Source organism: Apteryx mantelli, chromosome 2 (assembly GCF_036417845.1).
Source record: "Apteryx mantelli isolate bAptMan1 chromosome 2, bAptMan1.hap1, whole genome shotgun sequence".
Classification (NCBI taxonomy): domain Eukaryota; kingdom Metazoa; phylum Chordata; class Aves; order Apterygiformes; family Apterygidae; genus Apteryx; species Apteryx mantelli.
In genome coordinates, this window is record NC_089979.1 from 100,342,727 (window position 1) to 100,569,930 (window position 227,204).

The 227,204-nt window shown below is 40.9% G+C and overlaps 1 protein-coding gene across 1 annotated transcript; it reads left to right on the top strand.

Annotated features, from left to right (window-relative positions):
- Positions 1-27,482: 27,482 nt before the first annotated feature.
- Positions 27,483-207,674, top strand: EPB41L4B (erythrocyte membrane protein band 4.1 like 4B). The gene is made up of 25 exons (XM_067291164.1): positions 27,483-27,773; positions 81,902-82,006; positions 102,990-103,032; positions 105,166-105,244; positions 108,397-108,441; positions 109,920-109,972; positions 114,312-114,432; positions 114,954-115,041; positions 115,980-116,068; positions 116,396-116,465; positions 116,638-116,807; positions 116,911-117,020; positions 118,893-118,923; positions 119,682-119,715; positions 120,795-120,862; positions 138,685-138,866; positions 145,290-145,405; positions 152,539-152,664; positions 163,130-163,197; positions 176,451-176,555; positions 179,403-179,538; positions 179,961-180,038; positions 201,063-201,131; positions 204,728-204,891; positions 206,224-207,674. The coding sequence occupies exons 1-25, from the start codon at positions 27,483-27,485 to the stop codon at positions 206,291-206,293; spliced, it is 2,511 nt and encodes an 836-aa protein (XP_067147265.1). The 3' UTR covers positions 206,294-207,674.
- The last annotated feature ends 19,530 nt before the right edge of the window (positions 207,675-227,204 follow it).

The following is a 227,204-nucleotide window of genomic DNA, read 5'->3' on the forward strand; positions in this document are numbered from 1 at the left end:
TGGACGCAGTACTCCAGATGGGGCCTCACCAGGGCTGAGTAGAGGGGCAGGATCACCTCCCTTGACCTGCTGGCAACATTCTTCCTAATGCACCCCAGGTCACCATTGGCCTTCTTGGCCACAAGGGCACATTGCTGGCTCATGGTCAACTTGGTGTCCACCAGCACTCCCAGGTCCTTCTCTGCAGAGCTGCTTTCCAGCAGGTCAACCCCCAACCTGTACTGGTGCATGGGGTTATTCCTCCCCAGGTGCAGGACCCTGAACTTGCCTTTGTTGAACTTCATGAGGTTCCTCTCCGCCCAGTTCTCCAGCCTGTCCAGGTCTCTCTGAATGGCAGCACAGCCCTCCCTTCTGGGGTATCAGCCACTCCTCCCAGTTTTGTATCATCTGCAGACTTGCTGAGGGTGCACTCTGTGCCTTCATCCAGGTCACTGAAGAAGAAGCTGAACAAGACTGGACCCAGTACTGACTCCTGGGGGACACCGCTAGCTACAGGCCTCCAACTAGACTCTGCACCGCTGATCACAACCCTCTGAACTCTGCCATTCAGCCAGTTCTCAATCCACCTCACTGTCCACTCGTCTAAACCACACTTCCTGAGCTTGTCTATGAGGATGTTATGGGAGACAGTGTCAAAAGCCTTGCTGAAGTCTAGGTAGACAACGTCCACTGCTCTCCCCTCATCTACCCAGCCAGTCATTCCATCACAGAAGGCTATCAGATTGGTTAAGCATGATTTCCCCTTGGTGAAGCCATGCTGACTACTCCTGATCACCTTCTTGTCCTCCACATGCTTGGAGATGGCCTCCAGGATGAGCTGCTCCATCACCTTTCCAGGGATGCAGGTGAGGCTGAGTGGCCTGTAGTTGCCTGGGTCCTCCTTCTTGCCCTTTTTGAAGACTGGGGTGACATTGGCTTTCTTCCAGTCCTCAGGCACCTCTCCTGTTCTCCATGACCTTTCAAAGATGATGGAGAGTGGCTTAGCAATGACATCCGCCAGCTCCCTCAGCACTTGTGGGTGCATCCCATCAAGGCCCATGGATTTGTGGGTGTCAAGTTTGCTTAAATGATCTCTAACCCACTCCTCCTCCACCAAGGGAAAGTCTTCCTCTCTCCAGACTTTCTCTCTTGCCTCCAGGGTCTGGGGTTCCTGAGGGCTGGCCTCAGCAGTGACGACTGAAGCAAAGAAGGCATTCAGTAACTCTGCCTTCTCTGCATCCTTTGTCACCAGGGCACCCACCCCATTCAGCAGCAGGCCCACATTTTCCCTAGTCTTCCTCTTGCTACTGATGTATTTGAAGAAGCCCTTCTTGTTGTCCTTGATATCCCTTGCCAGATTTAATTCCAAACGGGCCTTAGCCTTCCTTGTTGCATCCCTGCATACTCTGGCAGCGTTCCTTTTCTGTTGGAAAAGGATAATTCAATTCAATAACAGCTTTTGCCTGACAGTAATAATGGGTGAATAATATGTCCCACCCCCCCCCCAGCCATCCTTATCAGAAAAAGAATGGGAGGTCTGAAAAAGATGGGTAATCAGGATCTTCAGAGATGTGGAACAGCTTTCATACCAGGAGCAGCTATGGAGACCAGGACTCTCCAGTCCAGGAGAGGAGATGTCTGAGGATGGATGTGCTAGAGGTCCGTAGAGTGGCATGAGAAGGTAGGGAGGGAAGGATAGTTCATTGTCTTAGGTCAGCTTGGCATCCCACTGGGATTGAATTAGGTGATCAGGTCACAACTAGCAAAAGGTGGTGGTTCTTCACAGAGAGGGCAGTGAAAAGGAGCCATGGGATGGTGCGGATGCAAAACTTTCACACTGGATCATAAGCAACTGGATGAGTTCACAGATCTCCACTGCAGGCATTTAAATGCCAGAATAACCTTTCCGGATCAGAAGCTGCAATTTTTTGGAGGCTTGAAGAATTCTGGGGGGAAACATGCTTAACCTATTCTTATACGCTTGCTTACGTGTCTGCTATGACCATGGTCAGAGGCTGGCTACAGAGCTACATTGGCCTGTGGTCTGGCTCAATATGTCCCCTCTGATGTCTCTAACCATGTATATGTGCTACAGTTTTCCCTGAACACTTCCTCTTGCACAGCACCTAAAAGCCATGGCACAAGAGCTGCATGAAGCCACATTTGGTGGCTTCCTGCTCTCTTCTTTTGCTGAGACAGCTGACCTTGCTGAAACTACTTGTTTCTGTGCACCCAGCAACTCTCTCCTCCAGTAGCCACTGTCTTCTCCAAGGCAGGGCAGGCAGGAATGGAGGTGAAGCTGAGTATCTGAATTCTAGAAAAAGTAGTTTCTCTAAAGATTTTGATGTTTATGTCTTCTTTTGGGAAGAAGTCTTCCTGAAAAGTGATTTTTAGTTTCCTCTGCTAAAGTCACATTCTGTGAAAATCACTTTCATGTCTGGCTGGTGTTACCTTTGGCTTTAGCTCCTGCAGTCCTAGCCTTGGCTGGGGCAAAGCAAGCCACAGCTAGACAGTCACTCAGGGCTCTCCACACAACTTCACAGTGATGGCTTTGAGTCCTAAACACTCCTCCAGCTAAAAGCAATGGTTTTCAGCAGTAGCTTATCTTGCACTGACAATAAATAAATAAATAAATAAATAAATAAATTTGTACTGCTTGACTGCACACTGCTACTGAATAGGGGAATAATGTTACTGTATGGCTCCTCTCCCAGTTTCACTGGGGTTAGATCAACCTGTTGTTATTTCACACATGGAATCTGCATTGCCAGCTCCCCACGGTAAGCACTGCATGTTCAGCTTCTCCAGTTCTGTCCTGAGATACACTCAGGATGCTTTTGAAGATGGTAAAAATAATCAATAATAGATTAAACTGCACGTTTTCTTCAGGCACAGGATCTGCTTACAAGCAATGAGTGTTTATGAGCTAAGGCATCCCAAAGTTACAGCAATGTTTTGGTAAACCTGAGCAAAAGAATAGATTTTTTTGCAACTGCAAGGTCTGTGATACTAATGCACTGTATTTAGGGGATAAATCCAAATCATTAGCACAATTTTGAGGGAAGTTACTTTCAGCTGTGACAAACCTGCACTGGATTTGGAAGCAGGGGTCTAGTCCCTCTTACACTACTATTTCTTAATGATGTGGTTTTGTTGGTGAAGATGAATTGGTAAAGACATGAGGATTACATTTAAATTCAGCTGTATTTGTAGTTTAAACATGTGGGAAATGAGATGAGGGATAGGAAGCGCAGAGAGCTTATGCTAATCCAGACAAATGGGTAAGCTAGTAACATTTCCAAATAGTTTATTTGAAGTCACATTACATTCTGTTTGCACCTGTGAAACTTGGGCTGCCAAAATACGCTCACCTGTTGTAATACAACCACTCCTGTGCTTTTAATAAAAGCACAGGGCACAGCCATAGGAATGCTTACATAAAGCATTGCATATACAAAATACAATATATTTTATTAAATAACTAATCCTCCAAGTCTGTCTTTTAACTCACTCAGGTGGGGAAATGGAGGCCAAAAAAAAAAAAAGTGATTGGCCTGTGGCCCTGCAGCACCCTGCCCAAACTGGGATGAGAGCGCGGGAATTCTTGCTTTGCTCCCAAGTCCTAATTGTCCTCCTGGGGCTGCGGCAAGCTGCCTTGGAAAGGGGGGGTCTTCAAAGAACTAATTTTGTTATTCATGCTATAAAAAAAAAAAAAAGGCTAAAATAGACTAGGGTACTAAAAGCAAATATCCTGCCAGGGATGTATGGTGTGCCTCTCTGTGAATGAGGAGCTGCTCCCATTCACATTCTGCAGAAGCTGCCCAGATCTACAAAAAGACAATGCTATCTTATATGTATTAACCTTTTCATCCAGCCTAATTAGCATTTCTGGGAAAAAGCAGCCCAAAAGGGTAGCTTTCTGGCTTGCCCATGGCTATTTTTCACTGCTCCTCATTAAGTCACCCCAAAATGAGGTACAAAATTGACCCTGTGCACATCTCTTATACAGCCATTTAAGACTGTGCATTCAAAGTCCTTTTTTTGAATGGAAAGTGGTTTTTTTTTTCTGGGAAATCGTCCTCTTCATCAATGTGTTAAATTATCTGATTGGTTGCCTAAGTAATAAGTACACATTCGGGATTTTTTTTTTGAAGCTAATTTATCCACTTTTGTTCGCTTCCCACCACCCTTTCTCCTTTAGAACAGGGAAAGGGAGACCCCAGCATACAGGCCTAAATTTGTAATGCCAAAAAAGGTGTAATAACAATATTTCCAATCTTTAAGATTTTTGTTGAAACCATCTTGAGAAAATATTTTTTAATGAAACACATTCACTATTTTTCATCTCAGTGTGATCTGTCTGGTTGCCTACTTCCCCAAAATGACAAAAGACATTTGTTTCTTCAAAACTGCTGGCTCAAAGCCCATCACACCCACAGGCTGTAGTTTTATGAGATGAAATGTTTGCCTAATTCTCCATACCATGGAATTATAACCTTACTTTAGTGAAGAAAAAAAGCAGTTACATAAGCAATTTCCCCAGAACATGGAATTAAAGGACAAATCCAATCTGGGCAACTCAGAGGGGTGGGCATGCATTTACTCTCAGAGATTACCTCACGGCAAGTGCTAAGATACCACAGTGATAGGTGATGTTATAAAAACAAAAGACAGCTTGCTGGAGCTGAGCTGCTCTGCTCCAGAGCATACCAGAAAATACTTCTGCTTCAAGCAAATGGCATTTTTTCTGGAGCTTCCTCTCATGCAAAAGTACCAGATACCCTGCTCAGCATGGCAGAGAAGAGAGTCGTATTACAGACATTTTTCCATACGCAGGTTTTTTGTGTAGCCGATGCTACGTGAGTAGCCGCTGCTCAGGGCAGCTGCCAGCAGTACAGCTGGTGGGAGTTAGGCCTGCAGCACCCAATTTAGGGAGATGTTAATTTATCTCAGCTCTTTGGATGTCAGTGCAAGTGAGAAGGACTTTGCTATGCCACACAGCTAGGCAGAACAAGGAGGGGGATGTATTCAGTGTTTTCAACAGCTCTGTATTTTCCAGTTTTCTCCTGCTATGGACAGGATGGGAAGTAGAAGGTATTTCTGGGTGTGTTGTGGGCGTTTCTGCAAATCGCTTTCATGACCTTGCAGCGATTCTAACAGATAACATAGTATTTTCTCCTCTTTCTTTTATGAATCACTCATTTGTGTCTTTAAGGCTTAGAAAGACACTCACCCAGTTGCATTGCTCAGTAACAACATAACGTTTCCTTTGCCCTTGCCGTGGTGACCTAATCAAGTACTGTGCAAACACTTCTTGGTTTCACTGTATTTCCTTTGTACTACCATAAGCTACCAGCAGACAATAGATGAACTGTTCCTGTATCTTTTCTTTCCCCAAAGTTGATGTAGCAGCTTAACTAACTTTATACATGCCAATATTTCCAAGACTTTGTATTCTTCAGGGACTTGATGTTCTGTTTCTAAGCCTGCCCTGCGGTGCTCCTGCCTGGAGGATGCTGAGCCAATCTCTTATCTCACCCCTCGCTGCCCCAGAGAGCTGCCAGCAGGGTGTGCTCCTCTGCCTGTCCCACTGGTGGGGCTCACGTCAAGGGTGACATCCAGTCCTTCCTCTGCTGCAGCCCATTCCCGGAAACTGGCCCACCAGCCAGGCGTGCTGCTTTTGTGGGGATGGTGCGTTCTCTTTTTGAAGCTGCTCCCTTTTGCCTGGGTCAATCAGATATTTATGGAGGGGGAGAAAGAGCACAAAAGTGAACTTGACTCTAGAAATCTGGGGTTACAGCTGGTGAGTTTGTGCGCAGGGAGATGAGGGGTCTGTTTTCCAGATGTGCTCAGAGGAGAAGGGCTTGGAGCACTGTCCCTGTCTGGTGTCCCCAGATGAATGCCCTCCCACTTAAACTGGAACCGGGCTTTCCCCACATCACACATGCTCTCTTTTTCTGCTCTGCTGAGTATTTAGCAGTGCCATGATAACAGGGATGTCTTCTCCAGGACAAGTGTGAGTGCCCCCAAGTCCCATCTCGCCATACATTACAGCCTGGGGAGGTGAAAACTGCTGACCTAAAATGTCCTGAGCAGGAAACTGGGCACAGCCTTTTGCCGCCTGGGTGTATAAGCCGGCTACTGACCTATTGCTAACTTTGGAAAAGACCACGGGTGGGAAATAAAAGGATTTTAAGTGTCTATCTCCGGAAGAGACCATAGGCTTGCAAATTTTTAAGAGAGTGCAGCAGCTTCTGGCACTCTGCCCTGAGAGGAGCATGGTTTGAGACACTCCCTATCCTAATGTTTTATTTTGGCTACTTTGGGAGCTTCCCCACTGGCATGCTCACTTCTGCATGTACTGCTCTGACATTCTTCAGTTCCTGCACCAGTTGTGTAGTGAACCTGGGCACTTACCTGCCTCGGGCCTATTTAATTATGAATGAATATAGCTGTCTGTCACAGAGAATCCTAAAATGGAGAAGAGCAGTCGCACAGTTGATCATGTAGTTACATGGGAAACGAGCCTCCCAGCATGCTCCTGCTGATGGCAGTGACTCAAATCCGTGGAGGCAGGGACCAGTGCAAATGGGATACCGGTGGCCACCCGTGCCTGTAGTTCTTCAGCTGATGGTGCAGATGGATAGCCCTACCAGAAGCATGATTAATATGCTAAGTAGATAGAGACAATATACAATTTCTGTAAATATCTACCAAGTTCTTCACAGAATATACACCAGGTAACAAAGTCATTTCTAAGAACATGTGACCCATCTTTTAAAAATGGCAGCAATTTCTTTCATCAGTTTAACTGTTGGACTAGCTGAAACTATTAGCTATGCAGCTGCCTTAAATCACAAAGTAACTTCAGCAGAAGGACCTATGAACTCTTTTTTCATTTTTTTTCTTTATTTTTCATCCAAGGTTTGCAGGTAAAGTACTACCGTTTGTTAGATCAACTGGTATAGTTCAAAAGTAGCCAAGCTTTTGGGCCCACAATTTCTTCTTTAGATCTGGAATGGAAGGAGCGCAACCAGTACATTGCTTTTGCAATATACGTGAACAAAGCAATTTCTTTTCTTTCCTTGGTAAGGAATTGTAATTGTTTAAACCCATCTGATCAGATAAATATCGGGAAAAAGTGTGATGTTTTGCCTATGTTTTTTCCATTACGAGTGAAAACTGAAAAGATGTGTTTATGACCAAAAGTCACTTTCCCATGAGGATTATGTATTTGTGACAAAAAATGCATGTTCCAGACTGGAATCAGTTAAAAGAGAAACCCTTTTTCAAAGAATATATACTCATGGCCATATTCAAAACCTACTGAAATCAGTGGATGTATCTCAATAAGTTCCAAATGGCCATTGATTGGGTTCCTGGGGCTGGGGGAACAGTCAGGGCTGTTACTGGGGAAGCTCTCTAGTCTTCTTTAGCTCAGTTAGAAGTAATGATTGCAAACACTTAAGTCCTTTTGCAGACTCTTTCTCCTTCCGTCTTGTAAGGAGCAAAGTAAAACGGACCGTGAATATTTAGTTTACCCTTTAAAAGTTTAGAAGAGGTTTGTTACCACATACTCTCATTCTATCTTAAGAGCTACAGCAGCTCGGGAAAAGGGAACAAAAATGTAACTGACTCTCACCCACTGCTGTAAATTCATTGTTTCTTTCTTGTCAGTCATTGTCAGTGCTAGTGTAGGAGAATGGCTGAGAAGCAGATGGCTACATCTAATAAATTTTGCAGGCTTGTTTTGAAACAAGTGAGGCAGTCTGCACTGCCTGCAGTACATAAAATCCTTCTGCCTGCAATAATGTCCCCAGCAGCATTGCAAATGCATGCTGTGTACACGCTGGTTGGCAGGCCAGTCAGATAGGCAACACTAACTTTTGCCGGGACCAACCGTAGCCAACGTCCTAATTCCCACAAGAGCAGTGTGAGTTTCTCTCTTACTCACCAATGTCTCTTGGGGGTAGGGAGCGGAGCAGAAACCTGGAGAACAGGAAGACATAAAAAAAATAAGGAACATATTCTCCTGCAAACTATTGGCTTGAACTTAACTTCGATGCTCACTAATACAACTGCATGTAGGATTGCCAAATGCTCTTTAGTATTCATAAGCGACAGGAACTAATTGGTAAATCGTGCTGCTGGTGGTTTTCCTATTCTCAGTGGGACTCTCTCTCTCTTTTACACTTCCCGGCATCTCAGGCAGTGATTCTCAGGCCTACCTTGGATAGGCCCAAATAAACTGCTGAATATGCCTTGAACAGCTTTTAAAGCAATGATATTTTATTGTATGTATATATGTAGGTATGCAGTATGTATGTATGCAGTATTATTAGAAAGATGCACTCTGCAGCTGTCAAATGTTTTTTCTCTGAAGAGAACACAGTGAATCAATTTCTGTTGTCAATAGAATTCAGAAAATATCCATGTTTTCTTGGATTTTTGTAAATGAAATATTTTCTGGAGACAAAAGTTAATTTTCTCACATATCTTCCATTTTGCTGAGAAAAGAGTGCATGACTGTCCATGTCTATATGAAATTGGGAGTGGCGTAATTATGCTTGTCACAGTAGTAAAAATGGCTACATTTTACTCATGTCAAGTGTGAAAACAGCTGTGGAAATAATCACACAAAGGTTTAGAAAATAGTTCATCTGCTTTTGACAGAGAATCGCTGAAGTTACTGTGTGTCAGAATAGGCAACCCTTTCAGAAGATCTCCAGGCAATGCACTCAATGGTCTAAATATTTTCGGATAAAGCTTACAGTGAAGCAGGTAAATGAGTGTTAGGTTTGTTTTGTCTCAGGACAGAAAGTCCCAAGTGGTTCTGTACTGCAGGCTAGCACGCATGGTGTGGGACAGGAAACTCTACAACTGAACGAGTCAGCTGTCCTGCAAGACTTTACTGCTCTCTGTGGAGCGATGAAAAATTTTCAAAGAATTGCTGAGACGGTTTCAGAGCAAAATCACTTCAAGATCCTTTTTCCATCTCACACTGAAGGTATGTGGAAAATCTGAATGGATTTTTAAGCAATAACTTTCCAGATAAATCTGAAGATTCGTCGGTTTGCTCCCAGTCTACATCTTAGCATAAAAGCAAATCATTTGGTTGAACATTCTTGAGAAGCTATTTTTGGCGTGTATAACTAACCACAACTTGCAAATTTCACATTCCAGAATGCAACTCAACATTTCAAATGCCATCTAAAGACCTACAGACTTTATATAATCACTTCCAGGTTGTAAAATACTGTCTGTGAAGTGCTAAATGTTTTAAACTGACAACCTTTGCCATGAAATCAGGCCTTCAGTAAAATGGATACTGAACACCTGACGAAAGGGTACTCAGAGACAGAAGGCAGACTTGGAAGCCCAGTTCGCTAGGACGGACAAATTGAACTCTTGGTACAACTATGGCAGCTCTCATTTGCTTAAAGAAACCCAGACGATGGTGCTAGCTATAATAATTATAAAAATAATTAGTGCAAGATATGCTTTGGTGCAGGAAGATGGTGCTTGGAGGAACACAAGTCTTCATTGCTGGCTTCTGCTTTCCCAGGCTGCTCCTATTTGAGGAAACGTTAAGCATCTATTAAACATGCCCTTTATACCTTCTCCTAGTTTTCCTACTGTTAAAATTCAAAGGCAGTCGATACTTTCCATCTTCTAAAGGGTAGAAAATAGGTGACTATTTTAAAGAAGAAAAGAGAATCTCCTTTCTTGAACACTGCAATTGGAACTACTGATACATTAGTGTTAGAGATGGTCTTTTGTGTTAGATACTTTCACTAGCGGCTGTCTCTCCAAACATGCTTTCCTTGAGATGACAAATATAATCTATAACTTCAATGACCAAAAGTACCTAATACATTCTACTATGCCGCAAAATTATGAATTTACAGATGTGAGCATCTCCTAACATAATCCCCCTTTCCTAACTAATAGTATTTCACTGCTGGCATGAAAACAATGTAGGATCCAAATAATACTTTGAACAAAAACATGGTAGGATTCCATCCCTGTTGTGTTTGCTTACTGCAAGAAATTATTTTCCTTCCTTTTTGTGGGGAGACAGATAAGATGTGCTACTATATAATTTGCTTGGTTCTAATATATATCTTATGGATTGGGAGTGCATTTAATTATTAGTTACAGAACAAGCCTTTGCAAACTTCTGGAATATTTCTAGCAATACACAAAGTAGAAGGTATGGGGTTTTGCTGTTTCTTTTATGTATTTCTCCTGCAGTAGGTAATTGGTGAAAATTAGGCATGCAAAGAAAGGATGCTTGTGATCCTTCTTCCTGATTCAATAGACAGTGTCTATTATTGTGATTTAAGCACAGGCAGATTATCCAGTTCTTCTCACAAAGCACAGATATGCAATCCTTGCCCTAAGAGATATATGCTTCAAGGCTCTGGTCCTACTTACAGGGGTAATTCTATCTTTGCAGGTGATGCTATTGAAATCAGTGAACCTTCCTTTACAGATTTTTGTATCCTGATAGGTGCTGGGCTGTTTCTGAGCTTTGGTGAAGCTTTTTCTGTGCTTTGAGGGTATTTTGGGCTCTGCAGTGAGATGGCAGGAGCAGGTTGAAGGTTCTAGCACAAATAACATCCCCCAAGCTAAATTTAAAGGGAGCCCCACAATATTGATTTCTTTTTTCTCACTTCTTACTTAATTCAATTTCACTTCACTCTAGAAGGATAATGAAATGATGAGATTGTACATCTGATTTACTGGGATGTCACTTCAAGACAGTGGGACCACAGCTCCAATTCAAGCAGTGCTTAAGCCAGCTTGTAGCTATGTCCATATGACTCTAACTGAGGTGATGAAACATTGCAAGCAGACAAAGAGAGGAAAAAAAAAAAAACAGTGACATGTTTAAAAAAAAAAAAATCAGTGTTCTCCAGAACAGGGGCAGTGACAGCAGGTCCTCTGGGCTGGCCGGTGAGCCATGGTTTCAGACTCTAACACCCTTTGCTGCTCTGGGACATCACTCAGTTGGTCTGAGGAGGCTTCCCTGCTTCATTTCCCTCTCCCAGGTACAGCAGAGCTGGCTGCCCTGAGCAGCTCCCTCCTGCCAATGCAGCACAGATCAGATGAAAAGCTGAGAGAGAGGGGAAAAACAGTGAGGGCAGCGAGGAACTTGAGGAACTCATGAGGGAAGAGAAAGCAGAGCAAGGTCTTGGATGACTCACACTGGAGTTTCAGCAACGGTAGGTGGAGCCACTGGTTACTGCTCTTTCATTGCCAGTGTCTGAGGCCATGGACCTTAAGATATACAAGCAAAACGGCTGTGTTTGAAGGGTGAACAACACCAGCTTTAGCTCAGGATCCCTCCATTTTTCATTCCACAGAAAGTACCCTTTTATTAAAACTCCCCCAAAGAGATCAATGGCACACCAGCCTGTCCTCACTTCCCGCCCTGCTCTCCCCAGTTGCACCTAACTCCTCCCACATTCAACCTAGTCCACACATCTCTTGTTTACCAGACTAAAGAAAATATCAATGGACTTTTCCTTATGGACTAAGTAAGTCTTTTTGTCTCCCTTTTCCAAACATCAGTATTTATTATCTTAGGTAAGTGGAACGTCTTATGATCTTCCAAAAGTTGAATGTGGACGCAGCTCTTGTGCATGCTCAGGTGCATGGCAAGTGTCTGGGACCAAGCCAAGGCACTGCCTCGTAGTGCTCTAACAGCAGGCGGATACAGCAATTCCTGTACGTAGGACAAAATAAACAGCAGAATATTTCACAGCTATTAGTTATACAGTTACAGGTATAACCAACTTGATGATTAGAGATATGCTGACACAAAATGATGGTATAGTTCGTTATGACAATTGTGGCCAATTAGAAAATTCAGACCCAACTTCCTTCTCTACTTGCCTGAGAGCACGGAATACTGATGTCCTGGCTTTTGGTGCAGGTATAACTGCAAGGAGAGATGATTCAGACCTTGATCATTTGTCCCACTGTTATTCTAGGGCCTGAGAATTTGCAGAAGGGAAATGAAGCAGTAAAATGGTATTGTTATAACTTCTTGTGAAGTTTAGAACCTGCACTATACTTCACGTGTTTTTTTTTCCCCCAACAGGAAAGTAAATATAGAAAGAACTCCCCAAGTAACATTGCGAGTTATGTTTCTATAAAAGAATTTCCAGCAAGTAACAAGTGACTAATATTACTGATGCAACATGAATATAATAGGTAAATTTCAGCAGTAAATCACAATCATGATACCTATGCCTTAGGGTATTAAGACGTGATGTAAACTTGAGAGCTTTAGAGACCTCTGATCTGTGTGCCATTACAGGGATCTGAAAGCAGTGTCTCATTATAAAGGGGAAGGGGAGGATTAAATAACACTTGAGTCTTTAAAAAGCTGATGTATTCTCCCACAAAAAAAGGTTTGTTCCTATCAGATCTCTGTTGTAATCATGAGCCTGCAGCACAAGGTCTTGACAGTGTGCTACTATGCTAAAATCTATACTGAAAAGTTTCTGGGTTTTTATTTTTATGCAAAGGTTGAAACCAAGGGAAAAACAACTTGGGGTGACCACAACCAGATGAAATGACAAGCTTCTTTCTAGGACAATAGCCCAACTAGTTCTAACCGGATACAAGGGGGGGGGGAGGAAATACCCTGAGCATAATTAGGCATTGGAGCAGGTTGTCCAGGGTTGTGGAACCTCCATTCTTGGAGGTTTCTAAGACCTGACTGGATAAAGCCCTGAGCAAGCTGGCCTGATCTCATAGCTGACCCCACTTTGAGCAGGAGGTGAGACTAGAGACCTCCAATCCCTTCCATCCCCAGTGTTTCTATCTTCACTTTTGGAATTGCATCTGAATAGTGGGTGATAATCCCATTTTGTGGTGATTTTTTTTTAACATGTAGAAAGGGTTTTTCCTTTTGTTTGGGAAAGAAATGAAACCTTTTGAACATTTACATGAAAATAGAAGGTGTGGGAGTGTCAGCTGTACCCGTCTTAGCCTTCTGGCTAGGGTGGTGGCCTGAAAGGTGGAAGACCCAGCTTCAAGTCTCTGCTGCATGACTCAGAGCAGAAGTTTACACCCTACATCTATCCAGATGCGTCATAGGCAGCAAAGCATTTGGGTCAGTGTTCAAATCATCTTGCTAATCATCCCAATTATGTCTGTGGTCACCAGTAAGCTTTTGGCTCTGTGAGACAGCATGATTTGGGGACTAAGTCCTGGTCTGTCCCAGAATGCAGCAGCAGTCAAAGGTGGTGCAGTGCCTGCTGTGGGTTGGCCTGGCCTCAAAGGCTGCTGCAACTTGTTCGTGGACCCTTGGAGCTCACAGTGAAGCTGTCTGAGAGTCCAGGATAGTCACAGCAAGGTCAAGTTGCTGGATTCCTCCTCCTTGCTACGTACCTGACACAGCCCAATTCTGGAAGATGAGAAGAGTAGGCGATAAGAGGAGATCACAGATTTATCTCCTTTTCCACCTTACAGGCAGCACACAGAGGCTGCAAAGTACCCCTAGACAGAGGCTGGTAATTTTAGCATCTGTCTGAGATCCTGCTCAGTGCCTTCAGTGGCTGGCTACATCATATGGAGCCAAGAACTCCCCATTGCTAATCCTGCCCCCAAAACTTTCTCCTTTTGTGGCCTCAAGCAAAGTATTTCACCTCTCCGTTGCAATTTTTCCATCTGTAAAATTGGGATAATGACGTTCTACTAACTCGCAGGAGTGCTGTGAACTTTAATTAAGTTAGGGTTTGCAAAATGCTTTAATGAGGAAAAGCACTAAGACCGAGTAGATTATTTGGTTAAGCTGGCTGATGTGGTGCTGCCAGCCATGGCCAAATAACTCAGGATCGGTAAGTGCACACTACACTTTGTTATTCTGTAAGCCTTCAAAGATGAATATTGCAGGTCTTAGGCAGATGGGATTCAGTTTGGTAATGCCTCTTCCTAAGTGCGCCAGTGTGCAGCACTTACCTTAGCTGCCTACCTTGTTTTCCTTTATTTTGCAGACAGCAAACAACTTCAGTGTACCCAGAGCCATCTTAAAATGAGTTACAGAGCAAGATAGCTGGATAGTTCACAATACCAAGGACTGAATACAGAATGTCCTTTCTGGGCCCCTGTTTCTGGATACAGTAAAGGCTGTAGGTATGTATCAACCACAGACTGCCTTCAGAAAATACAGTTTTCAAAACAGCAGCATGTGTGTGTATATATGTTTACATATACATGTTCCAATCTGGGAGATATCTCACCTTTACAGGTAGGAAACTTCTCAATCTCTTTGTTGTGATGACAGGTATTACATGGTGACAGAATTACATCCAAATGCTGTTTTTCTAGCATGCGAGCAAAAGTCACATTTTTGTGATGGGACTGTATGACTGCATTAGCTTTGCTGTGGCCACACAGCCATGGGGCCTCCCTGCCTTGGGCTCTAACTCACATGAGGGTTTTGAGTCAGAGTTTCTCCAAGAGAAGCAAGCGGTATCTCTGGGATGAGCTGCCGCATAGAACTGATTGCCCAGCTTGCTGCCTGTGACTCTTCAAATGCACTCGAACTTTATGTTGCTATTTTCCCCTCAACTGGGAAGACAGCCAGAGAGACTTTGGGCACCTGGCACCAGTCCACAGAGGGGTGACTATAGCATAAATCTGTTCTAATGCAGGGTCTCACAGGTATAAGTCTGTCATTATACTGCCTTTCATTTTTTTCCTTACAGCAGGCAGTTGGTGACAACTCTCTCGGTCATTCTCGTTTCTTTTTTCTTTTTTTCCCCAGTTCCTTTTGAACCTCTTGGACCAGAAGGGAATTTACTGCCACGAGCAGTGTTAACAATTTGGTACGTGAATGAAGGTATCCACATGAGAGGCAAGATCTGAGACCGCTTGGGACTGGAGCTTCAAGTCTGTGACAGCCAAATGTAATCCAGAACCAAGCTGTGCCTTCTGTCCTTCCCATCACTCCTCAGTGTAGGCCGGAGGCTGGTGGCCACCTGGGATGCTGGGAGGAGAAGGTGCGTCTCTGTCAGGATCCTTCATGGTCCTTCTTTTTCGGTTAGACAGAAGCTCCCTTGAGACAGTGGCCCTGCTCTGCTCCTTCCCTACAGCTTGCTTCCCACAGGAACATGAGAAAGGAGCAGTCTCTCCACCTAATCCATCTGGAACAGTGGTTAGGCCTGAGACTCCCTAGTCTTTTCTGAAGAAGATTTAATGTCTGACTCTTAATACCACCCTGATGCTCTTTGATCAAGGATTATTTAAGCTATTATTGAACTACTGTGCTCTGGCTCCTATTGTGGTTGGTATTCACAGAAACAATACTCCTCTCCGGCTGAGCAAAAAATGCAGAGCTGTTTGTTTGAGACAGATTTCCACATACTCGATGTTACTTTCACGCTACTGGTCAGGAACAATGATGCTTGTCCACTGCTAGAAATAATTACTGGGAATTATATTTGGTGGCATTTCAAGCAAACTTCTATGGTGAAAAATCACTTTGCAGCATTTCCAATTCCTTGTCATTTCTTAGGATATAGCGATCCGATTGGATGTGGGCTTTTGTATTCTGATAAGTGCCAGGCTTCCTCACTGTGTTTTCATTCTTTAAATTTTAACCATGTTTGCAAAATGTCAGACATCTAAATCAGTTTTCCCTTTGTCAAATATGAAAGATTATTGTCTGGAAAGATCAGAAGCCACTAATCTAGTTAAATCCATGCTGTTTGTTTGCTGTCTACTATAGGCACCTTGCCTCTCAGGTTTTCTCAAGATTAAGAAGCCTTAGCACAGTACCTTCTTTTAATTTCTAAGCGAGACGGTTCAGAGCAGCAGATTCAGAGTCAGAGCAATGACAACAGACCAAGACTAATGACTTTAAATGTTTGATATTGCTTCCTGGTTCAGATTCCTCACATTGACTTGCTTTTTCAAGGGAGCAATGCTTAGTACAGCCTGAAAAATCATGCTGTTGGCGTGAGCTACAAGTCAGCCATACCAAATTAGTATTTGCTATTGATAATCACGGCCTTAGAGCAAAGTTTCTGTGAAGTATTTTTTTTAAAGTGCGCCTGAGAAACATCCCTCTCCCCTTTTTTATTTATTTGTTTTTAAGGAGGGTTTTGGAAAGATGATTCTGAGATCTAGGAAACTCCAGTTGCTACCCCACTAAGAGAGAGTATTTGCACTTGTTAGGATTCCTCATGCATTTGAAAACTGTTATGTGGCAAATCCAACAATACAAATTATTCTTTGCTAATCCAATTAGACACTTAATTAAACTGTGCAAAGTTCAGCAGTGCTGCGAGTTTTTGTATCTGGGTTTTGGTTTATTTTATTTTCTAATTTTTGGGTGTCATCAGTGATGAGAGAGCTCTAGCTCAAAAAAGCAAAGGTGCCCACATATTGACATATTGAGTGGGTAGCTCTCAAATGTTTCTGTCACTTTTCCCTCAACAGCCAATCCAGATACAGTTGCAGATCCTATCATTAGCAAAAGCATCCAGTCTATTCCTCTGCCACCACTGCACTCCTTCCTGTGTATTTACTGCTGTTTTCTTGTGACCTTTAGCTAACCTTCAAACTTGGCCAGAATACTCTTACGGGATCTGGGCTTAAATTGATGTGAAAGTTGTGTTACATAAGCTAGCAAAGCCCTGGAATAAACTGAGGGGCAGGGGTCCATGTGAACTTCCTTAATTCCACCTAAATAAGGCAAATTGAAGTATGCCCCAATTTTAGTTTCTTTGCATTTGCCTGAAGTTCCCTACTATACAAACGTACACTTTGCTCCGCAATATGTCTTGCTCCATAGTGAGAAAGAAAGGGGGGAAAAAAAACCCCAGTCCTCTATGGCCACCCATGGGAGCCCTTTTTCTGCACCAAGGAGGTGGGAAGACCCCCACAATACCTTCTTCCTCCTATGTGGAGCTGGAGGGAGGCAGAGAACCAGCCTGCCCATCTGGAGAGGTGTGATGAGTTGATGTGTGCTAATAGACCACTTTCAGAGTTAGCATGAGCTTCAAGCTAGCAACCGACTTCAAAAAAAGCTCAGTGAAAAACTTTCCTTTCCCCTACACATGAATAATGTTGTTTCTGAGTGAATTAAAAGTGCCTGGCCCCCCTAATTGGCAAGCAATATGATTATGACTACTCCTCCTCCTGGAGGTGTGATACTAGACCTTTCCCTCCTGGGGACAGACAGAAGCAATAGCAATACAGCTCCCTTGCAGGCAGAATGGGTAAGGCAGGCATTCATCTTTCCTGAAGCTTCTGGGGAGGAAGACTAACGTAGCTTTAACTCTCTTCTGTGCTGCTAAAACAACACCAAATAGACATGAGGGAGAACAGAAAAGTGGTCCTATCTTTATTTCCCTTAATTGTATTCCTTATTTTATGGAGCTTTACTCCTTTATTTGCCCTGTTCATATCGTCAGATTCATTTCTTTTATTATTTCTTTCATTTTCAGTGATCTTATTCCTTCAAATGTCTCCTCCAAACCTCTTTGTTTCCAGGATCAGGACTGAAATGGGCCACTTTCCTGCTGTGACAAGCCTTATTAAACAGCCCTGCTGCTTGATGAGTGGAGAGCCAGGTTTCATGCTGGCAGTGGGGGTCTCATCAGCTGTTGATTGAAATTTGTAAAATTACACATTAGCTGATAGCTGAGGTCTACAATTGAACGATTAATTATGCCTGCCTAAAGGAAGCAGTAGAAAGAGTCAAGCCAGAAAGCCAAGGCCTTGTTAATAAGATTATTATCTCTGTCCTGTATCAGCATTTAGGATGCACGTTACTTCAGCAGCAGCAGCAGCTGGGGAACTCTTGTTGCCCCTGCTGACACTTACTCCATGGCAGGGTGGGAGGTGTTTCCATGGATGGCTTTCAGCTCCCCTGCTTGGCTGTGCAGAGCTCCAGTTTGGGATCCCAAGGAGCTGCTGCCAAGCTTATCTTACCTGTGAAGGGTTTTTTTTGCTTGAAGACAGGCCTGAAGGGTTTTGAGTCTTTCTGAGTGAGTGGGATTTTTTTTTGGTTGACTTTTTACCAAAGGAGGTTATATCACTGTAGGTTTCTTTTCTTTTTTTTATGTAAACAGTTCTGCAGCACATGTACATGTGCCTCAAGGCAGTTTCAGGTACACCTTAGGAACTGAATAAACACCTCAGCTAAACATTTTATCCTGAAAGGCAGGGAGTTTCTTCACCATGCAAGATGGAGATGGCCCTTGTTATGTAGCTGGATAATGCCATGTTATGTCCTTGTTATGTAGCTTTCCAGGGAACTACATCTAAATTCTAGCTTATACCTGGTTGTGTTCCTATCTGAAGCCTCTAAGGCAAGCTCTTTCTGTTCAGCATGCTTGAAAAATTCAGAGTTTTAATCCTTATGAAGAACTCAAATTTTCATGAGATGGGTCAGAGAAAGGATAAAATGCATGTCTGCTTTCAGTGCTTGAGGGAATGGTGACATGTCAGAGAGGCAACAGTGCTGTGCTCAGCGAGAGTGCTTGTTCACAGAGTGACTTGGGCACTAGATAAAGCTATGCACGATTTCTTCTGTTGCCCATATGAAAATAAAATGTGGTCACCTTTTTTTTCCCATGGCAAAAGAGGCTTTCCCAGAAAGTGTATGACTGGCTAAGGAGACTGGGCACATTCACTCTTTCATCCAAAACAGTTTACCGGTGAGTTGGTATTTCAGAGAACTTGTGCATGAAGGAGTAAATGTTCTTATTCCTGTTTTTTTGTTTTGTTTTGTTTTGTTTTTATGTGGGAGACAAGTTTCCTTCCCACAGTGAAGGAACTCCTAGTATGCTCCCATTTGAAGGCCCAGCCTCTCATAATGTTAGCTTGCACCATTATGCAAATGCAACTCTGGTGTTCCCATACTCGGTGGAGGTGTACAATCTCAATTTCCCAGTGTGTCCAACAGCTGTTTACAGCCCTTTCTCTTCCACCATTTAAAACTGGATCACTGTGATGAACATTTGTCTTTTCTTCAGGTTTGAATTTTTTTTTAGTCGTTTCTGTCACTGGAGCTACTTGGTATAAATCTAATGCTCTGTATTTGAGAGCCTCTCTACTCCGGTTTTCAAATGTGATAAAACATTAATTGCCAAGAATATGCAACATCAGCTGCTAACATTTTGGAGTAATGGGGAAAGCAAAATTTTAATCACAGTGCCTCAAGTCTACTTGTTAACTTAATTCAATACCTTTTTTACCCTTTCTGGATAACCATATAAACCTACTCAGTAGTTTCAAAAGATGTTGAAAAACCACAAAACTCTGTTTTTTGTTTTTTGGTTTTTTTTTAATTCCATCTCCTGGCAAAGCCTGAGACGACAGCAGAGTTCCTAGCTGCTGATAACAAAGCAAACAGCTCATTTCTCCACATTCAACAGACACACCGGTAGCATGCTGAAATTAATTTCTACTCAGATAAAATGTATTGGCTCCAGTTCTCCATTAAATAGGATCCCAGCCTGAACACAGCTGCAGGCTGGACATTATAGGACTTTAGGCTGGTAGTCCCTGATTTGTGGCTTGATGGCCCTGGGATAAGTTTAGTACAGTTAGTACTCAGAATGAGATATGAATGTGGTCCCCTACAGCTGTAGAGGATCAGGCCTGACAGAGTTCAGCTCTCCCTTTTCTTCCTACTTGCCTTCAAAATGCCCCCTCCTCTCCTTCAATTGCAGGGGGAAGCAGCTGGTAACCCTCGCACCCTGCTCTAGGCCCTCCTTCACTGAGTGGCTGGGACTCTTCCCTCTGCATTGTTCTATGCAGGGCAACCTTGACGGACCAAAGTTTACAGCTCAGCCTATTTTCTCATTGCATTTTGTTCATCTGTGATAGTGAGAATACGTGTATATGTAAACAGAGTACTCATATGATTGTCTGCCAGTTAACATTTTTTTTTAATGCCTGTCCCCAAAAACGTCAGCATGGGAATTGAACATCTGTTGTGCTTTCAACAGGAGAAGGAATTGCAGTGAAGTGCAACTACTAATATTTTCTTTACTTCTGGTTTGATTTTTTTTTCTTTTTCTTAACTGCTGAGAACTTTAACACAATGATCTTACATGCAATATGAAAGAACTTATATTAAATAGGTTTACAATTATTTTCATCATATATTAATAATTTGGATGACACATGCCTTATTCTTCCATGAGTTGCCAGGGTAAAGAAATCCTGTCTATCCCAGCAAACTTCTCCTTGCATGGCTTGCCACCAGTGAACAAGAAAAGAATTGTCTCTGAGTCTCTAAGCTTCACCCAAAGCCACCCAGTGACTCTGCCACATCTGCCACTGGCTCCATCCATCAGCAGTTAAGACAGATGTTTTCTGCACTGCAGCTGTGAGAAGAGTTCAAATGTTCAAACTTGTAAAGGAGTCAGGCCACTCTTGCTTGAAATACATGTGTACCCAGCCAACTGAGTTCAGCTGCAGCTGCAAGTGTGCAAAGCAGATCAGAGAAAATACCTACTGGGATTATAATTCTTATAAAAATTAAGGTGTGCAAATGGATTTGTGCATTTCAGGCGGAGTTCTCTTCATTAGTCACTTTTTGGTTTAGAGTGACTTAATTTTTAGATGGATTCCTTCTCTGCTCTAACTTGGATTATACTTAAAGGAAATTTAGGCAAACAGACAGAGGTAGTTGTTTCTGTCTCTTCAGCAATGTGTTACAATATTGCCAAGGCTATCAAGAACTCATATGAAAATATCTTAAAAACATCTTTGTGTAATTAAGTATTGGGATACATATGACATTAACCATCTTTTTTTTTTAAAAAAAAACTTGCCCTGACCAAGATGTGGTAGCCAGCACTTTGCTATTATGTCATTAAGCAACCATGCCTTCCGAGCAGAAGCAGCAGTCTTTAATCAAACACTTTTCAATATCTGTGTTTTTTTTTTTTTTAAGATAAAGCATTTCTTTCTGTGTCACTATCTGACTTTTGAAGGATCAGAACACGAAATTAATTTTTCTGCATGCTTGGGACTCACTGCCTTTCCTCCTGATGAAATTCATAGGGTACAAATTTCCTTTCAGTGATGCAAAGAGGATCTTTCTGATCCTTATACATGCTCCAGCTGGCCCACGTGCCTTTAATTTTGCTTTTGGGAAAGGGCTTCTGCAAACCTGCCAGAAGTTTTGCCCAGTGATTCTGATTGATAAATTGCCATACATATGGAAGTTGTTAAGAGAAAGATAAGATCCTTCCTGAAAGCTGAACTATTTTCTACCCTCAGCAGCATCATGGCTGCTTCTTTGGTCTAAGCACCTCTTCACCTTACATTGCCATCTTTTGACAGAGGATCTAGAAGGAATAAAACTACTGCTGAGTGGAAAAAAAAAAAGTGTTTATTTGAAATGAGAAAGAAAAGTCTCCTTGAAGAACACTAAATGTTCTCACGCCTTCATTACAAGAAGGCATTGGACAATGCAGGACAACAAGAACAGCAAAAGGTTGGCCAAGAAAGAACCTCTGTTGACAATACATGTACGTATTAACATTTGGAGGTTGAGAGGGGAGGAGGAGGAGAAGGAGAAGAGAAGGAGAAGGAGAGGAGTGGGAAGAGACTTCCTTAGGCTGGAGCTGTACTTATTTGGGAAAAAAAAAGTGTGGAAGGAAAACAGCATGTCAGAAAATAAAAGTGATCATCAAGTTAGCCATGTTGTGGGGTGAATAAGTGATTCAGGCCTTCCTAGATTTTCTCTTTTGAACATCAATGCAGGTTCTGCTTGTGTTGCAGATTCTTGTTCAGTGGGAAGTAGGTGGTGTTATCTCATTTTACACTCAGATTCTAACATACAGATATAGAAGATATTTTAATTAATATATATTTTATATTCTAAAGTGAGCTGTCTAGGAAAATGCAGTTTCTAAAAACTACAGTTATAGAACACTTCTACATCATGAAGCAACTTTGTAATAATTCAACAGTTTGGTTCCATGTCTCTCACATCTTGGGAGAAACTGTTGTAGATAAGGTAGCTTTACAATTTGGAAACAAAATTTATATTGCTTTTTTAACTATTGACACTGATGGTTAAGCTAGGATCTTTCCTTCCTGTACAATGTTAGTTGTAGACAGAGAACAAATAAGGTGATTATGAAGCCATGCAAATGGTTGCATCTTTTCCTTTTTTGCTATTATTTCCTTTTTGTTCCCTTAGAGATATTTACTTTTCTTGACTCAGCTGTTCATCTGTTGACTAGTTTGCCTCCAACAAGTTCCTCCTCCTCCAAGCACAATGCCTTGTCCTCTTCCTGCCCCTGGTGAAGTCACCTCATTCTCTGCCTCTCCAAAGGAGTCCAAACAACCTCTCCACATGAAGAGAAGATCTCCCTTCTCTGGGCCTTGAGTACCATCTATGACAGTCCCCTCCCTGCTCCCTCTCAGAGTAGAGTTCTTAATCTGACTAACTTCTAGCAGTTGAGTGTCCTGACAGTAGAGTAATAACTCTTGAGCATCTGACTTAACTTTCCTTTAATTATCCAAATCTGATGTGATATTTATTCATTATAACTTTCACCTTTGGTTTATTTCTAGGATAATATTCAATGAATGTTGAAGGTTACCAGCTGTTTTCACAACTGATTCATTGTCCCTTCATAACTGCACAAAGTACCGTTCAGCACTGCTGTATCAGTCAAAAGGATATTTGTTGCAAAATTTAGATCTTATTATCTCCTGTACAGAACAAGGAGCCATGGATAGTTCTGTGGTGACAGAATTAAAAGACATGTAATTACTTTTAGAAAACATTTCAAGGAAACGTGATGTTCGCTTATAGGTACTATTCTGAGTAGCATCTTTTTGGCTCACTTAAGACTAAAATCAAATCAACTCATTGGTTGAAAGTTGCCTCATTTTTTTTCAGCTGAGCATACATCTTTGCAATTTAATGTAGTATTGAAAGCTTTTTCTTTAATGCCGAGACTCACAGGTTTGAGTATAACTAACTTGTATGAACTGAGATGAATGAAAGTCAGTACAAACCTGATAAGACCAGGGAAGATGAACATCTGGTGTAGCATTTATTAAGAAATATTGAACCTGCTTAGTAGATGGATGGGAGGCATTGCAAAAAGTTCACTCAGCAAGAAACATTTTCTTTCTGTAGATTTTCTGATGGAAATTTTTTTGCTATTACATCATTATCAGCAAACCTCACTGGATATACTAGAATATCTCTTTGAGTGGATGCACTTATTCTCGAGTAAGTTGCTTTTTTATCAATTGTGACAGAAAAGATATTTTTATTACAGAATATAAGGATTAACATGAAGAGCAATATCAGCTGAAATTCATGCCTACAGTAATATTGGTATAATTCCAAATGGAGCAGTATTAAATTTGTTTCCTAATGTGGTTCTTTTGTAAAACTTGGAGGAGAGAGTTGATAAAGGAAAGTCCTGACTACCTATGATTATGTGGTACCTTTTGCAGGAATACAGCCACTGGCCCCAACATCCTGGCCCTATTATGATTTGTATAATTACTTTCTGCCTGGCCAAATTCATATTTCCATTTCAATTGCATAAGAAGGATGCTTAGTGTTGTTCTCTGTTGTTAATCAGCTGCTGCATTTCAGTATTGGTAAAACAGTTCCACAGATAATTTTCCTTTCTTTTTAAAGGAAACTGCTTTGGGATCTTTCTATTTGAAGGATGGCACAGAAATGCAAATTAGCCTTAGCCTTGTAGCTCAGTGTTACCTCTGCATTTTATTCTTGATGTGTATCTGTACATAGAGCAATCCTGAAAGACAGTGAAATTAGGCCTGCTCATAAAACTGACATGCTTTTGGGGAAAATAAACAGATATAACTGCCATGTGCTACATGAATATCATAATGCAACGAATGTTCATGCTGAAAAGTATCTCCTTTTATGTTTTTTCCACAAACCATTCCATTTCATTTATAGGTTTAGAAAACAAAAACCCCCCAACAAATTAATATCTGAAAGACTAAGTAAATGTATGTCATATCTTCTCTAGCTTTTTTTCCCCTAGTTTTATTAACACAGACATTTGGATTCACACCAATAGTTGCTCTTTGTCTGAATGCTCTTATGCAAGTTTCCTTTAGTCCTGACTATAACAAAATGTATTCTGGCAGAAGCCTGCAAAACATGAGCCTGTTTCACTTACTTGGTAAAGACCTAAAACATTTGTTCAGAACTGCAGAAAAAGAAATCCTAGCAGCATGCAAATGAAATTTAGAGCACTCCTTTGCAGCTAGTGAAAGTCTGCCAGGACAGGAAAAACTCATAAATATGATTGCAGTGACAAAAAGCAAGGCAAGAAAGAGGTCTCTAATTTCTAGACAGGAAATGTGAAAACAGTACATTAGAAGTCTCTTAATGGGATTATGTTGGTAGTTAGCTCACCCTTCCAATTAAGTAGCTGCCTCCATTATGAAGCTTCAAAAAAGCAGTCAGAAAAGATTTGAATCAAAACAAAACTCTGACTAAAATGTCAACAATAAACTGCTTACCCCATTGCGCCTTTTATTTAGTTATTTATCCATGGCCAACAACAGTGTCACCAATGGTTAAAGACCCATCATCTTGCTGCCAGTAAGTGGATTTTGATGAATATTCTCCCAGTTACACTCTAACTAGTATAATGGCAAAGATATCAAGAAGACTGGTTACTTGCAGAGGTGACTACCAGAATTGACATACTGGTTAGGACAAATGGATGACACTGTAACAGGGATGAAACTCAGGGCTTCAGGGGAGACCGGAGAACTCCATGAGAGGCAGATGTTGCAGTGCAGGGCTATTCTGATGGAGACTTAAAAGTAATGCACTTAATGACAGCACAGCTGAGGACTGCAGAAGGACGGATGCTTAAGCTTGTGCCTCTCATTGGACCTATAAAAAAAGTAAATTGTAGTCACTCTGAGGAGGGAATGCAAGACAGATTTAACAGCAAATAGCATCACTTTAGGGCTTTCCCAATTGAAAAGGAAGAGAGGATGCAGACAGGCAGAATGTAAAAGTACAGAGCAGAATGTAAATACCAGTTTAAATACCTCTCATCTTGCAATAAACGTGTCACAGAATCCTCTGTACCCGCAGTTGCTCGAGGCTCTCGTTTCACGGCTTATCCTAAAGATAGCTCAGCTGGTAACATGATACAAAATAATGGTAGAATTGTTTTACTCCAAGAGAGGCTGGGTACTAAGGAACCAGCCTTATTTCCTCCCACCACCAGCTCTTCCCAAAAGGTCCTTTAGCCCGAGTTTTATCTCATGTTGTTTAATATGAGATTTAATGGGATGTCAACACCTCTATGGCTGTTCTATAAATACAGCATTGCTACTCTGGTTTGGCCACTGGTCTGTATCATGAGTGCTGCTAATGCATATCAAGCAAGTCTAGGTTTTACATATTTTAAAGTATCAGACTTTTACTTTCATGACCAATGTTGAGAGAGATAAGGGGCTGGCATCTCACAGGGGAGAGAAGGTGCTTTTAGCACTACATAAGCCTTGCTCAGTTTTCTGCCGAACCAGTCCTGAGTGATGCCAGACCTCCCTTCACCCACTTCTCCTCTGCACCGGAGTTGATGTAGCTCACTTGAGAGACAGTGCTGTCTCTGCCAAATTTCCAATGCTTAAGATCATCTGTGTTGCTTACAGCATGCAAATGAGCTTTATGGGACTGTTATATCTTCTCCATAATATTCAAAAGCAGTCAAAGACCCCTGAGATATGCCATACCCTTCTGGATTTGAAACAAAATTCAAATTCTCCTAATAGCAAAAACATAGAAGAAAATTAAATGCCTACTGTTGACTGTGAACATTAGCAGGAAAAGAATAGCACCTTTCCATTCTGTTTCTATAAAAGATGATTTACATAGCTATACAGGGCAGACAGGCTGTGGACACACTGGTGCCAAATATCTTGCAGTTAGTGACAGTCTGGGCTGATTAGACACTTCAAGATCTGATCCGGTGTGTTGAAGAAACACAGAAAAGGATGCAGAAGCACCAGGCAATTAACTAATAATATCAAGTCTCAATACAAAATGACAAGCTGAGACCTTTTGGCAGGCTTTAGGAATATCTAATAGGACAATGCCAGCATAAACTGGCCTAGAGGCAAGGTTAAGGGAAATAAATGTACAGCAAAAAAAAAAAAATTTAGAAGCAGGGAATTATTTCAGTCTGGAGCCCCTTAGAGCACGTTTGACCACAGGGTGACAGGGTTTGTTCCACTGATTGTTCCCATGAGGCGTGATTCACTTCCAGTATTTTACACACAGCGAAAGTGCTCCTCCCCAAGCCAGAACACATAAATATTTAATGTCCTGGCAGAGTGGCTGCGTGCAAGAGCATGTATCCACGGATTTGACATGACACCTAAAAAAAGCCGCTCTCCCCCCTCGCCGGCGGCTGCACAGGTGAAAGGGAGAGAGGCGCGAGGAAGGTCTGGAGGATACGCCTTTCCACGGGACTGCGCTCCCACGGTTGTTTCCTTAAACTACGAGACAATGATGTTAAAGGCAAATGTGGGAGTATTTCCATACACCACATAAACACATTTTTACATAACCAATTCCTGCAGCAGTGGCAGAAGCAGGTAGGCTCCCCAGGGGTGGCGAGGTTGCCCTGGTCCTCGGTCGGGTCTCACCGAATGGCGTGGGACCTTGGCTTCAGCCGCCGGGGCCCACTGCACCTCCGAGAAACTGTCTCGCTGTCCCCGGGGTCATCAGCTCTTAGTTCTCAAGGGCTCACTGTCGCTTTTTAATTTGCTATTAACTTCACCGTTGTTGCTTTTTAATTTGCTATTAACTTAACCTTGTCCCAATGCGAAGGGGGGGGATGTGGCAGAGAGTGGAGAGGGGCACCGAAATCAGGGGCTCCAGCTCTCAGTGCGGAGGCCCCGCCCCCCCTAGGCCCCGGCCCGGCCCGGCCGCGCCGGGGCCGCGCGGCAGGTCAGGGCCGGCGCGGGCCGCCTCAGGTGAGGCCGGGAACACTCCCGCCCCCACCCCTCCCCGCCCGCCACCGCCCCAACAGCCGGCGCGGGCGCCCTGCCGGCAGGACAGGCGCCGGAGGAGCGGGCCGGGCCGGGCGCCGCGGAGCGCCCGCGCCCCCCCCCGCGCGGCCCTCGAGGTCGTGGCCGGTGGCCGGCGGCGAGCGCGGCGGAGGTGCAGGGCGAGCGGCGCGGCCGCGCCACCCGCGTCCCCGCCGGCGGCCGCCGCCACAGGTGACTGCCGTCGTCCGCCTCAGCAGCTCCCCCTGCCCGCGGCTCGGGTTCGCCCGCTCGTCGACAGGAGGAGCAGCGGCGCGGCCCGCCCCGCCGTGCCGGTGCAGAGGGCGGAGCGGGCGGCAGGGGCGGGCCGGCCGGCGCCCGGCGCGGGCTGGCTCCGGCGGGCGGCGCTGCTGCGTTGCTCTGGGAGGCGCCGTGGGACCGGGCGCGGAGCTGCTGGCTCGGGGGTGTGCGCGGCCGGGCAGGGCGCCCCCAGGATGCTGCGGTTCCTGCGCAGGACCTTTGGCCGGCGGTCGATGCAGCGCTACGGGCGAGGAGCCGGGCGCGGAGCCGGGCGGGGGGGGCTCGGCGGCGAGGGGGACGAGCGGGACGGGGGGCTGCGAGGCGCCGCCGCCGCTGCCGGAGGCTTCCCCTCCTCGCCGCACCCCGGCGGGGTCGTGCACAGCGCCGGAGCCCCCGTCCACATCCCCGCCGCCGGCGACAGCAAGCCGGTGCTGCAGTGCCGCGTCCTCCTCCTGGACGGTGCCGAAGTCAACGTGGAGCTGCCGGTGAGTAGTATGCACCTGCCCTCCCCTGCCTGCAAAACAGTGTTTGCAGCTGCCCGCCGCCCCGCATCCTCCCCCCTGCCCAGTGAGGGGCACCTGTGTGCCCCTCTCCCTCCCTGCCTTCTGGCTGAACAACACGCCGCGTTGCCTGGCCGAGCCTCGCTCGCCTCGTCCTCCCCTGCTCGCGCTACCTCGCTGCCTGCGTGCACCTGCTCCCCTGTGCCCGACGTGCCGCCCCCGCCTCTCGTGTCGCCCCCTCTCCCCCGGCTGAAGAAGCCTGCCTCCGCGCCCCTCTCCCGGGAGCGATCGGGGAGGCGCTCCCATTTTTGCCTTTATTTCTCCTCGGCGCCCCAGCTGCGGGGTGCTGGCCGCAGCCGCCCCCCCACCCCCGGCACCGCCGCCGCTGGGGGCAGCGGGGGCTCTGCGGGGCGGCTGGAGGAGCTGCGCCGCTGCTCTCCCCGCTGCCCTGCGGCTTGCCGCGGGCAGGGGTGGCCCGAGCCCACACTCAAGCACCTGTGGCGCCGGCGAGGGGAGCCGCGGGGCGAGGCCAGGCCGGCTGTGAGGGGAGGCTCGCTCCGCCCGCCGCGGCGGGGACGGGGGGCTGCCGAGGCGACGTTTCCATGTGGGCGTCGCCGCCGCCTCTTTATTTATTTGTTTTATGCCGCCTGTCGGAGGTAGACGCGGCTGCCTGAAGCGCGTGGGGTCTCGGCGCGAGGCCGCACACAGCGCGGCCTTGGGTGCGCGGCACGAAGTCGCGGGGGCGGGCTTCCCGCCGTGCCCTGCGCCCCCGCGCAGCGCTGCCCTCGTCCCGGGCGAGCGCCCGCCTCGTGCCGGGATGTCCCGGAGCGGGGCCGCGGCTCCGAGGGGGTCCCCGAGGGTCTCGGGCAGTCTGGGGCAGGCAGCCCTCCCCCCGCGGGCCGCTGCGCGGGCCGAGCTCGTGCCGGGCCATTGGTGGGCCGTTGGGCGCCTCAGGCGGCCGTTGGGCGCGTGGGGTGGCGGCCCCGGTAAGGGTGTGTGGATGGTGCCGCCGCTGAACTTTCCTCCCTCCTGCTGTTGTGCTGAAAGAATGAGGAAGGGATGGTGCCGGCTGGTTTGTTTTTGTTTGCCTAGCTCTGTGGAGTTGGACTATATTTGTAAATGCTTCGGTATCTCCAGAGCCTGTTGTGTATTTTTTTTTTTAAAGGAAGATGCGTGATATATAACATTAGTTTACTTTTTTTTTTGCCAGACATTCATTCCCATACCTTCTAAATATTTATTCAAGATACCTGCCTATTTTTTTTGCTGACCCCTTCCCTTTCTGTTGAAAACCAGGACCCCTGGTGTTACAGTTTATCGTATTTGTGAGATACTTCTTCATCTTTTGATTTCAAATGAAATACCTTCTATTAAACTCAGTCCCCAAGAATAGGTGGGGGAGCTTACTAATAATGACTGTAACAACATGATTAATTATGCAGTACTTTTATATCCAGCAGCACGAAAGAGATTTTTTTTTTCCCAGAATACCTTTTGAATTTTATTAGAAGCCTTTCAATAATCTTTGTATACTCACATCATTTAACTAAACAAAGTTTGGCAACGGGATGGTTTCCACTTAAAAGAAACCAAAGAAGGTGGAGTGACACTTTTACAGGTCAGTGGAGGAGTTCATGAATAGAGCCACCGAGAGATACTTGCTTCAGAATGATCAAGTCTGTCTTTTCTTACAGACTAGATTACACATTTCTAGATATTGGAAATGCTGATATATCTTTCCCTTTTGGATTTCCTTCACAACTTGCTGTAGTCCTTTTTACATCTAGGGACAAATGTTTTCTAACGAAGCCTTTGAATAACTTGTTGAAAGTTATCAACATGCTAAGGATTTACTTATAGAAGTCTATGTAGATAAGCTCGATAAATATTTCATGGCAATTTATACCGCCTCTGATTTCTCAGAGTTCACCTATTGTTGTAGCGCCTGTGGTTTTGAAGCATCAGAAAATAAGGTAATGACGCTTTCTTTAGTCTTTTAGCATTGAAAATAAATGCAAAAATCTGCTTGGTCTGGTGAAGAAGCTGTAGAGTACACTTGCTTGAATTGTGGTGTCCAAACTAAGTCTAGGCTGCATTTTCAGAATGTGAGCTGCATATTTGGTTGTTGTAGTTCATTTCTCCTTAGGTGGGATAAGTCGGCAATTTCACTGAAATGCCTGGGTTGGTGGAGGACTCTGGAGCTCATAATAGTTGTCAACATCTTGAGGAACAGAAAAACATTCTGTTGAGTTACATATTCATTCCTCATGCTTTTCCCTTTCTTTCATAAAAAGTAACACCCATGCTGAGGGTTAGAAAACCTGAAAGAAGCATTGCACCATTTATAAAACTTGATCAGTAAAGTTTCTCTGAGCCTTGAAGCACTAGTTTATAGGATTAGGGCCTGAAACAGAATTGTTTCAGCCCTTGGAAGCTGTGGTATAGTACCTATTAACCTGAATGAATTGGGCAGTATCTTTTTTATAAATTAGAAAGTATGTGATGGTTTCTCTCCATTTCAGCCCAAATTTTGTGGAGAGGGAGAGTGTGATCTCTTCATCATCACTGAAGCAGTTTACCCATAAAGTCAAATATGTGGGTAATTGCTGAGGACTTTACTGTGCTGCTGATCATATTTACAACCACTTATTTCAGGAAGTACTGGCATCTGTAAAATATGCTTTTTTTTTCCTACCTGTTGACGTTACACCCGACTTGTCTTTCCAGTGCTAAAAGCAACTTCTTGATATGAGAGCATGATACTTTTTTTTAACTAAAACTTTTTAAATTGCTTTCTGAAATTTCACTTGGAAGTAATTTAAAGGTTTACTACATTTTATAAAGACCACAGGGTCTTTCTGTTTGTCTGGAGGAATGGCAGAAAAGACATGACTAAAGGAAAGTCTTACATATTTTAATGTGCAGAAAAAAGTTTCAAGGTTTTTTGTAGATTTGTCACTATTTGAGTAAAGCTAAAACTCTGAAACTTTCGTCCAAGTTAAACATATCAGGTTCTGTGTGGGGAGGTGATATTCTAGGAAAAATAAATTGTAACGTCAGTAGGCTGATATCTTCAGGGTTAAAACTAGCATTTATGAGATAGTATCTGTGTTAGAAACTTTACTGTTGTAAGCTCTTTTCTGCTCATGGTAACAGAAGCAGAGATCTAACTTCATCTCTGAGTCCTTCCTTAGCTTGTTCTTTTTGAAGCTGTATAGAAATATTGTGACCCAAGTCACCTTTCTTGTTTATCTGCATTTCCATGCCCGCTTCCTCCTGGGATATTTGCACTTTATTCTTTTTACTATGTGTATGCAGGGCCGCCTCTGCCCTCAAACTGCTTCAGCTGTTAGCCTGCCCAGCTAAGATGCTGTGTACTCTTTCACTCTTATTCTCTGGCTTTCTTGCCTCTGTTTCTTCCTCAGCTGTTCCTGAACAAATGTAAACGTAACATTGTTCTGAGCATAACAGATAAACCTGGATAATTTCTGTACTCAGTTTCTCACATAAAATTTCAAGGATTGCTTAATGATACTGACTTTTTTGTTTGCTCTTAAGTCAAGACCAAAATTGTGTACTTTGAGAGTGTTCTTTCTAAATAGAATAATGCACTAGATGGCTTTTTAAACCCACAAGCTCCTTGGGGCCCTGTATTGAATCTGAGATGTTTTTAAGTTTGGATCTGTTGTATAGAAGTGAGTGGCAGTTTACCAGATCTGTTGCTGTGGAGTGATTTCCCATGGGAAGGGAGAGTGTAAATGCTATCATTACTTCCTGTTGACCTGAAACTATATGTGTATGCATCTGAAATCCAGTTATGAGAATTGATGTAGGGAGAAAAGTACTTGACCCATCCTTTCCTTCCTCTCACATAAGTATCTATGTATTTCTTTTTACCACTGAGAGCATATTTTAGTGTTGTGTTGCATTTTCATTTATATTGGAAGCCATTATTTGTTTAGTTTCTGTAACTTGACTGTAGGTAGATGAAAGACCATTTATGTGCTGCTGTCAAAATATTCTTATTTCCTCTTTTCTGGAGGCTTGCTCTAGAGGACTTGTGACTTTAATTAAAAAAAAAAAAGTGGTTACAAATGATGCTGTATAGTTACACAAAAAATACAGGGAAATAGCCTTTATGTTTGCACAGTGGTGATGATACCTTTTAGTTAATACATAAATAGATCATTTTCTAGATGGCTCTCAGATGAGGCTGAAAAGTCAAACATTTGTTGACTTTAAACCATGGATGTTGGCATTTCTAAAATTGAGGCTCTGATTTTTAATTCAGTGTATCTTATGAAAGTTAAAGGGAGCATATGAAAAATGGCTATTCAGTGGGATAGTCCAGAGTAGCAGAAATTCATGTTCCTGTTTTCTAATGCCACTGAAAAAAGTAATCTGTGATAAGATTCTGGAGGGAAAGGAAAAATAAGCTTGTGTATAGTGTTTGATTCTGTTTAATTATGTGGGATAGAAAGTGGGACCAATTAGTAAACTTGCTCTACAGGGGAAATCCTCATTCTGCAAAGCACATACAGCAAACCTTACATTTTCTGTGACATGAAGGCAAAGTAGTCAAAGCAGAGTCTGTCATAAATACTCCTTTCTAACGAACTCCTTGCTGTAATAAATTTCTGTGCTGCCATGAGCATAATTACAAAGACATATGTGATGTATTAGAAAGCAGATGATGTTTAATGACTAAATGAACAAGTCAAATCTAACATTTTAAATCTGTGACCTGTCTTCAGGTGGATAGCTTTTGTATTATTTCTTTGCGTTCCTCTTGGTGTATCTGATTTAGTAATTGTTCTAGCTGCTATGGAAACACTTCAGGGTAGGGATAGTAAATGTTCTTCAATACCCTTTTTTCGTCTTGATAGTCTTCAATATATTGTATCCTTTTCTTGTTGGAGTAACATAACAGAATTTATTAGCTGGCCTGTATGCTTGCTTCAAATGTAAATGCTAAATTCATTCTTGAGTAGTCATCTCTGTCTTATAGTTATTAGTCAGTGTATCTGACTTCACAGAGTTGTAAATATTGGAGAGGAGCACAAATCAGTTTTTCATTTCTTTACATCGCATGTGATTTCTTAATGACATTTCAGAAATACCAACTCTAGAGAAATATGCTAGTATGAAAGAAGACAATAACTTAATAAGAAGAATAACTTTCAAGTTATTCTCTGGAGAATCCTAACTGAGGAGTTATCACACACAGCCAAATGTATATATACCTGTGTGTGTATATATATTCACACATTTTTAAAGCAATAGCAGGAGGGAACAGAATTTTTTATTGTTAATTCTTTAAAGCTGTTATCACTTACAAAAATTGATAATACACCTTCTTTATATAGAAGTTATCTTTTGACAACTTAAAATTAGAATACTTGCTGGAGAATGTTTGGAATAGTTGGAAACTGGACTGGAAGAGAGTTGAATTCTTGTGTTAAATACTTTGGGCACCAGCTCCTGTAATCTCCTTCATAAACTGATCAAGGTCCATTTCTAGAAGTAGTTAGGTATTTTGCTTCTGCCACTTGTGTTGAAATGTCTTTTCATTACTTTACTGCTCTGATCAGGTAACTGTAGTCAGGAGCTTGATGTGTTGCCTTCTGACAGCAGTCTTTAATTACCTTGTGTGGGTACCATATACTTTGATTCATTGGTCCATATACTGAAGGTACATGAAAAGCATTCATAGTAGAATTACACGATGAAAAACAGAAACATATGCAGCTGCAGTGAGACAGGGATGGGACGGGGTGTGCATATGTGACTGCAGCTGTGCTTTAGAAATGCATGATGTGTTAGGTTCTTGAGAGGAAATGGGGAATTTTGGCCCTTAACATGTTCACCAATCATCCCCAATAAATCCTCAGCAGATAAAATATATTTCAACAATATATAGTAAAATAGAGATACAATGAGCAGTATTTTGTTTTGGCATATGTTAGCTAAATTCTGCTTGTGAGTTCCAGTAGTTAGTTATTCATGGAAGCCAATACCATTTTTCAGTGCTATACAGATAGACAGGATAACAGGATCCCTGCTGCAGAAAGCTGACAACCAATGATGGAGAGAAAGCCAGCGAAGGTAGTGTACATCAAAGACAAAGGTATGGGTGCCTCTGATACTAATTCTCTGGTAGACAGCTTATGTGTTGAAGTGATGGGGAGAAGATTAGATTCTTGCATGCATTTTTTAGAAGTCTTTTTACAGTAGATTAGAACACAGCTTAGGAAAGTAACCATTTAAAATGTCGTTGATTTTTGTGGCCTCTTCTTTGATAACATAAAAGTGTGCTTTAGTAGCAGCTGTTTGCACTGGACTTAACTATGTGATCATTCACACTGGTGAACCTCTGAAAGCCACCATGGATTTGAATGGAAATGGTCAATAAGAAGGAAATACAGGTCTGCTAGAAAATACGTGTCTATGTGTAGATGAGGTACATCTAATATGGTTTTATTCCTGTGATTGTGTTCTAGACTAGATTGTTGAGTAGCAAGACTGTGTTCTCAGTCTCTTAGTAGTGGTCCTAAAGAGAAAAAGAGAATGTCTGACTGAGCATGTAAAAAGTTCCTACCAGGAAAGAAATCCAAGGTGTAAAGCAAAGCAACTCTGGAAGTGTGGACCATAGAGAAGAGCAAGCAGAGGACTAGTTTTGTTTTTTGGATTGCAGAATGTAATACAGGAAGAAACAGATTTACAAAGAATGGGAGTAGGAGGACAGTAAAACGGAGCTTGAGAGAAGTGTAAAATTCACAACTAAATACATGATGCAGGATGAATATGAGAATACAAGGTCACTCCAGGTAGGCCCATGAAGCAGCAGCCTTCAGCTAAGTGAAGAAAGATATCCTAAAGAAGAAACTGTTCTTTGAGTAGCGTTTTCTCTCATGGGCTTACAGGATAAGTGTGGTTTTATATTTTATTATGTTCCCAGAAGCAGAAAAATAAAGGAGGATCCACATGGAGAAGCTGCTATGCAACCAGGGCAGAAAAAGGAGAACAGTTTCTAGGCAGTTCAGAAATCAAAAGACTAATGGGACAGAATTTAATGGGTGTCATCTTGTTCCTGGTTGGTGTTAGCGCATGGCTCTGCAGGAAGACAAAAGGGCTTCGATCAGGACATCTTCACAATAGAAAAGTAATGGCATGTTCAAAGACAACTGGGGAGGAGCTGGGAGATGATGTGTAGAATAAGGGACTAAGAACAAAAAGGTTGAAGGAAATAGAGATGGTATATTAAAGAATGGGATGTCATGTCTGTCCAGTTTCCTTCCTAAAACAGAGAGGAGACATATCTCTACCCCTGCTTTTCTGTGCATGCTTTTCTTCCTCATGTGCTTCCTTATGCTTCTACTTGTAGCTCTTCTGTAAATACCCTTTTTCCTGTAACTTTCTCTGAGAGGCTGCTTTCATTTAGTGTCTTTCCTTCTCTAAGCACAGGCCCATTTTTTTTTTTCTCTTCAGAGGTTCTCTTTGTAAATTCCCAACCATTTTTACCCACCCCCTTTCCTTAGCAGTCTACTCCCCAAGCAACACTGTCTATTTTTTCTGTGCAGATATAGTCTGTTACTAGCAGTATTATACCTGCTGAATTGGCTTTTTAATAAGAATGGGTTTTTGTCTCCTCTGTTTTCCTAGTCTGTCACAGCAGTTTTCTTTGCATCCTGGCAGCAGCCACATAACCTATATAGCTGACCATGAAAGGTCTGTTCTGGGAGACACTTTAAAGAGCACCAGAGGTCTGCTTCCTTTTGTTTTGGGCCTTAAGCACAGTTCTCTGCCCCATTCCCTCATACCAGATTAGATCATTTCTGTGGTTCTCTGCATTTATCAGAAATTTTAAACTCTTCTTGCTCTTATCCCTTCCCCACCAAAATGCATTTTCATATCTGTGGGCAGGGATCTGAACCCTGGAAAGTCTGTGGCTGGCTCGACAGCTTATTCAGCAAGCTTAACTACCAAAGTCCCCTGTCTGTCAGGGCATGGATGCTGCAGGTCACCGCTTGGCCTGAGTGTTCATGGTGGTAGAGCAGACATTAGGGAGCGTTGGTGGTGGTTAGTTAGTTAGGTGGTTAGTTAAATCAAGCGTTAAACCTCCTCACTTTAAAAATGCATGGTTTCATATGAGATTACAAAAATGAACCTGAAAAATCATACAGAGGGAAAGGGAGGTTGAGAAAAGAAGGGAGAGAACACATGCATAATTGAATTTGTAGACCCTTCCTGAAGTAAAAGACAGGGAGAGAGAGGGGTAAGTCATTTCTTCTATTTCTGCTAGAATGATAAAGGCAACAGCTGTTAACTGTACATACAGTGTTGCTGGGCTAGTATTTTACATTACTTGAGAAACATATTTTTTTGTTATTAAATATTTGTTTTCCAGTGCAGACTATGGTAAATTTTCTGTTTTGCTTTACACATTAGAAATAAAAGGGTTGGAGGGTAGTGAAGTGGTTAGTGTGACCATCTGTTGTTCATTTGACTTGCTATTTCCATTTATTTATATGCATCAATTTAAATATGTCCTGGACCATTAGCTGTATTTTGATAAGGTTATTTTGAGATATTTGTTGAAGTTCCAAATTCAGTCTCCAACTATGAAGCGCAAAATATATTAAGAGTTGATTTATATTGGCTGTTTACATTTCTAATCTGTTCAGATTTGGATTATTTCACTTGCTTTGTTGTTAAGGAACCACAGATATATTATTCAAACAAATATCAAAATATTTTTTGAGTATACCGACAAATATACTGGCTTCAGGTGTTACTGTATATCTGATGATTTTAAGACATGTGGTGCTGTTCATATGACAAATATAGACTGGAAATCCTACTGGAAGATCCTAGCTAATTTTTGTGAAATAACATAAATAACTGTACACAAACATGTGCAGAGTCCATGTCCTCTCTTTTGAGGAACCTGCACTCCTGTGAACTTACCAGTATCAAATGTTCAGAACTAGAAGAGCATGGTGTTATAATTTAGGGGTTGTGATCTGTAATTAAATTATTGTACACTGCAATGTTATTTCCAAGGATAATTTATCAAAGAATAAATTCTGTTGTGACTGTTTGAAAATAATGGTTTTCACAGTATTTCTTTTTAGTAATTGAAAGTATGTGTTGTTTCCTTTTTATATAAAAATAAAGACTTGAGAGGAGTTTAGTGACTTAGCTGTCTTGGCTCGGAAAGTTCTTTTTCTGCTTAAATTGAGCAGACTGAACAAGGAAACCACTTCCCATTTTTCAGTTTCAAGTTGCTTACTGTGTACATTTCACTAAATGGAGTCTTGTATCTTATGTATTAGACAGTAATTTCAACTGGCAACATTAAGCTTTAACATTATCCCAAGCTTCAGACAAATTCTTGTTTTAGTGAATATTGATGGATAACATAAACATGCTAACTTCATCAGCCCCTTATTGCTGGTATTAAATATGAACAAAATTACTTAACGTTCAAATGTTACGTGCTCTAATTTTCCAAGTGAATGTTTTTCATGTTTTTTCAGAAAAGGAGCAGTTAGATTCTAAGTTTTTTCTTTTCTCCCCTTGTATTCATCCAGAATTGGGCAAGGATAGGTTCTGTCCTTCAAATATCTCTTTTATATCTTGATATTAGTTCCTGAAACTATAATATGATATGATTTGAAATTGGGGACTTGCATGTACGTAAAAAGACCAAACCTAAAAACTTACATTTTTGTAAGCAGAACTGTAAACACAACTACTCTTTACAGTCATCGTACTGCAACAAAGATGACTCTTCAGTAGAGATGCAAATCCTCAGTATGTAGGTTTTATATTCAGGCTATTTACTGGATAGGAATTCTTTCTGAATAATGAACCTTCCATGAGCGCTCTGCTTTGAGAGATGATGAATGATGAGTCTGTTATCTCTTTGAATTAAGCAAATAAATGAAGAGTGGTTTTCCTAAAAATAGGTCATATAACTAGGATAGGCAGCACCCTGAAAGTGTAATGCCCATTGGGCAGTATCCGCTTCTTTCATGTTGTGACTTTTGGGTGCCTACATATATCTGTGTGAATTCAGATGTCCTGCTCTAGCTCTGTGAAGGGAGGAGGTGGTTTAATAGAGCAGCAATAGAACTTGTTTGCTGTGCAACAGGCTTACCACCTTTCCCTCCCTTCTTCCTTCTATTTTGTATATTGGGCTTGATTTAGTTTTTTTGTTTTGTTTTTCTTCCCCCTACTGTTCATCCTGCCAACCTTTCTTCATTGCTCTTTCTTCATTTGTTGTAGACATCCCCTTTCTCTGAGGAGTATTCCTTGCCTTGCTCCATGTCTGTTATGGAGTCCTCCAGTCTCATTCGTCATCTGCCAAGGCTGCTTGTCAGCTGTGAGGTGGAACTCCTAGCTGCAGGGTGACTTTAAATGTACCCAATTTCTGCCTTGTGCAATTAATCCTGTGTGCAGCTCTCAGCAGCACATTGAAATTCTGTTCTTGTGCCATTGAATTGTTGTATCTCATTTTTCCTTTTGCTGTTGCATGCAGGATTAGACTCATTTTTACAATGTCTGAAGTTATTTGCGTTCCTCTTAACATGCCTTTCTGAACATTTTGTGTTGTTTCCTATCACTTCACAGGTGGTGTTTGACATACCTTTTTTCTTTTTTCCCATGAATATAATTCTGCATGAGAATGCCTGATCATATTAAGCATAGAGGTAAATGTGGGCAGACTTGGCTCAAAACTTTGTGCAGCTAAAGAAGAAAAGTGCTTATGATGAGCTAGCGTTTGGAAATAAAACTTAGGAATGCCAGCCGCAAAACATAGGAAGCTTATGTTGCCATTGCTCATCACAGTGCCTTCATGTGGATACAGTCCTGAACCTTAATGAGTGAGAAAATGTTTTTTTTGTTTGCTTGTTTGTTTGTTTTTTGGATAGGCAATCCTGTTCCTACTGCCTAAGGCTTCCAGTTGATTAAGATGTAATTTTGATGTATTTTCTTTTTAATAGGGGGACCTGCCTACTAAGGGATCGGCAGATCACCAGTTGCTTTTATAGAGGCCAGTAAAGTCATCAGATGTTGACTGCAGTGAGGTGCTTCTGCTTTGTTCTGGATTCAGGCTGATTGCTTAAGCCATCATCTGCCTGGAGGTCTCCTCTGTCTCCCTCCACTTCCCTGTTCTCTTATGGTATTTGAGTTGTGTATTTTCTGTTGGATGAATTGTTGCAACACTTGCAGGGAATCAACACCATGTTTTCAAGCGTGAAACTGTGGGGTCCTTGAGGGCATCAAGATGTTTGTCACAATATTCAAATTGTTTGTTGCAACCAGTTAGGCACTTAAAAAAGGGGCAGGGGAGTCGCAATTGATGCGTTTTGATGGTTCATAGACAGTACTCAGCACATTTTAGGAGGTCTATATATAAGGAAATAATCTGCAAAACAAATATTTTTATAGTATTCTTAAATTTAGATGTTAGAAAAAAGTTGAGGTTTCTCACCACCATCATTTCTTTTCCCTCTTGAATCACCTGAGCCATCCCCTCATTTGTTAGCATTGCTTAAAATTGCTTTTCTCCTGTGTAGCATGTTGATGCAAGTTTTACATTATAAATGTATCCTATAGCCTTTCTGGTGCTTTATTTCTGGCTTTAAATAGTAAAGATTTTTCCAAACTGTGGGGAAAAAAATAAGCAAAGAGTTTAAGCAGTTGTCTGTATATTTTGTTAGCTTAAATGGGTCAAAGTTAAATATTGTGTGACTTTTGGGGTTGGGGGGAGGAAGGAGTATAAAAATTCAGCGGTTTGAGACAAAAATAAGTGTTTTTTTGTTTGCTGTGTAAAAATTTGCCAGCAGATATTCTCCTTTTACAGTTTGTGTGCTTGGATTCTAATTTATTTTCAGATTAAGCACCCAGCATATTTTGGTTTATAATTTGACTATAAAATGTATTTCAAAAAAACCAAAAAGTTCAGCTATTTTGGCAATGATTTTGCTTCTTTCGGTATATAGTTGTAACCAGGGAAGGGGGTATTGATTTCTCTTCTTCATCCGCATATGTTATGGTTTTAGATACTGATAGAAGGGAAGAGTTTCATCTCATCTTAGCAGCGAAAAACATCATCTGGTAACTTTTTTCCAACATGATCATAGTCTGAAAAAATGTCAGGTGAAACATAATGATGTGGTCTTTCATAAGTAATATTCCTAATGAAACTTTTGTTCTAGAAAGCAGATTTTTCCATGTTATTACTCCATGTTATTTTTCCATGTTATTACAGTAATAACATGGAAAGTGTTACACTCATTTGTGTAACACTTGGGGGCGGAGAATTTTTCCTATTATTGCAGTAAGTTGGGTGCTTGAAGCTTTCTAGCAAGAGAAAATATTCTGAAGCACCTGTTAGTTCACTGAGACTTTCAGAATCTGTTCATGGGTGTGAAAGTGGGCAAATTGAAGTGCAAGAGCTATCTTGAAGGATAGTTCACAGGGTGAGCAGTTTCTTTACTTTCCATATTTCCAAGGCATCTTACTGTTTTCTGATACCAAAACAGTTACTACTTAGTTTAAGACAGACAAAGTTTTTAAGTAATACAAAAACCTTCAGCAAGTTGTTCAGAAGAGCTGTTTTTGTGAGCTACAAGGCAAATGAGTGGTTAGGTTGCAAGAAAGATAGGGCAGTATTTAGTTCAAGAGTACACATTCCTCTTTATTGCATATGCACTAGCCTCATTAACAGGATAACTCTGTCAAGACTAGGGCAGCACAAAATTGCTTGTAGGACCTAATCAAATATAGATTGCATGAAGTATTCCAGGTATAGGAAGCTCTCCCTACAGAGAACAGCTCTCAGAACAGTGCTGTCTGATGTCCTGTAGGATTTCTGGGCTGGATTCCAAGTCACAGTATGTAACTGGAATGGAACCTGCTCTTTTTTTCCCCATTTTTTCCTCATAGCTTTTGCTACCACAACATTTCTGTTCATCTTTGACATTGTACTATTTTTTTGCAGCTTTTTGTTAAATGTACATTTAAAAAAAAACAGTCTTTTTATTCTTGCATGCTTCAACTTTAAGCAGTGTAGCAGTAGACATTGATTAAATGCTAAGCTGGTAATCTGAGTTCTTAAATGCTGGCTGTAATTCTTTTTATGACCCTTCAAAAAAGGCAAGTTTTTTGTACCAGTCCGCAAAATGGGGTAATAGTTTGTCAGTGCAGCAGGGCCAGTGCAGGTAAGATGGAGAACAAAATTCTTCTTTTGTATGAGTGGATTTATACATAAAATGAAAGCACTGATCAAACAAACAAAAAGCCAGAGCAGTTGACTGAACCTGTGCAATCCAACAGAAGTTTGTGGTGGTAAAAGGATGACCCTTGGAGGCAAAATCTGAAAACAGTGCAGTTCCAGAGGAGTATGTAAAAGCTGTCCACTCTCTATCCCTAGGAGTGTCAACTGTTTCCCTGGAAAAGTATGTTCTATGAAAATCCCAGCTTGGGTAATCTATGCAGAATTGGAGGTGGTAGTGGAAGCTGTTAAAGAGAAGGACAAGGGAGTGGGACGCTGGGCACAGGACTGATGAGAAAGTGTGCACTCTGGAGTACACTTCCATTTGTCTGCCCTGTGCCTGGACATAACCTGCAGTGCTAATAAACTTGGAGTGTTTTTATAGCTAAATGATAGGTTATAAATGCAGAAACAGGCACCATAGGTAGTGCTGGGAGACAAGCGTGCGGCTCTGTTTTTAAGTCTAACTGAGTTTATGGTGGTGTTTGAAGTGACATCTGTATATAAAAAGCCTTTGTGAGACTGTTGGTTCCTGATGGTAGTAGGGAATGGAACTGATGTTCAAGATAATTAGGATTTGTTATGTCTCCCATTATTTTGGTACTTGAGTAGATAGGAAGGGAGGCAGTTTTCATATGGCCTGGCTAAATACAAGCTTAAACATGCTAACAGTACCGCATTACTCTTGCATTTTTTATTTACAAGCAATTATTTTATGAAGGCAATTATGTTAAAATGAAGGATATATGGCAAATCACCAACAGGATTAATGTTACCTGTTTGTATCTTTTTTATTTTCTCCTCTGAAGCCGCGTTGAATTGGTTGCTACTCCCAGTAGTGTTATCTCATTTGTTAAACTAAGAAAATTTGCTTTGAATAAGTGGCTATTAGAGGTTTCAGCTGTCTTTGTTCCCACTTTCCTCTTTCTCAGCTTTTGTAAAGGCTTTTGTGATGATGTGAAATGGAAGTCAACTGACTATTCTTCCTAGATGTCATTTGGAATATCGCTATTCAAGTTATGTCTGAGAATTAGTCATATGGATGACTTGTATATGAATAGGTTATGGACTGTAGATTTATTTAAGGTCAGAAAGGATCATTGTGAGTGCTTAGTCTGTTCTCCTTCACTAATCGGTCTTTAGAAATCCTTTTGAGAATGTTTTGAGCCTCTAACTTTTTAGCTTAAACTTCTCTCCTTGGAACTTGTTAGTTTATCTGCCTTAAGAGTCTTTAATGAGAAGCAGTTACTGATTCAGTTTGTATGTGGACTCTTCAAAAAACAAATATGGCTTTTAATATATCTGGTATTTTTATGGCCCGTGTTACCCTCCCTTTTGGTACCTGGGCAGGCACATGGAGAGCCCTGAGACTATGGGAAAAATCTTCTCTATATGAAGTCATGTGAAATTTGCATACAAATCACCTCTTAGCCCTATCTTTGATATTCTAAATAGATTAAAGTCTCTTTCCAGATGCTTTTCAGACTCAGAATTATTCTTGGTAGCTTTTTTCTGACTTTTCTCTAAACTTCTTGAAGTGCAGGCACTTGAGCTGGGCACAGCAGTCTTGTAATGGTTTTGCAAATGTTACATGAAATCAAATTATTCCCTACTTAATGTTCTCTTTTTATGCATTCAAGGATCATGTTTACTCTCTTGCCTGCAGCATCACACTGAGAGCTCATATTCAGTTGCTTTTCTCTTGTTACCCTGAGTCCCTACAGTGCTGCTGAAATCCAGGGCACTATCTTTGACCTGGTAAACATGACCCAACCCTTTTTGTTCTTATGTGTATGACCTTTGATTTTGCTGAATTCAGATACGGTATGTTGATGCAATTCTGCATCCCCAAAAGATTCAAATCAGTCTGTACAACCAGCAAGACTCATAATCTCTTGCTAGTCTGCCAGTTTTGTGAAGCTCAGTAGGAGCAGTTTTACTAATTCTCTCCCAGGGAAAAGAGTCTAGTGTTTGACTATGAGCAGAACACTTCAGGACTGCATTGAAAGTGCTGTTGGCTGGTGGCTTCCCGCCTTTCCCATGCTAATTGTTTAAATTGTTTGTAGGTTTGTGTTTGTGGGTTTTTTTAATCTATCTGTGTACTACAAACATCTGGTTTTAAGAATGCCTGCTTTTGTCAGACAGTCTCATAGGCCATGTTTTGAGAATGCTGGTGCTTCGTGGGCAGCATGAGTTTAAAGGGTTCTTGGCTTCTTGTTCCCATCCTTGTGCTGCAGGCAGGCAGTTGCCTTTTCAGCTGTTTGTGGGACTGTGCTGAAAGCCAGGTCAGGGATCACATCCAGGTGTGTTTCACTCTTAAAAATGCTTCTGCAGCAATAAATGTCTCAATTGTTTTGATAAAGGAGTGGCATTAATAAGGGACAGCCTGGCAGAGCGCATGGGAGCTGTTCTAGCCCAAGTGCTGTAAAAACCCCTGCTTGTTGAGTGGTGGCTTGAGGGCACAAATAATCACTTTGGGAATGGTTTGATTTGTGTACTTACTGCTTCCATATCTTGATCATGTGAGTGCTCCTAGTCCAATACGAAGTCAGCCAGATCAACATGAAGTGAACAAGAAACACTTGGTTGTTTCAGCAGTGTGGTTCAGTGATGGAGGTAGTGGCAAGCAGCTCAAGCTGGATCTGCAAGAGCTGATCTCTGCCCAAGTCAGATGTCTTGCAGAAACCTGTTATTCTAATGTTCCTTATTGCCTTTATCAAGTTGGACTTGTTTTATTAGGTATAGCTTTCTTGAAACCATTGCTGAGTAGTATAAAGTATGCTGCTGTCATTTAATTTATTGCTGATTGCAACCAGCCATATCTAGTCTTTATGTTCAGAATCTAAGAGCCAGAATTGGTAAGAATAGTAAAACTGATACTGAAATTAGAAAGATTCTAGAAATTTTAGAAAAGGCCATCTTTTTCTAGATTCCATCTGCGGAGGTTCAAATAAAAGCAGGGCTGAAAAGATCTTTTGATGGTCGCTTCTTGATGTGGATATCCTGTGATGGAGTACTTCTCCCATACCTATTATGCCTTTGAGGGTGGCTGGAAGTGAGGTAAAAGAAGACAATTTGATTAAGGGAAGAACATTGCAGTTCAGAGCAAAGGCTGGATTCCTGTCCTATCAGGCATCTTGAAAATTGTAATGATCTGGTTTTAGTTGTAAAGCTTTATTTGTAGACATTCCAGAAACAATTCTTGTTGCTAATACAAGCATAGTCATTCTTGATTATGAATAAAGAGGAAATGTAAGAAATTTGAACTAAAATCTCTCTCTAGTTACTTGGGGGTTAGTCTCTTACTTGGAAATTAAACTGTGGATGAGTTTGACTTCATGTTGAATTTTCCAAATTAACCTTAAAAAGTTTAAGGATTAAATCATCATATTTATTGTAAGAAATTTTGTTTAAGAAAGTCTCCTAAAATGCAACATTCTTAAAAGAAAAAAAAGAACAAAAAAAGAGGTGGAGTATTATTCATCTGCTGAAAGCAGAAATGGACAGTTGTGAATCATGCTGAAAAAGTTCCCATTGAAAATATACTTTTAGGCCAGAATCCAAAAGTTACATTAGAAAGACAGGTTGCAACTAGAATGACAACTATCTTAAACATTTGCATAAACTTACTGATTTTTTTTTTTTTTTTTCCCTGAGGGGGAAGCTAGGGAAACAGTTGCGTTTTACGATTTCCTTTCTTATGACCAACTAGTTGTGGTGGTCTACCAGCTTGTGGACTAGATCCAATTTTCAAGATGCTTGAGAAAACAGAGTTCCCAGACCATCTGGTGCTTCGTTGTGTATGTGTCTGCTGGCACGCGTGCGAAGTTTGGGACTATGTATGTGTTGGCAGGCTTGTTCTGGGGACCTTGTTACTGGAAGTGCATGTGGCTAGTAGAGGGCATTTTGCTGGGGTCTTCTGAAAGTTGTGCTGTGCAACAGGAGGTTGAGAGAGAGGAATTTGAGTACCTGGTCTGGGAAGCTCAAGGGAGAATGCATATTGACTAGAGAGCTGGGAGCTGCTACTGTTAGTGTTCTTGGGTGACGGTTTCCAATTTAGAATTTGACTCAGTAATATTTTTTTTAGCTGTAGGCATTTGTTCCTTCTTTTTGGTGCTCCCAAATGTACTTTGGAGGTGTTTTCTTCTTTATGTGGTAAGATTACAATGTCCATAATCTCCTCCTGGACAGAAAGACTTGAGGCTTTGATAAACTGCTGCCAGAAGATTGCCTGAGGTTGCCTACGATGTTACTGCCTTCAGCTGTCTTACTCTTTGACCAAGCTAGGAGAAGGATATGTACGCCCATATCTTAGCCTGTCTGTTGAAGAACCGGATATATGAGTTTAAAATGGCTGATACTGCATTGCAGTGACTGAGGTAAAAGTATGTTTTGTGTTGTGGGGGAAGTGATGACCTTGGGAATGTGTGCTTCAGACTTAATAAGGAAAGTCTACTTTCTTAGCATGCTTCACCAGCCAACAGCTCCCAAATTCCTTTGTCTTGTAGTACCATGAGATGACCTCTGTAGTTTAACAGCTCTAAGCCAGTAGTGTGATAGATGCTGTTGGGAGTCAAGCACTGGTCTGCCCCTCTGAGGAGTTGGGAGCAGTTGTTGCTTGCATTGTCAGACTTCTGTGCTCCTGCATTGTTCTTCCTGCATCCATGCTATTGCTGTGTACTGATTTATATTTGGAAGGCCTCTGCAAACTATGATAAACTTACTCCAGAGCAAATTTTGAGTTTTATGTTGATCAAAATGCGATGTGAAACACTGTTCACGAGAAATGGGCTCTTGATTATTGTATGTTTTTGTATGAATCTGTGTAGATGCAGAGCCTCCTGACTTGCTTAGGATTGAGGAAAACCTAGTTTTACTGTAGTGCCTTTTTATTTGGACTTTGTTCTAGAAGCATGATTTCATCTTACACAAATACTGGAAGTTGACTAAAGGTATTGCAGTGTTGCAGTACAAAGTTCCTTTTGATTTAACACTCTGTATTGTATTGAAATGACTGTCTTGTGATAATCTTGTAGGGTGGAAAAGATGAACTTTCCTTGTTTAACTCTTGGATACAAAAACTAGAAAACAGAACACCCTAAAAGCTTAATTTAAAAACACAGCTTTTTACATGAAGCTGGCCATGAAGTATTTGATTCAGAACAGTGCTAAAGAACAGACAAAACTAGTAGTTGACTAAAATACGGTTCTATCTGTACCACAACAAATTACACAGGTTATAGGTATTCTAAATATACGTTAGTAACTTATTTTACACTTGTAAGCATAGAAGGCCAAACATTTGTCATGTACTTTTCAAATCAGTGGGTGGGTAAAGCTTGGTTTGATATTCCCCACCCACCCAAATAGGGTGGCTGTTTGTAGGTTAACAGGGTGGAGGAGGGAATGCAATTCCAAAATTAGGTTAATCTGTCTGATTGCTTTGAGAATTCAGTTAAACATTTCTGCTGATATATTTTCTCATATCTATAACAAAACAGTGTATACAAACACTTTTTTTCTTCTGGTTCTTACTGTAGAAATGGCAAGTAAAAGCAGGGAGGAGGAGAGGAGTCTGTTGGCAAGCTAGCCATGTCTATGGTAAACTTTTACAAACGTTTATGCAAGATAAACGGAAAATGAGTTTCTCTTCAGAAAACTGTGATGCTACATTTGATTAAAGTTACTCAAACTTTTTGAAAGGGAGAAGGCCTCCCTTGGTCTGGGCAGGAGCACCTGAATGTCTTTTTGATCCTATTCCCAGTCAGATAGGTGGTATCTCTGTTTTTGGGATGGATAAGCTGTAGGCCCTGTGTAGTCCGTGGTATAATGCCAAGCTCTCTGCATCCTGAGAGGGGGCAAGCTGAGTCTACATCTGACTTTGACTTCGTGCACATATGAATTTACTTATGTTTATAACTTGTCTAAACACACAAATTTCTAGTTCTTTCTGTCAATGTACAATAAATCAGAATAGTTTAAATATAATACTTGCATTTTGTGCATCATCAAAAATGCTTAATTTTTTTTCAGTTTTAATTAAAATGGTTCATCTGTGCGTAGGAACCAACCTCAATGAAGTAGGTGTGTGCTTATAAGCTGGCAGACTTCTATCAAATTGTTTTCACTCTCTAATTGCTAGAGTCAGACTGTGCAATTTAGACAAACTAGTAGCACGTGAGGGCTGTCTGCATTTGTGACAAAGATGACAAATCAGTCCACTGTGCTACTTATGTAAGTTTGTCTATACGTATGTATGCATATAAACTTGCATATGGGTTGTAGTTACCATGTATTTCAGGATGGGGATCTGTCTTAATGAAATCTCAAAGCACTTTTTTTTTTTTGGTAGAACCATACTTGCTCTAAGGGTTGCTAAAACCCTGTAGCAAAGCTCCTTACTTGCCTCCAGAAAAGAGGAGGAAAATTTTTCTCTGCTTCTTGCCCATGCTGCTTTTAAGCTGCTGCGTTTAAGTATGAAACCCTGTTGCCTTTAGTTAGGTGTCTCTTCCCCAAATATCTAAGTGTTGATATCTGAGGTGAATCCGCACGTACTCACAAAGCCCATGATAAAGTGGTGTATTCTAGGCCCCAAGTGTACAAGCTTCATTGTACTTCCTGTATTATACTTTAGGTAAGTAACTACAGAGCAGAAAACAGTTAGTAAAGTTCATTTTACTTAAAGGATTTTAGTTGTAGCACCTTAAATGCTTTTTTAAGGATAATCTTGGTCTGAAAAGTAACTGTCCTCTAAGTGCTGTGAAGTTGCATGTTGTTAACTGAATCTTGTATGAGAGCTCTAAGTTTACAAGGAATCAGAGTAGGGGAGGAACAAATACCTACTCTTTTTTCCTTTCTTCTACTCCTCTTTCTCTCTCCCAGCTGATCATCCTTCAAATTGAGTCTGGTGTTCTGGTGTCTACTTTAGGCTATGTATAATACTTTGTATGTGAAATTGTCACAGTAAATTATGATCAAGACTTCAACTGTCTGACTCTTAAATTTGCTATCAGCATTACCTGTGTAACCTGAATTGTTATTGGCTTTGTATGTGGGGAGCAGATTGAATGGAACTTCTTAAAGAATATGCTGAAAGAATTCAGATCATGTCCTTTCTCAAACTTCAGATAGCTCAAAGGCTAAAGAATTTATTATTAATAGACTGAAATCAGCTGACTGAATATATGAAAGATATATCTGCTGAATAAGCAATGCCACTTAAATAGAGCTACTTTTCAGGCTGGAACACATCTAGCTTCTTGTTTTTGAGGAACCTAGCTCCTTCAAAAACCCAGCAGAAGGAAATTTCATTTCTCTTGAAGACATACATTATAGATGATAGTCATAAAGGTATCTTTTGAGAGCAAAGGCAGGAGAATGATGCTGCCAGCCCCATACTGTTAATGTAATTTTAGACAATACTTTCAGCAAAATAGAACTGCTCTATTTGCTTTGATTAGATGAGGAGAAATGTTGTAAACTTGCTTGCATGGAGATTTGGCAAATAAAAGTATTAGTCAAGTAGCAGAGACTTCTGTGATGCTCAGAATTTTGGTACTTTGGTGTGCAGAGTTCATTTAATCCAGTGGGGAGACCTGACAAATTGTTTAGCTCAGGCCTTCTAGTAAATAAGACCATGTCTTGAAGCTCAGTAAGCAAATAACAGTCAAAAGGTGGGTTAAATTGTTTTTATAACCTTAGTGATATTTGGATTTAGTTAAATGGAATGTTAAGCATTAACACATGAAAAGATTAATGACAAAATACTGAAGTTAGAAACTGAACAGCTTATAGCAATCCATGCAAAGTGCTATGATGATTTGCATTTTTCTGAACAAAGATCAACTCTTAGATTTTTATATTAAAGGCAGAGATTGCATTAACTCTACTGGAAACCTGTGTAATTTATCATAATTTGTTTATAATAGAATCTTAAAAATTGTCCAACTCAGCATAGTCATTCTTCTTTTTGACTCATTGCATTTGCCTGCTCATGCTGCAGCCTTGATAGAAGAATAAGGTGTCTTCAGTTTGCTGCATGAATTTAGGAAAAAATCATCTGGAGATTGTCAAGTGTGGGTTTTCCCCACCCTTAAGAGTTTGAAAGTGTTTGCTAACTTGCTTAGAAATAGATGCAAATGTGAGATTATGGGAGTTTGGAAAGCTTTTTTTTTTTTTTTAATGTATAGCCACTTGGTAAATTTAAATAAAAGCTACTGCTCACATAATGCAGTAACTGGGTATTTTTACATCAGTATTGCTAAAGTGCATCTGTTACAATAGAATTTGGTTATGTATGCTTTATGTGACTATCTAATGATCACTGTTTTGGATTACCGTGACTAATTTGGGGATGAGCAGCGATTACAAACCAAACTCATGGATACTTAAAAATTTATGATTTTGTATTCTCTTCCTGAAAATGCTGTGGTCTTCACGTGAATGTAGTTAATGACTGTTTCCTTTCTTCCTATCTTAATGGTATGTTGGTGCATTCTGTACTTGCTTTTGGCGAAGGAGACTCAAAATATGGCTCTGAGATCTAAAGATCTACAAAGTGATAAAAATTTATTTCTAAATCAGTAGGTGAATAAACTTGCAGTAGTACTTGGTACAGTGCTTGGAAAACCTTCTTTGTGATATAAAAAGCAAACCTGAACTTGGAAAGATAACAAATGATGAGTTTATTTAAAAAAAAAAAAGTTATCTTTGTTCTCTTCTAGTGTAGATGATGTACTTATTTAGTTTGAAGAGAAAAGTGGAGGAAGAAGGAAGAAGTTTGTAGTCGAAGCCTGACTTACATTCCTGAAAGAAAAAGATTATTTGATAGGATAAAATTTAGCAGGATTTCATCTATGTTTTGAAAAAAAGTGGTGTATATCAGCTTCCTCTGTCCTTCATAGATGGGAGCTTATTCTTCTGTGCAGGTAAGAAATTAGCTGGTCTTGATTGTAGTCATTAGGATAATCACCTCCTGTGGTCAAGTATTAGTTGAATAATTTCTGGTTGTCTTTTATTACATAGATCCTGTTATTGACAGCTAAAGGATCTTTTTTCTTTATAAGTTGGGTTTTGCTGTCGTGCTTGCAGTTCTAGGGTTTTTGTTTTGTTTTGTTTTCCAATTTTATGTTTTTGTTTTTTTATCAGTGTTGACATAAAGTTTCTGGAAACTAGTGAGAGTACAGACTCAATTATGGAAAGTGTGGTGTAAGGGTTGGGAACCTTTTGTTAACTTAAAACGTCACATGAATGAAAGAGTAATAAAAATCAAAGGAAGGACAAAGGCAGTAAGAATGTGACTTTGGTGGCTGGCTGCAGCATGTGCTCACCTTTAATGTCTCCAGATCACAAGTTCTCTTTGTTGATAGTGATCACCTCAGTCCAGTTCTGCCAGTGTCGCAGAATAAAGCGGGATGTGTGCTTCATAACTGATCGCTGAATGTTAAACTTAGTCAGAGAGGCAAGCAAGATACACAGCTGTAATATATTTCAAGCCTGATTCCCCATCCCCCCAGTAATTGCGATGATGTCCAATAACAAAGCTTTTCACAAGCACTTCATAAAATTTAAAGTCCAAGAAAGATAAAGTACAGATTATAATGTTACTTTGTTAAGAAACTGAGAAGACTGTGTCATCTTTCTTCTGAAATGAAGAATTCTGGCAGCCCACAATGAGCAAGAAGGAAGGCATTCAGTAGGGTGCAATAGCTAAGTAAGATCATGTAGACATTACTTTAACAAATATGGTTCCCCTAGAGTGGTTTGAAAAAACAGTGGTAGCTTATCCAGAAAACACCAAGCATTAAATGCTGTTATTTATATTGTCCATTTAGCGTAAGTGCCAATTTTCAGATAAAGGAAGTCAATGGGAACAGATTCAGGTCAACAGAGTTGGTTTTATTCCTGATGTTTAAGGAATTACATGCTTTTAGTTCATGTCGTTAGAAATATTTGCCAGGAAAATGCATCAGAGATGAAATGCCTGAACAATATGAAGTCTGTTTCATAGCTAAAGCATCCTAATAGGCTGATATATTTATGTACTAAAATTGAATATTTGTCTACTTTGCATAGGTCTTCCAGAGGAATTAATATGCATATATTACTATATAGTAATTAAAATATAGCCATTTAAAAGGAGTGATTAAACCTAAAAATGCCAGCTTTGGGAAGCCATGTGTATTTGTGGATGCCAGAGCAATTTGTCATTTGAATTGAGAATGAAGCCCCTTTTGAAAGCAAATGAACTAAGAAAGAACTGATCCAGCTGTATTGTAAATGGTTATGTGAAATGAGCATAAGGCCAGTGTTTATTCATACTGAAAATTTAAGTTAACTGCTTGTGACATTGGAAGGATGTTTAACTGTTGCATGATTGTTGTATTTCCCCAAGGGATGTGTGATGACGAATTGGATATGGGAGAAGGAGATAGCAGTTGAGGAAATGTTGTTGTGCTTTCCCTTCATTAAGGGTTCTAAGTAATTGATCTAATGGCATACCAGTCTTGATACTAAATGTGAGTGTTTTTAGGACTGCTGTTTAAATGGGGACTGGTGGAGCAAGAGTGTCAAACTGCTGATGGCGGAGAATTGTAATAGCTTTTCACCAAGTATTTTCACACGCGTAGATCCGTTTTTGGTGATGTACGCTTTAGGCCTACTGAGACTGTATTCTTTTTGTCCAGTAGCATCATGTGTGCAGCCTGTATGGTCTTGCGTTCCCCTCCTTCAAACCACTTCTCAGGTTCTATTTCATTCTAGTTCTTGGTCTAGCTTCAGAAAGAAGCCTCACTCTACAGCACTGTACTTGAAAGTTGGGAAAGTATAAATAAAATTTCTGGACAGAACCAGAGTAAGATCAGTATTTCTGAATGTAGTGCTAGCAGGTTAGGACCTGCTCATTCCAGTGCTCCACCCTTGTCAGGAGCAAGCAGGCTGCACAATTAACAATATCTTAATGGCCTTTCACCTGCCCAGAACAAACACAGATCTGGTGGACTGTCTTGTCCGATGATATTCAGTCATTCATGATAAATTTCTCTTCCATAGTTGAGACTCTGTATAGATCTGTTTCTTTACTACGGAAAACACCGTACTTTGTGCTCTGAAGTAGATGTTCAGCTTCAGATTGCCTTTGTTTTCTGTCTTCACTTTGCCTTCTTCTGCTTCGGCATGGATATTGGGGAAGGGGGCGGGTACAGAGGAAGAGGTATATCAGTGCAAGACTAGTGGTCTACAGCATTTAGATGAATAGATGCATATATTACTCTTTCCCTAAGGCTCAGTATCTTTCTTCTTGGTCCATCTATAGCGAACAAGTTTCCAAGATTGGTCCACCATGCAATAGAAACCTTCTGCAAGATCACGTTACTGATAGAAGTAGGTGTTTTTCATCTGAGCCCATTCCTTATGTTTCACTACTTAAAAATTTCTAAAAGGGATGTTTCTTGAACATTTTTTGTCTTGCCAATGTTACAGCCTATATAGTAAGCGGTTTTTGAGCCCTGCTAATGCACTACTTTCAATTACTCATTCTTGAAACTTGCTCCCTGAAATAAATTCAGTCTGAAGAGTTAAGAAGTCCACCATTACTTTTGTACTGTACTGCCTGCTTTGTTGAACTGAGTTGAAGTGGTGCTGTAATCCTGCTTGCCTCCCTTTCCCTCTCTCTCCAACTGCTTAGCATGTTAGTTTTGTTTCACTTAAACCGGAACATCAGATCTGCTCTACTCGTGTTCTTCCCTAAGCCATTTTTAGGCCTGGAAGATCTTTAGCTCCATTAATTTTGTTGGTGGGGAAAAGCGTGAGTGGACAAGGAGTTTCTTCTTAGCTTGTCCAAGGAGACTGCTAGCTAACAGATGCTTCTTTCAAGTCTAAAAGAAAGTCCTGACAGCTTCTGGCTGCATAAAAAAAGTTTGTGTTGGATGTCTGTAGGGCAGCTGCTTCATGCTGGATGTTTCTTTTCCCCAAATAATGCAGTAGTTGCTCAGATTTGGCAGTCCATTTCTGCTGGTTGTCTTTAAGTGGCAAAAAGGTAGCTAAGACTCAACAGATGCTGATATTGTAGATTTGGAGATTTACTGTTTGGTGCCACAGGTGGGATGACAGTAGGGAGAACATGAGGGAATAGATCTTACAGAACCTGTGGTGGTTCGGAGTTCTGTGTGAGTCTTAGTGGTTTGCATCCCTCCCCTGTGCCCATTTCTTCAGGATCAGTTGATGCTGAGATGAGGCATTAGCAAGGGAAGTGAGACAGAAGAGACCAAACTGCCTTCATATATAATATATACATGCCCAGGGTAACTGAGAAATTCTAGAGGACGTGCTGGGCACAGGTAAGCCATTTCAATGGACAAAGCCAGTTGGAGACTGTAAAGTGAGAGATGCTTGTCTGGGATAAGTGGAATCCACAGAGACAGATTTCTTTTTAGAGACCCAGTTACTGAAGACAGATAATGGTGTTTTTTGTTTTTTCTTGCATACAAAGTGGCACCATGTTCTGCTCTTTCCAAAAGCAAGTGAGAACATAGAAGCTGCTGTGGTGGATGCAGATACAGGACAGAGGAATGTTAGTGGGGACTAAAACAAAACAGATGTTTTAGTTCTGTTGTCTTCTGTTTGCATGGCTGTCTGCCTTCTGAGAAAGGGAAACTGCTAGCTAAATTTTGTATTTCTAACCTCACATCCAAAGCACTTTGGACAATGTCATAATGTAATTGTCATAATGAATGATAATTAGCTGCCCAGGACATAACAGAAGTATATAATGGTTTTTATACCTTCATTGTATTTCATGCCTAAATGTATGTGTATGGAGACTCTTGGGGAAGAAAAAATTCACAGCACCTTTCACACAAAATTGATTTATCAATTGCAGATATATTTATAACCTGTAGTCATCACAAATGGCCTTTGGCAAGAAATTTTTAACTCTCAGAGGTATCATGTTTGCCTGTGATAATGAGACATGGTTTCAGAACCTACATGTGTACTTAAAGGAAAGGCTTCGCTATGTTTTAAGCTAACTCAAAGATTTCTGGTGGTGTTCTGCTTCTGTTGTACTCTGACAAATCTCCAGCCTGTTTCTGTGAGATTGTGTTATGAGCTGCTGTAAAGGAGCTAGTAGTACAAACACTTCCATTTCTTTTTAGTTTGTCACCATATAAATGATATTTTGCTGAAACCTTCCAAAAAAGATCTTGCTTTTTTTTCTTTTCAAAGTGCATTCCTCAATCCAGTTATTTAATACAGGTATGTATGACTTGTTGCTCAGCAGATGAATTAAAGGATTTAAGAATTAACGGTCCCTCAGAAAGATCAACAGTTTTCTTGGACTAGCTGCTTAATTAAAGGAGGGGTTGTGCCCCCCCTCCCACAAAGGCTGAATTAATGGGTTCTTTCATTTCTTACCAGCCTTCAGGTGATCTGAATATTAATTTAAACTTGAATGAGGCTGGAATGTTATGTGTATGTGTGCGTGCTATTTAAAGATGTTTATGCTGCTTACTAATTACACCTGTTTTGATTCCTGATTGTTCTCTTTTCTCCTCCTAAACCACGTTTATGCTAGGAGGGGTTGTTTATAATTTCTTTAATGTAGTTCTGAAGAAAACTTATTTTGGTGAATTTCCTGACTTAACTCAAAGGTGTTAAGAAGCTACATTCTCAGAATAAAGGACTTTATTTATTTTTTTTTACCTTCCACATATTTACATGTCAGTTTAACTTTCTGAACACAGTGAATCTTCTTCTGAAAGCAGTTTGCATTTAAAAAAATGGCAGCTGGATAGTTTTTTGTTTGCTTTTATGTATAAGAAAGAACTATTGAGACAATTGGAGCCATAGGAAAGGTTACATACCTAGCACAGTCAAATATCTTTCCCCCAAGTGAACTGGAAAGGTGCAGAATACTTTGCTACGAGTAAAGGTGCTAAAATCCTGGGTAACTGAGAAGTTACAAGTTTCAGTAAATTTAGATCATTTTGAGTGTATAGAAACTGACCCAATTGCTTGTAATAAAGCAGCAGTGCTTCAGGTGGAAGCTGAACTCTCATTCCAGGATTATTTGATGTAGATTATCACGAAATTTTTCTAATATGTTGGCGAAAATATAAACTCAGTGCTATTAAAGGATCTGGAATAAAGCAGGCTTCTACCAGTCATAACTTGTTTGTAACAGAGAGTAGTACCCAGCAGAAACTAACATAGAAAGAATCATTACAAACCTGAATTTCTCCATTTGAGTTTTGGGTGTTGAAACAGCAGAGTGGTAACTGAGAATTTGCTTCCTCATTTGAAAACAGATAGACATGCACAGTGATCCAGAATAAAGATCATTATTACTAGCGATAATACTGGTAGCAAATACAGCATTTTGTAGACTATATTCCTCCTGAAGTTTTTTGGACTTTGCATTGGCTTAATGAAAGCAGTATCAGCCCTGCCTGTGCTGTGCCTTGTTTACATCTCAAAGCGTGACAGACAACTGTTTAACAAATTGGAATAATAAGGGACTGAAGCAATAGCAAAACTGGGCTTTAAAATCGGAAGTTTGGCTCCCAGCCTTGAGCTATTTCTGTAGGTTGTGGTGTGTGTTACCTTGTGGTGTTCTTCATTTGAACCTGAAGTATAGCTGAAGATTATGTTGTTGCAGGGTGGCGATGTGTGCCCAAATCCCACCGCATTTCAGTTGCGCACACACTCACTTGGGCTCCCTTGCAAATATCAATCTCTGTGTGAGTGTTTCTTTTTAATCTTAATAGCATTTGTTTTGTTATATTTGATCTTGGCATGCATATAATTAGCTCTCTGGTAGAAATGAGTCATGTCTGAGATTGTACAAGGGCAGTGCTATTTATCAAGTAGCAATTTCATACTTCATTTAAATATATTTCATTTAGCTTGAAGGTGTGTGCCTTGAAGAACAGGCTTGACAAGATCTTACTTAAAGGGTAAGTTGTAGCAAGACATTGCAAATGTGATTTCCTGTAAGGAGTTATAGCTCTGAAGACCAGTATTGGTAATTTAAATGATGTAGAGAAGAGAATGAAGATTGGGTAAAAGATGAAAAATGCAGAAGAAAATACAGAAAGGATAAAGTATTAAATACGTGACCTGGGAAACTGATTGCTCAATACAATGCTGAAAGGAAGAATATAATTTATAAAAGAAAAGTTTTGGTGTTTACCTTAAATTTGAACTATTAACAAAGAATCACAAGAAACAAAAAATCATGAAATGGAAATTGTGAAAAGGAGTAAACAGGAAGAAAAGAGTGTTTCGGTTTCTTCTCCTTTTTAAAATATGCCTAAACACCCATGGCATTGTTTATTCTAATGTATGTATGGATAAGACTACAGTGGTCTGAGCAGTGCTGTTGTTTTGTACCTCCTAACACTTGCACTAAAGCACAGAAAGAGTTCATGTTCCCTCTCCCAAGTTCTTCCTAGAGCAGTGGTAGTGAGACTGAATCTCAAAATCATTTAATCTTTTATTTTTGCCAGGAATCATAGACTAGCTTTGCCTTTGACTATCTAGTAAGAAGTCTTACCTTCCTGTTGCTAAAATGAACATTCATTAAATTAAAGAACAAACAAACAAAACCTCTGAAGATCAGGAACTTAAAGCTACAAAGGCATTCTGAACCATAGAAATGTAAGTGATGGTGTAGTCTTGCCCATGACACTGCGGCAGGATCAAGTTTTATTAGACGAACCACCCCCCCCCCCAAAAAAAAAAAAAGACAAGAGATCCCGTAATGTCTTTGGGTGTCTTGTTCCTTTGTTTTACCATTTTTACTATTAAAGCCATATTCTAAACCAAGTCTTCTCTGTTGCAAGTTTAAACTTTTCTTTCTTGCTTCATCTGAAACAAGAAGTGATCACTGTCCTCTTTGTAACACTCTTCTATGTGTTGGAAGACTGTTAGATTGGCTTTGTTTTGTGGGGGTGGTTGTGTGTGTGTGTGTTTGAGCCAAACATCTAAACCCTCTAACTGTTCCTTATAAGCCATATTTGCTAAAAACTGTTATTCTTGCTGCTCCGTTTTTTCTCTTCATCTGTCAGCAGTTTAAAACATGCAGCCCCAAACTGGGTGTAGGACTCCAACTGCGATGCACTGTTCGCACTGAAATTGTGTTCCAGGCTTCACTGATTGTCTAGGATAACACTCTTCCTAGAAATGGGACTTGCTTCTTTTGAAACAGTCTAGTATTGTCTATGTACAATTTTTAATTCAATGTAATCATCCCATTGTCCTCTACCGTACTTCATCGTACTGACTTCATTGATATCTCTGTTTTCATGTTTTGCATTTGATACTTGTTTAGTACATTAGGTATGTTAAACCTCATTCTGTTGGTATTTATTTTATTAGTACTACTGTTACTTTTTAACATACTTTTTAAGAAAAAAAATCTTGGTTTCAGATTCCTATCTCAAATGTTTTCTTCAAAGTTATTTGAAATACTATCCATCTTAGTGTCGTCTGTAAATGTTTTTAAGTGTACCCATTCTGTCATCCAAGCAACTAGTTAAACTCTTAGAAAGAATCAGAGCCAGGAAATAACTTAAAATGCCCTTCAACAGGTTATATAGCAATTTGATGGGGAGTTGTTGATGATTGCTGTCTGAGTGCAGTTTTTCAACCAGATGAGTCCCCATATTGTTCTGTCATATTTCTCTAGCTTGTCTATGAGCTTATTTGGGGAAATTCATGTTGGGAACCTTTTCAAGTTGAATTATATTTCACCTGTAGCTTTCCTTTCAACCACTGGGTCAGTTGCTCTGTTGAAAAAGAAACAGGCTTTGAGAGGCAGTAACATTCATCTTAGTTCTCCCCTCAGTTATCTTCTGCATAGCAGTTATTTGGGCTCTGTGGGGGAGACCGGAATCCCTGTGGAAACCTTGAAGGTAATAGGTCCAGTCTAGATTGAAAATGCACAAAATGCTGTTGTCTGAGGGTAAAAGGACTTACCATATTTATTATGTACTTCTGTTCCTGTGAAGAGAAGCCAAGTATTTCAGTGAAACCCAATACTGAGAATTTGCAGAAATAACCCATTCTAAGTATGGAAAGAGAACAGTCCTCCCCTATAGTTGTATTCTGATAGGGACCAGAAACTGGAGAAAGTAGCACTTAGTTTGGCTTTTTATTTAAAAAGTAGGCTAAAAGAAATACTATGTCAGTAGGCTACTAGCTTGTAAATCCAGCCATCTTTGTTCTGTTTCCTATAACATTTCCCAGACAAACAGAATCCCTTCTAAGGTAAATGAAGAATAAAAAAAATTCATTTGTGCAGGACCTTTGTCCTAAGGGAACAAAGGGTTGAAGGGTCTATTTAAACTGTCGTCTTGGAGTGGACCATATAATATCCTGGGAGTTTTACCCTTTTGTATTTATCTTACTGAAATACCACTATGTTACTTTGAGAATTTACTTTGGATCTTGCTCTACTTTTATTCTCCTTCAGCTGTAACTTTCCTCTTGTAAGAACTGGTTATGAAGACAGCTTTGCTGTTCTGATATCTTAGGTTGATACATGACAAGGAATGTATAATTTTTCCTTTTTAATAATGAGTTCTTAAAACGTGTTTGGAATACTGATTGGTGTTAACAGTACATGGTGATTGACTAGTCTCTGGTTTCTAAGCAGTTCAGGCACTTACGGACTGTTCCTCCTGATTGACAGTGAGGCTGTGCAGATGCAGAGCTCCTGGAGCCATCTGAATCTGCGAGAAGCAAACCAGCAGGGACTTCTGAGGCTCATGTTGCTGAGACATAATGGCATGTGGATCCCCCCATCTGCAGTAGAGTCAAAAGATTCCCACCTTGGCCCCTTCCAGACAATTACAGACCCAGTAGAGTAGGTGCTTGATGGAGAGTGCCTGTAAATCAAGAGATTTCTCATTGTGTTTTTCATTGTTATTTTGAAACTAGTTACAGTCTGCCTTCTGCAGTATAGCTGAAAATGCCATCTATTGCAGACATCTCTAAGCATGTATTAAGTATTGTCCTGTTAACTGTTGGTCAGTGGACTATTTAATTAGGCTTTGTACTCCTATAAAAAAGGATCAGGAGTTGAAAGAGTGCTTCCTTGCCTATTGAGAGGGGATACTGTGGTGTATCTTCTCATGTGTCTTGCATTGCAAAACACTGGCTATTGTTTTTGTACTCCTCAGTACAGAAGTACTTTTAAAGTATTTGAAACCTTTCAAATGTCCAGCCAGACTGTAGGCTAATTAGGGACAGGAAGGTTACCAAGAAGGGCTTCTACAGGTATGCTGATAGCAAAAGGAAGTTCAAGGGGAGCATGGATCCAGTGATAGGAGAAGGAGACAACCTAGTGATAGATGGTATGGGAAAGGTTGGACTACTCAAAGCCTTTCTTGCCTTGGTCTTTGCAGGCAGAACTCTGCTTCCAGAGCTCTGTGTGTGCTGGTACAGGCTGGGAAGGAGATGGGCAGTTCACAGTTGGGAGCAACAGGTTAGAGACTATTTAGAGCAACTGGATGTATTCAGATCCATGATGCTGGATGGAGTTCACCAAAGGAAGCTGAAAGAGCTAGCTGATGTGAGTGCAAAGCCACTACAAGAAATCATGAAAAAAGGCTAATATTACACCCATCTTCATGAAAGTCAGGAAGGAAAACTCTGAAAGCTATAGGCTGGTCAGCCATATTTCAGTCCCTGGGAGGATCATGGCCTGTCTCCACTTAGAATCAATTTCCTAATGCAGATAGTCAAGAAAGTCATCTCTAATAGTCAGTGTGTATTTACCAAGGACATGCTTAACCAACCTCATTACCTTCTATGGCAAAATGACTGGCTACATGAATGAGAGGAGAGCAGTGAATATATTATATTCTTGACTCTATTAAGGCTTTTGACACTGTCTGCCATAGCCTTTAAAAGCTGAGGAAGTATGAGCTGGATTAACAAACTGTATAATGGGCTGAAAATCAGCTGGACCATTTGGCTCAAAGGACAGTAATCAGTGGTTCAACATCCAGCTGACAGCTGATTATGAGTGCAATACCCAAGGTCTGATTCTGCAGTCCGTATTGTTCAATACCTTTGTCAGTGATTTGGATTATAACGCATATTTGCAAATGACACTAAATTAATGGGAGTGGCTGACATGATGTATGGCAAAGTTTGAATCCAAACAGATCTTGAAACTTAGATTGGGCCATCAGAGACTTCATGAAGTTGAACACAAAGTGCAGAGTTCTGCACCTGAGGCGTAACAATACCACGAATCAGTACAGGCTGGGAACTGACTGGCTAAATGGCAGCTTTGCTCAGAAGGACCTAGGGGTTGTAGTCGATGCCAAGATATGAATATGAACCAGTAGTATACTGTCATTGTCAATAAAGCAACTGGTACTGGACTATATTAGGAGTATGGCCAGCAGATCAAGGAAAGTTACCCTTCTCCTATACTGAGCATTGAGCCTGCACCAGGAACACTCATTTTGGGGCCTTCTAGTTTAAAATAAATGTGGAGAAACTGCAGGTGTTCAAGTGGAAGAGTACCAAGATGGTCTGTGTGGCCTACAAAGAGAGGCTGAGAGAGTGGGCTTTAGTTTGATGAAGATTAGGCTAAGGGGTGATCTAATAGCAGCCTACAACTACTTTGAGGGCAGTTACAAAGATGATGGGGCCTAACTCTTCTTGGCAGTGGCAGATGATACAGCAAGACAAGAGTCTTGAGAAGTTCAGGCTGGACGTTAGGAAAAATATTTCCACGAGGAAGATAACGTGGCACTAGAGCAGATTACCTAGAGGAGCCATGAAATCACCACCCTTGGGTGTTTTCAGGAGTTGGCTGCACTCTCTGTCTTTATTCTGTCAGGATCTGCGAGGCAAAGGATGTCATGGAACCTCTTGTTTTTTGATGATTTTGCATAATTTTGGTTTGTTTTTCTTTTATTTTGCTTGGACTGTATATGTATAGACATGAAATCTTTCTGAATTTGATGGAGACACTACTACATGTTTTAGCAGCATGCTTTCCAGACGCTCAGTGTACCTCCAAAGGGGAGGGGGAAAGGCAGCAGAAAAAAAACATCCAGTTGTGTTCCTTTGAGCAAAAATGCTTTATTCAGCATTGGCACCAGTAGTCTTTTGGGCTTTGTCCTAGAAGAGCACAGTAATCTTCCTGGTTTCAGGATTGCAGTCTGGCTTTTCTTACCAAGTGACTGGAGGCTAGACACAATTCTGCTAACCACCTTTCTTTTTTAATCTTCACAGAATCACAGAATTTCTGAGGTTGGAAGGGACCTCTGGAAATCATCTAGTCCAACCCCCCCTGCTCAAGCAGGGTCACCTAGAGCACGTTGCACAGGATTGCGTCCAGGCGGGTTTGAATGTCTCCAGAGAAGGAGACTCCACAACCTCTCTGGGCAACCTGTTCCAGTGCTCTGACACCCTCACAGTGAAAAAGTACTTCCTCATGTTCAGATGGAGCTTCCTGTGTTTCAGTTTGTGCCCGTTGCCTCACGTCCTGTTGCTGAGCACCACTGAAAAGAGTCTGGTCCCATCCTCTCGACACCCTCCCTTCAGATACTTGTACACGTTGATAAGATCCCCTCTCAGTCTTCTCTTCTCCAGGCTGAACAGGCCCAGCTCTCTCAGTCTTTCCTCATAAGAGAGAGGCTCCAGTCCCCTAATCATCTTCGTAGCCCTTCGCTGGACTCACTCCAGTAGTGCCACATCCCTCTTGTACTGGGGAGCCCAGAACTGGACGCAGTACTCCAGATGGGGCCTCACCAGGGCTGAGTAGAGGGGCAGGATCACCTCCCTTGACCTGCTGGCAACATTCTTCCTAATGCACCCCAGGTCACCATTGGCCTTCTTGGCCACAAGGGCACATTGCTGGCTCATGCTTAACTTGGTGTCCACCAGCACTCCCAGGTCCTTCTCTGCAGAGCTGCTTTCCAGCAGGTCAACCCCCAACCTGTACTGGTGCATGGGGTTATTCCTCCCCAGGTGCAGGACCCTGAACTTGCCTTTGTTGAACTTCATGAGGTTCCTCTCCGCCCAGTTCTCCAGCCTGTCCAAGTCTCTCTGAATGGCAGCACAGCCCTCCCTTCTGGGGTATCAGCCACTTCTCCCAGTTTTGTATCATCTGCAGACTTGCTGAGGGTGCACTCTGTGCCTTCATCCAGGTCACTGAAGAAGAAGCTGAACAAGACTGGACCCAGTACTGACTCCTGGGGGACACCGCTAGCTACAGGCCTCCAACTAGACTCTGCACCGCTGATCACAACCCTCTGAGCTCTGCCATTCAGCCAGTTCTCAATCCACCTCACTGTCCACTCGTCTAAACCACACTTCACCAGGGCACCCACCCCATTCAGCAGCAGGCCCACATTTTCCCTAGTCTTCCTCTTGCTACTGATGTATTTGAAGAAGCCCTTCTTGTTGTCCTTGACATCTCTTGCCAGATTTAATTCCAAACGGGCCTTAGCCTTCCTCGTCACATCCCTGCACACTCTGACAGAGTTTCTATATTCCTCCCAAGTGGCCTGTCCCCCTTTCCACTTTCTGTACACTTCCTTCTTCTGGTTGAGTTTTGCCAGGAGCTCCTTGCTCATCCACACAGGTCTCCTGCCCCCTTTGCTTGACTTCCTACTCATAGGGATGCACCTCTCTTGAGCCTGGAGGAGGTGATGTTTGAATATTGACCAGCTCTCTTGAACCCCCCTTCCTTCTAGGGCCCTAACCCATGGGATTCCTCCAAGCAGGTCCCTGAAGAGGCCAAAGTTTGCTCTCCTGGTTGCGATCCTACTTAGTGCCCTGCTGCCTCCTCGCAGGATCCTCAGCTCCACCATCTCATGGTCACTGCAGCCAAGGCTGCCCCTGACCTTCACATCTTCCACCAGTCCTTCTTTGTTTGTTAGTACGAGGTCCAGCAGCACACCTCTCCTTGTTGGCTCCTCCACCACCTGTGTCAAGAAGTTATCATCAGTGCTCTGCAGGAACCTCCGGGACTGTTTGAGCCTATCTTCCCCATAATGAAAGTTCATCCTAGTAATGGAATTCTAATACTTGGGTTGGGAGAATCCTTAGAATCTTTAGTATCCTTACAGGTCTCATTGCTTCAAAGCGACCTTTTCTATACTGAAACAGGGGGCTGAGGAAGCAGGATGCGAGTGTCCATGGGTGTCTTGGCATGCACACCCATGTGTGAATGTTTGACTACTTTGGAGAGTTGGGAATTCCTCAGAAGCAGTTTCTTACTAAAATCCTTGTATTCCACTAAATCAGCAGTTCTGTCACAAAGGCTTTTTCTGTCACTGATGGATACACTGCTTTGAGCAATTCAAATTCAACATAATAGGAAGCAAGAAAATTAAAAGCAGTAGAGAGCTTGTGAATTCTTAGGGTATGTTTAATAATCACTGTCTGTGGCTTCAATAGCTAGTAAAGACTATATTATTTGCCCAAGAAGACTGAATTTATTTATCAAGGATAAAAATTTGCCTGCTGCAGCAGCATAGTCCAAATCTTTGTGTGCTAGATATCCTTAATATTAAACAATTATCTGTACTGACTAGTACACCACTCATTATCTCCTTACCATCATCTCAGTTGCTGCTTAATTTTTTTTTATCTTTCAGAAATGGTACACCGTAGTGCATAGTACGTTCTCGAACTTGTGAACTTTGTCTGGAACTGATAATAGTTTTATAATAATCTTTTAGTTCAAGTATTCCATAGTGGGCATATGTTGAGAACCTGAATCAAAAAACAAAAGTGAGTAGCTCCTGAGTTTCTGTTTGAAAGTAATAGCAGGGACAGAGGGTCATGTGAGAGCTGGGCTTCATCTCTCTTGATTTGAGGCACTGGCATTTTGGAATTCATTGCACAACCCTCTGGAGCTGTTTTATCTGGGCAACTTGTTGCTTGGGCAATCCTTTGAGTATGGACTGTTGAGTTGGGGCCTTCTGCCAAATGATTGCCCCACTCATATCCCTTCTGTCCCTTGTTTCTTATCTTGCAATCTGTTCTCCAGTACAATTATTTACACATGCAAGAATTTGTTCTGGAAAAATTTTATCTTTTTTTTAATTTGTCCATAAATATCTTGCCTGGTTTATTTTATTTTTTTTAATGCCATCAGCTTTTCCTTTGTGGTCCATAGTGTCTCCAGATTTGGCTTTTAGAATTGGGTTTTGTAATTAAAGAATTAATGGCTTAATTTTACAATAGCTGTATTCAGGCAAAAGCTAGATAGAGTATCTCCTCTCAAGTCTCAAAGTTGTGGAAGGCCCTTATTATTAGTGTCCTGGGTACCATCTTAATGGTACCCTGCTAGGATTAAGGCATGGTTGTATTGGGAGTTGGAGGATCAGGCAGCAAGATGAATTCATAACCTTAAACAGATTTTGTAATACCCAGTAAAGTGTGTATAACAACTGACAGAGAAAAGCAGAAGAATTGTGTGCTTTGTAATTAGTGCTAGCAACCCCTATGGGCTCCAGACTAGTAGAAAAGGGCAGATTTGTTCCCTGTTGCTTCCCCTGCATTGTCTCTTCCCCAAGCTACATTCCCCAAGGTCCAGTTGTACCCTGTATATGTGAAAAGTTATGTCTGCTTCTGTGGTTCGTGTTCCCTTCGCAATTTCTTTGGTCTCTTCTCTTGATTCTGAAAAGCTTCATATAGTCTGCAGTCTCCACTTCTTTCAAGTTATTAAGTCTTTCTTCTCTACTCCACAGCAATGACTGATTCTTCAGTTTCTGGATCAGTAGTGTATGAGATCATTAGATGTATACTCCTGGCATTGCATGTTTTCTTTGCCAGCTATCTGATCTGCCTGTCATGTCTAATACAAAAGGAGTATTTTTGGCTGTATTTAATGTCATAACATTGCACAAATGAAAGATTATTTGTCTTTGTTAGCCCCCATCCTATCTGAAAAAAATTAAGTAAGATTTAATCAGCTTGTCAAGATGCTGGAAAAAAGATATGTGATCAGTGGATAGCTGTTGAGAAAAATAAAATGTGCTTTTTGCACATGATAAAAATATGGTATGTGATCTTGTCTCTTCTATTACATACAGTGTTAGGTGTGTGCCAGCTTGTTCTAACATGTAAATAAGGCAGTCCCAGGTTCCTTATGCAGCTTTTGTAAATAGTAGAGCATATCTGCTGGTATATTCCAGAGTGAGGAAGACTCTTTCTGTTTGTGTTATTTCCTGACTCTAGGTATGATGAAAACATCACTAATGGAGGACTCCATTGAGTACTCTATAGAGCATACTCAATCCTTAGTCATCTTGATGATTTAGACTCAGCACTATCAGGAGATTTAAGGGATTTCTTTATTCTGAACAGCGTCTTTGGTATACCCTTTCAACCCTTTTTAACCTGATCTACAATTATTCCATTATGCAGTGAAAATTGATAGATTGCATTTAATCAAGTCTTCAGGGTTAAGGCCTAACAGTGCAGGGAACCTGGCCAGAGTAGTTCTAGCAGAGCTGTTTTGCTGTGGCTGCCAGGTGGCAGACCTCCTATTTTGAAAGGCTGCTCAATTTCCAAAGAATTCCTCCTTTCCAATGTGCAGGTGTTGCTTCAGATTAAATCACCTGTAGGGTAACGTGCGTGAGGAAAGAGGAATGACAGTTACCTTATAGAAGAGCACTTCCCCAGGCTTTGGTCGTCGGTATCCCAAGGTAAACAAGCTGTAACTCATAGCTTCATCTGTATATCCCTTCCAGAGTCTTGAAGACAGTTGGCAGCTCTTTGCAATACCCTGAGGTTTGAAGCAATTGACTGTGGTGGATAAAAACAAATTGGTTAAACATGTACCTTTCTGAAAGTTATTCTTTGATCATGTGTGTTTCTTGGAGGAGACTCAGATTGTAGCAATGTGTGTTTCAAAAATGCTTGCTGTGTGGTTAGGCTCTTTTTTTTTTTTTTTTTTTTGTGCACATATACTCATCTAAATAGGCATTTTGGACTAGAAGAAAAGAGAAGATTGTTTAAGCCAGAGCCTAATATTTAGCATTATTCTTGTGCTTCAGCAAATTCCTACAATTTGATACTTATTCTAGTTTAGGCTTTATCCTAAAAATTCAGAACGACCAGCTGCTTTAGCAATGATGAAAGCTAGGAGACAACTGGAACATAACGTGAGAAAAATATTTTGTTTCTAAAAACCGTGTCCTAAGCAAAACTGCATGAATTCAGTATGAGTTACACACAAAAGTTGGGAAATACTTGTTACTGATAAACTGCCAGTCTTAAGTTCGTTCACCTGCATGAAGCTTAAATGGTGGTGGTGAGGGGGCTTATTACTTGCATGTGTTGGGAGTGATAAAGGTTAACCTACATTATGGCTTTTAAAGTTTTAAATATTATTCTCAATATTATAGTTTGTAAATTCTGTGTTTCCATGACTTATTGGGTAAAATGAACTCATTGGGAATGAGAGAATAACTCAGGCTGGGGAAACAGAAGCAAAGAGGAAGGTTTAGTTCCTCTCCAAGGACAATTTCAAGTGCACAAGCAGGTTTTGGAGCCCCCAGGTGTTGTGGAAAATTATGCTAGAGAGCCTGTGGTGTTGCTTGCAGGCATGCATGTTCCCTCCCATGGTCCCTTTGTGGCCCATTGAATCTTGGAGTTGCTCCATTTTGCATGGAATACCTAAACAGGAGGGGGAGGGTGCTCTTGGATCAAAATAGTCTATATTCTGATGGGTTGATTATGTTTGTGTCAGTAAATATTAAAAAAAAAAAGTCATCTTTTTAATTAAATACCCATAAAGTAGTGTCATTTTTCTCCTAAATATTGTGTGTGTGTGTGTAAGAGAGAGAGAGGCAGGCAGGCAGAGAAATTATCCTCTCAGTGAAAGCTTTTGTCACTCATTCAGGACACAAATTCAGTGCTCTATTGTGAATGGAGAGTATTGCCTGTCGGTAATGAGTACGGCAGATCTTGGATACCTTGTCTTGAGCTAAGCCAGTAAGAGTGACTGAGGGGATTCCCAGCCCTCCACCCTCTCCCAAACGTTGGCCCCTGTGAATCTCGCATGTAGTAATCTGTACATACTGTAGGAGAAGCCTAGAAGTCTAGATCAAGACTATGGAGTCTACTAGGGAGATCAAGCATCTGACACTTAGACACAGAAATGAAGCGCTATGCATCCGAACCTTTTTGGTGGTCAGGGCCAAGCAGACAGCTGCTTTTCTTCTTGAGCATTACCGTTACCTGTGTTGTTATGACAGATGAATCATTTCTGTTGTGAGCGAGTGGAGAGTCAAGCCTAGAGAGATTTGTAAAACAATTCTACAGTGTTTTTAAACAGCATTCCCCTGTTTAAATGAAAGAATACAAATTCCAAGCTAATTTAAATTGGCTGAAAATGCACCCTTTAAAAAGTATAGATAGCATTAGTACATACTTTAGTGCAGCACATTGAATCTACTTTATAAATGTGTACAAGGTATAAGACTGTTAGAAATTCTAGCAAGTAGAACTTAAAGGGAGGCTGTAAGGTCAAGTGTTTCCCATTGCATGTCTCTTAGATTAAGATATTAAACAAAACCGGTTCCAGGATTGATGCCTGAGGAATTCCTCTTCTAACCGGTCTCCAGATAGAGTATAAACTTTTAATCACTGCCCTTTGAGCCCAGTGACCCAGCCAGTTCTTCACCCACTTTCACCCATAATAATCCACCAACCTGGACTGTAATGTCCCAGCGTGCATACGAGGATGCTATGGGAGACCATGCTGAAAGCCTAATCAAGTTAAACAACATTCACTTCTCTCACAGATTTAAAAAGTGGGTATCGTTTAAGATCTTAAGTATGTGTGATTGGTGAGTTGATGATTGAGCATTCAGTGTTATCACTCTTCATTGAATTGCTTGTTTTTCCCCCAATGTTTGATATCTTCTAAACAGTGAAATGAAAAACTGAGTTTTTCTTAATCTACAGACTCTCCTGTTATATCAACAGTCATATGTGCTTGGTTGCTCAGCCCAAATAAACTTTGTCATATGCTGCCTTTTCTGAATCAGCACAGCTGAACATCTGATCTGACACTTGCTCTTCCTGTGTCATTGGCAGAATGCTGTGCTAAGTTGCAGTTAAAGGCTCCATTGGTTACATGAGTGTGACTTTGCTGAAGGCTGCTGAGTTGTGGGCACTATTTGAAAGCCATTAGGCAGTGAAACTGTCTCCAAGGTCAGAGTAGTTTAGCTTGCATGACCTTGCTTCAAAAGAAGAACCTGAGCTCACTCTGGCTTTGTTGTCAAAGTTTGCAAGGCTGGAAATGAGAATCATATTTCTATTAGCAATATACTTTGCGATGGGAATTGGGACTGTAAACACCTGATTCTGCAATAACTTAATCACTTTTTGGACTGTAAAAACACTTGTTATTAATGCTGGTGGTTTAGGTTTAATTGAATATTTAGTTGAAGTATTAAGAGTTTGTGGGAATTCTCTGCTCTTATTTTCACTTTCATTAAGAAACAAAATTATTCTGAGACAAATAGCCCCTTACAGGATTATATTTGTCTGCTTTATAAACAAAGGTTTTTAGTTATGCCTGCTTGGAGGCTGTCTTGCAACTGCAAGAACTGATGGTACAGTCTTTGGAATTGCTACAGAGTGATTTCATTTTTAACTAAATTACTAATCATCCTACTAAAAGCTATGCTGTGAAATGCCTTTGTATCATAGGGGATTTTGGAAATGGACTTCTTACAACATCCCTAACATGCTCTCATATTGCCATATTGCGAGAAGGGATTGGTGTATTTCTTGCTATTTGTTTCCTAGAATAAAAAAAATTCTGTTTAACTAAAAGAGCAAGTTGTCATTTTAAGCAACTGAGATAGTAGCAGTTCAGCCATGCGTGTGTCTTTGGCCAATTAAGAGCGTCTGCTCTGATCTTTCTGGAGGTCTAGACTCTGAGAGAAAGATTTTTTGCGAAAGTTGTCAAGCATAGCAGAACTTTTTTTGAGAGAAAATGCCTAAATGGAAAGAGCCAACCACAAGGTGTGCCTCCATTAACCTATTACAGTAAAACTGGAGCATCACCAACTTAAGTCTTAGACTGAATGCTGAATCTCTGGCCAATTATTGTGACAACAGTAGTTTTCCTCCTATGTTTGTGTAACATTCTGAATCAGGTGTGCAAGTTTGCATTAAGGTGTTGATCCACGAACAAAATAAGCAAGTGGAAAAGCTGATACTTTATTTTTTTACTCCTTTATGGTGTTTGGGTTTTTTTTCTACTATAATCTTTTGGATTTGTTTGGATTTCCTTTGATATGTAAACAGATGGAATCTGTTTAATGGCAAGGAGGCAGGATGGGCAGCTAAACTTAAAAAGTAAACACAAAACTCAGGGCTTAAAATTGCTCTCTCTCTCATCTTCCTGCAAATTAGAAACTGTAGCCTGCTGCAAATGGATTTTTCAGATCAAACCCACTGTAGGGTAGCCTTCCACTTCTAAGCTGGTATGCATGTATGTATATCTCATAACCTTGATAATGCATTTTCCTTTTCATCTGTATTTTGTCTAACAAATTCTAAAAGCAGTCTTTCAAAGTATATCCAAGGAAAGTGTTGGCATGTTATGTCCCTTCCAAGCAGGCAACAAAAACTGGAACTTGCAGGGAGCCTTACAAGGCAAAAGGCTGATATTTGTGGTGATTTGTAGTTCCTCTTTACTACCTTTGATTATTTTTTGAAAACATTTTTTTTTTCCAGATTCTGATTACTACTGTCTTTCTGCATAGTAACTATGGTGTTGGAGGCCTTGCTAATAATCACTACCTTTATGGTTTCAGTCTGTTAATTAACTTGATTGAAGGGTCCTGTTAGCTGACATGAAATGTATAAAAAATCCATTTCAGCTATAACTCAGGTTTTCTGTTCCTCATGTTGACATTCTTATGACTTCTAACTTATGTTTTTTCCTTAAAAAAAAACCCAAAAAACAGTCCTTTCTCATTCTTCAGAAAGAAGATAACCAGAATGTTGCACTGCTATGCCTGTCTCAGTGGTGTAAAATGTACACTTCTTCTTCAGACATTAACATTTGGTTATAACGGAACAAAAAATTAAATTCGGTAGCATGATAAGAATTTGTCTTCTCTAATATAACTCCTTCTCAGCAGTGAGAAGGTCAGAGTGCTGAACTTCTTTTTAATACTGTAAAGCTAGATCTGGCATTGGTGTTTTTCATTGAGCAGTGACTTCATCTGAGGGGGGTGATTTCTGCAAGCTTGAAGCATTGCCAATTCTAATTATTATTTTTTTAATTACACTAGTGAGTTTTTATATAAACCACATGGCTGTTTATATTGCATCTTCTGTCTTTCTAGAAAGAAATTTAATTTGTAGTAGATTTTTCCTAAATTATATATACTATGCTAATTATATTTGTGTTTAAAAATAATGATGTCTTCTCTGCTTTCCACTAGATTAAGTATTTTTGGTGGAGTACTTCCCTGATCTTTCTATGTTTGTTAAACTGCTAGTTATAAACCTATAATTTTAAGAGATTTTACTGACTTTTCTGAATCTCTGGATTTCTGGTTCTCTTCAGAATAATTGGAGTTAATATCTTTGGAGAGGTCCTGTGTCTTAATGTATGAAACAGCAAAGAGTGGAGAGTGCTCTTTGAAATCTGTTGGCTCTCTGAATAAATAGGCAGCTTCTAAAAGAGTTTCTTTTGCATTTTAAACCTGTTGAGCTTCTGAGGAAGGGCCAACTTAGAGCTTGTCTTCAAGTTTTAAATTCCCTTTGTGGTCACTGCTTCTACATGTTTCATGTCTCTGCCTGTCCTTCATCTAATGGCTGTAGCTGTCAAGATGATCCTTAATATGGAAAATTTGGCACTTTATAAGACTTTGTGCCAGATAAGGGAATTAATGCTAATGTTAGCATTACGTGGAAATAATTTTCTGTTATGAAGTGCTGCACAAATAGTATACAGTAGTTTTAAAAAGTAGAAACAGGAATAATTGAATGTGAATTATGTGAATATAAACAGTGTGCAGCATTATGCTGGAGGACAAGAGTGCTTCTAAGGAACTTTTAATTTTACCCAGCCACAGATAATTGCTGCTCTGTCATGATGGAGTTCTTTATCTTTGTTGGTACATAATGGAAGGTACAGCAAAAGAGTCCTCTAATGCAGAGGATTTCTGGACTATTTCTTGAGGTAGTCTGCAGAAGCTTACTAAGAAAAGTAAATTCCTGCAGCCTATGTGATGTGATACTTCTAAAGCAGTCTACACCTTGACTTTGGAGGTTTTCCAGGGCAGCAGACTTGGAGATGGGGACCCTCCTCTGTACACTGAAAGCATTGGCCCCAATGCATGGGTGCAAGGCAGGCTGCAGCCCAGTAGCTGTGCTGAGAGCAGCCCTTCCAGGTTGTGCTGCCCTACTGCGACACAGCTTCATGCCCTCCTGGTTGCCCCAGTACTCTGCATTCAAAAGCCAGCTTTCAGGCCATGACAAACTTTATACTAGGCTGTAGTGTGGCCTCCAAGTGCATGTCTCTGTGTGGGGGGGGGGGGATTGGAAAGCACCATTGGCTTAAATCAGTCTTGTTGTTTTACTGCTGTAACTTCCTCCTGCAGATGCTTCTTTACTGCAGAGCAAGGCATGTAATTGTGCTGACATAAATCTCTTGAGTAAGACTGGAAACAAAATCTATAACTTGGTTAGCTGGTATTGCAGTGACCCTGCAGACTTCCTTTAGATGAAAGTATTTCTGGCTTGTATTGCATGTCTCCAACGCAGCACTACTTCTTTTGGTCTAAGCTGCATCTGTGCTGGAGGAAGGTTGCCTATAGAGTCTTACTGACAGACCATTTATTGTAGACAATTGTATGTGTCCTTTTAAAAAAAATAAATAAAAATAAAAAAATTAAGGAATTAAGCCAGGTGCACATCCATTAAAAATGTGTGTCCATATGGTAAATGCTGTTTGTATAACCACATCTATTTAAAACCACTTATATTCACGAAGCATTCAAGTGAAGACATACAAGAAAGCAAAGATGTCTTTTGAAGCTTTGGTGTTCTCCCTTAGCATAAGAAAGCAAAGATTCTTTGCTGATCTGTCTTTGTGAGACTCTCCTAGTAGCATTTCCCTCTTTCTCCCTGCTCTCTTTGCTCTAGTTCAGCTTGGCTTATGCTGATGTTCAGTATTATTTCTCAAATGCAATTTAAAGTCATTATCTAGAATCTTCTCTAGCTCTCCAGCTAAATGACACCTATATCCTGTCATGGTTTGTGCAGGAAGGCAATGGGCAGTCACGCAAGAGAAATGTGTGTTAGCTGGTATCTTCTCTTAGAGAGTGGCTGCTCATTTCAACGCCCATTGTTTAATATGATCAAATTTCAACCCTTCTTCCAGGGATTCAGAACTGTAAATTATATCCCAACTGGAATGATATAGGTTAAGAAGTCTCAGGATCAGCTTGTGTTCCCTGTGTCAATTAATTCCTAGCTACTTCACGTTTCTGGAGCTGTGTGCTTGATTTGATGGGCATGTAGTAGTTGAAGCAGATCAGGAGAGGGAGCTGGCAGTCTAGGTGCAGAAAAGAATCTTTCTGCACAAATAATCAATTTTTATTGTGCCTGTGAGTGTAGAAATGTGGAGTAAACTACTTGTGTCTGAAGTAACAGCAGTCAGTACCCACTTTTAGAAGATAAAATTGCGAGTAAGGATTTTTATTACTTCATTGTGTATGCTGATTGTAATTTTTAGTTATTGCCTGAGGATATCACTTAGAAGTGTTGACTGTGCTTTTCTTTTTGAAGAGGTATGTGCTGCCACTAATACATGCAGGTGATGGGGACAGTAAACGGAAACTCTCACCTTCACCCAAGTCCTGAACAATAAAAATGTCAGTGCTGATGTTAGTGCTGTCAATAGTAGTTGCACTTACTTACAGGGCACTCATTGTAGTAGTATCTGCTTGCCCTTCATGTGGCTTTTGGAGGGAGTAAAGGCTTTTCAGTCAAAGATGGCATCGTCTTTATTTGACCTCTGACTTGATAGAAATGTGAAGTTACCCTGCCATAAGGCTTTTCCACCCTCAAAAGCTGATATTCACATTGCCTGTTTGTCTATGTCTGTGGCTAGCTGTAGCAAAAAGCCTTACTTAGGCAAACTGAACAAATGGTGAAATTCTCCCTTCTGGTAAGGTAGTTCTTGAAAGATGATAGTTTCACGCTTTTTTTCACCAGCAAAATGGCCATCTAGAGACTCTTGTCCTTCCAGGTATGCTAGTACTACTGGTTTTTGAAGGGCTGCACTGTAAAAACCCAGCGGATGAAAATGCATCTGTTGGGAAGAAAGAAAAAAAAAAAAACTCTACAAAAACAGCTTTCAGAAAGAGTTAGCATCGTACAGATCATTTTACCAAGCTGGCCCACATGTTGTTGTACTTGCCCACTGCAGCGAGAGGCAGACTGTGTTTGGAAAGTGGGGAAGGAAGTGCCTGGAAGCAGGAATGTGTGAACTGACTAAGGGAAAGGAAATCATATCCTCAGATCTCAGCTGACTTTCAAGAAAGTATTTTGCTTTGTTTTAAGTGTTGCTATGTGCGTGACATCTTTCCAACAGGGTACTTGGCAAGGTTTGGGCTGTTCTGTGTTTGCTGTTACTGTAAGGTAGTTCCCCTTTCTGCTGTTTTTTTCTGTGTCTTCTCTACATTATTACTATGCTATGCTGATGTTCCAGTCATTGATTCTTATCAGTGAGTTTGTACTTTATGAATGATGCAGAATCCTTTCTACATTCATTCTGAGTATACAGCAGAGCTTGAAAATAACATCTTTATTCCCCACCCTTAATTCTTTCCATGTTTTGGGTGTGTGGGTTTTGTTTTTGTTTTTTCCTTCACAAGTGATTACTTTTACATAGAAGATATTAAACTTGGATTGATACAAGAGACTTGACCAACATCATGCTAGCATGGTCAAAAGTATCGTGAGAAGCCCCGTGTTTCTATCCTAGACCCTGTCTTATGTGCCATATAGTTCTGTGTAGTGCCCTGCCTGATAAGTATAAAATATGGTGACCCATTTGTTTGTTCAGGTATCTCCTCTATGCCAGTTGTATGGACTTTCCTCTCTGCCTTCAATCCTTGCTGTCCTGTTAAGAGGAAAAGAATTGTTGTTTGTCTCCTGTAGTTATTCACTCCTATTTTCAGCCTCTTTAATAGGGGATGATCTCTGATTTCTTTTCTCACCAATAATTGGTGGGGAACTGAGAGTTTGAGTGCTGTTGGGAAGTGTTCCTGGGAAACAATACTGGGTTTTACTTGTGCCCACTGTTTTTTTTTCTTTTTCTTAATGTCTATCCACCAATTCTCATTGGCATTTTAGAGTTGTAGAGGCTGAGCTCACTTGCACTGATACATGCCAACCTACCAGCAGAGAGAATGTACTTAAGTTGTAGTATGCTGTTTATTTGTTTGAGGTTCCTGGTTTCACTGATTTGAAGGGAGGGGATGTGATTAGTGAGGGACTTTCTTTTATCATAGTCTTTGAGGAAGTTGAAGGAAATGGTTTGGCATGGCTTTGTTTTTTAACTTTACTCGCAAGCTTTTTTTGTCCAGGAAATTGAAATTTTATTTTGGGACATCAGCAAATGTCTGGGAGGAAGTGTTTATGCTTTCAGGGTAATAATAAATAAGTAAATACTGTTCTGTGGATTTCTTTTCCCTTTCTTGTAAAGGGTTAGGCATGAGTGGTTTTTTGGTGGCTGGTTTGTTTGTTTGTTTTGCCTTTTTGCTAATTTCTCTAAGGGGCTAGATTTTTTTTTCCCCTCTCAGCTAGAAGTTCACATGTATCATCATCAGTTGCATTTTTTTTCTGCACATGTTCAGGAATGCTGCTTGTTTCTTTGGTCTGTACTAAATTTAAATTTGCAAGTAGTAGCAGGCTCTGAAGCAATGCTGTTGCTCCTGCCATGACAGGATGGGAGGCTTAATGGTCATTTGAAGAGTGGCATATTTGGAAGTGAGCTTGGAGCTAGAACTGAAAACTGAGTCAGTGGTTGGCTGATAAGAAAGTAACCTAGCATCTTCCAGGAGCTCAAGCAAGGTAGTTAGCCCCATGGAAATATGATGTGTTAAAAAAGAACTTATTTTAGTCTTAACACTGAATTTGTTGTGTATTGAAAGGGAGCAATACTAGCATAGTTTTGAGCATAAAAATGCAATTCTTTCCATGGTCTTATGAATCTGTTCATTAGGTCACCCTGAGAGGAGCATGGGGCAGACACCAAGGTTGGGGCTAGTTTGCAGAGAGCTGCATGCCCTCTGCAGAGCATTATATCTCTGGATGGCAGCATTTAGAGACCAGAGCTTGTACAAACATTGCTGTCTTTGACAAGACTAGCTGGAGCAGCATAGCTGGGATAGCATGGTTTTCAGAGCAGCTTTTGCAAGCCCATCCAGAGGCCTCAAATATGTCCTTGGCTGAAGCTGTAGATACCATAGCAGTTGTGCTGTAAAATATGCAACTTTTTTTAGTTAAGAGCTAGCTCTGGCATGCTTGCCAGAGTCGTGATCCAAAGACCTGACTTCCAGGTAGTCATATCCACCTGGTGTCCAGGCTTAGAGGAAGCAAAGATCAGGGTTTGGAGCCAACAGGTGAATATGTCTGTGAGCCTGAGGGCTTGACTATCAAGAGGAAAGTGAGGTAAAGTGCAGATGATAATGAGCACCAGGAGCCGAGGCTTACCAGAAGCCCATATAGCTTTATTCATGGTTAGCCTGTAGCATATCTGAAATATTGGGAAGCAATGCTGCCAATGACTGTTAAAAGGTAATGGGAGTTCTTAATACTAAACAATATGGCCAGCAGAGCTAGTACAGCCTTAGGAGTATATTGGAAAAATGAGTTAGTAACAGTTCAGGTGTATGAATACAGAGCAGATGGTGAGCTCCTCTGTTTCAGGAGACACCAAGGAGAAGAAAAGCTGATGCCGTGAGAACAGAGCAACATCAGGCCTGCGAAATGAAGAACTGCTTGCTACAAATACTCCTTTACTAGTCTCCCAGAGGCTAAAACCTGGTGTCTGTGAGGGTTAGGTCACAGCAGACCACTATGCAAAAACATTTTGTGTATTGTAGTATACATAATGCTGTGCTTTCTTTAGAAGAAGAAGCTAAATCTCTCCTACCTACTCACTTCTGCGATACTATTCAGCTTGGGAGACATTACAGTTAGTTGGTGTTGACCCTTTTGTTTGTAGTAGTTTAGTTTCATTTTCTTGTTACCATTTTGCTGCTTAGTCGGCATGCAGGATGCCTGATGTACACCTGGACTATTTGACAGGTTGTTTTCCCAAGTGAAACTTCAGCTGTTTTTGAAATCTGTTAATACTTCGTTTATAATGCTGTAATCTGAAGTCTCTAGTATGACTCAGCAATTCTCATTCATTCATGTTATGTTCATATAATGCACTCTACTTGGTTGCTACATACTGCTTTTGGTCCTTTTCAGAGCATTTCAATTTTGGGAAGGTGTGCACAGAAGCTATCCGACTTTGATCAGTCTTGAAGAGCATGCACAGCAGTGACATTCTTGTACTGCATCTGCACTAGGCTGGGAGTCTTTCTGACTCCTGTATTCCCTTTTCAACCCCTTTGGCAGAACCTTTCAAGCAATTATTAAATCCCTGAAACCAACTCTGATCCACCTGGGCGGAGACAGTTGGTATAAAATATCCATGGTTGGTGAAGTTGCCCTTTCCTTCTTGTCCCCTCCCTCCAAAAAAAACTTGCTAAAATCTCCTACCTATTCACATATCAAGTCTGGAAGTGTTTCTAACTAGAGAATCTAATCTTTGTTTCCTCAGGTTTTAGCTGACTAAAATTTCCATAGCTTTCCTGAGACTGGCAGTCTTTGGCAGCTAAAGATTTAGGCCTGCTTTAGCTATAGGCTATGCAGTTTGTAGTGTGGCTCCACAGGGTTTTATATGCCCACTCTGATTTGAGTCCTTGTAGGAGGACCCACAAATAAATCCTCATAAAACATGGTAATTTTCTTTGATCCAGTGGCTTTTTGGCTAGAAGTTGGGATTGAATTGTGAATTTAATCATAATTAAAATGTACTGCTGGGATTTCACCTGTTGATGATTGTTTTGTGGGAGTGATGACTAGCCAGCTCAAGACTGCTTATAGGGCTTCTTACAGTGGTCAACCCAAAAATCAGTCTCCAGGAGCAGCAAGGAAATAGGAGAATGTCTCACTTCCCTGTGGCTGGGACTTCCCAGCTCCTTTCTTTTCTATCTTTTTAGAAAATTTCTCAGATGTGCAAAGGAACACTCCTTCTGTTGATTTTCTATAAAACCTCCCTGGGTGAGATATGTTAATTATGAAGGATAGAAGACATTCTGACAAAACTAGTGTTTCTCTTCCCCCCCCCCTTTTTTTTCTTTCTGTCTCATTGGCCATGAATATTTCTCCTTGAAGATGAAATCAGATCTTGGATCTAGTCTGAAGATATCTGGAGCTCTTCAGTAATGGGTTTTACAGTGTGATTTTTCTTTTTAATTTTTTTTTTCCATTAAATGCATCTGTGTTCTAGGAAATCTTGAGGTAAGCAAATAAGTTGATCAAAACCAGAAAGTGTGTGACTGGGCACAGAGCCCCTCCTGTGTGTTAGGTCAGTCTTCCCCCACAGTTAACCAGCTTTGGAGAAAGAGTGACCCTTCTCCCCAAAAATGTCAGGCAAAACTATTGTTGAACAAATCTAGTAAGGCTGTTGCAGAGTGTGCGATTAGGTAATAAAAGTCTGACCACACCTATCATGTAGTGTATCATCTTTTCTCAAGAGAAGGGCAGTGAGACAACAGCAGGTCTAATATTCTTCAGCAGGTATCAGCATTAATATGGGGATTCTAAAACAACATTGAGTCATGGAGCTTGAAGCTCTTCTAGTTATGAGAACCTGCCAGTATTTTACTAAAAGATGCTATAAACTTATGGCCTCATGTAAGCCCAGAAGCAAACTGGTTGCATTGTTAATTGCAGCTTGATTTGGTGATGTGAATGCTGTCTGCATTCCCAAAAGATGCTTCCTCGTGAAGTTCTGAGTTCCAAAAGGAAATGTTTTGCATTTGTTGCTATGGTCCCTGTCAAAGTCCCCCAGCTCATGGTTAGTCATAGTGTGGCAAAGGATGCTTTCTTTTTTCTTTTTTTTTCCCTTGAGTTGGATTAAACAGCACGTCCTGAAAGATCTCTCCAAAATTTTAGTTTATTGAAGAGGATGTATATATCAGATGTGGGGCAGACTTATCAGTAAAGGGTAAAAGGTGATTAAGGTTGTTGAGTGAAAGCACAGGGAATTTTCACGGTAGGGATCTGTTATTTAAAGTGTTTTCTGGGATTCAAAGCCCTAGGGCATCCTGTTTTGAGTCCTGGTTCTGCCAAAACTTCCCCCTCAGTTAGCTGAAGGAGAATATGTGATTTACCTTCCTATATGAGATTCCTTCCACCCTGGGAATTGCAGGCTGGTAGAAGGAAAGGATGTGTAGAGATCAAACTATGCTATTTTGACTGAAGGATCACAAATAGCACTAGAATGGAAGCCTTCAGAAAGTTTTTTGGGGAAAAATTCTTGCCTTTCTAAGATGTTCAGCATACAGAATAGATGGAGTGATGAAATACTCTGTTGTTGTTGTTGTTGTTGTTCTCTGAGTAGTCCCTCAACATGGAGCTTCCCAATCTGGGAGTGTAATTCAGTATTTCTATACCTCTCCCAGGACAAAGAGGAACACAAGGGGCTGCCTCATGCTATTTCAGTTTTACCCTGTGTTGCTGAAGTAATTTTATGTTTGTAACCTGGACATTTGAAACGCCCTGAGACGTTTGCCTTTGAGGCTTCAAGTTGCTCCCATAAGTTCTCCTTGGTTCCAAGCAATACTCTACCAGGAACTGTCAGTGATTTAGTTGTAGAAGAAATGTGTTTTTGCAGCTGTTCTTAAATCAATTTTCTTACAGTAACTTTCATAACAGTAAGTTCATAACTGTGTGTATTGTTCGTTGCAATATATTGATTGCTCTTGTGCCTCTTGACAAGTTATTTCTTAAGGAAGGCAGTTCTTAATCTGGGAGAAGGAGGAGGATAAATATTTGTATGATGCTTCCATAAAAAGCATAGCAAAAAGCTTTGGAGGAAGATCTCTTAACAAAGGCACTTGCTACCATAGACTTTTCAGACTGATGTGTGAGGCGCTGGTGCTTTTTCTAAATAGAGCAGCTCATGCTAAATGCATTGCTAGAATTCCATTTTTCATTCCCTGCAAATGAGGTGGGAAATGGAATTTTAAGAAAATAATTACTCTCAATACTGTTAATTCCTCAACAGCAAAATAATAAGGAAAGACAAGCCAGGTTAAATACCCTTAACCTTTCTTAAGTGGAATTATTAGATATAAGTTATGCAGTTTTTCTACAGTTCTCTGGCAGTTCTGCACACTTGTCTGGCGAGGCATGACTCTAAAATAATGTTCTTAGTTTAAGTATTTCTTCAACATGGATCCTCAAAAAAATGTAAAAGTTGAAGCTCTGTAGAGGAAAGCACTAATTTGTTAAATTCCAACTGATTAAATAGTTTTTCAGGCAGTGAGGAGGCAGAAAGGAGTAGAGTATGTCATCCTTTTTTACTGTTAGTGGAGGAAAAGGTCCTGTGCGCTTTTATCTTCCTCCCTTGCTGTAACACTGGGGAAAAATTATCTATCAGCAATTTGATGGCTAGAACAGCTTTATCTGAACGGTGAGAGTTGCATATCTAGTGACAGTTTAAATGCTATGATTTCCTTGAAGCTGTGTATGCAATACTGCATTTTATAGTGCAGCTGTGCAGTGCAGGGCTATTCTCCATGTAACACGTATGTTGAACATTAACTAATATTTGGGTACAGGAGGTGGAGTGTGCGCTCTCTGATTTCTGTTGGATGTGTGACAGTTGATGATAGATAAACATACTGGTGGTTTATGCTATAAAGCAAGCACCAGGAGCGGAATGGTCAGAGAGCACTGAATGAGTATTTCCTAGTTTTGTGAATTCCTCATGTCTTGCCACTTCTTTTTTTTATTTCTTTGGAGGGCTTTCTTCTCTCCCATTCGAGCAGATTCTGTTTGAATTCTGTTATGCTTTGGTTTCACATCTTTTAACAAGTGCTGTGTTTACTAAATATCAAAAAATACATTTTAGATGCTTTCTTAGCAAACTTCTACTTTGCTTTGTAGCAATTATTGTACCTATAAAACAATGACACAAATTCTGTATTGTACTGCTTCTTAGTAATATACTGCTTTAAGAAGCTGTCATCTTCTCAACTGCTTTCGATAGCATCTTGAACTTTGATTAAGAATGTCTGTTATTCACCTTTTGCCTAGAAAATAATAAAGCAGTATATTAGGATGATAATTTAAAGCTTATGTTAAGTTTTTATGCAACTTATTTTAACAGAAATCCAATGCTGTTCTTGGAATTTGAGAAAATTCCATTTCTGTGCTTCTGCATTGTTAGTCAAATTGCAACTTAAAATATACTACCTACACCTAAGCTTGCTTGACCCTCTCCTCAGAAAAATGGAGAGAGATTAAACTCTCCATCCTTCCTTTGACTGGCAAAGTCAGATTATACCCAGCGTGACAGCTTGGAATCCTGGACAGGAGTTCTTCACGTTATGGTTAATGCTTGTGTGGAAGGCCAGATTAAAAGACCAGAAAGCCATTTAGCTCTCATTTTGTTTAAATCCATGAGTTTTGCTTGGATTTAGGATAAAGTGGGAATGCCTAATGGGTTAGAGTTTTTGACGGTAAAATTAAAAAAAAAAAAAAAAGATATGGGCAAGAGCAGACAGAGGATTGGTTCCAGAGCTGTGTACTGTACTTTCCTGTACAAAATATAGCTGCAGCTTCAGTATTTTATTGAGATTTATGTTTATCTGGTTTATTTTTACCCAAGGATTTTATTTTTCCGCACAAATTGGAAAAATTCCTTCCCTGAGCAAGACAGAGTTTGTGTGGAAAAACTGAGTTGTTACTCTCTCTTCCTCCTACCCACTTGGAACCTCCAAGCTTTGGTTCTTGTAATGTTTGAAGCTGAAGCCCTGGAGACTTAATTCTTGATTTAACCTCTGAACAAGTGCAGACAGGTACAGACTACTTTTGAGGTCAGTTAACTTTCCTGTTACTGCCCACAGCCTGTGGTTGAGGTTAGTTGTGTTTCCATGCCCATGTGTTCCAGTTTGCATGCCAAATAAGAGTTGTAGCTTTCTTTGCTCCATTTTAAAGGCTGTAAATGCAATTGCAATTAGTAAAGTTATTGAAAGTCTTATCAAATACCATTAATTTTCCTCCCAGAGCTCTTTAGGTATTCTAGTTGTCCAGAATTTATTTTGCTGCTTGAGTAGTGGTGTGGCACTGTATGATTGCAGTTGACATCTGGTAGCACAGCAGATTTCAAACAATGTGTCAAGCAGGCATTTACTGGAGAATTTGCAGATTTGGCTTCCTGGGCTTTAAAATGCTGTTTCTGTGACTTAGGACACTTGCAGGGTAATAGCGTTTTCTTTTTCTCCTTTATCTTGAGTTGCAGTGAACTTTGAAAATTTTCTTTAAGAGCAAAATCCGGTGCTATTGGTATAGCTGCAGACTGGAACAACATGTCAGTTTTATCTTTCTGGAAGAAAATAAGTGTCAATATAGTTCTTTAATGTCTAACCAGTATATCTATTCATACGGTTTTTAATTGTGCCACTTTTCTCTCCCTATTTAAACTTAAAAAAATAATAATAATTTTTTTCTGTTACAGAAAAATGCAAAGGGGCAGGAGTTGTTTGACCAGATTGTGTATCATTTGGACCTTGTGGAAACTGATTACTTTGGTCTACAATTCATGGATGCTTCCCAGGTTACAGTAAGTATAACTTCAGCTAATTTTGTTCTGTAGTAGTTTGTGTTGCCTATTGTATATGTGTTGCCAGTGCAAATATGTGGAGAAATGTAGGTAGTAGGGGATCTACTACTGAAAGAAATGGTGTGATGTTTTGTTCTCAAAAATAAAGCTGAATCCTCAGAATGAGGCCTATGTCATTTTATGTGTTATGCACAAGAGTTGATCACACTTAAGTCTGAAAAGGCAGTAGTTGTGGGCAAAGGAAAATGTGCTTTATGTTTAATAGGTTCATGATATTAAAAATGGGTTGAATCTCTTACAAGCAAGGGCTTTTTGTAACTCCTGTCTTTGCTGTTCTGTGAACAGATTATTTTGCTTTCTAGATTTAGTTCTATGTGACATAAGCAAGAGAAGAGATTTTCCCCCCTCTCTACTACTCAATGACCTCCAGCATCTACAGTTTAAAAAAAAAAAAAGTTACACTATTTACAGATGTAGGAAGACATTAATGAGGTAGGATTAAAAGGCTGCAACCTTGTAGTTAACTGTATACATACTTAATTTTTTTTTCTTTCTGTTCACCTTATGTGCTGAAGTTTCAGTATGACTGCACAACCTGGGTTGTGGATGAGAATCTGAAGACATAAAAAATAAGTGGTTACTTTTAGCTTATCTAGGCAGTATGTAAACGTTTTTTCATAAAACAAGAGAAAGATATATTAGGTGCCATGGATAAATTATGGGATAATGTAATGGAAATATTGACATATTGTGAAAAGTGGATTCTGACTTCAGTCTCAGAATTCTCAGCTTCGTTAGCTAACGAGCCCATGGTGTGATAGTATGGTTCAGTGTGATTAGATCTGATCAGTGTCTTACCAACTGAACCGCTTCAGCAACTTTCAGCGGCACATAGCAAACCTGTTCAGATACCATAATGACTTGATGCTGAAAAAGGAATCTGTTTTTTGGGGGGGAGAACTAGTTTTAAAAAGAAGAGAAAGCTGATATGAATCACTTATCCTAATGTCCCAATTCCTTTAATTGTATGTATTGATCACGGGAAAACAATGTTTGGAAGAAGTATGTCCACACTGTTATTTTAATGTCTTTAGTATCTCTGTTCCTGATAAAAATTTTGTATCATGTAAATGTATATCCTTTATGATGGGGCTGATTGTTAAGTCATTGCTAATAGAGAAGTGCCTGCTCACTATAGGAAAAAATAGTGGTATTCTAACTGATTGTCAAATCACTTTGTGGGGAACTTGTTAGGTAACTATTTAGAGCTAACAAGTTCTGTGTTTTTGGAAGAAGCGGGGGAGAAAGGGAGAGCTAAACATCTTTCCCAGCAGGAAAGGGGGCAGATCAGAACCCAAAGACTTGGCTGAGGAAGTGGAGAATGCTCGTTTTCTTGAATATTTGCAAAACTGAAGGCTCTTGTGAGGGGTAAGAAAGATGAAGCAGAGATGTGAGAAAGTATGTTTTCCAAAAATAACTCTATCCCTGGTGTTCAGAGCAAAATGTGCCTATACATGCAAGAGTTTTAGAAGTAGCTTTGTCTGTGTGCTGCTACTTTATAGTGGGGAAAAAAGGTAAATCATGGCAGCTAGAGTTACAGAGGGATAGGACTGTGAAGCAGCTGCTGAGAGGCCTGAAAAAGCCAACACTGGTTACAGGGCTTTGGTAGTAGGCTTATGGGTTCCTGGATCAAGAGGGGAGTGAAGCGCAGAGTTCTTCCCCTCCATTGGAGTGCAAGGCAGAAAGCCCCCCTGTCTGTCTTGTCTAGCTGAAGCTGGGTAGAGAGTAGAGCTTAGAGGGATTCAAGGTCTGGTTTCAGGCCAGTATCTAGAGTCCTGGTTTGTAAACACAGTGCTACGTAAATACATGGCTGTTGTAGAACCTTTTCTGAAAAGTTCTTTTCTGAAGAAGGCCTTTTCTTTTTTTATTGTACAATGCAATCATTGTGTCTCCTTTTGCTTCTTCACATGGGCTGTTACTTCATTCCAGACCCTCCAAATTGCCCGTTTTGTTCATTGACATCATATAAATGTCATTCTGTGTGATTGATTCTATAGTTATCTAATCAAAAGCAAACCAAAGTGCAGGAAGGGCTGCACTGGGTCAGAGCAGAGGTCCGTTTAGCACAGTATCCTTTGATAGTGGCCCAAAGTGGGTGAGTATGGAAGAATTTAAGAACAGGAGCAAGCATGGTGATAATTCCCTCTGGCAATTTAAAGTACAAGTACTTTCTGAGCCAAAGGGGATGCCTTTTTATATTAAATTCAGAAAGTGTTATTAATGTTCCATGAACTTTTTCTATCTCATTTTGACCTTGCACAAGCTTTTAGCCTCCTCAGAACCCTGTGCAAGCAGCTCCATATTTTAACTACAGGTTGTGTGGAAAAACTGCCTCCTTTAGTTTGTTTTGAACTTGTGACCTGCTCATTTCATTTGCATAGCAATCAATGCATAGCCTGCATGTGCCTCTGCTTAGTGCTGAGCCCAGCCACTCGGTGGCAATAGCAGAACTGGGAGATTCAAGTTGTGTAAACTACCTGAGGCTGTAAGCCTTTGTCTTTGTTATGTATTGTTGAGTGCCAAGCATCTTTAAGCCACAATTATAAATAAGAAAGCACAGAGTAGTCTTTGAATAGTGGAGATTGTTTCTGTGCTCCAAGGCCACAACAGCTTTTGAGTGCGGTGTGTTTCTTACAATCCTGGAACTTTACCAAAGAGTAGGAAAAGTGGTGTTGATGGCTGTGATTTAGAAAAGAAATAATTACTGAGCATATTTGCTTTGGAAGAAAAAACTTTTTTAATACAAAAAAAAATATTCAATGCAATCAAAAATTATATAAAATTCTGAAGGGTAAGATGTCAACAGTAAGACAGAAAATACTGAAAAGCCTATTCAATGAACTTTGCATCAGTTTGCATCTTGTGCTGTTTGAAGATATCCATGAATGGAAAGATGCTTCAGAGAATCATCTGTTCCAAAGAGCTTATTTATTTATCAGTTATCAGCTTATCAGTTTATTCTAAAGCAAAGCTTTTTGTACTGTCACATTTAAGTTATCGGGTATTAACTCCAGAACTAGAAATATTTGGAGGGAGAGGGTTTGAATTTTGTTAGTGTGTGGAAGAATTTGATGTAATGGAAAGTCTCTTATTCGTAAGTGAGAAAATTTAAAAGACGACGCAGATATATTGCCTGCTGATGTCCGACACTTCTGACCAATTACAACTTATAGATTATAGTGAGGAGTAAGACTACATCTTATTCTAGTTGCATTAGAATAGCTTTGGACCAAATCTGTTTCTTACTGAACTCAGTAACAAAACTTCTGAGATTTGGTTCTCTGCAGCTATTCTGGTTGTGGTCAGAAAGGCATTACTTGCTATGTCCGAGGTCCTTGAGGACTTTTCTAGTATGTAAGTTTAATAACATTCTAAATCCCTTGACATGTTTCCATCGTTTTGAATAAAAACCCTGCTGTGCTTTTCTGTTGCTCGTTTGTGGAAGGAAGGAAGTGGAATGGGAATCAGAAGAAATCATGATTATCTACAGGTTCCCCCTTGCCCCTTTCTTGTTCAGCTAATGTTGCATCACTTAAACAGGGAGACCGTGCTTGGGATGATTAGTTTTACTCATACATAGGTAGTATTTCCAGTGGTTTAGAGGAAATGTAAAGCTTAGTGAGTTTTTAATTACTTTTACTGTGACGTGTGTGTGTATGTTAAAGCAGAGCAGGAAGCCCTGCAAGCTTTAGATGAAGCTGGAAGTAGCAGTAGTAAAAATCTTATGAGACCCTTACTACAGTACTTCAATTGCCGCGGTGAAGTAGTTTATTGGTCTCTGCAGAAACTGGACGTGTGAAACAATATTCCATGGGTTTTGGAGTACTCATTTTAGTCTGCTGGTAGCTAATGTTTACTCATTTTCTGTTCAGGCTTGTCCTTTCTTTGTCTCTTACTCTAGATTAACATAAGAAGAAGGTGTCTGTGTGGTTTACAGCTCTTTGAGCTGTAGCATATCCTGGTATTCTCTCAGGATAAAGAAGTCTCCATTCCTTGTCTGAATTGTCTGTTGTGGGATAGCAACACATGGATGCCCTTTCAATCCCCTCCTCCTTACTGGAATTCCAAACAGAAGGATTGCCATTATTGATTAGCCTGGAATTTGCTTCTGTTTGCCTCATAATTTTGTTTCTGATGACAAGAGCCATTTTAAACTAATTGAAGAGGAAGAAGATTTAAGATACACCTTTAAAAAAAAAAGTTTGCTTTTTGCAAATGAGCTGCTAAAATCTCTGGAATATGAAACTTTCATTTCCTCCCTATTTTTTGAAAGGTTGGGAATGCATGGAAGCTGAAGCATTAAAATACTAGTTTCTTTCTATGCGTCTCCTCCAATGATCCTCTAGCTCCTTTATGCCCAATCTCTAATGTCACAAGGGCCATTTGTCCTCTGGGAGGAGGGTAGATGTGTTGCACTCTGCAGACACAGTTCAGTCATTTTGAGTGTGTCAGTGCACACACTGTATGTACCTGGCACATCAGGAAGCACTGGATTTACAGCATGTGTGCAGCAAGACTTTTGTGCAAGGGCAGTCCATGCCTTCTGCAGGTGCCCATGGCTACAATGAGGGACAGGTTTCCCTGGGGAGAAGACAGCCAGGAGTGTCCTGCAGTGGGTTGTTTTGGCAAGCTGCATTTCTGTCTAAAAAAATTTTTTTTTTACTGTTGATCAATTCCTATATTGTTTCTTTTTTTTTTTATTTATTTATTTGCTGTGAAAGGTGAGAAGGCAGTGGAAGGAGGAGATGGAGGAGCATGTGTAGAAACTAAAATAGGGTCTCAGGAAAGCAGTATTCCAAGTATATAAATGGCAAAAAAAGGAAGGGGCAAGCACTAGATAACAAGTAGCAAATACACTGCGTTGCCTAGCACAGCTTAGGTCTAACCAGCAACAATCTTGCCAGGAGCTGCTGACCCAGACACTGAGATCCTCATCTGTATGGAAGGTGCCCTTAACTGAGGTAGTGCCTACTTGCCCTTGGCTAGGTGCTCCTGTGAGGGTCAGGACCATGTATGCCTCAGAGTTTTTCAGCGCTGCAGTATGAGGGTAGGGGATGAAGCAAGCTGGATGATGGAGAGTAATACCTGAATGCCTTTTTCTCTGCACGTTGTGAACTAGACTCTTAGATGTTTCAGCAGGTGTTGGGTCAGGGTCTTGGAGAGACTGAGTGCATCAAAGCTGCTTCTGCTGTAGCAGGTAAAACTCCCCTCCTCTTCCTCTACTGTGCTACAGGCTGATAGGCTTTCAGATGGCAAATTACTAAGTCATGCAGCTAGAAGAGCAAGTCAGGTCCCTTGGAGATGGCTCATTATTTTCCTGTGTGCACGTTCCATAATGTATCTCAATTTTAAGAACTCATTTTTATTCAAATCTGGAGTTTATTAAGTGTTTGAGGGCTGTGGAAAAACTAGCAACTCAAACCAGTCAATAAATCAGGTAGTGTGATATCTGGGAGTTTTCTCCCTTATGTACTGCTTAATACTAGAACTATGAATGCTTGTTAGGCAGAGCAGATTAGGGAGGAGCCTTTTTGTTCTTTACGTTGAATGTTAGGAGAAAAGGAGACTGGTAAATATTTTGATAATACAGAAGGCTTCCTTTTCTGCATCTGCTAGAAATGTCCTGTTTCCCCTTGAATAAGCCATCAAATTCATCTGTGACTTTCCCATTTATTTATAGGGAAGTGAGTAATCCGCTTTTGCTCTCCCTGACTCTCCCTTGTTCACCTGGATAGGAGCTCTTTGGGAGCATGGTCTTTGCAGGCTGTGCCTGTGGAATGTGGCCTGGAGGAACAAATAGCAGTCACAGCAGGAGGGCCCCAATAGCTGTACAGGCAACAATCGCCTGTCTGCTCAATGCTTCACCTACTGATAGTGCTGCTGATACAGATGCCAGTTCAGTAACTGCACAAAGGCAACTTGGCTGGCTTCATGGCGTCGCTGAACATCTAATGTTCTAACTGCTAGACTGACTGCTTTCTGCTGCATCTGCCCAGGCCTGGATCTGAGCCTGCAGATGCTTTGTGAGACTCCAAAACACTGAGAATCCCCAGTCTTAAGTCTTCCAGTAGCACCTGCTGTTTGCCCCAAGGACTGAGGGCCATGTCCCTAGCACAGACTGCAGAAGCAGCCTTACAGCTTCTGAGGGCAAGCAGTTGTGACCACCCTCTACCAATAGTGCTTCTCCACCTCACTTCAGGAGTGCAGAAGTCAAGTCTCCAGTCTGTCCAGAACAGCAAACATAGTTTGTGGTGTTACCTGTTGACTTTGTGTATGGTTTGAGTTGCTGAAGTGGTTTCCGTAGTCAGTTTTCATTCACACCTTTAGTCAGGCCTGTTGGATATAAATTGTTTCAGTTTATATCTGTGAGGGTGCAAGAAGTCTCTGAGCACAGGCTTCAGAATTAAAGGGGGATTTTTTTTTTTTTTTTCCTTTCCTCTCCTGGAATTGATCTGGAGTGGCATCAGCTTTCTTCATCTGTATATTCTAATGGCAGTCATGCTATACAGTGCAAGCTGTTGTATAGATTTGGGGTGTGGGGGTCCCCCCCCCGCAGAGTTTCACAGAAAAAGGGAGTAATCTTGCCTGTACTATTCTTGTATGGTGATGGATACTAATGATCAGTTATGCTTCTGGGCAGGATTCCATTTTGTCTTCCATCACCTGAGGTCTACTAAACACAATCCTACTTGGTCTGAAGCAAGTTGTTATATGTATATGAATTAGGATAGGATAATGGCCATGAAGGCTGTTCATATAGCGCTCCATTATTCATGGATGGTGTATCTGGACTGCAGACAGACAGCGTCACGTAGCAGGATGCTTCCGAGATGACTCGGTGCAGACTCAGCCCGGGACAGGCAAGGCTTTCATAAACACCACTGCTTGGTTACGTTGCTTTTTGCTATGCTGCTTTGTGTTCAGAAATAATATAGTGGTTGGGATTTTTCTTTCCATTCTATCCCAGTCTTACTATTCATGGTGATATTTGAAGAGTCACTGTGACAGCATTTGAAATACATGTGAGATTAATATTATGTTTAGCTTCTGAAAAAAAATTAAAAAAATTACCTTCAAATAATCCTTATGCAGCATGACCCTAAATGTATTTCTGAGAGTATAAAAAGGGCATGTGCAAAACCTCCATAGCAGCCTTCTGCTTATTAGGGGATTACAGTTTTCTTTTATTAAAAGCTAGCTGTTAGTATAACTGGCAATTAATTTGGACTAACAATTACCAGATATATATTGAAAATTCTTTTGCAAAATCTAGCTGATGAAAGAGCACATAGGAAAGAGTCTTTGAAAATAAGTTTTCCTGTTGTTTTGGATGATGAGAGGCATAATTTTCTTCTGGCCAGAACCAGTTTGTTTTAAAAATCCTTTCAGACTTGCTGTAGTATGAAGTCCAAATCATATGCCACAAACACATTTGAAAGAAATATTTTTGAATTAGGCAGAACTGAGTTGTAATTGCAGATAGGGGGATACCAAAATATTCTGATTCTTCAGATCTAGACACTGTTTCTAAGAACAAGTAGGGGATAAAATGAAAAGCTGACTGGAATACGTTCTGACAGCTGCATTGCCAAAGAATCCCTTCAGCAAGCTTGCCCAAGATCCAGAGATGATGTGTTGCTCTCAGACCCTGACCACAGCCTCGAGTTGCGAAGTGTCGCTTGAAGCGTTGCATTTTTGCTTGCAGAGCTTGGGTTCAGGGAAATGCAAGTGGACATGGAGACATGAGTGACTGTTTAGCTCATTTTGCTTAAAATCATGGACCAGTTTTTGCTCTGCTCCGTACAGTAATTAAGTTTGCCAAAAATGTAATTTATGGTTCTCTCTCAGAATGGATGCCACAGAACATTCATATGGCTTCAAGTTTTGAAGATCAGAGATGGAAATAAGAAAAAAGGATCAAGGCCTAGGGATCATAAAACTGGTGTCCACAAAAAAATAATGAACGAACCTACACATGCTATGACAGTGATGAGCCAGTACAATACCTGGTTAATTTAAAAAGATACATGCACTTTAGTGTGTTCACAAAAGCATGCAAGGGTCAGTGGTGTGTGTCCAGGAAAGATCAAGTGGATTTTCCACAAAAGCAATGGGAGGTGTTTGCAACAAGTATATTGGACTGTAAGCCTGAGAGGAGATGTTTAAGACGTTTGTTTGATTTTAAGTTTGTCTGCAGATTACTGTGGTGCCAGACATAGCACTGGGAGTGAGCTGTAGGCAATAGAAGGATTTATGGTGAGGAGTTAAAGCCCACTGAGGGAGTTTGTGAACTTTAGGTATGGATAAGTAGCATGAGAAGAGACATTTAGAAATACCAGGAAAAAAGTACTCCTTCCTGGTTTAAAATGCATGAAGTTATTGATCTTATCAAGAACTCAGGAAGGACAGGAGATAAAAATAGCTGAAGTGTTTGACATGAAATAGGGAACCTTACAGAAGAGTACCAGCTAGAGCTGAGAGTGCACCACCGTGAAGGTGAACAAAGGAGGATCTTACCGTCTCCTGGGTAACGGTGGTCCTGGTGTCTCTAGGGAGACTTGGAGATCTGCAGAGCTGGCACAGGACACCCAGGTGCCTAGCATTGCTAGTCCATACTAGTATGTGTGGAACACTCAGCAATTTTTTATATCTTAAAATAGTATTTGTAGGATTCCTTGACTGCAAAAGGAAACAAGAGCCAGTTAGAACTAGTTACTGTATTAAGAGGTTGCTTATATTATGTGGTGGTGGAATTTGGATGCTGAGTGTCAGATTTCTTGAATGAATGAGTCAGTATTAAAAAAAAAAAGTGCTTTGACAAGGCAAAAACTTTCAGGAGTTATTCTGTCCTGGAGGCTATGAAAACAGGCTTCCCCAGTCAAGTTATTTCATAGGTTTATTCAGAGAGCGTTTGCATACTAGAAATTGCAGGAATCTTTTTTTTTTATTTTATTTTTTACAAAGGTTCATGCAAAAGATGGCATTACAAAATTTTCTCTTCCTTTCAAATTATTCATGGCAACATGACAGTTGCATGTCTGACTTGCTCTTACTTTTTCTGGTTTCTTCAAATGGCTATTTTGCAGTCCTTAAGCACATTTCTTTTGTCATCCTGTGCCTTTTCTATTGCCAGGCAGGTTTCTTTTTCTGATTCCTTATTGCTTCTGCAAAAGCCTTGAGAAAAGGCTCTACATCTGTGCCTCAAGGCAGTGGGATTACAGAACAAGAGTCCTGGAAGAGGGACCTATCTTTTTGTTGTTTTTTTGTGCTCTACCTAGTTATGAAATCTAGACATCTGTATTTCCTGTGAAGCAAGTATAATAGTTATGATTTTTACATCCCTTTCTGATGATAACATAATATGCTATTTCAACCTGGAATTGCAGCCCTCCTATGTACCACAGACTATTTCTAAGGACTTCAAAAAAGTGAGCTAAGGAAAAAAGCAAGCCTGCTGACAGGCTTGAATTTACTGTACAAGACTCTTCATCTGCATTGCAACACTTTGATGAGTTTGCACAGTGAAAGATTGAAAATCACTGGTGTAGTGTTAGCTCTTTTCTTGCATCACAGGAATAGAAAACTTTTTTTTTTTTCAAAAAAGGCTGTGTTTAAATATTTTTCTTCACTTAAATCTATCACATTATCAGTAGCAGCAGCTGTTATAGCATTTTTTTTAACTGGGAGGGAGTTGGTCTCTATTTATGGTACTAACCAGATTTTTGTAGTGTATTTGGGAACTCCTGCACTCTAGGGATGTGACAGAAATTGTCTTTAGTCAGTGTGATCTTGCTTAACTGCTCTTCTCTTAGATCATTACTAATTCTTCCCTCACTCACAACTGGACCCCAGAAGCTTTCTTCCAGTGCAAGTACAGACTTCTCCATAGAAAATATAAGCCTATAGCAAAAATCTTGCATGCCTTTGTTGCCATTTATGGAATCTTGGAAGTGCTCAGCAGGTTAAAAATTATTGATTTAGAGAAATAACCTCCCTGTCAGTTCATCAGGTTCCCAAACAAACTGTTGGGGGTGGGGGAAAGATAAGCATTTCAATACTCAGCAAACAATAGCCAGGAAAAATCTTAAATACACTCCTATCCCTTAACAATAGAAATAGGACATGTTTCCAAAACCAAAGCATGTAAATTGGTTCTTAAGGGCATGGTGAATCTAGTATTTTCCACTTAGTGTTCCACTCATGCGCAAATACATCTGAAGGACAAGAAGGTGATCAGGAGTAGTCAGCATGGCTTCGCCAAGGGGAAATCATGCCTAACCAATCTGATAGCCTTCTGTGATGGAATGACTGGCTGGGTAGATGAGGGGAGAGCAGTGGGTGTTGTCTACCTTGACTTCAGCAAGGCTTTTGACACCGTCTCCCATAGGCAAGCTCAAGAAGTGTGGTTTAGACGAGTGGACAGTGAGGTGGATTAAGACCTGGCTGAATGGCATAACTCGGAGGGTTCTGATCAGCGAGCAGCACAGAGTCTAGCTGGAGGCCTGTAGCTAGCGGTGTCCCCCAGGAGTCAGTACTGGGTCCAGTCTTGTTCAACTTCTTCATCAGTGACCTGGATGAAGGCACAGAGTGCACCCTCAGCAAGTTTGCTGATGATAGAAAACTGGGAGGAGTGGCTGATACCCCAGAAGGGAGGGCTGTGCTGCCATTCAGAGAGACCTGAACAGGCTGGAGAACTGGGCGGAGAGGAATCTCATGAAGTTCAACAAAGGCAAGTTCAGGGTCCTGCACCTAGGGAGGAATAACCCCATGCACCAGTACAGGTTGGGGGTTGACCTGCTGGAAAGCAGCTCTGCAGAGAAGGACCTGGGAGTGCTGGTGGACACGAAGTTAAGCATGAGCCAGCAATGTGCCCTTGTGGCCAAGAAGGCCAATGGTGACCTGGGGTGCATTAGGAAGAATGTTGCCAGCAGGTCAAGGGAGGTGATCCTGCCCCTCTACTCAGCCCTGGTGAGGCCCCATCTGGAGTACTGCGTCCAGTTCTGGGCTCCCCAGTACAAGAGGGATGTGGCACTACTGGAGTGAGTCCAGCGAAGGGCTACGAAGATGATTAGGGGACTGGAGCCTCTCTCTTATGAGGAAAGACTGAGAGAGCTGGGCCTGTTCAGCCTGGAGAAGAGAAGACTGAGAGGGGATCTTATCAACGTGTACAAGTATCTGAAGGGAGGGTGTCGAGAGGATGGGGCCAGACTCTTTTCAGTGGTGCTCAGCAACAGGACGTGAGGCAACGGGCACAAACTGAAACACAGGAAGCTCCATCTGAACATGAGGAAAAACTTCTTCACTGTGAGAGTGACAGAGCAGTGGCACAGGTTGCCCAGAGAGGTTGTGGAGTCTCCTTCTCTGGAGATATTCAAAACCCACCTGGACGCAATCCTGTGCAACGTGCTCTAGGTGACCCTGCTTGAGCAGGGGGGTTGGACTAGATGATTTCCAGAGGTCCCTTCCAACCTCAACCATTTTGTGATTCTGTAATCAAGTGTAATACTTATTCTCAGAGGATGAGGAAAGTGAGTATGTTCAAGCAACATTTAAAGAGAGTTTAATGTCTTTATCAACAAGTAGGCGACTTCTGTAAAGCTATGGACAGAACATTTTCTCATCCTTGTAAATGCAGAAATTTAAAATGCATACTTAAGTACTAGGGCTTAAAATGGAAAGGATGGTATGTCTTTCTCCATCACAGGTAATTTAACAGCAGCAGCAAATCCTTCAGGAGACTAAGAGCGTATATTTTTTTTTCTTTTTATATAGACCTTATGAAAATAAGCCAGTGATCCTGGTTAAGGTTGTGAGTGAAAGCACAGGGAACCTTCAGAGGAGGAAGAATCTTCACAGAAGTCAGAGCCCTGAGGGCACTGATGGGCTTTAATGACCCTAATTAGCCTTACCTGGGCACCCTCTGCCTATGGACCCAGGAGCTCCACAAACTCCAGGCCTGGGGCTTCAGTCCCTGCCTGAGCTACACTGTAGATGTAATTGTATTTAGCCCTCCCTCTGGCCTTGTTTCCTCAACAGCCCTAGTACCTACATCATTGGTAGCCCTCACTGTAGGAAGAGCAAAATTCTGAGTTAGATCATCATGTTGCCTCTGAATCAAGCATTCTGAGAGTGAACTTTGAGTCAAATGAGAAATTGGGTTTTCCATTTTTGCAGTAAAAAGATAAGGGGCTCAGTCTTATTTAAGAAAGCAGGCAATTCCTGCACAGTTGGGGTTTTCTGTGCTGTTTCAGTACAAGTATCATCTCTGCTCCTATTAACAAAAGAAAAGCTGCAAGGGGAAGGAGAGGACTGCATTATATTACAGTTTCCCATTGTACTGAACAGAAGTGTTTAACTGAAGTTTTTGCTTTAGTAAGAGCCCATTCAGCACCAGATGTTTAAAATTTTTTTGTTATTATTCATTCTTTTGCCACAGAGAAAGAATTAACTCTATGATCAAAGCATACCCTATCTTCCCTTCTTAAAGGAAGTAAGGGGAAAAAACAAAAGCTTTCTCTACCTTGTGTATGGTGCAAGTAGATGTTAAGTGGTAATGAAATATCATAGAATCACAGAACAGTTGAGGCTGAAAGGGACCTCTGGAGATCATCTAGTCCAACCCCCCTGCTCAAGCAGGGTCACCTAGAGCACGTTGCACAGGATTGCGTCCAGGTGGGTTTTGAATATCTCCAGAGAAGGAGACTCCACAACCTCTCTGGGCAACCTGTGCCACTGCTCTGTCACTCTCACAGTGAAGAAGTTTTTCCTCATGTTCAGATGGAGCTTCCTGTGTTTCAGTTTGTGCCCGTTGCCTCACGTCCTGTTGCTGAGCACCACTGAAAAGAGTCTGGCCCCATCCTCTCGACACCCTCCCTTCAGATACTTGTACACGTTGATAAGATCCCCTCTCAGTCTTCTCTTCTCCAGGCTGAACAGGCCCAGCTCTCTCAGTCTTTCCTCATAAGAGAGAGGCTCCAGTCCCCTAATCATCTTCGTAGCCCTTCGCTGGACTCACTCCAGTAGTGCCACATCCCTCTTGTACTGGGGAGCCCAGAACTGGACGCAGTACTCCAGATGGGGCCTCACCAGGGCTGAGTAGAGGGGCAGGATCACCTCGCTTGACCTGCTGGCAACATTCTTCCTAATGCACCCCAGGTCACCATTGGCCTTCTTGGCCACAAGGGCACATTGCTGGCTCATGCTTAACTTGGTGTCCACCAGCACTCCCAGGTCCTTCTCTGCAGAGCTGCTTTCCAGCAGGTCAACCCCCAACCTGTACTGGTGCATGGGGTTATTCCTCCCCAGGTGCAGGACCCTGAACTTGCCTTTGTTGAACTTCATGAGGTTCCTCTCCGCCCAGTTCTCCAGCCTGTCCAAGTCTCTCTGAATGGCAGCACAGCCCTCCCTTCTGGGGTATCAGCCACTCCTCCCAGTTTTGTATCATCTGCAGACTTGCTGAGGGTGCACTCTGTGCCTTCATCCAGGTCACTGAAGAAGAAGCTGAACAAGACTGGACCCAGTACTGACTCCTGGGGGACACCGCTAGCTACAGGCCTCCAACTAGACTCTGCACCGCTGATCACAACCCTCTGAGCTCTGCCATTCAGCCAGTTCTCAATCCACCTCACTGTCCACTCGTCTAAACCACACTTCCTGAGCTTGTCTATGAGGATGTTATGGGAGACAGTGTCAAAAGCCTTGCTGAAGTCAAGGGACACGACATCCACTGCTCTCCCCTCATCTACCCAGCCAGTCATTCCATCACAGAAGGCTATCAGATTGGTTAGGCATGATTTCCCCTTGGCGAAGCCATGCTGACTACTCCTGATCACCTTCTTGTCCTCCACATGCTTGGAGATGGCCTCCAGGATGAGCTGCTCCATCACCTTTCCAGGGATGCAGGTGAGGCTGAGTGGCCTGTAGTTGCCTGGGTCCTCCTTCTTGCCCTTTTTGAAGACTGGGGTGACATTGGCTTTCTTCCAGTCTTCAGGCACCTCTCCTGTTCTCCATGACCTTTCAAAGATGATGGAGAGTGGCTTAGCAATGACATCCGCCAGCTCCCTCAGCACTCGTGGGTGCATCCCATCAAGGCCCATGGATTTGTGGGTGTCAAGTTTGCTTAAATGATCTCTAACCCACTCCTCCTCCACCAAGGGAGAGTCTTCCTCTCTCCAGACTTTCTCTCTTGCCTCCAGGGTCTGGGGTTCCTGAGGGCTGGCCTCAGCAGTGACGACTGAAGCAAAGAAGGCATTCAGTAACTCTGCCTTCTCTGCATCCTTTGTCACCAGGGCACCCACCCCATTCAGCAGCAGGCCCACATTTTCCCTAGTCTTCCTCTTGCTACTGATGTATTTGAAGAAGCCCTTCTTGTTGTCCTTGACATCTCTTGCCAGATTTAATTCCAAACGGGCCTTAGCCTTCCTCGTCACATCCCTGCATACTCTGGCAATGTTCCTATATTCCTCCCAAGTGGCCTGTCCTCCTTTCCACTTTCTGTATACTTCCTTCTTCTGGTTGAGTTTTGCCAGGAGCTCCTTGCTCATCCACACAGGTCTCCTGCCCCCTTTGCTTGACTTCCTACTCATAGGGATGCACCTCTCTTGAGCCTGGAGGAGGTGATGTTTGAATATTAACCAGCTCTCTTGAACCCCCCTTCCTTCTAGGGCCCTAACCCATGGGATTCCTCCAAGCAGGTCCCTGAAGAGGCCAAAGTTTGCTCTCCTGGTTGCGATCCTACTTAGTGCCCTGCTGCCTCCTCGCAGGATCCTCAGCTCCACCATCTCATGGTCACTGCAGCCAAGGCTGCCCCTGACCTTCACATCTTCCACCAGTCCTTCTTTGTTTGTTAGTACGAGGTCCAGCAGCACACCTCTCCTTGTTGGCTCCTCCACCACCTGTGTCAAGAAGTTGTCACCAATGCTCTGCAGGAACCTCCAGGACTGTTTGTGCCTAGCTGTGTTGTCCCTCCAGCAGATATCGGGGTGGTTGAAGTCCCCCATGAGAACCAGGGCCTGGGATCGTGAGGCTACTTCCAGCTGTCTGTAGAAGGCCTCATCGACTTCCTCATCCTGATCAGGTGGCCTATAGTAAACACCCACCACAGTGTCACCCATGCTAGCCTGCCCTTTAATCCTTACCCATAAGCTCTCGACTCGCTCTTCATCCACCCCTAGGCACAGCTCAATACATTCCAGTTGCTCTCTCACATAAAGAGCAACTCCACCACCTCGCTTTCCTGGCCTGTCTTTCCTAAAAAGCACATAGCCATCCATGACAGCACTCCAGTTATGTGAGCTATCACAAAACATTCAAGACAATTCCACACTTTGTCAGAGAAGAGACAGTTTCTTTGATGGCAGATTCAACAGACCTGTTCTATAACCAATATTGCTGTAGGACCAATGCTCACAACACTGGTAGTGCTACCACCAATACAGCTGATTTCATCAACCTAATATTGGATCTGTGACACATTCAGGTGCATAGAGGTAAAAAGAGAAGCCTGCAGCTCTTCTGAAATGCACATGCAATTGCACATTGCATTCCTCTTTATGATATTTGAAGAACCATAGAAGTACAGAGGTTGTTGGAAGGGACCTCTGGAGGTCTCTGGTCCAACGTCTTGCTTAGAGCAGCTGCAGTTGGAGCAGGTTGCTTGAGGCCTTATTCAGTCATGTTTGGCTGTTCCCAGGTATGGAGGCTCCACAGCCTCTCTGAGCACTTGTTCCATGTCTGACCACCCTCATGGTGACAGTTGTTTCCTTTTATTGGGTTGGGAGTTCTCCATGTTCCAGCATGGGTCTGGTGCTACTTGTCCTTCTGCTACTGAGCACCTCTGAGAAGAGTCAGGCTTCATTCTCTTTGCACCCTCCTAGTAGGTAGCTATAGTCAGCAATCAAATTCCTGTCACCAATCAGATCTGTCTCTTTTAATGATGAACAAAAGCAGTCCCCTTGGCCTCCCCTTGGGCATCTTGGCCTCCAGCTCCCTCCTCAGCCTGCAGGCCCGCCGCTCAGCTCCCTCCAGGATGTCGCTGCCTGCCTTGCACACTCTGGGCAGCCTCAAAATGCACACAGCCCTCCATGTGCCTCCTCACAAGGGCCACCCCAAGAGCAACAGTCACTTCGCCCCACCTGCCCATGGTGCTCCAATGCTACCCAGGCTCTTCTTCTCCTTCAGCACCGCCAGGTGTGCTCTCTGCTCCTCTTACTCCCGCTGCTGTCGCCACCGCCCCCAGGGCCTTTTTGGCAGAGCTGCCCCTCAGCCAGCCTGGCCCCAGCCCTCATGGTTGCTTGGCGCTGGTCCACAACAGGTGCTGAATGCTGCAATCACCTGTGGTGGGCTGACAGAAACCTCACAAAGTTAATTTTTCTGGTCTGCTGAGGTCACCTTATTGAGGGTGTAGTCTGTCCCATTGCCCAGATCCCTAGTAAAAACACTAGCCAGTGTTAGCCCTGGTGTTGGCTGTGTTTTGGGATCCATCTTAGCAATTTATCTGAAAGCAGTTTTTCTCTGCAGTTACGTTTTTCTTGTGGAACATAGCTTTCTAGGATGGGTCAAGGAAGGTGACACAAAGTGAAAGGAACAAGATTCTCATCCTCTAAACTGTGAACTCTTGGGAGCTTGTACTGTTTCTAACTATATGCTTGTATAGTCCCTGAGTTGCTACATGTCCCCAATTCTGGTTTGGCTTGCTGTTCATTTACCATAATAATTCTTAAAAGGTGACCTTCAGAAGAAAAGAGAAAAGGGTTGATTCTGCTCTGTTCCTTTTTAACTTTAAAATGTGTGGAGAAGGCCCAAACCCATGATTTGTTGAGGAATGTTGTTGGATTGGGTTTTTTTCTTTTTTTGTTTCTTCCTCCCATATGTCTCTGTTGTAGAAGGCTGTGTGATTAACAGCAGACTGAGTGGTAAGATTATGGTGCCTTAGAAACCAGGCAGCAAGAAGATAGCTAAGGTATGATTGACCTTTGGTTTAAAACTTGCAAGCTTTTGTTTGGAACAACTTTTTTTTTTTTTTCCTAAACTTGAGCATTTAGCAAGGTTTTGGTCCCTTTTGCCTTTTGTCCCTTCAGTTGAGGCTTGAAAGCTGTTAAGCAGTGTTTTTCAGATACCAAAGAAAGCTTCTACTAAAAATGGGCTATTTCTGGTAGTTAAGTACATAAATAAGCATGAGGGAAAAGAGTCTATTCAAGGCCTTCTTTATGCATTATAAACTAGCAAAGCAAGCCAGCCAAAAAGGGTGAAATCCAATTTTTTTCCTTTACAGGTCACCCTTGAGGGCTGTATAGAACAAGACCAGGAATTTTCATTGTTTTATGAAGCAAGTGGGGAGCCAGTGGAATTTGCAAAGCACAGGTGTGTGGTGGGTTTGTGTCAACCTGCGATACTGCCACTTGCAGTCTTCTTTTGGCAATTGCTGTCATCCTTATGTAGGCTATTCCAGTAGTTACTGTTTATTTGCTATACCTTGATACAAATACATCTTTTCCTCACGTGTGACTATTATGTTTTGAGAAAATACTGGCTGCTATCACTTGTAAAGCATTGAAGTATTTCTTTTTTTCTGTTCAGATAGGTAAAGCGGGTGATCAACAGGTAAATGTACTGAGTTAAATCTTCACTTCCAGAATTTTAATGAATCTTAAAAAAAATTTTTTCTTTCAGTTGAAATCGGTTGGTATATATTTACCATTTCTGTGTCTGTCTGGCAGAAATTTCTAATCATTTCTTAAAGCCTAAACATGTGAGTCCTGAAGAGCTATTGTTCTATTTCAGTTCAACATCATAGAAAGCACTGTTCATTTGGCAAGACAAAGAAATTATACTGCGATTAAATAGGAGTAAATGGGAGCTAATCCAGCAGTTGAATTTCTAGCTTGCCTGACATAGAGGATCAAAGTAATCATAGAATCTTGATTACCTGAAAGTTGACTGAGGGTTTTTTCCTTCTCCCTTACTGTGGAAAAGTAGCGTAGATGCTATCTTCCTTTCATAACACAGTCTCAAAGCAATCACTTCCTTTCCTCCTCCTTATTCTGCGCTGATACTTTTGAGTCCAGACTGGACTAGGGGAATGTAGCATTGTATAATTGAAATGACTGTGGTCAGCCTCATTCCCACACAGTGAGATCCAGAGTTATGTCTCTTTGAGTTTGGATCCTGGAACAAAGTGCAGTTGTTCAGTCCGAGCACAAGACAGGCAGAGCTACAGTAGGAGGTGCTGAGAGGATAAAATCCCCCTCTGGTTTTATTCAGTTTCCTAGTGAGACTTCTGAATTCACCCCTTTCCCGTTTTGGAGTCAGCAAGCGGTATGTAACCAAGCCCAAACCTTTTTGGCTTTAGCTAGGATGCTATGAAATCTTCAACTCAATTTTTGGAGACTTTCTTGTGGTTCATTCAGAAGTGTTTTTGAGATCACTTTCTACACCCTTGAGGTACTCAAGACTTAAAAGCTGGCACTTACAGCATTTGTTGCACCACGGGAGAAGACTAGATTTTCTCAACAGATGTATTGTGTTACTGCTTATAACTACCATCTAGAAAATTTTAGCTCTAAGGGAGGAATAGGATGACAGAATTACTTGAACAGAGAGGCATTTGGAAAGTTGGCACAATTGCTGGTTTGAAAGAACCCTCAGACACTGTCTAAGACGAAGGAATGTTGAAATTCAGCCTAATTTTCACAGAAGTTGCTGACTTTTAGTTCACAAATCTTCATGAAAATTACCAGGCTTGGGAACTTGGGGCCTACAATGTTGCCAGTCCATGTTCTACTTTAGTATTTTTATTTTGTGGGCTCTCTGGTGGTCCCCCTCATGCATAGCTATGATGCGCAATGTGAGATGTAGGGAAAATGGCAGTTAAGTCTTGCTTCTGAAATAAGATAAATTTAATGCTTGCTGTATTTTATCTCCTGGGGCAGTCTGCCTCTCTGACTGTTTGAATGCATATAGTGAATGAGCCACTGAAATGGTTTCCCATCTAGACTATAGTCTCTTTTAATGGTCTGTGTTAGTAGTTAGTTCCTAGAGTCTTAATACTTTAAAGAAGGTTTAAAAATAAGTATTTACACTTGCAATCACTTAATTGATTGGAAACTTGCTGCTATGTGAGTTTTGATTTACCTGGGATACCACATTCCAAGCTTGGGAATATAATATTAGCTGTTATTTCATTAGAAACTATTATAATTCAGACTGTCTGGTGCTGGTTTCTGAATATAGTCATAACATGAGCTACAGCTGAAAAAAGGTTGAAGGTTTCTTGCCTGTAACATTGTGGGTTTTTTTCTTTTTTTTTTTTTCATGTTTGGCTTTATTTAACATTAAGCTCAACTTTTCTTTTTATGGGATCAGCTTATATTGAATTTGTGAGTGGTGGTTTATCTTTAGCCAAGATGAATAGCAGAGAGAGAAGGTTTTTGCTGCTAGGTATTTGAAGCATAAAAATTTAATCTGCTCTGGAGGTGTGAAAGTAAGTGACTTGTATAATTTCAATTAAAAAGGCAAAGTTTCAGTGTTGATGGTCTTTCCTTTTCAGAGATACGAAATTTCACGAAGCTACTGTGTACTGCTCTGGTTTCTGGTGTAATTCTTCATATAAGACCTAAGTAGAGATAATTATTTGCAACTCTAAGGAGTGTATTTGCATGAGCTGCTATAACATTTTGCTTCCACTCTGATAGTGATTTCTCAAATCTGTAAGGTTGGATTACTTGACAGCTTCACCAGAGGGAGTCAGGCAAATCTCATGCAAATAAAAGCACCTTCAGAATAATTGTTCCATTTCTCTTTCTTTCTCTCCTTTTCATATGACATGTATTTACCTTACGGGTCATGCATTGGCAAACTTTTGAGCTATACCCTTGTACCTGTGATAAATAAATTTTTGCCTTTGCTTAAGACATAATAAATAGATACTGACGTTGCTGTCCAGCAAATAATTTTTCATATGCCTTTAGCCATAGTAAGGCAGTATTAGTGGAATACTAAGTAGTTATTCAGTAATTCACCTTTTTCTGAAAGTGTAAATGCTTCGATAGGGAGAAAGGAAATGTTTTTTCCCCTAAGACTTTGTTCCACAGTACCTCCTTTACTGTTTTTAAATAAATACATATATATAGAGAGAATAGCATTTATTTCAAGGAAGTCCAAGTACTCTTTATTACCTTGTGTGATAGGAGCATTTATGTTGGGTTGCTTCATACTGTAGCCTCACAGTGGGGCATTGCACAGAGTCTGTCAAAGATTTAAGCTAAAATTACACCACAGTGTTTATCGCTACTCTGCTGTAGACCCCATTTATACTGATGAAAGAGTGCATCAACTTTGCTGGGAAGCATGCTTTTTTGTCACTACAGCTGCACCTATTCAAAAGCTTCTGCTGTTGGTTTAGAAAAAAAAGGAAGGGGAGGTATTCATGTCTTCCCTCCATGCTTTCAGTGAGGGCTAAGTCTTCATCCTTATCATGAACAACTTGGCTATGGAGCAGTGGAAGGCAGAAGAGCACAGGATCTGGAGGCTCTCCATCAAATAGGGGAGCTGAATGAATGAAATCAAGGGGGTTGACCTGCTGTCCTCAGGGGCATTTGGGCAACAGCTGAACTTGAGGACAAAAACTTATTTTCCTTGCCCACCATAGGCCAGCTTGTTTGGACTTGAGTTTTCCTCTCTGAAGGAATGAAGCTTCCATGGAAGAACTGATGCACTTAAAAGTCAAGTTTTCCCCCTTGAAAAAGGGTGCCAGAAAGTTGGTAAATGTGTGAATAAACACTTTCTCAAATATATAAAAGTATAGCAAATAAGTAGAGCAATATCTCCTTCTAAGAGACATTTTTCTGTTAAATTTTACTCTAATTAGTTTGTCAACAAAATCTTGAATTTGAACTGTTTTTAAACATGAGTTTTCTTTTTTTAGCACTGGTTGGACCATTCTAAACTCATTAAGAAGCAAATAAAAAGTAAGTACTCTGTATCTGCCTGTTTATTACTTCCTTAAGAATTTGAACTTAGAGTATTTGAACATGATTGTGAATGTCTAAATATTGCCTTTAATAGAATGAATATTTTTTAGAAAATGGATTTAATTTAATGGCTAGCTGGTTGATTGTATTTTTTTTGTCTAAATACAAGAGCATTTATGAGTAATAGACCAGTCTTCAGTACTTCTCATTAAACATATCCTGTTTGACTGAGATGGAGTAGGTTGCCAGGTAATTTCAGTCTGATCTGTGAAATCAGGTTGCCTGGACACAGATCTTGGTTTCTGTCACTGTTTCTGATCCATAACAGATTTTGTTTTTGTTTTGTTTTGTTTTCCTTCAAAGGTCAACTAGGAAACAATTTTATTCTGTAACGCTCCCCCTTACCCTCCTTTTTTATATATTATAAATAAAACTAGTGGAAGTAGCTGCTGTTTTATGAAAGGGAGTTTTGGGTGGAGGGGTTGGGTTAGCATGCCAACTTGTTTGTGGGAATTGGCTAAGGCAGGTAATTTGCTCCTGGTTCTCTGATAATCTGGTTGCAGGCTTGGATACAGTACGGAGTCAGCACTGACATGTTTTGTTAAGACTGTTGGCAACTGTCATAGGCCAACTGATAATACTAGTGTTATGTGATTAAAATAAAATACAGTGCTTTGCGAGGAAGTTGTTAACCTGCTTGCAGGACTTGGGATGGGTACTCGATTTCTTCAGTGGTATTTTGCCTCTTTCTGAGAAGTATCAGAATATTGAGAAGATCTTTGTGAACAGTGGTGCTCTTTTTCTAAGGCTTTTAAGACAGTTAGCTTTCACCCCTCACTATGTGGGTGTTGGTCTGCTAGAATAGGTGGTAAAGATACCTGCTACTGGTAAGTTGTTGGTGGTTGGCTTTCTCTCACGTTTTCAGCACATCAGAGTCTGCTTTGCCCTAAGTGGCTAAGTGATTTGCAGGTGCATATTGGGTGATAGCTTTGTCCTTTTCTTGATCTGAATTAAAATGTGGAATATGAAAGATTCCATAACTCCTTCAGCCAGTTTAGTTGTACTATTTTCTCTGTGTTTAATCTGTGAAAGGCCTGTATTAAAAACAAATTGGCCGAGCCCTGGACTGAGGAATGCTGAAGAGGGAAGGAACTTGATGAGTATTGTAAAGGTCTGTCTTGCAGCAGAAAACATTTCTTTACCTTGCATTCAGGGGGTGCTTTCAAAACAGTGCCTCTTTCATGATGGGTGTTGCTCACTGCTCTGGTTTTCCAGCAGTGGGCAAGTAAGTCCTTATCTTGCTGATGCCGACCTTTACTGGTGGTGTGCAACTGTCAGCCTAGAATACTATAACCTATCTTCTTAGGGATATCCTTGAAAACAGTACCAGAGCTTTAATCAGTGGAGTTTTGCTGCAAGTCTTCTAGTAAAAAGGATTGTTAATAGGTACACAAATACTGTGGTGGTGGGTTTTTATAGAAAACCTTAAAAAGATGAAAAATAATCATTTTTCTAACACTCAACATACCAACAGGCTGTCAGCTTGGAAGGTGAGGCTTAGGCAACTGAGAATGTATGGGTCACAGTCTCATGATAACTGGGTAACATTCTATTATCTACATTAGATAGAAATTCAGACCTGGTGTTTGGCTTCTTGCATTAGAAAACAATAATTCTTGCAACTCCACTTCATGGAATTTGTTAGCTTACTGTGTTTTGGGTACCTTTCAGAGTCCCTCCAGAGCTCTTCACATTATTTCTCTTACCTGTTCTTCTCCACATAAATCAATCTAGCAAAAGCTGATCATCTGGATTTGTTTGTATTTGTACCTGGTGACTGAAAATGTCTCCCTCTCCCCAGCAACAGGTGACATACCTGGTAGCATGCTGGAATTATTGCTTGATTAATGTAATGATTAGAGTATCGTAAAGTATGCTAGTCATCTGAATTTTTTCCACTGCATGCGTTTTTAAGTTTAACCACATGAAATATATGTTTCTTTGAAGAATTTAAAAATAGGCTTCATTTTGTGTTTCTTGGGTGGTGGGGTGGTGGCTTGTTGTTCTGCTTTAGCAGAACCAAACTAGTGTAAACCTTTTTTTCCCCATTTAAAATCTCTGCATATACAGTTGGACCTCCCTACACGTTGCACTTTCGAATTAAGTACTATTCATCAGAACCGAACAACCTTCATGAGGAGTTTACAAGGTAGGAAATATGCATTGTTAAATAAGCAACTGAAAGAAGGGTATTTAAGGCGTCTAAGGCATATGGGAGGTGTAAGCCCATGATTTGAGTTTTGTTAGTAAGAGTGATCATTTTGCCTGACTTCTTAGCTGTTTTCCTACTATCAGAGAGACATCACCTTTCTTCTGTGCTGCCAAATATCATCCATGAGCCTCTCAAAGTGTGTTAATCTATAGAAAATGTTGTGTTCTAGTACTTTGAAGTTAGCAAAGAAAGGCAGTACTGGGTGGGGAGAGCTGCTGCTGGGAGACAGCTGCCCTTTTCAGCAGCAGCACCTGCCAGACCTGTGCGGAGATTTTCCATCAGGTACTGCTAAAACTCCAGTTCTCTGCCTTGTCCCACCTTGCTCTGAGCCTTGGAGCTGAACTAATAAAGATGCAGAAGTGATAGAATTATGGGAAGAAGAGATGGTTTGAGTTGGTTGGTTTGTTTAATCTCTTCCCCTTTCCTACGAGTTCCCTATGCTGCAGAAGTTGTAAGGACTGTATTGTATAAGGATGACTTAGAACACGAAGGGATCTTTGGTTTGAATCTGATGGGCTGTTTTCTGGGCTGTGAACACTATACTTTGCTGGTTTTATGGAACCCTGGTGTGATCTGTAGGATATTCTGAGAGTTAGGAAAGGAGAAGCTGGAGGAAAAGGTTTTGCTTACTTCTTGTATCTGCCCTGTTTCTGTCTTCTTTCTGTAGTAATCATCTACCATTATGTTATTTTGTCTTTTTTTGTTGTTCTGTTTCTCCCATTCTGGTATTTTCTACATCTTTTAATATGCTTGGCATTAATCGCTGTACTCCCAAACAGACTAAGGCATTTAAAGGTTGTTGATTGTTTTAGTTTGTGTGTATGTGATGTTTATGTGAAACTTAGAGCCTGCGAGCCTCTGTGTTTACTGTCTTCTTTCCTATCTGCTGTGTTGATCATGTATTTTTTTTTCACTGCTGAGACAAGAAGATCAAAGAGCTAGTTGTCATGACCTGCTTATGAAACTGCCATGGAGACCTTAATGTTCATTATCAATTAGGTGCAGCAGTGATAATCCAATAAAAGAGCATATTCCTGTATATTGCATAATTAACCTATGGAACTCCCTGCTATTTATGTAATTGAGCATTAAGATCTTAGAGGATTTAAAAAACAAGATAATCAGTGGGCTTCTATAATGAGAAAATGCAGTTAAATTGATAGGAATAATAGATATTTTTTGAAAATTGATATAAGCCTTCATATATCAGGGCGCATGTCTGACAAGTATTAAATTTCCCCTGCAGTCAAATTACTCCATTACTGTCTACCACAAGATTTCTTGCTTAATTCTCTGAAGCATGTGATTATAGTCACTGTGGGATGTGTGTTTCTGAACTAGATGATCACTGAGGTGGATCTAGTAAGGCATTTCCTATATAAGTATTAACCTCTGGTGCTGAAAAATGGTATTTCAGAAGACTATTTTAATTAGAAAAGCATTTTTATCAGCTACATTTTCAGTACTCTGAGTAATATTTTTTTACTTATAAGATTGACAGAAAACCACTGTGAAAGTGGGGAAGGAAAATGAAAACAAGTTGGAAATTGATTTTACCGTGAACAAATAATTGTATTTTTCTTTTACATTGGAGGAAAGTAATTTTGAATGTTTTTTCTTTTTTTAAGAATCTTTATGCTGGCTGGACTATATTTTCCATGTAACAATTTAAATAAAAAGTAAAGATCAATAACTATATTTTCAGAATTATTGAAAGTGGAAATTGAATGGGAGTAAGAGGAGGAAGAAAAAAGATCATTATTAGTAATGATAAAATGATCTGGGTGGTTAGAGATTTCCTGCACGGAGGTGTTTGTTGTAAGTAAACTCCAGTTCCTATTGCGGCTGTAAATATCACGTTCTCATAATTAACACAGTAATGGGAGAGTGTTGGAACTCCTCTTCCACTCTGTCCTTTTCTAACTTAAAAACACAGTTAAAATTCAGTGCATTTTGGAAGACATTTGGCACTCTTATGGGGCCTAATTAGTTAATTTAGTTAGAAAAACAACAGAGGAAAGTGTATGCATAGGTATGTTGTGGAGACTTTTTTTGTGGAGACTTTTTTTAAGGTATTTTGCTTATTTGGGATACCAAAACTTGAGATGCAAATCTGCATCAGTCAGTCTGCATAGAGGAACAGGAGCAAGAGTAAGCCCTGCCAACCAGAGCAGATTTGAACTGATCTTCACTGTGTTCACACCATGTCCTCTGTGATGCAAAATATTTCCTGTGTCCATCTGTCTAGCATCCTTTGTAAAGATAGGTGTATGTTTGCATTTAACTCTGACCCTCAGTGCTTCGTCCTGTGTTGTTTTAATTTGCCCATTGGAAGCCTCACCTCTCAGTTTGGAGCAGAGCAGCACAAAGCCTGCTTGTGCCATCCTGTCCTGTACAGTGTTCTTGCATGGCCCGGGGCACTTGTGTGCCTCAAGCCCCAACTCTGAGGGACTGTGATACACAAGAATGCACAGAGCTGAAGATTAACAAGAACTTAAAATACTAGGCTGTAAAAATCTGCTTGGCCTTCTAAATAAACGTATGGGTTGCTTTCTGCCTGTGGAATCCATGGAGTTCAGGTTTCTCTTACTCAAAACTTTTCTGTGATGTTAAATGAAAATTCAGTCAGAGCTTTTGCTTTTGCCCAGCTTGAACTTTATCCGTGTTCTGTATTTCCATTTGAGAAGGTAGCCCCAGATTCTTCATGCCTTTGCCTGTGTTTTCTCTCTAGATCCCCTAGTTCGAGTAAGACCCAATGCAGGAAAGCATTGGAGTATCATTAACTTAGGATGCTGAGGTATGTGTTCCGAGTGCAGCACGTTGTTTCATTGCTACCTAAATAGCAATGCTTTGGACAGTGTACGGAGCACAGCCACTAGGCGAAGAATGGTCTCTTCTTCCTGATTTTAGTGAAAGCTATGGGAACTTTGAAGGTTGCAGGGCATATCTGAGTGATTCCAAAGATCACTTTTGTTTATGAGCAAGTTTATGGAAATGTTGTGACTACTTACGGATTGCTGTGCTTTTCCTTTGGGGCTGGAAAGATGACATTATAAATACTTTTGACCTTTTGCATTTTCATTTGTCAGGTACCTGTTTGTGTTACAGCTCCGGCAAGACATTCTATCAGGGAAGTAAGTACCTCTTTGCTCTTGCCTCTGTACTTTAAAGTATATACAATAGATAATCTCTGTGATTTAAAACGTTACTTTAACTATGCTTTCTTTTTGATCCTTTCTGGTATTCACATATAGATGATAAACCTGGTTTACAATTCCAGATGCATTTTTTTCTTTACAGTGCAGAAGTATATGGCTTTATGTGCATCATGACTGTATTCTTAAAAAATAGAATGGAAAAAGAACTTTAATGGAGTGACCAGGGATAAGAATGTGTCCATACCCATGATATTGTGCCAGGTGTTCTACCTTATCATTTTAATAATCTATTATTGTTAGTGCCTGGTTACATATTTAAAGATATAATTACTAGTGAGCTAGCTAGCATTAAAGACAGAAAATAGAATAGCTTTACACAAACAGTGGTTCAAAAAGAGCCAAAGTTGACCCCACCATCCTGATCATATTCAAATGCCGTAATTGTTGATATTTAAGCTTGCAGTTATTGAAGTAAAAAACAAAGGAGCAAAATAAGGCCATTTAAAGAGAACCGGCAAAGACTGGAACTTATTTTTTAGAACAGTGGTTGTTTTGATACTGGATGTTTTGTTCTATCTGGGAAAGGAGATAGGAAACTTCATATATTGTTTATATATTTTATGGGAAGTACCTAACATCTCTTTTTGTTGAGAGAATTCCTATGCAAAAGTATGGCCTTCTTGAAAATGACCTATTTCATTATGTGGCATATAAAAAGAACTTGATTAATAACAGTTTATGGTACTGTAAATATTGTGTATAACTGCTTCTGTGAGGGCCTTAGAAGGTTTTGACCTGAACCCGAAGATTACTGTTGGTTGAAACAATGTGAAGATAGATGAGGATAGTTAGACTACTACATAAATAGAGCAAAGAATGTCTTGATTTTTTTATGGCTATTGAAATGTAAAATGAACTTGCCAGATTTTTCAATATGATAGATAAAATAGAGGAGGAAAAGATTATAAAGTGGTAGCACTTTTTTGTACGAGTCAACTCTGCAAAAAAATATTTTGTGTGTTTATAGTCTCACCCTGGCCAATAAGTTCACACCTTCCTATATCTATCTATCTCTCTATATATATTTTAATTGCAAAGAAAAAAAATATGTGAGTTCTAAAATATATTATTGGAGCAAAATCAATTTCTTATTCCCACTTAATGTTGTCTGCATTAGTTTAAGCTTGCCTTATGGTGGAGCATATCACGTGTTCAGTGATATTGAGAATGTATCAAATTAGGAAATAAGTATATGCCTGTAAAAATTAATTTTAGATAATTCATATCATTAATAGCTTGTGGTATGAGTGACCTTGTGGAAGGTAATGTTTCCGTTTCTAGTGGAGGTTAATGTTTCCATTTCTAGTGTCAGACTACTTTTTAGCTGTAAGGCAGGAAGAACTCACTGAGAAAAGAATGACATAATTTTTATAGCTTGTTTCTTTCCTTTTAAGACTGAAATGCCCGTATGAAACTGCTGTTGAACTAGCAGCTCTGTGTCTTCAAGGTATGTAATTTTTTAAAAGTGATTTGCCTTAATTTATTTTAAAAACTTGCCTGCTATTTTCTTTTCAAATGTTGTTACTAATGATTTCGTATTGATCATATATAAGTGGTATTCCTTTCCCTAAGGAGAAATAGTTGAGGGAGATTGCTTTCCTGCCTGCTCTGCATTCATAACTTCAAAACTTATGTTAGCCACTGTCGGCAAATTTGATGAGACATAGAAGTCTCTAAAGCCAAAATATACCAGGGGTTCATGGAAACTGGGGGCTGAATAGAGGAAAAAGCACCCAAAGAGTGCCCCACGGGGGGAGAAACTGAGGTCACTGAGACACTGAGTTGCAGAAGCTGTGTTGCGCATTCAGGTTGATGAGCCAGCTGGCCCATGCGTGCACACACATGGTGGCAGCCTGGTCCCTGCAGGTGTAGCCTGGAATGGGCTGTCTCTTGCCCGGGAATTCTTGGGAGAGAAATCATGTGCAGTGTGTGAGAAGGAAGGAGATGGTTGCAGGGCCTGAGGGAGGGAACTGCAGCTACTGCAGAGGAGAGAATTATATGGAAAGGGAAGAACTAGAATTGTTTCTGTGTCAGGAGCAAGGGTAGCAAGATTTTTTAAAAAAAGAAAAAAAAATAGTATTAGGATACGAGGTTTCATTAGTTTATTGTAGAAAAAAGTAGGGTTTTATTGCCGTGACACATTAATACAAAAACTCACTCCGTTTCAGGAGGTTTATGTTGCAGATGGAGTGGGGAAGTATGTAATGAATGAAGCTCAGGTCAAGCTCATTTTTTCCAGAAGAATGTGCCATAATCTAGGTCATTCCAGGCATATCAGCAGCAAAATCAATTGACATGAAAAAGATGGGTCCTATTCCACTTTGTGGTTGGCAGTGGCACATGGAGTGCTTAGGCAGAGTCTCCTAATTTAGTACAACAATAAAGATAACTCAGTGATTCCAGATGAACTTGACAGTAAAAATGGGGAATTCAGTTCAAAACAGCAGCAGGAGGAAATCTTAAGTGTGTAATTTTTTTTTAATTTCCATTTGCATCTCTCTGGCACAACTTGGGTTGTTAGGTGTGCAGGGAGCTGCTTGCTGTAGGCAAACTCCTTTTGTATTTTTGAGATGGACAGGATCTGGATCCTGTGTTTACTTTGATTCATTGCTTCCATTTTCACAGATAAAAACACCAGTAACCTCATCCCTGGTCTAGGCAAGGAGAACCAAGCAAAGAATAATAGGTTGATGCCACAACATTTCGGGTAGTAATTAATACCTGTAATTACTATGTAAATGTAATACAATAGCTATCCATCTGCAGAACATAGGTATTTATAAAATGTCTCTAGTTAGCTATCCAAACTAATATTTTTCAAAGCTATATTTAAATTGTGGTAGAATTCTTATATTTTTCACCTTTTTTCAGTTTTGCATAGCAATAGCAGTAAGTCTCTCCAAAATAATTTAATCTATTGGCACTGTAATATATTATCTCTGCTTGCATATGCTGTAATAGGAATTTTTTGTATAACGTTACATTTGTATTGATATTGGAAGCTTTTAATTAAGCAGAAGTGTTTAAAGAAATGTAAAATGATTACTCCCTCCTCCGTAGTTACATTTGCCATTTAAAATCTAATCTTTCATCTTAATTTTGCATTTCTAAAGCGAAGAAGCTAAAAGGCTGTTTAGGAATTGGTACTTGAAATCCTCTGAAAGAAGGACCTTTTTTCTTTATGGTACAACTTTAAGCTTTATTATGTTTTGTTTGTAAAGGAAGTTGTTCTGTTACATTATTTCTTTCATTGTTTCTAACAGCTCCATAGGCTGGCATTTTGTATGGATTATCTTTGAAACGACAGAAATTGTTGTGTTGTTGCCAGTCCTATAAAGGAACTTCTGTAGAAAACATCAGTTTGCAGTATGGGATACATAATCACATGCTTCACTTAGGGGTTAGTCTACATAAAGGCTATAATCAAAGAAACTTGTATCATCACTGTTATAACAAGTTTTTAACTAACTCATTAGTCTCGTATGGTTTTTGCTTTTGTTTTTAACCAGGTATACTTTTGGAACTATTAATTAAAACTGAGGGGAAACTTCCTCTCAGATTTCCAGTTTTCAGTTTTTTTCATAAGACCTCTTGATATGATAACACAAAAGGGGAAAAAAAATTTGCACTAAGGAATCAGCAGTATATTTACAGATAAACATATTTTTGTACTTTTTAAAAGCTTTTTAGTAAACTATTCCTTTTTAAAAATGTCCCTCAGTTTATGCCATTATTTATTTAAGAACACAGATGATTAATATTAACAGTTTATGTCACCTTTAAAAAAAGGGGGAGGGAGACATACTAAAGCATGATATTCCATGATAAAATTCCGAGGGAAGAGATGGCACCCTGCTGTGCCCTGGTGTGAAGAGCATCCGTCCTGCTGAGCCATTTGAGGATCTTTATTCCACCAGGAATACTAGTGACTAAGACACTAGTGAGAGCATGTTCCTACTGACCCTGCAGTTCCCTCCTCTTTTTTTACCCTTCTACCCTTTGGAGGAAGCTGGTGTGAATATTGCTAGCTCTTACTTCCAAGACCCATTTCTTAGAGCTTTACAGATCAAAATAGTCACATAGTTTATTGCCTGAAAGTGAATAAACAGTCAGTGCAGGTATTGAGAAACAAGGGTGATATTTTTCTTGTAACTAATACTTTTTGCCTTACCTCTTCTATGTACTTTTGTCCTCCGTGCTCATGATTCTTTGGAACAGTAGCTCTCATCTTTACCCATCTTCTTTATAGCATAGCCAGCTTTCATTCTCTGTTCTCTTTCATTATCTCTCCTCTCTGAGTAGAGAAATCTCCTGTGTTTTTCCTGGATGGTTGTCAACACATCAAACTTCAGATTCTTACTTTTTCTGCTTGGGTTATTCTGGCTAATGTGTTTGCTGTAGCTTCCCTCTCATGTACTGGAGATTGGTTTGCCAGTAATTCTTAGCAACATCTGTGTTAAATAGTCTTCCAACTTACATGAAAGAGCAGCACAGCTGAGATGCATCTGTTTAAGAAAAATACATTTAGATAAGAATACTGTAACTCACAATGAAAGAATACTGTTGAAGAAAAAAATGTGTGCGAGGCAGTAGCTTCAAATGAAGATCAGTGAAATCATTTTGTGCAATATCCAGTGGAATGGTAAATGTTTGTATTAAGGTCCAGTGCTCAAAAACACCTAATAGGTTTATTGGTCAACAGATTACATTATGAATGAAACTTCCTGGGTTTCCATCTATCCTACTAGGTATTTTTGAGCACTGAGTGTGAATTACTGATTTGTGTTTTCTTGAAAGGAATTTTCATTATAAATTTTTTGCAACTGTTACGTGTAAAGCTGACCTGAAGCAATAAAACCATTTTCTTTGGAAAGTTTAGTTTCCCCCTACCCTTTTCTTCACACAGGTTAAGAAACACTGGCTTACAAAGCAGAAGTTTGGAATTGAGGTGTATGTCAGGTGTATATGTGGTATTGCTGAACAGTCTGTTTGCCACTGGTGGTCTGTCTCACAGTCCTGAAGCTGTGACATTGCAGCCTCTTTGGATAGCTGAGATGTTCCAGGAGCAAAGCAAGAGACTTAGCAGGCACAAGACAATTGAAGACCTACATCAGTGAGATGCTGAACATCTCCCACTGAGCTCAGAAGAATTTGCAAGTGTTCTGCTCCTAAAAAAACTGGTTCCAGGCCCTAAGTAAATCAGCAGAAAATGCCATCTAATTTATGTTTGTGCTTCAGCATTTCTTTTCTTAAAAATTGCTTCATCTGAGTATTACAATGCTGTTAAAAAACAACAACAAAAAACACCCTATCACTGGTTCCTTGACGCTAGCTAATATCTTTGTGTTTTGACATGCGCAGTAATGTAACAAAGCAAGCAGCAGAATGGGAAATGCTTTTGGAATGAGAAGTGCAACCTCAGTGCAATGAGAGGAAGCTTCAAAGTAACCTCTTCTGAACAAATAATGCATTGAATTTTGTTTTTAGTAGGAACTTTATTTCCTTTAAATCCTATAAAATGCAGAGAAACAGCTGCAGTTCTTAACTGTTAGAATTCTGTACTATGACCTTAAAGTATTCCTGCAAATGATTTCATCTAATTTCTACTGTAAGATGTTTTGGTGTTTGGCACTTTTTTTTTTTTTTTTAACTTGCAACAGTAGCAAAAATGTGTTCTTCTAGAACATACTTTAGAAAGTTACTATCATTGTCTTGTGGAGGTTATGGAATTAAATGTTTGTGGTAATCCCATGATCTTTATGGTTTTAACTCTTTAATTGATACAGCTGAGCTGGGAGAGTGTGAACACCCTGAGCACACACCAGAACTAGTGTCTGAATTCAGGTTTGCGCCAAACCAGACAGAAGCAATGGAATTTGACATTTTTCAGAAATGGAAAGAGTGCAGGTACGGTACCTGTATGGGGGTGATGTTGTTAGCAACAGGATGTTTTCTTCTTTTCCAAAGTCAGATATGTCCACAAGAACCCCCTCAGCAAACATAAAATAGCTTTTATGTTTGTGAGTTGAGAAGTTTTCTAGGCAGTCCTTGAAAATCCCCCTCTAAGAAATGGCAAGCCTTAATCTGGGGAAGGTTGGGGATAGGGGTAGGGGCTTCCTTTTCTGTGGTTAGGTGATTTCATAACAGTCTAAGCATACAGATCCTTTCTTGTTTGTGTTGTTTTGTTCAGTGATCTCATCTTAACTGTCACTCATCCTCATTGGCAATTTCAGATCTTTTTCAGTTTTTGCCCCCTTAATTTATTTTCACTGGGAGGAAAGAGGGTAAAAACCGAAATTAAACCTGAAATTTCTTTCAGCAGTTTCATTCTTATTAAGGTTGAGGGCCTGAAGAAAAGCGTTATGGGAAGGAATTTTAAAACTGTCAAAAGTTTTGTGCTGTAAACTAAAATAAATGTTATGTTATAGGGGGAAGAGCCCAGCACAAGCTGAACTGTGCTACTTGAACAAAGCTAAATGGCTAGAAATGTATGGTGTAGATATGCACGTAGTTAAGGTAAGATCTGTGTTATACTTTGTTTTATTAATGTGGGATCAGAAAATAGTCTTGACTCAGGGAATGGCACTTAATTTAATTTATTGCCAATTTAACCTAAACTTTTAATTACTGATTTGGGTATTGAGGGGAAAGGAGAGACAATTAAACAAACACTTAGGGAAACACCTTTCCTCTTCCTTCCCTGGCTCAACTTCAGTCCAACATCTCTCCTCCCCCTTCCTAGGCTGAACTCCCCCTGTTTTCGCTGCACTTCACACGCAGTCCCTCCCAATCCCTTCAGTGCGGTGATGGGTGGCACAGGGCGTTGGGGTCATCATGTAGTGGCTTCTTGCTGTCACTCCTCATGTCTTTTCCTACTGTTCTAAGACCTACTGTCTTTTCCTCCACTGCTCTTGGCTTCTCACTGCTCTTCTGTTCCAGTGTGGGTCACCGTGGGCCGCAGTCCCTTTGGGGTGTCCCTGCTCTGATGGGGGTCACCAACAGGCTGCAGTCCCGTTGGGGCTATCCCTGTTCTTGCACAGAGCACCTCCTTCCAAAAGTGCTTCTCCAGTCATGTCCCCAGCAATGTTCCCTTCCATGTGCCTCCTCCCATGTCTCCTCACATTTTTCCTTTTCTCTCCTGCCCCTCAGCTGCTGTTGTTTCTTAAATATGTCTTGGCATGGGGGGCTATTTCCATCTGTTCTGGAGCCGGCTGAAAGGGCTGTGACCAGCCCAGGGCCTCTTCCCACAGCCTCTTCCCACACAGTGCACTCCGGCAGCCTTCTGCTACCAAAACCCTGCCAGTTATGCCTAACACTGATGTATATTCTTCTGCTCTGTAATGTTAAAAAACCACAAACTTTATAATTTAAAACATATGGATTTTGATGTACTACTGTAATAAATTTTACAACACTAATTGCATATTCATTATTGGTTCTGTGCTTGCTTGTAGGGAAGAGATGGTTGTGAATATGCTCTTGGACTGACACCAACAGGCATATTGATCTTTGAAGGAACAAACAAAATAGGTTTATTCTTTTGGTAATCTACTCTGGTTTTATAATCCCTTTTGTTGAAATGCTGAAATCTACCCTCTTTAAATGGATTCTTGACTATATCTTGTAATGTAGATTGAATATACAAGGTTAAAATAGATTTGAAGGTGAATTGGCCTGGTTAGAAGTGCCAGTCTCAAATGTGAAATATTTGTTGAAAAACAGACACAGTGCCAGGAAATTGTTTTTTTATTACAATCCTTGAAGTATTCTGGGATTGGAAATCTCTCATATATTTTTTGGGGGGAGGGGGGTTCTGGATTACAAAATGCTGGGTTTCCATTAATTTTCCATTTGCTTCCTCTATGTTTAGGCCTAAAATCACGAAAATGGACTTTAAAAAGAGCAAACTGACACTTGTTGTTGTAGAAGATGACGAACAGGTAACTTTCTTCCCTTACTTGGACCTGATCCAACAAAGTGTGGAGTGTAATTGGACTGATGAGGATACAAAGGGAACTCAGCATGCTGTTGGACCAGGCTGTTCTTTCCTTACTGTGGGCAGTAACTAATACCATGCATGCCAACTTGCAAAGCTTTTGTTTCTTCATTTAGGGCAGAGAGCAAGAGCACACATTTGTTTTCCGGTTAGACAGTGCCAAAACTTGCAAACATTTGTGGAAGTGCGCAGTGGAACACCATGCTTTCTTCAGACTGCGAGCCCCAGCAAACAGTAAATCTAGTAGATCCGACTTCATAAGGCTAGGATCACGCTTCAGATTCAGGTATTTGGTGAAGTAAAAACAAGATACCCATGTTTATACAAACCAGCAGGCAGAGCAACCAGCAAAAGGCAGTGGTTAACTTGTTTCATTTTTGTATTTTAAGTGGGCGGACAGAGTATCAAGCAACACATGGGACAAGATTACGCAGAACTAGCACATTTGAAAGAAGGCCCAGCAAGCGATATCCTTCTCGAAGGCATTCAACTTTTAAAAGTAAGTGTTTGTACATATGATCACTGTACTGGTCATGTGGCTGTCCTGTTAACTTGTATAAATATCATGTTACAACCATAAAATCTGTACCACAGTATAGGAAAAATGCAATATGTCAGACCACCTAAAAAATCAGAGCTGATGTTTTTTTTCCATCCAAGTCTGTTGTTCATATCTACTGTTTTTAAACTCTGACCATACTTATTCTGGCCCCCATGTTTGAAGATGCAGGTTCCTCTGGTTCCTTTTGTTGCTCAATTGAGGAGGGAAGAAAAGTTGTATCAAATTCAAGGAGGAAAATGTATAACATGTTCTTGGAAAAAGTGTATTTGTTATCTAGGGTGGAGCAGCATTCGAAAGTCTCACCAGCTTGCCAATCTGGCCAGACAGTTTTAGGGTTATTGAGCAGTTTCATTATTCAGTTGTTGCTACTTTGCTGACTCTGATGGCATATTGTCCCAGCTCTGAACTTAACCAGCTCTCTCTGGATGTTGAAGTATGCTGAATTTGAATGGAATGACAAGGGATTGATTTCCCTTTGTGGTTTTATCACTCTTACTTCATAACTTAAGCTGAGATTTTTATTCCTTGTAGCAAAACCTAGGAAGGAGCTTTCCAAGACACCCCTCTGAATTCTCAATTATTTGAGGCAGGAGGTGTGGCTCATGTGTGGAGCAGGGTGAGCTGGAATTCCCTTGGGACGTCCTTGCATTCCTATGCATTCCAAGAACATAAACCTCAGTTCCATGAAAAGTTCTTTGTGGTAGTACTGTGGGGGCACTTTTATCTCCTTCTCATGTAGAATGCAAGAAAAAGGGAAGCAAGTATGCATGCTTTCGGGTGGTTGTAAGCCCCCCCCTTCATATAGTATTTGTCTGTTTATTGCAGAAAAGCAAATTTATTAAATTTAAGAGGTACTGTTATGTGATACGTAAGAGTCAGTTATATGGTAGGTGTGAAAGATTTCATATGTAGAAGAATAGACTATTTTAATTATATTTTTAAAATATCAGGATCTGTCAGACCTGCATGTATACCTTGTGTCTCTGTGCTTCTGTGCAAAGACATAAAACCGTGAGGTGGGGGGAGGGGGGGGTGGAAGGGAAGAGAGAATGCGTGGCCTATGCTCCGTTTACTTCTGGCATAGCAGCCAGGCAGAGCTTGTGTTATACCCAAATGGTTAAGCTCTTCCTCTTATGACAAGTGATGTTCACTTTGTTCAAATATTGTCATATTACCTATGATCTTCTCATACTGGGAATTATAAAAGCCATCTAAAGGCTTCTTTCATGCTTGATTGTCCATTAAAAATTCAGCTCCCTCCAGAAAGTTCAACAGCATGTTCTTGCTGCTGAAGATTGCTCAGTGCCTTGCCCCCTTCCCAGTTGGTAGGCTTTTTTGCTGTCATGGTTCACTGTAATAAGACACAGGCCACTACCAACTTCAACAACACTCGGATTTCTGAAAGACGCAAAATTGCTTTGAGGGGTTATTTCTGAGGGACGCAGTACTATTGGCATGGTGGCTGCAGCAAGCTGAGGAAAGTAGTGCTCTAATTGTACAGAATTCACTCTGTCAAAAGCCCTTCCTTCCTGCTGTTTTGGGAATAATGCTCATCTGCCATCTGTGATGGTGGCACCAGGTGGGCCTTCACTCTTGCTGAAACAGAGGGAGGTTCATGGCTGCCTCATACTTCATAATCTCCCATGGGAATGCTAGAAAGCATAGGGCTGAACTTGCAGTTCTGACATATTTGTTCAAATATGCCTGAATGAGGATATACTTAAGCTGTGGTGTAACGTTCCAAATCACAATAGCTGTAAAATGACTGAACTGTTTCACATATTAAGGTTTTTTGTTTTTGTTTTTGAGCAAACAATCCTGTGAAAGCAGCACAACTGTGGTAAGTAACTGTCCAAGTTCTCTCTACCTTTCAAGTGCTGTTGTCAGGCAAAAACATTTTTGAAGACCCTGTTTCTGCATCAGGATTTGTCAACACAAATTCTCTGGTGTGGGGTGAATTGCTTCGGGATCTGTTGTTATGCAGTACCAGACTCTCCTTGGGGAACTGCCTATGAGACTTTGCTTCCATTTTTTTAATTCTTTTTTGTGTTTTGAGATCAGACTAAAACAAATCATACTTCCTTTCTGCTCTTGTTGCCATTATGCTAATTTATCTAGCTTCATAAGTGTAAAATGAAGAACAGAGTTTTGCTCCCCTCTTTTTTGCACTGTAACTGCTGTGGTGTGAATCTAGAAAAAACTATTGATACCCTTAAATATATGAAATTGGATCAGAACTTCAGTGTAATACTTCCTTGAAGAGTAGAACCCTGAGCTATATGAAACTGTGGTATGGATGTTTTTATAAGAATATTCTGGTAGTGCAGATAAACTGTTTTGGCTGTGCAATTGAGTGAAATAGGATAATCTGAATAAGAATAATGCTTCTTTAGTTCTTCAGAAATGTGTCCTCACTCACGCAACTGTCCAATTTTAGGCAGACTTGGCAGGATTCTGCCAGGAACAGATTTTCCTTTGGATAGTTATAGAATCAGGGTTTTATTTCTTCTAAGTAGTAATCAAAATGGCATTTTTTATGCATGCCTTTGGTGTTTCTCAGTGTTGATTTCATAAAAGCTATTTCTTTTCTTCTCTCAGTGTTAAAAATACTCCGGAAGTCCATAACTACCAGGTAAGCATAACAATTGTTGGGGAGAATATTTACTTAGTTTTCTTATTTTAATGGTAAATATTGCTGCTGTCTATAATCAAGACAACTGTTCTGCTCCCCTTTTCTTACTCTAGGGTGAGATTTCTGTGGTGGCTCAGAAATAAGCAGCGCCAAATTAGGAATTCAGGGGAAAGTGGAGGGACTGTAGTCCGTTGCTTCTCCCATGTTCTGAGATGCACTGCAAGCTGGGAACACTCCATTTGCCACCCTCTTTTCCGTCCTATTCTGTGAAATCACAGGTTAAACCCTTTGGGTTTGTGGATTTGATGGACCCCAGGACACTGCTCTGTGACACTTTTGTCTAGAGCAGCATCTCACATTGGAGGATCCTTGACAAACAAGTTCACTTTTGTGATTATCTCCTTGTCTCAACACTTAAGGAAATCATTGCTGGTCACATGTGATTCCTCCCCGCCCCCTTCTTAACAGCCTCCTTTACACTCCAGGGAAAACCTTACCCTGTTTTCATCTGTCCTACTAGCGATCTGTGCTACTGAGAAAGCAAGCTGTGCTTTCATCCAAACTGCATGCATTCATGAGAACTTAGTCTAAGTGTTGTGTGTGTTGTGGTGGGATTTTTTTGTTTGTTTTGTTTTGTTTTAATAAAAGCTTCACTAGGGATTTCGTTTCAGTGTTTCCTATCAAGACCTGTGGATATGAGAGAGAAATGCTGTCACCATAGATGGGTGACCTTCTGAAGACTGTTATTATAATAATAACCTTTCTCACTCTCCACCTTTGATTAAAGCTGCTGTTCTTCTGATGCTCTTTTTCTGGAATGCATTAGATATGCCAGACCTTCTCCCAAAAAGAAAAGGGATTTTTTTTTTTTTGAATTTACCCATGACTGTGCCCTAATGAGCAAGTTCATCACCAAGCAATCTCCTGCAAATGTTAAACTGAACAGGAGATAGTCTGAGACAGCGCTCCTGAGTCCAGGGCTCACAGGCAGCATGCTGCTCATGGCCCCAGAAAAATAAAAAGTTAATGGGGAGTTTTCATATGATTTCATTAACAAGGTTTAATATTTTCACTTGTAGCCACAGTATCATCCTAATATTCATCCTGCTCAGCCACACTGGCATCCACATACACCTGTAAATGTAAGGTAAGCAATCTTCACTTCATGGAAAAAATGGTTCCTTCTTTCTTTACCTTAATCTAGTGATGTGAAACTTTGGATGTATCAGGTGATTTTATGTGCATGAAAAGCAAACAAGTTAGAAATGTGTGATGTAGAGGCACCATTAAATAACTTCAGTTTAGATTTTTCTTTGGAAAGTTCTAGCCTCCTTGATAAATTTTTTCAGGTTGATTTTTAATTCAAATAATTTATTTTTTAATTAAAATTAACTTTAGTGTATTTCTGTAGGTAGTATGTTGGATGGAGAGATGTTCAATGTCTGCAATAAAATGAATTGTAATTAGATCAATATTTAATCTCCTAAAACAAAGAAGAATATCCTTTTAGGGTAAATTTAAGTTATCAGTGAACAGATTCCTGATTTGTAGCACTAGTTCTCATCTTCTATATAAGTGTGGAAAAATGTGTGAATAACATGTACGTGGAATATGTACATAGAGCAGCTTATCAAAAGATTTGCAGATAGTGTTGGTGAAATTATTCATAACATTGAGTTTTTGAGAACTAATTTACAAAAATATTCTGTATGTGCTATCATACTATCTTTCTGTGTACCTTTTTTAACAAGCATTGAGAGAAATTAAGTGAATATAAATTTTGGAAGAAATTCAGTCTAAGAAACAACATGGTGGAGTGCACAGATGGAGGCACACACCTGCTGGTGGGTTTGTGTCTGTGCGTGCACATGTGATAAAAATCAGCTTTTTTATTCTAATAAAAAAGAAACTTTTTCAGGTTGCTCAGTTTTTAAGGCAAATAATAACTGTCTTGACTGAAAAATACCGATACCCTGATCTTTATTCCCATTTTTCTTACCTTTTAATCTCTGTATTTTTATATCAGGACAAGTAGACTTTGTTCTTAGTGTAGGTGGGCTCTGGAGATGAGGCTGAGCCTAAAAGAAGAAAAGAATTTGATCTGAGTTTGACCCTGAAGGTGCAGGAAAAAGGCAAAGACATGATTGGAAATACTTATTAGGCAGAGAAGTAGACATACTTGACATGTGGTCCAAGACATGTGGTCTTGGAGTTCCTAGCATACAGCAGTAAAGCAGATATTAAAATTATGCTAGAAACAGAAGACCATTTAAATTGGATAAGTGAATGTTAATGATTTTACAAACCATATGAGGTTTTGTTGAAATTTTTCTAAAGCTTTGTGCTTGTGATACTAGTCTGTAACATTTTAAAGTTAAATAGCTTGCCTTGGAGCAGAGCGATGTTGAAATAAGCACAATCATGTATTGTAATGTGTGTAGAATACCTTTCCTCCCTAAGCCTGCCCTCTGCCACTTACCTTCCCCCCCCTCCATCCCCACACCCTGAAGATATTAAGGTCAGTGAAATATGAACAATGGCTTTTTTATAGCTAAACCTCTAAGTCTAAAAACCTACTTAAAACCTCAGTCCCGCAAGCTCAGTGGAAGAGGTGCTCAGAATTTTTGTCCCAGTCAGGTAGAGATACTTAAATGTGTAGTTAAAGTTAAAGTATCAAGTTATTGTAATGGGAATCAAAGTAGAAGAGTTGCACATGGTTAACATCTTGGATAGTTTGGTTTGAGAATGCTTACTACAGCCAGCTATGAGCTTGAGATCAAACCACAAATGTATGTAATTCTTTCCGCTGGACTTGTAAATCTAGAAAGGGTCAAGGGTTGAAATGAAAGTATTAAATGTGCAATACTATGTTATGTCTATTTTTTGGTTAAATAATTTGTGAAATAAAATGTGGAATTGTGTCTCAGTCTTCACAGCAAAATCTTTTCAGTGAAATTATTTGCTTGCAGTTGACATAGAAGTATAATCTTGTGAGAAAATTCATTCCAATTAACAGTTGTCATTATATAACTTTAGAATTCTTCACTTACATTTCCTCCAAAAAAGGTAAAATATAAACCTGGCTTTATTTCCTCCAGCATATAAAAATAGTGCCAAAAGAAAGTGCAACTTCAGTTCAGTAAAAGGAGAATCTTAAATGTTGTGATTGCCTAGATACTATTCAAAAAAAAAAAATTTTTTTTTCAAAATGACTTTAGGGTATGCTGTAGAATTGAATGAAATTAATGTCTCTAAGTACCAGTAAATAATGAACAAATGAGGAAAAACTATTTTTCCTCTTAGTACTTTTGCAAGTTTCAGTGCATAGTCATAGCAAAATACCTGTACTAGCTGTAGGCTCTAGAAGTTCGACTTAACAGAATGTGACTATATAATTTAAAGGCTGCTTCAGTGTAATTAGCTGCACCAGTGTTGAGTGAATGGCAGTATTTACAGAAGAGCAATTTTCATTCTTAGGATTGTCTGTCTTAATTTTTTTAGACCTTAGGGATATTTTTTCATGAACTCAACTTTTTTGCGTGTTAGGCTCTATTTTACTTGTTTATTGTATTCAGTTTTTCTAAAGTCTCCTGCTCCCTTTCCATCATCCCTCTGGGATTCAGGAGCAAAAAGAGAGGGGTTTTAAATTGCTGAGCTCTGATTCAGAGCCTTTGGAAATAAACAAAAAGATTCCCAGTTGCTTCAGGGGATTCTGCATCAGTCCTATAGGTCCAACACCATTTCCTTCCCTTACTGATAGCTGTCTGTCACTCCCTACACATGCTTAGCAGTTACTGGATGAACTCATGTTACTCTGTATCACTCATAAGTTTAATTCCATCTCTCACTAACCATAACTGTGCAAATGATACAGGCCACCCTATCATGATGACAGGCCATATTGGAAACCCCCCACAAGTGGAGAGGACAACAATTTACAATATATCCAAGAACAGAACCAGAAGAATTTAGGAGGAGTCCAAAGTGTGGTGTACCAAGATAAACTCATGACAACACTCTGAAAAAGTCATCTTCATTTCACCTGCCATCTTAGACGATCATTACATTCCATGGTCATTGTCTGTCTGCAGTATGTTCAGTGTATTGTGCATAATGTGTGTGTCTTTACATGTACATCCATCCTTGTTTAGGGTTTATGGACATTCTTGAGAAAAGTATTTTCCGTATTTTTGTAAGAAATCTTGAAAAACCTGTAAAAACTGATTAGAATTCTCAGTGCCTCAAGATCAGAAATACTGGGGGATTTACATTCTACCATACTTTTTCAATCTGATGTGACCATCTGCTTGCTGTTGAGGATCAGCCATGCATGTCTTAATTGTTTTTATCTTCCTGTTTCTTTTGAGTCAAATTAATAGATGAAGTTTGAGAAACTTCATTTTTTAGTTGATATGTAAACGGGAGGTTGGGGGAGGGAAATTCATAATTCAAATTGGCAATCAACATGGTTTGTGGACAAAGGACACATGCTGAGATGGTCATAGGTTTGGCTTTCTTTTATCTTTAATTTTTGTTTTCTGCAGCAAAATTAGAGGTGCTTGCCTAACTTCAAAAAAAAGTATAGAGAAAAAACACTATAACAAAATGTATAGAGTATTTCTATTACATTTTGGACTTACCAATTATATTAATAGCATCCCCCCAAACCATACCTGCTGCTATAAATTGCAAGAATGTTGAAAATCAATCCTTGCTAAAAGGGTGCTGCTGTCTTCTTGTTATTTTTAACGTGATTCTGGATGTGAACTACACAATTTCATAAAACCACCTTCTGAAAACTTTTTTCTGAGAGGATTCAAAAAAGAGTTCACAATCAGTACACTACAAGAGGAAAATGATCCAGTGAAATAGCTCTATTTTTTTAAGCTAGAATTTTGCAAAGTTGAATGTATATTTACAGACCTAGGTCTTTTAATAGGCTTGACTGATATTTTGATCACTTGCCTATCTTTTTGAATCTGGGAATCATAGTGCCATCTTCATTCATGCTTTTTGTTTTAATTTGGCCTTAACATCTGTGGTCTCTCTGAAGTTGTTGGAATCAATAAATCTTTATTTGGAATATTTTAGAATGAAGTAGTTTTTAACTTGATTTTGATAAATGTACATTTATAAATGGGTATAACCCTGAATTTTTTCAGAGCAAATTTGATGGTATATAACTTTTTGTAAAATATATTTGTTTACAAATGCTATCTTTAATATTTGTTTTAATCTTTCCTGTATGTGCTAAGTACAAATAAAAATTCTCAACCTACTGTTTATGGTGCATTATTTATTTTTGAAAGATTTGGGGGGAGGGTTGGTAGATATCATGCACTGCTGCATTTGTTCCTGTTTTCCCCTGGGATCAGTAATGCTATGTTGGATCAGCATTTTCAGTGCAGTCAGGGCGGGGGAGTTATAATACAGTAATTGTGCACTGAGGTGTGAAAGTGCCAGAATAACCCTAAGGTGGGCAGTCACAGAGGCTGACTTCAGTTTCATGAGGCTAGTCTTCCTCTCTTTCATGAACGCTGTATTTAGGGGAAGGGAGAAAGAGAAACTTTGCTGGAGCCATTGGAACAGAGCCTAATTTAGCTGCTTTGAATGTCCTCTGAAGTTCTGTGGGTTTTTTTGTTGTTTTTGGTTTTGGGTTTTTTTTGAATGCTCCTGTTAGTTTAAGTGGAGCGTTATTGCTTCATGATTCACACACCTATGCTCATAGTATAGTGTCGTCCTTGTCATATAACTGCATTTGCTTCTGTGTGGTTTGTTCTCAGTGTTCATCTTCCTCATGTGTTTTATCTGTGGCTTGGTTTATTGCTGAAGATGCACTGAATGAGTGGTCTCCCTGACAGATTTCAAGAAGAACCATCACAAGGCCTAACAGTCTTTAAATATTAAAATGCCTCATGCAGGAGGTCTGCACACAGGTGAAGACCATCTTGTGGGACTTCTCTGTTCTGCAGTTTGTGCATGTCACCTCAAGGGAAATAGATGTCTTACTGCTTCTCTGGAGAAGAAGCTCATGCACTTTCCACTCCCCTCTTACTTTTTCGTTCTGCATCCTCCTTGCTGTCTGCAGATATCTGTATCAGCAATGTCACCGAGTGATCAGCTAGGTAAGAACAGATCAATTTCTCTGTCTTTCCTTGCTCTGATCATAGTTGGCTTCTAGTAACAAATTGGGCTGGGATGCGGTTGGGAAAAGGGAGCACTTTTTTACCTGTTTCTGCTCTAAACCCAGTGTTGGCTCTGGCTCATGCAGCTTACATCACCTGAACAACCATGGGTATGGATACCCCTGCAGTGAACTTGGTAGTACAAATAACTTGCTTTAAATGTAAAAGCTTACTTTTTTTTTTCCTAAAATTAGCACTCTCGTTATTTACAAAGTATAGATTTTAAAAAATGACTGCTATGGGCCTTGTGATGTTAGAAATGCAATTTGGTTTTTGAAGCAAGGCAGAACACTTCACAGCTGAAAACCAATTTACATAGGGAGAAGGGGAAAGAGGGGAAAGATGGGAAACATTTGGTTAATTCAGGTGTTAAATGTAGTGCCTTCTGTTGAAATATAAAATACTGAGAAAGTTCTGCCTGATACAAGTCAATACTACATCTCTAGATTCACGCTGCTGCGGAAAGCCACTGATAGTTTATAGATGCACAAACTCAGTACAGAGCCTTACTAGCGCCGCTATGTAAGCGTTTTTACAATTGTGTTGAATTATTTTAACTAGGAGTTTCCCATGAGGAAATGCCACACTATTTTCACTTTCTCTAAAAGAACATGTTATACAACTATTGTATAGTCATAGAAATCAACCCATTTTGTATGTATTCTACATATACACGGAAGTTGCTTTAAAAGAAAACTTTGCACACTGCCTGAAGGAAGTATCACTTTCTCAATCAATGGAGTATGTTCTTAGTGCCCATTGAACTGTTTGTGCAAACTTTCCCCACCCAGTTCTGAAGTCTGTTCATTGTATAAGTCTAAAATCTTCTTTTTACAAGTCTAGCATACACTTAGAAACTCTTCTGGAGTCTGATTACAGGTGATAAACACTATCTTTGCTTCAACTAAGAGACTTTTGGGGGGGCAGGTATGAGTACAGTGCCAGGCATCCAAGCAATTACATTGTTTTGAAGTCCAGTGTATAATAGACTGCATTCTTCCATGCGCTGGAGAATTGCTTGATACATCTTGGCTGAGGGTATCTTCTGATCCTCTCTCTGTATGCCTTCCCCCAGCTGTTTAAAAAGCTGGAAACCAGTTCTTCCTCAGCATAGCTCAGAGTTGGCTCTCTCCTTTGTGTACTCTGTTTTGCAATGGGGTTATTTCTGGACAGTAATAATTCTCTAATCCTGTATCCCCTCCCCAGGAACTGGTGGGAGAATTGCATAGCTGGCAATACCACATCTGTAACCTGGAATGAAATACATCACTCTTGAGCCCCAGCCAGGCCCTGGCATGCAGACTAATGACTAATATTACAGATAGTGTTGTCACTTTCAGTGAATTATTTTAGCATGGGCTTTTTCTTTAAATATTGGTTTTCAGCTACTTGTACTGTAGCTGATGTGAGTCACAGGCAAGTGAACAGAGGGAGCATTTTTTGTAATGCATTTCTAAAGCTGGCTATCTGGGTTTGCACACTTAAGGAAAAGAATCGAGTCTTTCCGAAACATTTATCAGTGAAACAATATGCAGTTTGACCAAAAACCAGGATTGCTTTCTCACATTGTAGACACAAACAAAGCATATATTATGACTTTGTGAAGTAAAATGTCCCATCTTTTTCCCTCATTCTGAATGAGTGCTGAAGAAAGTCTTCAGCCTGCAGAAGAGATAATGTTAGAGTTTGCAAGAAATTTTGAAAATGGATCTCCTACTGCTGACAAGGAGTGAGTTGGGGCACTTCCTAAGACTGGAAAAAATGGAGATAAATATATTGCTTGCTTCTCAGGTGTCAAAGCTGGCTAGATGAGACCTTCTGAGTGGAAGGAGCAAGACAGGTCAATGCCTCAATCATCTGTTTTCAAAGGAAATTGTCTACCAATCATTCCAGCTTGTATATCAAGCAGACAGGCTACTACTACCTAGCTTGAAGGAGAGAAGTTTCAACACACATCCATCCAACGTGACATACCAGATCTCTGGAAAGACTGTTGATGTTCTTCAAAGCAATAAGTGTTTTTTCCCTTACTCTGGCAAAGGAGAGCTGAGGAGAACAGTATCACAGGAGAGTGCTGTCACTGCAGGCCTAAACAAACATTGCTCATGGTAGCCAATGAGAGTGTTCCACCCAGAGCTGCTACAGATTGACTAGCATTAACGGTTGGAAATAGGAACTAAATTTTTTTAATCTTGGACTGTATGTGTTATACTTTGAAAAGGGACTGATCCCACAGGATGCTAGCTTATTTGTTAAGACTGTTCTAGCCAAGAATCTTCTTAGAGAGTCATCTTGAACTAAAATTTCACTGGTTAAGTGTCTGTATCTTAACCACACTTGTGCTATGCTATGAGGATCAAGATTTTGAATCATTTCAGAAAGAATTTTTTTGTACTTTACAGTCAAGTTGCAAGTGCTTGGAAAAAGGCGGTGCTATTATGCATGCTCCTAGGTGAAGGGCCCACAGGGAAAACAGTTTTTCTTCAACAGGCCCCAGACAAACATATACAGAAAGATACAGCTTTTGTATCAAACCAATCCTTGTCTAAAGTAGGTAGGAAGAAACATCTTGTGAAGGGAAGGGGCAGACAACACCTTTCTATCTGGCATCTCTTGCGATACCTTGCAGAGATGTGAGTGATAAAGACCTTGACATTCCGCTTCAGTTGTTTTCCATATACTGTTGTACTCTGAAGTGACTGGCTGTATACACTTCTGTCCAGCGTGCATGTGCTCTGCTTCTCTTGTTGCCACTGCATTTACAAAAACAGGTAAAAACTCAGTTCATCTGGAGTTCTCCCTTGATATGAGTCACTCTCAGTAGGCTAAATTCAGCTCTCTCTCTACTTACTAATGGCTATTTCATGTCTGTCCTTTAAAGCAAAACAAATTCTTTTTCAAATAGTTGGTTTCATGAGAGTTAATCTGAACGTAGTTGTAAAGTTCCCAAATCAAACCTCTCTCTGCACCTGCCACTGCACATATTAGTAAGTTGCTATAGAAAATGTATGAATATGTTCCATAATAACTTTCCTGTTGCTTTTAATTTTTTAATTAATAATTTATTTTTTAATTATTTAATTTTTAATTTCAGCATGTGAAAAACCTTCAGTTTTGGACTGGAGGAAAATATGTATTTTTTAAAATACCACAATATCTCTCATTCAACTTTCCTGAAGAGAGAATTTTTTTTCAGGCAGTATGTTGGAGGACTTGGCATAGAGGGAAGATGGGTGGAGACAGGTTATTCCGCCTGCCTGGTATCTTAGACCCAATGTTATTTCTCTGCTTTGTGTTTCTAGGGTAATACTTTTCTCTTGACTCTGGGGAACTATTGCCTTCAGTGTGGTAGCAATTCATCTTCCATGATTTGCTGCATAGATATTTTCAGAAGAAGTCCAGTTCATTTTTTGTCTAGTAGAAGAAACATTCATAATGCCTGCTTTGGTCATCACACCTTCTGAGAGCTAAGGAATCAATCTTCTAATTTAAAAATAATATAAATGTTGAGCTAAGGCTACCAAAGAACCAGAGGAAATACCCCTAGAATTCTGTTTTTAAATTGCCACCACAAATCTACTTGCACATTTGAGTCTTACGTTTTTCATACTTGTTGTCTTCCAAGTTTATAATGTCTCTTTTTTTCCATTTTTCTTTTTCTTTTCCTTTTTTTGTTAATAGTAGTATGGCCTACAGCTTTAAACTATCAGACATCAAAACCTGCAGCTTGTCATATCAAAGATGAAAACATGTATTGAATTACAGGAAGAACAGATGTTTCACCTAAGAACAGTTTAGAAAGTCTGTAGTTCCTGGATTAACAATGTCATATGTTGAAGGACTATAAAAGCCAAGATTTTTTTTTTTTTTAATGAGGCAATGAAAAATACCTTTTCATTCCTGCCTCCTGAAGAAAATGAAAGAAGGAGCCACACCTAATTAGTTGTAGGAAGTACTGATCTAATACAACTTAAACTCCATAAAACAACCTATTTATTTAACCATATTCTGTTTTCCCTGCTAAACCCATAACAATCCATGCTAGTATAATAGTCCCAGTGGCTTCTCTACCATTATCAATTTCTGCTATTTTGAGAACCTTAGGGAAGTAGGGATATAAAATATTGCAGCTTCTCCAGTGCTCTTTAAATTGTGTTATAGCATAGCAATGACCTCAATACCTAAACAAAGGTGACAAAGTGACTGTGTTTCTTTTCATCTCCAGGGGCCAACCCATTGAATTTTGAGGCCGTGTTGGCAGGCAGTAGGGTCCAGCACAGAGTGTTTCCCATCAGTAGGTGCAGGAATCAGACAGAAAGGAGGGAAGATCTCAGAAAAAATGGGCCAGGGAAAGAACAAGCTTGAGTGAAAGGGGTAGGAGGGGAAATGTTTTGCAGTGGAGCATGCAGTGGGAGGAAGTGGAAAGGAAAAGCAATAAAGGCTGTTAGAAACTGGGAATAGAGAAGAGAAATGAAGGAGGTAAGGGAGCTTTCAAACTTTAATGCCTGTCTTCAGCACCTGGAGCTCACTGGGTTGATAAGCAAGGCTGATTTGAAGCAAGGCTGATTTGAAGCAAGGCTTCAAAGAACTTGAAAGTAAAACTGATCACTTCTGTGAAAATTTTGAGCATAGAAGGGTCCCTTTTGTTCTCAGACATTCATTTTAAAATTCTATTGTTGTATTTAATGGGTCTCTCGTTCAGAATTTCCAGCATAAGAAAAGTTTGAAATTTGATTTTAAGATAAAATGAAAAGTTTCTTGCTGTAATTCAGATCAGTTTCCCAAGTGCTACAAGAAAAAGAGGGCAGGGCTGGTTGCAAGTTTGTAAATGAGAACTCCCTTGCTATGCTGAGTGATTGATTTTGTATTATTTTTGCCTGTTGATACTTTCCGTTGAGCAAACAAGTGAAAAGTTCTGTCATGCCTTGAAAAGAGCTTTTACTTGCTGTATACTGTACCTGTTCAGTGACTCCGCTAGTAATGTGTTAAAAGGGCAAAAATCTGTAACGTAAACTGAAGTTTTTCATGTGGCAGTAGTGCTAGGTACGTTCATACTAGACTTAAAAGTCCTGGCAAGTTACTGAAAATTCAGAAAACCCTGTGTTTCTTTGTGGGGCACTAGACACATTCTGAACCCAAATAATAAGCATGAAATTTCTACAATTTGATGTATTTATTGAAAAAAAATTTTCAGGGAATTTCAGCTTTGTAAGGTCAAAGATAAAAAGGAGATCTTATAAAATGGGAGCATATTGTTAAGGGAAGCCAAATCCAGTGGACTTTAAGGTTAAGGTGATTTCTCCTTTGCCCTCCAGTAGATGTGAGACTGCTGTAGTTCCTGGTTTCTATAAACATGGACAGCACAGACAGCCTGATTCTGTACACATACATGGCCACAGAGAATAGTTAGGGCTCCAGTTAAATGAGAAGATGGGGCAGACCAGCCAAGTGTACTGGCCAGCAGTTTGCTTACATGTTACTGGCCCCTTTCATCCCCCCTCCTCTCCACTTTCCCATGCTCGTTCTTCCCTGATCCACATCAGTTTTCCCTTTCTCTTCCCTTGTCTCCTTCCAAATAAACAAGCTGCCCCTACTTTTGTCCAACTTGTGCTGAGTCCATAACCAAGTTTCCCAAGGCTGCCTCGGTAATTTGGATCTTACGTGATATTATTGATGCAGTTTCCTCAGCACTGTTGGCCTTGCAAGACTGTGGTCAGCAAAAGGTCCTCAATACTCCCCTGCAGCTCTCTGTGAAGCTTGGCCATTTCTTGCATAAATCCCCCTTAACAACCTGGGAACTCAGTCATCCTTCATGGCGCTCTCTGTAACATTTGTTTGCTGTTCACACTTCTATCTATTATATCCAGGAATTTCTTGTGTCCTCATGTTCTGTTCTGGTAGCCAAACCTCAGGTCTAGGCCTGCTTCTCTGCCTGCACACCCTACTAAGTATGTGATACAGAGGAGGGGAGAAAGAGTGAGGAGTGTTTAGCTCAGGGGACCTGAGTTACTTAATGGGTTAAATGGTGATAAAGGCTGTAGCTTGGGTTAGCAACCTCTGATCAGCTGCAGGCTGTCTTGGAGGCCTAAGTTCCTTAGGTTGTTTTTGCTCCTAGTTTAACCTGAGTTAGCTTCCTTTCATTAGCCACCCTGAGTTGTTTTATTTCCCAAACAGTCATGCATTGTCTGCATGTGACTAAATGGGGAAGGCAACACTGACTTGGGGGGGATTTTGTCTGTCTGCATCTGCCTTTCAGAGTTTTTCTCATCTGCAAGGGCATCTGGGACAATGAATTTTTTTTGACAGGTGATTAAATATAATTAGCTATCGTTATCATTAATTAAAACCATTTGTAAATAAAGAAAAGCAAGTTTAGTTTCCCAGTAGGCATATTTTGCGTGACAGTTTTACAAGGCAGTATTTTTTTTAATGATTGTTATATAGATAAGGTGAAATCTGTGAGAACAATGGTTTTTTTGAGCTTGGATTTGTTTCTTGGTATTTTATTAGAACGTGGTTTGCTGCAGGCTCTGTTGTTCTTGCAGAGGATTCCGGATTAACTGCTTGATCCTCTCCTGCTTCAAAACTTAGTTCAGCATGTTGTCATGGAGGAAACTGCTGCACATACTTAAACGTCTCCCACAGAAGAAAGTTTCCCCACTCTCATCACCACTGCAGACACCTCTCATCTCCTCCCTTGGCATTTTTCCTTCCTTCCAAGGTTTGTTTGGCTGGCTGTGAGAAGGCTGCTGGCTGCCTGCTCTGCTTCCAGAGTGCAAGGAAGAAATGGCTTTCTGAGGCATCCCTAGGGATTGGTTGGGTCCCCTGATCTTCACCAGCAAGAGGGAGCTTCCCTGTCCTTCCCAAATGAATGCAACTGGGCCAGCTCTTCTGTCATGTTAGTGTCAGGACAGAGCATGGAAGTGAAATAGCACCATCAGGTTTTGTTTTACTTCTCACAGTTGAAGAAGCCAGCAAGAAACCTAGCTTCAAAGAGGTCTTTTCCTCATCCACCTTTACTTAGGAACACTCATTGCTTTTACATGTCTCAATCCTCGGCTGCAAAACTGAAACTTTATCCTCTGTCTTTTATAAGTAGTCTTTCTTCCATGGTTTGTGTTCCCTTTGTATATACCACTGGATCCTTTCAAAGTCTTTTGCTTCTGCCCACTGTTTTTGGCAATTAGTTGATGCTTACGCAGAACACCACCTTCTTCTTACCCTCTTCATTTCTTTTTCGTTCCTATCCACAAGGAAGTTTCCAGTGTGTTGCAAAATAGATGCTCTCCTCCACTTTGCATGCTCTAGCAGCACACTGGATGTAAAAGATTCTTAACAAGATTAAAACAAGTTTGGCTAAAATTCAAGATTTTTTTTAACTTCTTATGAAACATGGACAGGGAATAAGTCCAAAATATTTTTGTTTTGTTTTTTTCCTGCCAAAGGGAGAGGCTAAAACCAAAAGCTGAGCATTTGGCATAATACGGCTGTTAAGTCATCCTACCCCAACTGCCACCCTGAAGCTTAATGTGCAATGACTGCTTTCATTAGACTTCTGAAAGTCTCTTCTTCACATGGTGAAACATGCTTGTTAATAATTCCACTGACTGCCATTAGGGAGCATGTCTACAACCCATTTTGATGTTGGAGAAGGTATTGTTAGGGTGTGGTAGTGGGTGAAATGTCTCCTATTAGGGAGTGAAGTGAGTGGGGGAGCCTCCCAACACGTGCAGTGTGGATGTGAGCTGTTGAAAGCTGCAAAAGTCACCAAGTCAGGCTTGCTATACGCTGTGGCTGGGGGGAGGATTGAGAGGGGTTTTGGAGATGTTTTTTTTAAGGTTCCAGGATTTTTAAACACTAGAAAATTGCAGTGGTTCTGGGCAGAAGCAGTGTTCAAAGCAAGGGACAGAGGTAGGTGTGGGACTTGTTGAAGGCTGTTTAAAAAATAATCACACCCACATCTAGAAGCCTGTTTTTGTTGTTTGTTTTTTTTTAACCACTGTTCGGCTGTATTACGGAGGGTCTAAATTCAGTGCAGAGGCATTCGAGGGGCACAGTGGTTGGAAGCTGCCTTCTGCTATTGCCCCACAGCCCCCCAAGGAGGCGAGCAAAGAGAAACCCACCACTGGCTTTCCAAGTATAACTTTAAAAAGGTGGGAGATGCCCACAGGAAGAGTATAGAAGAAGGGGACAGCGGTAGGGTGCAGGAGTAGGCCTGCTCTGGGACGCAGGTGAGAGATGTTTATTCAGGTCTACCCGGTTACATTGTGCAGGAAAATGAGGATGGTAGCTGGGAGGATGGTGTAAAAAGACAATTATTTTTATTAAAGATCTGTATAACTCACAGATTACACCAAATGGGAGGTCCTTTTGCACCAAGCTTGTCATGGATGAGAGAATAAGTTTCAAATGGATTATGATTTTAGGGCGTGAAAAGATTTAGGATGCGGACTAGGAAGAATGATAGTGTATTTGTAGTCTTAGTTAGGAGTAATCTGCTTCACAGTTCAGGTTGTGGAGGGGAGGAAAACTGGGTTGTGGAGGGAAGAAAAGGATCTGTTGTTCTTGAGGATCTTGAGCTGAACAAATCAACAACCTCATGCTATTCAGGAAAAAGCAAATGTCGTGTTTCAATGTGTAAACAGGAATAGATCCCATAGGACGTGGGAAGGGACCTTTCCCCTTTGCCATGCTTTTGTAAGGCCTCAGCAGGAATGGTGTGCATAGTTCTGTGCACCACATTTCAGAGGCAGACTGTCAGTGTGCAGAAGGGGACAGCAAGAATGAGCAGGGCTCTAGAAAATGTGTGACCTGTGAGAAATGACTGAATAATTTAGAGTTTTTCAAGTCTGGAGAAAAGGTTGAAGGGAGATGTGAAAACAGTTTTTAAAACATACAGATTTTCTGTAGCAAGAAATAATCCATTCCCTGTGAAGGATGGGACAGGAAATAGAAGGTTTAAATTGCAGTAAAGGAGGTTTAGGGTAAAACGGAAAAAACTTAGTAAGTGTAGGGATGATGAGACACTCAATAGATTGCCCAGGGAGGTCACAGAGTCTTTGCTAGTGAAGGTTTTCAAAATTAAGTTCAGCCAACCAGCTTGGGTAACACAGGCCTGCTTAGTCCTGTTTTGAGGGGGCAGGTGGACTATTTAAGTCTTCTGAGTTGCCTTTTTTTTTTTCTTCCTATGATTCCCTGGCAGCATTAGATGTGTGAGTTGTACACTAGAGAGATGTGATTTTGTAAGGCAGCACATGTCTGGAGCATATGAAACATAAAAATGTTAACTGAAAATAGCTTTTAAAACAACTGATGAGTATAATACTGGGATAGAGGGCTAAAAATGGAAATAAAATTCAAAAAATGGGAAAAAGTAATCAGATGATGTATATTGTTTGCCCTGTTCCTTAATATACTGCCTTTTCGGTCAGAAGAAAATAGTTATGAGAGTTTGAGGCTAAAGGCAATACCAGGTGTTTTCTGGACATTGACTGGCTTTGTTGAAAGTTGAGTCTGGGATAACTGGATCCTCAGGAGAACTTTGGCTGAGAGAGGGACAGAGAAGGAAGAAATGGTCTCTTCCTTTAGAGAACAGGCTGTAGGGCACTGCATCTTTTCCCTTGAAGGACAAGAGTAAGTTATATGGGAAGCAACTGGAGCTCGTTGAGAAAACTAGGTAAATAAAAGAGGAAATCTGCAGGGTAGTCACCTGACTATTAAAAGGTAAACTAAAGATGAAACATTGGCATACTGGCAGGGCTAAAAGACAAATAAAAGAGAAAAGCTCAAAACTGATACCTGCCCATCTGTGCACATAGTTTGAGAGCATAACTTGATGTCTACAAAACCTGGAGGGATTAGGATATGCTCAGAATGTTGCTCATTGACATGAATGATTTATTCCTGTTGATGAGCTGGGGAGGATGCATGAGCACAACATCCATTCAGGTAAGTCAACCAGAAACAAGCAATAGAAAAAAAAAGTTAATGGCAGAAAGATGCACTGGGGGAAAAAAGTCTGAAGCATCTAGATTTAAGATGGTGAAGAACAGAAAAATACAGTGGAAAAAAGGTGCAACATCACTGCTGAATAGCGATACCACCTTGTAGAAACTGCACTGAGATGTCAGGATCCCACATGCCCCTAAATTAAATAGTACAGGGTGCACTGAATGGGGATTTGGATTACTAGTGAAATTTTTGTTTGGGTAATGTCAGTTTTTCTAGTAGACTGGGTCCGAAGCTGCTGCCAGCCCCATGGTTTCTGATTGTGCAGTGACTTGTCAGTCTAATACTGAATTTCTGTAGAGCTCCTGGGAAGGAGGAGGATAGGACTGTGAAAGTCTTCCTCACCCTGATCCTGTATCTGTCAGAAGTGCAAGAGATAGCTGAGCATGAGATGAGTTTCCTTCAATGTCTGTCAGTTACTGTCAACCCCGAAAGAGTGCAGGTGACTACATCCTTTTAGATAGGCCAGTAGTTTCCAGGTAAGGTTTCATGTCAGAGTGCACTGGCTGAGCATTGACATCCTGGCTGGAACTTTGCAATTTACTGTCCTCAAGGATTTCAGTGCACGTCTGAACATGAGCTTTGCTGGTCCAGCTCTATAATTCTTTGAAATAGTCATCTCCCTGCATTTCACATGGCATGAGCACTTGTTGGGACAGTCAAGAAGTATATCTATTGAATTTGGTGCACGTTCTCCCTCATGTCAGAGCTGATTCGGCTCATTCAGTTGCTCAGGTTATTTATTTAGCCTGTTTTAGTGAGGAAGCAACCTCATGTCCACAGCAATCTGAGGAATCTTGGTGTAAGAATTTGGTGTGGTTTCACTAATTGTAAAAAGACTGGTCAAAAACCTGCTAACCAAAATATTTACCAGCTTGCCTGCAGGTGAAATTAAGGCAACACCCAAGCATGTGGTCCCTAACCATAAGATGGTTTTACAGTGAGTTTTGTGTCTTGAAAAATGTTGACTCAGACTGAAAAAAGGATGCGCTGAGGCTCCAGCCCAGAACTGCTCTTATTTCCAGTATGGATTTTAACTGTGTGAACAAAATTAGCTATTCTCTCAGTCAAATAATGTCTCCTCAACCCAAACAGCTTGAAGGGAGTGTGCAGAGAGCTCTTACAATTAATGTGCAATCTGATTAGCCTGTGCCACTTTGCTCCGGGAGGCACTTGCTTGATTTGATTATAACGGTGAAGATGTGCAGTTTCAAAAGACAGACCAGTCCTGGATTGTCTGAGCTCACCATGGCCATCCCCCATGGATCTGACTCCTATTTGTATTGTTTCCTCAAGGCAAATATGGCATGAGTAGTGCCTTTATTGGCAGTTGTAGCTACGTGCTGGGAGCCTGCCAAGATTAATATACAATACATTCCCCTCTCTGCCTCCTGCCTTCAAAAAAGTAACCAACATTAAAGTGCTCTTTAGTTACTACCCAGTCAGAAACCTCGTGTTTTCAGAAGAAAGTACTAAGAAGGCCATGGTTATTTAGTGATGTACTAAGATGTATGCTTCATCATATTTTTGGAAATGATACAGATGTGTTTATTTGAAAATGACTGGTTAATTTTGCTTTGAGTCAGTAAATAATCTGCAAGGAACATATGTAGCAAGTAGCTAGCTACAATTTATTCATTGTTCCTTTAATTATTCCATTTGCCTTTAGTCTATGTTGTCAGGTTTTCAGTTACTGTTACTTTAAAAAAAAAAAAAAAAGGGGGGGCCTGAAAACCCATGCAGGTGAAGATATTTCTTTAGTATTTTTCAAATGGGCAGGGGATTTTTATTTTTTTGGAATGAATCGATTTGCTGCAGCTACTGTCCAATAAAATACTATAGAATAACTTAGAACACTGTAAAAATTATAAACACTCCATTGAGAAAAAGCACATTTGTTATTTGCAATAGCTATGTAAAGTTTTCACAATCTTGTTTGGTTGCTGGCATGGAAAGAAAATAACATTTTTAGACATTCACCATCATTTCAAATAATAAATTGAAATAGCATCAGTTAAAATTAATGAAGAAAATTGACAGTGTCATTTGACACCTCTGAATTACAGATGATGAATTAAAATTTTAACCTATCTCCATTTCTCCATGTATTGTAGACTGACAATAGTTAATCTCATAACTAAACATATGCAAAAAAAAAAAAAAAATGTTTACCAGAACAAGTATGATTCCTTTTTGGCCAAGTGCTATTTTGTATGTTGTCACCTGTAAAAGTGTTCCTTTTCAAAGGAATCTTTTTCCATTTTTGCCAAGTCACAAATTTTTCATAGAGCCTTCACACCACTACATTGGAGGCTCAGACTTTCTCAGGAATGTGAAGTTATTCTGGGACTGTTCCTTGGTCTGTTCTTTTGATGATTTCATGTTACAAGAATCATTGTTTGTTGCTTGACCACTTTCCTGTTCTAGGTGAAGTGGCAAAATCCTGCAGAGCAAATTTTGATGTTGAGAATCATATTCCATAACTCATTTAGAATTTGACTCAGTTTAAGAGTCTAGCAGAGATTGTGTGGTGTGTGAAATAAAAATGAATTCAGATATTAAGGTCATGCTAAGCAAGAAGGAAGCATCCTTCTTCCTCACCATAGGCATCTCCTGTTGATGGAAAAATGTAAAGATTTGGGATATGTCTCATTAAAAAAATAAATTTACAAAAAAGCTATGCATTTTTCCTAAGAAAGTTTGAACTTTTGACTCTCCAAAAGTACAGTTTATCCTATTGTTTACCACTCTAATCTGAGCTGAATTTATTTTGTAGCTATCCCCTGAACAACAGTGATCTGCATCCATTCAACATTGAGGAGAATGGTGGAGCGCCTTATACCACAAAAATGCCTGCAAGGCACCATCACCACCACCGTCACCACCACCACCACCCTAACTATGGTGTCCTTGCTCCTGACAGCAAAGACCTTGTTTCTGGAGTTCCAAATCCAAACAGTAAGTCTAGTGCAATGAATGTCATTTCAGTAATCATGTTGCTTTCAGGTTTGTCTTAGGCAAGGAGACAAAGGAAAGGAAAGGAAACATTGGGAATTTCAGTTTTTCTCAGTGAACAAATTATTTCCTATTATTTTTTTCCAGTTCTGTAGAATGTGCAAATGAGTCAAGGTTTACAATTCCCTGGCTTTGTTGTGGTGTTGTGGGGTTTGGCGTTAGGTTTGTGTTCTGTAATTGAACAAGTACCTGATCAGTCACAGATACTGAGTAGCTAGCTACTTGGCACAGGCTATTTTTCTTTGTTACTATTTATTTGTATAATATCACAATCATCTGCCATTGTCTTTTGCTGATCTGCCCAGCTGGCCTTCAGCCCTCATTGTTTGGATCTGACTGTTGCTTTCTTCGTGTCTGAGCACAGATGGCAGAAGCTATGGAGCACTGGACAAACAGCATCTTGCTGTCCATCTTGGCACCCAGGTCCAAAGCTACAAAGGAGGAGTAGCTGAAGGAAACTTAGACCAAGGTTGGTGTCCAGTCCAACTCGGATAGACTCTTTCAGCTCTTTAAAAAAACTTCCACATATTCCCTAGATCTTAATAAGAGGAGCAAAAAATGCATTACCATCCACAGGCTCCTCTGGATTTCAGGGCTCAGCTTGAAGACTAAAAGCTCAGAAGCACCTGAAAAGCATTGTTAGAAGAATTGTTTAATATTGGCAAAAAAAATGCAGAGATATTTATCAGAAACATTGTTTTCATCCTTAGAGGCCTGCTGCCTTTTGTGTTAGTGCTCTTCGTTCTTCAGTTAAGTGGTGTTTTTCTCCACACTGCAGAGAAAGGGCTTGCTTTTCTGTGCTGTTTTGGTTGCAGTGTTTGGCACCACCTTACCTCACAGGAGTGGCAATGATTCCTGCTCAGCCTCAGACACTGCAACTGGAGTGCACCCAGTTACTCTGTGCAGAAGTTCTTGGCATGTAGGAAGCAAAGAGGAGAGAAACCTACTTGTTTCCGATGCAGCCTTAGGGAGTTCGAGCATAAGGCTCTACTGCTGAGCATGTATAGACTTTGTAAAGGCGCATAGTTTGGCTAAATATTGGTACGTTTGCACAGGAACTGAAAGAGAGACATCCCTGATGTTGAGCGATCCTGTTCCTTGTTCTCCAGATTTAAAATTGCCACTGCAATGTATGAGATGCTGAGACTGTGTAAGAATTTCCTAAGCAAAACAAGGGATCATCTATTAATTTCCTTGCCTCAAAGGGATGATAATTTTTTTTGTTGTCCAGTTTCTGCTTTTATAATTGTGAATCACCCTGAGATAGGCATCCATTATGGAAGCTTTCAGCCTGGGTAGTTAGTCTGACAGCTTTCAAATTCCTGAAACCAGGATTTTGTAATGAAAAGTACTGGGTAATCTTGACTGTAGGCTGTCCTACCTCAGCAGCAATGCGCAGGCATCTACCTGCACATAGACTTTAAGCAGACTTTGCTTCAGAAACCCAGAAGCATTATTTTTGATTTTCCTTCCCAAGGAGAAGGAGGGAGCAGTTTTAAGGAGGGAAGCTCAAGAAACAAAATGCAAGGTGTCATAGATTTTGAAATAAGGACTCCTAAGAAGCAATATGAATTGTTTGCTGGGGCTTTAAATGAAGTTACTCCCTTAGGAGCAACCTCCAGTCAATCTGATCCTCTCCCCTGTGTTTAATTTATTGTATGCTCTATGTTAGCTTATCTGCACATGTAGCAATAGTATGCTGTTAAGTCTGGAGTGGTGAAAGGGGAGTACCACAAGCACAGAGTACCAGAGCACGGTATTGCAGGCAGAGGCCCATGATGGGTCACTCTTGCATCGCTCACAGGTATTCACACGCTTGCCTCAGTCTTAAACCCCAGCACTGGATGGGGGCGTGACACAGGAGTTCCCATGTGGTAGCTGCTGGCAGACTTATTCTGGCTGTTCACGTGCAAAATCAAAGACTAGACCCATCTTTGAAAAAAAGTCAGTCTGTTCAAATGCAAAAAAGGGTGTCCATTCCCTAGGCTGCAAAGGACAGCAGATCATTGAAAAAAGGAGAACTTGCTGTTCCCTTTCCCTCAGTGGTGCCAGACACATTATCTCACTGCTCTGGTGCCTGGCAGGGTTGCTGGGGAGGAAAGTTTGGCTGCGTTACATGACACCGATAACAGGATTGTTTGTGGGAGACAGCTGAGCATCTGCAGAAACAGGCTGCTGCTTGTTTGGCAAACCTGAGCTGCAAAGTCCTGTCCAGGCTGTTAGCATGGTGCAGTGGGAGTCAGTGACCTCTCCAGTGTGACAGGCTGGCCTGTATTTTTCTTTCCCAAATCAGAGGTGAAGCATTCCAGTAGAAACAGCTCTGGCCAGAGCCAGCTTTGCTGCTGCTGAGCATGCCTTCGGGAAGGACTGAGGTTTGCTGTCCTTGGCAGCTCTGAGCTGCAGGCAGGTAGGAGCTGGAGGAGCTGTCTCCTTCAGGAATGGCTTTCTCAGGAGACCTGCCTGCCCCCACTGGCTTTGGCACCAGTGCTGTAGGACGGTGACTGTGTGACACTGGCGACAGGCTGCGACAAGACCTGCTATGACAAGGGGCTGATGAACAGGCCAAGTTACAAATGGGGCAGCTGAAGCAGGGATCTTGGGGTGAGTAAACAGCCTGATTTAGCATTCTGTAAAGCTGAATAAAAGAACCATAAGGCTGCTAGGAGAGGGTGGATTTCGGTTTGGGTCCTCTATCAGGAACACAACAACACTGTCCGTAGGCAGAAGGGTAGAAAGAAAAATATTTTTATCTCTGATGTGAAATACACTGTCTCCATAGATGAACTCTCTGGGGATCAGAAGATGATTAAAGAAACAACAGTAAAAAATCTAATATTGTGTGCTTATTCTAGCTCTGTATTTCCTCTTAGACTGAACTGCTGTCCTACTCTTTATTATTGGTGACTCATCAGGTTAGAAAAACATAAGGACAAAAATCAGGCGTAATTCTGTTTGTATCCAGTGTTTGTTATCTGGAAGATGAAATGTCAGTCTGTCAAAGTTTGCAGTTAGCCAATTTGACTGAGGAGTTGGAAAAAAAATTCAGTGTGATGCCTGAGAGGAATGCCTTGCAGTATCTTCTGTTCTTGGTCTCAGGATGCTGCATGCCCGTTATGCATGAGGATGGTAAGACTTGGTTGTTGATATAAGTTCTTTTCCATCTAAAACGCAATATTCCTCTCATACAGCATGTCGCAACCTCCCCAATCTGTTGAGCTGTTGCTTTACTCTGAAAGCAACTTTATCAATGGAGACATACTCTTTTGTGTAGTGCATGTAGTGTGTATTTCCTGTAGATATATTTACCTTTCTTTCCACTTTGTCTGCTTGAGGCTGGTTCATGCTCTGACTTTGCATTTGTTTCACTATTTGATTAGAGAAAAAGGAACGGGTGCTTGTTCCAGATGTTGCCTAATGCCAGTAGCACGGAGTGCCAATTTCAGCCTCTCTAAGGAAACCCCAAAAGACGCTGCTATCTCCTGAGCAGAGGTCGTGGTGTCAGAACACTGACTGCATCCAGCTGGTCCGTTTTGATTACTGAGAATCCTATGCACATCTCTGCTAGCTGGCTGTTCTTAATACAAATACTGCCCCATGGCAGGTCATCACCTGATCCATCGATGACCTGTGTCTATGTGCCTGGTCAGATAAAAAAAAAAAAAATTCCCCTCAAAAGGTAGTCCTCAGTTGGACATGGCATGTTTACAGTATTGTTTATGCCGTTAGAACAGCGATGGAATAAATAGGACCATCTTCCTCAACACTCTGAGTGATCAATTTTCGGTGACATTTCTGTGTGTCATTTCAGGATTGGTGCTTTGTTTCCAAGCACTTCTCTTTCTTTCTTTTTTTTTTTTTAATGGATTCTCTAAAGTGCTGCTCAGGTTATTTGAGCTGAGAAAGCCGTCTTGTGGACAGCACGTGGAAAAGGCTTGTAGTGTATGTGTGGAAACTATTAGGAGCATCCCAGTTGACAGTCAGATATCTAGGACTGCATGTATGGCAGAGTGTGTGGGACAAGAAAAACGCATGTTGCAAGGAGCCTCTTACCAGCGGTGTGAATAAGGAATGTGGAGACATGGGGGACTGATGTCTGACACAAGGCTGCGTGAAAAGTTAGGGCACTGCTGGAAAGCAATTCTAGGAAATAAATGGTCACTAACTTGAGAACACTCTCCAGGGAAGAGTGTCCATGTGACCAAAAGCATCTCAAGTGGAAACGCCTGGAGAATCAAAAGGTCTCATAAGGGGAATACGCTATCCCAGGGGAAACTTCCCAGTGAGGCAGACAGAGGTGGGACTGCACATCACCACTTCAGTCTGACTATCTTTGGGTTTTCCAGAGACCATTACCATTTTGTTGCTTAATCCAATTCCTATGGATTCATCTCTGAGCTCTGAGATGATTTAAAATACATGTGAAGTGGAACTTAGAGTGACCTACCCATGTGTACCCGGCTTATTGTCAAAAGAGAGAAGAGGTCTGCATTTCTTCCACTTTTGTGGATTCTGATAGGTTCCAAAATTTCAGCCCCCGTTTGGAATACATGGAAAGGAGAAATGGAAATGGCAGCATGTCCAGCCAAGTTTCCCTTTAAATATTTGTGAGTTTTTCACAGCGAATGCATGGAGTCCGGGAGTTTGTTACAGAAAACAGTCTGCCTGATTTTCACATTCCAAGTAATTTGTCCAGTGTAATTACTGGAAGAATTATCACCCAATGAATCAAATCTGACGTGTTTATGAAGATAGTTCAACAGAAGATGATGTTTTCCTGCATTCAGCCTAATTATTATATTTGTAATGTTGCCCTTCACCTGAAAGCTAATGTATGCAGATCATATCTTTTTATGCAGCAGGTCTTCTCCCCGTGCATTCCTTGTGTAACCCCGGGCAGAGAATAGTGTTATACAGACCGAATTGCAGGCTAGAATGGTGCTTTGAGAAACCACAGTGTTGCCAGATCCTTTTTGGAAATGAAAGCCTGGTTTTGCCAAAACTTAATGCTGACTCAGTAAAGGTATGCCTTTTGTAGGACTTAAATTTTTTGCCTTTTATTTATGCAGGGTTGAGCGAAAAGACTAAACTAGCTGGTTTGGTTTCTAGAGCTCTCCCTCTAAGCAAAGCAGCAGCTAACAGTGGGTCAGTTTTACATCACAGCAAACCTGAACCATTTAAATAAAGTCCTTTTTCTCCCTTTATGTTCTTTCTCAACAGAAAAGTAAAATGGATGGGTTTCTAAAATATATCATCTCGGCTTATCTGATGGCTGTGGTAATTTATTCACTGATACCATGGGGCGATTTCACAGTTTCACATCCATGGAAGCAACTGTGATGGCAGAACTGCCAGGCTGTGCCAACACTGACTTGTGATGAGAGATGGAAGATCATTGCTGATAAGGGATATCATACCCTTCTAGGACACTTACCTCAGGGTCTCATTTAGTTTCACTAATGCCAGAAACAGCTTCTTGCTTATATCCCTGGAAGCTGGTTTTAGCAGTTTGCCTCTAGTCAGCAAAGCCCTTAATGTATATTTAAAGAGCTGTAAAATTATATCTGGAGTGAATAATATTTAATATTCTTAGGACAGTTTAGGAACCTGATCCAAACAAAACTGCAGTTCATGAGAGTTTTTTATTGATTTCAATGGGCTTTGAATAAGACTCTAGAGATTACAGCCCAACTATTATTACCTAGAACCTATGGCCAAAAAATACAGGAGTAGGCAGGGATTCATTAAATTATCATGTAATGAGTCTCATTTTTCTAAGAACGTTTAAAAATATGCATATACATGCCACATCATCCCCAAGATGTTGCCCAAGACTTTTCAAGACTTTCTGTCAAAAAACATTTTCCTTGTCTTTCTGTGTTCGTGGTTCACTCAAAATCTCTGTTGACAAAACACAGCAAATTCCTGATAACAACCTTAAAGAGGCTGGCCTACAAATAAAGATGTCTGTGAGAGAAACCAAAAGCTCTACTCTGATCTCTTTACCCATCACACATTCTGAGAGTGGCACCTTGGCTGCATAAATAATCCCTCTGGTGTCAATTGAGTTGTAGAATACATGGCTATTTAGTGTGTGTGCATAAGGACAGAATTATCTAGCCCACAGAAAGCTAAAGCCCTGCTGAAATGGAGAAATGGGAGAGGAGGAGAACGGGGAGGAATTGTTTGCTAAACAGAAAAAGGAAAAATGGCCCAACAGGCATAATTATCAAACATTTTAGACGGTCTTACAGAAAAGACGGTCTGTTGACCACTGTCTCTTCAATTGCAGTTGAGTGTCTTGCTCTGCAGTTCTTCTGTAGCCTCCCTTCAGACTGTGTTTTTTCTTTCTTTTGGGCATCTTTTTAGAATTGAGCTCAGGACTTCCCCTTCTTTATGATGAAACTTCTCATCTGAAGAAAATAGAAACGGAGAGTGTGAACGTAGTTGGACCATGGCCAGCCCTGCACATCAGCATGAACAAGGTATAGCATATACATTTATTTTTATATATATATGCCAGAGAGCTCCTTCGTCACTTGATATTCAGAAGCTGCTGCTTTCTCACTTCTAATTCAAATCTACATGCATTTGCAACTGTCTTGCTTGTTAATCACCTCATACCATCTCCTCATGGGACTTGGGCTTCATTTTTAGATTTAGTATTTCCTTCGACTTTGCCTTTTAAAATTTCAGAGCTGCTGCAACAATGTTATGATGTAGTTTTGATTTAGCTGTGAAGAGTTAGTCATCTAGGCAGCCCAGAGCTGTAAGAAAATAACAACACTTTAAATGATTAAAAAAGAAGTCACCTTGTTTCTCCACATGAGGAATCTGTGTTATGCCTTAGACTCCCCACCCCCAGTATCTGATTTTGACTGGTGTTAGACGAGTGGGCTTTTGGGGAGACTGCAAAACAGCCATGTCCCACTGCCTTTGCCAGAGGCATGAGGGACATCAGCTTCTTGGCTCCCTTGTATCCATGGGAGCCAAAATCCAGTGTGTCTGCACTGCAGGGGTGCTTTGAGCTGTCTCTGGATAAAGCCATGGAGGCCTGGACCTCTGGTTCACAACAAGCCCTCTGGGATCGGTCCTGAGCTGAAGCCAGTGAAATCAGCGAGAGCATTGCCGCTAGCTTCAGATGAGGGGTCTGGGCCCCCAGGGAACATGTATACCTGTTAAAAGAAGTGAGGTGTTTGGAGAGATTTCTGTCAGTTCAGGGGAGAACCCAATTAAATTACTTTACCTTGGTTTCATAGACAGATTTTTATTATTGATATTATTTCAACACAGCATCAGGAAAATTAAAATCAAAGGGGAGGTTGCAAAGTGCATGAAAAGTACAGGCACAAGGGGGCTGTATATCTATATAGCATAACCTCTTTTTTCTGGATGAGAGTATCCAAGAGACAGAAGCTGAGTCTGAAAATAGTCAGGTGCTTCCAACAAATAATGAAATCTTGGTACATTTTGTTCAAAATTCTAGATAATTAAAGTCAGTGTCATGTGGAAACTGTAATACTCTTATGCTGCTCTATAAGCCTAAGACCCTTATCAAGCATTATCTTCCATAATGCACTGGAATTTTCCCTCATAAAGAGAAATTGTTTAAAGAATCGTGTTTATGGTGTGCCATGGGGTGTTGGTGGAGTTCAGCTAAGGACAGTAGTCCATACTGATGAATGCAGTCATGAGGCAATGACATACATACACATGAGGCAATATTTTGAGACTTCTGAATCAACATATCAAGGTGAAATATTTTAGACTTTTGCCTAAATCTATTTGGTTATCAGTTGTGAGGTGCTGTCATTTTGTCTGATTGGTTGATCTGAGTAGGGAAAAAAATTATAAAACAGACAAATCGGGGTGAAATAAAAAAAAAATTCCATGGACATGTGTCCATTTCCTCTTTTAGAAATACTCTAACTGGAAATAAGTGCAGTTTTTTTATAAGCATTGATGTAGTTTCCAAAGGTAAAATCTCCATCGCTTGGATTCATCCAATGGATATCCATGTCTTGTGAGAGAAGTACTGTAGTTCAGTCATAATTATTGATACCCTATGTCTTAACCCCACCTGTGAACCTTCATTAGGTGCAATGTCCAAAACATGCTTTGAAGGACATTCCTACACTACCGAGCTTATTGGCAGCTCAGTTTGGCATAGATAAAGGGCTAAAATATGGAAGCTAGAGGATCTCTGTGTTGACTACACTACAGGAGTAAGTGAATAAGGTAATCTGGACTGTGCTGTGCAGAAGATCCAAACAGGTGATCTGAATGGTGCCCTTGTAATCTCAAAATGAATGCATTTATATGTTTGTTTGTTTGTTTGTTTTTAATGAAAGCTTGAAACACTTTGGTCATATATTCCACTGTACCACGCAAGTAGTCCTAGCAGAATCCCTGTGACTTCTGCTTGGCAAAGCCTGACCTCAGATCTTCTAACTCTTTTTCCTTTTCTGAAAATCTATGAAGGGAGAACTCAGCTCTTCTGTACCTAATGATTTTCTTTGGCTTGTTCTAACAGCTCTACAGTCTTGTTCATGGTCAGATGGACTATTTATTTAAGGACTAAGTAGCAGAACCCAGTACCACACCAAGTCAGTGCCTTCCAATGACTAAACCAGTTGGTTTTTTTGGGGATGCTGGCCTATTTAAAAGGGCAGAATAAATGCAGCCTGTGTCTGCTGTGCTGAGACTTCCAACAGTCAACTGAAAGTTTTGCTGATGAAAAAGTTTTGCACAGAGCACCAGGAGCTGCTAAGCTCTGCTTCTGACAGAACATCAGCAGAAGGCAAAGCTAGAAATAAGGACTGTCTTACGAAATACCTTTCCTGGCAGGCTGAGAGGGTTTAGCAGATAGGCAGCAATCCCATGAACAGCAGTTACCATGTAGGAGAACAGAGAGAAGGCTAGTCCCTCAAAATTTAAGAAGTTTGCCATATCGAGTCACTTGAAAATTATACGCACTTTGGGCAGATGCCTGCTGTCGCCAGCAGAAATCAAATCAACGATCAAGCCCTCAGTTACAAGCTGTGCATTGTTGTGACCGGCAAGTCGTTTGGAGGTTCCTTCAGCCCCATGCTTGTGGTTTGCTCCCTAGGTCCTGGTGAAATATGTACACAGAGCTTTTAAAACTAAAACAAACAAACCCTAGGTCTTTGAACTTTGAGCTGACCCTGCAGTCGCTTGAGCAGATGGTTTCTGCAATGAGAGGGACGTGCTGTGAGTGCTGGGCTAACCCTGGGCTGAAATGCTGCTGAGCATTGCCCAGGCTAGACAGAACTGAACAGCCTTGAACTTTGACAAGCGCTTTTCACTAAAAGTGTGGTCTTTAAAGCTACTTTGGTTAAGATAGTTAACCAGCTATTGAGCCTAGCAGTGAGTGGATTTTAATGAGTGGTCCGTGTGCCTAGTTTCTGGCAAGAAATGAAACTGTAACAGCTTTCCTGCAGAATGTCATTGATTTTCTTTCCTGCTCTGCAGTGCTGTTTATTCCCTAGTTTGTCTTCCTCTAAAATATTTGCTTAAACAAAACCAGTGAAGCTGTTATGAAGCTGCTTCTGTTGCTTTATTTCTGAAAATAAAGCAATGGTTTTCAGATCTATTGTGGAGTCCCGAATTTCATTCCCTCTCTTCCTGTTGCTAATTATTATTTTTTCAAACAATGTGCTTTGGGGATGGAATTTGTCAGGCTTAATAATCAGCCCATAGCAGAATTAACAAGAAATTGGGTATATTAGATTCAGCAGTTAATTAATTTGATTGTCTGCTAGAGCAAACTCCATCTCATGGGAATGATGAATGGATGTGTCCAGTCTCTTTTCCAGAACTGTTTGGTACAGTGGACAAGTCTGTCCACCTAGGGAGTGATAAAAGTAAATTTCAACGTGCGTGTTGTTCCCTTTGGTGCTAGCAGAATTTTTAACCTCCAGGAGAGACAAGCCGAAGTGTTGTAACTGAATATGTTTTTAATTTTCTTTCTTGCAAAAGCTTTTCCTCAGAAAAATGTTTTCCTATCCCCCCACCCCATTCCTGCAACCTTTATCTGTTACACTCAAAATCGTGTTTTATGGGCAAAGGGGAAGCACACCATATGTATGTATGTATGTGTGTGTATATATGTATGTATGTGTATACACATATATATGCATACATGTATATGCATATATTTATATATATAAATCAACTGATGTTGATTTTTTTCCTCATTTCTAAACTTTTTAGGTTTAGTTTAGATTGCAGTTTTAAGCAAGAAGATTATTTATTTCAGAAGCAAGTTTGATTCTCACACATTCATTTGAATCCAGTTTTCAGGTTTTTCAGAATTATGTAACAAGAAATGGTAAAATCAGAAGTTATGTTAACAGGGTCATATATAGTCTTCTAATGTCTTCCACATTGGATGTTCTTAGTTTATAAATGAAAATAAAATTTTAATAATTGCCAACCTGGTACAACATGTGAATACCCAGCTGCTATCTTTATGCTTCATTCATCATTGCAAGCAGTGATGACTCTGGAAACGTAAGCTGCAGATTTGTTTATTATAAGGCAAAATAAAGTAGATTGCAGCTTTCATTTTTGCAGCTATAGTATATACAGACTCCATAATGCAGACAGTTTTTAGATTTTTGATTTTCTTGCTAACTAGGGAAATGAACCATAGAACATACTGTATAGTTTTGTCCTGAAATGTTATTTTTTCCTTTGCCTTCTTGTTGACAACTATATGAGTAAAACTGGGGGATGAACAGGGTTATACGTGAAGGTTAATGGCATTAAGAAGCAATAGAAACTTACACAGATGCTCAGAAATGCTAATAGTCTGAAATAAGGAGGGGCTACTTTGTTTTATGTATTGAGTTTCTCTGTAGCATGGAGGTTCATTTGCAGTCTGGATCTTCAGTGCCACCTCAAGCAAATGTGTAATAGTTTGAGCTAATCAGCTCTTTGAGATCAGAATTCAGCATGAGGCCGATCAGCTGACAGCAGGTCTCTCTGTTGTTCATGTGTGGTCACTCACCAGAGCTGCAAGCAAATTCTGCTTGCTTGAAGGTTGAAATCCTTATGGTCTGGCCCAAACGAGGGCTAAAGCAGAATTGAACCCCCCAGGAATGGTTTCCCAGAAGGCTGTAACCTCCAGAGCAGCAGCTTTCCCTTTTTGGGCAGGTCGGGTGAGTGTTGGTGTTGGGACCCCTCAAGTTATGAGAGTCTTGGCCTGTGACACCTCAGACCCTGCAATGGGGACGATTGCCGTTACGTGGTGTCATCTGATATAATCCTATATATAGTCTGGTGGAAAGTTTAGGCCTTTTGAGGGTTCCCAGCTACAGGGCAGCCCTGAAGGCTTTTTTCTAGCTCTTGGTCAATGCAGGGAAATTAGGCAGGGGAAGAAGAACACAAAAACTTAAAAATATCCATGCAGATACTCGATACCAAATGGATGGGACTTAGGAAGTTTTGAAGTTATGAAACAAGCTTGTGTCTTAAACAAGCATCAGTTGTCTTCATTTAGCTAGTAAAATACAGTGACTTAATCTGGCTTGACTGAAATGATATTTAATTAGTATCCAGTGATAAAACAAAGGTGGGATTTTACATGGCCTTTAGAAATGTCATTGCTTAATGCATTGTTTTTTCTACTGTTAGAAATCAATACACTTAAAAGTTGCTGATAAGAGCAGTCCTTTTGAAGTGTGTAGTAGCTAATAAGACTGTTGGTCAAGGAAAAGTTGTGCTTTCTTTAGACTTAATTTTGTCCTTTTGATTATTTCCACTTCTTAGCTTCATGGGTATCCCAGAAAAGCCACCTACAGCAAGTGAATATTTCAATTGCTTTTTCAGATGCTTGCCAGAATTGTAGTTATATTCAAGACTGAATAGATGGTTACAGTTCCATAAGTTGCTCCAGCCAGAAGCTGTCACTTTTCATTTTACGTATTTTCTTTTTCCCTTAGGAGGAAAGTGAAGAGAATGAAATGTCCAGAAATATCTTCCATTAGAAATAGTAAATGTGGTTTGGCAAATAGACATGTAAGAATTATTAGAGATTTCCCAGAGAAAAAAAACTCATGATGGATAATCCGTTAGCAGACAGTTGTTCAAAATCATACCTGGAAGCTATGGCATTTTGGTCCAGCAGACTTCTGCATTCAACTTCGCTTACACATGAAAAATATCTTGCCATCTCAATAGACTTTTTCAGAGGTCTAGCTCTTTTCCCCCAGCGTTCGCAAAATGGTGTCCTCAGGCAACATAATTGCATTCATGATTTGCTCTGCTTGCAGAAAGTGTCCCCAGAATCGTGATGTTCCCTTTTGTCTGTGATTGTTCTTGGATCTGAAAGAAGAGTCAGTAAGATTTTCCTTACCGTCAGCCAGTGAAATACCATAGGGGAGAGCAGAAGGAAGGATAAAGAAGACAGTTTTTCAAGTTATGGGCTAATCATATGGTAATTTCAGTGAATATAAATTGACCAGTTCTGTCTTGAGATAATTTGCCAGAGGTGAGCCTCAGGGATACACTGGGGCTGGTGTACTGATGCTTTAGCTGTACACAAGGTGAGTGTGAAGCACAATGAAATCTGAATGACAGCATTATACATTTGTTCTGTCCAGACATATATGGCCCTTCACTCTTTGCAGCAGTGCGAAAGGAAAATGAATGCATAATTAGGCTGTTATTCAGTTGTAATTTGGGTCTAATTTCCAGAACGAATAGGAAAGCTTGCAATAGGTGTTACGCCATTGCCGAATTCTTCTTGAAAAACATATTATAGCTTGATTGCTTAAGAGTCTGCCTTTACAAACCCAGTCTCATCCATACCCTTTTTGTTTATACATTAATATTACATTGTCCTTCTCTTTTCTCTTTTTTTCTTTTCTGCATGGGAAGTTTATTCATACTGGCATTTCTGCTGGATCTTGTTTGTTCAAATCACAAAAATCTTTAGGCTATGTTTGAACAGGTCACTAAACTAGCTGTCCTGAGCCTTCAGATTTCTGATCCAGAACACTGAGTAGTTAAGGGGGTTGCATCAAGTGGAAGCAGCAGCAGCAGATACATTTAAACTCCCTGGATTTTTGTTTTCTTTTTCTTTTTGATGAAGGAGATTTCAGCTTGGTTTGCAGTTATGTGAAGATGCTTTCAAATCCATCTGTCAGTGCCTTAAATTTGCAAGGCCCCTTTACATTCTTAGGGTTGTGTAAGAAAGTGATGTTGACTGTAGTTGAGCCTGGCGAACCTTTCCCGCCTTTGCCTGCTGTAGCATATTTTGAGGGAATGTTTTACTTCCTCAGTGTAATCTCAGGCTTGAGCAACCACTCCAGTGCCTGGCTGGTTTTTTTTCTGCGTTTCTAAGCACTGTGTATTAATTTCTCTCTCTGTTACCCAGGCTTCCCTTAAGGCCTTTTTTGTCTTGATCATAGTATCAATTCATTAAATCTTTTGAAAATTTTTTCTGTCAGATATATCTTATCAGGGTACGAACATCGAAGTTTTACCCAATATTGTTGATCCAGATTGTTACAAGTAAAAATTTGACCTAATCATTTTGTTAACTTATTCTTCTAATACATGTCCCTGTGCTTGTCTTTTATATTAAATATAGGGTGAAGAGAAGAAAGTATCTGAAAAGACTCTTCATGCCCCTGTGTCACCTTCCTCTGTTCCTGATCACATGAAATGCAATATCCTTAAGGCTCAAGTAGAAGCTGCTTTTAGAGTGGGTGCCCAGGTAATCTGTGTTTGATATTTCCCCTTTCTATTTTTGGCATGGGTTATACCAATTTTCCAAAATAACATCGTTCCCGAGGAAGCACATTATTTTATCTTGAGTACCCACATCAACGTAGCTTTTCCTAGCTGCTCTACAGTTTCTTCAGGTAACTCACTGTGACTGATATAAAGAAAATAAGAAGTTTTTCCTAACTGACATAATTAATAAGGATGAAAGAGACTGAGAAAATAGGAGAGAAGGCACCAGCAAATCTCCAGGTTTTAATTTTATCACTTTGTAGCTGTTTTTTTACCTTGTAACTGAGAAAGAGTAACCTCTGAAGTTTCCTGAGACTACCCACCACTCATGGCAATATTGGCTAGGGATGTTTTAAAGATAAAGGTTTTATTTGGATTCATAGCTATTATTTAGGAAATTACTTTAGATATATCCGGATGTGACGTGTTAGTTTGTATACTGTTTTCTTATTTGTTCATGTGCCTTTTGCTGAATTTCAAGTTGCTATTTTCACTGCTAGATCAGTGTTTACAGCGGCTGCATTGTGTTTCAAATTACCACAACAACTCTTATAATAATGTCATGCAACTGAAAACTACTGCTAGATGGCATGACTGTAATAAGGTAGTTTCCCAGTCAAAGGTAAATCTAAGTGAAACTTCCAATACTTGATTCTTTTTAAGTATAATTGGTGGACAAAGGGTAAGGCCATTTGTGCCAGAAGTAAAGACGAATAGAATGCTTTAAGAACAAAAGTAGAGTCAGAAAGATTGGTATGACTCTTATCCCAAGCTCCTGTGGTATCCTTGTGTATACTATTCTCTTTGAATACAGATTATATTGGTGTTTCCATTGCTTTGTTTCTTTTCACAGTAACATATTAGGTCAAGCTGCCCTCCAAAGAACTTTGTTAATAGTCATCTTCTGGGTATTTGTTGTTCCCTGGCAGATCTTTCATCTGAGAACTAGATTACATCTGGTCTAGCTAGACCTAAGGAAATATCAAAATGTGGTTATTCTGACTGCCCTAGATTTCAAGAACAGAAACCATAAATTTGACAACACGTGGGGGAAGGAGGTTTTTTCTTTGACTTTTTTGCTTAAAGCAGTTCTCTCACCTCTCTTTCTGAATTCTGTGTTATATCAACTGTGTTTTATGCAGCATGTTTCTTGTTTGCTTGTCCTTGGGTTTGCCCTTTCTTTTTCCGTGTCTCTCTTCTACACAATGTCATGGTATATTTCTCAAGTTTGTATTTTCCCCTGAATATGCTTAATGATCATATTTGACTGGATAGTTAGAGACTTGGAAGCAGGGTGTGCTTCTACATTCATAGTACAATATTACTAAGGCAAGACAAGAAATGTGTTAAACATATGCATCTCTCAGTTCACCTGCCCTGCCCTTATTTTTCACCCTGAGGCTTTCCAAGGGAGAGCATCCTGAGTTGCTTTTCCATGTGTGCCATAATTGTATCCTTTTGCTGCTGCTGTGTTGTAAGTGGGTTTCAGAACAAGCCGAGCATCCCTTGTTAGCCTTTCTACCTGCATTGTTTTGCCTGAGACTTTAGCAGTCAGGGTGGATTATGTACATGTCTATAGGCTTGGTCCCAACGAGAAAAGTCTTAAGGTTATAGGAGGAAGGAGGGGAAGGAAGACTGTTGCAGGATAGCACATATTGTGGAAAAATCATTGCATAAAGTTCAGTTTGAAATCCCTGAAGCTTTCGGTGCTAAAGAAGTATGCCGTAAGAGTGATAGCAGTAACTTAGGATGACACCTTAGTCTTGCAAATCCTCATTCAATTCCTTGCTTAGCCACAAAATTGCTTGTACAACTAGGGAAGAGTTCTTCTGCACTTCAGCTCCTCTCCTGTCGAGTGTGGATGATTACACTTCCCAAATATACTGCAAAAATAAGTAGGCAGAAAGCAGGCAATGGTCAGCTGTTACAATAAGAAGCTGTGGCTAGGTGAGTGCTGGAAGGGGTAAGAAAAAGATCTGTGGTAAAGGATTGAGTAGAAACACACCATCTATCACCTCAAAACCAGTGCAGAGGCTACACAGGAGCCGGTTATCTCCTCTTGTCCCTCACCTCTTTGAAAAACTAGCTCAATACAGGTAACTAAGCTACTTCCCAGTGGCATTCCCCAAAGTCTGTGGTCTAACCTATACTTTAAGAAATGCTATGGACATCTTCACTGTATGGTTAGGTGTAAAAGCATGAGAAAAATATTGATGCACTACAGAATTGAATCCAAAATTAACAAACTGTTGCTTGAGATATTTCGAACAGCTCCCTCTTCTAAGCAGAGGGAATATTTTCAATATCATATGCTACTAACATCAGGATGTGACAAGTTTATAAAGGCACCTCCTGTATTGAGTAGAACCAGAAGCTGTTCCTTGTTAATTCTCAGAATGGAGTGCATGTTTGCAAGCAGAGAAAGGAGCAAAACAAAAACTTGGACAGGAAATTTTCTATAGTTTTCTTTCTTTATAGCAACTAGACACCAACAGGAGAGAGAGCCTTAGAAAAGAATGGTGTTTGTGGCCATGGACACCACGGGTAAGAAATGTGAGAGATCCACATGCACCTGTGGGGATCTTAGGCCATGGTTTGCACCAGACATACCCTACAGTATCTATAGTTGTAGAGTAAACTAGCAGTATTTCACAGGACACCCTTCCAACAGCACCACAGGGATCTGCCACCTTCTAGCTGACAGACTGCATATTGCAGTTCCCACGTAATTAAGCACCAGGGGAGGGTGTAGCACTGGGTAGCAGCTGACATCTTTTCTCTTCTTTTATCTTCTTTTATTTTTTTTATTCCTTATCAGAATCTCCATTTGAGAGGGAGCAGCATAAAGCAGCGATGAGGAGCTGCCAGAACACAAATGACCGGCTCTCCTTGGCGTTTAAAACCCCTTGGCAGCTGGCATGAGTCAGTGCTGATAGGCTGGAATTGATCCGGGGACTCACAAAGTATCACAAAGAGGCCCTTTTGCCCAACAGTTCATGGCCCAGCTGATGGGGGAAAAGATATGAGCAGATTTCTGTTGCTATTTATATCCTTTGGCTCCAGGCAAATCCTAATTATCCTTAGAATTAAGTACTGGCTCCCAAGCAAACGTACGACTATCTCAGCGAGGCTTTTTCTCTTAGAGGGGAGGGTGAGTTGTGTTCTAGTAATTTGTCTTCTACAAGTGATGTTTGTGTTCTCCACCTGTTATCCAGGCTTTCCTAAATCCTTGGGCCCATGTAAGTCTATCAGGTTACAATAGGAAAGGCATAGAGACCCTGTTTCTCATAGATTTCTACCTCAGCAAATTTTTGCTGCTTGCTTTGTGTGTTTTTTTGTTTTGTTTTGTTTTGTTTTAATTTTTGCATCTTTCTCTCTCTGAAGAGAAGGGAAGGCCTAGCTCATTTTTAAGATACATTTTTGCAAAGCAGTTAGTGGAAGTCAAACATAGAGATGACATTACCTCTTTCCCCGCTGAGCTTTTGACCAAATTTGGTGCACTATGGGTAGTTTGTCAGAGAGAAAAATTATGGAAAAAAGGTATTTGGGGGGATGGGGAATTATTTGCAAAGTGCATGCAAAATCCAATTCCCCTTTGCTCAGCAGGAGATGGGTTCCCTGCTTACTACTCCAGGCCTCCTCTCTGTTTGCAGAAGCTGTGCCTTCAAGCTTCCTTCCTGGCACTTGCTCAAGGGTTTTTTTTGCCCTGTATTTTCTCTGGTGTTTTCATCTCCTCACCCTCAGCTCTACCAGACAATGCCCTACTCTCCGCTTCTGCTTTATCAACCCCAAGGGAAACTCCTGGCTGATGAGGGGTGTCTTCTACTCAGCCAGGTTTCTGTCCTGGGACAATTGATTCTGCTGCCTTGACCCTCACTAAACAAAGGGACATTTACACTGAACAAAGGGACGGTCACTCCTGCAGCCCCTTTCACACACTGACTTTCTTCCCAAGCTTATACACATGTAAATTTTTAGGCCAGTGCTGATAGCCATCTCTCTTTTTCCTCCCTGTCCTAGAAACGAGTATAGACCGATGATGATGATGTAGTTTTGCTTTAAATATTGCAGATGTGCAAACCAGGATTCATATTACGTGCAGGTAGCAGGTAGCTTGTGATGTCAGGAGTTGCCTCGAGAAAAGGACTGGTCTGCACTGCAGAAAGCGCCTCAGGATGTGCATAGGTACAGTGTCATCCTCCAGCCTGTACTTACTTCATAGATGCAAGCCATGCCCGCAAGTGTGAATGAGTCTGGGATCCATGCGTTATTTATGGTAGAAAAGGTGCATAAGTCAGGTGACTCACAGTCCTAGTCTTTCCTAGCTGCATTTCTGATGATTCTTTGCCTTTTTCGTTGTGCTGTCCCTTTAAGGAGGGATTCAACTGCAAGGACTTGTCGGCTTCAAAGTCTGTGTAAATTTTCCACATATTTCTAGAAAAAATACACTGCCTTTATGAGAGGTAGGTCTTTGGTGCTTTATTCACTTAAGGGGATCTGGATTTAAACCCTAATCAGGTCATAAATGCAGATAGAGTAGCTGTAGGGAAGACACTTAAGCATTTATAATCTTACGCTGCCTTTCTTATAATAGAACTTAAATCCTTCTCGATTCCTTGGAGAGTTCTTAGCTTTCACTAGATGTTGACTTAAGTACCTTGAATGATCAGCATTGCCAACATTTTAACCTGTCTCCCTTGGGAATTATATTTTGCTTGCTTCCCTCTCCTTCTTTCCTCCCTCCCGTTACCCCTCCTTATTCATAGCACAAAGTGACCGCACAGTTTGGCTGTGGTAGTGCAGAGGTCAAAAGTGGAATAACACAGAGTATAACAGGTCCTGGCTGAGGTGTGCAAGCTGTGGGGGAAGCTTGCACAGCTCCTGTGTGCATGTTGCCTTGCTAAAGCTGTTGCTTTTAGTCACCCACTTGGATGAGCAATAAACTCACTGGCAAATTTGAGGCAAAGTAAAAAGAAGCAATTGTTAGGGTACTCTCAACACGCACAACAGCGAGCGTGACATCATGTCACTTATAATTGTTCTTAACAATGGAGTTTAAAAATGGCTCTGTTTCAAATTCTGTGTGTTCGGTCTCTAAAGGAAAACAGATTTGCTCAACTTTAAAAGTAAGACTACAGGAAATAAAGGGTGTCAGAGGTATTAAAACATGAGATTTGAAATGTGTGTGGGCCAGGATGATCAATAGATGATACATGGCAGCTCATTATAAGTGTGTCAGCAATGATACCTCAAACACAGGGAAGGAGCTGAGGAAATGAGATGGCAGCTTTGTTGAGTTAAAGAAGGTGAGGGAGGATTTAGATAAACAGAAAGTGGGAAAAGGGAAATCTTTCATTTGTTTCCTGGGACATGAGAGGCAAAATTGCCAGTGGTGTCACAAAACTGTGACAACTTGTTGTTGATGCATCAGCTGTGTCTCCTAGCTGGCATGTGTGTAACTGCTAGTGTGTGATGACACACGCGTTGTTAATGGTGGTGATGTCTAGGAGACCCGTCATAGTCCAGGAGCCCCACTGTGCTAGAGAAGAACAGAGAGTAATCTGTTCCAGAGAGACCTAACCATTATGCTTTTCTGCCTGAAAGGATACATTTGATGTATTAAATTGCCAGGGTAGATTTACCTTGGCAGAGTGTTTTTCCCAGTGGTGTGTTGCTTAGCCTGTATTATCTACTGAGATCAGCTGACAATCATGTGGCTGAAGAATGACAGAGATGTTGGTGAACTGCTGAAAAATCTGGTATGCTTCAGGCTTCCTTAGCAGCATTGCAGAGCGAGAAAGAGCCAAGACAGAGGAGTATTCCCAGATCACTTCAAAGAGAGCCATTGCTTCTTTACCTTTGAAGACCACCAAATGTGAAAGCTCTGTTGCTTCTCCCTCCTTTCTGTAACTAGAAACTTTGTGAAATTGTTAAATAAGAGAGATCATGTGTTTCATGAGAGACTTCCTGCCCCCTTTCTTTCTCAGACAGGAACCTGACCCTCCCCCTTCGCTGCAGTGATCAGATTCTTCATGAAGTCTTTTTTGCTGATTCAGGATATTCCTATTGTGGATCAGATGGGGTAAGAGCAGCATTGATGCCTCTTGCGATGGAGGAGAGGAACAGAGTGCAATAGCTCTCGGAGATGCTTGCTTGCGATTTGGAGAGCATAGCCTGTGTTGCACAGTACCCTGTCAGAGGTTCACCAGCCCAAAGTCCAAAATAATCATCTGAGGGGAAGCAGTGGCAAATAAACCTTGAGAGCTGTGGCCAAATGTGCATGTTCTTCCTGTGTTCTCTCACCTGGTAGGCCCAATGCAACCAATTCCCAGTTAGAGGTCCTGTTCCCCATCATCCTGGGGATAGCTCTTCCTTCAGAAGAAAATAGAAAGGGCTGCTGTTTGCTAGGGAAATCCAGCCCTTGTGGGGCTGAGTTTGTGTGTGGGACTGCTCCCATGGGCCAGAAAGCATTCCCACCTCTACTGAAAAGCTCAGCAGAAACCTGACGTGGCATCCCTGGAACATGTCCCTTCCCCTCTCTAAGACTCGAAAGGATCTGGAGAGGGGTATGCATTTCACTAATCCTTGTGGGACAGCAGCAGCAGTTCTGGGTGCTGAGGAGTCAAGTGAAAACTGAGCAACTGTCAGTATTGGACTAGCAAGCCTGTAGGCAGATTGCTTAGGCAACTGTGGTCAAAATTTGGTATTACTTAAATGCTTTTCTCTTCTTTCCATCTCTTGGTGAAACTAGTCTTTCTTAGCAATCACCTGTGAATAAAACCTGTATGATAGCATTTCTGTCCAGGCATATTTCTTGTCTCTAGTGTGATAAAGTAATGCTTTACCTTTGTTTCTAACACTGTCCAGAAAGGAAATTGCATAAAAAAATGAAATATTAATAATTTTTTTCTCCCTGGAAAGAAGAATGGCACTATATGGATGGACTATATGGATCAAAACCTTTCTTTTGTTTGTTTTGCAGTCTTTTGCAGTTTGCAGTCTCTTTGCGGTTTGTTTTGCAGCTAGCCAGAAGAGCTAGCTTGTTTCACTTTTGGTAATTATTGAATGAATCTGATTCTCTATGAATGAAGTTTCCAGGTCCACCATGCCCTGCATACCCTGAAGCCCCTTCCTCTCAGAGCAGTGGCCTCCGGGTAAAGGAAGAATATGCCTTAGTTAAGGAAATCTGAGCAGCTCTGTGTTGCTGCCTCTGTCCTTCTTACACATCTCAGTGCTATACAGGTGACAGGGCTGTGTGGGGTGATAGAGCCTCTGCCTGGTTCTCCATATATGTTCCCCACCAGGTATCTGGTGCTAGCCTTGACCAAACTCTCTTTTTGGATTGGTGGAGGACATCCTGCAGTGGGGACCCATATCCTTGCCCTACCACATGAATTTGTTTTTGTGTTTTTAATAAACTCAGACCATCCGAGCATTGTACTGTTAGAATGTGCGTGTGTTGGGTACAAGCATAATTCTTGTTTTACATTATGGGTCAGGTCTTTTCAGTAAGGTTTAGGAAGTCCTTGTGTGGTTAGTGAATGTGATTTGTTGAGTTAGGAGGAAAAATAGAAGTCTACTGTCACCTGATGACCTACCTCCTTCTGGAAAAAAGAAAAGACCCCCCCCCCCCAAACAAACAAGTAAGGTAAGGGCAGTACAATTCCTGATGTCTGAAGCCGTTTGCAGGTGTAACATTATCCTATGTCTGTTCATCCATAGGCATGGAAGAGAAAAATAAGGCAGAGGAGGAGTATTATCCCATCCCCATTCATTTGTATCTGCCAATGCAGACCCAAGTATTTGGCACCTAGTGTGCACTCTTGCATCAGCTGAACCATGAACAGCCTCACCATTTCTTTATGGGCTCCCTCTCTCCCTCCAGCTGAGAGTAGAACTACTTGCTCCCTGGTCAACAGTACTAATTTGTAGATACTGGAGTATTTCCTATTCTCTAAAGCATGAGTAGTAATGGAGAAAATTAATACAAAGAAAAGTTCCTCAAGATGCTGATCATGCTGTTTAGGAATATAGCACTTTTTCAGAAGCTAGCTTAGCCTTCTAAAGCAGAGAATACAGAAGAGTGATAATATAGTCACAGAACCAAGAAGAAACTGAGGGTCAGTTATTAGGGTCTAATACACTGAAGCCCTCTCAACTGGCTAATGAGGTCCTTGGCCTGTGGTGTTTAAGTAGGTGGAACTTTAATCATTTCATTCACTGTTGCAATTGCTGCAGTCCCTCCTCAAGCACTGTATTCTGTTTCCTATTGTTGTGTTCAAGAGCATCTTAAAATTCAGCTCAGTTAATTTGGTGAAAATTGGAATAAAGTAAAACTTATGGTTTTAAAAAATAGCCAATTTGACAAATAATAAGCAGCTAGCTTGTCAGGCTTAACAATAAAATGTTGTTAAGACATCAGTGTGAAAGAAGAGGCTGTGTATTAAGTTTCTGACAGCTGGATTCATGTTTTCAGCTTCCAGAAACCCAACAGCTTTATAAAAAGCATCATAATCTTTGCAGAACAAAGAAATATTACTTCAGTGCTCATCTGTGCCAACAAAGAATGATTTTCAATGCTTTCTCTCAGTGCCTTAAAAAAAACACTCTTTCCTTTTAAGAAAGCACTAGATTGTGAATAAATATTAGGCTAGACAGAGCTACTATAAGGCCAGAAAAAAATGTTTTCTAGAGCTGAGCTAAATTTCTTAAAATTATAAATCAACTGAAAATTGTACTCCCAGTCCTGAAATTATTCATGGTATGATACTAACACATTGGAAAGTTTGGCTGTAAAACTTTTGGTGGCTGAGTTGCAATGGTGGTGGTTGTGCTTCCCTTTTATCTGATTCTTTAGAGCATTTGTCCAGGACTTAGGAAACCTCTGCCTGAGGGTGTTTAAATCCACCTATATAGGAGTGCTGGATTGGAATGGACCCTCCACAGTATCCACTGCTGGTCCTGTACTCCCCTGTATAAAAAAGCCTTCAGTAGGAGAGGGACAAGCCTGCCCACAAGGCTGAGAGAGTTCTCTCTGTCTTGATAAAGGTTTCAATATCAACAGACGAGGTGGAACAACCTGAGCAGGAAGGGTTAAGGAGAGTCTTACCTCAAAATATGCCCTAACCCATCACCTTGGGTACTTGTGTGAGCTGGAGTAGGCCCAGGTTTGAATCCACTTTCTTCTAGATTCCAGGTGGTCCCCGTTTAATTATCCCTGCTGCTTACTGTGCGTACAAGCCAAAGCAGTCTGTTTCCACCAGGGGTAATTCGCTGGTAAATAGGTGACCCAGGAAGTGGTGATGGGGCTTCTGTTTCGTCTGGCACAAGGGGGACATGAGCCTAAAACTCTCACAACTCGGGGAAACACCTCAAGGGCTGAGCATCCCTACTGAGGTTTTGTAGTTCATCATTAAAGTATAGAAGAAACTGAGCTCTTGATTTCCTTTCCTTTTCTTATGAGTACCCTCAGATGAAATCAATTTTGTGTTGAATGGAAGGTCTCTTGGGAAATCTACAGCCTGTTTTGAAGAAGATGAGACTGACATGCATTTAATTCAATTTGATCTGAACCAATGTCCTTAAATTATCATGGCTCAGATGTTGAGCACTGAAAAATCACTCTGTTGATGGCCCATATCAGCTCCCTTCTATCCATTTAGCAGAATGGAAATGTCAGAGCCTGCCAAGTCCATTACTGGTCTGGAGATACTCGTGTCTTCAGCCAGTATTTTCTATATAGTGGTGTAGTATTGTGCTGAGACTGGCCTTTAAACATAGATTGTGGAATCCTGTAACTTAATTGTAGAGTATAATCTACCAACACCTGCCCAAACTGGGCATTCCTGGGTTGTCAAGCAATTTTCATGCAAGCTGTTTTGCAATAGTAGTGTTTTCTACTCTATAGACAAATGGTATGAGAGAGACAGGGCTCTGTAATTTAGCAGGAAGCAGTAGTGGGTGAGACTTTCTGTGAATTGCATGTACAGTGTAACTGCATGTAGGGGTCCCACTTTTTTGTTAGTTTTTCAAAGAATGAATGAAAAGCTGTGAGAGTTGGCTTGATGCTTCTGATTAGGTTACATAAATATTTATTTTAATTAAAAGAACAGCTCAACCATCAGTGTGTTTGCTTTGGTTGTTTTTATTATTTCTGCTCAAACGCCTTCTGGAGGAAACACTTTTCCTTTCCTTCTCTTGCTTTATTACAACCCAATCTCTTCCTGACACTATTGCTCTGCAGATTGTACACTGTAGCTTATCAAAGTGAATGTCAACAATAGGAGATGATAAAAGAAAAACCATGCTTCTTAAATCTGTTCAGAATAGGCATTTTGAACATTGCATATTGCTTGAGTACTTACAGATTTTTTTTTTTTAATAAATAGACGTAGAATCGTAAGTGTATGGATGTTGTACTAAACTTTGGCTCTTTCTTTTAACAGGCTGTGAAAGAAGAGACCTCTTTTGTAAATCCCAGTAAGACCTCCGGCCTGCAGGACCCTAATGTAAGGTCTGTTGCTTCTTGTTTGTAGGGAAAACATCAAATAAGTACATAGTGTAGCATGGCATATTCCAAACATCGTCTAGTACATGTGTTCCGAATCTGTGTGCTCATCCCCAAGCTGCTGTGTTAAGTTCATCAAGCAATGACCTGAGGAGACAGTGTTTGTCAGCAGGGTGCATCTCTTATGCACACGTGTCGTATATACTTGAAGAATTAATAAAAGCTCTGCTCTGAAAATGAGGTCCAGTGACAGACTTGGAAAAGCCTGTGTAACAAATGTCAATTTTCAGAAATTTTGTTTCAGAGAAGTGCTAGGTTCTGCCCAAATTGGAATATTTTCCTGTTTGTGTTTTTCTGATTTCTGCAAGTATTTTATGTGGAAGAAAGTGCATTTGGTATACAGCCTTCAGAAAAACAATTCATTTGCATCTCTTACCAGGCAGGAGCGATTACTTTGGATTGTACTTTGATTCAGTTTGTAGTGGACAGCAGTTTTCCTTTTGTGGGTGGCCATTTTGAAAGGGCCTATTAGTTGGATTTTAATATTATTTGGATGGCACAGTATTCTGTCTTTTAGCAGGTGTTTAGGGAGGGCGTTACTGCATGGAAATTTGGAAATTGCCTGGCTCTATATATATGGTAGTGCCATTGTTTTGGACATCTCTGGTGTCAGAAAGGTCACTCTCAGAGCAGAGTTTGAGAAAAAACTGATTCATTTACAGCACAACAATCAAGCGGGCTGTTAATCAGCTAACCAGTCATCTCATTTTTTTATTATAACTCTCTGATGATGACTTTTACAGTGAAAAACAGATGTTTAAACATCTAGTAGAAAAGGTTGGGGGGCGGGGGGCAGGGGACAAATTAAGTTTCCTAGGACCACTGAGAAAAATTCAGCAGGCATGTTACATAGAGGCCTATTTCTTCATTTAATAGAAATGGGCTCATGTAATGTCTTTGCCACTACACCCTTTGCTGGATTGCTGTCATTTCCAGAAGCAGTTCAGGAGAAGCTGTTTCATAAAACCATAAGTGATTTGGAGCATGGCTAAAAACTTGTTTTCCTCACTAACCCTTGCTGAGCTTTCCCATAATATCTGTAGAAAACCCTAACTATTTCATATTTTGTAATAGATTCTCTCCTCCTTCACCATGCTGAGCTGTAAAGGAGTTGTGTGCTTTGTGAAGTTAGGTACTATTCAGCATGAGTAAGGCTGGCAACCTGGCCATAAAGCTGACTTTACTGTTTTCTTTTGCATACATCCAAGCTTATAAGCTCATAAAAACCACCTGAAGTTCTCGGTATGCAGCAGTTGGATGTATATTTGTCTAACATTTATTTTTATCTGGTTTATGTCAAGCACTGTTCCTTCTACAGTCAGTTGTGCCAAATTAAATTGTATTGTTTTATTGCTTTGCTCCTGTGTTCTGGAGGTGCAAATATACAAGTAATCAATGCTCAGGGACAGAGCAATTTTAACAGTTTGCATGCAGAACCTGGAGAATAATGCAAAGCAAATGCAGGGTCTAACCATTGCTCTTTTCCCTGCAAGTGGCTCCCTTTTCTACAGTAGCATGTGCCCCCTTACACAGAGCCTGAATGTGACGTATTTTCCACTAAAGTCCTATGTAACCTCTACTTGGAGGACTTGGGTGGACACAAATGACCCTTTGCCCAGCTGAGAATTACATCCAAGTAGAGTCAAGGGTTTGATAAGACTTGTCAAACAAATCACCCAGGAACATTTTTCTTCTGGAGTTGAGAAGTACACAAGTATCCTTTGTGAAAAAGCCCTCCTTGGGGAATATAATTTTTGTTTCTGCAAGTACCCATGCAGGCATTCCTGTGAACATTTGTGCCAGTCGACAGCACCTGTGTGAATGTTTGAGGAAGCAAACAAAATACTTGTTTGCTGAAATGTATTTGTCAGTTGAAACCAGTATCTGTCACAGCTGTTTAAGAATATTCTACTCTTTTCATGAAAGAGATTTATATCAGGGCAGTGACTTCCTGTATTTGATGGCTGGAATGATGACTGTACAATATATTAGCAAAATGCTCTGATTTTCCAAACCCAAGCCACTAGGAAATGTGTTCAGCAATAACAATAAGTGAATATATGCATTTCTGATCTTTAACTGAAGCATGAATTGTTTGTAGGAGTAGGGAAATAGGAGGTGAGGAGCACTAGTGCTTGTTTGAGTGAAGAGCTGTGCTCTTTTTACCACCATCTTGTCTGCTCTTCCATTGCCAGTCTGCAGATTACACTTCTAATGAATTAACTGCTTAGATATGGCCTGCAACCCCCCTGAGCAATTATTTTAGCATCTGCCATGGCAGACTCAATTTGGCTAACAATTGCTATAGCTCTTTGTAGAATTAGTTCTGGTTCAACTAGTAATTACTCATATGTATGTGCAGTATAGCTGTTTTTGCCACAAGCAGGTCTCCAGTCATTTTACTGGGCATAGCCTCAGAATGGTGTGTAACAATGTGTTTGTGTAAAGCCAACCTATATCAGTCAGTTTACTCACCTGATTTCTGTGTGTGTTGGCAAACTGCGGATCTTTCTATATCCAGGTCATTTAAATACGGGGATGGGGGGGGAAGCCCTGCAGATGAAGCTGAAATGGCACTAATTCTTCGAGTTTCAGGAGGGAAAAGCTCCTGAAATCAGCTCTGTTGTTCCGTGCACAGGCTACAAGTGCAAGGCTTGTCCCCCGCTCTTCCTGTTAATGGCTAACTTGTAGATGTCAGATGAAACTGCAGGAGGGTGTGAGGCCGCAGCAGAGCCCAGTCCCCTCTCCTCCCTGCTTTGGAGAGCACTGCTGTGCTTCTCTATAGCTCTCCCTCCTCTGGCAAGGATTTTTTTTTTCCTCCCAGACTATTTTAAGTACTTGTTCCCCAGTTCAATGAGGGGGGGAAAAAGCTGGTGACTCAGTCAACCCAATACGTGCCACTGTGTGCTAGCTCACACTCCTGTTACTCTGCAATTAAAGCTGACATACTACACTGTGAACTGGGATGTGGGCATACCTCCCCACCTTGCTGACTCTGCCGCTTTGCCAATAACCCGCAGCAGAGCAGTGGATCCAGTACGGGAAATCTGCGGTTACCTCAGCTGGGTCCATGCAGGCTTCCTGTGACAGTTGCCAGCTGAACAAAGTCGAACAAGAGCAACTACTGGGAGGGGAATTTCAAAAGCAGGTTAAGTAGGAAAGCTGCCAGCTTTCTTGGTAAGACACAGAAGAGAGGATCAGTTAGAGGTGTTGTTATTACAAGTCTATCGTAACACACTTGAAAACATGCACCTGTTTTCATCAGCACCCAGGTAATATATATACAGCCCAGCTATAGCTGCAGCATAAGCATTTTGGACAAGGTAAAACATAATGTATTGTTCTTCCTAGCAAATGTTATTCCAAATGGATTATGAAAATAAATACCTGGAAAAATCTGTTATTTATGCATATTGTTAGCATTTTATACTGCCTGTATCAAATCAAGAAGAAATACATCTAGTTTGCAGCTACCACCTTGCACAGTGAGGCATGCTTTGGTGAGGCATGTAGCAACACAGTGCTTACATGAGCATTTGTCAAATTTGGAATTTACAGTTCCAGTCATTTTGCAATGGTTTTTGACAGCATTTCTGTGGGGAAATCTCATGCTTAAAATGGTAAGTAAAATCTGATGTTACTCCTTCAAATATGGAGCAGGTTTGGTGGGAGACTGCAAATTAATCCACTCTGGCTGAATTTACTCCATATGATCAGGAAGGCTGAGAAGAAGCCATGGTAGCTCACTGTCTGTGCAGGAGATGATGAATTTTGTGTGCTCTCAGGAATTCGGCTATTCAGAAGAGAGAGAGCAGCACTCTTTGGGAAAGGCCAAGTCTGTAGCTCCCAGGAGGCTCTGAAGGAGGCAGTGATCATGTTGGTCCTCTTCATGTACCCACTAGGGGAATTCATCTTCCACTAGTGCTGGAAAAACCTTTCTAATAGATCATTTCCATCTTCAGTGTTGTTAGGGGCAACCAGTCATGATATCAGTTGGGCCGAGAGGGATTGTAAGAAAAACAGAAGTATGTTCTGAGCTGGTGGAAACTTCCTTAAGCTTAATCATCTAACTCAGTGTCCGGTGGAATTATTTGAGAATTGCTTGTAGTATCTAATTTAAATCTGATCTGAGATTACTGCAGGGTCTTACATACAGTTTTGCTAAGGCAAGGCTCTTACCTGCCTCCAATTAGGAATTTTTATTCGATCCTTAGCTTTGAGAGATCAGAGCTCAGGCTGTCCACCAGAACATTTATGTAATGGATCAAATGTCAAGTAGGAAGTATAAAAAAATTCTTTCAGGAAGTATAAAAACAAAAATTGCAGTCACGCAGTTGATTATCATATCTGCTCACTCTCCTCTTGGTCGGAAGCCTGGTCCATCTAGTGATCATGCATGCAGAGGTTTCTCTCATGCAGCATATCAAGTGAATCTGAACCACTTTGTCACCTTTTATAAACTCCACCTATTGCTTGGTTTTAAACAGGTAAACTCTTGAACTTGCTTTCCAGAAATTTCCCACTTAATTGCCAGCCTGCTTCATTTGTTAAATGTAAAAAAATACATGGCTAACCCCATCAAGAGAATTCCGTTCATTATTCCTTTCCTTATTTAGCACTTTGCCAGACAGTAGCATCATCTCTACTACTTCCCTGATGTCTATACATAAAACTCTCCTGAAAACTCCTTTAACTACCTGTTTTCTCTCTGGCTAAGACCATCTAATCATGCTGGCTAGGCCTATAGGGTGTATATGTGTGTGTATGTGCACGCAGATTCATACATGTAGAGTTTGGCTATATTAGCATACAATTCCACACATTTCTTATGTTCTTCTCTTCTTCCAATATGGCTGATTGTAATCCTTGGTGTAATTCTGCTGCGCAGCCTTTGGGAATTCCAGTGTGTGGAGAAATTAGACTAAATTCATACAGATGGCAGGAATTACTGATACTTTGGAACCAGACAAAATACTCTGTCCTCAGGCATAGCCTATTTGCCAAGACAGACTTTCATCTTGGGACGAATGAGGCAGTGGAAGTGTTAGCAAAGGTGCCTAAAGTTGAGCAAAATTTGGTAAGCAACTGAAGTCAAATTTTGTAAGACAGGAAGTAACTGGCAACAGGATTTGCTGATAATATAGGGTTTTTTTCCTTCATGGTCACTTGGACCTTGGGGAAGTTTAGAGACATCTCTGATTCTGATGATCTAGCTGAAGCTCTTCAGGAGCGGGTATATATAGACACTAGTACCTTCTTCATTGTCTGCTAAATTTCAGTCTTCATTTTGGGAGAAGCTGTTTACTGATATACCCACAAGACAATCAAGATGTTGTTAAAATAGTTAAAGATGCACTCTTTTGAGGTTATGTTTTGAAAAACTGAAATGGTAATTAACACTGTTTCTTAGAAACTCTAGCTAATTATCATAGAATTGTAGAACTGTTTATTGGAAGGGTTGTCTGGAGATCATACAGACCAGCCTGCTGCTCAAAGCAGGACTATCATCAACACTGGATCAGGTCAGCCATGGCTTTGTCTAGGTGAGTTTTGAAAAGCTCCAGGGATGGAAATTATACAGCCTCTCATGCAAAATACTGATCACACTGTAAACACAAGTTCCTGCACTTCTTAGCTCCCAAGCCATGTCAGTGAAGAACCTTTTTCAGCTGAAGCCCTCAAATTGCCTGATCAATTACTACTGTTTCTGTTACCGTCGTCACTTGCTATTGGGTGCCATGTGGTACCTTTATCAACTGCACTATTTTTTTCCCTTTGTAACATGCTTTTGGACTGTTACCAGCTCTGGCATGCTTTACACCCCACATGGCTCAGGATTTGTCTGTGGATTTCTTTCTGTTTAGACCAACTGCTGCATGACCCTTTGTTGATCCTTGTTATCCAAATTATCTCATCTTTCATAGGATTGCAAATAGAAATATTCTTCTTATGTGGGAGTAGGTATAAGCACCAGCTGGTGCTTTGTGCATTCATTTATTCTAATTTTCTTTGTAAATCTTCCCATCCAAAACCAAATTACACTATTACCTTAAGACTAATTGCATTAGGAGCTGCTCAACATGTAACGTAAATTTAAATGTTATCTCACAGAGCTTGATGATGTTGCACACCAGAAAAGAAGGGTGGAGAATATTAGATTATATCAAGTTATACAGGGAACAGACGAATCAGGAGAAGTAATCTCAGTACTCTTCTGAACTCCCAGCACAGAGTAAGCTTTGCTAATGCAAATTGTCAGAAGAAGATTCCACTCCCAGTGCATCATGCATCTAATGTCCACTAGGCTTTGAGCTTGGCTGCCTTTCGATGTGATGTGAATATGCCCTGCATCTTTTCTGACTGAAGTGGTAATATTTCCTACATATAACTTTCCAATATCATCAAGGGATGTCACTCAAAGCAATTTGTGTATATTTATGCTTCTGCTTTTCTCTTTTCATCTGTGCAGAATATAATCATTTATGTAAACATCTGATTTATCTCTTGGTATCTGAGTTAACACCCTGCTGAAATACATGGTACTGTGTAAATCTGAACCAGTTCTTTCAGAGGGCTTCAGCTCTCTGCAAATGCTCTTAGGATATGACAAGATGAGCAGGGGACAATGTGTACTAATGTTTATCTGACCTGTACACATTTCATATCTGAAGCTAGCACCTCAGTATCCATCCTCACACATGCTCTTTTCAGTGAATGCCAAGGTAGCTTTCCAGTGGCATATAAACTTGCACAAAGGGAGATGGTACAGAGCAATGTTCTAGCTTATCCAACAATATGGGTACTCCACACTGTCTTTTTCTATTTGTTACACTGGCTTGGGACTCTTTGGAACCACTCAACTCAAGCCTGAACTTTTTTTAAGGTGAAAAGGAAAACTAAGATTCTGCAGTGGTAGTAGTGTTCTTAGAGAAGTGGAAGTGTATTGAACAACTACTTACCAACTGTTCAAGACTTCAGGACACACAAACAGGATTTTATTTAGGATTTTTAATTGATAGAGAAGGCTGTGGCCCACAGTGCTCTCTTGGACACTGAACCTATCAGCAATGCTTATGAAAATTGCAAGCTGATGCCAGGACTTCAAGTCCAGGGCCTTAACAGTGGACAGTTTCTAAGAAGACAGTTTCTAAGAGTCACAGAGCTGAAGTCTAGACGGGTCTCCAGTTAGAGCCATGGTAGATGTCTGTGTCGGCACTTGGAAGATAAGAAGAGGCATGTCATCTGCACAGTTATGGACAGCTTGTTGCCTCAAGCCCAAGAATTCAGTTACCTGGATAAATAGATGTATACAGAAGAACATTTAGGCAGGTCAAAATGGAAGCTGATCAAAACTTAATGTTTTTTCTTCTCTCCCCCTCATCCTCCCCACCTTGATGAACTTCAATGAATCCAAGCTGGTTTTGTTTTCTTAGCTTCAAAGTGGACTTAATTCTGGAAGGCAGAGTCCAAAACATTTTTTTTTTTAACATTTAAATAGCCCCTTTACAATACATTGTGAAATATTGTAGGAAAACTAGAAATGTTATGTATGTTGACTTTTTCTTGAAAAATATTAATTGTTTTTTAAAAAAAGTTTTCATTAAACCTTCATCCTCAAAAATAAAAAGCATTCATTCTCCAGCTGAAAGATTTTAACCAGCTTTAGCAAAAACAAAATGAATAGCTAAATATCCATCAGCCTGGCCTCAGTCCAGTTGGCAAGTTAATGGATCAGCTACTCTGATTTTTTACACCCAGGACAAGGAACCTCACCCAGTAATTTCTACATCAAATTCATAACTTCTAGCTGAACTCTTCCATGCCCTTTGCATGCCAGTCGGCATCAAAGATTGCAGGTGTGACACCTAGGTATGTACCTTGACTTCATTCCAGGTATTAAAGACCTCTGTGACCTGTTGTCTGAAGTCTGATGCTGATGAATTGTTTGTAGTTGTATTTTTAATCCTTAAGCTCCAGAAGAAGGAACAATACTTGGACCTTCCAGATAAGGCTAAGTTGATGGAATACCCCAATCGAGTTGCATTTCATTGGCAGTGCCCCCTTAAACTGTGCCTAGGCTCTTTGAAAACCACATTTATGATGGTGCTGTATGGAGAGGTAGGATTTGTAGCTCAGTTTGAGCTTGGATACTGGGTGTTGACCTGCAACATTGCTTTGAGCTGGGGGAGAAGAGCAGTTTCTGGATCATCATTATCTGTTGGACCACAGGAACATCACATTTTCATCTAGATTGTAAGGTACATTTTCATTGCAAGGACAAGGGAGGGGGGCAAATTTTCTCTTTTAAAAGAAACAAAGCTCAAGAGGGTAAGGAAAGCGCACAAGCTGTGTTTAGATTAAATTGCTTCTCTCTAGCAAGGAGCTTTGTAGTACATCTGCAATCTATATGCAATCCCAGTTTAAAAAAAAAAAAAGAGAGAGAAAAGAAAAAGCCTTCACTCAGAAAGTTTGATGTTGGCAATAGTTTTCAAATGTCCATATAGTCTTCTGGAGGGCTAACTTGTCTTCTGAGAAAAGCTGCTCTGTAGGGGTAAAAAAGCACTTATTATTATTTCTTAACTTCAGATGGTTGTAACTTTGGAAAAGAAACAAAAGTAGAAAACACATTACCGACTGAGAAAAGATATTTGAGTAGGTGTGTTTGCTTAGCTGGCTAGGCTAGGCCTTCGATATACTAGAGAATATATCTACTGAATATTTATCCTCTTCTTTCCTTTCATCCTTCCTTTTTCTCCCCAAGATTTCAGTACCGTATTTCCACTCAAAAGGAGCTCTGAAGCCACGAATCAGCTGGTATTTTCTTTCCTGTAAGTCAGCAACTGATGGTATGCCACTCTTCATGTGGGTGGCTGCATCCTCATAAATAATAGTATTTGGAAAGGAGTTTTTAGCCTCTACCTTTTGGTCTGAGAGTGACAGCATGGAAGGAGAGAGATTGCTCCAGACAGGAGAAAACACGCAGGCAGAAGTGCTGCAGACCTGGTTACCCCGTTACAGCTGAGCCAGGTGGGGGCCCTGAGTTCCTAGGTCTGAGCACCGACATCACCTCCACAAGGAGGATTTAATGCAATAAATGGGCATCTGTGGTCACTTGAAATGTTCCAGAGCATATATTTTTCTGTGAACAGAAATGAAATTGGATGTGGGTGGGTCAGGAAAGCATGCTGACTGCTGCTGGGGCACATGCTGGGCCTCGCAGTGCAGAGGCACTTTTTGCTGACCTGCCACTGCATGCTGACATTCGTGATTGGTATTCGCATTCTCACCAGAAAGTAGCAGATTTTTACATGTGGTGCCAGGTCTCTAAGCAGGTCTGTCTTGCTTCAGTACCTTCGTTTTTAAACTGCAGCAGTCGGATACAGTTACAGAAAAAGATTTCTCATGAATTAATAACACTGGTACTCAACCTTATAAAGAAACAGTAATACACTGCACTTTTCTTTTTTTGAGTCTGGGTCCCCCTGATCCTCTAACACTTCAGTTTTTGTTCAAGCTCACAGGAGTTACTACATATAGGAAGAAAAATGGTCATATCTGCGCATAATGACTCTATTTAAATAGCCAGAATAATTACAAGGTTCCTCTTCAAGAATTGTATCTTTTCATATGAGATAATGTGTTCTGGCTGTAGAATTCAAGAGATAACAATAGAAGTTATCCTGCTTTATGCTTGCTTCTTTTTCAGGAATATCAATGAGATCTTTTTTAGGAGTTTGTGGGGTATTAAAAGCCTGCCATTTTTAAAACACAGATCAGGCTCTGAATTAATCAAGCTCAGCAGTTCTTGCATCTGGCGGCTGCAGTGAGAGTAGCGACAGCTTTGAGTGTGCTCAGGCTAAGGGAGAACGGTTGGAGGGAACAAACAGGGGCGAGGAAACAGGAGCTGTCACCAATCCTGTAGGCTGGTGTGGAAAGAGCTATCCTGGCAACCCTTTAATAAGGGTAAAATCATTTGCTAGTACTGGTCTAATGTCATCTTGTACTTGCGGTAGACTAAATTCAATCAATCTCTTTTGTGGAGACATTGCCACTGCTCCTTTTCTTTCAAAGATAGCTTTAATTTAAATCCTAGCTAACCTGCAGCTTCTAAAAAAGTGCAATTAACTGGTGCTCATATCTCTCCCAGTGGCCTGATAAATATCAGTAGACAGATGCTCAACAAAAATGTTGACAGTGTGTTAGAATAAAAGGAAGGGGATGGAACTTTCTTTATTAAAATTTCATTACTTTTGCAAAATATGTGAATCAGATACTATACTGGCATGATACAAAGTATAAGTAAAGTTAATCTCAGTGGCTACAGTCGCCTGGATAGGAGTAGGTGTATCTTGTGATATTGTATCTTTGCTTTTTCTTTAACTGTTCACTTGAAAATTTGCGACATTCAAAGGAAGATTGTAAGTTTTTTGTCTGTTTCTGTGGATTAGAGAGTAGGTCTCATGCAACTCTTGAACACCTTTAGTCACAGCTGAGTGAAATTTTTCACATGAAACTTTATAAAGACAAATTCAGACTTAGAATTTTAAAATGTTTCATGTGTACAAACCTGTTTCAAAATTGTTGCTTTGAAACTGTTTTAAAGTAACTGTTCTAGTTATAAAAGAATGAGCAGTGCCTTTTCGAACAAAAATATGATTTTGGGTGTTGCAATAACTTTCAAAATTCTCATCTCCTCCACTTAACTATAAATATAAACCCTGAGAATCAAAATATACGGGCTTTGTAAAGTGAAACTTTTAGACGAAACTGAAATGATTATTTCAAATGTTCATTTCTGTGTAAAGACCCAATTTACTTTCATTACAGATCATAATGTTGTCTTCAGAAATTTGAAATAGCAATGGACTGAAACTACATTTGTCATCAGCTTTGCTGTTCCATGCTATGCTATTTCCTGAACACCTTTCTAGTACTAGTGCATTGCTCACATATGCTCTTTGAGTTTATACTTTGCAACTCACTTTGTAGCTGATACCACTATTTTTATTCCTGCTTTCACTGGGTTGACAAAAAGGTCTAAAACTTGTAACTATTTTCTTAGCAAACTATTGAAGGATAGTGGGGACTGTTCATTCAGAGCAAGGATTTCAGCTAATGTATTTTGGAAAGCCTGCACTGAAAGCAGTGGAATTACACACATTCACACCCCTTGAGGATTTGACCATCAGATCCAGTCATTAAACAGATCTAAACATATTTATCCTCCTTATGTCAGAACTTGAATAGAAAATCCCTTAGAGCAAATTGAACTAGTGATTTTTTTTCAGTTGTCAGAAGATACCTTTGGTTTAGGACAAGTTGTCCAAAAAAGAACAGCTAGAGCAGTCATCCCTTTGGAAACATGATTGGGTAAGTCGACATTGGGGACTTCCATCTTTATGTTGGTTCAGAGATTTCCAGACCAGACATACTGGCCTAAAGATTAAAACAAGATGTTTTGGGATTTTTTCCTCCCCCATCCTCACTGTAATTGCCAGCCAAAGAAACTCAGTGAAGAGTCTGAAAATCAGGCTGGATTATTCTGTGATATTCTTGTTGTGAATCGGAGATATAAATGACTGACCCTGAAACTGGAATTCAGGAAGGGACGAGATAAAAATCTTACTCCTATCTGTATTGGTTTCTTGAAATTAATGGGATTAAAAAGCAGGAAAAAAAAAAAGTTGTTCCATGAGCAGTGGAACCTGTGAAGTCTGATTTATGATTTAGATATGCACTTTGTATTCTCTTATTTCCCATTCTTCCTTCACATGCTCTCTGGCGTCCCCAAAGACCAAAAAACTCTGTCTGTTGTAGCTGGTCCTGACCTGCACATGTGCTGGTTGGTTGGTTACTGCCAAGCAGGGGTTGTAATGGCCGAGTTTGGCCAAATTTCTTTTCTGTGGGGGATACCAATTTGCGTGTGTGTTCTCTCACCAGCACGCAGACTTCAAAAGGCACGTACGAAAATGGCAGGAATAATCCACAGACTGTGCCACTCCAATAGCTTCTGGTTGTAACAGGGCAGCAGGTTCAGAAGGTATCAGAGGTGACTAAACTCAGCTATATCCTACATGGGCATCAGCGAGAACATGCAATTTTGAAGATTAGATGTGCTTAATTTTAATATGGATTAAAAAACCTTATATGATGCAAGCAGATTTGAAAATTTCAACCCCAATTTATAATTTTAGGGACAAAGTTCTGCCATTTCTACCGACTGTCAGATGCATCCCAGTGTACAGGCAGTTCCACTGGCAAGCAGTAGGACTACTTTAGTACTGGCATAGTACTTTGGATTTTGGATTGGATGGCAGAATACAGCTCACAGATTATGAATGAAGATTTTTAATTACCCCTTTAATTTTGGCATATTTGCTGTGTTTATAACATTTTCTTATACACATAGGATGTATTTAATCATAAATCACATAAAAATAATACTTGAGATAATTTGTGTGTTTTCATGTCACTTAAGCAGATCATTGAAATGTTTTCTTCACAAGGTCATGAAGATCTTATACTTAATATTTATGCTATTTGTATTCAAGCCTTGCATAACTTTAATGATAAGTGGTTAAAGAGGAGATCCTTTTAGCTTTGTCTCCTCATTCCCACTTCTACCCTTGGCTGAAGCTCTGCAGATGTACTTCACATTCATGAGCATCTGAAACACGTCTCAGTCTTGCATTTGTTTCTAGAAAGTATCCTTTTCTTGGATCAAATCCATTAATTCATTTCCCTTGAGTTGCTGTTTCATATGCAGAAGGATAATATTTAATTTCAGGTAAAAACTATTTTAAGCAGAATAGGCTTCCCAGTTTATAAAAATAGGTTTTGTTAAGGGTTTTTTTTTTTTTGTCAAAATGTTTTTAACATGTCTGAATTGCTGGGCCGTTACTAAAATGCCATATTTTGGATATAGTGATGTTTCCACACACTATCTTACACAGGCTTCATATTTGTAATCAGCTGCTACTTTTGTAAATGGTATGCAGCGCATGGGAGGGTGAATTCACATGTCCTTTTCTGTTCATGTACACTGGCCTGTGGGCTATAAATGGAACCGCAGGGTGAACTTCAATGGGCATGTGCCAATTTGCATGATAAATATGTGTTGATGAGTTACCACTTTGTTGACGTGCCTCAAGTAGTTTAAGTAAAGACTGTGCCACATATATTTTTCCTGTTATTTTTAGAAGTCCAGCTCCAGTGCGACCTGAAACTACACCATCAGCTGGCCCTACAGAAAAGCAGGAAATTAAAGTTTCTCGTGTGAGGAAGTTAACAAGACAGTACAGTTTGTGAGTAACACATAGCACTATCTGCATGTTTTTGCCTGCTAGTGCTGAAAATGAAGGGAGATGCTAATTATTGCTCTAGCTATGACTTCTGAAAGGCATGAGTGCAGTTACATGATAATGATCTTGCACTGATACAGTTCCTTTCATCTCTGAGAATCTTAACACATTTAATACTTAATGAATTTGCCATCCCTGTACACTTACTAACGCTTAGAATTACAGGCCTTTTTCCAAGGTTACAGGTTAGGAGTTAAAAGTCCCTTTTCCATGTGAAATATCAAAGACTTGATGCGACTTGGAGCAAGCCACCCTTGTCTGCTTCACTGCAGTCCCATTTAGAAAATGAGAACAATCCCAATGTAATTATGTGGTCTCTTAGCTCTGGCAAGACAGATCTGTCCCTATAAAGCTTTCGCATCCTATTTGCACTGAATTCATCTGATTTTGGAGTCTCTTGAGGTGTGAGGTGCTGAATAGATGTGGAAATCAGTTTGTTAATTTGTCCTTCATGCAAAATGGCAAATAAGGCCATCAGATACTAAGGGTTTAAACTGAGTGGAAAACTAAGGAAGGGACAATATCAGCATAAAATTATTAATACAAAAACACCAATGCCGCAATGAACAAAAAAACCATGTATGCTTGTTATGTGGAATGCAACCATTAGCCCCTCCAGCAATTTTGCATTTGGGTGTCACCAAATATATAGCAATATTAGCAAAAGTTTTCCTTTCATCCAAAAGAATTCTAATAAATACCAATACGTAGTTATTTCTTCTCTCACTATTAAGAACACTTACTTTTGAGGTGGAACAAAAGTAACAATTTACATCAGTAAAACTGAAAAACTTAAGGAGAATAAACAGAAGAATGAATTAGTTTGAAATTATGAAGAAAATCAGAAATTAGCAAATTGGTATTTGTCCAAGAGACCAAGGCTAACATATGGGAACACACAGGCACAGCTTGGTCAGCGGGCCATGACGTGGTCTCTTTTACCATGATACATCAACCAGCATGGTTGGTAAATGAGACAGGAGATGGGAATTGACAACTCGTGCTAGGAAGGGAACCCAGGTTCCCTCACTGCGCGCTAATACTAAAGATAACGGGTGGCAGGGAACTTGACGATATCTGGTAGGAGCAGTTTCTCAAGGGCAGGAGCCTGCTCATTCACGCTGCCCAGTGTGGCTCAGGCAACAGAAGGCTTTTCTTGAACGAGACACCGCTTTTCCTACCTCTTCTACAAGCAGGGGAAAGTCTGCTACGTGTTTCAAGCTGCGCATGATTTTTCAGATTTTGATATAGTGTGGGAAATGAGGGACTTGTAGATAGTGGTCCACAAAGGAAAAGGCTGTGGCACTGAGAGGACCGATTGTTTGAGATGCTATTCATGTAACAGGTAATAAACAGATCGTGATGGGTGATCCTATTCTTTGAGTACACTTATGTGTAAGGATAGGCAGGAAATCCATGTCCTATTGTAAGCATGGTCACAGGTTTCATATGCATGCTTCAAAAAAATTTTGATATGAGGTTTAATGTAAACAGATTGTTAAACTAAAATTCTGGTACCTGGCAAACAAAGAGAACAGGGTTATCCAGCGTAGGCAATTTTGATGCAAGTAATACCTTGGTGTCTGGACTGCAGCTATGAGAAATGCAGAGAAATAGTGAAGAAGCCCAGTGCTCAGGCTTATAGCTAGCGTGCTGACAGCTTGTTGCCTGGTAAGCCTGGGCTCTCAGTTCAACACTCAGCTTTGGGACCAAGAGACTACAATGCCTTTCTGAACTGGCAAGTTCTCAACCATTTTCTGCTTCCTTGTCTGCAACAGAACAGGTTTACCCAGCAAGAATGGGGAGGGTGCCAGTGTATTCCTGCAGAGAGAGGGGAGCAAGGACCGGGGAAATGTCAGCTACATGTTTCTGAAAGAGAGATTAACTAGGTCAGCAGTCCAGATCTGGCTTGTTGCATTCATAAAGCACCTATTTAATAGGCCCAAAAGATTTTACGTTTTCTTTCCAGCATGAAAACAGTGTGTTGTACCTGCATTTCTTCTCTAAAGAAAATTTTGTTCAGAGAAAATCTCTGAAGAAATCTTTCTTCTCAGAAGTAATTGGTAGTTAGACTGGCACCTTTTTATAACAGGAAAAAAAGAACAGTCTTCCCAGTACTGTAAACTGTCAGGCTGTATCCTTTCCTTTTCACATGTCATTCCTAGTAATAAAGATTTTGGGGGCCAAATTATGTCTCTGTTTACCTTTTTGCAACTTATTTATCAACTGAGGACTAAAAATCTCACCCAGACCTGACTGATCCCAATTATTTGTAGTCAGTGAGGATTTCAGTCCTTTAAAGCCAGTTTGAAAACAAAAGCATGGACCAACTGCATAATGGATTGCCAAATCTCCCACTTGGCCTAAAGCCACTGAAGCAGTTCGTCCCATGGAGAGATCTAACCAGACTTTTCTTATCACTAGAGCTAGTCTTCATAGGAAAGAATATAAACATGAAAAGCAAAGTGATATCAGCTAAGTTCATGTATTTGCATATACATACTCCATAGAAACATTACTTGCCCATCATACTCATAAGATTTCCATTTGCAGTTGAGAGTTAATTAGCCAATCAACTTGCGAGGAATCATTAAAGTTAAAAAAAAAAACCTAATTTATTTGCAAAGTTAGCTGTGAATATTGCATTACGCATGGAAGAGTAAACAGCACTTCATTCCAAAGCGCTACAGCCGACATACAGGTTTCTGGCATCTCCTGTGGCACAAGTAGGGTTAAGGTTGGGTAACATGTTTTAATGAGAAGATCTGCCTGTGCTTTTAACAACTGCAGTGATGAAGACGACCTTCCTCCAGCACTGGCAGCAGCGGCAGCATCCACATCTGTGTCTTCAACATCTCCCAGCTCACAGAAAACGTGTACGCCACAGACTTCGGAAGGGCAAGCACAGGTTTCGCCTGGTGCCGAGGTAATATGCAAAGAGGCAAGCTCATATCAGGTGGGAGAGCATTCAGGGAGGGCAAGGGGGAGTTTCAGGTGGTATGTTTTTGTTAGAGCGATTCTACGTTTGGGAGCAATTTTTAGTGTCAGATTGTGGTAATATGTTAACCAGTAGTGTAAGTGCAGCAGCCAGGAAGTATTCAGAGCCTGCTCCAAAGCACAACTAAAATCAATAGTAGTCTTTTAATCAACTTTAGGGGGCTGTGGACCAGGATTAAATTAATATTTACCTTGACTGCAAAGGTGAATAATTTTGTTGTCTGTCTCTCCTGAGTAGCTGTGTTTAAAAAATGTGTGAAATTTGAACTCCATTTGGCAATCTGTGCTTTAAGGAATTAAAAAAGACACAAAAGCTGTTTATTCAACGCTGGGTTTCTTCTTTGCCCTTAGAGTTCCACAGATGCTGGAAGTACATTTGCTTTGGAGCCAGGCGACCTCCTGATGGATTTCACAGAGGCCACACCTATGGTAAATAATTTCAGTTTGCAACCAGGAAAATATAAATGTTTTCAATGATTTATCTGCAGCTAGAATGAATGGGTTATTATGCAGCGTGTTGGATAGTGCAAAGGAATAAAGAAAGTTCACCTTGATATTCAGGGGTCCTGAGCACCCATCAAACTCAGCTCAGCATCTCTGAAAATCAATGCACATGAAAAATTATTAGGCTGGGATTTTGAATGCAATTTTGTATTCTCAGATGACTTTACTTCTCATTTCTCTCTCCTACCTGGATATCTTTACACCTTGCTGCACTGGTTTCACCAACCGCTTCTGCCCCTTTAATGTAGATTCCTAATGCAGTAATAGATTTGCTTTTGGGAGTTGTCTGGAAAGTCCCTTCTTCCCCCCACAAGTTTTGTTCAATTGGCCTCACCCAATAGCCAACCCGAAGCCGTGTATCTGCACTTTCATGTTTCATTAGCAGAGTGCCTCGCTTCAGTTTAAGGCAAAAATAGTCTGTAACATGTTGATTATTAACTTCTTTTTTTAGAAGTACATAATTTATGGGTTTGCTCAAAAGCAGAGGAGAAATGCTAGTCCCACTGAGGTCAAAGTACCTCTTGATTTCGGTGATCTCAGGCTGTCATCTCAGATTTCCAGTGGATTATTTGAAGGATCACAGTATGATCCTGAACTTTCTCCAAGTCATCCTGCATCACAAATAGCTCAAATGCCAGATAGCGCCCTGCTGTCAAAAGCCGTTTTTGCTGTCTTCTAGGAACTGTGTTTAAAACAAATAAAACATGCAACAGAGAGAGTGCTGCATTTTTGGTATAGATGTTTTAGTATTAAAGCACTTTGGTTCTGGGCACCGCTTTCATTGCATGATTGGATTCTGGCTTACAGTACTGGAAAGGCGTTGTGGGGATGTGCCTCTTACTTCGGAGACAGTATGGTCCCAGTCAGTAACTAACTGTGCATGTCCTATCACCGCCAGATGGGTGACATGGCTTCTCCGGCAAGTCTGATGAAACAAAGGCAGCTGTAACAGTATCCTCCCTGTTACAGCCTTAGCCTTCCTAGTCTCCCCTTGGCTTTCTCACAGTGCAGGTGCAGATGGGACATGACTATTCAGCTGTGGCTTTTTGGCTCCTGAGGCAGATCGAGGCATGCGCCCAGAGCACAGCCTGGGAGGCTGAGAAAGCCAGGGGTCGGTGCTTTGGTCCCTGGGCATGGCTATGCCACGGGCTGGCCTCAGCACACACAGGTCAGGTCCAGAAACAAAAAAAAGGGTTTCCTCCTGGAAATCTAATAACAGACTATCTCTGTGGAGCCCAGGAGGCTCATCTTTTCGATGAGCTCAATTTCCGTGGAAACCTGGTCTTTAGATTTTGATTGTTAGTTGGCATGCTAGGCCATGCTTATTAGGAAAGTGCTCAGTATTCTTGGCACATTCCCAGCAAGTCCTGGGCTAGGAATGGACTGTGGTGTGGGAATGGGGTGTGCTACGCCTAAAGACCTGTTGCTGCAGAGTGAAAGACAGGTTTGGGGCAGGGCAGTAGACGTAGTAATTGCAGGAGCTAGTGATCACCTGGGACTGCTGCTGATATGCTGCAGTTTGGTGATGGACGCTTGTCCTAGAAGGACAAGTGTGAGACTCTTGGAGTCTTTGAGGGCACTTGATGGTGCTGCACCTGATGGTACTGCTAGTGCCTGCTCTGATGCCTGCCCCATCTGTTGGCTCTGCCCTTCAGCCTGGCACAGCTGAGCAATCCTTGCACCCCAAGGGTTTTTACAGTGCAGATGTTGAACCTCTGAACTGCAGCAACTGAAATGCAAGGGGCCTCCCAGCATCTGCTGGAGAACTGCTGCAGCACTGGCAGCTCTAGTAGAAGTGCACTGCTTACTGCTGCTGCCTCTACCGTGTAGGAGAGACAGGCCTGCTTTGGTGCCCAAAATACCTTTGCAAACTGAGAAGCATCTACTGGAATGGGAAGGTTTACCTGGGGTCTCTTTAAAGTGCTGGAGGATGAAACCCTCCAGTTCCAGAAAGTGAGAGAAAGAGAAGAAATGCAGTCCCTCCCTCCCGTACGTTTCTAGGGGAAGAGGAAAATTAAAGGGAGCAAGAGAAAGAAAGTGCAGGATTTAAAGGTCTGCAGCCTTTGCCTGTAGTTTGGGTTGGCAAGACACGCACAGATTGAAATGTATAGATTATGTTGACCTTCTTGGTACTAATAACATGATTGTGGCTAAACTTTAAGTAATTATCCTTTAGAGTTTACTAGCATATTTCTTATTCTAAAAAGCAATACTACAGCAAGATTCATATTTTGCTGTAGTATTTTTGAAAATCAGTCATGGAGACTTTATCAGCTGATCTGCTCTAGGTTACATAGGTTTGTGTTTTGTTTCCATTTAATAGATGTCAGCGTTACAGTTTTCCTTTCTCAGCTGAGAATTTAGGCTTTTTTCCCTAAAATTTTACCCAGTCGTCCTTTTCCCTTCCCTACCCTACCATCTGCTGACATCATTTCTCATGCTGTATGTTCATAAATCAACCTCCCATAACTTTTTTGGTTTTGATAATTCAGAGAGCACGTACTGCACAGCATCAATCAACCCTTTCTGTTTTGTTTAACGTCTCCAAAGGTCAGCTTGTGCTCTAAAGAGCAGTTATTGTTTACAGACCTTTTCCTGCAGTTTTCACTGGCTGCAGGTTGCTTTCAGTTGAGTGATTGAAAGGTTTATCATAAGCAGGAGAGGCCCCAAACAAAAGCAAGCTAGGGGAAATATTTCATTTTGAACTACTCTGATTATGTAATAATTCTGTTGTGACAACATCTGCTGTCATTGGGGGGTCAAGATCATCTGCAGCTTAGCTTCGTGAAGTCAGTGATAGTGTGTTGGTTTTACCCACTACGATCTGGCCCTTGGGAAGTCGCTTGTTAATTGTACTCATATTTGTTTCATATTCAGTGACGTGTGATATCTAAAGGAGTTATTCATACTGCCTAATTTGGGGCATTTACCTGAGGTGACAGGGTTAGAAGTTTAGGTTTCCATATAGTTGGGGGATCCTGCAGAGGGACACTCAAACAGCTGGCTTCTCTTTGTCATCTCAACTAGAGAGACTAAGGCACCTAAGACATCTAAAATCAACTTTCTTTCTTCGGTGATGATATATGCTGCCATGCTTCCCCAGATCGCTTGAGAACTATTAATTTGAAGCTGTTTCTGACATCTTCCTCCCTTCTCTTCTGTAACATTGGTGGCAGAGAGTGATTAATAGTCCCTGACTCAGCTGCATGATCTTCACTGTTCGGCATCTAACTATTGATGCTTCTTGACGGCCTTGGGTTATATCCATGTTTTGGCTGCTGTTGCCCATACAGTGGAAGCTTTAATACATGCTGAGAGTTACAGTTAGAAATGGAGTTTACAAAATCACACTATTTCTTAAAAATGGAAGGATTAGTGAACGGACTGGATTAATAGAATTAATCCGGGCTGCTGCGCAGGGATCAGCCTTGAGGAGCCAGTGTGATGTATACAAGAGCTGACTGACCTCTAATGGTCACTTAGTCATCGATACTTAGACTGCCAATAACAGCAGGACAATTGCGAGGCAGACTGATTTTAGGAAATCATTTTGCAGGAGAAATAATGCATATTGAGTAATGAATGTTGCCTGGAAATGAAAGGTACTGTTTTCTGCGCTGCATTCCTCAAGCCGTATGGTTTATGGAATTTTTACCTTATGCAGGATTTTATCATTTTTCAAGTAAAGCCTACTATTAATTGATTACAAAGCATTATATGCTACCCTTAAAATCAATATAACGTGTACAGAAGAAAATCCCTATCTTTCTGTACCACTTCATTGTGACTTTAAGCACTGTACCTGGCTTGTATGTAAACAAGATTCAATGCCTGATGCATTATATGTCTTAGAAAAGAACCGTGGTTTTTTTTGGAAAAAGACCGTGTTATATATGAAGAATTATAGCATCACATTATAAGCATCCCTACTGTCGTTTATTAAAACTAGTTTTATTACTGTAGTAGGCTCTTTCTGCCATCAAACTGCGTCTCTCTCTCTCTCCCTCTCACTCCTTTAGTGTTTCTAGCTTTTGTGGAACTGGAGAACAAAGCTTGAGCTTAAAGTTATTCTCTTTCAACTTTCAATCAGTATGATTTTTGACATGGATATGAATGTAGAGCTTTCTTGTTTAATTACAACGAGCTCAGTACTAAAACCCTGAATGAATATAACAGCTGCTGCACCATGCCGGCAAATATCTTCCTTACGAAGACAGAAAGGCAAAGTGTGCAAACTTCAGTTTGACCTAATGGTGTAGGATAAAATAAATAAGAATGGACAGTCTTATATACCAAATGTAGCTATTCCCAAACCTGGACTAAAATTTATAATGCAAGGTGCATGAGCTCAGACTAAATCCTGATCACATCTGAAGAGATATCAGAGAGCCCTGATTTATAGATGGCTATATACTTGGAAATTATACATGTTCTTATTTCATGCTCTAGGAAGTGAAGAAATTTCTAGAGCTTCATATGCCACCTACTGGTGGAAAACAGTAAGTAGAAAATTATTTGCCTTTTCCAAAGCTGGGGTCCAACATTTAAGGGGCATAAATTACGTGTATGATTATTTTAAAATGAGAAATAAAATAGTGTTGCTTTTTTAACTGAGGATTAAAATAGCCTTCAACATAAAATTAGATATTTTTACTTAGGATGAGTTGGGAACAAATATTTTTATTTCAGAAATAGTGTTACTAGTCCAGGCAATCCTGTTGATTGAATGTGATTGCACTGAGTCTGAAAGAGGATAGAATTGGATGTATTAACAGCTATTGTTTTGGAAACAAAAAGAAAGTAACCACTGTTAAAGGCTGCCGCTTCTAGAGTCCCCTGCTAACTTTGGGCCTCTCAACCCAAAGATGTTTGAAGTTCCTTCAACACAGGTTGACCTGAGATCTAATTTATTTTGAAGAACGTTTAGAAATAACAGAGTACTACTCTCCGGTTCTCAAAAACCGTTGGCTTGACTGTATTTGTCTGTGCCTTTCTGAGGGAAAAGAAATGCTCAGGTCTTTCATTTGGTTACAGTGAAAGACATGCAAAGGTGAAAGCAAAAGGTGATTCACTGTGTAGTGGCAGCCTTGCCACAAGGGGATGAAGATGCTGATGGAAATGACAGACAATCAGGACCTGATAAAAGGTCAAGTTAAAACTACTCCAAAACAACTGTAAATGAGCCATAGGCAAACAGAGGTAGCTGTAAAAAAATATTCTAAGTACAACGAGTTTATTACTTTAATTTGATAAATAAGGAAAAAGAATACTATTTCCAGTGAATCATCAAGGGGATTGGAAGGAAAACTCAAAAAGAGGCAGAGGCTTGTGGCTGGATCACTTTTCCTTCTTCAATAATAATAGACATTTGAGCACAACAGCATCATGGCCCTGAGACTCCTGGACTCTAATGATTTTTGGACTAACCAGTGCAATTTATTTTAGCTCACTTCTTGCAGGCTTGAAAATTATTAAAGACCACAAAAGGTTACTACCACCTTGTACCTAACCTGACTCAACTCTGCCTTCTGAAGTCAGAGCTGCAGGTGTGGAGCTATAAATTAATTCCAAGAATTTAGCCCAAGTACTCCTGTGGTCTGTTGTATAATGTAGAACAGTTCAAGTCACAAGAATCTGAAATATAAAGGGATGACTTGACTAATCACCCAGGTCAAAAGCCAGTCATCTTCAGGGGAAGTTGAGAAAATAAGTAGCTTGAGGGAAGCAATAAAACATCCTTGTAAACTCTCAATAGATAGTTTTTCAGTGGTAGCTAAGAAGAGGAAGGTGAGTAAAATATCTTCTCATTCCACTTCCCATTAGCATTTGTTACACTGATAAAGAAAAGATTTGATTTTTAGTTACTAAATTTTCATGACAATTTTGCAAGGTTGCAATAAGCCAAATAACGTAGTAGAGTGAGAAATGACTCCAGTATTTCTCGCTTTCATTTTTAAAGAGCTTTTCACTTACTGTACAAAAAAAAAAAAAAAATCCATAGAAGACAGGGAAACATATCAAACTTTAGTAGTTGCACAACCAGTCCTTTTGGCATCAAGTTTAAAAAAAAAGTGGCAATAATACAGTTCAAGACTAATATTTGGTAAGAACATTAAGTAGTAGATACCTACTATAACTGGCTAGAAGTATAGATGAAGTATTGCCACATGCCTAGAGGTCTCTGAAACGTTTTAGTCAGAGACAAATTTATAAATGCTTTACTTATTTGAACTACATACTGAAGATAAAATAGATAAAATAGGTCTTCTCAAAACACTTTGGAAAGCTGTGTAACATATTTCAAATGAGAAGCTTTCTACTTTTACATCTTCATAAAAAGAAAAGACTCTTAGTGTAAGGTGGAATGGAAGCAATAAAAATGCTATTTTCCTGGCCTGCCTCTCAATTACAATATTTGCCCATACAAATTGAGTAGTTTGCATGCAGTGGCCAATTAAGAGCAAAACAATTTGTGCAAATAAGCAGTTTCTCTGGGGCAGCTCAGCAGTTATATGGCCAGGTAAGAACCCAAACCAGCAAGCAACATGCTAAATGTGTGTTTACTTCCAGTTTCAAATTCATGCCCTTTAACTCCATATTAAACTAAGAAACAACAAAGAGCAGCTATTGCTAAAGCAAACAAACTTAATGCAAAAAACCTACAGCAACAGGTAATAAATCAACTTCCATAGGAACTCAAGGAATACTTAAAATTGAAATATTGATATTGCAGAGGACTTTTTTTTGCTGGCAGAAAAAGAGCATTTCATCTGCAGCCAGATAGAAACAACAATTTTAAGGGGTTCACTAAAGTGCTCAAATGGTAAAACTGAGTCTGAGACATTTAGCTGGGAGGCTGTAGGAGGCAAGTACTCAGTGCCACGTGCAGTGCAAGGCTACTGGGAGCACACAGTCAGACAAGCAACCTGATTCAAGCAAATGAAAATTATCTGGTCATCATTTTGGTTAGACAAAGCATGCTAATAAATAGAGAGGGGGGACATACCACATTTTAAAACAACCATGGCACTTGGTCAGCCAAAATAATGGGTGAATGCATTTTGATGCTTGACTTTCACACTCTCTAGGAGCTGCTTCTGATAGTCTGCACAAATAAAGCACTAAAATAGGATGTGTACATGGGGCTTTTTGGGTGGACTGCCAGTCTCATAAGCAGAATTTGTTGAATTACTGACATTCCGATAACTGAGCGTCTGGGAATGCAGTCAGGCTCAGAGACTGCATATTGGATCTTAGTTTAACATTCACTAATACATGTAAAATGCTTTGATTACTACCCAGCTATTTGAAGATTTGGTCCCATCCATCCATTATAAAAGGGCACACAGAATCAGTGAAGAAGCAGCATAAGCAAATGCTAAAATATGGACTGTAAGCATTTAGATTAACTTTCATTTTGCCTCTGTGTTAAGTGATTTAATTCATTGGCTCAATGGATGTTTATTTTCCCATTATCTGTACAGTGAGCACAGTAACATCTTACACATACTGTGTAAATGTGCCACAGATGAGTCAATATTTCCATTTTTTTTAACTAATTAAATGTGAATTCTGCAAGAAATAAAAAGATATAGAAGGCAAAATATGTTGCTGAATTTGCACCAATGGACACTGTGATAAATTGGATAGGATGTGTACATGAGCAAGAGAAGGCACCAAAGAGAGGGGAAGGTGTTAAGTGGAAATATGTGATGCTGCACTGTGCCTACTCTGTATCTATTAATTCACTGCTTTTAAATACTGAATGATCTACTGGGTAACTTTTAGCAAACCTTGAGATGAAGATAAGAGTGGAATGTCAGAAGGTAGCTTGGATCTAAAAGACATGAGCTTTTCATTGCAGAGGTGATAACTGCCACATACAATTATTTCTAGTCATTTCTGTGCATTTTTAGATGCTGTTATAATTGTCCTCTGGCATTACTTGTGCCTGTCCCATGCCTGTAGAAATTATAAAATAGACAAAGGTATGTACATAAATCTGGTTTCTGCCAGATCCTGCAAAGAGAGCAGGTGCTGGAATTTGAAACCTTAGCTGGACTCCATAGCCAGCCTGCCACTTGTGGGGGACCACATCCAAAAAGACATTTACTCCTCCTTGGGTCTTCTACACCAGTGTACCTTCAGAGAGATAGAGTGAGAAAAATAGCTTGGAGAAGAGTGTTCCACAAGCAACATCCGCAAGAGGGTTGCCCTGTGGCATGATGGTTGTTTTGCACGTTTGGGAGGTGGTTTTGATGGGAGTTTACAAAGACCAGCCTGTGAAGCCGGAGGATGGAGGTTGCAGTGTCACGGCTGTGCCCACGGGTCTTTCCATAGATGTGTGCTGGGTGGTTTCACTTCTCCCAGCCTCCGCAGTGTAGCTGTGCCAGGAGCTGGATCAGCTCATTGATCCAGACAAAAATTAACCCACAAACAAAATGATTTAGCTTTGGGTCAAATCACCCGTGAAACCACGGGGAGAACATTCTTCTCCTGAGGGCTGGGGGAGTGATAAGGGACACTCATGAGTGGTACAGGTTTGGGAACAGTCTTCCAGATGAGATGAATGTGAATGTTGAACTAGTTTTAAAATGCAAAAATGATCAAATTATGACAGGGAGTCGAGGATTTAGTTATCGGCAATAACAGTGACGTGAGCCCAACTGACAGGCCAGATCCTAGGGAGACTGCTCCCAAACTGCCGGAGAGCTCTAAGGTGCCAAGCACCATAGACAGGGAGTGAAAGACTGTCTGTGGGCTTCCCTTTTAGTGTAGTTAGTGCAATACTGTCTTCAGTTCAGAGCTTTTCTAAGTGCTCCTGAAGTGACATAGGTCATTACCATTTCAGCAGTGGTTAGGCCAGAGCACTTGAGCTCTGACTTAACAGATTAAGTAGCTGGTGGAATTTCAAAAGCCTGTAATATATTGGCTGGCATCTACCCCCTGCTGCAAGCTGACAAGGTAAATCTTCAGCAGATCTTTTACAACCTGTGTATCTTTGTAAATAATGCTTGACATGATCAATCATGCTTTTGCTCAATATCATTTTTGTATTTCAAATTGTTGCAATTCAATTGTTACTTGTCAAGTAAATGTGTTTCATATATCCTTACCAGCAGTAAGCAGGTGTAACATCTGCCTAGGAGGAATAAAAGTGAGCAATAGATAGATGGGGCTTTTTAGACATAGAATTTGGATTAGCTGGCTGAGTCTCCTCCTTTTTCTTTCTTTTACTGTACAGTAATCTGTTGAATAGAAGAATCTTCATCTTCTGATATACTTGCTTGAAACTAGGTAGATCTTATGGTTGCTCTCAATGAGACAAGTATAGTGATGGAGCTATTACGTCTCAAAGGCTTTTGATAAAGGCATATTGACCACCTCTCCTTTGGCCTGAGAAATGCATAATTCCTTTTGCCTCAGCATCTGCAAAATTCATAATCTCTCTTCCTCTCTGTAATTAGTGACAATTGTATTTTGACTCCAGTGAGTAACTATTGTGTATGTGTTTTCTTTCCAACACACTAATGAAATAATATGTGTGTAATTCTAATTCACATTTTTCCAGTGTGATAGCAAGTGCGATGCTAACTGCTTGGCTTTGCTGTAGAATTTCAATTGAATGCCTCCAAGCTCCAACAGAAAATGAAAACATCTGCTTTTCAAGCTGCTTTTTGACTGGCGGGGTGACTCAGCTTGTAAAACCAGCAAAAAGAGCAAGTATTAGTAAACATTTTTTTTTTCTTTACCACTCAATTGAATAATTGGAACTGATAGGAAATTTTTTTTTTCCTTCCTGATTAAAGTAAAATCTCTTTGTCTATGTTCTCTTTCAAAAGTCTGTATTTTGGAAAACATCCTGAATCAAATATCAGAGAGTGGTAAGAAGGGTAGAGATAAATATCAGGTCAGTTTGAAATGTTTTCATTTTAGCACTTGTGAAGTGCTTCAGTTTCAACTCATGTTTTTTAATTCACTTCAATGAACTCACGTTTCCAAACAAAATGTTGTTTCTAATGCAGGCGCTGGAACCTTGTCTTAGATAATGCTGATGAAATCATTTTTAATTATTACTTAAGTTTGGAAAAAATCATATCGTCGTTGATTCTCTTCTAACACAGTCAGTTTGAATGAATAGGCATTTTCTGTGGAGAATTCCTGAGCAGTCCCAACAGCAGTCTCTTCTGAGGAACCATCAATGGTACCTAAGCAACCAACGACTTTCTTTCACTGGCTGTCTATTGATTTGTCCTCTGCCTTTTACAGTCATCACAACAAGGGGGAAAATCCCCTGCCCAGGAATATTAGCTATTTAAATGATTGTAGCACATTTATTAGCAAGCAAAAAGGAAACACAGAGACTCCATCATTGGCTTATGAGATTTACATCAGGAGAGATCTTTTGCTTTGTTTTTTGTAGAGTCTAGCACAGCAGTCTTACAGGAATGAGGATATGGCGAGGAATGGCGATAGTAGAAAAAGCTGATAAGTTGAACTGATAAATTTAAGTTTGCATAAATCTCAGTATGTTTGTGCAGTGCTAATTGCATGGTTTCTGCGTCTTGTCCCACATATTGTAAATCATAGCAAAAAAGTCTCATTTAATCATAAAAAGAGGAATGCAAGAGTTGCTTAATTCCAGCTAACCTATTGTCATGATAACTGTCTTGAAAGCCTACTGAACTCGGTAGAAGGGCTCCTTTTCTGTTCCGTACCCTTTTTATCACTTTCTGAGAAACAAAATGCTAAACTGTTTCTGTCTGAGGAAGAAAATTTCTACAGGGGTAGATGGCCTATATATCAAATTTAAGCCTTCTGACTAGAAAACAGCTCTTACAGACTCCTTAGAATTATTCCCTGGAACTTGCCTGCCAAACCATTGCTGTAGAGGGATTTGTTGCTTGTTTTATGGTATGACATTCATCTCATGTTCAACAGTCCAAGACTGAAATCCCCACTTGGAGGATCAGCCGGTGAGGTCAGGGAAGCGAACCTCTGCAAAACTTGTTTAGCAAGTTAATGTCATTTACTGTTCTTCTGCCAAAAAATTGGCTGTAACCTTGCAAGTGCTCTGATTCTGTGGAATGTCATGTGGTCACTTTTGGCAATGGGCTGGATATTAGCAAGATGCCATATAACAGGAGAGCCGCCTGGGCCATCTGGCACGCTTACCAAGGCATACACACATGCTCTGCTGAGAACCCTCTTGGCAAGGCTGGAGATGGGAAATTGCACGCCAAGTACGGTGGGCTTCTGACCACCTGAATTTGTGCACCATTTGGCAGTCTCATCTCATGTGGTATCCACAGCAAACTGTCAAAATCAATAACCGTGAAGCTCAGGTGCTGACATCCAGACAGATTCCATGTGTTTGCATCAATGGCTGATCTGCCCAGACTTCAGACAAAACTTGGTATCTTCAAAATGTTGATGGTCAGCAAAGCCTGTGTTTGTGTGTGCTTCTAAAGTAATTTTGCCCTTCAGATCTCTCCTTTCTTGCTGCTAGTGGCTTGGCAAGAAGGGTTGGAGAAACTGTGCTTTCTCCATCACCGAGAACAGGGGCAATTAGTGTTGATGAAGGCTTTTCTCCACATCTACAGTATGCTTGAAGTGAGCATGTTCCTGCTTCAAGAACAGTGAGTTCCCATGTTCACAGAGAGCATATTTTGAAAGCAAGAGACACAGGATTACCAAAAAACAAAAAACAAAACAAAAAAAAAACCCAAACAAAAAACAAAACAAATCAAGAAAATAGGGTAGTCCAGGTCCTAACTCTCAGCTATTCTAGGGCTCCTGGGGAGAAAGGTAAAATCATTGCTTTACACCCCCTCTGTGTTCCCCATCTCTGAGGCTGGCAGGGCGGGCTTCTGCTCCTTGTGCAATTTAGACTGGCTTCAAAGCTTTTCTGAATTGAACGAGTTTGCTATAATCTTCCCAGGGCCTATAACATCAGCAGAGCTTGCCAGAGGAAGGCGTATTTTGACCTCTCCATCACAAAATGGGTGGTGCTGGGAAGAGGCCTTGGAGGCAGCAGTGCTGGAAGTGTGCCTTGCAGGAAATGCCCAGCTCCTAGTTTGGCTCACCTGCTGCTGGGACGGGCTGGAAGTCACCGACTGGCAACCAGCAGCTGCCGGTGGCATTTTACTCGCAATGTATTTCTTTCCCTGAAGATGTGCCCCAACAGAGCTTGAGCGACAGGACAGTCATCATTTGGCCTCACTCCCATTTCCCTTTTCCGTCCTCATTCACTGCAGCGTGATCGTCTTCAGTCACTTTCAGAGATGTCTTTAATAATGGATCCCCTGCATCCTTTGCCCAATAAACGAAGTATGGGGAAGCAGATTTCTGCCTAAATGAAAAAGCAGCCTTCTGGCATTTCACATCGGTGCTTTTTCTGGGCCTGTACTTTTCCTCTCAGTCCAAAGGAGAAATTTCTGCTGTAATTAAGGATGGGTGAGAATGAGCTATGTGCTAATAGCCCTCATCGATTGAGATTATCCCTCAGCTGGGACTAATCTCTTTAGCTGTGGTGCATTCCTGAGTACAGTGTCTCAGACAGGGAGGCTGGCTGTTAAGGTAACGTCCCAATCTGTTCATGAAGGGATGGAAACAAGCCCAGAGAAAATGAAAAATACATTTACTTTGACTCTAGGCTGCTTTAATGAGGGGCTCAACAGACACAGAGGCATCTGATGAGCTTCATGGCACTGAACTGGCAGAGTATTAACATGCAAATGTTTGAATTTGTAAATGCACGTGCCTAACGAGCTGTTGTGTTTGGACACTTGCCCTGAGATTTTGCTTACAGAAAAGACAGAGCACCCCTTCTGCTGGCAATTTTAATGATTCCATAGCCAGCGGCATGAGGTTATGAATAAACAGGTTTTTACATGTAACATTTATCACAAAAGTTGTAGACAAGAGACAAGACTGAATTTGTTTGTGCATGAATCTTAAGCCAAACACAACCTTGTTCCTTACAGACTTTTAGATTCTGATCAAGTTGATCTCACTGGTAGGATCAAGTGGTTGTGTATTCACTGCATGTAAAGAAGCAGGGCTCTGTTTCCAGGATTCATGTTAGAAAGGGTGATAAATATGGTCTGACCTATTATGATGGAGTCAGATTATGGTCATGTAGAGGTTTAATTCAGAGCAGACATCTGGAGTAGCAAGAGTTGCAGGCTACAGCACAGTGCAGCAGTCACCGCTCCTATATGTACTTCAGTGGGTCTGAGTCCATGAAGGGTCACAACATTTAGGCACATGTGTGGATTAAGGCTGCAGTAGTCACTGGGGCTAGTCACATGCTGAGGCTGAACATATGCTTAAGTTTGCTTTTGGATAGGGGTATAAAAGCAGTATACCAGATCATCATTTTAGCACTTTTCCTGTACCACCACTAACTTGATTCTGCATGCATTGTTCTTTTTCTGTAGAATAGGGAATGGTATAAACTCCTGGGGATTTTGACAGAGCTCAATAGCCCAGAAAAATAGGACAGCAAATTAATGTAAAGTAATTTTACTATCCTGACATCCAAGGAGACCAAGACTGGTTTGAGTTTCTGGACACTTAAGGTTTTTCGGGCAGCTCTTGATTTTATGCAAGCAGAGACCGCTTACAGTAGAAAGCCAAACTATTTGTTTGTGTTGGGCAAGGGTCAGGCAGTGCACTGTTTGCGTCAGTCTGTCATAACTTTCCAGTAAAGGAATGTGATCCCAGTGCTTTTGAAAAAGTGCATGTTTGTTACGCAGTTATTCATCAGCCTTTGTACAAACGTCCCTGAGTTTGAAGTCTCTGTGTTAATAAGGCATGGTGAGCTACCAGTTATTGGATGATGAGCAGTCAGTGTCTATGCTTAGAAATAATCAGATGTGGCTAGCAGTGAGTTTTCTTCTGATACAAAATGCATGTACAGTCTGCTGGCCATTTGCTGGCAGTTAGATTGTGAATATATGGCTTACCTGGGGCACTCTCATCTGTCAGGAATCACAGTACTCATTTCCTCCTCTTCGTGTTGTCCATCTTTAGTGACTTTCTTCTGTGACAACAGCCTCCATCTGCAGAAGATGCCACTTGATTTTCTTGGCTGTGCATGCAGTCTAGGCACCTGGCACGTGAACGCTGTTGATTTTGTCATTGGTAAAGACAAAGGGGAAAAAAAGGTAACTTTGCATTAGCTGTCCTAGCAATACAACTGATTTATTCTGCACCAGTGTTGGAGGAAAAATATACCCAGCCAATACACCTGCTGCTTTTTGTTTGTTTCATTTATGCATTTTAAACAAAGACCAAGCAAGTGCCACAATCCTTAGTCTGTATTTTAGCCAACGCATCAGGACTGTGACATCATTTTGCCTTGCCACATTTTCTTGAGGGGATGATGACTGGGCTGACAGTCCATGCTGAGGTTATGTCCCACTTAAACTTGCTCGCCTTCATGGCATCAGCGAAATAAAATCCTGAAGACTGTGAGAGCATGGCCACTGACTTGGTTTTATCACATCTGAATTGTCCCTACTGTGTATTCTTTTGAAGAGTGAAATGTCTTCTCCTAAACAGTCTCAAGGCAAAGTTACATTGTAAACCTGAGCCAGGAAATGTGTTCCTTTCTGATGTGCTGTGCAGATGCTGTGCTGACTTAGCGACAGTGTTATTACCCCACAAATGCCTCTGGAATCGCTTTGCTAGCTACATATCTACACCCATAACTACAATCCTTAGGGCAAAGATCAACAGGGCAGCATAACAGGGGTACTAGCATCAATATGATTTGCAAAGCTGCCCTTGCAAATTAGTATAAAAGTTGGCATGAAGATTCAGGGTTTTATCCTAGGTGTTTTAACCACTGTGTTTAGGAGCCACTGCTTGCAAACAGTGTATGGCTTATACTGTAGCCATGAACTACTATACATTAAGTATCTGTTTCATGCTATGGCTGCAGCAAAGCCAAACTTCAGCAGAGGCTTGCACATTGCCCCAGTGAACTCCCTTGAACACCCATTTGCAACCAAAGATCGCTGCAGCACAGCCAAGGAGCCACATAGCCATCTTCTGATACTGCCTCTGTGTTAAGAAGAGGTGTGCTCAGTGACTCTGAGATGGAGGGGAATGTCTGATGGAGAGGAGCATATTAGTCCTATCACACAAGTGAGACCTCAGAAGTGTGGTGTATGCTGCTGGGTGTGCTCTGAGACAGATGGACTTTGACTGGAGCAAGGCCAGAGAAGGGCTGGAGTACTGAGGAGAGCAAAGCAACGGCAAGCTCATTATCTGAGAGGAGTCTAAGGGAGCCTGGCTTAGCAAGGACACTGGTGGACACCTCTGTGGACTGAACGTGGCTCTCAAGAGGGAGCTTTCTCAGTTTACCAAAAGGAGTTATGTGGTTCCTGTGGGAAGGGGGACTCTTTATTGTAGTCCCTCATTCCTGTGGAAACCTGGGCCAAACTGATAAGCCAGATGAGTCAAACAGTTGGATTCACTGACGCTGGTGTTTAGGTGTCAATGAGTGTTGTTTTAAGTGTTTCCTTGAACTCCAGTTCCTGCCAGTTTTTTGGGAGATGAGCGAGGGAGACCTGAAGATCAGACAGATCTAGGAGGGACATTTCACTACGTTATCTCCACACAGGGAATGGCAGTAGGCTGGGCAATTCTGTACAAACAGTATTTACCCGGCTTGGCAGCTAGCACAGAAACGCATCCTCTTCAAGAACTTCACAGTTGGTGCCTTAGGGTGTTTTCAATGATACGTTTCTGCAAAACTGCCACTTTCTTGTGCATGCGACTTAAAACTGTCTGCTGACACTGACATATTGATACTGTTTCAACAAGTGGAAAGAATCCTGTGTTCCTCGAAAAGAAGATAACCTGGGATGCAGTGCACATGGGTTCACACCAAGTTTGGTTCATCAGGGCGTTCGGGTCACACAGCCTTTTCCAAGTCTGAGAGAGCCAATGGTAGTTGCTAGTAGTGCTAATTTATGTCTCCATCCTGTTACAAGTTTGTTGACCTGCACTGCTTTGGTCTGGTTTTGCCTCAAGCATCCAGAAAGTGCTTATGCATGCCTACCTGTCACATCACTTTGTTGCCACACATGAAGGGAGTGAACTGGGGTTGGCTTCACCTAAATGATCACTGGAGCCAGGAACTGCTTCCCCTTAAAATAATTTTGTGGCCATTGGAATATTGCATGGTGGAAAAGACCAGATACTCTTTGTTTTTACATTTCCATCCACTGAAACTGTATGATGGCCAAGACTTTTAGTGAAAAATTGCAGAGGACAAAACCCAATCACTAGTTTTGGAAAGCAGGTCTAATGGATAATTCATATGAAGTCATACCGCACATCAAGACTGGGAAATGCTGATACAGTGTAGTCCAGTAGTTTAGGATGCTGAACTTTTCTAGTTTGACCTGTAGAAACAAGTCTCTGTCCTGTGTGGATGTGACAATATTCAACTTAAAGCGTGTATTTTTAATTAAAGCACCATAGAATATTCCTCTGGCTATATGTGTATACCGAGAGCTGTGTTTATAAAGAACATTATGGCAGGGCAGTGGACATACTGGGTACCCAGTTTTTTCCTATACTTTTAAGTGTAGGCAAACATATCAGAAATAAGCCCATTGCTCCTGAAAGTGGAAATTTTGTCACAGCCAGGACATTTGTAATATTCCCTTCTGATAGAAATACCAAAAATAGCTAATTTCATCCCAATTAGCACATTCCAGCTATTGACTCATTTTCCACAAGTCTCCTGCTGCTTTTATTTCAGGTGGGAATACTCATTTTTGGCTTCTCCCCACTTCTGCTTTATGAGAACATAACAGTTTTTTTCTCCTACCCATCTAAAAGATGTTTCAAGAAAGTTAAATCCTTTGTACTGAGATTTTAAATTCTATTCAAAAGAACTTTTTGCACAAATGCAAAGAAAAAGGGAAGACTTCTCCTGTCGTCCTCTTTTTTCCTTCACCTTCCTTCATTCTTCCTTACAGTATAAACAGCGAGGAAAATTAGTGCTGTTAATTCTTTCTGGTTGTGGCAAAGATACCTGCAAAATACGTTACCCCAAGAGGCAGCTAATAATGCAACAAGAATCTTTACATACTAGCAGAAAATTATCCATAGGGGAATAACAGTTCACTCATTTTCCCACAAAAGCAATGTGGCTATTTTGCTATATGGAATGTTTTCAGATTATTTGATTATTCTCCTTAAAGATTACTAGACTACTAGACTTCTCCTGAGACTGTGCTAATCGGTTCGATATTATTCTTCTTTCCTTTTTTTTTCTTTTTGTTAAGAGCCAAGGGTTCTTTCAAGTGTAGTAAATTCTCAGCTTGCCAAGCTAAATATTCTAGATGAGGATATAGATAGTTCTGCTATGGTAATGCACTCTGACCTTTCAAGCAAGGAGCGTCTGAGGTTGAGAAACAAGTCATCGGTGCGTGAGATGAGCGGCTGGAACGCAGGACACGCTCGCTCCACTTTCACCGCTGCAACGTGACAGCTATCTATGGGACCTGCTTTAGAGCATGTTTTACAGTTGTGACCTAGGCTGCAAGACTATTTTCTCTCCTGCAGAGAGAGCAACTGTCCTTAAAATCATGTTTCACACTTAAGAGCCTATCTATGCTGTTAGCCAGAGCCCAGCTCTGTCCTCTTGTTGCTGTCCAGCACACAGAGCTGCCCACTTCCTCTTCCCCCACCTTCATCGCCTCATACTCTTAATCCCAGGTGAAGCCTGGAAACTGCTGAAGGTCTTCAAGGTTGGAGGAGCAGTAGCTTTCCTGGAAGCAGTGGAGATGGCTTTGCTCTTCTTCCTTTTTCAATCTCCAGGTGACATCTTTCAACACACACTGCTGCAACACAGTCAACAACCAGGAAAAGTTTAGACTATTTTCTGCCGTATGAGTCAGGTGAAATGTAAAAGTTATGGCATGGTCTTTTTCTAGAGCATGGAGAGAGGCACTGTGTTGCGTGGGGAGGGTGCAACATTAAGGTCTAGCGTCCTGTTCTGATCAGGGAGTTGTTTTGCTTTCTGAGCTACTCTGAGAGTTTTGACTCCAAATAATAAATTCAACCCCAAGACAAGGGTCAGAAAAAGTCTCACACATGATGCTGATTTTCTTGTGTGGTGGGGTGGGAAAGTGCAGGGGATTTTTCCTCCTCCCAGGTGCTGGCAACTGCTGCTGTGGTCAGCGTGCTGCCAGATTGATGGATGTGCAGAACAGAGAAGTCAAAGTATTTTCCTGGGTAACAAGGTCATTCAGATTTCCATATACAGTATCACATAAGCCAGTTGCTTAACTGCTGCTTTCCATGTTACTGTCCTCATCCTACATATCCTCAGTTTGAAAAGTGTTCTCAGATATGTGGATTTTTGTGCTACTGTGTGAATTAGGACATTGTACCTATTTCGCAGCCGAAAGAACCAAACTATTAATAGATGAGCACCTCTCGCCAATGCCAAGGAGACAACAGTAGTGTTATCTCTTTGCTCCGCGTGTGGGAGCTGGCAGCAGCATTCTTAGCAAGGCCCTGGCAAGGCAAACCAATAACCTGTGTTCTGCCCTTTGAGTAATGCCAGCCTCTGCTCAGAAGGAAAAAAAGATGAGAAAAAGAAAGAATAAACCCTAAAAGCTGAGCAGAATTCTTTCTGTTTCTCATTCTTAAATCCTATGTTTTTCTCCTATTTTTTTTCCTGTGTTCCTTAATTTCTGCTTTCAGTTTCATTAAAATGCCGGAAATTGGTGGTTTAGAACCTACAGAGCCTTTTGTTTGTTGGGATTGTCTTTTTTCTGAGATTAAATAAGTACAACTCCCAAAGAGAGGCATTTGTGCTGAGAACTAAACCAGATTAACTGCTTTTTGCTGCGTTTGGTATGTAGGCTGTTTTCAACCACATCCGCAGATTGCAGTAGCTGATTTTGCGAGAGAGTATTCGGCATTGCTGTGTGCCTCAGCGCATGATCGGGGCCAGCTTTCCTTATGTGCCTCTGGTCTCAACTCTCAGTGGGCTCTTGAATATCATTCTGCTTCATTTCTGCTTTCTGCATTCAGTAATTCTGCTTCACTTCCTTAATTAGGTCAACCTGCAAAATTAGAGGGATTTTTGGTGTAGCATATCGAACTGCATATGAGCAACCAAATTCACATCTCTGTGTTTGCTTTGCCTTTGGCTAAAGGATTGTGATTATAATAGAGCACACTTGTATTTTATTCTCTGATATTGTACTGTAAACCCTGCATAACCTGAGAATGGCAACTTGGGCTCCTGGGTATTTACTGCCTCTCAAAAGACCAAGACACACTATAGCTGTCCATGTTTTGTACTGACAGATTTGGCTCTGAGTAGGACATAATGTAACAAACTTGCTAGGACCTCCTGCTTGTATCTAATGAGTAGGTTCAATTAGCAGTATAGTGTGTATATATATATATATATATATATACACACACATTTTGCTAACAGACGTGAATATAGGACTATAAAAGAAGTGTGAAATTTTCTTTAATATGTTTACCTAGAAATCTGTGATTTAAAAGAGTTGCTCCCTTGCACAGTTGTTTGTTCTTTTGCACCTATGTAACCAACCTGCAGCCACCTCTGTTCTGCTAAGAAGGTACTGACATGCTCAGCTGCATTTTTGCCATTCCTGCTTCTTAGGGTAAGAAGCCTGACTGTTAATTCCCAGATCAGTTCCACACATTTGCAGAAGTTGGCCTGCAGATGGCTGTTAATTTCCCTTGGCATCTTTCAAAGGCAAATATGTTTCTGTTGTTTTGTTTACAAAATAAACATACATTTACTTAATTATATTTGACCTCATAATTTCAGGTGTTGCTTTGGCCTACAATGTGTCAGGATCTTGGGGGCAGTTTTGTGCATTATTAAGCAAAAGTTATATAGCTATAGTTAGTGAATTCTGTTTGAAGCCATGCATAATAAACAAATGCACAGCAGCTTCTGTAATAAAGTGAAAAACACACCTTTACAGTGGAATGTGTGTTTTCCAAGTGGGAAGCATGAAGTGCAGTTCAAAATTGATACCCTTATTTGATATTTTGTCCTCTCTCTGAATGAATGATTGAATGTCTGCACTCTAGAGAGGAAAATCATGAAAAATGTATCATTCACTATGAAAAGAGGCAGCGATTGTTGCTGCCTTTTCTATTTCTTTTATCTCACTTCATGTCTGAAATTATTTTAAGGGCAGAAGTGCTTTCCAGCAAGGCTTGGTGGCACCAATGATAAGATGAGCCCTGGGAGATGTCAGGCTTCTCAGCACAAGGGCACGCTGCTCTCTAACCTGGCAGCTCCAGGCTCCTTTAATTAAAACCTCCCGAGATAATCCTTTATCTACAGTCCACCACTTGATACAGGCGTACTCACCATTCCTATTAGCTGCCTGAAACAAACAGTTGTTTGTGCTTTTTTTTTTTATATAGGGTTTTATTTCAATCCCATCTTATGTGATGTTTTGTCCTTGGCAGCAACCGTGTAACTGAAAATTTGGAAGTCTGAAATACATAAAGCACAAGTTCTTTAGCTGAAGTTCCTGCACTGCATAAGTTGCTCCTGCACTTTATATTACATATTCTAAAATGTACAGTGTTCACTGAAGGCAACACGTAATGACTCAATGACTGTTTACAGATTTGGAAGATATATTGCATGCAATCAGCTCAGAATCTGCACAACAGATTTAATTACATGGGTAAAATTAATTTATCAAGTCTTCCTATTTATCCTTTGACTATTCACCATCTGGTTGCTGTATGCCTTTTTGGAGGGGTCTTTTTTGGTCTGGTCCAAGCACTGCCGAACCATTCTAATTTGTTGGATGTGTCACTGTAGTTGCAATGCTTTGCTGCTTTTTTTTTCTTTTCCATTTTTATGCTCTGAAAGTAACATCTTTTTCTTTATCTTTTTTAAAGATAAAGACATTCCCTGCTGATACATCTAATCCTTTTTTCGATCCTTTTACAACAGTACCACAGTTTTCTGTAAGTAGAACATGCAACTAAAGAACTGTGTATTTAACACAATTCCAAGTGATTTTTTTTTTAACAGTGTCAGAAAGTTATGCTTTAAAGAGTCCTCAAAAAGATACATTCCAAGTAGGATTTAGGGTGCAAATCTGTTACATATTCCCATTGTACAAATCAATTAATTTGCCTGCATTCAGACGTTGCTGCTTACTAGACAGGGGACTAAGAGTCAAGACTGACTGTTAATGTAGTCAGGCCCAAAATGGTGTTCAGTTCAGCTGTGTAGGGGACACTTGTGAAGCTCCACAGAGTCTTTCCAACGGAGCAGCAAGGGAGCGGGGAGGACTTAGTCCTTTGTCTAACAACTGCCTGACATCCTGCCAGAAACTGCCTGTTGTGCCATCACAAAAAGGGCCTGATTTTCATTGAAATCACATCTGAATTTTAAGGAAGAATTTTAGTTACTGTGTTGATGACTACAGTGGCATCCTTGTATAATTCCCATGTTTACCTAATAATCTGAATCAAACATTGGAGTTCAGTTCTTGTTAAACTTTCACAGAAGTGGGACTCTGGCTGTAGCCCTCTCTGTCCTTTCCAACATGAGAAGTGATTCTGTCCTACAAGAAACATTCTTTGATTATAATTATAAACCACAGTAGCTAATTTATAGTTCTTAAATTACATTCACAAAATGAAGCAATTCAGACTTTAACCTTAACTTTTACTGGTAGCAACAATCTGTTTTTCTGGCATATAATCAGAGATAAGTAACTCCAGTCCCTGTTGGGACATGTACAATGACTGTCTGCCCTTAATTAATTAAAGAAAGAGGCTTTTCTTTCACAATAAACCTGATCATCTTGACGTATGATCTAAATGTTTTTCTCCAAATATGTATTGTAAAGCCAGAGTTAGTTAGGCTCTTAATGCTGTGTCAGTGCCAGTGTTGAGCCCTAATTAGATGTATTAAAAAATATATGGAAATATGTCACAGAAACTTTTCAGTAAGTCATCCAAGTTTGGATAGTACCATTGTGGTGAAAGCTCAACCAATGTTACAACATTTATGTCCTTCATAGCCTACTTTACAGTAAGCAAAAAGATATGCACAGAATAATTTCCAACTAATTAGTAGTGATTGTCAGAAAATTATTTTTCTGCCTATGACAGTTATGATGAAAGCAAAATTTAGGAAGGCTATATAAGAAATTTTTTTAATTGGGGATCCATAAAACTTTGAAATATAAACAGAAGCCAGATATGATACCCCACAAATATTTCCATCTAGTGAAAAAAGGCTTTGTTTCATGGCAAATTCAAATGTTGGGATTTTGTGTATGCTCCGTCAGGGGAAGAAAAGCAAAGTTTGTTAAGCGGTTATATAAAGTTATATAAAGGACTAGTCTTTCCAAAATCCTCTTTTCTCCACATAGACCCCTGTTTCCCTGAGGAAGGGAGAGTAGGGAAATCCAGATCACAAATATTTAAAATACCATTACAATAAAAAACAAATGGTGTGTGTGGTCCATGATATAATTTCATATATTCCTTTAAGTGAGTTATATACAAATGCCTTTAGTGAACCAGCAGCTACTGGAGGATTTTGTGAAGATGGGAGAACAATTAGGAAGGTAAATTACGCTGTGGTCCTGCTTCATGGTCCTCCATCCCAGCACGAAGGACAGTGCCTCTCCCCAGCAACGTTTCAGTTCACTTCAGTGTACAGGCTCCGTCAGGGGTTTGCAGACAGCTAAACTGCTGCCGGCTGCTGCATGGGAGAGCTCTAGGTCAAGGCTATAGGTCCTGCAGGCAGATCTAACTCTGAACCTTCTCCAGGCACACACAGTCCCATATGCTACAAACATTTGTGGCTCCTTTTCCTTGTTTTTTTTTTTGTTTGTTTCTTTGTTTTCCTTTTCTTTGCTTACCCTTCACATTTTCTTTGCTTGGAGCAAAACACTGAGATTTTATTAAGAGGAGAAAAAGTTATAAATGGTGAAGTTTTGAAGGCTTTACCTTCTGTATAAGGCTCCTAGTTTTGTGGTGTACATAAGGTTGTATTGATTTTATCAGAGAAAAAACTGCAGAACGTAGTTAATTAGAATAGTTAAAAGGAAAGTTCATGCCAGGAACCCCTCAGAACTGCAGAGATTTCTGTAAAGAAGCAGCAGGCTCAATGTCATATTCTCATCTGGTGTAAGTCACATAGATTTATTAAGTTAATGAAATTATATCTGTTTAGACCAGTTAAATATTTGGTCCAAACATTCTGTGCAAACAGATGCATATAAAAAGATGCTTTGGATATAGACAGCAGAACCATTATCTAGAGTAAACACACTTGAAGACACAGGGCAAATCTTGAGCAAGTGTAATTTGTCAGAGCTCTGTTGACTTAAGCAAGGCTGGGAGACTTGACATCAGCTTGCAGAGCAGTGCCACCTTCTCATGCAGTAAAATCAGAGCTGGCAGCGCTCAGAAACGGGAGATCCTATACGAGGAGCGCCAGGCTTACTTTCCGTGTAGCCTCTAAGGCTGAGTTTTAAACAAGAGAGAAGATTGAACAGGTTGCATTAGCCAGTGTTTACACAAATAATTGGCCAGGGTTGGAGAGGGAGAGTTCCTTTAGCTTGTTTTACATTTTCATTTGACTAATTTCATGAATGTATAGGAAATCCTTTTTCTTCAGAGGTTGGTTCAGAGCCTATGAGATGCTTTTAGTTAAAACATGAGCAGGAACATTTTAAGAAAAGCAACAATAGCCAAGCAAACCTAAAGCAGCCGTTCCTGCCTGGGCTCAAGCAATTCTCCCACTGATTAAACCAATTTGTTTATGTTTGTAGTGTTAATTCTATGTGGCTTGCAGAATTTGAGAAATAATTTAAAAAAAAGAAAAATAACTGCTATTCAAATTGCTGCATAAATATCACATGCTCCCTGATGATAGTGACTTTTCTTCCTCCCTGCTGTGAAGTCTGAACCACATTCAGAAGAAAAAGTGGTAAAGAATGAGGCTGATACCAGTATGAACCTGTCCTAATCGTGCTGAAACACTGGCAAACCGCAGCATTCTTCCCAGCTCAGGATCATGCATGCACCACAGGCATGAGCCACTGTGATTTGGCATTAGAAATAGTCCAGTGCCAAAAAGTAGATCAGGGCTATTTTATTTTCAGGGATCTTTCTGTTTGTCTTAAACCAGCACAGCCAGTATTGGCTTAACATTGCCTGTCATTAGAAAACTCTTTGGGTCAGCTCACTTTATTGCATTTAGAGGAAATGCAGTGATGATAAGTGGTGTTCTCCAGACGGGATACGTCTTATCATGGGAATGCTGTCAGACCTGCACATAGAGTTTGATCTCATGTAGTGCACGTTACAGTCAGACTTGTCACTTGGGCATGGCTGTTAAAGTGCTGTCAAAACAACTGGCTGCTCAGCATCTACAGGGGTTGCACTCGGCAACTGTAGCTACAGCCTCCAGCTTATTCTGTCTGTTAGTTGCTCTTACTGAGTGTTTGGCAATGAGCAGGATAATGAAAATAGGCAAGAGGAGCAGAAGCTAATCTACACTTTTTTCTTTTTGTGTCTGTATGCATTTTTTGTAGGCAGAATTTACAGACAGCAAATTACCATGTTGTGCCGTGCAGTCATCTCCTAAGATATCGCCGATGACTCCATCGCCCGTACTGAGATCTTTGGCAGAGACTTTGCCAACCCCAGCAGTGCAGACAGTATATCCATCACACAAACCTATTTCACTGGCAGACAGGTACTGTGCGGTTCTTTCACAGAAATGCTATGATGCTCTGTGCATTAAAGGAATCAGCTTGATTTCTCTTTTTCTACCATAATTGCAGTAGGAAAAAATTACTTTCTTTCTAAAGCGCTGTTTCCCCAGATGCCAAAACATTTTCAGTTGCTGTTTGGTGGGTAATCATGAGTAAAGTAAAGAAATATATCCATGCCTTATTTTTCTTCTGAGGGAAAATCTATCTTAATTAACTGCTGCAGCCAGCATTTTTTCTTTACTAAAGACCAAGTGTACCATCTCCCTGGCCGATGGCCTGGAGAGAAAAGGCTGTGCAGTTTTTCCTCAGGCAAGTCGTTTTCCTTGAACCACAAAGGTTTTCTTTTAATAATTGCTGTTGCAATTTGTCTTTTGAAATTAAATGTCTAGGGGGAAAAGCTGGGGTTGAGAAATATCTACTCTTCTAAATGAAAATCAGGCTCTGGTTTTCTTTCTTTTTTCCTTTTCTTTCTCTCTCTCTCTCTTTTTTTTTTCTTTTTTTTTTTTAAGTAATGTCAAGCTGCCGTTACATTTCATGTAGTTTCTTGGAGAAACAACAAGCCATCCCATCTTTCCACAGGCGGCCTGCATTCCCTTTTCTAGTCTTCCATCCTACTGGTTTTGCATGCTGGCTCCTTCTCTAGGATTTATTCAGAGCTGAATTTCCCAAGCTGATAATTTACTGAACAGAAATGAAGGAGGGGATATACTCAGTACTTTGGAGCACAAAAGTCCTAGGCTTACCTTGAAGTAAGAAGTATATATTGGGCAATGGGCTCCCAAACCCAGGTTGTTCCCGGCACGCCGAGCCTGCGGACTCTGGAGCAGTTCAGTCTGGCAGAGCCAGGAGTCTCAGGCTCTGCTTCCCTTACACCCATGCACACGTGAAGTAGGACTGCAGCAAACTCAGTATATACAGGTTTTCCCCAATATCAAACCACACTGAGGAGCAGAAAGCTGTATTGCCAATCTTTTGTGGCCTTATTTACTTTAGCTTTTCTTTTATTATTTATTTTTAGAGTCCTAGTCCAGCTTTCTTTAGAGTCAGTAGCCTTTAATGGGGATGAGATTAAAACATAAACTGTTTTGCCATGTGGGTCTTTTTACGTCCTTTTTTTCTTGCTTCTGTTCACTGTTCAAAAATATCAGATGATACCTGGTTTTGAATCAAACATCAGTCATCAGCCTTTTCACTGAGTCAAGCCTGACCTTTTCTCCCCTCCAGTGATATTCTCAAAATGTTAATTATTTTAAATTGAAATATGAGACTTATTGTTTTTCCCGTAATTGGTTGTTTGTGCATTAATTACACAGCGCTGAGACCCTGAGGCGTGAACTTGAGAGAGAGAAGATGATGAAAAGACTGCTGATGACCGAACTGTGAAATCCTTGCTTCTGCCAGACGGAGGAGGGATCGGGGCCTTTCACGTGCCTTCTGTCTGTTTACATTCCTCTGCTTCTGTGTACTTAGCATACTGCGTCAGGAAACCCTGCCATGTTCCTGGCTCGTCTGGATTCACCACCGCAGGTTAAAGTGAAGGCTCGGCGAGACTTTAACTCAAAGGAGTTCCTTTACTCATTTGCTGCTGGGAAAGAAACCGTCACTCCGTTATCTCTCCTGAGGTTTTATACTATTAATATGATTAATTTTGGGGTTGGTTTTGGTAAATCTAGGGCAAAATGGATCAGCAAGGAGCATACTGATTTCTATTGGGAAACACTGTTCTGTACATATGTTAATAACTGCACAGAGATTAATGTTATGCAGAATATTTTGATAGTAACATAGAAAATATGTCATTTTGTACAACTGAAAATTGCAATGAGCTACTGCTATTTGTTAAAGAATCATTTTTAAAGTGGAAGAATGGTTATTAAATCCTAACCCCAGGACTGTTAGTCTCCATAGAAAAATAAACAACTGTCTTATCAAATTTCTAACCTTAACCTTTACTCAGAGATATAAATAGCTGCAAGGGGGAAAGACACCCCTCTGTACAGATATACACCCCCAATGCTCCCTATAGTTTGTCATCGTGACCTAAACCTTAAACTAAATCTTACTTGTATTTCCATTAATGAAAAGATCAGTTATTTAAAGTAATTTGCTACTGACTTTCTAGCTTCATATTGACTTTTTTAATTAAGTGAGAAGTTTTAACTTCTCCGAGTTGCCTACGTATTAGGGCTTGCCCACACTCAGGCAGCTTCTGCCAATGCAGTGGTGTTTGCGGAGCCTCATCAATGTGGCTATAGCTTATACAGAGGGCATGTTTTTCTTTCCTGGATTGGTAAACCGCCTTCCTGAATGACAAGCATTGACTGATCAATTTAAATAATAATAGTAATTGATGGCATAACTGTGTCTATACCATTTTTTCACACTGCTGATCAGCATATCTGTATCGGCACACCTTTGAGTGGTAGGACTGGCTATGCGTAGAGTAGCCTCTACTTTTGGTGGAACTATCTCAGGCATAAGGTTACGTGGGTGCTTAAGTGTTAGCAGAGTTGCAGCTTCAAGGAATGTATTGATGGCATAAAGGTAACAATACCGAGCAATTTCCTATGAAAAAAGCAGCTCTTTGTTTTCCCCTGTTTAGTAGTGTGGAATTACCTGAAAAGCTAACAACCGACTGTCAGCTACAAAATACTATTGCTACAGGAAAGCTTTTGTGTGTTTTATATGGCTGAAGATGTATATTTTTCTGTTATTCTGTACACTGTGTTCTCTTGTTTGTATTAAGATAAAAGATTGCCCTTAATTTGATACTGATTACTATGGCTTTATCTCAACTTAACCAGTTTCTTAGCATGAAGGCTGGGAAGCGATTGTTGTAAGCCCGAGTTTCCTTCAGAGCTAGCCTGTGCTCTTTTTCTGATAGGAGAAATCTTGACAGCATTATAGGACTGTGGACTGTAACATGGCAGTAGAAAATGATTCATCTATTTTATATTTAGTGGGACAAGAAATTAGCATAATGCTTCCTAATTAAATCCAGCAACCCCAAACCTTCACAGTTGCTATAAAATGGGGCAAAATAAACAGCACAAGTGTTAGGTAGAAACCAGTAATACAAAATGTAATGGAGTAGCTCAGCATGAGGAATAGGCACAAGCAGTCATAGAAATACACCCGGATTGCAGGTTTTAAAGCACTCAGATGGCTTTGCTGAGTAATCAAATACAGCTTGTACGCTGTCCGCCTTCTAGTTACTGCGCCAAGACATTTTTGTGGCGTATGTTTTTACATACCTCTCCATCAGTCTAAGGTTATTAAAAAGGGATTGGAAACGTTTAATCCTTGCGAAGAAATCAGGAAGGGGGGGGAGCAGAGTAGCAGATATACAAGACTGCATCTTCCTTTTCCTGTTATCCTTTTCTCACCGCTTCCCAGAAGGATATTGATGGAGGGAGGCAGTATATTTTTCTGCATCCAAATAAAGGTGATCATTGTAAAGGATAAAGAAGAGGAGAGTCTAGGTAGAAGTGCGGTTTTTGGAGAGGGAAGCAAAGTAAGTTGGAGTGTGGCACAGCACTGACTCCAGCTGAATCTGGTCTCTTTGCCTGCTGTTAGGCAACCCCTGGTTGCACGTGAGGTGGCCGGCCGTTTCACAAAGTCAGCAAGGAAAACAAATCTGAGCACAGCATTTAGTTGGACTGATTGCCCCAGAGTCCTTCAAGTGTGCAGGAATGGACACTGGAAACCCTGAAATATGCCGTGAAATTTGGGGACAAACCCAATGACCTGCATAAGGGCAGTCTAGTCACGTAAGCAAACGCCTTCAGCAAACCTGAATGCCTGGCTCAGATCAGCCCATCAGATTTTCTGGCCCATAAACAAGCTTCTGGTTTACTATTTTAAATGCAGCTTTTTACTCCTATTGCATAAGGATTCTTGAGCTGAAATATTTGGAACTGGAGAGCAAGAAATGCGAACCAAAGTAACCTTACAGAGATCAGGTCACAGAATCACAGAATTTCTGAGGTTGGAAGGGACCTCTGGAGATCGTCTAGTCCAACCCCCCTGCTCAAGCAGGGTCACCTAGAGCACGTTGCACAGGATTGCATCCAGGCGGGTTTTGAATATCTCCAGAGAAGGAGACTCCACAACCTCTCTGGGCAACCTGTTCCAGTGCTCTGTCACCCTCACAGTGAAAAAGTACTTCCTCATGTTCAGATGGAAGTGTCTGTGTTTCAGTTTGTGCCCGTTGCCTCGCGTCCTGTCGCTCGGCACCACTGAAAAGAGTCTGGTCCCATCCTCTCGACACCCTCCCTTCAGATACTTGTACACGTTGATAAGATCTCCTCTCAGCCTTCTCTTCTCCAGGCTGAACAGGCCCAGCTCTCTCAGCCTTTCCTCATAAGAGAGAGGCTCCAGTCCCCTAATCATCCCCTAATCATCAGACCCCTAATCAGGTCTGTACGGCTGAGGTGTGCTTTGATGTAGCTGAGAAAGAGCAGAGACTTCTCTGGCCTTGATTTGCAGCAGTTAAAGAGGGCAAGGCCCACGTGGGCATTTAGTTCCCGTGGGGCTTTTTCCACAGAACATCTCCAAGCACGTTGCCTTGTCTTGTTTTAGTGTTCTGTCCACTGGCTGCCATCGTTTCCTATTCTGCAGCCCAATGGAGCTTTATTAAAACGTTTTGCCGATATTGAACTAAACTTTTATCTGCAGAATGTCATCCCGTTGTTCTTTCTTACTGCGTACTTTCTTCAGCCACGCTTAAGCATCATGGTTTTCACATTTTTTGAATATACACTCCTGCCTCACTTCCGGCTGGGAATTACAGTGTTAGGACACCTGTTACCCAAAACCACTGTAAACAAGACAGTGTCGACATGGACGTATGCTGAGGGGCATATATTCTAGATTTGCCCCGAACTTTAACTTTACAGGTGTTTAAGGATGCTCTGCCTGAGGGTATGTCTATATAATAGCGCAGAAGTATCCGAGCTAGCTTTAATGAGCTTGCGTATGTAGTTGTGGCAGCATGAAGCCCAGCACAGGCTATCATTATCATGTACGTTGACACATGTAAAGATAACGCATTTGAACAGCAGCCTTCTGAAGCATGGTCTGGAAAGGTGGTGACAGAAAAGGGGGACTGAAAGAAGTTTGTCTTTTCAGGTCTCCTGGGAGAGGGTTCATCTCACCTAATGTTAATATGCCCAGCTCTCATCTTAAGAGAGATCAGAGGGATTGCCTTCCAGAGATGCCTTTGACTTCAGTGTCTACTTTTTGATTGCTTAAAGTTAAGTGAGATGAATCCTACTGTTGGTCTCCCTGGTTAGATCTACATTGCAAACCCTTGCCGACACAGCTACATCATTCAGGGGTGCTTTGAGGTATGATTTGTGATTGACATAGCTCTGCCAGCAAAAGCCTTGCACGTTAGGTGTAAATATACTACCAAAACCACCCTGGTTGTCAGAACAGGGTTTTTTTTTCACTTGTGGGGAGAGCAGAGAGCTGGGATGACTTACAACGGCAAAAGCAGAGACACATCCTTATAGATGTGCCCAGTCTGGGAGCAACTGGTTGGTAAAACACCCTGCTATAGCTACCCTGGCAAAGCCTGAAAGGTGTGCGCCTGGCTCTTGGCAGTGCCACAAGTGATGCTCTGACTTGGTTAGCAGATCCCAGCTTTCAAATGTGAAGTCATCTTTAAGTGGCAGAATGCAATGTTTTCATGTTTGGGTGATTCCAGCAAAATTGATTCGCCATTTAAATAGCTATGCAAGGAGTTAAATATTTTCTCATATTGCAGTCTCTTCTGGAAGCCAGCCAATTGCAGTTTGTTTCCGTGTGGTTCAGTTCTTTTGACTATCTTGTTTCAGAAAGAATAACCAAGCTTTTTTTTCTGGAAATGTACAAGGTCTCAAATCTCTATCAGATCCCACAGTGTGTACAGATTTTTCATGTTTCAAACATGTTTAGACCCTGGAAATGCAATGTTTGAAAATTAACTCCTCAAAAGTTTCATTTCATGACTTCACCTCTCTCTTGCTACAGGATGCCTACGTGCCCATTTGAAACAGAGCTGGCAATGCAGTGAAACGTTTCATTGGAGGCAGCATCATGTTTTGTTTGAACTGTTTACAAATAGCCTTTGTTTTTCTTTTCTTTTTTTCTGAATATATTTCTGGTTCATTGGTTACAAAAACCTACTCGTAATTATGCAATGGAATAGCATTATTTTCCTTTTTTCTTTTCTTTTTTTTTGATGTCCTGATGTTCAAGGAGTTTGCAATAAATATACTGAGACTGATCTATGATTGCATGTAAGATCAGCCTTACAACTGTGTTTTGTAAAGTTAAGTGCCGTAAATGAACATGCAGATGATGTGGGGAAGGGAGCGAGTAAGTGGAGGAGAAGGATTCTTTGGCAGCTGCGGCTTTGACTGGTGGGTAGCAGCTTTGAAGCAAGATTGCTGACACCATTCTGTGCCATCTTAGTAGCAGCCTGTATCATCAGACAGTGTGCGATGGCATTTTATTGAAAACATGCCTAGAGAGAAACTTTTACGGCTCAGCTGTTTACCTGTTCCTGTATTCATGCCTGCAATAAATGAGATGAAAAATAAATCACAGCGTCTGAGCAGTTTGTAGTCAAACCAGCGACTTAGGAGGCATGGGGCAGTATACCAGTTAAAGGAAAACATCTGGTTGCTCATAAAGTGGATCCACCTTTAGCAGAAAGAATCTGTCTTAAGGAAACACCAACAAATTTCTTCAAGAAAGCCAGAGTGTTTCCTTCAGCTGACAGTTACAGACCTACTCTGCTGGGTGCCGATCATCCATTGGGTGACTGACGAGTTAGGGCATGCTTTGCTGAATACCTGAACTGATAAAACATTGACAGAATCATGGTAGAGAAGCATAAAACATGGCATGTTGCTGCTCTAAATATTTTTTGTTTTAAGACAGTTAAAACATTTAGCTTAGATTTTGCCATTGATTGTGCCATTCTTTAAATGTCTAAACAAAAAGTTGCTTCAGAATGAAACATTTCCATTTTCTTTTGTCTGAAGACTTAGTAAATCAGGACATTTCGACATTAACATTCCCAGTGCATTTATGAAATGAAATCCCAGGAACATTCACCCCATTTTCTGAGGTTGCCAGAACTCTATTCTGAAGGAATGTGATCCCATCACAATTTCTCCAACTGGGTATTCATCTATTTTTAATCTCTATGCAGGGAAAGCTGGGGGAGCAAAGGATTAGCATTCTTCCATCAGTACTTAATTTATGCCAAGAAAATTGATTATCCAGCCAGCAAGCCTCATTAATTAATTCCTCTTAATACATGTCTTTGCTAAAGAAATACTCTTCTGGGGAGTAGGGGGATGAGAAGCTGTGTGCTAAAAGGTCAGCAAATACTCTCATATTACTTCTCTGGAACAGAGAACCATGAGGACTTCAGAGCTTTAATTTGAACAATTTTTAGTTTTGTTATCAGATGACTGCCCTGTGGGACTGCACAAAAGGTTGTTAAGAACACTTTTGTTTCTCAAGGGACTTGCTTTCTAGAGCAAAAAAAAAAAAAACTTTTCCGTGCAGGCACTATAACACTATAATGGAGTGGGGAAGCTGAGGCACTAGCTACCAGCCTGGTTGTGTTGCAGAAAACAAGCTGCTAAAAGAATGGGGTGCAAAGGCTTGTAAACTGGCATAGACCCAGCCTGGTGGGATGAAACCCAACCCTCATGGAAGGAAATGGCCCCACTCTCGCCAGCCACAGGGGGTTCTTTGAGGTGGCCAGTGCTGGGATCCCAACAGTGAAACGCAACTTACCCGGAAAGGCAAGTGGGGCTGCAACCACTCTGGGGCCAGGGTGATGTAGAGCTAAGCCAGTCTCCCAGCCCTACCAGAGCAGATGTCAGGGAGCATAGAAAATGAAAGATCAACTATGGTTCTGCCAGTTGAACTCCCCCAACCACCTCACGACAGGCTCTTCGGAGCATCTGCAGCTCCTGGCTTGAGATGCAGAGAGTGGGCCCACCCTTTTCAAGAGTAGCTAAGCATTAGGTCAGCTTACCTGTGGCATCAGACTGCACCCTATGTGACCTATATGCTTTTGAAAACCCTGACCATTGCAGCTATGTTTTATTTGTTGCCAGTAGCACACATGGTATGTGAGGTGTCCTCTCTCCAGGCTTTAGGGTCTGCAATGGTCAGGAGGAAAGGAAGGAAAATAATATGGAGAAAAAGAACCACTGGATGACCTGACAGCCAAGCACTGCACTGAAACAATATTTGCCTTTTTAGTTTATTTTAAACTATATATACATATATAATGATATATATATATATCATTACATATACCAAAAATATCCATTTAACACTAATTATATATATATATATATGTACTTTTTTAATGAGTTTTTCCTACAGTGAGCATGGTATGCAATGCCAATGACCATACAGCTCTGCCATCGGAGTATCTGGCACAGCAGTGAGGTGGAAAAACCACATAGATCATTACTGTTTCATGCACTGATTATGCTGCTCTTCAAGTGGAGAACCATTTACCCTCCTGCGTGCTTCTTCATTAGCAAGATCTTTTGGCTATCCTCAGAAAAAAAAGCAGGTCATAGCACAAATTCGTCTCTTTGTTTAGTTGCTGATGCTCAGCATCAGGGTGCCCCAGTGATTTAAAGAGCTCAAGTGCCATTTTAAAAAAAAAATTATTTGCCTTACTGCTTTCCAAAACAGAGTGATTTCCATGCTAGCTGCTGCCTGCTCTGGCTGCTGGCTCCCTCCAGCAGTGCCAGGCCTGGCATGGGCACAGGGTGGCTTGGTGGGAGGCAGCCAAGAGGTTATTTTGGGGCGGGCTGGGAACTCCCCTTAGTACCTCCTTCCCTCTTGGAGTGCTCTCCTTGCTGCGGCAGTGGCTGACCCAACTACAGCATTTGTCAAGGTGGGCTCTGCACTGCCCTGGTGGGAGGCAATGGGGGCAGCTGGGGCCAGGCAGTGTTCGCAGCTGAGGTCACCCCAGTGAGGGTCTGGGGATGGAGGGCTGGGGGCTGCAGGGCTCAGGGGCTGTCGCGTTTGGGGCGTTTATGTAGGTAAGAGGCTGAGGTTTGGGAGATTTTGAAGGTTGTGGTGCTCCCTATGTTAATGGGCTTGCGTGAGTGTGAGGAGATGTGTGATAGGATTTGGGGAGGGAGGTCAGTGTGGGGGGCTGTCTACTTGGGTATGTGAAATTAAGGATTTAATGGCAAGGTCATTGCTGTAAGACTGGGTCACTCCTGCCTCCTGCAAAGGCATTTCTTACTTGTGCCCTCTAGAGATGACTAAACCCCTACGGCCTGGTCTTTATTTGAGTAACCGCCTGAGCTCTGCCATGTGGCTCCATTTGTTGGTGTATGAAACCAAGGAGGGGAAGCACTGGAGCTGGCTTGGTTTCACAGCCACAAGAACACTCCCATTTCTTAACTTTGAGCCTGACAAGCCAAGGCTTAGTAGGGATCTGGCCAGTTTGACCACTTACCCTTGTTACTGCACTGTGAGCAGAAGGTCTCTCTTCTAAGCACCTGCTCCTTGGCCCCTTCATGTTTCTCCATCTTGTCCCCTTAATACTTCTTCTTAATGCAGCAAGTGCTGAGCAGCACTCACTCATGACTGCCTGCTTCTTTCATCTCCTTTAAGCATCCTTTAAGCATCCCCCTCCTCAGGCACTAACATCTCTGGTTTTGTTCTCTTTCCAACTGAAAAAAAAAAACCACTTTATTTTCTTGCATTTCTGAAAACCCTTGGCAGCCCTTTCTTTCTCTCACCATCAGTATGGGCTCCTCATCCACACTCATCTTCCACCCTTCCCCTATGTCTCACATGTCTTGTCCTCCCTCGCCCTCTACCCTCCATCTGTCTCACCCTGGGACACCTCTGGCTGCAGACGCATGCTCTGGCCCATTCTGCCCAAGCTGTGGTACCTCCCTCTCCCTGGGCTGGCTCCATTCACTGCCTGTTCACCACTATCAGGACTGTGCCTAGGTGTGGGGTCGGCTAAGCATTACAGCTTGACAGGTTTTTACTAGGCTAAATCCTAATTGCAAGAGGGCTTGGACAAAGGTCTAACAAGGCAGGAGCCAGTGGGGGCAGAGGGGGTGTCTCACTTTATCAGCAAAGACTGAGATCTCAGCATCTAAGAGAGCAGTGGTGTGCTTGTCCTCACCAACCTTTAGTTTGTTGGCAGGCTGCTTGGGCCCCCTGGTCAGACAGAAAACCACCAGGAGAAGACCTCTCCTTAGGAACCACTTGCCTGGTGAGGGTCTGCCACCAGCTGTAGCAGTGAGAGGCTCTCCTTGGGTCCCACTTAAAAGTCTCTGGGCACAGGTGCTTGGTGAGGTTCCTACTCCAGGACATCAGGGGAATGAAGGGCATGGAGTAATATTTTTAGGAGGGGTGGGCTTTACAGTTATTCTGCCCTTAAAATGCATGTTTCCTCTCACATGTTGAACAGTTAGGCTCCATTTAACAATAAGGCATTAGCACATGGAGATACCCTGAAAAACCACAAGCAAAGATACCCTTGCCTCCTTTATCCTTTGACCCATTTGCTTCAGGTATTGTGTTTCAGCAGTCCCTCTTATATTCCTGCAGGACAGCAACGTTGGTCCCTTTACCACTCCCTATAATACGATCAGGTCTTCAGCTATACTGCTCCATATTGTTATGCCAAACTCCTAAGCAAAAAAAAAAAAAAAAGGGGGGGGGGAGGAGGTGTTGAAAGAGGGGGATATCTCATCTCTTCATAGTGCTAAACTGCCCAGCTCATTACTCCCCTTCAGTTGCATTAAAGTAAGTGCTCTCTTCCAAAAGCAACACAGCTGGAATTAATCTTGCTACATACTATGTAGTAGTACATCACAAGGGCAGCACCAGTTGATTTTTTTTGTTTTAAGATCACACAACCTCTCATTCGCCAAACCCAAACTACTGCTCTGGCAATAACAAACTTCTGGATTCATCCACCTGGGCTCACAGGAGAAAAATACCATTAAGTCTTAGTGTAACTGTTTTAAGTGCTTTTTTGAGGGTGGGGAGAGGGTTTGAAAAAATGAAACAGTCCTTAGAGCAGCATCTAAGAAACCAGAACTGTTAAAATACTTCCTGGGATGGGAGAAGGCTTTTTACAGCCATCAGAAGGATATTTCCAAGCAATCTGCACTCTTTATCCACTTGTTGGGTTTCCACCTCCCATCCTGCCCCAGTTTTGGGGCCCTCTCTGGAAACCTGTGTTAATGCAGTGCCTTGAACCCCTGCACTATCCATCTGGTGGCCCATCTGTGGTGGTTTGAAACATCTGCCCACACAAGAGCCATCTCTGAGGCTGCTGCTTCATGGTTTGCCCAACTCAGCGGTTCCAGCCACTGGGAAGTGCAAGTAAGCTGCTACCTTTCCTGCCTCTGAGGGTCCTGTCATAAGACACTGGAAGATCAGAGGTGGATTCAGCACAGAAGAGCAAGTCTACCCAGAAGCCATGTCTTCATGGGGACACGTCTTCTAGCTGTATGCATGACCTATAAATAGAGCAAAGCGCTAGGTTCTTCCTTCTAGGGGCATCCTGTTTTTGAAAGAAAACTTTCTGCAACACTAAAATGAACCAGCTGATCTGCAAAGGCGTACCTCTGCTGATCCCAAGCCAGTGTCCCCCTCCAGGCGTGTTTAGCCCTGCTTGAATAGCCTCACTGCACCTGCTCTTGCAGGGTGCCTTTGGTAGAGAGGCTGTTTGAAAATCCTGCCACTGACACTGTGCCCAACCTCAGCAGAGGGGCACTGGGACATACTGGAATTGCCCCATGTTGCTGTGGGACAGGTCGTCGCCTCACACACTGGCTCTTGGGCATCCCCAGAACCCTCTTGCAGGTCTAGTCTTAAGTCCAATTAGTGTTGTTTATGCTTGTATTCTAATTGAAAGAAAAAAAAAAGTGATGCTTTAGTAGGTCAAAGAATGTAAGGAGATAAATGTAATTACAATATATTGAAAGATATTACTGTTTAATTAAAAATATGTGAATTATGCATGTATCTCTTCCACAGCCTGTAACTATGTGGACTCAAGCAGTTACTAAGTACATTCATTCTAGCTGCCTCGTGAAACACATGGCCGCTTAATTTCTCACTCGTATGCTCAGCACCACTAGCTGAACTCTCATTATGAGTAAACAAACATATACAGGGTGTGCTAAGAGTTATGTTTGCTTTTCTGTATCAGAACAAGGGGCACACATTTCATTCCAGTGATCCCCACCCTAGAAGGATCCTTGGGTCCCAAGAGAGTGAATGTTGCCTTTCTGACAACTTATGCAACAATATTTTGGGTTGGACTATAAAGCCTAGGCTGGAGCCCCAGAAAGGAACCCTGTGCCCACCTGCCTGCCTAGCAAAGGTGCGATATGAAGAAGCAGCTTCATGCTCTTTTGGTGCTAGCAGGAGCTGAGCAAGGGAGTGATCCTGAAGGCACCGAGCACCTGCAGATTCTTGGAGAGAACCCAAAGCTGGCATTGCTTCATGGGGCCTCACTACTTAATGTCACTGTCAGATGTCTGGGGGCTCGGCCGAGCTTTCAGTGAATTTACTGTAAATAATTTCATTAATATTGAAGAGTGCCTTTTTATAAATACTTTATTGTCCTTCAGGGTGAACTGAAAATCTTCACTGTCAAGGCAGACAGTTGCTCTTTGTAAAATTCCTGTGCCCATCACAGCAGATTATGCATAGGACTGCGCTATCAATCTTTTTCTAAAGACTGTTTGCTTCTCATATGTTCATTTACCAAATGTGATGGAGCAAACTCCCATTAGAGAAAGCAGTTCCCATTATTGTTAATAAAAAATTCAAACTGTCCATTATGAAATTAAAACAGGAAATGAGGCATTCGGGGGGAGACAAATTCCTTTCACTAATCACTTAATAGATGCCCTAAACACACAGCTAAAGTATGCAATAAATCCCATTTTGTTATGGACCAGATGTGCTACCTTATGAAATCTGAATCCAAATGTTCATTTCTAGCTAATTTACTGTTGATTTGTTCCTCATTTCTATGCCTTATGGAAAAGAAAATGGCCAAGATATGCTTTTTATGCTTATACAAATTATGCCTTTTTCTTCTAGGTAAACTTTGGTCTCAGTTCAGCAAGGCACTTCAGCACATGCCCAGGTTCACTGTGCGACTGGTCTCCCAGGCTTCACTCAAAATAGATGGGGTAATTCAGATAGTTACAGCTAAAGCACTTGCCTGTGTTGCTTGTTTTGCCAAGACTTTAAATCACAAGATATTCTTACCAGGCACATTTGATAAGTTGCATTCTGTTGCTTTCTTTCATGCTTTTTTGCTGATGAATAGAATTATATGTAACAAAATCTGCTTGGACATATATGTGTGTATATATATATATAAAAATATATAAAAAACTCCTGCTCAGAGAAAGATAGGTGGTTTATTTTTCTGTCTATACCTGGTGTGGTGAGATCTGAAAAAACACTGTGCTGAGACTCGTGTGGTTAACTGGCATTTGCTAACAAGGGGTATTAACTTCACCTGCTGCATCAGGGAGGTGGCTGTGGGAGGAAGCCTCTTCAGGCACCAGGTGGAAGGAAAGCTTCATTAGGAGACTATGGGAAAGGAATAAACTGTTGTATGCAGGCCAAAGTACAGATGGTTGCCTGGGTGGGAGGAGGGTGCCTCTGCTCTGGAGAAGGATGATTCAAAAGCAGCTAAGGCCTAGAAGAGGGTTTGTTTTGTTTTGCTTTTTTTTTTGACCTGTGTCTAGGGTGTGCTATAGAGTATGACCCCCTGCTCTCTGCACCCTGAAGACAGAGGAGACTGAAGAAAGGTGGAGGAGTTGCAACTGCAATGTGAGTTATTGGTGCTTTGGAGCCTGCTGTTTATTGGGGGATGTTGTTGCCCTGTGAGATGCAATGGTTATGTCTGTATTGCACCTGTTAGTTCAGGGCTGGGTTTGCTCTGCACTCCAGCTCACTTGCCAGGGATCAAGGCCAACCTCAGGCTGCCTGCAGATTGCACCTGCCCTTTGATATGTGGTGAGAGGCTTTTGGGGAAGCCTTGAGTTACCTTGTCTGACTAATGGCTTCATTGCAGGGATAGATGGTGGAGGCTGAACTGGGTGCTGGGGCTTGCCCATGCTGTGCTCTGGACGGTGCTCCAAGCATGAACCTTTCCCCTGGGAATACTGGCGTAGACAACCCAGAACTAGTCCTGATGGTGCTCAACCAGCTAAGCAGTGCAGATAAAAGCCTTTCTGTGAGGATGCTCTACTGAAAAGAAGCTGCCCCCAGCAAGACAGGGGTAGCTTTTGGCAGAGAGCACCAGGGGAGGGACTGTTGCTCAGTGAAAGGTCCCCTCCATAAGGGTGACTGAGTGATGAGCCATGTACTCCTCTACATGAGGAGCAGCAGTCAAGCAATATCATGTGTGGTCATTGAGTGTTTAATGCAGTTGCTTTATACCTGCCATGTGCTTTGAGAAGTGCTAAAACAGTGGGATCTCTGAAAGGGGTAGGAGAGTGGGATGCTGAAGTATCGATCTAAGAGACTAGGGGACTTGAGACTGAGTAGTGTATTTGATCCTCAACAGTGGCAATGGCCTCTGGGACCACAAGATAGATATTCATGTTTAAGGCTTGAGCATGAAACTTGGGTAGGGAAGAGGATGTGGAGGGAAGTCCAGAGAGGTGAAGTATTCCACAAACTGAGCCTGTGGGAACTTCCCATTCAAATGTGGGCTACACAAACACACATTTTTGGGCCCCTGGCTTGCAGAGAACAAGATGATCTGACTGTTTTCCCTCCTTTTCCTTCTCAAGGTAGGAACCATACCTGCTCTGGCAGACTTCCAGCAAGGGAGAGGTAGGGAGTGGTTCAGAGCTGTTATGAAATGTTTTGTGGAGATTTTAGCAGCTAAAAATCCAAATATAAAAAGAGGGATTCATCCCTTTCCATTTTTGGGAACGTTTCTGAGAGGCAGTAAGAGACCAAACAAAGCAAAAACCTTTAGCAACAGCTGCAAAAGATAAGCCAGTGATCCAGGTAGGTGCTGAAGCTACCAGAAGGAGAAAGCTCCTGGACTTTTATGACACTTGTTTAGGTCACAGGCTGTATTTTTAGGTGATGTTCCTCAAAACAGCTCGGCTGAACCCCTAGTTAGAAATCAGGAGATGTTCCCCTTCTGCTGTGTAACCAGCAGAAAAGTATGCAATTAGGCAGTGGCTTGATACAAGTGGCCAGACCCTATACATAAACCATATCAATCCTGTAAGAGGTGAGAAGCTGTTCTAGCAGTGGAGATGGTGAAGGTTTTAGGCCTCTGAGAAAGTTATCAGGAAGGCATAACTGAGGTTTTACCAGTCTTTAGTAATCAATTCTTCTGAACTGGGGAGAGAGAAAAGAGGAGGGAAAGTGAGTTGCACCAAAGTCTGTGTTGGTAGTGGAAAGCTTAAGTTGCTACTTAGGCAACCTTTTGATGCAAACGGATGATCCCAGGATGCTGTGTTAGATTGGTGGGATTTATTTATTTTAACTCAGTGGCTTTTAAAGTGTGTGTTGACAAGTGGAAATGGACTTGAGACAGGCAAAATACTTCCTCTTCCCTGCCCCCCCCCCATCCTTTTCTGCTTTGAAAGGAATGAAATGTAGTTTTTTGGCTTGCATAGTTACTATCATACTTAACCTTTTTTTCCTGTTAATGGGCCTCTCTTATTTGTGTGCATGTGTGCAATAGGGATCAACTTTCTATTATACAATGGGAGCACTTCAGAAAGACTAGCCATGGATGTATAGATGTCAACTGGATATTGAACTCAAAGAAATGCAAGCCCTCAAAAAAAAGGAGGGATGTAGGGAAAGGAAATCTGAAGACAATCCTGGCACTGCTATTCCTTCAGTGGAAAGATGTTGGGCAAATGCAGCAACCCCCTCAGAATAGCCCAATGAGAGCTTCCTGGTCCAGTATGGAGAAACTGGGCTATGACCACAAAAGCTGATCTGAGCTAGAGGACAGGAAGCGGGTGGATACAGGTGATTGTGCCTAAACAGCTGAAATTAAAAAAATCTGTTTTACCAATGCTACTAATAGAGGTCCTGAGGCTGTGAAAAATGTGGGAACTTAAATCAGTTAATGGAACTTGTATTGAGTAAAATACCACTGGGATACAGAAAACCAGTGTGCTGCTGCAGTGTTTGTTTCCTGAAGAGTCCTTCCCTGCAGAGAGCCCATACATAGCACGAGCTGGAGAGGTGTAAGCAGAGAGCATTGATGTTGAGGTATTGGGGCTTCTTCTAAAGGCGAAGGTTGACAATCAGTATGGGATAACTTAAAAAAAGAGCTGAAGCTCAGTCATTGCAGTCCTACTGAATGAGCTTTCCTTGCCTTTAGGCTCTTGAGAGACAGGGATAGGAGTTTTAACTGAAGGAGACCAAAATGCACTGAAATCGTTGGTAATGTGCATAACTTCAAGCATACTCGCAGCCTGAAGGATGGGCCAGAAGGTTATGTCATGGAAGAACTTCCTTGGCAAAACAGCTCCACAGGGACAGAGGCAGCTGTAAATCCTTTTCCTGGGAGCACAAGGCATAGCCTGCATTTGTTAGATTTGTTCATAAGCTAAGGAGAGGAGTAGAGTGTTGTCTCCGCTCTGAAGAAAGCCTGTCACTCGAATGACAGAGGTCTCACTACTTGTTAGGAAGAAAACTTGAGGATTGGCTCTAAACAGCGGAGGTCATCCTGCCTTATGATCAGTGTATTTCAGAAATGCCCAAAAAGACAAAATTAGTAGCATTCCTAAAATCCTAGATGGTAGAAGGGCAGAACTAGGGTAACTCCCCACACATAAATGAATGCTCATGCACACACCTGAGAAGAATCCTATACTATACCAATCCAGAATAAATAACTCTGGGTATTTGCTTTGAGGGGCTTTGCAGATGGAAAATGCTTCAGTCATAGCCATACTTGTATTCTCTAATCTGTTGACTTTCTTTTCTTTCTGCCTGGAGGGTTTACTCTCAGACAACACTGCTTTGTAATTCACAAATGCAGCAGGTGATGGTTCACTGGAATTCTTAAACATCATTGAAATTTTTTGCATAATTGCTGTGTCTCATGCAGGATAAGCATGCAAAAGATTCAAGCTCTTCTGTGGCTGGAGCTATCTGTTCCACCTGAGAGCTGCTAAGGTGAGGCTGCTCACCAACTCTACTGAAGAGGTTTTAAGGTTTGTTGTTTGTTGGAGCCGCTATTGTCTGCGAGTGAGAAAACAAAGGCAGCAACGCAACAGGCAGAAAAGGTGTTCAGGAGACCTTGGGTACAAACAGTGATAACTTTTACCTCGGGATTGTGCTCAGGGGAAGAGTTTGGGGAGTCTTGGGGTATGAAAAAGGTTTTAGAAGAAACAGTCTTCCATTTTGACTTGTACAGTGATCAGGGGGACAAAACTTTGCATACTGTTTTCAGTGGTGGGGGGGGAAATATCCTGAGAATGAGTCTTCTATTTCTTAGTTTAGACTAAAGCACACAAAAGCATAATCTGTAAATATAGCATGTTCCTGTGTGGGTTAGATTTTAAACCTTTCGAAAGATAGATAAGACTTTAAAAATATTCAGGTTACTAAAAGTGCATTTCTTTCCCAACTTGCTATGCTAGGAAATACCATTCTTGTCTACCTGCATCTTTGACACATAAATATCTTTTTAGTAAAACAGTTCACACTGAGGTAGAAACATCTGCAGTCTCATCTGCCGCTGCTCCTAAGATTTACAGCTGGTAAGAATTTGGGATCTTTTTAAAGAAAATCATAAGCCAGACGTTGTTGTGACTGAGCATATCTCAAGCTGGGATCAAGGCAAAAACAGGGATAGTGGATATAGCTGGCTGAAAGGAAGGACTGAATGTATTTATGCAACAGCTGCCAAAAGAAATTACTAGACTGCTTTTAAACTTAACACTCTGTGCTCACTCAGCCTATGTGGTGTAGAGGTACCAACACTCATTCTGAATGGAGTGGTAGTGGGACCGCTGGAAGTGGTCCTGTTGCAGCAGCAAGTGTTGTGCTGAGTTTAAACTGATCTGGGTTTGCAATGCCCCCAAAAGACAGGTTCTTGCCTACCTCTGTCACCATGTTCTTGGTATATCCTTTGTACTGTAGCTATGCTTGTGCCTCTGTACAGCCAAGTAGATTAGGGAGTTATCTTCCTGAAAATTAATACAGTAACAAGACAACTACTTTGTTCATCCACCTAGCAAATGGCTTTTAGCTGAAAGCTGAAGCGTTACCTGAAAGAAGGTGGTGGGACTGTAGGGACAGAGAACAACGTGGGATTGTCCCTTCCGAGAATTAGATTGGCTTCAACTAGTTATGGAAATGTCCTCCATGGATGTTTGGAACCAATTCATCTGCTCTTCAGAATAATATATCCTGGAGAGACTTGTGGTATAACTGAAAACAGTTTGTTGTCTTAAAAACATTTTGTGTGGATTTTCCAGTGCTTCCGTTCTAACATTTCAGGTGGCCTTAATAAGAACTGATATATCAATAATGATATTTGTTGGAAAGGATCTCTGGAGGTCATGTAGTGCAACCTCAATTGATTAATAGCAGTCAGAACATCCAAGGATAGTCTTGAAATGACTTCCAACTTTAAACTGAACTGCTGATCTCCTGCTGGGGGGGGGGGGTAAAAATTCATGGTATATCAATGAGGCAGGTCTCTGGCTGAGGGTAACGCTGTTTATCTGGGTTTTATTGTACTACACGGAACCATTGCCCAGAGCACAATGGAAGCAGCAAGACTGAGGAACAGTCAGAGAGAAGATGACAAGGTCTTGCTGCAACTTAAGCAGAGTTCCCATACTCTTCAAAAACAGCAGTGACTGTGCTGGTGGGCTTTTTGTTCCTAAAATCCATTCTAATTCAAAAGTGAGAATTCAGGGAAAGTTATTTTCTAATGTTTCTCAGGTCTCTGCTTTTGTATTGCATGGTCTACCCTGCCAGATCATAGGTTAAGGGAGAAGTAATGCCACCATCAGCTGAGTCTCATTGTTGTCTTCCCAGATCATGTCTCTTGTCACCTCCTTTAACAAAACAATGGAGATGAGTAAAACTGCTCTTTTCAACCTGCCCCCCAAATTTTCCTCCTATTTGCTTTCCGCGAAAAAGAAACCAATGCCCAGAAGTATTCAGTGTCTCTAAAATATACATTTAGAGAACATGAAGAAATGTGCTCATGAAGTGGTTGTCTAACTGACCTGTGACAGTTTCAGACAGCCAGGAGAACTGTTTAAGTGCGTGCAAGGGAACCCACAGGCTTTCTTGGCAAATGGAAAGAGAAACCAAAGCAGCTTTTCTATGCTGAATGATTGCCACCTGAATTTGTATGGTCTAAATTCAGGTGAGATCAAAAATACAGGCAATACTAAGTCTGCAAGACACCAGTAAAAAGTGGAAGGACAGAGCTACAGCTGCATAATAGTCAGAGATCACAGTAGGTGACCAAGAAGAACAAACGTGTTGAATATGCAGACAGATGACCTCTTGTCACCAAACAAGGTTTTTTTTCATCGTCATCTTTAATACTCTTGGCAAGTACCACAATAAAATGAAATTGGGGCTGGGAAAGATAGAAGGAAAAACATTTATAACAAAAATACTTTTTCTTACAGATTTCAGGTATTGCCAAGTTATCCAAATCCTCTGTGCCCTAAGGATTTAATACTGTTTTTTAGCAACATCTGCTGAACAAGTCACACGCAGCATTTTGCTTTACGTTGGTGAAGGAAATATGGGTTCGAGGAAGCTCTTATTTCATTATCTAAACAAATATCACAAGTAGCTCTGGGTTTCTGGCACTGGCCCTTTAGAGTCCATTATAACCATGACAAATGGGGCAAAGCCATTTCTGTATAGCTTGACAACAGAGTGAGTCACAGTAATTGTATGCAACAATACCATATCACAGCAACAAAATTGGATGAGTAATCTTGTAGTTTGCCTTCAGGCAGCTGTCTGGCTGATCTCACATACCCAACTGCAACAAAATGTCAGTGTTTTAATACCTTTGACATTTCTTTAGCTTCAAGAGGCAGTAATGAATCTTTCTCGGCTGCTTACTAAGTGATGATTATATCAGAAAAAGCAGGTAATACTACTTATCTGAAAAGACAATACTGGGAATAATCTTTTTTCGTTGAATTTAAGAGTAACCAGCATCAAATAAAACCCTGGTTAATTAACTAAAGTTATCGAACAACTCTCAAATGGATTCAGTATCAAGTAACAACCAAAAAGATTTAATGCCTGAGAGCCATCTAAATACCTTGGGCAAATTCTGCCTTTCCTGTGTCTCAAGAAACGTATGATCACAGAAAGGTTGTCTGTAACACACAAAACAGAGCAAGGCAATGCTCAGGTCTTGGTAAGCAAGTTCGTCTTGCCGTATCTCCCAAGGGTGTGTGGGCCAGAGGTCTGCTGCCATAAGCTGGCACAGCTCTGTTCACCTCATGGCCTGCACAATACCATTTAAGAAATGGGAGCAAGTAAAGCCTAGTAAAAACTATCATATTTCATCAAGTTTCTGAAGGGCAAAGTTAGAGAACTAAGCTGCCAAGTAAAGAAAGAGGATGCCTGTGATTATATTAAGATTATATAAAGTTAATGGTTAGTCATAATTATGCAGATGCTCCCTCCCTTTAAAAAGGTAGATGCTACTCTGTACCTGTACAAATCTGTAGGACAACATATATACTTATATACAGTGAGCTCCAGAGAGCAACCTTAGCCTTCAAAGAGCTCTGGCAGATGCCACCCTTGGAATGAAATGCAGGCGGACAACACAGGTGCATCCATCCAAATAGACAGGGCAGCTACCTGAGGACAAAGTTAATGTGACTATTACAAGAGTTGAAAGGCTTTTCATTTGCAGCTAGCTGTGCAAAGAGTGGTAATGCCAAGGAGAGCATAAAAGAACCAGGCTATATTGATGAGTGGTTGTGTGGGACCCTTCCACTATGTCAAGCAGATGTTTGGCTATTCTGCTGCTTCTGCATTGCTTGGTTCAGGTAATGGGGTATCTGCTCACTTTGGGCATCATGAGAGGGTAAGATGTGTCTTGACACTGCGCTACTCAAGACACCATAGAGAACATGGACCACTTTCTAAACTATTTTAAAGTTTTCTGCAATCTGAGAAAGGACTTTTCATGGAAGCTGACCAACTAAGTTCCCAGGCCAAAGCAATGCAGTTGAGTTAGCACAGGGCTGTATTATAAACTAATCTATCACTGCACCAGTGTGTCTGATCTATATATGCTCTATAGATGCTCTTTCTTGTGGATCTGCCAGTTTGATCAGTATTAACTTGGGAAGGAAGATTGCTCCACAATAGAGAAGTTGCCTAAAAGCATGAGAAGAGCAAAGAAACAGGAGCTTGATAATTAAATGAACCTGCAACCTCTTCTTATCTAGTAATCCCACCATCTTCAACTTCACCACAGTTGTCTCACTGAACCTCTTCAAAGTTTGTGAGAAATACTGTTTCATGCTGGTAAAACTGTCAGATGGTGATATTTTTCTTCCTGGGGTTAGGGTTTCTTAGCTGGCAGACTTGGCACTGTGTGGGAGGTGCAGTGAGGTTTCAAGTATGTCCCATATGCTGTTCTTCCTCTGTAACCACCAAGATCTGCAAAGCTGGCTGAAAATAAAGTGAACAGCAACTCTTGTCTTGCTAAGGACTGCCGATTTCCATTCAGATGCCATGTTTCTGTGTGAAGGTGCTGTTCTTTGAGAACTTATTTGGTCCTATTCATTTTTCTGAAGAACATGTGTGTGTTCTTAATCATCCTAACATGAACATATCCAAACTGCAAGCAGAGCTAAACTTTTGTTGGGTGAATCACCTTTCAGTGGGTATCTCTATGAGTGGTCAGGCTTCAGTCTGGCTCTTGCCCTACATGAGGCTCTGTCCCCTGCTGAAACACAACTGCCTGCAAAATTGCTATGTAGAGCCTGGGCATTTCTTATAATCAGATGACTTGAGCTAACGAGTTGGTAACTATTTTGGAGGGAGGAGGGAAGCCCAAGGACAGACAAAGCTTTAAGGTTCTAGTTCTGTAAAGGAGAGAAGCATGTTCATATGCTGCTGTTGGTACTGAAGCACTGTCTTCCCTTTTAAGGGCTCACTTAAAGGCTTGGCTGAACATGAAAGAGATGGATAGACTCTTCTTTTTTACCTGGTTTTCTTCCAAGAGCTCAAAGAAAAACTGTTTTAA

Coding starts and splice junctions, on each gene's coding strand:
- EPB41L4B (XM_067291164.1), top strand. CDS start 27,483: ATGCTGCGGTTCCTGCGCAGGACCTTTGGCCGGCGGTCGATGCAGCGC. Junction 82,007..102,989: donor TGGATGCTTCCCAGGTTACA/GTAAGTATAACT, acceptor TTCTTTTTTTAG/CACTGGTTGGACCATTCTAA. Junction 105,245..108,396: donor CTTCATGAGGAGTTTACAAG/GTAGGAAATATG, acceptor TTCATTTGTCAG/GTACCTGTTTGTGTTACAGC.